General features: G+C 43.8%; 4 protein-coding genes, 1 long non-coding RNA gene and 1 pseudogene across 6 annotated transcripts in view; 4 read left to right on the top strand and 2 right to left on the bottom strand.

Annotated features, from left to right (window-relative positions):
- LOC106565583 (SLIT-ROBO Rho GTPase-activating protein 3) overlaps nt 1–122,912 on the bottom strand; it is a 123,589-nt gene extending 677 nt beyond the window's left edge. Inside the window, exons 1-22 of one of the 2 annotated variants that reach the window (XM_014132865.3) lie at nt 122,378–122,912; nt 90,061–90,256; nt 69,349–69,511; nt 59,614–59,676; nt 50,732–50,917; nt 47,083–47,211; nt 44,242–44,463; nt 43,925–44,026; nt 41,144–41,341; nt 36,959–37,043; nt 33,075–33,102; nt 30,290–30,392; nt 29,154–29,214; nt 28,438–28,515; nt 25,741–25,875; nt 24,939–25,044; nt 23,402–23,629; nt 22,496–22,569; nt 17,709–17,889; nt 6,296–6,445; nt 5,746–6,058; nt 1–3,753 (exon numbers count right to left, since the gene is read on the bottom strand). The exon at nt 1–3,753 is cut by the window's left edge and continues 677 nt beyond it. In XM_014132865.3, the coding sequence (XP_013988340.1) occupies nt 3,304–3,753; nt 5,746–6,058; nt 6,296–6,445; nt 17,709–17,889; nt 22,496–22,569; nt 23,402–23,629; nt 24,939–25,044; nt 25,741–25,875; nt 28,438–28,515; nt 29,154–29,214; nt 30,290–30,392; nt 33,075–33,102; nt 36,959–37,043; nt 41,144–41,341; nt 43,925–44,026; nt 44,242–44,463; nt 47,083–47,211; nt 50,732–50,917; nt 59,614–59,676; nt 69,349–69,511; nt 90,061–90,256; nt 122,378–122,444 (3,318 nt within the window). In that variant the 5' untranslated portion in view covers nt 122,445–122,912 and the 3' untranslated portion in view covers nt 1–3,303. Of the gene's footprint in view, nt 3,754–5,745; nt 6,059–6,295; nt 6,446–17,708; nt 17,890–22,495; nt 22,570–23,401; nt 23,630–24,938; nt 25,045–25,740; nt 25,876–28,437; nt 28,516–29,153; nt 29,215–29,764; nt 29,796–30,289; nt 30,393–33,074; nt 33,103–36,958; nt 37,044–41,143; nt 41,342–43,924; nt 44,027–44,241; nt 44,464–47,082; nt 47,212–50,731; nt 50,918–59,613; nt 59,677–69,348; nt 69,512–90,060; nt 90,257–122,377 lie in introns of both variants that reach the window. The other variant, XM_014132866.3, reaches the window with a different exon arrangement.
- Nucleotides 122,913–132,784: 9,872 nt separating this feature from the next.
- Nucleotides 132,785–132,937, top strand: LOC123725714 (uncharacterized; annotated as a pseudogene).
- Nucleotides 132,938–141,022: 8,085 nt separating this feature from the next.
- Nucleotides 141,023–144,278, bottom strand: LOC106565584 (uncharacterized). Its single transcript, XR_014379788.1, has 2 exons — nt 143,847–144,278; nt 141,023–143,609 (listed from the first exon to the last, which is right to left on the bottom strand). It is a non-coding gene; the product is annotated as an uncharacterized LOC106565584 (long non-coding RNA).
- A 22-nt stretch (nt 144,279–144,300) lies between these two features.
- On the top strand, nt 144,301–152,672 carry thumpd3 (THUMP domain containing 3). The gene is given in 10 exon segments (NM_001141650.1): nt 144,301–144,358; nt 144,608–144,933; nt 147,977–148,054; nt 148,225–148,716; nt 148,959–149,089; nt 149,362–149,431; nt 149,558–149,673; nt 149,825–149,929; nt 150,066–150,189; nt 152,001–152,672. Coding segments are annotated over 9 exon segments (1,560 nt in total). The 5' UTR covers nt 144,301–144,358; nt 144,608–144,687; the 3' UTR covers nt 152,199–152,672.
- An 11,149-nt stretch (nt 152,673–163,821) lies between these two features.
- Nucleotides 163,822–194,028, top strand: LOC106565585 (prostacyclin synthase). Its single transcript, XM_014132869.3, has 10 exons — nt 163,822–164,213; nt 165,121–165,244; nt 166,018–166,193; nt 170,771–170,920; nt 185,217–185,344; nt 186,751–186,932; nt 190,868–191,021; nt 191,600–191,781; nt 192,320–192,471; nt 192,828–194,028. Exons 1-10 carry the CDS (start codon nt 164,089–164,091, stop codon nt 192,976–192,978), a joined length of 1,524 nt encoding a protein of 507 aa, XP_013988344.1. The 5' UTR covers nt 163,822–164,088; the 3' UTR covers nt 192,979–194,028.
- A 4,400-nt stretch (nt 194,029–198,428) lies between these two features.
- On the top strand, nt 198,429–286,898 carry LOC106565586 (potassium voltage-gated channel subfamily B member 1). Its single transcript, XM_014132870.3, has 2 exons — nt 198,429–199,290; nt 282,661–286,898. Exons 1-2 carry the CDS (start codon nt 198,736–198,738, stop codon nt 284,545–284,547), a joined length of 2,442 nt encoding a protein of 813 aa, XP_013988345.1. The 5' UTR covers nt 198,429–198,735; the 3' UTR covers nt 284,548–286,898.
- Nucleotides 286,899–288,358: the final 1,460 nt, after the last annotated feature.

Below are 288,358 nucleotides of genomic sequence, written 5' to 3'. Positions count from 1 at the left end.
AATGATGTGTGTGATGTAACACTGAAGGGGAAAATACCAAACATGACTGACAACATACCATATAGTTTAAAAAAGTAATTGAACAAGTTCATTAAAAAGTAATGATGTGCACAAAAGGCACTTTAAAAATACTCATTTAAGACAAAAAGGTATAAATAAACAAAATACACATTTTTAAAAATCATTTAAATGTGAACACAGTCTAGTAGTACATAAAGATGTTAATCTTACTTTTGCAAATAAACAGTTAAAGTCTGTGGTTTGCTTTATCTTTGAAAATATAGCTTATGTATGTTTGAGAAAAATGGACTTGAATGTACGCTTCAGTTTTACTGATGAGAAATGTGGTTAAGAAAAATGTTATGTAATTCTTGTAGGAAAAAAACATGATTTAGTTGTTGGTGACAGCTCCTCTCGACAGAGAGCACCCTCTTAGTTTAATTTTCTTATTAAACCGTATGACTTTATTTATTTTTAATAAAATACACAGAATGAATTGAAATGCATTTGTTTTCATCATCTAATTATTTGCCCATTATTCCCCTGTTGGAAAGGTCTGTCCATCTGAGTTCACCCATACCAGACCATTATCCACAGGGTACTTGTACTTGAAGCAATACCATATATGACCAGCAGAAGGTGGAAGTGTATAACTTCGGTTGCTTTCCATGTCTCTGTGTGCCCAGCATGTAGGCTAGAATCTAACCAGCAGGGGACAGTGTAATGGACAAAGGAGGGCAGGGTTGACAAACAACAGACAGGGATGACATGTTTTTTTTCAAATGAAACTATGTATCTCATAGTAAACTGTGTATGAAATCAAGATCTGTACACTTTACAACAGTGACTGAATGATGTCGATATGATTGATAATGGAATCACAGCCTGAGATTCATGCTGCTAAATCAGATTTTTTTCATCTACCTTAGCTGACAATTCAATTCCATTGCCCACACAATACTGCTACATGTTAGTGACAACAGGTATTCTCATATTCCAAAAAGGTAATAGGATATAGTAGCCCACCTCTCGAAAGCATAATGACTACGCTATAAGTCAATTGTGTGTTTTACAGAGGAAAGACACCGCAAACAGCCATTGTTGAATTGTCATATTGTATGAGTCGAATGGTACAGCATAAAGCATGCAGAGCAGGGCATGTCGTATACAAGGCAGTCCAACCACACAACTGTATGACTGAGCAGAGTGGCAGGAGCGGGCTTGGGCCAGCACAGGATATAATTCAACATGGCAGCTACAGTATAGGCCAGTACGTGCTTACATTTCCTTGTTGAAGGACTGAAAACAAGAAGTGGAATGAGATACTGGGGCATGACAGTGAGGATGTTATACCCAAGGGGAGAAAAGGTAAGGAAGATAAGACCACTGTGCTGCTGTTATTATTTCACCACATTTCCCGCTAACTGCTCAAGCAACACTGGAGTTGTCTAGGTAAGGTATCACATTTTAGATTAAAAGGAATATTGTAACAGTACTTTCCAGCATATTTTACATGTTAAAAGCATGACATAAATCAGACTCGAACAGGCAAGAGGTTGCTTTAAAGATGGCAAAGTGTACAGTATGAAATCTGATTTGGGCGGCCGGTAGCCTAGCGGTTAAGAGCGTCGGGCCAGTAACCGAAAGGTCACTGGATCAAATTCCAAGCCGACTAGGTGAAAAATATGTTGATGTGCCCTTGAGCAAGGCACTTAACCCTAATTGCTCCTGTAAGATGCTCTGGATAAGAAAGTCTGCTAAAATGTGAATGTAAAAATGTGTGTCTAAAGAGCTTTCATGGGCACAAAGTTGTATGGGTATTTGGGTCAGATGGGCAGAGTTCCTATTTTGTATGGGTATCTCCACCATCCATGCCACACAGGGCTTACAGGGGAAGCCTGTTGGACTGTAGTGGATGGAGGCTGACAGATTTGGACTGAGTCAGTGAGCTCTCATCCAACTTAGAGAAGTGTTAGGCTCAGTACAAATAGTGCTCAGGACCGGCCACTAGAACACCCAACATCAGCTTGGTAACCAAAATCAGTCAGTCTGGTTGTGGACTGACTTCACACAGGTTACCGTGTAGACTTCTAGAGCTGTTGGAACAATGAGGGAATATGGGGTAAGGGGCCATGGTCAACAGTATTCTCACAGTATTACAAAATAAAAGTGGGTTTAAACCTTACTGTGGCAAAAAATTGTATAATGCACTCCTTTTACTGTCTTAAATATGAATAATAGAGAGAACATCAGGATCCATTTGAGTGCAAATGGAATTTTAACTCATAAATACAATGTGTGGTATGATGTTGACATCCCCATGACCACATATTCTTAACACAACCATCAGTGCTGTGTTTAGTATGTGTGTTCAAGCAGAAAATTATGAAAACAACACAAAGGAAGCAGAACCTTTCGATGTGTTGTCTTTGTTTGGGGGTTGACACTTTTGTTTGTTTGTTTTTTGACAATGCCATTCACATCTCCTTGCTTGTTCCGTCTGGGCCTGTACAAAATGTATACCATTTCAAAAAAATTAAAATACATAAACTATATACAAATTCAACTACATGTTTACCACAGGTTAGGTTTCTTACATTGAATTGGTATATTGGTTCAGTTTCTGCATCTCATATACGTATACAATGTTGCTATGGTGTTACTTTGTTGAACATCCCTTATACTACAGTACAAACAAAAAGGCATAACAACTTCAAGTAAGTCTCTATTTACAGCCAAAAGGCCGGTGACCATCTTGGTTACAGTCTCTTAGACACAGGCTGGTAGACAGTGTCCAATCCAGAGAGAAAGGGATGAGACACCTTACTGGTGAGTGTCCAATCCACCAGCAAGGGATGAGACATCATCTGGACAACCAGTGCAGGATGAAAACCAATCCCAAAATCCCACAAGTACTTCTTCACGTTTTGCAGTCAATGAATCACTAAAAAGCCGGACCTGGCCACATACTTCTAATTTTGAGGTAAAAAACGAAAAATAAAAAAATAAGTTTTACTTAGAGGTGATTTTATTCATTATTTTCACGTCTGGTTTTAAATCAAGCTTCAGAGAGAGTTGTGTTGATAGGCAAAGCCCTACAGCTTCTCTGCCTGCCGTCACCATGGCAACTCAGGCTCACTCCAGGAGCTTCCTGAATTCAAGAAATAAAGTCAAACTCAAAATGAGGAAGGAAAAATCCCAAACTGTTCTCAGACAACACATCGACAACGCATCATCCCATTCCTATCGGCTTTCCTCTGTGTCAAACAGTTGCAACATGACAACCCTAATTCTCCCTCAGAGCTACATGGTGCCAGACTTGTCCCCGGCTGCGTTAGCTGCATTGGCTGCAGAGCTAGCCGTGGCAGTGCTGTTGGGGAAGATCTTCTCGGTGGGCGTGACAGCAGGGCTTCCCACCCCAGAGGAACTGGAGCTGGAGGAGCGGTGCCCGGTGGGGGGTGGGCGGACAGGCCTCATGGGCGGGGGGCGCAGCTGGGCTCCGGCCAGACGGGCTGACAGGGTGGGCTTAAAGGTGCTCATCATCTCAGAGGTGGAACTGCTGCTGCGGCGCATGGCGGCGTCTGGGTCGCGGATCATGATGGTGTGGAGGGGGCTGCCCGGCTCTGAGTTCACAGGGTTCTTTATGGTGGTGTCCAGGGTGTCCAGCACCACATCTGGTGCCTGCTTGGCCGTGTTCTGGCGCTCTAGTTCACGCAGCTCATGTAGGGCCGTGGTCATGGTCTTCTCTATGTCCTGACATACACAAAACACACAGAAAACGTGAAAGGAGATCATTCTTGTGATTTTTTTAATAAAGCATAGCCAGTCCAGAAGGGAAACTCGAGTGAGGTGGCATCAGCTGATTGCATTAGCAGATATTGCACTAACTGGATGAATTTCATTTAATTACACGCGGTCTATTTAAGTCGACCAGTTCTACACATGCTTCGTCAATACCAGATGTCACACGCTCGCATGCGTTGGTGTTTCTTGCTGAATTTCTGCTGTAACTAGCTGTTACTCCCTATGCTTGTTGTTTCTGATATCCCTCCACCAACTCAGCATCTACCTGCATGGATTGTGTGTTTCCGCCTTTGGGGTATTTGATATAGAATATCGTGCTCACTGCCTGTAGTTATATTATCATCTTCATATGATGCTTCGCTTTGGCAGCGAGCTACCCTGAAGGAACAGAGCCCTAACGCCAAGACATGCATTGTTATCTTTTCGAATAAATGGTCAAACGTACATGTGGTGTTTTCTTTCTGAATTCTGTTCCATTCCCCTGTGATGTACAGTACCAGTCAAAAGTTTGGAAACACCTACTCGTTCAAGGGTTTTTCTTAATTTTGACTATTTTCTACATTGTAGAATAATAGTGAAGACATGAAAACTATGAAATAACACATATAGACTCATGTAGTAACAAAGAAAGTGTTAAACAAATCAAAATATATTTTTGATTCTTCAAAGTAGCCATGCTTTGCCTTGATGACAGCTTTGCACACTCTTGGCCTTCTCTCAACCAGCTTCACCTGGAATGTTTTTCCAACAGTATTGAAGGAGTTCCCACATATGCTGAGCACTTGTTGGATGCTTTTCCTTCACTCTGTGGTTCAACTAAACCCAAACCATCTCAATTGTGTTGAGGTCGGGTGATTGTGGAGCCCAGGTCATCTGATGCAGCACTCCATCACTCTCCTTCTTGGTCAAATAGCCCTTACACAGCCTGGAGGTGTATTTTGGGTCATTGTATGGTTGAAAATAGCATTTATTTGGGCTGCAGCATAGGTAACTCTGGGTCTTCCTTTCCTGTGGCGGTCCTCATGAGAGCCAGTTTCATCATAACACTTGATGGTTTTTGCGACTGCACTTGAAGAAACTTTCAAAGATCTTGAAATCTGCAGACTGTCTCTGACATTTACACTAAGTCAGGGCTGCTTCACCCAGACACACACACACACACACACACACAGACAGTACAGCAGGACATCACATCTCGCTCTGTTCTTCCAAACACCAGCGGCTCTCTAACTAGCCTCTCTAGTAGCCTCTCTCTGTTCCCTCTCCTCACACAGTACAGCCCAACAGCACCAAATGAAGAAAATAATATCCCCCTTTTAATGGCTGCACACTCATTACCACTGTCACAATCACACACACACACACACACTCTCTCTCAAAATCCCCCACACAATCCATCTGTCTGAATAACAGATGAATTGATCAGTGGAGAATAATTAATGATCAAAGACTGGGTTTAGTCAGGCCCTGACAGTGCAGGGTCATCAACATGGGCTCAGTCTGAAATAGGGCTCTGATAGGAGACCACTATCATTAGCTGCACTGATCATAGCTCTGCCATTTCTAAAGCTGCCTCTGTGGCTCTATTCATTTTCCATGTATCCAGCGCTGGGCTTGTGCTGCCGATATGAAGGATCATTAGTACTCTGTGTAATTTACTTCATTTCACCATCGCCATGAAAAGCATTTCGCTATGGTCTCTAGGGAATTAATATTCTCTGATTGACTCTGCTGTCTGATATTTCGGGAAGGTATGACAAATAGCTATAGTTTTCGTAGGCCACACAAAGTATCACTTGCGCACCACTATTGATTCCATTCCATATTGTCTGAGTTCTATGACTGATAAGGCTACAGGACATGGGGAAAAGAGGTTATGCAGTTATATTGGGCCGAGGTAATACTTTAGAACCTGGGGCTGATAGGAAATAAGGTCCATACCTCTGCCAGTGTCTCAGCCCCCAGTGACTTGTGGTCCCCCAGGCTACTGTGGCGTGTGGCCCCTGCTACGGGCCTCAGGGGGTGGCCCTCAGGGTAGGCTTTCCTGTCAGCGTAGTTGATGCTGCCCGCGCTGCCAAATGTTCCCAGGCGCCTCTTCTCTGGGCTTTCCATGCGGCTCCTGCTAACTGCCACTTTGTGGGGGCTGCTGGGACAGGCTGCGGCCCGCGGGGGTGTGTCAGTGCCCCGAGAAGGGCTGTGGGTCTCTCCACTGTGGCGTCGAGGGGTGGCGGCCCCGTCAGAAGGTAGCCGCACCCTGAGGAGAGAGATGACATCACAGTCACACAGAGTAGGATTAGGTTGGCCCTTGACACTGATCTACAGTCAGTTTGAAACATTGAATATTTACTCCATAAATGGTTAAGATTAGCATTTGGAGAGGTTAAACTGATCTTACATTTGTGCATATAAGCAACCCAGAGTGAGTTAAACATTGAGACTAGAAAGAGAAGGGCTACATTTCAATATGTAGTCCTTGTCAGTCGTTACCCACCTCCCCATGACTCCTCCAAAGTTGGAGTCGGGGGATTGTTCACACGGTGATGGGACGTCGTTTTTGAATGAGGCCTTGTCATCCAGCAGTGGTCCACTGCTCGCCTCGCTGTCCGCCTTCTGACTGAGATTATCCGAGAATGCATCATCCCTGCGAGGAGAGCGAGAGAATGAACATTATTCTTACAGTTGGTAGAGATCTCATTTGGACTGCTGTTTATTCAAACTAATTGGTCCATATTTACACAGGGCTCTGGTTTTCAATCTGCAGTCAGTTTATCTGTTCCAGACAGCTCTGGAGCCCCTCCTTTTGAACATTGATCATTCCAATGTATTCCTCCTAACACAAAAAGTAGCAATATGAGACTCTGGCCTTACTGCCCACTCAACATCCAAATGGATTCATTAAACAGACACCAGCAATGATTAGTCATTTCACATTTACATTTTAGTCATTTAGCAGATGCTCTTATCCAGAGCGACTTACAATTAGTGCATTCATCTTAAGATAGCTAGGTGAAACAACAACACATAAGAATCGTATAAAGGTAATTTTCCATCAGAAAAGTCAGTGCTAGTAGGAAAAGACAATGGCCTTTCTTTTTATTATTGTCAGCATTATTATTATTTGGGAGGGGGGCGTCGGGGACGCCACAAGAGTTATTTAACCAGGACAGAAAAGGGTGATTGAAAGGGTGATTGAAAGATTGAAACTGAGGTCCACACTCCAGTCCAGTTAGTGGTGGTAATGCACCTTAAAGTTGGTTGCCAACTGTCATGTAAAGTCCAAAGAAGAAGAAGCATGAAGGAGGAGAGATTACTAGAAACAAACTCGTTTTACACTTTTATCTGTGGATTAATTGTTGGAGTAGAGGACCTTGTGCATTTCAGGTAAAATAACAACCCAATGTTAATATCCCAGGACAAATTAGCTAGCAACAGCAAGCTAGTTAACTAAAGTGCCATAAATCTTTAATGCTTTTCCACCAGACCCTAAATTAATATAGTTGGTTCAGAGTTCGTTTTGATTTTTCAACCTGCGTGTCCTTATCGCATCTGGTGTAGGTGGACAAAATCAACAAGCACGAGATTGCGCGCTCGCTCTGGTCAGCATGTAAGGTATGCAATGACTAACATGACAAGAGGAACTGATGATGCACTACCCAATTTGGAAATTGCATCTTCTACATTCTGCTATTACAACTTTCAATAGTAAGCTTACAGCCGGACTGAGTTCATAAATATATATTTTTAAAGACCCCCCCCTTGCCGAACACCCCACAGTTTGGGAACCACTGGTCTAGATGGGAGATGACAAGTGCCTAGATTATGAGCCTGCAGCTGCGAGTCACTGCTTTAATGTTTGCAAAGAACGACAGGGTGATGTCCAGGGTCATGCCAAGGTCCTTTGCACTCTGGAAGGGGGACACCATGGAGTTGTCAACTGTGATGGAGAGGTCTTGGAGTGGACAGGCCTTCCCCGGGAGAAAGAGCAGTTCTGTTTTGTCGAGGCTGTACTTGAGGTGGTGTGCCGACATCCAAGCTGAGATGTTTGCCAGGCACGCAGAGATGCGTGTCGCCACCTGGGTGTCAGAAGAGGGGAAGGAGAAGAGTAGTTGAGTGTCATCCACATAGCAATGATAGGAAGGCCATGTGAGGATATGACAGAGCAGAGACTTGGTGTACAGAGAAAAGAGGAGAGGGCCTAGAACCGAGCCCTGGGGGTAGTGCTGAGTGATTAGTGCTTTTTGAGGTCATTTCGGGTTAGATTATTACAAAAGAATCATGGTTTTCGATTTCGGTTTCAATATATTTATTTATTTACTTTATCCAAGATGCCATAGCAGTCAGATGCCATAGCAGTCAGACGTCCTTTGTCCTCGTCTTGTCATGTCCCGTGTGTGTATATATATATATAAAAAAAAAAATTCTTCGCATATCTTTTATATATTTTTTCTAAAAACTCAACTTCTAAACACTCTCCTGCAACCCGCCTCACCAATTTAAAAAAAGTATTATTTACCTAAAATCTGAAATCCACAACAGAAGCTAGCCAGAAGTTAGCCAGGAGTTAGCCAGTTCACTAGCTAACGTTAGAACTCAAATAACCACGGTTGGCGGTCATCAGCTATCCCTTAGCTCGAAAAGCTATCGCCAGTTTTGTACAACGTGACTCAGACCAGAGCATACCAGACCTATTTTCTCTCCATATCCCCGGATTTCTACCACAAGCTTTGGACATTTACACCTGGATCTTGCAGCTAGCTAGCTGCTATCCGAGTGACTATTGGCTAACGCCGGTCTCGGAGCTAACATCAATTATTCCGGAGCTAGCCAGCTGAAGAGTTCCATCAGCCACTCCTGGGCTACAATCACCTATCCGGACCCATTTTACTGCCGATGCGGAGCCCCATCGGGCCTTCAGTACTGGACTACCGACGTTATCTGCCAGAGGGAGTTATCCAACTGGCCCCTCCATCGCGACGTAACCTGAACGCCGATCTGCGGCCAGCTAATCGTTAGCTGTCTTAGCAGCTGCTATCTGAATAGGTCTATCGGCCAATTTTCTTGGGCCACTATAACTATAACTATTTTTAACAATTGGATTGGTCCCCTCCACCACACGGAACCCCACTAATCTACCGACGGAAACGCACGAGGTGACTAAAAACAGACCCTCTTCTGCCAACTTGCTACCCATGGCCCGGCTAGCTGTCTGAATCGCCGTGACCGCAACCGACCTCACTACTCACAGGACCCTTTTGATCACTTGGCTAAGCATGCCTCTCCTTAATGTCAATATGCCTTGTCCATTGCAGTTCTGGTTAGTGTTTATTGGCTTATTTCACTGTAGAGCCTCTAGCCCAGGTCATTATACCTCATCCAACCTCTCAGTTCCACCACCCACACATGCGACGACATCACCTGGTTTCAATGATGTTTCTAGAGACAATATCTCTCTCATTATCACTCAATGCCTAGGTTTACCTCCACTGTATTCACATCCTACCATACCTTTGTCTGTACATTATACCTTGAAGCTATTTTATCGCTCCCAGAAACCTGCTCCTTTTACTCTCTGTTCCGGACGTCCTAGACGACCAATTCTAATAGCTTTTAGCCGTACCCTTATCCTACTCCTCCTCTGTTCATCTGGCGATGTAGAGGTGAATCCAGGCCCTGCAGTGCCTAGCTCCACTCCTATTCCCCAGGCGCTCTCTTTTGATGACTTCTGTAACCGTAATAGCCTTGGTTTCATGTATGTTAACATTAGAAGCCTCCTCCCTAAGTTTGTTTTATTCACTGCTTTAGCACACTCTGCCAACCCGGATGTCCTAGCCTTGTCCGAATCCTGGCTTAGGAAGACCACCAAAAACTCTGAAATCTCCATCCCTAACTACAACATTTTCAGACAAGATAGAATGGCCAAAGGGGGCGGTGTTGCAATCTACTGCAGAGATAGCCTGCAGAGTTCTGTCCTACTATCCAGGTCTGTACCCAAACAATTTGAATTTCTACTTTTAAAAATCCACCTCTCTAAAAACAAGTCTCTCACCGTTGCCGCCTGCTATAGACCACCCTCTGCCCCCAGCTGTGCTCTGGACACCATATGTGAACTGATTGCCCCCCATCTATCTTCAGAGCTCGTGCTGCTAGGTGACCTAAACTGGGACATGCTTAACACCCCAGCCATCCTACAATCTAAGCTTGATGCCCTCAATCTCACACAAATTATCTATGAAACTACCAGGTACCACCCCAAAGCCGTAAACACGGGCACCCTCATAGATATCATCCTAACCAACTTGCCCTCTAAATACACCTCTGCTGTTTTCAACCAAGATCTCAGCGATCACTGCCTCATTGCCTGCATCCGTAATGGGTCAGCGGTCAAACGACCTTCACTCATCACTGTCAAACGCTCCCTGAAACACTTCAGCGAGCAGGCCTTTCTAATCGACCTGGTCCGGGTATCCTGGAAGGATATTGACCTCATCCCTTCAGTAGAGGATGCCTGGTTATTTTTTTTAAATGCCTTCCTCACCATCTTAAATAAGCATGCACCATTCAAGAAATGTAGAACCAGGAACAGATATAGCCCTTGGTTCTCTCCAGACCTGACTGCCCTTAACCAACACAAAAATATCATGTGGCGTTCTGCATTAGCATCAAACAGCCCCCGTGATATGCAACTTTTCAGGGAAGTTAGAAACCAATATACACAGGCAGTTAGAAAAACCAAGGCTAGCTTTTTCAAGCAGAATTTTACTTCCTGCAACACAAACTCAAAAAAGTTCTGGGACACTGTAAAGTCCTTGGAGAATAAGAGCACCTCCTCCCAACTGCCCACTGCACTGAGGATAGGAAACTCTGTCACCACCGATAAATCCACTATAATTGAGAATTTCAATAAGCATTTTTCTACGGCTGGCCATGCTTTCCACCTGGCTACCCCTACTCCAGGCAACAGCACTGCACCCCCCCACAGCAACTCGTGCAAGCCTTCCCCATTTCTCCTTCTCCCAAATCCAGTCAGCTGATGTTCTGAAAGAGCTGCAAAATCTGGACCCCTACAAATCAGCAGGGCTAGACAATCTGGACCCTTTCTTTCTAAAATGATCTGCCGAAATTGTTGCAACCCCTATTACTAGCCTGTTCAACCTCTCTTTCGTGTAGTCTGAGATTCCCAAAGATTGGAAAGCAGCTGCGGTCATCCCACTCTTCAAAGGGGGGGACACTCTTGACCCAAACCGCTACAGACCTATATCTATCCTACCCTGCCTTTCTAAAGTCTTCAAAAGCCAAGTCAACAAACAGATTACCGACCATTTCGAATCCCACTGCACCTTCTCCGCTATGCAATCTGGTTTCAGAGCTGGTCATGGGTGCACCTCAGCCACGCTCAAGGTCCTAAACGATATCTTAACCGCCATCGATAAGAAACAATACTGTGCAGCCGTATTCATTGACCTGGCCAAGGCTTTCGACTCTGTCAGTCACCACATCCTCATCGGCAGACTCAATAGCCTTGGTTTCTCAAATGATTGCCTCGCCTGGTTCACCAACTACTTCTCTGATAGAGTCCTGTGTGTCAAATCGGAGGGCCTGTTGTCCGGGCCTCTGGCAGTCTCTATGGGGGTGCCACAGGGTTCAATTCTTGGGCCGACTCTTTTCTCTGTACACATCAATGATGTCGCTCTTGCTGCTGGTGAGTCTCTGATCCACCTCTACGCAGACGACACCATTCTGTATCCTTCTGGCTCTTCTTTAGCCACTGTGTTAACTACCCTCCAGATGAGCTTCAATGCCATACAACTCTCCTTCTGTGGCCTCCAACTGCTCTTAAATACAAGTAAAACTAAATGCATGCTCTTCAACCGATCGCTTCCTGCACCTGCCCGCCCGTCCAGCATCACTACTCTGGACGGTTCAGACTTAGAATATTTACATTTTAGTCATTTAGCAGACGCTCTTATCCAGAGCGACTTACAGTAGTGAATGCATACATTTCATAATTTTTTGGGGATCGTACTGGCCCCCCGTGGGAATCGAACCCTGGTTAGACTGTAAACTGTAAACTCTCCTTCCAGACTCACTTCAAACATCTCCAATCCAAAGTTAAATCTAGAATTGGCTTCCTATTTCGCAAACAAAGCATCTTTCACTCATGCTGCCAAATATACCCTTGTAAAACTGACCATCCTACCGATCCTCGACTTCGGCGATGTCATTTAAAAAAATAGCCTCCAATACCCTACTCAATAAATTGGATGCAGTATATCACAGTGCCATCCGTTTTGTCACCAATGCCCCATATACTACCCACCACTGCGACCTGTACACTCTCGTTGGCTGGCCCTCGCTTCATACTCGTTGCCAAACCCACTGGCTCCAGGTCCTCTACAAGACCCTGCTAGGTAAAGTTCCCCCTTATCTCAGCACACTGGTCACCATAGCACACCCACCTGTAGTACACGCTCCAGCAGGTATAGCTCTCTGGTTACTCCTAAAGCCAATTCCTCCTTCGGCCGCCTCTCCTTCCAGTTCTCTGCTGCCAATCACTGGAACGAACTACAAAAATCTCTAAAACTGGAAACACATCTCCCTCACTAGCTTTAAGCACCAGCTGTCAGAGCAGCTCACAGATTACTGCACCTGTACATAGCCCATCTAGAATTTAGCCCAAACAACTACCTCTTCCCCTACTGTATTTATTTATTTTGCACCCCATTATTTCTATTTTGCACTATCTTTCACTGCAAATCTACTATTACAGTGTTTTACTTGCTATATTGTATTTGCTAACTTTGTATATAGACTTCTTTTTCTACTATATTATTGACTGTATGTTTGTTTTACTCCATGTGTAACTGTGTTGTTGTATGGTGTCAAACTGCTTTGCTTTATCTTGGCCAGGTCGCAATTGTAAATGACAACTTGTTCTCAACTTCTCTACCTGGTTAAAGAAAAGGTGAAATAAATAAATATATATATATATATTACACACATACAGTACCAGTCAAAACTTAGAACAAACCTACTCATTCCAGGGTTGTTCTTTATTTTTACTGTTTTCTACATTGTAGAATAACAGTGAAGACAGCAAAACTATGAAATAACAACATAAGGAATCACGTAGTAACCAAACAAGTGTTAAACAAATCAAAATTGAGATTCTTCAAACTAACCACCCTTTGCCTTGATGACAGCTTTGCAAACGCTTGACATTCTCTCCAGCAGCTTCATGAGGTAGTTTTAATTAACAGGCGTGCCTTGTTAAAAGTTCATTTGTGGAATTTCTTTCCTTCTTAATGCATTTGAGCCAATCAGTTGAGTTGTTACAAGATACGGGTGGAGTACAGAAGATAGCCCTATTTGGTAAAAGACCAAATCCATATTATGGCAAGAACAGCTCGAATAATCAAAGAGAAACGACAGTCCATCATTTCTTTAAGACATGAAGGTCAGTCAATATGGAACATTTCAGTCGCAAAAAACATCAAGCACTATGATGAAACTGGCTCTCGTGAGGACCGCCACAGAAAAGGAAAACCCAGAGTTACCTCTGCTGTAGAGGATAAGTTCATTAGAATTACCAGCCTCAGAAATTGCAGCCCAAATAAGTTCAAGTAACAGACGCATCTCAACATCAGCTGTTCAGAGTAGACTTCACGAATCAGGCCTTCATGGTCGAATTGCTGCAAAGAAACCTCTACTAAAGGAAACCAATAAGAAGAAGAGACTTGCTTGGGCCAAGAAACATGAGCAATGGACATTAGACTGGTGGAAATCTGTCCATTGGTTTGATGACTCCAAATTTGAGATTTTTGGTTCCAACCGCCGTGTCTTTCTGAGATGCAGAGTAGGTGAACGGGTGATCTCCGCATGTGTGGTTTCCACCACGAAGCATGAACGAGGTGGTGTGATGGTGTGGGGGTGCTTTGCTGGTGACACTGTCTGTGATTTATTTAGAATTCAAGGCACACTTAACCTGTTAGGGCTAGGGGGCAGTATTGACACGGCCGGATAAAAAACGTACCCGATTTAATCTCGTTACTACTCCTGCCCAGTAACTAGAATATGCATATAATTATTGGCTTTGGATAGAACACACCCTAAAGTTTCTAAAACTGATTGAATGGTGTCTGTGAGTATAACAGAACTCAAATGGCAGGCCAAAACCTGAGAAGATTCCATGCAGGAAGTGGCCTGTCTGACAAGTGGTGTTTCATCTTGGCTCTTTTTATTGAAGACTGAGGATCTTTGCTCTAACGTGACACTCCCTACGGCTCCCATAGGCTCTCAGAGCCCGGGAAAAATCTGAACGATATCGAGGCAGGCTCTGGCTGAAACACATTATCGCTTTTGGCAAGTGGCCGATCTGAGTACTATGGGCTTAGGCGCGTGCCCGAGTCGACCGAATGCTTTATTTTCTTTTGTCTGTTTACCTAAACGCAGATTCCCGGTCGGAATATTATTGCTTTTTTATGAGAAAAATGGCATAAAAATTGATTTTAAACAGCGGTTGACATGCTTCGAAGTACGGTAATGGAATATTTCAAAAAGAATTGTCACGAATTGCGCCATGCTCGTCACCCTTATTTACCCTTTCGGATAGTGTCTTGAACGCACAAACAAAACGCCGCTGTTTGGATATAACTATGGATTATTTTGAACCAAACCAACATTTGTTATTGAAGTAGAAGTCCTGGGAGTGCATTCTGACGAAGACAGCAAAGGTAATAACATTTTTCTTATAGTAAATGTGACTTTTCTGAGTGCTAAACTTGCTGGGTGTCTAAATAGCTAGCCCTGTGGTGCCGGGCTATCTACTGAGAATATTGCAAAATGGGCTTTCACCGAAAAGTTATTTTAAAATCGGACATATCGAGTGCATAGAGGAGTTCTGTATCTATAATTCTTAAAATAATTGTTATGCTTTTTGTGAACGTTTATCGTGAGTAATTTAGTAAATTCACCGGCAGTGTTCGGTGGGAATGCTAGTCACATGCTAGTCACATGCTAATGTAAAAAGCTGGTTTTTGATATAAATATGAACTTGATTGAACAAAACATGCATGTATTGTATAACATAATGTCCTAGGGTTGTCATCTGATGAAGATCATCAAAGGTTAGTGCTGCATTTAGCTGTGGTTTGGGTTTATGTGACATTATATGCTAGCTTGAAAAATGGGTGTCTGATTATTTCTGGCTGGGTACTCTGCTGACATAATCTAATGTTTTGCTTTCGTTGTAAAGCCTTTTTGAAATCGGACAGTGTGGTTAGATTAACGAGAGTCTTGTCTTTAAAATGATGTAAAATAGTCATATGTTTGAAAAATTGAAGTTTTTGCATTTTTTAGGTTTTTGAATAACGCGCCACGGGATTACACTGGCTGTTACGTAGGTGGGACGATTTGGTGCCACCTATCCTAGAGAGGTTAACCAGCATGGCTACCACAGAATTCTGCAGCGATATGCCATCCCATCTGGTTTGCGATTAGTGGGACAATCAATTGTTTTTTAACAGGACAATGACCCAAAACACACCTCCAAGCTGTGTAAGGGCTAATTGACCAAGAAGGAGAGTGATGGAGTACTGCATCAGATGACCTGGCCTCCACAATCACCTGACCTCAACCCAATTGAGATGGTTTTGGATGAGTCGGATCACAGAGTGAAGGAAATGCAGCCAGCATATGTGGGAACTCCTTCAAGACTACTGGAAAACCATTCCAGGTGACTACCTCATGACGCTGGTTGAGAGAATGCCAAGAATGTGCAAAGCTGTCATCAATGAAAAGGGTGGCTACTTTGAAGAATCTCAAATATAAAATATATTTTTTTTTGGTTACTACATGATTCCATATGTGTTATTTCATAGTGTTGATGCCTTCACTATTATTCTACAATGTAGCTAATAGTAGCAATAAAGAAAAACCCTTGAATCAGTAAGTATGTCCAAACTTCTGACTGGTATGGCATATTTCTTAAAAGCATAATGTAATGGAAATTCCAATTCCATAAATAGTGAACATTAAATTGCCAAAACATTGAAAATATTCCATTGTCTCTGATCAGGCCCACATTGGGTAGACATCAAAAGAAAAGTAGGAAACTACTATGAAATAATACAATATTTAAGTTGTGTATATTACTTCGTTTATATTTTATGACTATTATTTTTAATTCCTTAATAAAGTCATCCTCTCTCTGCTCAGGCAGTAGCAGCCAGCCAGCCAACTTTATATCATGCTCCCAATACTGTACTGTCTTTAGTCATCCTATTTAGCTAGGCTAACCTGCCTAAGCATGCTGCAGAGCTGTCTGACAAACCATTTGACTAGTTCTTCAAAGTAAATAAGGCATTCTTCACAAACTGTCTGTATCCCTTCATCTTGGTGTTCTGTACACTCCTCTCTCATGCGGTCTGTGGTTATCTAATCTAACGTAACAGGCTTAAAAGTGTATCCATCTCTGTCCGAGACAGAAAAAGGCACAATTGATTATGGTCATTGTAGTTAATTACCACGTTTCTGTGCTGAACTAGGTTGAATATTTGTTTAATGAAAACTCCCTTAGTTCTTGACTTGATTTATCTAGTGAATTATTTGATTTCGAGAAACTAAATGCAATTAAAGTAATTGAACTAACGTTGGTCAACTACATTTCTGTTAATCTCTCAGCACTACCTAGGGGACATCAGTAGTGAGAGCACGTGGTGCAGACACAGATCCTCTCCACGCCACCTGGTAAAAATTACCTGCCAGGTAGGAACGACCTGTCAAGTGAGACGCCCAACCCTGAAAGGGTTTGGATGAGGATCTGATGGTTTACGGTGTCCGCCTTGAAGCCTGACTGATTAGGGTCAAGAAGATCATTCTGAGAGCGATATCGAGAGAGTTGGTCAGAGACAGCAGACTGTGTTTTAGAAAGGAAAGAAGGGATACTGGTCTGTAGTTTGACATCAGAGGAGTCAAGTTTCTTGAGGAGGGGAGCGAACTCTGGCCATCTTGAAGTCAGAGGGGACGCAGCCATTTGTAAGGGATGAGTTGAGGAAGGAAGAGAGGAATGGGAGGTCTCCAGAGATTGTCTGGAAAAGCGAAGAGGGGATGAGGTCAAGTGGGCAGGTTGTTGGGCAGCCGGACATCACTAGTCGCAGGATTTCATCTGGAGAGAGAGGGGAGAAAGAGGTCAAGGCGTAGGGTAGTTCTGTGTGAGTGGGATCAGTGGACTCAGGCTGAGTGAATGAGGAGTGGATAGCAACCTTTTCTTTCAAAGTGGTTGACAAAGTCGTCTGCAGAAAGGAGGGAAGGAGGGGTAGGAGGTGGAGGATTAAAGAGGGAGGAGAAAGTGGAGAACAGTTTCACAAGAAAGCTATAATTGTATACGAAGTGGCTCATCTTTTAAATTATTGTGTAAATTTATACCGGGAATTACTATCTGAGGGTGTTTTCAATGAATTCATTCGAGTTGTAAACTTAAAGCACGCTCTGGCCTTCTCTTTAGCATCTTTACTTCTGCCTCATTGACTGACATCAAATTCACATTTAATTAAAAGTGTTACCACTAAAGGTACAATTGTCAGTGTAATGTCTTTGAGCTAACATATCAGGCATGATTTGAATTACTTATCTGTGCCTTTGTGATATTCAGTCAAGGATCTTCCATGAGTGTTATTGGTGTGTGGCTAATGACATCAAACACAAGAGAAAGCTTTTGATACACCTGCCGCTTGAAATTACTCCCCAGTTTATATCACTTTAGAGAAGGATAATTGTTGAGGAAAACACCTGATTAACTGACTGACTGTTTCCTGCCTGTCTGACAGAATTGACTGTCTTACAGATTTATTGTCAAACTGCTCTTCATCCATCGCTGAAGTTCATGTTTATGAACGGTTGTTACTCACAGGTCCTGCACCACTATGTACTGATGTGGGATCAGTCCGTCCACGCCGTTGTGCCGGCCCTCCCACCAGTCCTCAGAGGCGCGGTGGTACAGCAGCAGCGACGCCCCCTTCTTAAAGGACAGCTCCCGGGGGGTGCGCCCCACATAGTCAAACTTAGCTATGGCCTCAATCTGCTCCACCTCTGTGGAAATAAAGAACAAAGGGAGAGAAACATCAGTCACAACCTGGACCAGCTTCATTTCCAGGTGTTTTAACATATCTCACACCCCATTGAGATGTGTGGACAGAGTAGCCTGACCTGTGTATGAGTGTGACCCAATCCAGCTGCTTCACTGAGTTCATTAATAGAAATAAGGAGCCCCTTGCTCTAATTACTAAGACCTAAACCATGTGGCCAAACAATGAGAGCATGTCCTCATGTTCTCAGACAATGGCCTCAGGCCTCGTGGTCTGTGATCAACTCCAGAGTACAGTAGAGAGTTGTGATTGCCTGGGGGCTCAATTTAATGGCTGAGTTTGTTCTTCAGACCTTCAAAAGACACAGAAGTCTCTGAGAGACAAAGAGCGAGAAGAGGGAATATCTGAGTTGAAGAGAAATAGAATGAGATGCAGCATTACAATATAAACCATTTTCTCTAACAGAGGGGATGGTTATACTGTTTGAGTGATACACTTAGATTCCAAGCATTGTTGTGAGTTGATGATAACCTGTCATTGAGTTCCACAAAGCAAATTGGCCAGTGTTATCTAGGGTTGCTTTTTCAGTGTAACATTTCTGGTGTTGATTCACTCTGGTGTAAAAGAACCCCAGTGTTGAGTGTGATTGTGTCAGTTTTATTCTGCGGAGAGTAAAACATTCCCATCAAAACCATGCCCATCATTATCAGATTTAGCAAGCCAGCATAATGTGACTTGCAGTCCTGATGTGGCCTGTAAACCAGGAGGTTCCTAACACAGCAGGCCTTACGATATTTAATGTAGTGTCCTAAAGAGTTTAATTTGAATGATAACATTTGCCTCCAGTAGGAACTCACTTGGTGAAGTCCACAGTACTGAAAATGAATGAATTCAACAACCATGTCACTAACAAATGTCCTTAATCCAACACAAGCGACCTTGTCAAGAGATACGGACGTCTTTGCGTAATGGTTAAAAATACTACATGAGCCGTTATTGCATAACCCTAAAAGTGTTAATTCCCTAACACTGACAAAGTGTAACAGCATCAGAACTAAGCAGTGTTAATTTAACACTGAAAAGTGTGGACCTGTATAGACACCTGCCCAGTGTTAAATGTAACACTGTTAGTGTTTATTTAAAACTGGAGAATTTGCTGTGCAATCAACACCAGTGCCACCAATGAGGACATCACAACTCTGCTCAAGGGTAACACTGTATTCTGACCAGTGAACACTACTATCCTAACAGCTAATAGACTGGTTGACAATCCAATGACTTGGTCTTTTAATGGCATTATGGGTCCCAACACACCAAACTACTCACACACTGAGCACACACCAATAGCCAGAAGAACCAACCTTCACGCTGTTGCTAGCCTCTTGAGAGAACAGACGCACAAAAGTACAGGCTTTAGTTGTCCGTAAGCAAACATCAGTCACCATTCAACATTGGACCAGAGGAGATTAGCAGACTGGTCTCTGCTACAAGCCCTCTATCCCACAGGGACGGTGCCAGGGGAGGGGGTATGACGGGTGAGGGGGAGGTATTGCCACGCACGCACGGACGCATGCCCACGCACACACCCTGCGTCCAAGCTGATATCAATCACACAAAGAGCCTGATGACTTGGGACACACGCAACCTAGAGAAACACGTTTTTGCTTGGAGACATGTCCCATAGAGATATGCACATGTAGTGAGTGTTCAAAATGCTAAAGGGATCTAAGCTAGTCCCCAGGGTGTCAGATTTCCCTGACCGGGCGGAGGGGGTGTGTGTGTGCGTGGCAGGATGGCCTTGGCCACTGGTACTACAGCCACACCTCATTGTGTCTCTATGGGCCAGACCAGACAGAGCAGGAGTCAGCCGGGGTTAAGCACATGTATAAAATAAATTGTCTCCCAGCAGGAAATCTCCAAACCAACCAGAAAGCCCAATCAGTTCCATTAGGAGCTCCATCCAGGGGTGAAATTACCTACAGAAACAGGGAGAGCGAGGGAGGAAGAGGAGGAGGAAGAGAAGAGAGAAGGAGAGAGGAGGAGAGAGAGCGAGGTAGAAGGACAGAGAATCATTGTCTCTCTTTGTCCCTCTCGTTCCAAGAGTAGATTCAGCCTGAGGCTTTTAGACCATTTAAGTAGAGCTCTCGCTCTCTTCCTCAGAAACACAATAACACATGTACAGGTAACTGCCAAAATAAAGGAAACACTTAAGTATATAAGGGATACAAAGTGGATTGAAAGCAGGTGCTTCCACACAGATGTGGTTCCTGAGTTAATTAAGCAATTAACATCCCATCATGCTTATTTTGGCTACCATGGCTTGAAAAGAGGGGTCTCAAAGGGGTTTTAAATGGTGTGTTTGTGCATCTCAGTCATCAGATCTCAACTCAATTGAACTGCCTGTGACAGCGTTTTCCAACACCATCAACAAAACACCAAATGATGGAATTTCTCGTGGAAGAATGGTGTCACATCTCTCCAATAGAGTTCCAGACACGCATAGAATCTATGCCAAGGCGCACTAACGCTGTTTTGATGGCTCGTGGTGGCCAAACGCCCTATTAAGTCACTACGTTTATTTTGGTAGTTACCTTTGTCTGATCATCACAATATGACTATTTTGTTCTCCAATAAAGATCAAATACTCAGAATCAACATACAAGCTGAAGACCACAACAGTCAAACTAGGCCCACTTTGTGGTTCTCTGATTTATATAGTATTCATGTAGTCCTTTAGTTCTAGCTTCAAGTAGAAAGTGTGGTTGTGTCTTGCTGGGCGACCATGTCTCCAGACTCATTTTGAGGGCCGGGCTGTGGAGGGCAGTATCGCCTCAGGTCTAAGAAGAGCCAAGACAGGACCATGTGACTCTCATTCTCTCCAAGCACACTAATTAAACAGAGGGAGACCACGATCCAGCGCCAAGGGCCCTGCCCTGGCTGGCTGTGCCTCTGTACTCTCCTCCCAGCTCTCCACATGCAGTGTGGGGCAGTCAGCCTTTGTTCTGCTGTTTGGTTCAGAGGGCTGGGGAGGGTGTCAGTACTCATTACTGACACACCCATCACTACAGATGGGGCTCTCCCCGATATTGTTACCCTAGCCTAGCATAGAGCAGTATGATTGGGCCTGACCATTGAGAGCCAGCAGATACAGCAGTATCTCTGGTGTTGTGACTGACTAATGTTAGCCCAATTATTCTGTCAGGGCTATGAGGACTACCAGGAAAATACAAAGGCACAAAGGAGGAAGTCCCATGGGACCTGTTTACTATTGCTGAAGAAAGATGGATGAGAGAGAATTTGAGAGAGAGAGAGGGTGCTACAAGGGGAGAGAGAGAGAGAAAGCTACAAGGGGAGAGAGAGAGAGAGTGAGAAAGAGATGGCGCTACAAAGGGAGAGAGAGAGAGAGAGAGAGAGAGAGAGGGCGCTACAAGGGGGGGGGGGGAGAGAGAGAGAGACTGAGGGCGCTACAAGGGGAGAGAGAGAGAGGGCATTACAAGGAGAGAGAGAGAGAAAGCTACAAGCAAAGGTAGAGAGAGAGAGCGAGAGAGAGAGAGAGAGAGAGAGAGAGAGAGAGAGATGAGAGAGACAGAGAGATGAGAGAGAGGTGGGGGTTGCCAACAATGTACACACAACCTTGTCTCCGCCTTCAAGCATGATGTGCTCCTTTGCAGCCCTAAGCTGTCACAGTCTGAGCTGTGCCTAGTTCTCTCCTTCAGTCTAAAGAACACACAGAATAAGGTCAGTCAGAGCTCAGGGCAACTCCATCTACACAGCCTTCTTACACTCCAGATCACATTCATACTGAGCCCATCCAACCATCACACGAAATACCTCTGGCTTCGAAACAAACACATACAACTTTAAAAAACAAACTTTTACAACCTTATATCAAGGGCTCATCAGCTGAAATGTATGATTCATCTGCTGTTGTAATTGATATTACAGATCAATCTGTCCGTCTCTATGGGACACATCTAGAAGTACATAGATAAATCACTGCCCCTGGTCTGCTTCACCTCTTTAATACTGAACTAGCTACTTTGCATCTACTATTCATTGCATGAATTACATCCTGTATATATTAAGCTGAACGTTAACCCACGGCTACAGTACATTGGCTGTTTTTGTATCGTATCGCAATTATAATGGGAGGTCCAGTCCAGACACAGAACTACAGTGCTGCAGTACACAGCAGGGTACCTGCCTGGGGAGACAGACAGACAGACAGACAGACAGACAGACAGACAGACAGACAGACAGACAGACAGACAGACAGACAGACAGACAGACAGAACCAACCCTCCATCTTTAACATAGGCAGAACAGACTATGCTGTTATGTCATACTTTAGTAGTGTAAAGTATGACCACATGGCTAAACAGCAATTCAATTACAAAACCAAACACAACATAGAGAGTAGCTAGTGAAACGGCAGACAACAGAAGGCGAGGGAAACAACACAAGCTTTTGGAGTTCTGCAACAGCCAACTGTTTGATTAAGGTTAGCTGTGTAGCCAGCTAGCTGCTACACATTTATCTTAGTCAATCACCCAAACATCTCCTCTAGGGTACCAGTGTCTGAAGAAGTAAAGGAACCCCGTGTTACTGACCGTCTTCACTGGTGTGTGGCTCAGTCCCATTGTCAGCATCATCGATGGTGCCTGGCTCACTGTGGGGGCTGTCACTGTGGACAGAGCGAGAGAGATGGACAGTCAATGAATGGTAAACTCAGACACACCCACAACACATGCGTAGGTTAACTCATCTAAACGAATGCCTCCTCCAGGAAAGATGAGTTACAGGTCATACTTGGATCTGTTCCAAAGTAAATTATTATTTGAACTAGGGGGCATTTATATCAGCATATTTCTCCAGGAAGTATCAGCTACATGTTAGTTGGACCAGCTCCAGGTAAGGTATTCATTGAACTATACATGCTGACTTGTAAGCCATCCCTGTGAGTTTTGATATGCAAAACATTCCCAAGCAGTAATATTGGAGTCTGTGCATTAGAAATATAAAGTTCTACATTTACTTTGGAGCATTTGTATCACGAAAAATGGGATAAAAGGCAAGAAAGAGTAAAGACAATTTAAACAGTTACATAATGTATCTTTCCAGACAGATTGGCTCTTTAAGTAAATGTATACCATTCTACATTTCTAGCTACTAAATAACAGTAATTATCTTAGGGCATTATATCTAAGCAGTGTCTGTAAAAGCATGTGCTGAAGAAAATACCACCCGATAGGAGTGTTAATGCACTCCCAGCATCTTCATCTCTACTGCACTCTAAATTCCCCTCTTCTCACCACATTATCAAGCAGGCTCATAATGTAGCTGTTGCATGGCTGAGATCCTACCATATGCTCGATCCACCAGCAGCAGTTTTACTGTACTGCTGCTAAACCCAGGGTTACACCAGTTACAGTATTACTGCTTTAGCCTTAGCCATACTGTATGTCTTCAGTGCTTGTCTTAAAGGTGTTGTCCTTCCAGGTCTATCTACTACCCACCAGTACTCCTCTCCTCCAGTCATGCACTTCTCATAGACCGGCCCGTCCAGCTCGCGGTGGCTGGGGAAGATGACCTCGTTGTGGATGATGATGGTCTTGATGACCTCATTGACGTGCGCCTGGATGGCTACAGGGTCCTGTCCGTCGGGGATGGGCATCAGGGTGGGGCCAAAGCAGATGGCCAGGTTATAGGGATCCATCATGTTCTCATCACTGTACTGGGACAGGCTGGATGGAAGGGAAGAGGTTTGAGTGAGTGGGGTGAACAATTAGGTCGTGTTTACATTAAGAGATGAATATCTGGCGGACGGGTGATTCCATTTTAAACGTACTTATAGTTATTTGTTTGCTAATAGAATATATACGTTTCCAAAATGCTTATAGTTGTCTTCTATAAATAAGGTTGAGTCTGTACTCTAGACTCTACATAGAGTTGAGATCTGCATCTTCTCCTCTACTACCTAAAGACAGCTCCATGTTGGTTTGGCATCAACCACAGCTTAGTAAGTACATCCTTAAACCCCCTTACCTTAACATCCCAGCTTACCTAGCACATTCCTCAGACTCCCTGTTTAGTTGTCACCTAGATTCTCACACCTATCCAGCTTTAACAAGCCTGCCCTTCTAACTTCACAGCTTAACAGGCTTTTTTTGTTATATATACTTTTTTTAATTTAACCTTTATTTAACTAGGCAAGTCAGTTAAGAACAAATTCTTATTTACAATGACAGCCAACGGGGGAACAGTGGGTTAACTGCCTTGTTCAGGGGCAGAACAACAGATTTTTACCTTGTCAGCTCAGGGATTTGTTTCAGCAACCTTTCAGTTACTAGCCCAACGCTCTAACCACTAGGCTACCTGCCACCCCAAATAGTAGCCAATATTAATAAGCCATTCTGGTTTAGGGGGCAGTGAGACCATCCATCCTTCCTTCCAGCAGCATCCTACTTAGGTAGAAGGCCTACAGTATCCTCACACTCATCTGCTTTAAGAGGGGCTCATAATCCGAGCAGAGTGGTGTGGAGCTGGAGTGGAGCAGTAAAGACCTACAGCTGGCCCAGAGCCAAACTCTGTCTGAGGCGGGGGGGTATCAAACACGGAGGTAAAAGTCAGGATGTGGAATCAAACTCTTTGTTCTGCAGGGGAACCAAGCAAAAGGAGTATAAAATAACAGCCCAATAAAACAGGGCAGGTATATTACTGGGCTGAGGGATGACTTTCCAAGCGGGCCCATAAATATGTTCTAAAGCTCTGCCGACAGACGCGGTGGTAAATAGGACGTGAACAGTAGGGCTGTTCAATTCTTTGGAAAGTAATGCCATTTCCTCTGACTGCTGCAGCAGAGATTCATAAGTCTTGCTGATTTAGTGCAATACAGTGATTTTTCTATTCCCCAAGACTCTCAAATGTGTCTAAAAGTTAATTTCAGACTTTTACCCCATCCTGTATGTCCTTAGTGTATAGGTAGTCTGGTACAGGGACTATTAAAAAACAGAGGACGGTAAAACGTGACTTATGTCAATACGGCCGACTTACTGATTGAGGAAAGCGAACAGGTATCTCATGACGATGATAACGGTGCGAGGAAGAGTCACAATAATCTGCTGGACATGATGCGCTCTCTCAGCTCCAGACTCCAGTTCTGAAACAGAGGAGGATCAGAGAGTGTCATAACACTACCTGGCACTGAGATGAATGGGAGGAAAATAAAAACATTCCATATTAATATAGGGAAACATTATGCTCCATTACACCACCATGATCTACTGAATATACAGAATGAGCCGACCTTCTCAGGGGCCTGGCAGTCATACTGCGGGTACAGTAATGACAACACAAACACTCCTATCATTAATAGATATCCCCACCTCGTTTAAACCAGAGAATATGGTGATTTGAGAGACTGGGCTATCTGGACCAAGGGGAAATACGACAAAGCTGTGCTCAGTTAGTAGACTGTTGTGGCCCCCTCGCTCCTCTCTTCCTATTGGGTTTCTATTAAATCACAGGCAGGCAGACAGCCGTGGTGTTGAGATTGTTTCCATGTGCTGCGCTGCGTGCCTCTCGTCACTACCTTACCCCTTCCATAAAGCAGTGTGATTAGGGTGTTGTGGTGGGGATTGATGATGTATCTTTGGAGCCGGAGGTTGGCTTCTCTCTCTTCGATTCTGACTCAATCTCTACTCAGTGACGGACGGGGAATAATCCAAAAGGCATGTACTGTAACCATAGCCCCAATGGTGCTATTTCACCACCCAGATTTGTAGGGTTTCAGTTACCCTGAACACATTTACTACATTGACCAACAGTATAAGGTAGGGCTTTAGAGTGTACTCACTGATAGTAGACATGAGGTCCAGGAAGCGTTCCTTGGGGAACAGAGGGTTTTCCAGGCCCCTGAAGTACAGCTTGAGGACCCCTGCCACTGAGTTGATGTCATGTTCATTCTGGTCGTCAATCAATGGGTCTTCACCTAGCCAAACAATAGAGTAGAGTAGAGTTATTAGTTCTGACCACTGCAACAGAACTGAATCAGTGTAACGCTCGTCGTAAGTGGTAGTTAAAGTGGAGCAAGGCGCAGCGTGGTAAGTGTCCATGATTACTTTATTCATAAACACACTCAAACAAAATAACAAACGCGAAAACGCACAGTTCCGTCAGGTACAGACACTAAACAGAAAACAACCTCCCACAAACCCAGGAAGAAAACAGGCTGCCTAAGTATGATTCCCAATCAGAGACAACGATAGACAGCTGCCTCTGATTGGGAACCACACTCAGCCCAAAAACAAAGAAACAGAAAACATAGATTTTCCCACCCGAGTCACACCCTGACCTAACCAAACATAGAGAATAATAAGAATCTCTACGGTCAGGGCGTGACAGTACCCCCCCCCCCCCCCCCCAAAGGTGCGGACTCCGGCCACAAAACCTGAACCTATAGGGGTGGGTCCGGGTGGGCATCTCCACTTGGTGGAGGCTCCGGTGCGGAACGCAGATCCCCCTCCGCTTGGGGCTCCCCGCACTTTCGTGGAACCGGACCGTGGATCGTCGCCGGAGGCTCCGGACCCTGGATCGTTGCCGGAGGAACCGGACCATAGATCGTCGCCGAAGGCTCTGGACTGGGAACCCCCGCTGGAGGCTCCAGACTGCCGACCGTCGCCAGAGGCTCCGGACTGCCGACCATCGCCGCAGGCTCCGGACTGCGGACCGTCCCCGCAGGCTCCGCGCCGTGGATCTTCGCTACAGGCTCCGTGCCATGGGTCATCTCTGGAGGCTTCCTGCCACGGATCATCACGGGAGGCTCCGGGCCATGGATCATCACGGGAGGCTCCGGGCCATGGGTCATCACGGGAGGCTCCGGGCCATGGATCATCACGGGAGGCTCCGTGCTATGGATCACCACTGGAGGCTCCGGGCCATGGATTATCACTGGAGGCTTCGTGCCATGGATCATCCCTACAGGCTCCGGGCCATAGATCATCACTGGAGGCTCCGGGCCATGGATCATCACTGGAGGCTCCGGGCCATGGATCATCACTGGAGGCTCCGGGCCATGGATTATAACTGGAGGCTTCATGCCATGGATCATCACTGGAGGCTTCGTACATGGAGCTGGAACAGGTCTCACCGGACTGGGGAGACGCACTGGAGGCCGGGTGCATGGAGCAGGCACAGGATATACTGGGCCGTGGAGGTGCACTGGAGGTCTAGAGCGTAGGGCTGGCACAACCCGTCCTGGCTGGATGGTTACTTTAGCCCGGCAAGTGCGGGGCGCTGGCACAGGACGAACTGGGCTGTGAAGGCGCACTGGCGACACAGTGCGTAAAGCTGGCGCAGGATATGCTGGGCCGTGGAGGCACGCTGGAGGTCTGTAGCGTAGGGCTGGCACAACCCGTCCTGGCTGGATGCTCACTTTAGCCCGGCAAGTGCGGGGCGCTGGCACAGGACGAACTGGGCAGTGAAGGCGCACTGGCGACACAGTGCGTAGAGCTGGCGCAGGATATCCTGGACCGAGGAGGCGTACTGGAGACCAGGAGCGCTGAGCCAGCACAATCCGTCCTGGCTGAATGCCCACTCTAGCACGGCAAATGCGGGGCGCAGGCACAGAGCGCACCGGGCTACGAATGCGCACTGGAGATATAGTGCGCATCACAGCATAACACGGTGCCTGACTGGTCACATGCTCCCCACGGTAAGCACGGGGAGTTGGCTCAGGTCTCAACCCTGACTCCGCCAATCTCCCCGTGTGCCCCCAAAAGAAATTGGGGAGCTGCCTCTTGGGCTTCCGTCGTTGCCGTGACTCCCGATCTCGTCGCCGTTCCTCCCTCGCTGCTTCCACCTGTTCCCATGGGAGGCGATCCCATCCGGCCTGGATCTCCTCCCACGTCCAGGATCCCTTGCCGTCCAGGATGTCCTCCCATGTCCAACTCTCCTGGCCACGCTGCTTGGTCCGTTTTTGGTGAGAGGTTCTGTAACGCTCGTCGTAAGTGGTAGTTGAAGTGGACCAAGGCGCAGCGTGGTAAGTGTCCATGTTTACTTTATTCATAAACACACTCAAACAAAATAACAAATGCGAAAACGCACAGTTCCGTCAGGTGCAGACACTAAACAGAAAACAACCTCCCACAAACCCAGGAAGAAAACAGGCTGCCTAAATATGATTCCCAATCAGAGACAACGATAGACAGCTGCCTCTGATTGGGAACCACACTCGGCCCCAAAACAAAGAAACAGAAAACAGACTTCCCCACCCGAGTCACAACCTGACCTAACCAAACATAGAGAATAATAAGGATCTCTATGGTCAGGGCGTGACAATCTGTGAAACAATGAACCAATAAAGACTTCATTACTGTAAATCTGAATAAAAAATTATTGCTTGCTACACGTAGATCTTATATTATAGAAAATAACAGGTATCTACTGTATGTCTGACATTCAATGGGTTTGTCATGTTATTGATCCTGAGCTGTAGGAGACAAACAGAAATCTAATCTATTACCAATTACCCCCAATCTCACTGGTGACCTACCTCTCTCAAATGAGTTTTTAATATCATTGACCTCCACCTGGGATCCAGGCACGCGGAATATGCCCTGCTGCTGGAGCCCTGCAACAACACATAGAAACATAATACTGAGTCTGAGCTCACCATTATCCCCACACCCAAACGGCCGCTATATGAAAGACCAATGGAAAACACACAACAGAGAGCAGGAAATGTAATTTAGTCGTGACGGGACGTGTGTTTTTTCTTCTTCCAGGAGAGGGCCCCTCGGTCGGTCTGCCGCATATGGTTTCTGTTAGAGAACCCCTAATCAGTTTGTGGGGGGTTAGAGGGGGAGGGGCGGGGGCGGGGGTTACAGGCCTGGAGGCTACACCACTTTGGCTGGAGTCAGATGTGGAGGTGGACAGAAGGATGAAGATATGAGGAGGGAGGAAGGGAAGATTGGACTGATTTAGTAAACAAAGACCAAGGGTCCTGTCAGAAGTCCCTATGGGTGATGTGCTGCCACGCTACTGTCACGTTTTTCAAGCTAAGAGCACATGGGGCTGAGGTTTTAAATCATAGCAGGTTTGTCTCAACACCTGGAGATGTTTTAGTGAATGGATTACCTCTACCCAGAGGTTCTGTCATCTGTTATGAGATATGAAGAGTTCACAGTGGAGTTCACAGCGTTCTACTGGCATTTTGAATACAGTCCAATGGTAGAAGCCATCAGTAAGGTGTGATTTTAGTAGACTTACCATACAAATTGATGTGTCGAATACAGCTCTCCACCACAAGAGGAATAGGTTGACCTGAGTCCTGAAAGATAAATCATGGCAATAGTAAGAGCAAAGCATGGATGACTGACACTTATACAGTGACAAGAAAACCACACATTCTATACTGTCCATATTGATAGATTCTGTTGCTCATGTGAAGCAGCACTGCATAATAAAAAAACATTTCAGCATACTGTACATAACAACCAATTAGGCCTTACTTCACATTACACTAAAAGAAGAGGCAGAGCATTGATTATTCTAGGCCTGCCCTGCACCCGCCATAAAGAAACAAATACCTCTTCCTGATGCTTCATAAACAGCAGTGTCCACCAACATTCATATGATCAGGATTAAAATGACAGATAGAAATCATTACTATTCACAGCCCCCTGTTACAGCAAGCAAACAGTCATGAAACAAGTGGAGCAGCAGTGACATGCTATTGGAGCTCATTAGTACGACTGCGTGTGGAGGAAAGCAGAAATAGGCATGTAGAGCTATTTGTGTAATAGTTTTCAGTAGGCCCACTCTACAGCACCGTGCCACGCGCCCTACCTCCCATCCTACCACCCCCAAACTGATAGTACCTGGTTGCGGGTACGGGCATTCCGTCTTCCCCTGGGACAGAAAGCAGCACAGCGAGGAGGTGCAGAGGAAGGGAGGCAGAGAGGCAACAGAGTTAGAGAAGCACAGATGACAGATAGACAGAAAGAGCCCCCTTCGGAGGCCTGGAAGATAAGCACAGGTCAGGGGCCACTGGGAGGGCTTGAGATGCAGTGAGATGATCTCTGTGTAGCCATTATGGGGACTATGATATGCAGTATCCTCACGTCTGAAGATAAGCAGAGGAGAATCTGTGCTACTGCTACATCTGAAAGAATAGGGAGACACTAACCCACTGCCACCCTGTCTGTGTGCATCGTCAGGGCCAAGGGAACAGAGGAAGTGGAGGTGAGGTTAAGGACAGTGGTTACAGGATGAGGGAGAGCAGTGAGCAGGAGGAGCGAGAGAGAGTGAGAGAGAAGGAGAGCGGGCCTCCTCCTTTAGCCCCACAGGGTCGCTCATTCACACAACCCAGTGTGTGTGTGTGTGGGGGGGGGGGGGGGGGGTACCTTGATGAATGCCTCCATATTGCCGTTAAACAGCTTATGGTTATAGACTGAGCGCGGCCTAGGCTTCCGCATTTTCTGTGGTTTAGGGGGGAGAGTGGGGGGCCTGAGGAGATGGCGGGTGAGGAAGGGAACAAAAACACCATATGCTGTGAAACAGTACAACGAACACGCAAGGCTGAAATGCAGGTATGAAAACATCATCTCTCAATAGCCCTGACTTCCACCTTCCCAAATGCCCCCCTGTACTCTGTTTATCAAGAGGAAATGTGTGTAGGCAGGAGGAAGTGAACCACATCTAAATGTTGAAAATTCAACCAAAACGAGACGTTTTATTACTGGTGTGTGTTATTTAAACCTGATGGCTCTGCCCTGTAATTAACCCCTAAGCAGTGCTAGTCTGCGCTAGGCCTTGCTGCTGGGAGGTCCCTGAGTGGCTCTATGGCCGGAGGCTTCGGGCCCCTTATAAAACCCACTATGACTGACGTACTGAAAACTTGACTCCTAATGTATAGCATAATGTAAACATTATTAACCAGAACTAATAAAATCAAGCACACCGGCTGATAGTTCAGGTTATCCCTCACGAATAAGTTACAGTGTGGTTAGCAGACCAGTGGTACTTCGGCAAGTCCCATCACGGCCAGGGCAAACCAAAGTAGCATTCCGACCACTTATTTAAGCCTTATCGAAACTTAGAATAACATGACAAAGCATGTTAAAATACACCTTGGGATTTCCTTCATTAATACAGTGGGGGAAAAAAGTATTTGATCCCCTGCTGATTTTGTACGTTTGACCACTGACAAAGAAAGGATCAGTCTATAATTTTAATGGGAGGTTTATTTGAACACTGAGAGACAGAATAACAACAAAAATATCCAGAAAAACACATGCCAGAAATGTTATAAATTGATTTGCATTTTAATGAGGGAAATAAATATTTGACCCCCTCTCAATCAGAAAGATTTCTGGCTCCCAGGTGTCTTTTATACAAGTAACGAGCTGAGATTAGGAGCACACTCTTAAAGGGAGAGCTCCTAACCACAGCTTGTTACCTGTAAAAAAGACACCTGTCCACAGAAGCAATCAATCAATCAGATTCCAAACTCTCCACCATGGCCAAGACCAAAGAGCTCTCCAAGGATGTCAGGGACAAGATTGTAGACCTACACAAGGCTGGAATGGGCTACAAGACCATCGCCAAGCAGCTTGGTGAGAAGGTGACAACATTTGGTGCGATTATTCGCAAATGGAAGAAACACAAAAGAACTGTCAATATCCCTCGGCCTGGGGCTCCATGCAAGATCTCACCTCGTGGAGTTGCAATGATCATGAGAACGGTGAGGGATCAGCCCAGAACTACACGAGAGGATCTTGTCAATGATCTCAAGGCAGCTGGGACCATAGTCACCAAGAAAACAATTGGTAACACACTACGCCGTGAAGGACTGAAATCCTGCAGCGCCCGCAAGGTCCCCCTGCTCAAGAATACAAATACATGCCCGTCTGAAGTTTGCCAATGAACATCAATGACTCAGAGGACAACTGGTGAAAGTGTTGTGGTCAGATGAGACCAAAATGGAGCTCTTTGACATCAACTCAACTCGCCGTGTTTGGAGGAGGAGGAATGCTGCCTATGACCCCAAGAACACCATCTCCACCGTCAAACATGGAGGTGGAAACATTATGCTTTTGGGGGTGTTTTTCTGCTAAGGGGACAGGACAACTTCACCGCATCAAAGGGACGATGGACGGGGCCATGTACCGTCAAATCTTGAGTGAGAACCTCCTTCCCTCAGCCAGGGCATTGAAAATGGGTCGTGGATGGGTATTCCAGCATGACAATGACCCAAAACACACGGCCAAGGCAACAAAGGAGTGGCTCAAGAAGATGCACATTAAGGTCCTGGAGTGGAGAAGATCTGCAAAGAGGAGTGGGACAAAATCCCTCCTGAGATGTGTGCAAACCTGGTGGCCAACTACAAGAAACGTCTGACCTCTGTGATTGCCAACAAGGGTTTTGCCACCAAGTACTAAGTCATGTTTTGCAGAGGGGTCAAATACTTATTTCCCTCATTAAAATGTAAATCATTTTATAACATTTTTGACATGCGTTTTTCTGGATCTTTTTGTTGTTATTCTGTCTCTCACTGTTCAAATAAACCTACTATTAAAATTATAGACAGATCATTTCTTTGTAAGTGGGCAAACGTACAAAATCAGCAGGGGATCAAATACTTTTTCCCCCCACTGTATCTCTCTCTCACACACACATCCACACTGAGTTATTTGCCCTCAGAGGGAGGTAGAGCTGACAATGTTCAGGTTTCCTATTCAGGGCCTGCCCCCCACCCCCCACCCACACACACACACACAAACAGCTACCCAGCATTCCTGATCCATCTGCACTGCGGCCCTGAAGCCCGTCCCAGAGACGGACAAATCAGTGACACACAGCACTCTCCTCTCTGCCATCCAGCCGGAACTCTAAACACAGCCTCAACCACTCTGCTCATTTTGGCTCATCGTTGCAACACATGATGCTTAGGTTTGTATTAACTCCTGGCAATAAGGTTAATGAAGTATTAAACAATGGATGTCTGTGAACAAGATGCTCTGAGAACTCCATACTGTATGATCTGCAGTAGTTTGTTTCTTTATTTTCTATTAGACACCCACTGAAATCAAATAACCGTATAATATATATTATATTGTATGCACCATGAGAGTAGTTCTGTCAAAGGCAGGGTATTTGAAATGGTTTAGTTATCTTAAGACATCTTACCTCGTAGTCCCACATTCAGCCCTTTCTCCTGCAAACACAGAACAAGAAAGAAATGTCATTAGGAATATGCACAGTGCGCAGGCTAACTCCTGCTCCTCTACCACGGCTCAGTGAAGGGTTTCATGGGACTAGTCAAAGCTATTGAGAGAGAGCTGAATGGTCTAGGGACAACAGCATCCTTGAGACAAATGCATTGAGCTGTCACCATAGAAACCTCATAGGGGACCCTGTAGGGTGCAGGCCAGCTCCCTCAGGGAAGAAAAGAGGCTCTGGGTACGAGGTGGAAGGCAAGGGGACTGGGGGTGCATCTCACACTGGTGACACTGAGCGATGTCTGCACCGGCTCACTGAGCCCTTTGTCCCGAAGCCCTGCGCACGTCTCAAGACACACAGTAGCACATGTGCACGCAAAAACACCAAACCCAACCCAAACACACACACTTTCACAAATAAATGTTCTCCCTCTGTCTTTCTCTCTCACACACACACGCGCACACACACACGCAGGCACACACACACAACCAACAAACCTTGCTAGTCGAGCCTCAGGTAAAGACAAGACATTGAGTATAGGTTAGGCAATGAAGAAGTCAGTCAGTCTTTATTACTGTTATTCGTATGTGTCAGAAAGGTCCTCCCACTAACCATAGCTTTAACAGCCAATAGTTAATAAATAGAGTTTATTAGCTGGCGTTGAGAAAGGCCCTTTGTCTTTTAAATATAATCCATTGAGCATTGACTGAATGTGCCTCATTGTGTACAACAAGCTCTAACAGTACACTATTCCAGCATTCTGTTGTTCCCTTTCTATCAGCTTTAGAATGAGAGACGAGAGTGATGACTGACCCATTTCTCTATGCATAATGTTGGCAGTAGATGAGACTAGCAGTGTGGTCTCTGGAGCGTTCATGTGGAGAAACAACAGTGCATTTCCTGCCAGTCATTCCAGTGAGTGATAGTCTAGCCTAGCTCAGCTCAATGAACCCAGAAATTACACCCCTTTTCTCCAGCATGGGCAAAGCACAGGCTGCCTATACAAATTCCGTTTTAATTTCATATCCAAACATAAGGATTTAAGTGTCTCGTTGTAACTGCAAGAACACAGTAACATTTTACCCTTTGCTAAGCCCCGCCCCCTTTGGTTACTGTTGCAACCTTGGACAACCTTTTCGAAAGCCCAATTCCCCATTAAACCACTGGTGAAATCGTCTCACAATGATCTCAAACTGTGTTTTTAATACACAATTAAATTAAACACAGACTGCCCCTTGTTAATCAGGAAACTCTTGGATATGTTGTGGTATCCACCCTGCACAGCCAGAAGAGGACTGGCCACCCCTCATAGCCTGGTTCCTCTCTAGGTTTCCTCTCTAGGTTTCTTCCTAGGTTTTTGGCCTTTCTAGGGAGTTTTTCCTAGGGAGTTTTTCCTAGCCACCGTGCTTCTTTCACATGCTTTGCTTGCTGTTTGGGGTTTTAGGCTGGGTTTCTGTACAGCACTTTGAGATATCAGCTGATGTACGAAGGGCTATATAAAAATACATTTGATTTGATTTGATTTGGACTATCATTACAATTGCTTCACGGGAACCTGGTAAAATTATGTTTGTGTAATTACCTGTCAGCATACAGTCAAAGCTATAATCACTTTTAGAGCTAACTAGTGCCTTGAAATCGTATCCTGATGTTGACAGCAGATAGCAATGTTATGAACATACATTTGAGAAAACAAGTTATATTAAGTGGCTAGTAAGATGGAGAGCTAACTAACCAGCAGGGCCATCAAACAATGAAGCTAACAAAAGTATAATTCTGGATTCCAAAAATACTTAATTAACAGGTTCTGCATTTCAGGAATTACAGTAGCAAGTACTCCTGGTGCACTATTCAATTATTTTTTTTAAAGAAAACTACAAATGTTTGCCCTAGCCCTCACTGGCTTTCATGGGATTTAAACGTGACCATGTCCAAGGTGTCGTCTTGACAACAGTTGCTATTAATTCGATTGCGATTGGTTGCCCCAAATTATGGGGCGGGGCTTATTAAAGGGGCAATTGGTGACTGAAGTACTTTTGCTAAATGAGCCGAATACTTTATGTAAAAGCTGCTAACTCAAGGTTTCAGTATTCTAAACCAACAAATCAACCTACAGCTACATAACCTGATAATAGGGAATGAATCATCACAATGGTGTATTTTTTTATAACCGTCTGTGAATTCTACCTGCGTTAAATATAGATATTCATGGATGAAGATCTGTGATTTTCAGCTAGAACCCAGGAGGGTATGCTTCCAGGATGGCAGCTGTCCCAGCCATGTTGAGTAGTTTCAATGTTGACATGGTGTTGTAGTAATCTATACAGCTAGGTCTGATGTGTGCACCATGTGGTATTCTCCATGGTCACTAATAACACACACACACACACACACACACACACACACACACACACACACACACACACACACACACACTTATTGAGCAGGCCTGATTGAACACACACATGCTTAATGAGCAGGCCTGATTGAACACACACATGCTTAATGAGCAGGGCTGATTGATCACCTCAATAATGAAACATGTTTGGTACGTGCAGCCGCCGTATGTCACACCCATACACACAGCAGCAGCACTGGACCAACAAGATGGCGCAGACAGACACGGTCGCGCTGTTTCTAGCTCCTAGCCACAATCACACAAACAAACCAGCTGTGGGCTATGTTCACATGAAAACATACTCAAGCTGTCTGAGGTATCAGTTCATAGGGATCTGAAGATGACAGAGGAGCATTAGGGAGGCCCAAACGAAAGACAAGAATCCATGTTGAACAAGTGTGTGTACGTATGTGTGTATGAGTTGAAATAGGGGGAGTGTGTGCATGTGTGTGCAAGTGTAAGTGCAGTGTTTCCCCTATATTCATTTAAATTGTTGCCACCACTGCAAAACATGTGATGTTATTGTTTATGTATTTCTGCCGAAACACGCTTTTAAATGGATTGTCGTTTGCTTTATGACTGGAAGTCTATGGGAACAGCTAGCATGTCATTGCGCTAATAATAGTAGCAATGCACCCACCCTTGCCACCACTGCAGAAAAAAAATCCTAGGGGAAACACTGAGTGTGAGTGAGTGAGTGAGTGAGTGAGTGAGTGAGTGAGTGAGTGAGTGAGTGAGTGAGTGAGTGAGTGAGTGAGTGAGTGAGTGAGTGAGTGAGTGAGTGAGTGAGTGCGGCTGTGCACACACACGGCCCCAGCTGGTTGCTCCTGCTGTCCCTCTCTATTTGGTGAACCCCTGGTGCAGCAGCAGCTGTGGAGATAGGCCTGTGCGGCTGGGAGCTGGGACAGCCTGATTGATTGGGCGTAAACTGCTCACGGCTGAGGTGACAAGGGTCCCCCTGGGAGGGGCCTCTGTGAGAGGGGCGGGGGTCTCTATTACCCAGACTCCTCCAGGACCCTCCTAGAGGCTACAGCACAACATACAGAGAGGAGAGGGGATTGTGATGTTATAATGTTTCGTTATGATACCTTTGATGCACTTACAGTCCTCTCCTTTGAATATGAACTGAACTCCTCTTCCCTGTTTCACCCCTACTGCACATTGAGGGGACACAAGTCCCTATGGTGTCCTCGCTCTTCAGCCTGGTTCAGCTCTCCTCATTAGATAAGCGCACCACAACACTACTGCCCCTGAAGGCGGCCATTTTACAGACCCATCACCTTTCCCAGGGAACCCTGGCTCATAATAAGCTAGGGGTTGACACACTAGGCCTGGCGCCTGTCATTAACGCCACTGTGACCAGAAGAAATAGTAACATTAACAGAAGGGATGTCGAACTAACATTGATGTCCATAGACATGACGTCATTGGTGGAGAGACTTAGGGCCCTTACCTTCTCCCAATGTCTGCTTCAGGAGGTCATGCTTGGCCTGCAGTTTAATGATGAGATTGCTGCCATTCAGGAACTCCTTGAACTTCTGCAAACCCAGACAGACCAGATGAAAGTGTCAGTGAGTGAACAGTGTTAATGGGATGTGACTGGAACAGGCAGAGCCACCCGCCATCCACCACAAAGGCCAGAGAACACATTCAGTCTCACTCTGAATGGCACAAATTCAATCTGTTCCAAGGATAATTTAATTTCCATGTGATTTCCAAAGCACGCGTGTTTTGTGGAATAGTGTGACGGCTGATGGCTTTGATGTGCACTAAACTGACACTAAAGGTCCTTTTAGTCAGGGAAAAAGACTATGGTAGTACAGCTAGTTTTGTCACTTTAGTGTGAAACCGATATAACAGGCAGTTGCCCTGAGACATGGATGCATATCTTAGGGCAAAACAGGCAGGTATGACAGCTATCCATAACAGGCAGGTATGACAGCTATCCATAACAGGCAGGTATGACAGCTATGTATAACAGTCAGGTATGACAGATATGTGTAACAGGCAGGTATGACAGCTATGTATAACAAGCAGGTAAGACGGCTATGTATAGCTGTCGTGGGAATTATTTTATCCCCATGATAATAATTAACAATCAATAAGCCTTGACTAATTCCCAAGGTTTGTAAGACACTGGGTAAAGAATAATTAGGCAAGGACTCAGCTTTCTGCAAAAGGTTTGTACGGTTTATTCAGAGAACGTTCTGCCCAACATTAACAAAGAAGTTCATTTTATCCTCTCTCTCCGCTTACGCACACACCTCCACACAAACAGTAGGTGAATAGTATCCCTCCCCTGACTTCCCACCACTGTTAATCACCATCCAGCGCTGCCTGTTCCTTTCCCCCGAGATTAGGAGAACCTTGAAGGCTACTCCCGGTCTCTTCACACACACACGTCTACGGTTCCCTTAGGACCACTAATCACACACACACATTTCTCTCCCTTCCGGGTCTCTACTAGACCTTATGGAACTAACGTTCAGTACTTTAATTATTCATTACCCATGCTACATAACTACTAATTAATAATGGATTCTTTATTCATTTACCTTTATTATATAATTATCTTATCAATAACAAGCAGGTATGACAGCTATCCATAACAGGCAGGTATGACAGCCATCCATAACAGGCAGGTATGACAGCTATGTGTAACAGTCAGGTATGACAGCTATGTGTAACAGGCAGGTATGACAGCTATCCATAACAGGCAGGTATGACAACTATCCATAACAGGCAGGTATGACAGATATGTATAACAAGCAGGTATGACAGCTATGTATAACAAGCAGGTATGACAGCTATGTATAACAGGCAGGTATGACAGCTATCCATAACAGGCAGGTATGACAGCTATGTATAACAGGCAGGTATGACAGCTATCCATAACAGGCAGGTATGACAGCTATGTATAACAGGCAGGTATGACAGATATGTATAACAAGCAGGTATGACAGCTATCCATAACAGGCAGGTATGACAGCTATCCATAACAGGCAGGTATGACAGCTATCCATAACAGGCAGGTATGCCAGCTATGTATAACAGGCAGGTATGACAGCTATGTATAACAGGCAGGTATGACAGCTATCCATAACAGGCAGGTATGACAGATATGTATAACAAGCAGGTATGACAGCTATGTGTAACAGGCAGGTATGACAGCTATCCATAACAGGCTGGTATGACAGCTATGTATAACAGGCAGGTATGACAGCTATGTATAACAAGCAGGTATGACAGCTATCCATAACAGGCAGGTATGACAGCTATGTATAACAGGCAGGTATGACAGCTATCCATAACAGGCTGGTATGACAGCTATGTGTAACAAGCAGGTATGACAGCTATGTATAGCAGGCAGGTATGACAGCTATGTGTAACAAGCAGGTATGACAGCTATGTATAGCAGGCAGGTATGACAGCTATGTATAACAGGCAGGTATGACAGCTATGTATTAGAAAATAAAGGAAAGCCGCACACTCTAAGAGCTCAGATGCAAAAATGTAATAACCAACGTTTCGACAGCGAAGCTGTCTTCATCAGGGTATCATCACAAACACTGCGAGATGAGTCATTTATATAGTGTCAAGAGACACACAGGTGTTTGTAATCATGGCCAAGTATGGCCTAATATCATTGGTTAACTCAAATATTTAAAAAAATGGCATACAAAGAACATACAAAAACACAAACAAATGGATAGCATACGATCATAGCATTTGTAGTCTAAAATGTATCTAACAAACAATTACAATGGCAAAATCACTTATAAATGTAGATCCTTCAAACACCCCCAAACAGGGAAATCTATCCCAATTAAAGGTGTTATTACGTGTTCCACTAAGTCAGTTATTTATCTTATAACTTGTCCCTGTGGTAAAAATTATGTGGGTAAAACAAAGCGTGAATTAAAAGTACGTATCTCAGAGCACCGTAGCACCATTAGGTGCAAAAACTTGACTTACCCAGTTGCGGCCCACTTTTTGGAAGCAAACCATTCGATTTCGTCTCTGCGTTATATTGGCATCGAACATGTCACCCTCCCGAGGAGAGGGGGTGACCTTGATAATTTATTGTTAAAACGAGAGGCTGCCTGGATCTTTAATTTAAAGACCCTTGCTCCCTTCGGTCTCAACATAGACTTTGATCTGAAGCCATTCTTGTGATTATTGTGATTTTGCCATTGTAATTGTTTGTTAGATACATTTTAGACTACAAATGCTATGATCGTATGCTATCCATTTGTTTGTCTTTTTGTATGTTCTTTGTATGCCATTTTTTTAAATATTTGAGTTAACCAATGATATTAGGCCATACTTGGCCATGATTACAAACACCTGTGTGTCTCTTGACACTATATAAATGACTCATCTCGCAGTGTTTGTGATGATACCCTGATGAAGACAGCTTCGCTGTCGAAACGTTGGTTATTACATTTTTGCATCTGAGCTCTTAGAGTGTGCGGCTTTCCTTTATTTTCTAGTGTTCTACTCCGCTAGCCAGCACCTCGCAGGGACAGGGACACCTCGCCTTAATAGGTGTGCGTTTCTTTCTTTTTTCATGACAGCTATATATAACAGGCTGGTATGACAGCTATGTATAACAGGCTGGTATGACAGCTATGTATAACAGGCAGATATGACAGCTATGTATAACAGGCAGGTATGACAGCTATGTATAACAGGCAGATATGACAGCTATGCATAACAGGCAGGTATGACAGCTATGTATAACAGGCAGGTATGACAGCTATGTATAACAGGCAGATATGACAGCTATGTATAACAGGCAGATATGACAGCTATGTATAACAGGCTGGTATGACAGCTATGTATAACAGGCAGGTATGACAGCTATGTATAACAGGCAGATATGACAGCTATGTATAACAGGCTGGTATGACAGCTATGTATAACAGGCAGATATGACAGCTATGTATAACAGGCAGATATGACAGCTATGTATAACAGGCAGATATGACAGCTATGTATAACAGGCTGGTATGACAGCTATGTATAACAGGCAGATATGACAGCTATGTATAACAGGCAGATATGACAGCTATGTATAACAGGCTGGTATGACAGCTATGTATAACAGGCTGGTATGACAGCTATCCATAACAGGGAGGTATGACAGCTATGTATAACAGGCTGGTATGACAGCTATGTATAACAGGCTGGTATGACAGCTATCCATAACAGGCAGGTATGACAGCTATCCATAACAGGCTGGTATGACAGCTATGTATAACAGGCAGATATGACAGCTATGTGTAACAGGCTGGTATGACAGCTATCCATAACAGGCAGGTATGACAGCTATGTATAACAGGCAGGTATGACAGCTATCCATAACAGGCAGGTATGACAGCTATGTATAACAGGCAGGTATGACAACTATCCATAACAAGCAGGTATGACAGCTATGTATAACAGGCAGGTATGACAGCTATATAGCAGGCAGGTATGACAGCTATGTATAACAGGCAGGTATGACAACTATCCATAACAAGCAGGTATGACAGCTATGTATAACAGGCAGGTATGACAGCTATATAGCAGGCAGGTATGACAGCTATGTATAACAGGCAGGTATGACAGCTATGTATAGCAGGCAGGTACTCACAGTGAAGTAGAAGACCTCTGTCTCCTGCTGGTTGGCCCGTCTCTTGGCCACGTTCAGTTTGCTCATGTAGGTCTCAGAGGCCACCGACTTGATGGACTCAGTGGAGCGGCTATGCTGGAAGGCATCAGACACATCAAAGTCCTCCACAGTCAGCATGTCCTGGAGCATCTGCATGGTGGCGTCCAGAGTCTTCCTCACCTACAGCAAAGGCAAAGATTCAACAACTCAAACCATAACAAAAAGAACCAGGATTTCCTCCTCAGCCATCTGATCCAGGTCTTTTTGAACATAAAAGACAGTAATAGACGCTTTTTTAGCTTCAGGGTTCAAAAGTAAAAGCATCCTATGCCACTTGCAAGGTCAAATGTGAGTGATCACTGGCATATCCCATTTCAAAGACAAATCGACCCCAAATAACAACGAATAACCTTTGATTGTAGCTGTTTGACACCTAACAGCCTTCACCTCCTAAGGCAGGTACACGGTTCATTCCTAGGCAGCGTACCAGACGACCTGCCAGTCAGCCATTCATCACAATAACAGCAGAATATGAAGAGCATCTGGCCCGGCTGTATGTAAAAGGGCTGCAGGCTCTTTCTATACAGCACTGTGATTGATCAGGCTCATTCCCAGAGTGGCACGACTCGTCCATTACCCGGCAGTTATATGAAACGTTATGAGACATGATGAGAACCAGGGCGATATGAGACGTAGCCGAGGCGTAGCCATCAGGGCAGGTTGTAACTAGCCAGCCAGGGTCATTAGCATCTCCATTAGCATCTGCATCCACTTAGAGGGAGAGAGAGCTGTGTGTGTATGCTGCCTGCAGCTCCCACTGAGAAGGACCACTCCTCACCACGCACAATACGCCATTATTAGGGATGTACTGTATTTACCTGGAACATGCATCCATTACGGTTATCATACAAGCTCACAATCACAAGCTAAAGATACATTCTCAGCTCCCAGGAAGTGTGTGTGGGCCATTCCATTGAAATTGCGATGAGAGTTGATTGTATCTATAGACCTGAGTTCTGGCATTTCAGAGACTTGGGAAACAGGGACTACAGGGGCAACAGGGGAAACAGGAGAAACAGGGGAAACAGGGGAAACAGGGACTACAGGGGCGGGCAGGGGACAGGGGAAACAGGAGAAACAGGGGAAACAGGGGAAACAGGAGAAACAGGGGAAACAGGAGAAACAGGGGAAACAGGGACAACAGGGACTACAGGGACAACAGGGGCAACAGGGGCAACAGGGCACAGGGGCACAGGGCGGGGCAACAGGGGCAACAGGGGCACGGGGCCGGGCAACAGGGCCGGGCAACAGGGGACAGGGACACGGGGACAGGGGACAGGGCCGGGGCAACAGGGGCAACAGGGACAACAGGGGAAACAGGGGAAACAGGGACACAGGGCACGGGGAAACAGGGGAAACAGGGGCAACGGGGCAACAGGGGCAACAGGAACAACAGGGGCAACAGGGGACAGGGGACAGGGACAACAGGGGAAACAGGGGCAGGGACACGGGGCAACAGGGGAAACAGGGACAACAGGGGCGGGACAGGGGGCAACAGGGGACGGGACAGGGGCAGGGCACAGGGACAACAGGGCGGGCAACAGGGGCAACAGGGGCAACAGGGGCAACAGGGGCGACAGGGGCAACAGGGACGACAGGGGCAACAGGGAAACAGGGACAACAGGGGAAACAGGGACGACAGGGGAAACAGGGGCAACAGGGGCAACAGGGGAAACAGGGACAACAGGGGAAACAGGGACAACAGGGGCAACAGGAGCAACAGGGGCAACAGGAGCAACAGGGGCAACAGGGACAACAGGGGTAACAGGGGAAACAGGGACAACAGGGGTACAGGGACAACAGGGGAAACAGGGGTAACAGGGACAACAGGGGAAACAGGGGCAACAGGAGCAACAGGGGCAACAGGGGCAACAGGGGCACAGGGACAACAGGGGCAACAGGGGAAACAGGGGCAACAGGGGCAACAGGGTCAACAGGGTCAACAGGGGAAACAGGGGCAACAGGGGAAACAGGGGAAACAGGGACAACAGGGGAAACAGGAGCTACAGGGGCAACAGGGGCAACAGGGGGAACAGGGGGAACAGGGGGAACAGGGGAAAGAGGGACAACATGGGAAACAGGAGAAACAGGGGCAACAGGAGAAACAGGAGAAACAGGAGAAACAGGGGCAACAGGGGCAACAGGAGAAACAGGGGCAACAGGAGAAACAGGAGAAACAGGAGAAACAGGGGCAACAGGAGAAACAGGAGAAACAGGAGAAACAGGAGAAACAGGGGCAACAGGAGAAACAGGAGAAACAGGAGAAACAGGGGCAACAGGAGAAACAGGAGAAACAGGAGAAACAGGGGCAACAGGGGCAACAGGGGAAACAGGAGCAACAGGGGAAACAGGAGAAACAGGGGCAACAGGGGCAACAGGGGCAACAGGAGCAACAGGGGAAACAGGAGAAACAGGAGAAACAGGAGAAACAGGGGCAACAGGGACAACAGGGGAAACAGGAGCAACAGGGGAAACAGGGGAAACAGGAGCAACAGGGGAAACAGGGGAAACAGGAGCAACAGGGGAAACAGGAGAAACAGGAGAAACAGGAGAAACAGGGGCAACAGGGGCAACAGGGGAAACAGGGACAACAGGGACAACAGGGGAAACAGGAGCAACAGGGACAACAGGGACAACAGGGCGATCTCAGTGGAGTGACGCAGTAGACACACTGGGGGGATGGATGCTACCGATAGCCCTCACCTCTTCGTTCTCGATCTTGAGCGTGGCCAGACGGGACTGCAGCTGGTGGTAGCGCATCAGGAGCTCCGTCTGCACAGGCTGCTGGGCACTCACCTGGCACACCTGAGGGGGCACACGTACACAGAGGTATGGGCCGGGCACTTGGATTTTCATTAAGTGTACCTCACAGAATTGGAAAAAGGATGCTCCGAAACGTTGTTTCTGCTGGCGTGAACGTGCTTTCCATGGTTGAACAAATCTACTGGCTGTAATTGTAACTCGGATCAGTTTCAATAATGACAATGTACCAAATGTATCAGTCATTTAACACCTCTCACCTCGTCCCCCATGTGGGGCAGGTACTCGAAGCACATGGGAGGGCAGAACACCTGGTTGTGCATGTCCATGATCTTGTGCTTATCGCTGCGGGAGTCCAGGTTGTCCACGGCGTTCTCCATGATGTCCAGGCCCTCGTGGCGACTTGTCTCCAAGTTGTACTCAGCTGACAGATAGGTCCTGAAGGTACGCGCAAGGCTGGCGTGGTAGCCCAGGTCACAGCACTGAGATACAGGAAAAACACTCATTATAGTACAGTATAATACAATAACTAATATCGGAGTAGAATATAATATAGGCATTTTTCTTGACCACATGACCTGACTGTAAGTCTACACCAAGGGTCCAGAGTTTTGTGGCTCAGGTCATGTGACTAAGAACCTCCTGGACCTAATTATGGACAACCTGACATACCAGTCTGAATCCATTATACACAAGTCAATGGGATAAACTCAGTCTTTAGCATTCACATGATTCAGTCACACGATTCCTCTCATTTCCTACAAGCGCGTTACTAACCTGACCTTCAACATTAACTTAATTCCAAATCAGACACTGCTATGGGTTAACAGGCCTAAATAGAATAATAGAATACACCGAATTAGAAGAGCAAGCACAGTAGGACACCTAGGATAATTAGCTCAACCATGGAGCTGCATAAACTAACCTAATTACTGCAGCCAAGCAGAGCAGAGCAGAGCGGTGAGTGGGTTGCTAAGAGGCTGGAGGGGCCTGAGTCAGACTGCTTTGTGATTCTCTAAACGCTCTTTAATAGACGCACAGGAAGTTGCACTCGGCTCCAACGATAAATCCCCATAGCAGCGGATATTTTGTAACAGGGTCAGTGTACAATCAGGAAGGATACGGCAGCACAGAGCTCTTTATGGTACAGAGTTGTATTTCAACAGCCACATCCCATAACAAACACACTGGCAGGCCGTAATGAGATTCATGCCTTGATTTCACCAGGGCCCTTCTATCATAAGTATACTGTAGCAGGAGTGCTGACATGCAGAATAATGATACTGTAAAACTGATGACATTGTTTTTTTGCATGCAAAAGACATCTGCATTCTATTTCCAAGTATTCTAAAAGACAGGGCTGACTTCTTGCAGTGTGGATGTATGTTTTGATGTCTGGCTGCTAATGACTGTTTCTGTGTGGCATGACAAACAGGCCCTTATCCTCTGCCCAGCTTGTGGCGGCACGACCCAGCACAGCGAGTCATGCTCACAATCCCTTTCCCTGCAGGACGGCAGGATTTGGGATGACATGTTCCCTTTCGCTTGCCAGACACAGGAAGCAGCTCCAACAAAGTGACCCAGCATAGAGACACAGCCACCAATCAGAGGTCTCTGTCTGGCAGAACCCTGTGTAACCTAGAGCTCCAGGCCAGCTCCTTTACACTTCACACAGTTGATGTTTAGAACTGTTTAAAGTCTAGCCAGCCTCAAGCCTCTAAGTTCAATCACATCATATGCATTCTGTAAATATGCAGGATCTCTGTATCCAACTCCCTGACCTGTGGAGAGTTTTAGAGCTGGCCAGGCATGCCTAGGCCAATACCACAGTAATCCCCCCACACACACACACATACACAGTAGACAGGGAGGGAGGGGCTAGGGGGCACATCTGGTGGAGTCACCAGAACCACCAGGTAACCTGAGGCTGAATGATCCCTGCAAGAACTACCAGGTAACCTGGGGCTGAATGATCCCTGCCAACCACACTGGCCACACTGCTGCCTGTATGCACAGAGCCTGCACCCAGACCCTGGCTAGGGTTTCATTCCTGTAGCCATTAGTGGTCTACAAAGCAAACTCGTTCACCAACTGTAATCACGGACTTCCCAGGCAGGCTTGCTGCTGGGGTGTGTTGGCTTTGCATTTTGAATTATGATGGTGGTTCACCTAGGTATGGTCTTTTCTGTTATGTAACTCTCTATTTCTCTAATCCAAAATCCAAAAATACTTTGAAGGGGAAGTGGCATACTGTTTAACTGAACACATTATTTATTAGATACGGACCAACAGAAGAGGGTGGAAACCCTGGGGGTGCTGCAGATTTGAGGAATGAAGTAAGAGAGGAAAGTGTTTGGTTTTAAATAGATTCTGATGAGATTCTCCCTTCATGACCCTGTCAATCCACTTTTCCTGTGGCTGTGGTTCCTCTCCACCTCTGCCCTGTAGAAGTAGGAAGCACATTGGTCCAGAGGAGTTTCTGTACGCGTGTGAGTGTGTGCATGTGTCTGTGTCACCAAGGGTCATGTTTCACCATCAGTGTGTTTTGCCTGGCTCCCTGGGAGAGTGGGGTGTGTGACAGTGACAGGCAGATACACGCTCCACATCTCCCAGCACAGCTCCCTAAAGGAGCCTCAGCCCTCACAGCACTCACAGATAGATGAGGGCATGGCAGAGGCAGGAGAGGAGAACAGGGGGAAGAGAAGACCAGCAGAAAGGCATTCTGACTGTCAACACTGATCCATTCCCATGACAGGATGTCATCATTTATATTCCAGAAGAATCCTAACAATGCCTGTTTGGTGGTAACATACAGTAGGATTGTAATGTATATCTGGCAACGCCATTCAGTTAGACATAACAACAGTACTACCGACTGGCTCAGAACCAAACTGTTTTGTTCGCGATTAACTTAAGAGACACAAAATGGAGGTAAACACTTTCAGTCAAACCAACAGAGCAGCTTGTAGCAATACAGCAAATGGGCTGCGAACACTAAAACAGATGGTGAGAATATCTAGTGTAGCAACCAACATTAGACCAACATTAGACAATCCCAGCTGAGAGATACAATGAAGCCTGTGTGCCTATCGCATACTTACATCAATCATATCAGAGACATCGTGAATGTAGTATTTCGCCACAACGGCATTCGTTGCTGCCAGGTTCAACAAATAGTCGTTGCGGGCTTTAGTGCACTTCAGCTTGTTCTCTGAGTACTTGGCTTGTCTCTGGGGAACGGAGAGAAGAAAGAGAGAGAGATTGAAAGAGAACGAGAGAGAGAGAAAGAGAGAGAGAAAACAGAAACAGAGGGGGGGGGGGGGGGGGTGTTAATGAAATTAAGCAACGTTGAGTTTGCTAAATGGTATTTGCACAATAACATAGGAGAATTTCTGTGCGGCCTGATGGCCTGGCTTAGTGTTGGCAGGAAAAAGGTCAGAGGGATCCACTATAAGAGAGAGAGGCTCTTGACAAGCTTCCTGTACATAATAACAGCATCATAACTGTTCCACCCAGGTTGGCCATTCACAGTCAGAGTCACAATTAAATTCAGCACAACAAAATGTACAGCCCAGATGTGAACAATGAAACAGCCATATAAAATACTGTTTTGGTGCAGTGTGCTTGCTAACAAAAACAGACTCAAACAAACATTCACTCTAGTATTCTCTAATTGTGCATAAAGGCAAAGGGTGGCTACTTTGAAGAATCTCAAATATAAAATATATTTTGATTTGTTTAACACTTTTTTGGTTACTACATGATTCCATATGTGTTATTTCATAGTTTTGATGTCTTCACTATTATTCTACAATGTAGAAAATAGTAAAAATAAAGAATAACCCTGTAATGAGTAGATGTGTCCAAACTTTTGACTGGTACTGTAGCTCTAAATGGTACACAGTCTTTGTTGCTATGGTTAACTAGACATGCTGCATCTGCTCGTGGCATCCAGCTGGAAAATATTACATTTTTCATCAAAAAGAATACGTAGTCATCTGTTGTTCACATAGCATCAATAATGGATGTTAGCAGACAATACATAATGGTATTGACAAAAACAATTGACTCAAATGGAACGCAGTGACACAGAATCATTGAGACTTGGCTCACAAATCAGGATTAAAGAGAGCCAATTAAACAACAACACATTGACGTGTGTCTGCGTGTCTGTGTTTGAAAGCACTCCTTATAACCTCTTCCAGCCTGGAGATTATTGGATAGCATGTCCTTCAAATACATACACTTGCACTTCAAATATACATGGTTCACCAACTCCAATTTCACATGTCCATTATCATGCAAATTACAACAGTACATCAGGGAAATAGGGATTATGGCTTGATTGTCTCCTCTCCCTCTTCAACTCTGTTTGCAGGTAGCTAGGATTCTGAACGAGAATGCCATTGTAGCCTGCAAAATCAGGTCACAGCGCAGAGAGAAAGTATGTTCATAACTACAGCAAGTTATAAATAGTCTGTGGGGATGGTACAGTTCTCCTGCCAGCATCTCTGGAGACGGTAGCCCGAGGAGGGAGGAAAGCTGTCAGACATTTGATTCCCTGAGCTGCACTGATAATGGATGCATTTTAATGAAGAAATTCCCCCTGAAAATCCACAATGAAATATGCATGCTTGAAGTACAGTGTCTTAGTCTGCAGTAGTACGTGTGGTAATAAGCAGAATTAACATGAATTAGAGTCATGGGCATGGATGAGCTAGAGAGACTGTACAGTTGGATCACTGACCTGGAAGTCACCATTTGTCTGTGTGTGTAGACCCATGCTACGGCAATTCTCTCTCTCGCTCTCTCCCTCTCTCGTGGGCTTACACAATGGACCCGCACCCACTCTCACACAGCCTTATTATCCTCTTCATTCACATAGTACTGAGAGGGTCCCTCTGGCCTTAGCCAGCTAAAATGAGCCCATCATGATTCTAGCTGCCGAACTAAATACCACTTACAGAAGTGACTAGGCTGACAATGTACAGTATTAGCAGCAGTCCCAGGCAACAGCACTAGCTGTTGGAGACACTATGGTCATCAAGCCTTTAGGGCTGACCCCATTTAGTCGACTGGTCGATTGTTTAGTCGAGCAGTGGCAAATATATATAACAACAATCATGGCACATGAGACACCTGTCTGCTTCACGCCTGTCTGAGTGGACTAATCCATTGCGGAGGCTGCAGGGATGGCACACCAGTATCACCAGAAGTACATTTACTGTTAATTCCCATCATTTCTAATCTACATTTGTTTGCTTACAGTAATTTCTGTTAATGCATTCAATATACCGTATTATTATTACAGTCTTACTGTTGTCATTGTAGGAGTGGACACGTTATTTGCAGAGCGCATAACCTAGGCTACACTTGTGAGAAAAACGTTTTGGTCAAATGTATTTCCATTTACGTGTAGTCAATTTATTCATTGTCTTTTGTTTAGATCACGCCTGTCAATCTTGAGTTAGAACACACACTTGATTACGCATAGAACTAGGCCTATAATGTAGACCTATAAATGTGCCCATTTGGGGATCTGATACTATTTCTGATTGTCTTAACTCACCATCACAGTGGAGTTTCTCAGAGTCGTTCTTTCTTCGCCTCAAACAGTACGTCTGTTGTTACATCCACTGAGAATGACAATATTTCCTGAACGTAGCCTATTCGAAATATCTTTCCAGCTTTCTCCCTTTCGATAACCACTCAGCATGAAAGGATGGGGAAAAATCTGGTCGGGTGGAAACTTCATAAAATAGGCCTACCTGATCACTTCTTATCCGTTGCGCAAATAGCCTACAGCTGTATCTGTCTGTCCGGAGCTCACTAACTCTGGAAGCTCTGAGGGCCAAGAATATTTTATAGAATGTTGCAAGTTTGCTAGTATGAGCTTTGGGCTGATGAAGTTAATAGTTGATACAACGTTTCAAGTTCCTTGCAGACAGGCCATGCGTAGCCAATGTGATTTATAGGATATTTATTTTTAATCAGGATATTTTCTACCTGCGGGCTGTAATATTATTATTTGTTGGCTTTATATAGGCTATTTTTACATATTGGCAATGGCAACAGAAGTTACTTTTAGATTTGTATAATTTTCATTTAGATAGAGGTTTGATAAACAACAACATTGATTTTGTGTGTATTGTTGTGAATTGTTAGATACTTTGTTAGATACTACTGCACTGTTGGAGCTAGGAACACAAGTATTTCGCTACACCCGCAATAAAATCTGCTAAATATGTGTATGTGACCAATACAATTTGATTTGCGATATGAAGACCTTATTATAAATGAAATTAAACTGTTCCACGAAAATGTGCATATGAAAATCATAACTGGCACGCAGATCAGTAGGAATGTTACGATAACTTGGCACTCCAAATGGAAAAGGTTGCCGACCGCTGGTGTAACCTATTACCGACAACTTCAGGAGCTTAAAAGCAGAATCTGCAAAGGCCAGCAGCAGCGGGCAGCAGGAGGAGGTCGAGAACAGTTTTTTTCCCTTCTGGTTAGGCTACAGTATATTGATCTCTGGCTCCCTTTGTGTGTCTTCATTTTTAATCGCAGTGCTTAAAGCATCAGACAAGCTCAGTAGCCTACATATAGTTGATTTTATACAAACATAGGGTGTGTCTATAAATAGAAAAATAAACATTTTAAAATTTCGACCAATCGATTGGTCGAAAGAACAGACAACTTTTTTTTTGTCGGGGACAGCTTTACAAGCCTTGGTGTCAGCCTCACCTTCTCCTTCATCTTCTCTATCTTCCTGACGGAGCTGCGTCTCTGGGGCCGGTCCTCGTGGCGCAGCAGGTTGACATTGAGGTCTCCAGACTTACTGAACTGCTTCTCCTCCTGCTTCTCAGCATCCTTCAGCTTGCTCTCGGCGCTGATACTCTCCGTGTGGTACATGTGGTAGGTCTTCATCACCTGGAAGAGCAGGAGCAGCACAGAGGAAGGATGAGGAAGTTGCGACAATAACTGGACATAGGATTCATAGAAGACTTCACAACAGCAGACAGAGCAAGCAAATGGGTGATCTGAGGTGACAGCTAGTTTGAAAAGTTTCATTACAATCTGTTCCCTAACCAAAAAAAAACATATTACGTCATTTGAACCCTTTCCCTTTGAAATAATGACTTGCAGTGAGACGGGGTCTGTTTCATAAAATACTGGGTGAGGGGCTTGTGTTTCATCCATGGTGGCAGGTGCTCACCCAGCGACAAGGACGGGTAACAGGATCACATCAGTATTCTTATCAGGACCACAGCTGGCCATGAATATGCATAACAGGGCCAGGCAAAGCACAGGACATCACAGCTCCTTTATCTCACATCCACAGACCAGTCTGCATCCAGAGATCCAACGACTTGATGATAAACTGCATGATATACTCTCTTCAACTTTTACACATACGGAAACTGTTATTTGCTCCTTTGTTGGCCTAAGCTCAGTGAGCATACGCGCGGGCGCGCACACACACACACACACACACACACACACACACACACACACACACACACACACACACACACACACACACACACACACACACACACACACACACACACACACACAGTCAGTTGATGTTTTCAATGGTGGGCTGAGTGTGGTAATATAGCTCATCTCATCTGGGCCAGACTTGACACATCTACACCCCCTCTCCACCCCCCTTCTCCTCCTGGATCTGGGTTTGTAAATCAGGATAAACTGTTCATCACCTAATGGTTGTTCATTTCATGCCATTTGTGTGGCATAATGACACCATTGTGCTCTCTGCCTTTCCCCTCCCTACTGTGATCTCTCTGTAGTCAGACACTCAATATTCCCTCTGTCACAAATCAAAATAAATAACTGTAATGGATGGGATGTACAGTATAGCCCTTTCCACCAAAAACACTGGTAATACAACTTGTCTAATTGAATACTTAGACTAATCTTAAATCTGTTTGTTAAAAGGGCAGTGCACTTAAAAATTTGATTTTACATGTTTTAGAATAATACAGGACGGGATAATACTGTGAAATTGTGAAAATGATGATAATACAATTTTAGTGTAAGAGCTGTTTGAAAAAACTACCTGAAATTTCAGCTAGTTTTGCATAGGTGGAGTTTTGGCTGGCCTAGCGACATCACCAGGCGGTATAAGTTAATTGACCAATAACAAAAAGAGTTTCAAACCTCTGCCAATAAGAGCTAGTTTTCAGGTTACATATCCCTCCCATTAGGCTAAACGAATTAGGTCCCGCTCTCAGACCACTCTCAGACAGTCCTAGCTAAATTATTGTGCTGGCAATGGTGCCTCTTCACAACTGTGTGGGTGTGTGTGGACCATGTTAATTCCTTAATGATGTGGACACCGAGGAACTTGAAGCTCTTGACCCGTTGATGGTGGCGGATGTGTTGTTGCCTACCCTCACTGTCTGGAGGCGGCCCGTCAGGAAGTCCAGGATCCAATTGCAGAGGGAGGCGTTCGGTCCCAGGGTCCTGAGATTGGTGATGAGCTTGGACTATGGTGTTGAATGCTGAGCTGTAGTCAGTAAACAGCATTCTTATATAGGTATTCCTTTTGTCCAGGTGGGTATCATCTGTGGATCTGTTGGGGCGATATGCGAATCGGAGTGGGTCCAGGGTGTCTGGGATGATGGTGTTGATGTGAGCCATGACCAGCCTTTAAAAGCATTTCATGGCTACAGATGTGAGTGCTATGGGGCGATAGTCATTCTTGGGCATGGGGACTATGGTGGTTTGCTTGAAACATGTTGGTATTACAGACCGTTCAGGGATAGGTTGAAAATATCAGTGAAAACACTTGCCAGCTGGTCAGCACATGCTCTGAGTACTTGGTATTCTGCATCCTGGTATTCCGTCTGGCCTCGCGGCCTTGTGAATGTTAACCTGTTTAAAGGTATTTCTCACATTGGCTATGAAGAGCAAAATCACACAGTCGTCTGGAACAGCTGGTGTTCTCATGCATGGTTCAGTGTTGCTTGCTTCGAAGCGAGCACAGAAGGCATTTAGATGGTCTGGTGAGCTTGCGTTGCTGGGCAGCTCGTGGCTGGGTTTACCTTTTTTAATCCATGATAGTTAGCAAGCCCTGCCACATCCGTCAAGTGTCAGAACCAACATAGTAGGATTCGATCTTAGTCCTGTATTGACGCTTTGCCTGTTTGATGGCTAGTTGGAGGTCATAGCGGGATTTATTATAAGCGTCCGGATTACTGTCCCACTCCTTGAAATCAGCAGCTCTAGCCTATAGATCACTGCAGATGTTGCCTGTAGTTTATGGCTTCTGGTTGGGGTATGTACGTATGGTCATTGTGGGGACAACATCATCAATGCAATTATTAATGAAGCCGGTGACTGATGTGGTACACTCCTCAATGTTATCATATGAATCCCGGGACATATTCCAGTCTGTGCTCGCAAAACAGTCCTGTAGCTTAGTATCCGCTTTATCGGACCACTTCCGTATTGAGCGCAGCACTGGTACTTCCTGTTTGAGTTTTTGCTTGTAAGCAGAAAGCAGAAGGATAGAGTTATGGTCTGATTTGTCAAAGGGAGGGAGAGAGGGGGCCTTGAACACGTGATTTAAATTTTGTCGCCTCTAGTTGCACAGGTGATATGCTGGTAAAAATTAGGTACAACATTTTCTTGTTTGTTTATGGCCCTATACAACTAATTGAGTGTGGTCTTGGTGCCTTCATCGGGTTGTGACGGTAAATAGACAGCTACAAAAAATATAGATGAAAACTCTTGGTAAATAGTATGGTATGCAGCTTAACATGAGGTAACTCGAGACTTCCTTAACATTCGAGTTGCGCCCCAGCTTTTGTAAACAAAGAGATACACCCCTCCTCCCTTCATCTTACCCGAGTCTGCCATCCAGTCTTGGTTATACATAGAAAAACCTGCGAGATGTATATTATCCATGCCCTCGTTCAGCCACGACTCTGAGAAACATTGAATATTGCAGTTTTCCAGGTCCCGTTAATAGGATAGTCTCGAACAGAGCTCATCCAGTTTGTTCTCCAGTGACTGCATGTTCGCCAATAGAACTGAGTGCAGTGGTTGTCTATTTGCTCGTCGACATAGTCTCGTCAGGATGCTGACTCGCCTGCTTCTCTTTCTCAACTGCCTCCTCTTCCGAGTCCCGGGGATTAGGGCCTGGTCCGGAGTAAGTAGAACGTCCAGAGCCGCTGACTCGTTGAAGTAGATATTTTCATCCAAATCAAGGTTAGTAATGGCTGTTCTGATGTCCAGAAGCTGTTTCCAGTCAAAGGAAATTATAGCGTAAAAAATCACAACATAGCAGACTTGGTCAGGAGCCCGTAAGACGGCTACTATCCACTGCAGCGTCATCTGTAAGGTGTCAAGCATGTAATGCAGCTCTCTCACTGTTCTGTGCTGTCTGTCTGTCTGAGGATTAGATCCACTCCTGTCTGTCTGTCTGTCTGTCTGTCTGTCTGTCTGTCTGTCTGTCTGTCTGTCTGTCTGTCTGTCTGTCTGTCTGTCTGTCTGTCTGTCTGTCTGTCTGTCTGTCTGTCTGTCTGGGTTAGACCCAGTCTGCTGTCTGTCGCTCTGTCTGTCTGAGGGTTAGGCCCACAGTTATGTGGTCTGGCCTCAGGAGGTCTTAGCAGCTCATTCAGCAGCCTTGTAAAGTACAGCACAGATGTGTGCAGCGTCTTAAAACGCCTCCTATGTGTGTAACTCGGCAGTGAGCGAGATATAGTGCTATAACTAGATGTTAGACAGACAGAGAGCCTAACATCAACGCTAGCTTGTTCTCTTCCTGTAGTTAATGCTCACTTTGTATAGTATCATCTGACCGGATGGTATGACTCCCTTTAATCTGGAAAAAGAAGGTTATAAGAACATCACAGGGTTAATGGGTTGGGTTTATGTCAACTCACACACAGACAGAATCTCTACTATTTCCAGTTGACTGCTACTGTATGATGGTAAGGTTTCTTAGTCAGAAGAACAGCTTATTTTTATCATCCAGACAGTCAATGCTTTCATCAACAGAGCTCCACTGCACAAGGCGCTACAATTCTTAGGAGAGTAAAAAAAAAAAAACTGACAAAGATCTGAAAGGCAAACACTTCAAAGAAAAAACGCAAAGCAAAAACAAACTCTTGTCTATTCTGGTATATGACAGAGTACACAGTAGAAAGAAGTCACTTCAGTGTTTGGGGAAACAGCAGTGTGGGGCTAGCAGTGTGCATCTCCCTAGGCTGGCAACCCATTTCTCCAACAGCGTGAAAAGAAAACAGGGTTTCCAGGCAACTTCGAGCAGCACAACTAAAAGACCAGCAGCTCAAGACAGAATGTAATTTGCAGGAACATTGAGGTGAGGCAGGGTCTACCTTCCGGGAGGTGTGTGTATATGGTTACTGTCTCCACTCAAACAATAGCCTGAGGCTGTTCTGTTTCTGCACTGATGAAAGCTAAAATTAACATATTTCATTGTGGAAATACAGACAGACGTGACTTCCACTTAAAGTGACCCGTGGTTGCAGCATTGCAAGAGGCATCACTGCAGTCCCTGGTTCGAATCCAGGCTGCATCACATCCAGCCATGATTGGGAGTCCCATAAGGCAGCGCACAATTGGCCCAGCGTCGTTCGGGTTTGGCCGGGGTAGGCTGTCATTGTAAATAAGAATTTATTCTTAACTGACTTGCCTAGTTAAATAAAGGTTACATTTAATTATATGCCACTCTGATATTTGATTCTGTGTTCTATAAGCCTGTGTATTAAAACCAAATTGGTTTCCTATAGTTTGTCAATTGGAAAAATATGAACGTGTTATCTCAAGAGACCTGTCAGAGTAAACATGGCCATTATGACTAACACAATTACCATGACAGTCAGAGGAGCAGTCAATGAAACTGGAGAGATGGAAAAACCAGACCTGTTGTAAGTCACCGCACCGGGACGGTCTGTATCAGACTGTACTGCCCATCTCAGACCAAGGGTGGAAACAGAGAGCAGAACATCTCCATCATTTCCATAATGCATTGTAACAAACTTACTACCAGGGCGGCGTAATGCTGCATTCATTAAACAAACAGCCTCTAGTGTGGCAGAGTTTAATAACAAATTAACCAAGAAAACTGCAGCAGGACTTTTTGCTCCTGTACTGTCTGGTTAATTCAAAAAACTTTACAAATATATATATGTTGTTTAAATGGATCAGAGCTGCCAGGTGAATAATTGACTCTGTGATCCAATGAATAAATTGCTGTTTCTTGCTCTCATTTCTCATTTCAGATTCACTACATATAATTCAAGCCATAGGCATCAAGCCTCACGCCCTCAAATCAATAGCTGTCTCAGTAGCACCAGCAGCAGATACTTAAAATAATGTTTGAACAATGGCTTTAGCCAAACACTCTTAAATCTCTAGACTCTGTGTTAGTGAATGTGACATATTCAATCAATCCCTATCCCAGTCTGCTGTCTCCACATGCTTCAAGAAGGCCACCATTGTTCTTTTTCCCAAGAAAGCTAAGTGAACTAAATAACTATTGCCCCATAGCACTCACTTCTTTCATCATGAAGTGCTTTGAGCGGCTAGTCAAGGATCATATCACCTCCACCCTACCTGTCACCCTAGACCCACTCCAATTTGCTTACCGCCCAAATAGGTCCACAGACGATGCAATCGCCATCACACTGCACACTGCCCTATCCCATCTGGACAAGAGGAATACCTATGTAAGAATGCTGTTCATTGACTACAGCTCAGCATTCAACACCATAGTACCCTCCAAACTCATCAATAAGCTTGAGACCCTTGGGCTCGACCCCGCCCTGTGCAACTGGGTCCTGGACTTTCTGACGGGCCGCCCCCAGGTGGTGAAGGTACGCCTCCAACTCAATCATCATTGATTACCAACAACGACGAGACAGCCTACAGGGAGGAGGAGGTGAGGGCCCTCGGAGTGTGGTGTCAGGAAAATAACCTCTCACTCAATGTCAGCAAAACAAAAGAGATGATCGTAGACTTCAGCAAACAGCAAAGGGAGCACCCCCCCATTCCCATTGATGGGAAAGCAGTGGAGAAGGTGGAAAGTTTTAAGTTCCTCGGTGTACATATCACCGACAAACTGAAATGGTCCAGGCACACAGACAGTGTGGTGAAGAAGGCGCAACAGCGCCTCTTCAATGTCAGGAGGCTGAAAAAATGTTGCTTGTTACTGAAAACCCTGACTAACTTTTACAGGTGCACAGTTGAGAGCATCCTGTCGGGCTGTATCACCGCCTTGTACGGCAACTGCACCGCCCACAACCGCAGGGCTCTCCAGAGGGTGGTGCGGTCTGCACAACACATCACTGGGGGCAAACTACCTGCCCTCCAGGACACCTACAACACCCAATGTTACAGGAAGGCAAAAAAGATCATCAAGGACAATAACCACCCGAGCCACTGCCTGTTCACCCTGCTTCCATCCAGAAGGCGAGGTCAGTACAGGTGCATCAAAGCTGGGACAGAGAGATTGAAAAACAGCTTCTATCTCAAGGCCATCAGAATGTTAAACAGACACTACTAGCACAGAGATATCAAGCTACCTACAGACTTGATATCATTGGCCACTTTAATAAATGGAACACTAGTCACTTTAATAATGCCACTTTAAGAATGTTTACATATCTCGCATTACTAATTTCATATGTATAGACACTTCAGTATCCTTCACTATCTATTCTTTACTATCTATTGCATCTTAGCCGCTCTGTCACTGCTCATCCGTATATATTATACTTATATATTCTTATGAGATTTCTTTAAAAGATTGTGAGTATTAGGTTTAGTTGTGGAATTTGTTAGATATTAGGTTTTGTTGTGGAATTGGTAGATATTACCTGTTAGATACTGCTGCAATGTCAGATCTAGAAGCATAAGCATTTTTGCTACACTCGCAATAACACCTGCTAACCATGTGTGTGTGACCAATAACATTTCATTTGATTTGATTTTCAAGGGATTCACAAGGGATTTCTGCAATCCTACCTCTGGCAAAATGCATTGTTCTTTGCAGTCATAAAATCTGTCATCTGATTACCAATGAGCTAAAAGCTTCAACTGTTCCCATGTTTTTTAACTAACATTTTATACAATGAATAAATATAACGACATCAAAAACCACAATCATCATTATCATCAGTCTTTCGAGAAAATGTCACTGCTGTGGGTTTCAGATTCTGATTAGTTAGATGTTTGAGATGGGGCAAAAATTAAATGGGGCACCACAGGAGTCAAATGGGGCTTGAAGAAGAGGGACAATCATAAAACATGATCATGGCCATTCAATCTGATAGCAGCCTACATGTTTAACCAAGCCATGGCTGGCCCTAGCTGTTGAAGAGCAGGGAGAGCAGCAGAATAATTATCTGTTTTCTTGTCTGCACCCTGATGCATTTGGACTCCTCTGGCTGTGACCTTGAAATGCACACTGCTGCTGGAGCGAGCCCCCTGGGCTGTACCCTGCACAGGGTAGGGTTTAGGGCACCAGCCGCTTAAGAGGAAAAACAATCTCTGTCTCATTCATAAACCTGGTTGGGAAAGCCTGGCAGACTCGAGGGAAGATAGAGGTGCTGCTGATGGAGCCGTGAGCTCTCATATCCTTGCCTTTAATGTGTACGGGGGGGGGGGGTTAGGAAATGTGCAGGGTGAGAGTGGGTCAGTTAGTGTAGACTAGAGGCAGTGATTGGATGTGGAGATTTGATTCAGTCAATAAAATATAGTCTGCAGTGGAGAGAATGCATGAGTATGTTAAATGTAACATACCACATTTAGACAGATACTAAGTGACTTGGTATAAAACATTTAAAAAAACATCATATATCATTATTATGCAGTCCTATATTTTGGTTAAGGCTTCACTTGGTAAATGGTATAAAGAGGTCTGTCTTTGTTCCTTTGGCCCTGATCGTGGTTAATGATCTTTCTCTTCCTCTTTAAAAGGAGTTATAACCTCTATTCTAACTCTCTATAAGCCCTTTTTACTGTGTCATGGTGGACAGATGGCCCAATCAGAGAGAGAGATGGAATCTGTGCCAGCCCTGTCCTTTGATAGCCTGTCACTCATGACATCAGATGAATAAGTCATCGAAGTCTGCTCTCCTTGGGGGAGCAAGAGGACAGCTGAAGTTGCCTGGAGCTTCTCCAGTCATAGGCACAGTGTCTCCTTTAGTAGGAGCTTCACAACACGACAGGGGGGCATAAGCAGAGTGTCACAGTGTGCCCTTGATTTCTCCCTGGTCACAAAGGAAAGTTGACAGAGGAGTTAATAAGGCATAGAGAGCAGCCCTGACAGACACATAGATACAGTAGACCCGATGGTTGAGCGAGGGGTGTTTTGCATTCCTGTTACTGTGGGCACAGCCACTGGCACCAGAACAATATTGCAATGTGGAAGTGATTTGAGCTGCATCCTGCAACTGGCCCACTTGGAGAGAAATGCAACGTTTCATTCCATCACCATAACAATCACCCACCTCCTCCTCCTTCTCAGTAGAGGCCTTGATACTGGTTGTGTCTGGATGAAGGGATGCAACAAGAGGAGAGAAGGAATCGATTCTGACAGGGGAAAAGAAGATGGGTTTTGTTGTACTCACAGTGTAGAGTTCGTTTGTCACTTTTACCAGCTCCTCGTGCATCTGAATCCCAATGTCCTTGCTCTGAAAAACAATGGGTTGGAAAGCAGTTAGGGCCAATGCACATCAATCAATCCAGGTGGATACAGTGCATCAACAAATAGGCAAAATAGTGATGAATATCATGGAACAACAAACTGACAGGCAATGTTTTTCAGTGTGTTGGTGGTGATGAGACACTGTCTGGATTGGTTTAAATCATAACAGCAGTTTAAGAAAGTGCACATACAGTAAGTACAGTGGCCAACAGCATAAACATACAGAGCCTTCTGAAAATGTTCAGACCCCTTGACTTTTTCCACATTTTGTTACATGACAGCCTTATTCTAAAATGGATTAAATAAATGTTTTTTAAAAACTCAGCAATCTACACACAATACCCCATAATGACAAAGCGAAAACAGGTTTTAGAAATTTTAGCAAATGTATATATATATCAAAAAAGAAATACCTTATTTACATAAGTATTCAGACCCTTCGCTATGAGACTCAAAATGGACCTCAGGTGCATCCTGTTTCCATTGATTATCCTTGAGATGTTTCTACAACTTGATTGGAGCCCACCGGTGGTAAATTCAATTGATTGGACATGATTTGGAAAGGCACAGACCTGTTTACATAAGGTCCTACAGTTGACATGGCATGCCAAAGCAAAATCCAAGCCATGAGGTCGAAGGAATTGTCCGTAAAGCTCTGAGACAGGCACAGATGTGGGGAAGGTTACCCAAAATATTTCTGCAGCATTGAAGGTCCCCAAGAACACAGTGGTCTCCGTCATTCTTAAATTGATTAGTTTGGAACCACAAAGTCTCTTCCTAGAGCTGGCCAGCCCGGCTAAACTGAGCAATTGGGGGAGAAGGGCCTTGGTCAAGGAGGTGAGCAAGAACCCGATGGTCACTCTGATAGAGCTCTAGAGTTCCTCTGTGGAGATGGGAGAACCTTCCAGAAGGATAACCATCTCTGCAGCACTCCACCAATCAGGGCCTTTAAGGTAGAGTGGCCAGACGAAAACCACTCCTCAGTAAAAAGCACATGACAGCCCACTTGGTGTTTGCCAGAAGGCACCTAAAGACTCTCAGACAATGATAAACAAGATTCTCTGGTCTGATGAAACCAAGATTGAACTCTTTGACCTGAATGTCAAGCGTCACGGAGGAAACCTGGCATCATCCCTATGGTGAAGCATGGTGGTGGCAGAATGCTCTGGGGATGTTTTTCAGCGGCAGGGACTGGGAGACTAGTCAGGATCGAGGCAAAGATGAAGGGAGCAAAGTACAGAGAGATCCTTGATTTAAAAAACTGCTCCAGAGCACTCAGGACCTCCGACTAGGGCGAAGGTTCACCTACCAACAGGACAACAACCCTAAGCACACAGCCAAGACAATGCAGGAGTGACTTCGGGACAAGTCTCTCAATGTCCTTGAGTGGCCCAGCAAGAGCCTGGACTTGAACCCGATCAAATATCTCTGGAGAGACCTGAAAATAGCTGTGCAGCAATGCTCCCCATCCAACCTGACAAAGCATGAAAGGAACTGCAGAGAAGAATGGGAGAAACTCCCCAAATGCAGGTATGCCAAGCTTGTAGCATCATACCCAAAAAGACTCGAGGCTGTAATCGCTGCCAAAGGTGCTTCAACATAGTACTGAGTAAAGTATCTGAATGCTTATGTTAAATGTAATATTTCAGTTTTTAATAAATTAGCAAAAATTTATAAAAACATGTTTTTGATTTGTCATTATGGGGTATTGTGTGTAGAAAAAAATATTTAATACATTTTAGAATAAAGCTGTAACGTAACAAAATGTGGAAAAAGTCAAGGGGTCTGAATACTTTCCGAAGGCACTGTACATGTGATGGATGGACAGAAACATACATTACTCTAAAAGAGAGACTGCCTGCCAGACCAGCCAGTGGAACACAATCAACCCATAGACTAGTGAATGGACTTCCCATCTGGCCTCTCTCCCTCTATGTCTGAAGAGGGCTGGAGTATGTGTGGTTTTATATTCCACCCCGCACTGCCGTTTCCTGTGATTATTACACGTGGGCTATGTTTAGCTACAGATGATGCACTGCTGACTGTTAAAGCTGCTGTTTAGTTGTGGTGCTTGGTGGGTAAATGTCACATCCCTCTCCTTCTAACCTGCCACCTCTGATCCGCACCGAATGGATTGAGACAACACCCTCTCAAAACGGCTGAACAATCAACATCAGCATTTATAGTGTTACCACATTACTAGCCTATATGATGTGGTGAAACACAATCATGTAGTTAATAGATGTCTTTGTAAAATGGTGCCAGAGAGGAAGGCTGACCTTCTACGTGTTCCCAACCGATTGTGTTTTTTTGTTTGTTTATTTGTGTTGTTTGTAACAATTGTTTTTACTTATTCTGTACATAATGTTTCCATTACCGTCTCCTACTCACCACGGACTGGCAGAATCCTTTTTTTCCCCCTTTAACGAGTCTGACGAGCCCGACACGAATGATATCCTGCTTTCTCGGGAACAGGGCCAGATCCCCATGAATTGCGTGAAGAGGGAGAGAAAAAGGGGCCAGAGGGCGGGCTGCCTTCTGAGAATTCATAGGCGTTCAAATAAACCCCCACTTCCTTCCATTCTGCTAGCAAACGTGCAATCTTTGGAGAATAAAATCGATGACCTACGCGGAAGATTAAACTACCAACGGGACATTCAAAACTATAATATCTTATGCTTCACGGAGTCGTGGCTGAACGACGACACTATCAACATTCAGCTGGTTGGTTATACGCTGTACTGGCAGGATAGAACAGAGGCGTCTGGTAAGACAAGGGGCGGCGGACTATGTATTTTTGCAAATAACAGCTGGTACACGATATCTAAGGAAGTCTCAAGCTATTGTTCGCCTGAGGTAGGCTAGAGAGTTTTCATCTGTATTGTTCGTAGCTGTTTACATACCACCACAGACTGAGGCTGGCACTAAGACAGCATTGAATGAGCTGTATTCCGACATAAGAAAACGCTCACCGAGAGGCGGCGCTCCTAGAAGCCGGGGATGTTAATGCAGGGAATCTTAAATCCGTTTCACCAAATTTCTATCAGCATGTTAAATGTGCAATCAGAGGGAAAAGAACTCTGGACCACCTATACTCCACACACAGAGACGCATACAAAGCTCTCTCTCGCCCTCCATTTGGCAAATCTGACCATAATTCTATCCTCCTGAATCCTGCTTACAAGCAAAAATTAAAGCAGGAAGCACCAGTGACGAGATCAATAAAAAAACTGGTCAGATGAAGCAGATGCTAAGCTACAGGACTGTTTTGCTGGCACAGACTGGAACATTTTCCGGGATTCCGCCGATGGCATTGAGGACTACACCACATCACTCATTGGCTTCATCAATAAGTGCATCGATGACGTCGTCCCTACAGTGACCGTACGTACATACCCCAACCAGAAGCCATGGATTACAGGCAACATCCGCACTGAGCTAAAGGCTAGAGCTGCCGCTTTCAAGGAGCGGGACTCTAACCCGGAAGCTTATAAAAAATGCCGCTATGCTATCTGACGAACCATTAAACAGGCAAAGCATCAATACTGGACTAAGATCGAATCGTACTACACCGGCTCTGATGCTCGTCGGATGTGGCAGGGCTTGCAAACCATTACAGACTACAAAGGGAAGCACAGCCGAGAGCTGCCCAGTGACACGAGCATACCAGATGAACTAAACTACTTCTATGCTCGCTTCGAGGCAAATAACACTGAAACATGCATGAGAGCACCAGCTGTTCCGCAGTCGATGTGAGTAAGACCTTTAAACAGGTCAACACTCACAAGGCCGCAGGGCCAGACGGATTACCAGCATGTGTACTCCGAGCATGCGCAGACCAACGGGCAAGTGTCTTCACTGACATGTTCAACCTCTCCCTGTCTGAGAATACCAACATGTTTCAAGCAGACCACCATAGTCCCTGTGCCCAAGAACACTAAGGTAACCTGCCTAAATGACTACTGATCCGTAGCACTCACGTCTGTAGCCATGAAGTGCTTTGAAAGGCTGGTGATGGCTCACATTAACACCATTATCCCAGAAACCCTAGACCCACTCTCAATTTGCATACCGCCCCAACAGATCCACAGAAGATGCAATCTCTATTGCACCCCACACTCCCCTTTCCCACCTGGACAAAAGGAACACCTATGTGAGGATGCCATTCATTGACTACAGCACAGCGTTCAACACCACAGTGCCCTCAAAGCTCATCAATAAGCTAAGGACCCTTGGACTAAACACCTCCCTCTGCAACTGGATCCTGGACTTCCTGACGGGCCGCCCCAAGGTGGTACGGGTAGGTAACAACACATCCGCTACACTGATCCTCAACACAGGGGCCCCTCGGGTGCATGCTCAGTCCCCTCCTGTACTCCCTGTTCACTCATGACTGCACGGCCAGGCACGACTCCAACACCATCATTAAGTTTGCCCGATGACACAACAGTGGTAGGCCTGATCACCGACAATGACGAGAGCCTATAGGGAGGAGGTCAGAAACTTGGCCGTGTGGTGCCAGGACAACAACCTCTCCCTCAATGTGACCAGGACAAAGGAGATGATTGTGGACTACAGGAAAAAGAGGACCGAGCACGTCCCCATTCTCATCGACGGGGCTGCAGTGGAGCAGGTTGAGAGCTTCCACATCACCAACAAACTAACATGGTCCAAGCAAACCTATTCCCCCTCAGGAGACTGAAAAGATTTGGCATGGGTCCTCAGATTCTCAAAAGGTTCTACAGCTGCACCATTGAGAGCATCCTGACTGGTTGCATCACTGCCTGGTATGGCAACTGCTCGGCCTCCAACCGCAAGTCACTACAGAGGTAGTGCGAATGGCTCAGGACATCACTGGGGCCAAGCTTCCTGCCATCTAGGACCTCTATACCCGGTGGTGTCAGAGGAAGGCCCTAGAAATTGGCAAAGACTCCAGCCACTCTAGTCATAGACTGTTCTCTGCTACCGCACGGCAAGCAGGACCGGAGCGCCAATTCTAGGTCAAAGAGGTTTCTAAACAGCTTCTACCCCCAAGCCTTAAGACTCCTGAACATCTAATTAAATGGCTACCCAGACTATTTGCATTGCCCCCCCCCCCCTCCCCCTCTTTTAAACCGCTGCTACTCTTTGTTGTTATCATCTATGCATAGTCACTTTAATAACTCTACCTACATGTACATATTACCTCAACTAACCGGTGCCCCCGCACATTGACTCTGTACTGGTACCCCCCTGTATATAGTCTCGCTATTGTTATTTAACTGCAGCGCTTTAATTACTTGTTACTTTTATTTCTTATTCTTATCCATATTTGTTTCAACTGCATTGTTGGTTAGGGTCTCGTAAATAAGCATTTCACTGTAAGGTATTGCTGGCGCCTTCCTCTCTGGCGCCATCATTTCACACCTGTTGTATTCGGCGCATGTGACTAATACAATTTGGTTTGATTTATTAAGTAGATAACATCAGTAATGACTCAAGCTGAGAAAAGGCACAATCAGCCGTTTCATCTTTTTCCTGTTGTCAACTAATATCCAGATTGTCATTTTGTCATGTCATGTAGTGTTGTTTTTCAAAAGGAGCCTTGAAAAATAAGCTGTAAATGATGGAAGCTTGACTTGTCAGTGACATTCAGTTTCCTATCAGCCTTCAAGATGGAGGAGGACTATAAGTAATGTATTTTATAGAGGACAAATATACTGCAGCACTTACACCCATCCCACACAACCTATCTAGTGATGACGAGTGTGGGGAACACACCTGGTATTGTGGGAGCTCAGTGAGAGAAAGTAATTGCTAGCATGGCGGTACATGCCACAGAAAACAAACTGTTCTTAGACTGAGGCTACAGGGGCATGTGAATCCACCCACATCACACATTACTGTTTTTACAGAAAATCAAGTAGGCACAAAGGATATAACACCTTTAATTACTTCACAGAAGTACGACTCTGACTAACCTTTTCAGGAAAAAAAAATTCTAGAGCACATACCTTGAGTATTTAATCTCAAACTCTAACTCATTGTTAACAGTATCTTTAATACTACCCACACACACATAAAGGACATTTCACACTTCCACAGTGTACCCATAGCCTCCGCTGTCTAAGACTCCATACTGTTCCAGGCCCTAGCTCTAGGTATACTAAATCTAATATATGGTCCCTATGTCTCCATGTCTGCTAGGAGTTATGGTTCTGCCTGCTATGGTTTCCCTCCCTGGACATAAATCATATGGAGGGTAAAACTGTGGGATCGATAGAGCCAGCAGCACTGCTACACTCTGACTCTACAGCACAGAGCCAAGCACCAGGGCTAATCTCTAAACATGTGAGCACACACACACGCACACACGCACGCACACACACATGCACACACAAACACAGAGAGAGAGAGAGATACAGGTAGATGCAAGTAAGCTTGCCTGAAGGCAGACACACACCCTTTTCATAATTGACTGCACATCATCTATTTTTGTATGGGTTATGCCAACCAGGTTGAAGTTATAACCATCAAAACCAAGCCCTAACATACGCAGACTGATGAGTCAAAATTGGAATGTGCAATCAATCATGTAGGGAGGGGCTCATAGCAACAGGAGGAGGCGCCAGCTGAGATGGAATTTTCTGAGCTTTCTTTGATTGGACAATGTTTGTGCGTCCCTCTGTGGTCCGCCCTTTAAACTATACTGAGCAAAGATAGCGAGCCAGAGAGAGTGAGAGAGAGAGAGAGAGAGAGAGAGTGAGAGAGAGAGCGAGAGAGTGAGAGAGAGCGAGAGAGTGAGAGTGAGAGCGAGAGAGCGAGAGTGAGAGAGCGCAAGAGAGCAAGAGAGAGAGAGAGAGAGAGAGAGAGAGCTAGGCAAATTGTTATTTTATTTTACCTTCATCATCAAAACTCCCAAGGAGGACAGGAAATATGTTATGTTAAATCAGATATGAAAGTTCCTTGGCCTGAACATGATAAGTGGGAAGCTTATTTTGTGAGAAATATGTGAAAGCCTCCTGGCAGCTGGTGAATGGCATTTGTATGCATGGGTGGCTCTGATGTCAGACATAGTGCAGAGAGAGAATGTACTGCAGAGGCACTGAGGGAGCAGAGCAGAGAGTGGACAAGTAAGAATATGGATGTGTCAAGTCAGATAGCGCTGGCCTAAAACTGCTCTGGCTGTCGAGACAAAAATAATACATTCATGAAATTCTCTCTTATCTCTCTAAAAATAGAGAAAAAAATGAACACAGCCTGATTGAATTGTTTGTTCTATTTTTCTTGACCAAATTTTGAACTGTGCACCCCCCGGGGATCTTGCAGTTCTCGACTGAGCCATGGCTTGACATAGGTACTTTAAACACCAATAACTACCTTACAATTTTACCTAATTACCTGTAAAATCGTCAATTACTTCTTTGTTAAACAGATTGTGAGACCTTGATAATGTTCCCACGGATGTGAGAAACCAGACATTACCATACCAGACAGGCAACCTAGACCAGTGGTTCCCAACTATTTTCTGTTACTGTACCACCAACTGAATTTTGCTCTGCCAGAGTACCCCTGAAGCACCCCCATTTTACCAGTAGGTCTAGGGTCTCATAAGTCTTCTCAAGAACCCCTTGTGGATAGGCCAAGTATCCCCAAGGGTCCAAGTACCCCTGGTTGGGAAGCACCGACCTAGACAATCACAGTGTAGCATATTTTTCAGCAGTGGTGACAAGTGCAGCGGGGGGACATGCTAGATGTTCCCATAGACTTTCAATCATTGAATCAACGACTATAAAAGTATGTCAGCAGAAATATATATATTTTTTCAATTACATCATATTTTTTGCAGCGGCGGCAACAATTTAGCAGCGGTTTGCCACTGTTTTGGGATATCCGTATAGTCGAAATAACGTGGTTTTTTTTGCAGACTGTTCTGCTGCTTCTACAGCAGCGTGCGGAGGAGGGGCCGGTGTATATATGTTTGTGAGAAGGAGAGCGAGACTAAAAAGTAGCCACGATGGCTTGCGCTAGCTAGTCAGACAAATTTGTAACGTTAGATGCTGGTTCTCTTATCATCCCATGACAGTGCCTGTCTTGACTGCATCAAATCGATGTAGAGAAGATAGCTAAGTTAGCCAGCTGAGTTAGCCAGCTGAGTTAGCCAGCTAGCTAGCCAAGTTAGCCAGCTAGCTAACTAGCTAATTGAGGCTACAATATGCTTCACTCCCCATCCTTGTGAACATATAACACCATGATTCAGAACAACAGCCTTCGTGTTGGTTGTTCGTTGTAGCCCACACCTTCTCATTTAGCGAACTTTTAATTACGTCATTTTTATTCCATTTTGCATTGATTAGAAATGTCTCACTTCACTTTCTAGATATGGAACCTCTGACTGTAGAGCAGATTTGATTGGCTGACAAAATCAACCAGACTCAGAGGCTACTAAACCTCCAACAGAGAACACCTAACTGAAGAGAGAAATACTACAACAAAGACCTGTGTATTTTTCCCAGAACAGATCCGGTCTAGAAAAGGCCCAGAGTTTTTCCGTGGTCAGGTCAAAGGTTAGATGACATAAAGATGACACATGGTCAGGAAAAACTCATGGGCCTATTTATGGAGTATTCATTTATGACTATCTGGATATCAGAAATCTTGGGCAACACCGGGTCTTTCTTTCATCATCGGGGCTGCTTGATCGACTTGTAGCCTATTCAGCTCTCTCCTCCATTCATTTACTTGACAGCTACAAAGCTAGGCAGCATATTTCTTTGACATGTTATCCATTGTCACCGCGAGGCCTGCCAGCAAGGACGTGTAGCTCCATTCATATTACCAGCCAGAGGAAAAGCTACTTGAGGGAACTTTACTGACTAACAGGAGGCTGTGTTGTTCTGTTTTCAGCCCTGACTGGTGCTCCCTAAAGCATGTGTTGCTTGTTTCCCCCATTCACATTCCTGCTGACACACACACACACACACACACACACACACACACCACACACACACACACTAGTGTGTGAATGGAGGCTGGCAACGCGGGTTGGGTCTCACCTCTAGGAAAGCCTGCCAGGTGTAAACAGGGGTCTGGTGTTTGGGTTAGACCTCAGTCATCTCTGCTATGTGCTGACACAGGGCCAGACGCTGCTCACACCAGCAGGGGCCCATGGGTGGTTAGGGGGCCAGGGGGTACCCTACCCTGCTCCATCTTAACCCTACTACTGCACTACTACTCCACAGGCCACATGGAACTTATTTATGCCCGACAGATGTATACAAATCCAATGTGCTGGAATACGGGTCAGCTGATAATGTAGCTTCTCAAAAAACATCACTGCTCACATAGTCTCAACCATCAATCTGTATACTAAAGATGGAATATGGAAAGAATAGAGGAACATTGGTTTCTTTCAGACTCATTTCAAAGGCTCAGGTGAAAACTGGTTTGAATGTGGTCGTAACCTTAAGCAAAAGAGCAATGAGGTCTGGTGTTATTTGTATATGATTAGGATCTAGAGAAAGGAGAATCCACATCATGCCCATTACTGGTCAGCAAACAAACGAGAAAAGATAGTGCTCATTTGTATCTTCAACTCTGAACACATGAGCACAGGTGATAAGGAGAGGAGTAAACAGAAAGCGAGACAGGCAGACGGACAGAAGGATGACAGACAGACCTTCTTGAAGAGGCGGATGACGTCCTCGCTGATCTGGGCGAGGCGGACGATGACATTGTTGGTGTAGATGTCGTTGAGGGTGGCGTGGTCCCTGCTTTCCCTCCTGGTCTGGTTCAGTACCAAGTACCAGCAGTTCACACTGGACAGCAGGTGCTGGTCTTTCCTGAACACAACACAGAGAGGAGGTGACATTAGAGTGATCAGCAAAGGGTTACAGTAACATACTGTACATACCTGTGGTTTGTCTCTGCTTTCATCATTTCAATATTTCTAAGGTCTACTACCTGATTAGGGTGTCTATTCAACAGGCTCAACACATAGGCGTATAAACAGACAAAGTTGATGGTCAGAACAAATATCTGTCCCACAGCAGAAGTCTTCGACTTCACCCTAATAATTTATTTTGTGCACCAGACGGACTGAAAGGTTGATGACTTGCCATTAAGTTAAGCATAGCCCATCCCCGGTGAATATGAGTGAGCAGCTTATATTGCCCAGGGTTGCGCTGGGTAGACAACACACAGAAAACACAACACACACACAGGCATTGTTGGAGTAAAGAAATAGGGCTTCTGAGACTGATTCCTGTTCCCAGTAAACAATACAGCTGCTGCATGATCCCATTGTTGGCTGACTGCAGAGACTTAACCACACTAACATCACACTACGCTCTCGCTTTCTCTGCCTCTCTCTCTCTCTCTCTCTCTCACTTATTCCCCCTTTCTCTTTCTCTGCCTCTCTCCATCTCTCTCTCTCTTTTATTTAATTCCCTCCTTATATATCTCTGTTCCCTTTCCGCCATCTCTCCCTCCCTCTATGGAACATGTCAATCTCATTCCACGGAGGGCCGAGTGTCTGCGGGTTTTTGCTCCTCCCTTGTACTTGACTGATGAATTAAGGTCACTAATTAGTAAAGAACTCCCCTCACCTGGTTGTCTAGGTCTTAATTGAAAGGAAAAAACTAAAATCTGCAGACACTAGGCCTTCCATGGAATGAGTTTGACACCCCTGCTCTACCGTGATGGCGCTAACCTAGAACAGACGGTATTAGTTTCTCCTCACAGCGCTCCAGTTTGACACAGCCTTGATTGTTTAAGTCCTTAAGGCTGGTTACCATAATGACCCTGAGAGGCATGGGCTCTGACTGAAGCGTAATCAGCTTTCACTACATTCCCCTCCAGTGTATGTTCACACACAACCCCCCCCCCCCCCCCCCCCACACACACACACACACACACACACAGATAGCAGCAGAGGGTTGCACTGAGCCGTGGTGAAAACTGCACATGTACTTACTGCAAAGAAAAATGATGAGCACTAACATCAAAGGCTCCCCTCTACAGAGAGCTTCCGCAATGCTAATCACCTCTAAGAAGCTGATATATGTCTGCTCTAGAGTGCTGCTAACATTATTCCCCACAGCAAGACACCACAATGGACACAGCTAATATACTGTACAGCCATATGGTTCTACCACAACCATACATACAGTGAGGGGAAAAAGTATTTGATCCCCTGCTGATTTTGTACGTTTGCCCACTGACAAAGAAATGATCAGTCTATAATTTTAATGGTAGGATTATTTGAACAGTGAGAGACAGAATAACAACAAAAGAATCCAGAAAAACGCATGTCAAAAAATGGTATATATTGATTTGCATTTTAATGAGGGAAATAAGTATTTGACCCCCTCTCAATCAGAAAGATTTCTGGCTCCCAGGTGTCTTTTATACAGGTAACGAGCTGAGATTAGGAGCACACTCTTAAAGGGAGTGCTCCTAATCTCAGTTTGTTACCTGTATAAAAGACACATGTCCACAGAAGCAATCAATCAATCAGATTCCAAACTCTCCACCATGGCCAAGACCAAAGAGCTCTCCAAGGATGTCAGGGACAAGATTGTAGACCTACACAAGGCTGAAATGGGCTACAAGACCATCGCCAAGCAGCTTGGTGAGAAGGTGACAACAGTTGGTGCCATTATTCGCAAATGGAAGAAACACAAAAGAACTGTCAATCTCCCTCGGCCTGGGGCTCCATGCAAGATCTCACCTCGTGGAGTTGCAATGATCATGAGAACGGTAAGGAATCAGCCCAGAACAACACGGGAGGATCTTGTAAATGATCTCAAGGCAGCTGGGACCATAGTCACCAAGAAAACAATTGGTAACACACTACGCCGTGAAGGACTGAAATCCTGCAGCGCCCGCAAGGTCCCCCTGAACATCTGAATGATTCAGAGGACAACTGGGTGAAAGTGTTGTGGTCAGATGAGACCAAAATGGAGCTCTTTGGCATCAACTCAACTCGCTGTGTTTGGAGGAGGAGGAATGCTGCCTATGACCCCAAGAACACCATCCCCACCGTCAAACATGGAGGTGGAAACATTATGCTTTGGGGGTGTTTTTCTGGTAAGGGGACAGGACAACTTCACCACATCAAAGGGATGATGGTCGGTGCCATGTACCATCAAATCTTGGGTGAGAACCTCCTTCCCTCAGCCAGGGCATTGAAAATGGGTTGTGGATGGGTATTCCAGCATGCCAATGACCCAAAACACACGGCCAAGGCAACAAAGGAGTGGCTCAAGAAGAAGCACATTAAGGTCCTGGAGTGGCCTAGCCAGTCTCCAGACCTTAATCCCATAAAAAATCTGTGGAGGGAGCTGAAGGTTCGAGTTGCCAAACATCAGCCTCGAAACCTTAATGACTTGGAGAAGATCTACAAAGAGGAGTGGGACAAAATCCCTCCTGAGATGTGTGCAAACCTGGTGGCCAACTACAAGAAACATCTGACCTCTGTGATTGCCAACAAGGGTTTTGCCACCAAGAACTAAGTCATGTTTTGCAGAGGGGTCAAATACTTATTTCCCTCATTAAAATGCAAATCATTTTATAACATCTTTTACATGTATTTTTCTGGATTTTTTTGTTGTTATTCTGTCTCTCACTGTTCAAATAAACCTACCATTAAAATTATAGACTGATCATTTCTTTGTCAGTGGGCAAACATACAAAATCAGCAGGGGATCAAATACTTTTTCCCCTCACTGTACATACTCTAAGACTCCGGCAAGATGCTATAGCAGGTCAACTCACCGTTTGAGAAAGGATGCTCGGTGCGAAGAAGAAGTTAGGCAGAAAATGGATGTGTCTAATATTATACTATGAAAGCAGGCTTTCAGACTTCTGCATTTGCTGAGACAGGTCTGATTGAGCATTCTCCAGCTGATCACAGGTTTGGAATCAAAAGGAATGGGAAAGTAATTTGAATGAGATGAGAAAATCTCCCAATTAAACCAAATTGGGGCCAGTTCAATAATCAAGACGTCACTAGTGATAATAGAATTATTAAACTGAACTTTCTGTTGCTATGGCAAAGTCATTAATTGCCTCATAGAGATAGAGGAAACAATAGACCTGTGAGTGACTCTCTAACTACAATAGAAACTCAATGTGATTAATCATGTTTTCCTTGCCTTCTGGGATGGTCTATTTCCTGTCTCAGCACAGCCCTCATTCCGGAACAGTTCCGGTTGAGTGACCTATCTGGCTGTTAGAGTCGTAGCTCCTCGCTGTGTAATTGGTGTTTGTGGATGAGAGGCCTAGGGACCAGGCACCTCAATCCATCCTCTCCTAATCCCTTAGAGTGGCCAGAGATGCTTAATCCCCTCCTTAAGCACAACCAGGCTCTCTCTCTCTCTCACACACACACACACACACACACACACACACCTCCATTCACAAGGCTCTCTGTCCATAGTACTGTACTCCTCCTCCCGAATGGTTAGGCAAAACCGCTGAGCAGGCATCTCCAAACCCCTGTAATCCCTGATAAAATATTAATCTGCTCGTAAAATCACTAATTTTCCCTGAATATTAAAATAAAGTCAGTTGTTTACCGTGACAGGAGCTCAGACAGACAGACAGACAGACAGACAGACAGACAGACAGACAGACAGACAGACAGACAGACAGACAGACAGACAGACAGACAGACAGACAGACAGACGCGAGCGTGGGGAGGGAGGGAGCTCCAATGCTCTGTGACAAAGCATCCTATTCATTGTGACGTTCAATGCAGCACTGAAACTGCCAACGCTGCAAAAACCCACCCACCCACACCACGAGACCATAACTATAAGCAGAGTCTCTGAAAAGAGACATCTGAGAATCTGGCCAGGCCCATCACTGTTTCTCTGGGCTGTGGGTTAAACCCTTTTCCTGAGGGAAGAGACAAAAGGACACAGGCTCTCTTCTCCCCAGCTGCCTTCCTCATTTCACAGGAACTTGGAGCAAAAAGGCAAGCAATTAGGACTGTGTGGCTGCAGCAGGACACATCTCTGCTCTGGGAGAGAGAGAGGAAGGGATTATTTTCACCCAGTGATAAATGCAGCCCTGGTTTTATAGTAATGGAGCAGTGGGTTGTAGACCCACAGGTCACAACTCTAGCATTACTATAACAGTGCCTCCTTATCAGACAGACAGTATGATCCTAAATCAGACCTCAGTAGGCGCAGGCGGTATACCATATATTCAGTATACCAGGGTATTTGGTTTTTCAATACCATCAATATTGTTGAAACTATTTCTTTGATGTTTTACTATACATTTTAATATTTGTAACTACTTTTTAAGTAAATACCTGCAGTTAACTTGTGCAATATGTTAGAAGATTGCGTTCTTCATTCCACCTATAACATTATTTTACATTATGAAGCTTACCGTAGTTCAGTCACGTGTTTGTTTGTAAATAGCACAACTGGAGAAAGCGGGAGCAGGTGAGTCCAGCTGTGTATTGACAGGGGTCAACAGTGGGGGTATTATTCAATTGAGTGATCAGGGACGTGCAACTATAGTTTTCCTTAACAGAAAATACATTCGTGTAACACATTCGGCAGAAAATAGCTTCATTTTCATCAGTTAACAACAGATGTGCAACGCTATTTTGCTGTCAGCCACACAAGTAGGCTAAATGAGCAATCAATTAAAAAACTATGCATGGACATCATATTTCTGTTTATTGTAGAAAGAATGTAGCCAGATACATTTCCTAATGTTTTTCTTAAAGTTACTCTTGCATTTTACCGTAGAAAAGTAGGATGTGTTGTCTGCTGATAAAATGTCCGTGCGTGAATTCTCATTTGAGTGGAAATTAGTCTGATGCCGAGCAGAAATTACAATAAAAAGCATTGTAGATATACGTAAACAAAAGATGTCTTATGCGTTATCTTTTTTTCCTAGGCGCTTTTTCATGGAACAGTTCCATTTCAATAATAACGTTTCAGTTTCGGAAAAGCATTGTCACGTGGTTAATCATAAAATTCAGAATTAAAATGATAAAATTCTAAAAGTTAAAAGTCACCTCAAGATCAACAGCCTTTGCCATATGAAGAAATGAGAGCATGGAACTAAAGGAACTAAAGAAATGAGCGCATGGAACTAAAGGAACTAAAGAAATGAGCGCATGGAACTCATAGTCTATAGGCCAATGAAGCAACAGGCCTATAACTTCCATTGCTCTTTCACACTGAGGATTGGTGATTATCAAGGGGGAGATTGTTGGAAGGATTTTTCCAATAACTTTTTCCGATAGTGAGGAATTATAGTTCTAATATATTATCATTAGCAGTCGATGTAAAAAAAAATATATATATAATTCCCACATTTCCATGCAGCAGGCCAAGTACGTCTATGTGTGCTCAGGTGCACGCTCTCCCTCAACATTATTAGGACAGTGGTTGCAGTCCAAACACTTAAAAGACACACCCTATCCCCTCAGCCCTCAAATTAAGTGGACACTTCTGATGACGTATCATGAGGTCTGACGAGTATACACTTGCAGGGCAAGAGGCGAGGGTGGAAGGAATGATTTTTAAATGGACCACCCTTGGCCAGAAATTCGTCACTCGTTCATCCGGAGATGATTGTGTTTTCAGCCACCGGTAGCTTGTTTTACATGTGCTACAGTCAATTATGAGTGCATGTCTACTTATATTAAATATATAATTATTAATAAACACCTACTGTATGATAGCTAGCAAATTAATTAGCTAACTAATGTTAGGCTGCCTAGCTGGAACTTCTGAAGAAGGAAAATGTTTTATTTCTACAATTTCCAAAAGACAACCAAACAAAAACATAAACTTTTTAGAGACTTGCTTGTGCCGTCATATGCATTAGTAGCTGACTTTTCTTAGCGGATGTACAATTGCCGCGAATTGAATTATGGGGAGTTTCAGGCCCCGGAGTGAACACAACTGTACACTCCCAAAGCCACCTAAAAACGAGGGCTGAATGGCTTATTTTGCAAACTTCCCTTGCTTGGCTAATCATTTGGACCACCCGCCAAGATGGCAACGGGGATTCCCCCAAGGGCATAAGGCGAGGGTAAGTGGATGAGGGTGTGTATTTTATGTGTTTGGACCGCTGCCAGAGAAACCAGACACATGCTCATGTGGAGAACTCCAAAGAAAAGACAATGAATTTCTTTTTACAAATCTCATAAATAGTTATGAAATAAACCAAAACTTGTTTCTCACAAGTGTAGCAGGTTGTGAACTCTGCAAACAATGTTTCCACTCTGAGAATGAGAATGGTAAATGACTGTAATAAATTAATGTAACCAAATGACAGGGATTAACGGTACATTTACTTCAGGTGACATATATATAACAAGCTCCCTCACGACGCCAGGACAGCGGAGTCAATCACCACCTTCCGGAGACACCTGAAACCCCACCTCTTTAAGGAATACCTAGGATAGGATAAAGTAATCCTTCTAACCCCCCCCCCCCCCCCCTTAAAAGATTTAGATGCACTATTGTAAAGTGGTTGTTCCACTGGATATCATAAGGTGTATGCACCAATTTGTAAGTCGCTCTGGATAAGAGCGTCTGCTAAATGACTTAAATGTAAATGTAATGTAATGTAAATATGTAATGGGGAATTGATTAACCTCTCTAGGGGATATGGGACGCTCGCCAACATCCAGTGAAATTGCAGAGCGCCCAATTCAAAAATAGAAATACTCATTATAAAAATTCCTAAAATTCCTAAACTGTTATATATCGGTTTAAAGATAAACTTCTTGTTAATCCAACCACAGTGTCAGATTTCAAAAAGACTTTACGGCGAAAGCAAACTATGCGATTATCTGAGAACAGCGCCCAGCAGACAAATCATTACAAACAGTAACCAGCCAAGTAGACGAATAACAAAAGTCAGAAATAGCGATAAAATTAATGACTTACCTTTGATGATCTTCATATGGTTACACTCACAAAACTCCCAGTTACCCAATAAATGTTTGTTTTGTTCGATCAAGTCCCTCTTTATATCCAAAAACCTCCATTTTGTTACACAATTAGTTTGTTACACAATAAATGTTAGTTTTGTTCGATAATGTCCTTCTTTATGTCCAAAAACCTCCGTTTTGTTGGTGCGTTTTGTTCAGTATTCCATTGGAACAAAGCACGGTCACAAAAGACAGACAAAAAATCTAAATATACCATAAAGGTTCGTAGAAACATGCCAAACAATGTTTATAATCAACCCTCAAGTTGTTTTTGTCATAAATAATCGATCATATTTCAACCGGACAATATCTTCATCAATAGAAAAGGAGAAACAAGAAAGGCGCGCTCCCGGTCACGCGCCTTTTTGAAATCTGACACTGCGGTTGGATTAACAAGACGTTTATCTTTAAGCTGGTGTATAACACTTGTATCTTTTATGTATGTTTATTATGAGAATTTCTGTTTTGTTGAGTTTCACGCTCTGAAATTTCACCGGATGTTGTTTGAGACAGTGTTTTACTGAACAAAACGCGCAAACAGATTTGAGGTTTTTGGATATAAAGAGGGACTTGATCGAACAAAACAAACATTTATTGGGTAACTGGGAGTTTTGTGAGTGTAACCATATGAAGATCATCAAAGGTAAGTGATTAATTTTATCGCTATTTCTGACTTTTGTTACTCGTCTACTTGGCTGTTAAAAAGTAGCACACTATATAGGAAAAATGTCATTTGGGATGCACTCCTAAACTCAGAACTCTGTGAAGGGTTTTTAAATCCACTCCGCACCGCCTGCCTGTTTCCTGCTTATCTCTGAAAGAGCGAGGAAAGGACAGACACAATCAAACGCGATATCAACAGCCGGGGAAAGCGTGGACATACGGCGCTAGCTTCGCAGTCCAAATGCATTTCCTTTGCTTTCAAGCAGGGTTTCAATACGCGGCGATGCTGATTTGCAGATCTTTCAGCAGAATCTATTTTTGGAGGAAAGGAGTCAGTGCCAACATTTGATAGTAGGCAGCTGCAGCCTAGGCCAGAGCAGTGTGGTGGTGTCTAGTCAGGAACCAACAGAATCCTGACTGAACAGCTTCTGCCTCCGAGCCATAAGACTGCTAAATAGTTACCCGACTATCTGCAGTGACCCTCTTTTGACTCATCACATACGCTGCTACTACTGCTTATTATATATCCTGTTGCCTAGTAACTTTACCCTTACCTATACAGTGCCTTGCAAAACTATTCATCCCCCTTGGCGTTTTCCCAATTTTGTTACATTACAACCTGTCATTTAAATGGATTTTTATTTGGATTTCATGTAATGGACATACACACAATAGTCCAAATTGGTGAAGTGAAATAAAAAAAATAACTTCTTTAAAAAAGTTCTTACAAATACAAATTGGAAAAGTGGTGTGTGCATATGTATTCACCCCCTTTGTTATGAAGCCCCTATATTAGATCTGGTGCAACCAAATACCTTCAGAAGTCACATAATTAATTAAATAAAGTCCACCTGTGTGCAATCTAAGTGTCACATGATCTGTCACATGATCTCAGTATATACAGTTGAAGTTGGAAGTTTACATACACCTGTCATAGTCGTGTTTGTAGGTGGCAGGGAAGTCAGGCGCAGGAGAAACCAACTTGGTTAAACTGGAGTATTTTAATTAACAAAAAAACAAACTCCAAAATCAAAGTACACAAATAACATGGGTAAAAAATAACCCATTGCACACCGATACAAACTACACGCATACATAACTATCAAACAACCTCCCACAAACCCAGGTGGGAAAAACAACTACTTAAGTATGATCTCCAATTAGAGACAACGATGACCAGCTGCCTCTATTTGGAGATCATCCCAAAAAAGCCCAACATAGAAATACAATGACTAGAACATAACAACATAGAAAATCTAAACTAGAAGAAAAAAACTGTCACGCCCTGACCTACTCTACCATAGATAATAACAGCTTTCTATGGTCAGGACGTGACAACACCTTAGCCAAATACATTCAAACTCAGTTTTTCACAATTCCTGACATTTAATCCTAGTAACAACTCCCTGTCTTAGGTCAGTTAGGATCACCACTTTATTGTAAGAATGTGAAATGTCAGAATAATAGTAGAGAGAATGATTTATTTCAGCTTTTACTTCTTTCATCACATTCCCAGTGGGTCAGAAGTTTACATACACTCAATTAGTATTTGGTAGCATTGCCTTTAAATTGTTTAACTTGGGTCAAACGTTTCGGGTAGCCTTCCACAAGCCTCCCACCAGAAGTAGCCTTCCACAAGCTTCCCACCAGCTCCTGACAGAGCTGGTGTAAGTGAGTCAGGTTTGTAGGCCTCTTTGCTCGCATGCACTTTTTCAGATCTGCCCACAAATTTTCTATAGGATTGAGGTCAGGGCTTTGTGATGGCCACTCCAATACCTTGACTTTGTTGTCCTTAAGCCATTTCGCCACAACTTTGGAAGTATGCTTGGGGTCACTGTCCATTTGGAAGACCCATTTGCGACCAAGATTTAACTTCCTGACTGATGTCTTGATGTTGCTTCAATATATCCACATCATTTTCCTCCTTCATGATGCCATCTATTTTGTGAAGTGCACCAGTCCCTCCTGCATCAACGCACCCCCACAACATGATGCTGCCACCCCTGTGCTTCACGGTTGGGATAGTGTTCTTTGGCTTGCAAGCCTCCCCCTTTTCCTCCAAACAAAACAATGGTCATTATGGCCAAACAGTTCTATTTTTGTTTCATCAGACCAGAGGACATTTCTCAAAAAAGTATGATCTTTGTCCCCATGTGCAGTTGCAAACCGAAGTCTGTTTTTTTTATGGCGGATTTGGAGCAGTGGCTTCTTCCTTGCTGAGCGGCCTTTCAGGTTATGTCGATATAGGACTCGTTTTACTGTGGATATAGATACTTTTGTACCTGTTTCTTCCAGCATCTTCACAAGGTCCTTTTGCTGTTGTTCTGGGATTGATTTGCACTTTTCGCACCAAAGTACGTTCATCTCTAGGAGACAGAACTGTGTCTCCTTCATGAGCGGTATGTCGGCTGTGTGGTCCCATGGTGTTTATACTTGCGTCTATTGTTTGTACAGATGAACGTGGTACCTTCAGGCATTTAGATATTGCTCCCAAGGATGAATCAGACTTAAACTTAAATTCCGACTTCAACTGTATATACACACCTGTTCTGAAAGGCCCCAGAGTCTGCAACATCACTAAGCAAGGGGCACCACCAAGCACGCGGCACCTTGAAGACCAAGGAGCTCTCCAGACAGTTGTGGAGAATTACAGATCAGGGTTGGGTTATAAAAAAGTATCCGAAACTTTGAACATCCCACAGAGCACCATTAAAAAATGGAAAGAATATGGCACCACAACAAACCTGCCAAGAGAGGGCCGCCCACCAAAACTCACGGACCAGGCAAGGAGGGCATTAACCAGAGAGGCAACAAAGAGACCAAAGATAACCCTGAAGGAGCTGCAAAGCTCCACAGCGGAGTTTGGAGTATCTGTCCATAGGACCACTAAGCTGTACACTCCACAGAGCTGGGCTTTATGGAAGAGTGGCCAAAATAAAGCCATTGCTTAAAGAAGAAAAAAGCAAACACGTTTTGTGTTCGCCAAAAGGCATGTGGGAGATTCCCCAAACATATGGAAGAAGGGCTCTGTCAGATGAGACTAAAATGTAGCTTTTTGGCCATCATGGAAAACGCTATGTCTGGCACAAACCCAACACCTATCATACCCCCAAGAATAACATCCCCACAGTGAAGCATGGTGGTGGCAGCATCATGGTGTGGGGATGTTTTTCATCGGCAGGTCCTGGAAAACTGGTCAGAATTGAAGGAATGATGGATGGCGCTAAATACAGGGAAATTCTTGAGGGAAACCTGTTTCAGTCTTCCAGAGATTTGAGACTGGGCCGGAGGTTCACCTTCCGGCAGGACAATGACCCTAAGCATACTGCTAAAGCAACACTTGAGTGGTTTAAGGCGAAACATTTAAATGGCATGGAATGGCCTAGTCAAAGCCCAGACCTCAATCCAATTGAGAATCTGTGGTATGACTTTAAGCTTGCTGTACACCAGCGGAACCCATCCAACTTGAAGGAGCTGGAGCATTTTTGCCTTGATAAATGGGCAAAACATCCAGTGGCTAGATGTGCCAAGCTTATAGAGACATACCCCATGAGACTTGCAGCTGTAATTCCTGCAAAAGGTGGCTCTACAAAGTATTGGCTTTGGGGGGTGAATAGTTATGCATGCTCAAGGTTATTTTTTTTGGTCTTATTTCATGTTTGTTTCACAATAAAAAAATATTTTTCATCTTCCAAGTGGTAGGCATGTTGTGTAAATCAAAATGATACAAATTCCCCAAAAATATATTTTAATTCCAGGTTGTAAGGCAACAAAGAAGAAAAATGTGAAGGGGGGAGAATACTTTCGCAAGCCACAGTACATGTCAACCTTAATTACCTCGTACCACTGTACATCGACTCGGTACTGGTACCCCATGTATATAGCCAAGTTATTACTCATTGTGTATTTATTCCCCGTGTCACTATCTTTCTATAATTGTTCTATTTTTCTCTCTGCATTGTTTGGAAGGACCTGTAAGTAAGCATGTCACTGTTAGTCTACACCTGTTGTTTACAAAGGTGTTTGTAAACAACAGGTGAAGACTAACAGTGACATGCTTACTTACAGGCACACACACAAACACACACATACACACACACACACACACACACACACACACACACACACACACACACACACACACACACACACACACACACACACACACACACACACACACACACACACGCAAAAGAACCCTGCCTGGTTCTGCAGATATTGATGTCATTCAGCTGAGGTTGTAAACCAAAGGGATATTGGGACTACAAGCCTCTCACTCTTTCCCTTGGAGAGGAGTTTGATGTTTGCAGTTAACACACCCAGTCTCTCTTTCTGACAGGGATATAGTTTAACCTTTAACACTATAGTTTAACTTTAACGCTAGACCACCGGGGAAAGACTCAGTGATGTGGGCTGTACAGATGATGAGGGGCTGTACAGTCAGTGAGCTGGTTAGGACTGGTGGGCACACAGAACAGAGGCTGCTTGGTTCTCACTAATGTCCGTAAATTAGAAATGGAATGGTGCAAAGCAATCTGTAGATACAGAATATTATGTACAGTATGTACTGTAGTCTAGCCTAATAAATATTAATTCTAAGTATTTGGTGGAATGCAGATTGGCAGCCCTTGGTCTGCCTCTGCCCCACAGGCAAGTACACCAACCAAGCAACCCCATGCATAATGCTTAGCAGTCTGCTGGGAGTCACTGGGAAGTTGATGCTCTCTCTTATTCATAATATTATGAATAATTAGTGAAGGAATCACTGGCACATGGCCATGAATACTGTGCATCAATTATGAACCTTTCAGATGATGTAGGCTCAAGTTTAATAAGGCTTTCCTGCTGATTGAGTTATCTGAAATCCATTTATCAAATGTATATTTTAGTCATTTAGCAGACACTCTTATCCAGAGCGACTTACAGTGCATTCATCTTAAGACAGCTAGGTGGTACAACCACATATCACAGTCATAGTAGTACATTTTCCTCAATAAAGTAGCTATCAGTGTCACGTCCTGACCCTAGTAAGATGTCATTTTCTATAGTAGAGTAGGTCAGGGCGTGACAGGGGGTGTTTTGGGTTGTTCTATGTTTTCTATTTCTATGTTTAAGTTCTAGTGTTTCTATTTCTATGTTGGGATTGTTTGGGTTGATCTCTAATTGGAGGGAGCTGATCCTCGTTGCCTCTGATTAGCGATCATATTTAAGTAGGGGTTTTTCTTCCTGGGTTTTGTGGGTAGTTGTTTTCTGTTTAGTGTATGTTACCTGATGGAACTGTTGTTTTGTTTAAGTATATTCATTAAAAGTAAATATGAGCACTCTACATGCTGCGCCTTGGTCCCCTTTAGATGACCCATGTTACAATCAGGAAGGTCAGAGCTAGTAAGGGGGGAAAAAAGTCAAGTGCGAGTGTTAGTTCACGAAGGGGTTGGTATTTGGACCGATTAAGAAAATGAGATATTAGATGAAATATCAAAGGCAATCAATAAAACTCAGAGTTATGGGCTGTAGCTACATATTGCATTGCAGTATGGTCTGGTCAGGTTTTTAATACAAAACAGTACTGTTTTTATTCATAATGAAAAACCATGAAACTTGTACATGTGTTGTGTTTTGAAGCCAGACAGGGAGCTGGACAGAGATTTCAGGCAGCAACATCAAATGGAACTAGGGTTAAGAAAAATAAGGAGGCCACCAGTGTTTGTAGTCAAGCAGAACGAGCGTGGAGGAGACAATCTGGCTCAGCGCGATACCAGGACAATCATTAATGACCCCCTCCTACCCACACATGCACACATGAATAAAGGCAGGCATACACACGGACACACACAACACAACACTTGCACACAGGCAGGCACACACACAAACACAGGAACACACAGGATTGGACATTAATGCAAGCTTTATCTTTCTCAGGCAGGTTATGTTTTCTTTCAATATAACATGAGCTGCTTTCTAATGGCTTGCTTGCTGTTGATAATGTGCAATCCCTGTTTTGACTGATAGACCATATTCAGACATTTTAGTTTAATAGGTAGTGATTAAAATCCTAATTTAATGATAACCCCCAAAATGGTTCCTCAACCAATTTATTTTGTCTGTCTCATAGACATTGAAGATCATTTTAGGAGCAATAGGAAGTTCCCAAAGCCCCACAGATGAAATGGTTTAAAGTGATAGGTCACTCAAAAATCAAAGTTTGTTTGATCTTCAAGTGGTCTAATGTCAAGATAAGTCCACGTCACGTCTGTTGTGTAGATCCAGCTATATGTAAAAAATGAAAAAGCTAGGGACCATTTAAAGGGCAGTGCAAGCCTTCCCTCACTCTCTGACAATGAGGCCACCATTTGATGTAATAGAAAATAGACTTCTGGTGATTGGTGTTTTGGTGGGGTTTGGGTGAGTTGACTGGGACCAGACTGACAGATCCCAAGCAGAGATCCAGGCAGGCTGGAACAGTAGGGGCTGAGCTGAGCTGCAGGTATCTCTTGCACACTGATGCCCTCAGCTTTTCCCTTCATGTGACCAATCAGAGGCAGGTGTTGGTATACTTCACCCTCATCTTAATTAGTTGAGAGACACTAGAGCTGCCTGATATGTTAATGTAGATGAGCCAAGAGGAGACCGAGCAGACAGACAGCCCCATGGCAGTGCTGCTGTAAACTACAGTGGCATTGGGCATCACATCAGTGACTGCTGTCATAAACTCAGCTCATAAATCCGTATTTGTATGGTATGGGTTCAGCCAATAAGACCGGGGCAGTGACCTAGCAGCTCAATGTGGACCTCTGCCTGGCTGAACAGAGTCTAACTGTGCTATTTTCATTTCCCATAGTGCTGTGCAGTGTAAAGCAGAGGCAAGGGACTGCCATGCATGAGTTGCTAGGCACCGGAGAAGTCATGCTGCTCATGACCTATCCTTCCACAGAGAGCTGGGCTGCTGTGGCAACTCAGAAATATCCACAGAGACAAAAGACCAGAGGAAAAACTGAGAGTTGGGGCTTGTTTGTATCTAAACTAAAGAGACAGTGAGAGCACGGTGAAAGACAGGACACGTGAGTGCATGCATATTTGAGAGGTAGCCAGAGAGTATCCATATTACATATGTGTTGTGTGTGACATACAGTGCAGTCAAATGTTTGGACACACCTACTCATTCAATGGTTTTTCTTTATTTGTACTATTTTCTACATAGTAGTAACCAAAAAAGTGTTAAACAAATCAAAATATATTTTATGTTTTAGATTCTTCAAAGTAGCCACCCTTTGCCTTGATGACAATTTTGCACACTCTTGGCATTCTCTCAACTTGTAATGCTTTTCCAACAGTCTTGAAGGAGTTCCCATATGGGACCTAGGCTTTTTTCACAAGTCACAACTTCACAGGAGAGCCATTTGATCGTAAAAAATATTTGGGGGGGCAGAAATGCCTTCTCGAACATGTAAACGTTCATGTGCCTTAATAACAAACTTGTATGCCATCTGTAAATACAAATAAAATTGTTAAGCTACAAGCCTTGTTGGTTAAGCCACAGAAAAAGTGAGCAACCTTCCCACTAGCCATGATTGGCTGAGATAATGAGTGGGCTGGACATGCCGAGAGAGGAGTTCGGATTGGTCTGCCATATTGAAGGCTTCTGTCTATTTGAGCTCGTCAGTCTGTGTTGGTAATCCTGTTGAACGTAGCTTTTTTTTCAAATGTATTGTTTAGTGGAGCTGCATAAGTGTTGCTCTCCACTTTCTGGAGGATCAAGTTTTGAAATCAGTGGAATTAGAGTATGATAGTTAGAGATGGAGAAAACACCTGTCTCTGGATTACATCTTCAAACTCAGGGCAACCGTGGTATGGCATTCCTGACAGGGAGACACGTCCATCATGCATGATGATGTATACAGGTAAGATAGTCTAGTGTTAGCTAGCTACATTTTCAGATATTACACGTTTCTAATTTTGACAGAAAGTGGTTTCATTTCAAGCTAAAGTGTACTGTTCGCTAGCTAGCTAACGTTAGCTGGCTGGCTCCCTAGCTGACGTTATTATTAGTTTCCCAGAGCTGTTTGTTTTTCTAGTTAGAGCCTAATGTTAGCTAGCTAACAATGCACCTGGTTGGTTACCTCCCAGCACTGTGGCATTGTTGGCACTTTGTTCAATGATGTTTAACTAGCTAACGTTAGCTGGCTGATCTTAAACGTTGTTTACCAAGCTAGGTTCATTGTTTCCCTAGCTTGCTATATGTCTTAAGCTAAAGTGTACTGTTCGCTAGCTAGCTAACATTAGCTGGCTGGCTCCCTACTTTACAAGTTGATCAACTATCAAAGCAGAAATACTTTCCCATTGTTCCTCAAATGCAGTGTATAATGCACCATTTTGTAGCTCTGAGTCTCTACTTTACCCAATGTAAGAAGCACCATTTCACATTTTGCTACATAAAACCTAATCCAGGTTGTGAGTCACATATGCTGAGCACTTGTTGGCTGAGGTCGGGTGATTGTGGAGGCCAGGTCATCTGATGCAGCATTCCATCACTCTCCTTCTTGGTCAAATAGCCCTCACACAGTCTAGAGGTGTGTTGGGTCATTGTCCTGTTGAAAAACAAATGATAGTCCCACTAAAGCCCAAACCACATGGGATGGCATATCGCTGCGGAATGCTGTGTTGGCCATGCTGGTTAACTTTTTTAGGGTATAGGGGGCAGTATTTTCGATTTCGGATGAAAAGCGTGCCCAGAGTAAACTGCCTAATACTCGGGCCCAGAGTCAAATATCTGCATATTATTAGTAGATTTGGATAGAAAACACTCTGAAGTTTCTAAAACAGTTTGAATGATGTCTGTGAGTATAACAGAACTCATATGGCAGGCAGAAACCTGAGACAAATCCAACCAGGAAGTGTGGAAATCTGAGAATTGTAGTTCTTCTTTTGAATCCCTATTGAAACTACAGTGACTTCCTAAGGCTTCCATTGGCTGTCAACAGCCTTCAGAAAGTTTTTCCATCCTTCTCCTGTTACTGGGCAGAGAATAGTAGCTCAGTCAATGCGTGGACTGCCTATGGACAAAGGACTTGGTGATGCGCAATCCCGCAAGCGCACTGTTCCTTCTTTTTCTTCTGTAATGAATACGCTATTGTCCGGTTGGAATATTATCTACGTTTTATGTTAAAAGTACCCTAAGGAATGATTGTAAACAAAGTTTGACATGCTTCTACGACCGGTAATGGAACATTTTGATGTTATGCCTTTGGATAGTGATCTGAACGCACGAACAAAACGGAGGTATTTGGACATAAATATGGAGTATTTCGAACAAAACAAACATTTCTTGTGGAAGTAGGAGTCCTCGGAGTGCATTTTGACGAAGATCAGCAAAGGTAAGAGAATATTTATAATACTAATTCAGAGTTTTGTTGATGCCAGAACTTGGCGGGTAGCTGTATAGCTTGCTTCGATGGCTGAGCTATGTACTCAGAATATTGAACAATGTGCTTTCTCCGTAAAGTTATTTGGAAATCTGACAAAGCGGTTGCGTCAAGGTGTAGTGTATCTATAATTCTTTCAATAACTGTTGGAAATTTTATCAACGTTTATGATGAGTATTTTTGTAAATTGATGTGCACATTCACCGGACGTTTTGGTGGGAATACATTTTCTGAACATCACGCGCCAATGTAAAATGCTGTTTTTGGATATAAATATGAACTTTATCGAGCAAAACATACATGTATTGTATAACATGTAGGCCTATGACTGCCATCTGATGAAGATCATCAAAGGTTAGTGAATATTTTAGCTGTACTTTTGGTTTTTGTGATGCATGTCCTTGCTTGGAAAATGGCTGTGTGGTTTTTCTTGTGAAGTTTATGTCCTAACATAATCAAATTTTATGCTTTCGCCGTAAAGCCTTTTTGAAATCGGACAATGTGGTTAGATTAACGAGAGTCTTATCTTTAAAATTGTGTAAAATAGTTGATTGTTTGAGAAAATGAAATTATGAGATTTTTGCTGTTTTGTATTTCGCGCCATGCTATTTCACTGTTGAATAGTGTGTTCCGCAGGTGGGACGGTCACATCCCAACTAGCCCATAGAGGTTAAGTGTGCCTTGAATTCTAAATAAATCACTGACAGTGTCACCAGCAAAGCACCATCACACCTCCTCCACGATGCTTCACAGTGGGAACCACACATGCAGAGCTTATTCGTTCACCTACTCTGCATCTCACAAAGACACAGCGGTTGGAACCAAAAATCTCAAATTTGGACTCATCAGATTAAAGGACAGATTTCCACCGTTCTAATGTACATTGCTCGTGTTAATTGGCCCAAGCAAGTCACTTCTTATTATTGGTGTTCTTTAGAAGTGGTTTCTTTGCAGCAATTCGGCCTGATATACACAGTCTCCTCTGAACAGTTGATGTTTAGATGTGTCTCTGTGAAGCATTTATTTGGGCTGCAATTTCTGAGGCTGTTAACTCTAATGAACTTATTCTCTGCACAAGAGATAACTCTGCGTCTTCCTTTCCTGTGGTGGTCCTCATGAGAGCCTGTTTCATCATAGCGCTTGATGGTTTTTGCGACTGCAATTTTCTGGATTGACTGACCTTCATGTCTTAAAGTAATGATGGACTGTCGTTTCTCTTTGCTTATTTAAGTTGTTCTTGCCATAATATGGACTTGGTCTTTCACCAAATAGAGCTATCTTCTGTATAACACCCCTACCTTGTCACAACACAACTGATTGGCTCAATTGCATTAAGAAGGAAAGAAATTTCACAAATTAACTTTTAACAAGGCACACCTGGTAATTGAAATGCATTCCAGGTGACTACCTTATGAAGCTGGTTGAGAGAATGCCAAGCGTGTGAAAAGCAGTCATCAATGCAAAGGGTGGCTACTTTAAAGAATCTAAAATCTAAAATATACTTTTTTGGTTACTACATGATTCCATATGTGTTATTTCATAGTTTTAATGTTTTCACTATTTTTCTACAACATAGAACAAATTAAAAATAAAGAAAAACCATGGAATGAGTAGGTGTGTCCAAACATTTGACTGGTACTGTATATACAGTAGTTGTTGTGCCCATGGTTTATTTACAAAGCGAGGGTCTTTAACAAGGACACTGTCAAAGCTAATTGGTTGAACATTTTTATGGTTGTGTTTGTTCGGGTTAATGGAGTCCAAAGGAAGCCAACGTGGCCCTCATAAAGAAGTGTGTGTAATCAAAATGTCACACTTCGTTGTTGCCAACACACAGATCGTCTCTGTCTGTCTGTCTGTCTGTCTGTCTGTCTGTCTGTCTGTCTGTCTGTCTGTCTGTCTGTCTGTCTGTCTGTCTGTCTGTCTGTCTGTCTGTCTGTCTGTCTGTCTGTCTGTCTGTCGCCAGACAACTACACACAGCCAAAGACTCTGCGGCTACAGACTTCTAGATGGCTGCTTTACACTGCAGCCCTACGAGTGTGAGTACAGAGGTTCAGGCAGTCTTGGCGAAGGCATTGAGGTGGCAGAGGAAGATGAGATGCTGAGTCTGGTAAGAACTATGTGGCTGGTGCCTGCTCTTCAAGAACTGTTTGAACTGGTCTACTAGAAGCTCTACTATACAGTAAGTGTCTTGGTTAAGCCATAGCGTCTGCAGCAGCACAGGCCTGTCTACTGTCAGCATGGCCTTGGGGACCCTGGTACAAGCTGCCTGCTCTAAAACAGCTGGCCTCAATTACTGAGTCAAATCCCCATCAAATTCACCAGGGCCTGAACTAACTGGATGACACAAAGCCCTCTGAAACACATCCTCTACTCTACTGCCTGCACTGACATTTGAAAGTTTCATAACTACTGTTATGATCACTGTTATCATATTCAAATAGTTAACCTTTAGAATGTGTTAAATATGTAGCTTACAAATATATTCAACAGCTGGGAGTACAGTACATACTGTACAGGCAGAGGACGAGGAGTACACTTTGCAGCATAAGACTGCACTGTACTCAAACGCTCCAGTGTAAAGGCTGGGGCTAGATAGCAAGCTGTAAATCTATCACTGCCCTAAATGGCAGAGAATAATCCATTTATTCATTGATGTGATGGAAAACAAGGCACAGTCTCGTAGCATGCATGGCCTCAGCCGTGCCTCGACCCTATAGGATAATACCGGTAAGGCCTGGCTGGCTTTGAGTCCCTCCTCAGCCCAGAGCTACAGGAACAAGAGCTTTATATGGGGAGATTCTGCACTGGAGTGCTGAACATCAGCTTTGCCAATTAAAGTTGAGGTTTCATCCAGAATGAGATTACTTTTCTATCGCCTTTGGATGGTTTGAGATTTCGATGGAGTAAAGAGGAAAAATCATTATCGCTTGCATATTATAAGAAGGACATTTATATCCAAAGGCTATGCAGTGAACCCAAAATGCAGCAGGAGTCGTTTTTGGAAAGATTAAGTGAGAAAAATAGGGTGGAGTAGTTTGAGATCTTGGGAGAAAAACTTGGCAAGAACGGATGTAACTCCATGTGTACTCAACAAGTTCACACACTCTTAGACAATATAAAAAAATAAATCTGCACACCCAAGCAAACACACAAACAGAGTAGACATGCTCTGGCAAGGCAAGTAGACACACAAGCACACACTTGCATGAACACACACACGCATACACAATCCCTCGCTGCCTCACATACAGTTTAAATGTTTGGCTCAGTTTGAAGCTAGGTGGTCTTTAACGGTGTGGTGGTCTCATCTCCGCATGGGAGGGAAACTCACTTGAACTGGTGGTGCTCTCTGGAGCTGCGGATCTTGTTGGAGAAGCGCTCGGCCAGTTTCTCCAGGCTGCGGGAGTACTCCAGCTGGATCTCAGCCTTGCGGCGGAAGAAGTCCTGCAGGTCCTGTAGCAGCTGGATACGAGACTCGGACTGCTGCTCCAGGCATTTGAACTGCTCCACCAGCTGGTTACGGATCTCTATGCATCAAAACACAAAACAGGACGAGTCAATAAGTTATAACAGAGTCATCATCTCCAGAAAATCAGGGCATGGGGCTGGATTCAGTCAACCCTGCCATGTTTGCCATCTTTGTTAAAATGTTCTCCCCCAAAAAGTGTCTTAGTCTTAAAACATTTATCTGAGAAGAGTTTATGTATAATGAACAAAAATATAAACGCAACATGCAACAATTTCAACGATTCTACTGAGTTACAGTTCATGTAAGGAAATCAGTCAATTGACATTAGGCCCTAATCTGTGGATTTCACATGACTGGGAAGGGGGACCCAGTTGAGAGCCAGGCCCACCCACTGGGGAGCCAGGCCCAGCCAATCTGAATGAGTTTTTCCCCACAAAAGGGCTTTATTACAGACAGAAATACTCAGTTCCATCAGCTGTCTGCGTGGCGGGACTCAGATCATATGATCCCGCATGTGAAAAAGCCGGATGTGGAGGTCCTGGGCTGTCGCGGTTACACATGGTCTGCAGTTGTGAGGCCGGTTGGAAGTACGTCAAATTCTCTAAAACTACGTTGGTGGTGGCTTATGATAGAGAAATTAACATTAAATTCTCTGGCAACAGCTCTGGTGGACATTCCTGCAGTCAGCATGCCAATTGCACGCTCCCTAAAAATGTTGACATCTGTGGCATTGTGTATGTGATAAAACTGCACATTTAAAAGTGGCCTTTTATTGTCCCCAGCACAAGGTGCACCTATGTAAGGGTCATACAGTAATCAGCTTCTTGATATGCCACACCTGTCAGGTGGATGGATTATCTTAGCAAAGGAAAAATGCTCACCAACAGGGATGTAAACAAATTTGTGCACAAAATTTAAGAGAATTAAGCTTCGTTTTTTACATGTTGCTTTTATATTTTTGGTCAGTAGATTTGTTTTACAGCACCCTAAACCATTTTGTGGATTTATTCAAGATACATTTGTTTTAAAGTGCAAAAGAGACATTTAGTACTTTATCTTATTATGGGTTTATCATAATTCTGTTATGATAGTTGCGCCAAGGATTATTTTCCAACCGTGAAATAGGTTACGAGGGCACTGAAATCTCATCAACATTCACACAGTTTCTACTTTTATAAACTGGGCTTGTTCTTTGCCTCGAATCACTGCAAGTTGGCTGGAAATAACGGTTTTCACCTTGCACACCTAACAACCATGAAATGTCCCGTCACATATTTCCAAGCAGCTCACTGTGTTAACAAAGTGTTTCTCTCGCTAACATCCCTCAGGCAAAGCTGTCAATCAGCACCACACATCATGTCTGAAAGAGTTGGAAGCTTAATGTTGGTCCCTGAGTTTGTATTGTAGCAGTCTTTTCTGTATTCAAACAGACTGTTTCCCCTGGTTCCACCCTGGGCTATTGAACATCTCTTTAGGAAGATGAGAAACGACTGCCTGCTAAATGTAATGTAGCGTAATGGCTCCAGAGCTGAGCTGAGCTAAGATGAGCTGTGTGAGAATGGGCTTCAGGAATTCTAAATGCTGTCAATGGTGCTTAAAACCCTACGAGGGGAACCTGACACTGGCAGTCTCACTGAAGATTCTCAACGCTGGTGGGTACCCAGGAGAGAAACATGAGTCTCCATCGGCTTTGTACTGTTGTCACTGAGCTCAAACTCTGCCTCGACTGAAGAACAAAGAATGGCCTATTTAACTGAACAAACCAGCAAATCTGAGATGCTTCTTTCTGATCTTCATAAAACAGCTACTGTAAACAAATGGAATAAAGGGGAAATATTTTTTGAAAGCAAAGTAATACTGACTAGCTATCGGATTGAAAGGTGGTATTACTAGCCAACAGAAAGGGAAGACCTCATGAGCATCCTGTATTCAGCATGCAGAATCAAAGCTTTTTCATGTGCCATACCATATGTATCGGCATCAAACAATACTGTGTGCTTTTGGTTTTCTCCACAGTGGTTCCTGGTCCAAGGTTGACTAAGCTTAAATAAAATAAATATGGGATGGCGGGGGCAGAGCAGTTTGATGTAAAATAGGACTGGCAGTGTCCCTTTGCCTGGTGCCCAGAAAGGTTCAGATGCCTTCATCCTTTATTTGTGTTCTGTAATTCAAGGTGAAGCTCGTTCGCTGCTGCAGGCTTCAAACTACTGATTGGAGACAGAATGTGAGCGGACAATTTCTTTGCTGAGGCTTAGAGAATAGTTTGAGTCTTGGATTTGTCTGAGGTCAACAGCATAGCCTAGCATTGTGGCTTCAAGTACTCCAGGCAAGGTCAAAGCTATAAGAGGTCCCTGTGAAGTAGCTTTGTCATAGGACATTAGACATAACACAGGCCATGGGGGTGGCATTCTGCACGGCAGATGTACTGTTAACTGCACAGCACCACCACAGCAATGACAAAGACCATGTTTCCATGCTGCAGAGGGTGTAATTTGGTCAGCCAAGCCCTTCCCGTGGATATATACAGTCTTGTGACTTAGCGGAGGGAAGTTAGCCATTTGTGTTTAGCAACTGGAGCAGTGATCTTGTGCAGGGGATGGTTTCTGTCCCTGTGATGTTGCGCCGCCTGGCCCCAGCCCCAAGCGGCATCCTACAATCTGTGGTTAACCACTGTCACAGCCCTTCCCTTTACCCATGGGCCTCCCTCGCTCTCCATCAGCCTACATGGGCCTAGGTCTCATATAGACAGCACCAGCCCTGGAGATGCCTGGCTACTACTTCTACAACAAACACATTCCAACCCCTACTTCCAGGGACTCTGAGCTCTTCCCAGACTGAATGAAGGATTGTTTTCTTCCTTTCTTCCCATAACTTTCTCTCGCTTTCTCTCTCTGCACGTAGGCTATCCAGTGGTAAAACAAGAGGAGCCAGGAGAAACTCCCCAGAAAAATCTGACACTGATCCGCATGAATGCCAGGGAGGACTTTTTAAAATACTCTTGTAAAAAATGGCCGACTGTGAACCAGCAGCTGCAATGGTGGTTTTCACAGACGAGTTTGGAAAAATAGGTCACTCGCGCCAGAAGTGTGTCGTCATCTCTTAGAAACCATGAGCAATCGCAGAATTATTCCCCAGTATTCTCGATTCTTTGCATAGCGCCTTCGTTGTGGTTTATTTGAAGTGTCTGAAGCCTTAGTGGTTCTTTTCAATCTGTGAAGAGGAGGAATGCTGTGAATTTAGGCCTGCAGTTAAAGACGATGCTTTGCCCTTTTGAACAGAACCAAAACAAGTCTTGTAGCCAGCACGACATCAGTTCAAATAAACATTTTCAAAATGGACCTTTTAGAAAAAAAATGTGAACGTTCTGGATTACGTATAAACATCAATGTTTCATGGAATGAAAAGAAATCCATGACATTAAACGTTTACTGTTTGATTATTGGCTACGGCCCAATTCTTTGAGAGCAATCAAGTTATTAAAAAAAGGAGCTCATTCGAGGTTATGAGTCCCGTATTTGAAATAAAAATGTGCATTTCAAACAGTGTTTGTGGTTCACTTGTTCATGCGTTTGTATGGATAACAAGCACCGACTACACCCAGTGTTGGGGGAGCGTGAGGGGGAGGGAAGATGAAGGTAATTCAAATCCTCGGGAGCTCTACTAATTAGATCTAGGCCATAAGCACAACCTTTAATTGAAGCGTACAATTTACTTGGCTTTAACGCCATTGTTTGATTAGGCAATGCAGCAATTACATATGGCAGGCGCACAGCATGCCTTCTCTACACATGTTTCCATTTGTGGATGGATGTTTCTGCTCATTGGGGTGGCAACCTCAGAGAAAAAGAGTGCAGGATTGAGCGGGTGGGGGGGAGGCAAAGGAATGACGGGAAGAGGCAGTGGTAGTTAACCACAGGGTCCATCCTTCATCACTACTTCCACGCCCATAAGGAACAACACCAAAGGGATACAAAACCCCTCTTTTGAGGGCTATACAAAGTCTTTAAATTAGGGGAAGAGGATGGGGAGATAGAGCTGAGACAGAAATAGCCTGATTAGGCAATTCGGGCCGCAATTACATATGGGGGAGAGAAGCTAGTAACTGAATAACATTGTTCCTACAACAGAGCTGTCCTTTTGTCTATTTGTGCTACTTCATCTGAAAGTTAACTACCATTGACTGTCTCAGTTTGATACAAGAGCAAATATTCCAAATCAGCACAAATACCTAACAGTAAGATCATCAATGATGGATGCACCCCACATTCTGCATTACATTCACATACAGCAATCAGTACTCTAATAAATGTATTTTGCAAACAAACATTGTGTCAAGAATGCGCCATCATTGCACATTTTCTGCAATCTATATTGAGCTAATGTTCAATTGTCATGATTCTCTGCAGTGTATATTGATATCAAATGATTGCATGAATCCAGTTACTACTACACATAGAATGCAACTTTTCTGGCAAGCCAAAGTGATGATGCAGTATTACTGGCTCTCCCTGAAAGCTATTGGAGTCACAGGCTTCATTCATTATGCAGTTGAACATGAAGACAGACAGGCCTATGTGTAGAGGCATCAATCCACAACCACTTGTTTATCCCTGAACAGTCTTCTCTGTATTAATGAAACTGTATGTAACTTGAATGTGTAATGTGAATAAGTCTGCGAAAGAGAATGCACTCTGTCAGTACAGTATGACTGCTTCTCTGAATGTACAGGTAACTGCCAAAATAAAAGGAAACACTTGAGTAAATGAGGGATACAAAGTATCTTGAATGCAGGTGCTTCCACACAGGTGTGGTTCCTGAGTTAATAAAGCAATTAACATCCCATCATGCTTAGGGTCATGTATAAAATGCCCAGTTACCCATTATTTTGGCTAACATGGCTAGAAGAAGAGTTCTCAATGACTTTGAAAGAGGGGTCTCAAAGGAGCATGGGAATTTAACGTTTGTGTGTGTACTTGTTTCCTTATCTTATCAGGACCCCAATGTCCTAACAATTCACCCAAATGTCCTGACAAGGTAGGAAAACAAACTTTTTTGTAAAAGTCAGGACTTTTTTAACGTCCTGAATCTGTTAAAATTCTATTTTAAGCTTAATGGTTAGGTTTTGGGGTTACGGTTAGTTTAAGGGTTCGGGAAAATAAGAGTTTTAATGGTCAAACATTTTTACTCCACAAAAATAAATTTCTAGAAAATAAAGCATTGTGTGTGTGTGTGTGTTAGTCTCAGTCACCAGATGTCAACCCCATTTGAACACTTATGGGAGAACCATCAACAAAACACCAAATTATGGACTTCCTTGTGGCAGAATGGTGTCGCATCCCTCCAATAGAGTTCCAGACACTTGTAGAATCTATGGCCCAACGCCTTATTAAGACACTATGTTGGTGTTTCCTATATTTTGTAAGTTAAGTATGAAAGCCTGTACTTGTGTGCAATGTGCATGCTGGTAAACTCATTCTAATGTAAAACATGTTCTTCAGCTTATAGATTACCTCCCACCATCGCACTAGGAAGCAGATAAGCGCTCATGGACCTCAGCTTGGCTTGTCTTGGCTCTCTTTATGCCCATATCTTACACCAAGTAAGCTCTCCAAGAATCATATCTTTAGTTTGGCAGGCATGTCTAAATCACAGTCAAATGCCCTGCTTAATTAATGCATCTACGTAAATCTTTGTGATGAAGTTGCCCGAGTCTGTTACTTCGCATCGTTTTTGTTCCACTCACACATGATATTAACTGCAGTAGTGTGTGTATGGCAAATGTTATCATGCAGGTCTGATCTGCAGTCAGAGTGGTCCTAGCTCATTAACCAGCCCTGTGAGAGCAGATGGGACAGCAGAGATAAGAAGGGACCACTTCAACACTGACCTTGAGACAATACATTATCATTATCACTGCCTAGCCTAAACCCCCACTGCCACCATCATCCCCACCACAAGGCACCTGCTCAATAAGATCACTACACGTCTGGGACAACGTCCCAGGACAGGACAAGAATTATAAAGCCAGTGACCTCTTAGAAAAACACTAGGATGTAGGAGATCCCTGAACTTTGACCTCTCCGCAGAAAAAAAAAACAATCACACCTGCAGGGCGTCATTTGCTGAGCGGACGTTTTATGGGATCCTGAACAATTCTGCAATTTTGTGTTTTTTTTGGTCACGCCCTGACCTACTATAGTCACGCCCTGACCTACTATACCATAGAGAACCAAGGGCTCTCTATGGTCAGGGCGTGACAACTGGTGTGTCGTGTGTGTGTCCTGGAGTGTGTGTTTCCTGCAGAGCATCCTCAGGGTGGCTTGGCTGGGGAGAGAGGCATAGCAAGCCCGCCTGTGCAACCAGTGTGCAGTGGAGCAGACTGCTTTAGCCTGATAGCCCCGGTAATTTCATCTCACAAAGGCCACTTACAGCCAGACAGTGACAGCAGCAGCCATTCCCCATCATCCCCATGCCACACACAAGATGCAGAATTAAACATGGTTGGTTTCACCTCAGGGTACTACAGCCCCCCATTATCACCTCAAACACTGATGCCTGTTATGGTGAGTGGAGTGCATCAACACATCCAATATGAATGAGTCAGAGCGTTGTGGGGTAAAGGGAAACACAGGAGGTTCATGGGTTTGTGTAACATCTGGGTTGTAACATCTGGGTTTGTGTAACATCTGGGTGTGCCGCATGAAAAATAAACAGCCTCAGTAGGAATTAGCCTCCTTGGCAACAATATCACTGTTGGATTACACATTACACACACACACACACACACACACAGCGAGAGCATGCACAGACAACATATACGCACACGTACATGTACGCAGCAGACAAAAGCGTCTGCCTCCAAGCCAAATTCACTCACCTAATCCCCTACACAGCCTTTCTGGCCTCTCTACTGCAGAGCTTACCGTCCCCTTACAGCTCTCTACATTAGTGCCAAATGCTCATGAAAATCAGGTTGGAGTAGACTCTCACACTGCACATGCCCAATGACAGTAGCCTAACTTCATCATCGCACTCAAATGGAAGACTGCCTTATCCTCTTCTTGGACTTTTTCCATTGCTGACAGTTTTTTCAGACCTGGCTTTGGGTGGGTGTGGTAGGCATGGCATCCTTCTCTGTGCAACCCTCTCTCCCTTCTCATCCAGGCTCAGTTTTCCACTCTTCCTCTGTCACTAATCCCTGCTGTAGGGCTCTGTATCAGTCCATCTCTCCCTGGTCTGTCAGTTTGTCTGCCTACCTGACTGCCTGCACTGTTTGCCTGCCTGCTCTGTCAGCCTGTTTATCATTTATCCCTGATCATTACCATCTGGTTTAGAGAGGTGAGCCAGCACCCAGTTCGAATACAGGGTGTGACAGGACAAATCTGGTGGGAAGTGAGCTGGCAACCGGAGGGTTTCTGGTATCAAATCCTAGTCGCCATTGCCTACCTACCGTTGTGACCTTGTGCCCTTGAGCAAGGCACTTAACCCCCACAACAACATCACCCCGGGCGCCCAGTGTGGCAGCCCCCTGCACCTCTCCAAAACCTGTATACAGTATGTACTGTCTATCGATGTGTATATACGTCTGTCTTTCAGGGGAGAATGGGTTAAAAGTCCAATTTCAGTTGGACCTTGATCAATCATAATACTATGTGAAGATTACTTTAGGGGGTATTATTTGATTGGCAAAATATCTGATTCCCTTTCAATTGCCAACTGTTTTTCAAATCTCAATTTCTTCAAACAGTCACCTGTCAAGTGGAGTGCTGTGGTGTATACTAAAAGGAAGGAAATGTGACAGCTTCTCATCACAGGTCCAGAGGTTCAGACAGACAGAAAGACAGACCACTTCACAGTGAGAGATGAATAAGTCACCCCTTCTCTCTCTCTTTCTCTTGCTCTCATCCTTCCTCACCATTGATTTTCTCTCCTTCCTGAGTATCATCATCACAGTGTCACCATGCTACACAGGACTGAAGCTTCAAGGAAGCCAATGCCCCAGCGCACCAGACATGCCCTTTCACAACACCAGCCGTCAATCACAGCCGTATCCAGGCACCAGCTGCCATGGAGAACCAAGAAAAATAGACTGCATGGTGTCTCCATGGCAACATGGGCATGCACACATCCCTTGGGAGCAGCTGATTGGAGGAGAGCAGGGTGGGGGGATGCAGATAGGTGTGGAAGTGGGGTTAGAACACATGTGTAGGTTCACTCCTTGTGACATGACATTAATGTTATTTTCTCTTTCTGTCTCTGGATGTGTAGCAAGCGGAGGCTTTGGATGGATCAAATAATGTAAACATAAAACATAATCTTCTTTAACCTGTCTGGGCTAGGGGGCAGTATTTTCACGGCCGGATGAAAAACGTACCCAATTTAAACAGGTTACTACTCTGGCCCAGAAACTAGAATATGCATATTATTAGTAGATTTGGATAGAAAACACTCTGAAGTTTCTAAAACTGTTTGAATGGTGTCTGCGAGTATAACAGAACTCATATGGCAGGCAAAAACCTGAGACAATTTCAAGCAGGAAGTGGAAAGTCTGAGAATTGTAGTTCTTCTTTGATTCTCTATCGAAGCTACAGTGTCTGTGGGGTGACGTCGCACTTCCTAAGGCTTCCATTGGCTGGCTAAAGCCTTCAGAAAGTGGTTTGAGCATTCTCCTGTCACTGGCCAGAGTATAGGAGCTCATTCACTGAGTGGTCTGCCTGGCAACAAAGGGATTGGATATGCGCAGTCACGCGAGCACGCCGTTCCTTCTTTTTCTTCTTGAATGAATATGCTATTGTCCGGTTGGAATATTATCGCAATTTTACGTAAAAAATACCATAAAGATTGATTTTAAACAGCGTTTGACATGCTTCTAAGTACGGTAATGGAACATTTTGACTTTTCGTCTCTCGTTCTGCGCTCGCGCGTTATGCCTTTGGATAAGTGATCTGTACGCTCGAACAAAACGGAGGTATTTCTACATAAATATGGATTATTTGGAACAAAAATAACATTTCTTGTGGAAGTAGCAGTCCTGGGAGTGCATTCTGACGAAAATCAGCAAAGGTAAGACAATATTTCTAATACTAATTCTGAGTTTAGGTTGCCCCGAACTTCGCCGTGATGGCTGAGCTATGTACTCAGAATATTGAAAAATGTTCTTTCTCCATAAAGCTATTTTAAAATCTGACACAGCGGTTGCATCCAGGAGTAGTCCATCTATAATTCTTTAAATAATTGTTATATATTTTGTCAACGTTTATGGTGAGTATTTTTGTAAATTGATGTGCACTTTCAACGGACGTTTTGGTGGGAATACATTTTCTGAACATCACGCGCCAATGTAAAATGCTGTTTTTGGATATAAATATGAACTTTGTCGAACAAAACATACATGTATTGTGTAACATAATGTCCTAGGAGTGTCATCTGATGAAGATCGTCAAAGGTTAGTGCTTCATTTAGCTGTGTTTTGGGTTTTATTGACACATGTCCTTGCTTGGAAAATGGCTGTGTGATTATTTTGTCTATGTACTCTCCTAACATAATCTGTTTTGCTTTCGCTGTAAAGCCTTTTTGAAATCAGACAATGTGGTTACATCAAGGAGAAGTGTATCTTTAAAATGGTGTAAAATAGTTGTATGTTTGAGAAAGTTGAATTATGACATTTGTTGTTTTTGAATTTGCCGCCCTGATATTTCACTGGCTGTGTCCCGCAGGTGGGACGCTAGCCCATTGAAGTTAATTACTTTGTATTATTGCTGCTCTGAAACACATCCCTTAATAGAGTCAGTAAATAAAAGGGCTTTATCTCCCAGCAGTAACCCAGGCTGAACATCCTTGGGAACGATACAGCGATACTCTATGCACAATATATCTCATACTCTGCAATCACATAATTTATCAAATACACTATACACGCCATCTGCATTGACAATATTGTAGAGCATGATGTCTGATTTGAGTATTTTAACAGGTCTAGCCATTATGATATTACTGCTGTATGGTAAAACATGCATTTGTAGCCAAAGTGTTCACCCTGCCAGACTATTGCTCACCCATTAGCGCGAGACAGTTTCCACAGAGGCCAAGGTCACCTGGTGCCTCAGAACAGTAAACAGAAACCACAGGGAGAGCTTATGTATTCTGGGAGTAGACTGTACCACCACAGCTACATACAGCAGCTACAGTAGAAAGAGGAACTTCCTATAGAACAGGAGAGAGAGAGAGAGAGAGAGAGAGAGAGAGAGAGAGAGAGAGAGAGAGAGAGAGAGAGAGAGAGAGAGAGAGAGAGAGAGAGAGAGAGAGAGAGAGAGAGAGAGAGAGAGAGAGAGAGAGAGAGAGAGAGAGAGAGAGAGAGAGAGAGAGAGAGAGAGAGAGACAGACAGACAGACAGACAGACAGACAGACAGACAGACAGACAGACAGACAGACAGACAGACAGACAGACAGACAGACAGACAGACAGACAGACAGACAGACAGACAGACAGACAGACAGACAGACAGACAGACAGACAGACAGACAGACAGACGCAAGTAAGGAGATAGCCTTGTGCCTCCTGTCCGCTGCTCTCTGGCCAACTCCAGCCAAAAGTCTCTGGAGAGCCCAAACCAACTGACCAAGCAAACATGCTCTCAAAAATAACTGCATTTATGGGATCGTACCTTGAAATGGCTGCCAGTGTACCATTGCCTCCAAACCAAGAGTATCAAGTAAAAAAGAGTAAGTAGCCTTGCTCAAGCTTAGGCTTGTGCGAGCCGGAAAAGCTCATTGGTGCAGGAGCCTATCTCCTGTTTCTGTAGCCTGAGGCATGCTATCACAGGGCCTTAACCCCAATCTATCTCCTGTTTCTGTAGCCTGAGGCATGCTATCACAGGGCCTTAACCCCAATCTATCTCCTGTTTCTGTAGCCTGAGGCATGCTATCACAGGGCCTTAACCCCAATCTATCTCCTGTTTCTGTAGCCTGAGGCATGCTATCACAGGGCCTTAACCCCAATCTATCTCCTGTTTCTGTAGCCTGAGGCATGCAATCCCCTTGGCCTTAACCCCAATCTATCTCCTGTTTCTGTAGCCTGAGGCATGCTATTACAGGGCCTTAACCCCAATCTATCTCCTGTTTCTGTAGCCTGAGCCATGCTATCACAGGGCCTTAACCCCAATCTATCTCCTGTTTCTGTAGCCTGAGGCATGCTATCACAGGGCCTTAACCCCAATCTCCTTAATGCAAGAAGAAGAAGAGAAGAAGAAGAGACTCATCAAGTCACATTTTTACAGTCCTTGGTATGACTCAGACGGGATCGAAATCACAACCTTCAAATCGTAGGGTGGACACTAACAACAAGGCCACTGAGCGTCTAGTAGTCTACTTTAAACACCAGTTATTTACTTTCTATTTAAGGATGTAGATCTGAAAGCTCAACAGATGAGTTTCTCTTCTGTGTGTCTCTCATTCCCCTTTTGTTAAGGAAAATAATTGCCTCCTCCAGAGATAGTCAACAATTATTAACTGCAATCCTTCTCTGTGTTTGCTAGGAGTGACTTGGGGGTCCTGATCAGAGACAGTACAGTGGTGATGACAGACAAGACCAAGGCATAGAGCTGCTGTGCTGGGAGTCCCAGGCCAGTGTGAAAAGCTGACAGTGATGAATGTCAATATTTGGGATTGCACTATACTGAGGCCACTGAGACCAGTCAGTTGAAAAAGTGTGAGAGAGCAGAGCATGACCCTGGAGACCCCATCCATAGAAAGACTGCATCATGACTTCATGTCAGTGCTGGGATTTGTTCTGCAGTGGGGCTCACCTGTGGAGAAATTCACCAAACACAGCCTAGGTCTACCTCCCTGGGCTCCACAGTCATGAGCCTGCCCCACACATTCCAAGGGGCCCAGACAATCCTCTCTGCACATGGATTCATCATTGAGCCACGGTACAGTATAATGTGTGTGTGATGTCAAGTGGAATGTATAAGCGGATGATTTAGCTCCAGAGTTCCCTCGATCTTCTACATCCATCTTGACTGCTAGAAGTTTTGCCACCTGTGTTTATTCACTTGACAGTTGTGCTTTTCTAGGTCTTCAGTAATGTATAATGGGAGCCTGTGCTGCGATGCTACAGTACATCTCTATCTTCAGTGGAGGTTGCTGAAGGACTGCTGTGCTGCTAATAGCTGCCTCAGCTCAATGGTATTTTCATTCATAATCAGTATAATATATTGCTATATCATATTGTTAATCAGCCAGGTCAAAGTGTAATTAGGAGTTTATTAATGACTAAAACTTTTTATCCCCCCTTTCTATTTGGTATGGTAGGAAAGAGCCCATGCAGCGAAGTGTTGGCAGTGTGCTGTTGCTAATGTTACTGGTTGTCAGAGGCCACTGTTGTTTTAGCGCTTCTCACCGCTGACCATCTCAGTAACAGAGATTAAATCATCTGAAAAGTAGAATAGCCCGCTGTGTCGTCCATGGAAACTCCTTGGCTGGGAACTAATGTGGCCTAAATACCATGCCATCATTTCCCCTGCCTGGCTGTGCTGGCTGTGCTCCAACTAGGATTGCTGCTCACTGCTGCATACACAATATCGTGGACATTTTTTCTTCCCTTTCTGTATTGGTTTTTGGTGCTTTTTGTCTCATTTAGAATTATTTTGAGAATAAAAAACTGACTGCATGCTTAGTTACGTGAGATCATGTATTGAAATGGCAGTAACTATTCAGGAGGCCCATGTGTAATTCACCAATGCCGAAGCAAACACAATGATTGAACCTGGGGACTAATCTGTTATTGTAACAGACAAATTAATACTCCGCAGATCACTCATTAAATAGAAGCTTTTGCTTTTCTACTAAGGCCTTAAAAAATATTATGGACAACAAAGGGAAACCCAGCCGCATAGCTGCCCAGTGACGCGAGCCTACCAGACGAGCTAAATGCCTTTTATAATCGAGGCAAGCAACACCGAAGCATGTATGAGATCACCAGCTGTTCCGGACGACTGTGTAATCACGCTCTCCGTAGCCGATGTGAGCAAGACCTTTAAACAGGTCAACATTCACAAAGCCGGGTGGTCATGCCTCACATCAACAAAATCATGCCGGAAACCCTAGACCTACTCCAATTCGGATACCGCCCCAACAGATCCACAGATGACGCAATCTCAATCGCACTCCACACTGCCCTTTCCCACCTGGACAAAAGGAACACCTATGTGAGAATGCTGTTCATTGACTACAGCTCAGCGTTCAACACCATAGTGCCCATAAAGCTCATCACTAAGCTAAGGACCCTAGGACTAAACACCTCCCTCTGCAACTGAATCTTGGACTTCTTGACGGGCTACCCCCAGGTGCCTCAAAGTGATTATCTCGGGATATGTTGTCGGAATCGGTTCAGCCACCGGGCTTCTCCATGCATTGCGCTGACAGAGATAAACACCTCTCTGGGAAGAGGAAGGGCAGAGGTGTATGCTTCATGATTAACAACTCATAGTGTAATCATAACAACATACAGGAAGTCAAGTCCTTCTGCTCACCCAACGTAGAATTCCTTACTATCAAAGGCCGGCCATATTACCTCCCAAGAGAATTCTCATCAGTTATCGTCACAACTGTGTACATTCCCCCTCAAGAAGACACCAAGACGGCCCTCAAGGAACTTCACTGGACTCTATGTAAACTGGAAACCATACATCCTGAGACTGCATTTATTGTAGCTGGGGATTTTAACAAAGCAAATTTGAGAACAAGGCTACCTAAATTCTATCAGCATATTGATTGCACTACACGCGGGGGTAATACACTCGATCACTGCTATTCTCACTTCCGCAATGCATACAAAGCCCTCCCCCGCCCTCCCTTCGGCAAATCCGACCACGATGCCATCTTGCTCCTACCGTCTTATGGGCAGAAACTCAAGATGTACCAGTGACTAGAACCATTCAACGCTGGTCTGACCAATCGGAATCCACGCTTCAAGATTGTTTTGATAACGCAGACTGGGATATGTTCCGGTCAGCCTCAGAGAACAACATCGATCTATATGCTGACTTGGTGAGTGAGTTTATAAAGAAGTGCATTGGAGATGTTGTAACCACTGTGACTATTAAAACCTACCCTAACCAGAAACTATGGATGGATGGCGGCATTCGCGCAAAACTGAAAACAGACCTCTTTCCACATTTAAACATGGAAAGAGGTCTGGAAATATGTCTGAATATAAACAGCGTAGTTAATCCCTCCGCAAGGCAATCAAACAAGCGAAAAGCCGGTACAGGGACAAAGTAAAGTCGCAATTCAACGGCTCAGACACGAGATGTATGTGGCAGGGTCGACAGGAAATCACGGACTACAAAAATAGTCGTCCTCAGAGCATGAGCAAACCAGCTGGCTGGTGTGTTTACGGACATATTCAATCTCTCTCTATCCCAGTCTGCTGTCCCCAAATGCTTCAAGATGGCCACCAATGTTCCTGTACCCAAGAAGGCAAAGATAACTGAACTAAATGACTAAATGACTACTTCGGAATATGTCCGAGTGTATTACCCCCGCGTGTAGTGCAATCAATATGCTGATAGAATTTAGGAATTTAGGACCTTGTGAAGATGCTGGAAGAAACAGGTACAAAAGTATCTATATTCTCAGTAAAACAAGTCCTATATCGACATAACCTGAAAGGCCGCTCAGCAAGGAAGATGCCACTGCTCCAAAACTGCCATAAAAAAGCCAGACTACGGTTTGCAACTGCACATGGGGACAAAGATCGTACTTTTTGGAGAAATGTCCTCTGGTCTGATGAAACAAAAATAGAACTGTTTGGCCATAATGACCATCGTTTTGTTTGGAAGTTAAAGCTTGGTCTCAAATGGGTCTTCCAAATGGACAATGACCCCAAGCATACTTCCAAAGTTGTGGCAAAATGGCTTAAGGACAACAAAGTCAAGGTATTGGAGTGGCAATCACAAAGCCCTGACATCAATCCTATAGAACATTTGTGGGCAGAACTGAAAAGGCGTGTGCGAGCAAGGAGACCTACAAACCTGCATCAGTTACTCCAGCTCTGTCAGGAGGAATGGGCCAGAAATCATCCAACTTTTTGTGGGAAGCTTGTGGAAGGTTACTTAAAATGTTTGACCCAAGTTAAACAATTTCAAGGCAATGCTACCAAATAATAATTGTGTGTATGTACACTTCTGACCCACTGGGAATGTGATGAATGAAATAAAAGCTGAAATAAATAATTCTCTCTACTTTTCTTCTGACATTTCACATTCTTAAAATAAAGTGGTGATCCTAACTGACCTAAGACAGGGAATTTTTACTAGGATTAAATGTCAGGAATTATGAAAAACTGAGTTTAAATGTATTTGGCTAAGGTGTATGTAAACTTCCAACTTCAACTGTATCTTACATTACTTATATCATATGTATATACTGTATTGTATACCATCTATTGCACCTTGCCTATGCCGCATGGCCATCGCTCCAACTATTCATATGTACATATTCTCATTCATCCCTTTACATTTGTGTGTATTAGGTAGTTGTTGGGAAATTGTTAGATTACTTGTTAGATATTACTGCACTGTCGGAACTAGAAGCACAAGTATTTCGCTACACTCGCATCTGCATGTGACCAATAAAAGCTGATTTGATTTGGTAAGGGTAGGCAACAACACATCTGCCACGCTGATCCTCAACACTGGAGCCCCTCAGGGGTGATTGCTTAGTCCCCTCCTGTACTCCCTGTTCACCGATAACTGCGTGGCCAAGCACGACTCCAACACCATCATTAAGTTTGCTGACGACACAACAGTAGTAGGCCTGATCACCGACAACGATGAGACAGCCTATAGGGAGGAGGTCAGAGACCTGGCCGTGTGGTGCCAGGACAACAACCTCTCCCTCAATGTGAGCAAGACAAAGGAGCTGATTGTGGACTATAGGAAAAGGAGGGCTGAACAGGCCCCCATTAACATTGACGGGGCTGAAGTGGAGCGGGTTGAGAGTTTCAAGTTCCTTGGTGTCCACATCACCAACAAACTATCATGGTTAAAAAACATCAAGACAGTTGTGAAGAGGGCACGACAACACCTTTTCCTCCTGAGGAGACTGAAAAGATTTGTCATGGGTCCCAAGATCCTTAAAAAAGTTATACAGCTGCACCAAGTCTAGGACCAAAAGTCTCCTTAACTTTTTAGGGTATAGGGGGCAGTATTTTCGATTTTGGATGAAAAGTGTGCCCAGAGTAAACTGCCTAATACTCGGGCCCAGAGTCAAATATCTGCATATTATTAGTAGATTTGGATAGAAAACACTCTGAAGTTTCTAAAACTGTTTGAATGATGTCTGTGAGTATAACAGAACTCATATGGCAGGCAGAAACCTGAGACAAATCCAACCAGGAAGTGTGGAAATCTGAGAATTGTAGTTCTTCTTTTGAATCCCTATCGAAACTACAGTGTCTGTGGGGTCATGTTGCACTTCCTAAGGCTTCCATTGGCTGTCAACAGCCTTCAGAAAGTTTTTCCATCCTTCTCCTGTTACTGGTCAGAGAATAGTAGCTCAGTCAATGAGTGGACTGCCTATGGACAAAGGACTTGGTGATGCCCGATCCCGCGAATGCGCCGTTCCTTCTTTTTCTTCTGTAATGAATACGCTATTGTCTGGTTGGAATATTATCAACGTTTTATGTTAAAAGTACCCTAAGGAATGATTGTAAACAAAGTTTGACATGTTTCTACGACCGGTAATGGAACATTTTGACTTTTCGTCTCTGGTACTGCGCTCGCGCGTTATGCCTTTGGATAGTGATCTGAACGCACGAACAAAACGGAGGTATTTGGACATAAATATGGAGTATTTCAAACAAAACAAACATTTCTTGTGGAAGTAGGAGTCCTCGGAGTGCATTCTGACAAAGATCAGCAAAGGTAAGAGAATATTTATAATACTAATTCAGAGTTGTGTTGATGCCAGAACTTGGCGGGTAGCTGTATAGCTTGCTTCGATGGCTGAGCTATGTACTCAGAATATTGAACCATGTGCTTTCTCCGTAAAGTTATTTTGAAATCTGACAAAGCGGTTGCATCAAGGAGTAGTGTATCTATAATTCTTTCAATAACTGTTGTAAATTTTATCAACGTTTATGATGAGTATTTCTGTAAATTGATGTGCACATTCACCGGAGGTTTGGTGGGAATACATTTTCTGAACATCACGCGCCAATGTAAAATGCTGTTTTTGGATATAAATATGAACTTTATCGAGCAAAACATACATGTATTGTATAACATGAAGTCCTATGAGTGCCATCTGATGAAGATCATTAAAGGTTAGTGAATATTTTAGCTGTACTTTTGGTTTTTGTGATGCATGTCCTTGCTTGGAAAATGGCTGTGTGGATTTTCTTGTGAAGTTTATGTCCTAACATAATCAAATTTTATGCTTTCGCCGTAAAGCCTTTTTGAAATCGGAGAATGTGGTTAGATTAACGAGAGTCTTATCTTTAAAATTGTGTAAAATAGTTGATTGTTTGAGAAAATGAAATTATGAGATTTTTGCTGTTTTGTATTTCACGCCATGCTATTTCACTGGCTGTTGAATAGTGTGGGACGGTCACGTCCCACCTAGTCCAGAGAAGTTAACAGCTTCTACCCCCAAGCCATAAGACTACTGAACAATTAATCAAATGTCCACCTTGATTATTTACGTTGACCCCCCCCCCCCCTCCGCCTTTGTTTTTACACTGCTGTTACTTGCTGTTAATTATCTATGCATAGTCACTTTACAAATGACCTCAACTAAGCTGCACCCCTGCACATTGACTCGGCCCTGTTACCCCCTGTATATAGCCTCGTTATGGTTATGTCATTTTCTTGTTACTTTTGTATTGTATTTATTTTTTTATTTTGTAAATATTTTCTTACCTCTATTTCTTGAACTTCATTGTTGGTTAAGGGCTTGTAAGTAAGCATTTCAGAGTAAGGTCTACACCTATAGTATTTGGCACATGGGACAAATTACATTTGATTTGATTATTTCTGAAATCCACAGAACAATTTATACAAACTAGCAATTTATTGTGAGCAGCTGCAGTCACTTCAGACTTGGCCAATTGGGACCAGGACAACTACAGTAGAGGAAACACTGATTGCATTGACTGAGTTGGCCAACATATTGGTCTTTATGGAGACACATGGCCTGGTCATAGTTTACAGTGATCTAAACTAGACTGTTGTTTCAAAAATGGTGGTTTGGAACATGGTGACCATAGACACCATATAGACTACATAATTGTTTGGGACCCACTGGTTGGTTCTCACGGCTCAATTACTTCACACTAGGCTCAGCACACTGTGACCAGAAACCTTGTTTTGATGATCTGATGAATATTGCCGAAGACCAATATGAAATATGAGTTAATCAGTGCAAATCTATTGCAATCGTTTGAGGCTTTTTACCACTTGGATGTTGCCTTAATACCTAACACTGCATGGATGGTTTGCTGCATTGATCTCCCCTGTCTGATTACAGAAAAGCTGCCTTGTAACCTGGAGTTAAAACAGACACACTCCCAACCTCGCATAATTCAAATGGGATGTCATCATTGTTAAACCAAAGATCATAGTCAATAAAATCAGCCCGATTTAAACTAATATTGAGGCGGCTTGATATCAAATAATAAACACATGGGTGTTTTAAACTCTGTTAAATATCTACTCTGATTAAGATTCAAAGATGTCTGCAGAAAGAATGGGGTGTGAGCTGTGATATTAAAAAACAATCTATTTTGGCTATTGAACTATAGTAAATGAACTGGATTAACACCCGTAACAGAATGATGGTAACAGAATGACATCATGGGTCCCTGATCTGTACTATACAGAAATGCATAATTATGAATGTCATTCTCTTTATGGTGACATATCCTGAGTAGGTACACAAAGGTAGAACAATTGAATATCCTCCCTTGAAGATTATAGTTGTGGTCGCAGCTAAGCACAGCAGAGCAAAGTTCAGTAAAATACAGTACAGCACAGTAAAGTAGAGTTCAGTGCAGTATAGTTCAGTACAGAAAATTATAAAGTACAGTACTGTATTGTACTGACCTATACTCTACTTTTCTTTAGTGTACTGTACTGTCCAAACTACTTTCAACGTCCATGGACGTCCGGTGTTGGTCGTTGCTTAGTGGGTGAGAGGGCTGGTTACAGTAAGTGGAATGTGGGCTCATGGGTAGGTGTCAGTAAGAGCCGGGAGAGGTGACATTAAATGGAGAGAGAGAAAAGAGAGACAAGGGGAGGGGTTGCCCAAACTGTTTTCACACTCTTTCTTTGACCTCCATGGAACAGAATTTTTTAATAAAACAGCTATAAGCTGAACATAACAGTATGCCAGTGGAAGGGAGGACAGTAGCAGGTGCCCCAACTGTGGTTATTTTATTTATTTTATTTATATTTTATTTTACTTATTTTTTGCTGTTTATCCAACTCTGGATTGAGTTTCCTACTAATTCCCATTGTAGCCAATTCAGCTGCAGTCATTCTGTTACTGATTTGTTGGTCATTCTGTTACCAATTTTGTAACAGAATGACACGTTTTAATAACTTAAATCATAAACCAAATTGTTATCAGTAAACCAAATTGTTATCAGTAAAGACACGATAACTAATTGGTAGGTCTACCTTAACTTGTTACTTCTGTGAACTTTCAGTATCCTCATGCATCATGATGGAGAGAAATTAGAAAATACAGTATTCAGACCCCTTGACTTTTCCACATTTTGTTACGTTACAGCCCTAGTCTAAATTGTATTAAATATTTTTTCCCTCATCAATCTACACATAATAGCCCATAATGACAAAGCAAAAACAGGTTGAGAAGTTTTTGCAAATGTATAAAAAAATTTTTAAACAAAAATACCTTATTTCCATAAGTATTCAGACCCTTTGCCATGAGACTCGAAATTGTTTCCATTAATCATCCTTGAGATCTTTCTACAACTTGATTGGAGTCCACCTGTGGTAAATTCAATTGATTGGACATGATTTGGAAAGGCACAAACCTATCTTACAAAAGGTCTCACAGTTGACAGTGTATGTCAGAGCAAAAACCAAGGCATGAGGTCGAAGGAATTGTCCGTAGAGCTCTGAGACAGGATTGTGTCGAGGCACAGATCTGGGTAAGGGTACCAAAACATTTCTACAGCATTGAAGGTCCCCAAAAACACAGTGGCCTCCATCATTCTTAAACTCTTCCTAGAGCTTGCTGCCCGGCCAAACTGAGAAATCGGGGGAGAAGGGCCTTGGTCAGGGAGGTGACCAAGACCCCAATGTTCACTCTGACAGAGCTCCTCTGTGGAGATGGGAGAACGTTCTAGAAGGACAGCCATCTCTGCAGCACTCCACCAATCAGGCCTTTATGGCAGAGTGGCCAGACGGAAGCCACTCCTCAGTAAAAGGCACATGACAGCTCGCTTGGAGTTTGCCGAAAGGCACCTAAAGGACTCTCAGACCATGAGAAAAAAGATTCCCTGGTCTGATTAAACCATGAATGAACTCTTTGGCCTGAATGCCAGGCATCACCTCTGGATGAAACTTGGCACCATTCCTACAGTGCAGCATGGTGGTGGCAGCATCATGCTGTGAGGATGTCTTTCAATGGCAGGGACTGGGAGACTAGTCAGGATCAAGGGAAAGATGAATGGAGCAAAGTACAGAGAGATCCTTGATGAAAACCTGCTCCAGAGCCCTCAGGACCTCATACTGGGGCGAAGGTTCACCTTCCAACAGGACAACGACCCGAACCACACAGCTAAGACAACGCAGGAGTGGCTTCGGGACAATTCTCTGAATGTCCTTGAGTGGCCCAGCCAGAGCCCAGACTTGAACCCGATTTGAACATTTCTGGAGAGACCTGAAAATAGCTGGGCAGCGACGCCCCCCAACCAACCTGACAGAGCTTGAGAGGACTGCAGAGAGGAATGAGAGAAATTCCCCAAATACAGGTGTGCCAAGCTTGTAGCATCATACCCAACAAGACTCGAGGCTGTAATCGCTGCCAAAGGTGCTTCAACAAAGTACTGAGTAAAGGGTCTGAAGACTTATGTAAATGTCATATCAGTTTTTTATTTAAAAATAGATTTGCAAAATTTCTAAAAACCTGTTTTTGCTTTGTCAAGGCTGTAACGTAACAAAATGTGAAGAAAGTCAAGGGGTCTGAATACTTTCCGAATGCACTGTACGTTGGTTTTTGGTAACAGAATGTCAAGACACTAGGCAATATTTCTTAATAAACTTACAGAAAGCAAATCATTTCAGCAAAACAAAATATAAATGTTGATATTATTTGGCAGGTGTCTTTGCTTCAATATTACTGTGTTTTGATGCATTTTTAATACCTATTAAATACTGTTTCGTGCTCTCACCACTGGTGTCCCCCAGGGCTCTGTTCTAGGCCCTCTCCTATTCTCGCTATACACCAAGTCACTTGGCTCTGTCATATCCTCACATGGTCTCTCCTATCATTGCTATGCAGACGACACACAATTAATCTTCTCCTTTCCCCCTTCTGACAACCAGGTGGCGAATCGCATCTCTGCATGTCTGGCAGACATATCAGTGTGGATGACGGATCACCACCTCAAGCTGAACCTCGGCAAGACGGAGCTGCTCTTCCTCCCGGGGAAGGACTGCCCGTTCCATGATCTCGCCATCACGGTTGACAACTCCCTTGTGTCCTCCTCCCAGAGTGCTAAGAACCTTGGAGTGACCCTGGACAACACCCTGTCGTTCTCTACTAACATCAAGGCGGTGACCCGATCCTGTAGGCTCATGCTCTACAACATTCGCAGAGTACGACCCTGCCTCACACAGGAAGCGGCGCAGGTCCTAATCCAGGCACTTGTCATCTCCCGTCTGGATTACTGCAACTCGCTGTTGGCTGGGCTCCCTGCCTGTGCCATTAAACCCCTACAACTCATCCAGAACGCCGCAGCCCGTCTGGTGTTCAACCTTCCCAAGTTCTCTCACGTCACCCCGCTCCTCCGCTCTCTCCACTGGCTTCCAGTTGAAGCTCGCATCCGCTACAAGACCATGGTGCTTGCCTACGGAGCTGTGAGGGGAACGGCACCTCCGTACCTTCAGGCTCTGATCAGGCCCTACACCCAAACAAGGGCACTGCGTTCATCCACCTCTGGCCTGCTCGCCTCCCTACCTCTGAGGAAGCACAGTTCCCACTCAGCCCAGTCAAAACTCTTCGCTGCTCTGGCACCCCAATGGTGGAACAAGCTCCCTCACGACGCCAGGACAGCGGAGTCAATCACCACCTTCCAGAGACACCTGAAACCCCACCTCTTTAAGGAATACCTGGGATAGGATAAAGTAATCCTTCTAACCCCCCCCCCCCCCCCCCCCCTTTAAAAGATGTAGATGCACTATTGTAAAGTGGTTGTTCCACTGGATATTATAAGGTGAATGCACCAATTTGTAAGTCGCTCTGGATAAGAGCGTCTGCTAAATGACTTAAATGTTAAAGTTGTCTAAGACCCCTTTTCCATCTGTTTGACCAGAAATCAAAGCCTTTGCTTATTCCATATTTTTAGGATGGGAAATGGTTGAAACATTTATATATGCCTTAATTTCTCTTAGCTTAAGACTCATAGCTTTCATTTGACACCAAATGTGATGTGCTCCTATGAACTTCACATGTTAGTGCTCATGGGGCTTTTTACATGGAAATGCCCACATTCCTTCTTAACACTTTTCATGTGCCAGCAGTTCAGCCATCACAAATTCCAGATGAAGACAAAATATATTCTGGAACCAATTATTCTATGTCAAAGACTTCAAATTATTATATGATTTATTGCAATACAACAAACCTTTAGCTATAATATGCTAAAGCAAAACAGAAGAACTGTCACGCCCTGACCTGAGAGAGAGGGTTTGTTTCTCTGTGGTGAGGTCAGGGTGTGGGGTGGGCATTCTATGGTGTCTATTTCTTTGTTTTGAGCCGAGTATGGTTCCTAATCAGAGGCAGCTGTCTATCGTTGTCTCTGATTAGGAATCATACATAGGCAGCCTTTCCCCACCTGTAGTTGTGGGATCTTAATTTTGTATTGCTTGTTATAGCCTGCAAGACGGGACGGTCGTATTCATTGTTTATTCTTTTGTTTGTAGTGTTCGGAGGTAGAATAAATTACAACGATGAACACTTACCACGCTGCGCTTTGGTGCCACTCCTTTTGACGATCGTGACAAGAACACAGGAGGTACAATCAGGAAAATATATAGGCATAGTATTTTTCTGATCCAAGCTAAGCTTACCAAAAGTTCTTAATAGGAAATGATTGTCAGATGTGCAAAATAGTATTTATTCTCAAATTATCCACATTTCACTGAAAGACTACCGTAAATTCCGGACTATAAGCCGCAACTTTTTTCCCAGGCTTTGAACCTCGCGGCTAATATATGGATTTTTCCCGCTTTCAATTTATTTTTTTACAAAAAAACACATTCTGTGACGTGCTCAGTTTTTTGGCGGAATGAAGCTTTCATTAGACTAATGAAATTGCCGGATGGGTTAAGGTCAAACAACTTTTTTGTTTACTGTTTAGATTAAATCGAGCGCTCTCAAATTTCCCATCATTCTGATTACGGTAGTCATTTTGTCACCCTCATCATGGCAAAGACAAGGAGAAATGCATATGATGCAGCTTTCAAGTTGAATGCAATTGATCTGGCTGTTGGAAAAGGAAATAGAGCTGCTGCACGGGAGCTTGGTCTTAATGAGTCGATGATAAGACGTTGGAAACAGCAGCGTGAGGAATTGACTCAGTGCAAAAAGACAACTAAAGCTTACTGCTCATTTTTTATTTTTTGTTACAAGCCGTGTTTCGTTAAAGCCTATTTATTTTTGTTACAAGCCGTGTTTCGTTAAAGCCTGTGTAAAGTTCATTTGTTTCAATATACTGGTAGGCACCTGCGGCTTATAGACATGTGCGGCTTATTTATGTTCAAAATAATACTTTTTTTTTTAAATTCAGTGGGTGCGGCTTATATTCAGGTGTGCTTAACAGTCCGGAAATTACGGTAGTTGCATCTGTGCAGTACAGTGCACATCTCTGATCTCAGTAATTGTATTAGTGTGATCACTGGGAGTAACAACACCTATAGTCTACACTATTGTCTATCCACCCAATGTGTGAACACTATCCCCTTGGCTCTCACTTGGCAAGAAGTCGGTTTCTTTGGAATGCTTTTCATATTGGCTGCTTTCTCTAGCCCTTCTAATAAAACATAACACTTTCTCCCCTTTTAGTGTGCTGGGATGATAACTGAAACTCATCAAAGCCCTCTGCTCTGCATGAAACAAACAGGGGTAGACTGGGGAGAATCCTGAGGCATGAGAATTAATATTATGGGAGGCCATCAGTACATGATATACACTATATGGTTCTCTCTAACCTTAGTAAGGCATAGTTGGACTGTGGTTATGGTTCTAGCAGAGGACATTTGCATTCTTTTGCATTCTGTATTGTAGAAATCAGAGGATAGATTTGTTCTTATGCTAAAACATTACTTTGTTACTCTAACTATCCCAGGGGTATTTAGCAGACCTCTGGGTAACATTGACATTACACAGACATAATGATTTTGGACATACAGTACCAGTCAAAAGTTTGGACACACCTACTCATTCAAGGGTTTTTCTTTATTTTTACTATTTTCTACATTGTAGAATAATAGTGAATACATCAAAACTATAAAATAACACATATGGAATCATGTAGTAAGCAAAAAAGTGTGAAACAAATCTAAATATATTTTATATTTGAGATTCTTCAAATAGCCACCCTTTCCTTGATGACAGCTTTGCACACACTTGGCCTTCTCTCAACCAGCTTCATGATGTAGTCACCTGGAATGCATTTCAATTAACAGGTGTGCCAGTCAATCATTACTTTAAGACATGAAGGTCAATCAATCCGGAAAATGTCAAGAACTTTGAAGGTTTCTTCATGTGCAGTCGCAAAAACCATCAAGCTCAATGATGAAACTGACTCATGAGGACCGCCACAAAAAAAGGGAAGACCCAGAGTTCATTGAGGTACAGTTAACTGTACCTCAGAAATTGCAACCCAAAAAACTTCAGAGTTCAAGTTACAGACATATCTCAACATTAACTGTTCAGAGGAGACTGCGTGAATCAGGCCTTCATGGTTGAATTGCTGCAGAGAAACCACTACTAAAGGACACCAATAAGAAGAAGAGACTTGCTTGGGCCAAGAAACACGAGCAATGGACATTAGACCGGTGGAAATCTGTCCTTTGGTCTGATGAGTTCTAATTTGAGATCTTTGGTCTTTGTGAGATGCAGAATAGGTGAACGGATGATCTCTGCATGTGTTGTTCCCACCGAGAAGCATGGAGGTGTGATGGTGTGGGGGTGCTTTGCTGGTGACACTGTCTGTGATTTATTTAGAATTCAAGGCACACTTAACCAGCATGGCTACCATTCTACAGCGACATGCCATCCCATCTGGTTTGTGCTTAGTGGGACTATCATTTGTTTTTCAACAGGACAATGACCCAACACACCTCCAGGCTGTGTAAGGGGTATTTGACCAGATGACCTGGCCTCCACAATCACCCGACCTCAACCCAATTGAGATGGTTTGGGATGAGTTGGACCACAGAGTGAAAGAAAAGCAGCCAACAAGTGCTCAGCAAATGTGGGCACACCTTCAAAACTGTTGGAAAAGGATTCCAGGTGAAGCTGGTTGAGAGAATGCCAAGAGTGTGCAAAGCTGTCATCAATGCAAAGGGTGGCTACTTTGAAGAATCTAAAATATTTGTATTTGTTTAACACTTTTTTGGTTACTACATGATTCCATACGTGTTATTTCAAAGTTTACAATGTTGAAAATAGTCAAAATAAAGCAAAACACTTGAATGAGTAGGTGTGTCCAAACGTTTAACTGGTACTGTACCTGCTATGTGAGATGTGAATCAAATCCCACTTACTTTATTGCCTCTGCAGAGCAGGTTGAGTTTGTTTGCTTTTGGTCTGGTTGAGGACAACCTGCAGAGAAGGGCTTATCACCAGCCCAGTAGCAGAAACCTGAGCCCAAAGGTGTGAAAACTGAAAACTCCCTTGACCAGACCACAGAGTGCTGCCTGCCTGCCTGCAGCAACATGACCCTGTTTCCTCTGTCTGTCTGCGTGTGTGTGCGCTATTAGTGAGGAAATTGCCGGCATGCTTGTACATGAGTATCACCAGGGTTAGACAGACAGAGGGTGTACCGGTCATTAGCGAGCTGTGACCTGAGAAAGAGGCCATAAGGGAATGCTATGCTGCAAGGTAAACTCTGTCTTTTCTATGGAAGGCAAATAATGAATATGTGCGTGTATTCACTGAGTCATGATATGAATGTTAGAGCCTGTAGTGTACATGGTGACATTACCCATCAAGTACTAACAAATGCAAGAGTTTAGTCGGGAACTACAGATCTGTAACTGCATCACCTTCAATGATGTTCTCATAAGCACCATAAACAACACATTATAAAGACAGCATCACAGCTACAGAAAAACGCTAATGTGGAGAAAAGATGATGAGCTAATATACAGAACATTTTGGAGCAGATTTGGGTGGGCATGTTATTCAAAGCTCCGGCATCCTGTTCATTAAGGGTTCACTGTTCTAAAAAAACAACAAAAGGAGTCTGAGGAGATTGCTCTGTAGCACTTCTCCTGCAATGGGATCAGGTTCAGCATCAGAGCCAAAGCCAGGGAAGGCTGCCAAAAGGACAGGCAACATGCTGTCCCCCAGCCAGGGCCGAGTGTGTGGGGGGGATAGGGAGAGAGAACAGTACAGACAAATAACAGACAAATCTAATAAAAAACTAACCACTCACAAGACAACCACGCCATAGGAGTTTCACCACATGGCCCAGCTACACAACTGAGTGGTTTAGAAGGGATTATGAAAGGGGTGAAAACAAGCAGTGGAAATGCTTCAGTATTAGCTTATCAAGCCAATCTAGCATAAGAAGGAAGTAGAGAAGCTTCCCTGTAAAATGTAATGGATGAACAAGAAACGGAGATTACAGAGACATACACACATGCCAAAAGAGAAGTTGACTTATGAAATTCACATATCTTTTGAGCAAAATGTTTGTGGCAATGTGAAGTTGTTTTCTTGCTTGGTGAATCATTTAAAATGCAGACATTTAAGAAGAAACAGAGACTAATCACAGTGATAACATTGCCCTTTCCTATTGGCTCATAGGTCTTCATCCTCAAGCTCAAATGACTATTAAAATGATTCACTGATGCCTTACTGAAATCAATCTATCAACAAATACAAGCCAAGCAACCTTGCAGCAGCTAGCTATGCTGTGCCACGGCCTATCAGAAAGGCAACACTGATCATCAACACCCTCTCTCTCGTATACATCATCCATACATAAAAACGCAATAACTCACCACGTCAGGGGCCATCTCTAAACTGAAGCTCATTATGGTAGCACAGTGGTTGGGCCTTACAGACAGAAAGGGCCCCAAAACGCTGCCATTGTTGTTAACCAACTGATGAACAAAACCAACAGGCCGTGGATGTCGGAGCTCCCTTGTGTTGGTTGCTGGAGATCCTCTGTGTGGTTGAGCAGCTGAGAATGAGTGAAGAGGCGGATTTCTCCATAAATTAGCATCAGTCTCTTCCTTGCTCTCTTTCAAGGCCTTGTCTTACACACAGCCAGGCTTTATAGAACAAGAGAATGGCTCCCATGGCAGCTTCAGATGTATGCTGAATAATAGATGGTTGAATGAACAAAACGGCCTTCCAGTCGGCACAGTGCCATGGTAGAGAGAGAGAGGAGCCATAATGGAGAAGTCTGGCCAATGGCAAGCTGAAGACAAGATGTTATTAACTAGGCATAATTTAAAGTCACACCACCATATAAGGCAACATTAGGTTTCACTACCATTATTACCAGCAGTAATAGACATACAACCCTTCCCCAGTAGAAGTAAGAGTGGTGCGGTAGAGCAACCCATAATCCTCCAGTAGCAGTTCACACTCTCCTCTCCTCCTAGCCTAGCATCTGAGGGTTGACTCAGGGGATCATTAACCATAAGCCCCTGCAGCACAGTAACTGAGACTGGGTGAGTGGGAGGAATTCTCCCTCTCTCGCTTACTGACACTGCCACTCAACCCACTTAGCAGCACTGATGCTTAAGACGGTTCTCCTCATTCCCTTGGTGCCTGTTCAGTCACTTTTTCACCCTTATTGTTATACGCCACCCCCTCTGTCTTTATGGTTCATTTGGATGGCTTACATTATATACAGCATTTCTGAGGAGTTCAGGCTTCTCTAGCCTGCTAAAATATTCCCTGTATTCCCATTCTTACAGTAGTAGAAGACAATTCACAGTATTATTCTCAATGATCCAGCTCAATCTCTTATTTGACTCCTTTGTATTTCACACCCCACGGCCACTACCCTGAGATGCATAGGAACACAGTGACAGCAGCACGGGCTGGATTATCTAGGATGGCACTGGGTGAAATTGCATCATTGATATCATTTTTAAAACATGTCTCGCCAAGCCCAGTGATAAACATGGTGAATAACAAATTAACACGCTTGACAATAATAAACTACAAATCCCCAGCTGCAACCCTGACAGAATTCCCTAAAAGCCTTTACCTCAGGCCTAAATCACAAATTGAATCTCTCAGTCTGTGATCCATTATTAGATCCATAATCTCAGACTTTGAAATCAATGAAACAGAGCTATGTACATACAGTGCCTTCGGAAAGCGAAAACATGTTTTTAGAAATGTTTGCAAATGTATTACAAATAAAAAACAGAAATACCTTATTTACATAAGTATTCAGACCCTTCGCTATCAGATTCGAAATTGAGCTCAGGTGCACCCTGTTTCCATTGATCATACTTGAGATGTTTCTACAACTTGATTGGAGTCCACCTGTGGTAAATTCAATTGATTGGACATGATTTGGAAAGGCACACACCTGTCTATATAAGGTCCCACAGTTGACAGTGCATGTTAGAGCAAATACCAAGCCATGAGGTTGAAGGAACTGTCCGTAGAGGTCGAGACAGGATTGTGTCGAGGTACAGATCTGGGGAAGGGTAATAAAATGTCTGCAGCATTGAAGGTTGCCAAGAACACAGTGGCCTCCATCATTCTTAAATGGAAGAAGTTTGGAACCACCAAGACTCGTCCTAGAGCTGGCCACCCGTCCAAACTAAGCAATCGGGGGAAAAGGGCCTTGGTCAGGGAGGTGACCAAGAACCAAATGGTCACTCTGACAGAGCTGTAGAGTTCTTCTGTGGGGTCCGAATACTTATGTAAATGTCATATCAGTTTTATAAACTAGCAAACATTTCTAAAAACCAGTTTTTTCTTTGTCATTATCGGGTATTGTGTGTAGATTTGAGGGGGGGGAAAAAAATGAATCAATTTTAGAATAAAACTAACGTAACAACATTTTTAAAAAGTAAATGGGTCTGAATACTTTCCAAAGGCACCATAAAAAAGTGCAGTGAGGCAGGTCCAGGCAACAGAAGGCTAACAGGCCAGCGGAAGTGTGATCATCCACACTATTAAAGGGTGTAAACTGTGAGAGTATACACATTCTTTCTAATTTATCACAGACAATAACTGTGAGTGTGAAGGCTAAAATGACCAGCTATTGTCACCAGGCCTTGATACTGTCTGGCCCAGGGTAAGACAATCAGTCAAATAAAGTAAATCTACATTTGCTTCATTAGATCTAGATGCTCCAAGAGGAAGGACAGAAAACAGGGTGTAAAGATAAATAGAAAAAATATGACATTTCACCATAGGTAGCATGCAAAACAACATCTGTATCTTTCATAACACCTTCAGAGCCTCATTCGCATGAGAAGACCCATCAGCCAGATGTTAGTGTCACCTGTCTGGACTCTGGGGAGATAGTGTTAGATGTCATATGAGGGTAAAACCTCTGTTCAGAGCAGAAGCCACGTAAGCCTGGATACAGACCCCACAGGACCTGCCATGTTGTTCAGTCGCAGCACAGACAGCACAGACCACCCTCCCCTCCGCCTCACTCTCTCTCATGCGCGCGCGCACACACACACACACACACACACACACACACACACACACACACACACACACACACACACACACACACACACACACACACACACACACACACACACACACACACACACACTACCTTGACGTTCTGAGGGTGCACTGTCAATTCGTAAACATCAGCCAGGCAGAAAACACACATACTGTAGGGGAGGGATCCCCAACTGGCAGCCTGCGGGTAAGTTTTCTGTTAAAAAATACACATTGGGGGTGGACATAAGACTGCAAAAACACCAGCAAATCAGCTCCAGGTGATTTTAATTTTGGAAATATGTTCCAAAGTATTCCCATTCATAGAGATATTTACATTGTGTGTATTAAACATTACAAACACCTTCCTAATATTGAGTTGCACCACCTTTTTCCCTCAGAACAGCCTCAATTCATTGATGCATGAACTCTACAAGCTGTCGACAGCGTTCCACAGGGATGCTGGTCCATGTTGACTCCAAAGCTTTCCACAGTTATGTCAAGTTGGCTGGATGTCCTTTGGGTGGTGGGCCATTCTGATACATAGGGGAAATTGTTGAGTGTGAAAAATCCAGCAGCGTTGCAGTTCTTGACACGCTCAAACCAGTGCCCCTGGCACCTACTACCATACCCTGTTCAAAAGGCACTTACATCTTTTGTCTTGCCCATTCACCCTCTGAATGGCACACATACACAATACTCAATTGTCTGAAGGTGTAAAAATCCTTCTTTAACCTGTCTTCCCCCCTTCATCTACATTGATTGAAATGGATTTAACAGCTGACATCAATAAGGGATCATAGCTTTCACCTGGATTCACCTGGTCAGTCTGTCATGGAAAAAGCAGGTGTTCCTAATGTTTTGTACACTCAGTGTATGTGATAATATGCAAATGTAAGCAAGTTTTGAAAAGATTATGTTTTAGTCAAATATTATATCTGTTTGGGCTTCTTGAGGTCAATTTGCAGTCTACAAATTATTTGTAATTATGTTCTGCCATCCGTTCAAAAAAACTATTTGCCAGCGGCTGAATCTAGTTTTTGATCCCACCAGAGCCCCACTGCTGTAGTGGTGTCATGCTATGTTTATTTTTTTATTTTTAGTTAACATTTATTTAACTAGGCAAATTCTTATTTACAATGACAGCCTACCCCGGCCAAACCCAGACAACGCTGGGCCAATTGTGCACCGCCCTATGAGACTCCCAATCACGGCCAGATGTGATACAGCCTGGATTCGAACCAGAGACTGCAGTGATGCCTCTTGCACTTAGACAATGTATTCAAATATAATTGATATGCGATATAAATTGATGCTATTTGCTTCTCCAGTGACATTAATATAGAGGCAATATGGTGTGGCTGAACTCAAAGGCTCAATAAATGTAAACAAAGGAGCGCAATTAACCGAGCTCCGCACCAGATTGCCCCCCCCCCCCCCCCCCCCCCACCCCCCCCCCCGCAGGGACCATGACAGTACACAGATCGTTCTACCCAGCAACAAAGCGTGCACCATTTCAAACACACTGACCCTAAATCGAACCAGACTGAAAAGCCCATGTCCGACTCCGAGTTTCTAAACCTTGTCTATTACCCTGGCGTCTTCTAGGGTGCATATAAGAATTGACCTCAGTTATATGATTCCTACTTTCGAACGTTCGTGGTCTCTCCCACATGTTCAGCGGCCTCGTCAATGGGCCTACAGAAGTTAATGGACAGATCACCTGTCACCTGAAGGCTGGGTACAATATAATTATATGCAAAATAGCTACATAGATAGGGATGCTGATGATAAAGGTGACCAAACCACAGTGATGGACGCTATGTCTACTACTTGACGAGCCCTCGGCACTGGTAAGGAGACCAAGCAGGCACAAAAGCTAAACGTCGATTTACTTATGATTCGTTGAAATATAATAATGAAACTGTAGCCTATGCTTTCCCAATTTTGTCTCGTGTCATTTAGCTTGCAGGGCTATTGATGCAGTTCCACAAGGTCAAAACATTTCTGAATATGCATATCCTTTATTACCCACCTTTGACTTGCGTTTCATATTCTCCTATGATCTCCTTGTCCTTCTTGACTCTGGTTTGAGATGACATTTTTCGTGGGGGCTTGCGCAAGAGTCGACTCCAGCAGCGTTGTTCTCCGTCCTCTGCTCTTTGTGTCCGATTAGCTCAATGCAAAAAATGTAAACTCAAGTTTCAAGTAACGCTTATCACTTAATGAAGAAATGAAACGCGAAATTCTAGAGTGAGCTCCCTAATGCTCACCTGCAGAGGGCTATGTCTATTTTATCTTGAAGAGAAGTACTACGCTTTTCTTGATAAAGCATGCCATCCAATGCAAAAGCTGCAGCGGAGAAAAACAAAACCCTTCTACTCAAAGCAAGAAAATAATGGAAATAGAATGATCGTGGGTGTAGGCTAGGCGCTCACCCATTTCGATGATTTCTTTATTTCTAGAGTGCCCAAAAATGAATATTTGTGCGTTCGCAGTGGACCAGTCTTTGATTAGCTGTGCGCTCTGAGAATTTGCGCTGCAGGGATGTATGAATTGAGTCGAACGTCACACGAGTCTCCTCCCGTTGTAGAACTCTCTCTCTTAATCTCACTCTCTCACACACATTTTGTTGCATGAAATGTGGTATCTGTTAGCCAGTGTTTTTCTTTAATTTGATATGATTTCTTGCATTTTCTTCAATGTCGGCTAAAAAGTGTCTGATTCTGCCAGTTAGTGTCTTATTCCGTCATAAATCAAATCAAATTTTATTTGTCACATGGCCGAATACAACAGGTGTAGACCTTACAGTGAAATGCTTACTTACAAGCCCTTAACCAACAATAGAGTTTTAAGAAACATACCTAAAAAAAAAGAAATAAAAGTAAGAAATAATTCAATAGCAGCAGTATTGTGCAGGGGCACCGGTTAGTCAAGGTAATTGAGGTAATATGTAGGTAGGATTATTAGATAATAAGCAGAGAGTACTCAGCAGCGCAAAGGGGAGGTGGGGGGGGGGGGGGGGGGGGGGGCAGTCGTACCCTCTTCACGACTGTCTTGGTGTGCTTGGACCATGTTAGTTTGTTGGTGATGTGGACACCAAGGAACTTGGACCTCTCAACCTGCTCCACTGCAGCCCCGTCGATGAGAATGGAGGTGTGCTCGGTCTTCCTTTTCCTGTAATACACAATCATCTCCTTTGTCTTGATCACGTTGAGGGAGAGGTCGTTGTTCTGGCACAACATGCCTAGGTCTCTGACCTCCTCCCTATAGGCTGTCTCGTTGTTGTCTGTGATCAGGCCTACCATGTTGTGTCATTGACAAACTTAATGATGGTGTTGGAGTCGTGCCTGGCCATGCAGTCATGAGTGAACAGGGAGTACAGGAGGGGACTGAGCACGAACCCCTGAGGGGCCCCTGTGTTGAGGATCAGCGTGGAAGATGTGTTGTTACCTACCCTTACCACCTGGGGGCGGCCCGTCAGGAAGTCCAGGATCCAGTTGCAGAGGGAGGTGTTTAGTCCAAGGTTCCTTAGCTTAGTGATGAGCTTTGAGGGTACTATGGTGTTGAACGCTGAGCTGTAGTCAATTAATAGCATTCTCACATAGGTGTTCCTTTTGTCCAGGTGTGAAAGGGCAGTGTGGAGTGCAATAGAGATTACATCATCTGTGGATCTGTTGGGGCGGTATGCAAATTGGAGTGGGTCTAGGGTTTCTGGTGTTGATGTGAGCTATGACCAGCCTTTCAATGCACTTCATGGCTACAGACATGAGTGCTACGGGTCGGTAGTTATTTAGGCAGGTTACCTAGTGTTCTTTGGCATAGGGACTATGGTGGTCTGCTTGAAACATGTTGGTATTACCAACTCAGACAGGGAGAGGTTGAAAATGTCAGTGAAGACACTTGCCCGTTGGTCAACGCATGCTCGGAGTACATGTCCTGGTACTCCGTCTTGCCCTGCGGCCTTGTGAATGTTGACCTGTTTAAAGGTCTTACTCACATCGGCTACGGAGAGAGTGATCACACAGTCTTCCGGAACAGCTGATGCTCTCATGCATGTTCAGTGTTACTTGCCTCAAAGCGAGCATAGAAGTAATTTAGCTCGTCTGGTAGGGTCGTGTCACTGGGAAGCTCGTGGCTGTGCTTCCCTTTGTAGTCTGTGATAGTTTGCAAGCCCTGCCACATCTGATGAGTGTCGGAGCCGGTGTAGTACGATTCGATCTTAGTCCTGTATTGATGCTTTGCCTGTTTGATGGTTTGTCGGAGGGCATAGCGGCATTTCTTATTTGCTTCCAGGTTAGAGTCCCGCTCCTTGAAAGTGTCAGCTCTACCCTTTAGCTCAGAGCGGATGTTGCCTGTAATCCATGGCTTCTGGTTGGGGTATGTATGTACTGTCATTGTGGGGACGACATCATCAATACACTTATTGATGAAGCCAGTGACTGATGTGGTGTACTCCTCAATGCCATCGGAAGAATCCCGGATCATATTCGAGTCTGTGCTAGCAAAACAGTCCCGTAGCTTAGCATCTGCTTCATCTGACCACTTTTTTATAGACCAAGTCACTGGTGCTTCCTGCTTTAGTTTTTCCTTGCAAGCAGGAATCAGGAGGATAGAATTATAATCAGATTTGCCAAATGGAGGGCGAGGGAGAGCTTTGTACATGTCTCTGTGTGTGGCGTAAAGGTGGTCTAGAGTTAGTTTTTTTCCCCTCTGGTTGCACATTTAACCTGCTGGTAGAAATTTGGTAAACAAGATTTACGTTTCCCTGCATTAAAGTCCCCGTTCACTAGGAGCGCCGCCTCTGGATGATCTTTTTACTGTTTTCTTATGGTCGTATACAGCTCATTGAGTGCGCTCTTTGTGCCAGCATCGATTTGTGGTGATAAATAGACAGCTACAAAGAATCTAGGTCTACATCTCATCATGAGATACTCTATGTCACACTTGTCGTAAGGAGAGGACCAAAACGCAGCAGGGACATGTATACTCATCTTCTTTATTGACGGGAAAAGAAGGAAAAAACCAAACAAACACGTATACAAAAATAACAAAACGATGAACGACAAAATAACAGTCTTGAAGGCAACACAGCAATCCAAGAACAATCTCCCACAAACACTTAACAAAACACATACCCATATATAGGACTCTCAATCAGAGGCAACTAGAAAACACCTGCCTCCAATTGAGAGTCCAACCCCAATCAACTAGACATAGAAATACAAACATAGAACATAACCCCAAAAACCCGGAAATAAATAAACAACCACCCTACTAAATAAATCACCACCCCGAACCACATAAACAAAATACCCTCTGCCACGTCCTGACCAAACTACAATAACAAATAACCCTTATACTGGTCAGGACGTGACACTCTACCTCAGATGAGACTTCCTAAGATATCGTGCACCAGCTGTTATTTACAAATATACATAGACCACCACCCCTTGTCTTACCAGAGGCTGCTGTTCTATCCTGCCGATACAGAGTGTAACCCGCCAACTGTAACCAACCAATTGTATGTTGTTCTGGAAAATTCTCCATAACATGTGTGGCCATTAAACATTTCAGGATGGTCCGCAAGACTAGTGCACTCTGCATTAGACATGCACCTGTCTGGGGAGTGGACATGACTGTAACAAGTGGTATGGCCTAATATGTACTTTTGCTATAGTTACACCTCTTGCGACTTTTCCGGGTGTTCCTTTCAGATGAGCTAGCAGGATGACATGTCTGGTTATTTCTGTAAAATGTATCTATAGACTGTTGCTATGGTCCTACATGCATGCACCTGTCTTAGTCGAGAACATGTCTGTATTTTTTAACTATTGCTGTGGCTCTACAGTTTCCATGCCCTAATATGAAACCGAACTAAAATTAGTGCAAGGCAATAAGATAACGGTGGCTAAATGCCAGAGGGGATGAGTCATTAAGAGGAGTTACTGTGTGTGACGTGAGGAGAAAACATTTATAAGAAGTGTGTGCCAAGACTGGAAAGTTAGTTGTTTTCATGAACCAGCTCGGCTTTTATTATGTCGTAATAAAAGTCCATTTGAACTCCGGCTCCGGTATTTGTGAAATATTATTGACTGAATATTTCCACGACATTATTCATGTCGTCGTTCAGCCACGACTCTGTGAAACATAAGATATTACAGTTTTTAATGTCCCGTTGGTAGGATATACGTGCTTGTAGTTCGTCCACTTTATTATCCAGCGATTGTACATTGGCCAATTGTACCGATGGCAAAGGCAGATTAGCCACTCATCGCAAGATCCTTACAAGGCACCCCAATCGCCTTCCGCAATATGGTGGTCTTTTTCTGCTGCGAATGATGGGGATGAGGACCTAATCGGTTGTCTGGAGTAAATCCCTCTCGTCCAACTTATTAAAGAAAGATTATTCGTCCAGTTCAAGGTAAGTAATCGCTGTTCTGATATTCAGTAGCTCTTTTCGGTCATAAGAGACGGTAGCAGCAACATTATGTACAAAGTAAGTTACAAACAATGCGAAAAAACTAACAAAATAGCATGGTTGGTTAAGAGCCCATAAAACGACAGCCATCCCCTCAGGCGCCATTAAATGGTTCTGTTTAATTGTTATGCAATCAATGACATGATTACACAGGTGACAGGATCTGCTATTAGAAGCTCTGTCAGTTCATTTTTCAATGTATACATTTTTTATTCTCCTGTTTTGCTTTGTAGTGTGTTAACCAATAAATTAAATTCACATTCATGTTTTTATTTAAGCTGCATTGGCCAAAACATATTGATAATCATCTATTCAGAGAGAAACATAGCAAACCCAATGTAGCGCTCATTGCTATGGCAACCCCCCTCCAAATGTGCTAACTCACATCACTTCCATGGCTGTGGCCCTTATAGAGGCATATGTAATACCAACAGCACTAAGTTCCTCCATTGTGGTGAGGGAGAACCTCTGCTGTCATCGGACTCTCATGTTAATGTGTGCAGACATCACACACTGTTATATCACACACACTTGATATTTTATTTTAATTTTTAAATTTCACCTTTATTTAACCAGGTAGGCCAGTTGAGAACAAGTTCTCATTTACAACTGCGACCTGGCCAAGATAAAGCAAAGCAGTGCGACAAAAACAACAACACGGAGTTACACATTGTCACGTCCTGACCAATATTTAGGTATTATTTGTATTATATTTGGTCAGGACGTGGCAGAGGTATATTTGTTCTGTATTGTGGGGTTCTGTGTGTGGTGTAGTGGGGTGTGTTAGTTTTGGTATAGGTTCTAGGTTTGTTTTTCTATGTGTAGTTTTGGGTGCTGGACTCTCAATTGGAGGCAGGTGTTTCTAGTTGCCTCTGATTGGGAGTCCTATAAGTAGGTGTGTGTTTGTTTGGTAGGTTGTGGGTAGTTGTATTTTGCACTGCGTTTATTCTGCCTGTAAAACTGTCACTAGTCTTTATTCGTTTTCTTGTTTTTTTCTCCGTGTTCACATTCATTTAATAAATTAAGATGATGAGCACTAACTCCTCTGCGTATTGGTCCACGTTCTCCGACGATGATTTCGCTATATCGTCTGACGACGAAGAGTTCTGTGACACACATAAACAAAAGTACAGTCAATAACACAATAGAAAAATCTATGTACAGTGTGTGCAAATGTAGAAGGTTAGGGAGGTAAGGCAATAAATAGGCCATAGAGGCGAAGTAATTACAATTTAGCATTAACACTGGCGTGATAGATGTGCAGATGATGATGTGCAAGTAGAGATACTGGGGTGCAAAAGAGCAGGAAGATAAATAACAATATGGGGATGAGGTAGTTGGGTGTGCTATTTACAGATTGGCTGTGTACAGGTGCAGTGATCGGTAAGCTGCTCTGACAGCTGATGCTTAAATTTAGAGAGGGAGATATGTCTCCAGCTTCAGTGATTTTTGAAAATCGTTCCAGTCATTGGCAGCAGAGAACTGGAAGGAAAGGCGGCCAAAGTAAGTGTTGGCTTTGGGGAGGACAAGTGAAATATACCTGCTGGAACGCGTGCTACAGATGGGTGTTGCTATGGTGACCAGTGAGCTGAGATAAGGCGGGGCTTTACCTAGCAAAGACTTATAGATGAACTTGTCAAGGGCAGTCAAGTCTGGGGTGAACCAAGCACTATATCTGTTGTTAGTTCTACATTTTTTGAATTGGGTATGCTTATTTAAGATGGTGAGGAAAGCACTTTTAAAGAGCAACCAAGCATCCTCCACTGACGTATGAGGTCTATATCCTTCCAGGATACCCGGGCCATGTCAATTTAGAAAGGCCTGCTCGCTGAATTGCTTTAGGGAGTGTTTGACAGTGATGAGAGGTGGTAGCTTGACCGCGGACCCATTACGGACGCAGGCAATGAGGCAGTGATCGCTGACATCCTGATTGAAGATGGCAGAGGTGTATTTAGAGGGGAAGTTGGTCAGGATGATATCTAAGAGGGTGCCCATGGTTACGGATTTAGGGTTTTACCTGGTAGGTTCCTTGATAATTTGTGTGAGATTGAGGGCATCTAACTTAGATTGTAGGATGGCCGGTGTGTTAAGCATATCCCAGTTTAGGTCACCTAACAGTATGAACTCTGAAGATCAATGGGTGGCAATCAATTCACATATGGTGTCCAGGGCACAGCTGGGGGCAGAGTGTGGTCTATAACAAGCAGCAACGGTGAGAAGACTTGTTTCTGGAAAGGTGGATTTTTAGAAGTAGAAGCTCAAACTGTTTGTGCACAGACCTGGATAGTATGACAGAACTCTGCAAGCTATCTCTGCAGTAGATTGCAACTCCGCCCCCTTTGGCAGTTCTATCTTGTCGGAAAATGTAGTAGTTGGGGATGGAAATTTCTGGATTTATGGTGGCCTTCCTAAGCCAGGATTCAGACACGGCTAGGACATCTGGGTTGGCGGAGTGTGCTAAAGCAGTGAATAAAACAAACTTAGGGAGGAGGCTTCTGATGTTAACATGCATGAAACCAAGGCTTTTACGGTTACAGAAGTCAACAAATGAGAGTGCCTGGGGAATGGGAGTGGTGCTGGGGACTGCAGGGCCTAGGTTAACCTCTACATCACCAGAGGAACATAGGAAGAGTAGGATAAGGGTACGGCTAAAGGCTATAAAAACTGGTTGTCTTGTGCATTCAGAACAGAGAGTAAAAGGAGCAGATTTCTGGGCGTGGAAGAATAGATTCAAGGCATAATGTACAGACAAGGGTATGGTAGGATGTGAGTACAGTGTAGGTAAACCTAGGCATTGAGTGACGATGAGAGAGGTTTTGTCTCTAGGGTCAGCAGTTAAGCCAGGTGAGGTCACCGCATGTGTGGGGGGTGGGACAAAAGGGCTGTCTAAGGCATATTGGGCAGGGCTGGGGGCTCTACAGTGAAGTAAGACAATAATCACTAACCAAAACAGCAATAGACAAGGCATATTGACATTAGGGAGAGGCATGTGTAGCCGAGTGATCATAGGGTCCAATGAGTAGCAATATGTGAGTCAGGGAGCTGATTTAGTAGTCGCTACTGCGCTAGGCGAGCTGGAGACACGGCGATTCAGACAGCTAGCGGGCTGGAGCTAGCAGATGGGCCTTCGGCGATGTTGCAACGGAAAAGCCTGTTGATACCACCTCGGACAATTACGTCGGCTGACCAGTTGTGATGGATCGGCGGGGCTCCGTGTCGGCAGTAAAGGGTCCAGGCCAATTGGCAAAAGAGGTATTGTATCCAAGAATTAGCTGGTGGACCTCTTTGGCAAGCCGGGAGATGGGCCTAGCTCGAGGCTAGCTCAAAGCTAACTGGTGCTTGCTTCGGGACAGAGACGTTAGTCAGGAGTAGCTACTCGGATTGCAGCTAGTTAGCTGCGATGATCCGGTGTAAAGGTTCAGAGCTTGCGGTAGAGAAAAAGCAGTCCGATAAGCTCTAGGACGATATCCCGCTATGCAGACTGGCAGGTATTGACCGAGCTGAGGCTGGCTGGTGTCCGAGTTAACGGTGAAGACCGCTAGCAGTGGCTAACTGACTAGTAGCTAATTAGCTGGCTAGCTTCTGATGGGGGTTCCGGTTCTAAAGTATAAAAATAGCAGATCCGTACCACATTGGGTGAGGTGGGTTGCAGGAGAGTATATTCAGTCCGTAGATGGAAAGTGAGATTATAATATATACGAAAAAAATAAGGAAAACGATATATAAAACGATATTTACACGGGACGGGACAAGACAAAACACACGTCCGACTACTACACCATCTTGGATGCTAATAGGTTCTGTAGTGGGGTGGCAGGGCAGCAGTCATGTATCGGTAGGGGGATGTGAGAGGAAAAGGTATGTAAATCCGTGTGGGAAATGTACATGACTGCATGTTGCTTTGAAATGCAAGTAGAAAACCAATGTGTGTGCGTAAGGGGGACATAGGTGTGCAAAGCCAGTGTAGTGTTGATAGTTAAAGATAGGCTTGTGCTGTTTGTTCCAGGGTTAAGTGCCTTGCTCAAGGGCACATCTACAGATTATTCACCTAGTCGGCTTGGGGATTCACACCAGCGACCATTTGGTTACTGGGGCAACACTCCTAACCGCTAGGCTACCTGCCACCCTACATGAATCCTAGCCCAGTCATTGTGACTGGGATTATACATCAACACCTTCGGCACCTCTTTAATATCATTGAAACTCAATTCCAAGTCTCTGTTAGAAATCATTCTTTGTCTTCATGGTACTTCCTGCTTTAAATAAAGATTAATAATTGACTTATTTAGACCCATCGCCCCATGAACAACATACAGTAGGCCGTCAACGGCGCTTCTCCAGCAAACTTGACTTTGGGCAGTCTTCTCCATCTCATTCCAGGAGTTGCCAATCTTTCTGTGCTCTGGTTAGATGTAATACTAAATAAATAATTAAAATAAAGGTTAGTTGAATAACAATCCTCACATGAAGGATTGCACACAAACACTCACTCAACATGCAGAAGATGATGATTATAGGCATGGAGGCAAAGATGTGAATGTTTTGCTGGCTGTGCCAATGTTATTGAAACTGAGTCCTAAACATTGTGTTGGCTCTGGATCTGAGTGTGAAAGATGGTCTAGCACACATTAGAAGCAAAGGAATATACTGTAGGATTGATGAAACTCAAAACTCTGATTGGAGATGGCTATAAAGATAAAGTATTATTACGTTATTATAAACAACACAATGAAAAATAGCAGTGCTCCATTCTAAATCATTCACACACATCTGATTCTCACTTTTGGTTCAAGTGTTCAGTCAATTAAACCTATACCACATATGCGCTTGATGTTTTACAGTAGTGTCAAAATGTGTCATGTTTGTTTGTTAGGCTGGCTCTTCCTTCCTGTACACCTGTCTGCTATGTTAAATGCGGGATGGCAGTCATGTATGCGCAAAACTTGACTCGCTTGACTTATTTTCAGCTCCTAGTGGAGCAAAGGGCCTCAGCGGTGCATCTCCAGCGAATTCTGTTCTGGGCGGTTTTCTTGACTTCATTCCAGGTGGTTCCTGCATGCCTTTTTCATCTAAATCTCCACAGTCCTGAGTTTATTATATATTTTTCTTCTTTTTGTGGATCCATTTGTAAATATCCAAGTATTCTGCTGAACACTGCACATTGCTGTGTAAGAAACGCCTGACTTCACCTGAAAGACTTCCTGCCTTCCTCCATCTCCCTTGGCCGTGAGACATCTTACTGTCTTACATCTTTATATACATTAGATTTTATGCACAAATTGTTCCAGATATGGACTCTGCAGAGAGTAGAGTAAAACAAACATTTTTTTATTATTTAAGACCCTCCTCTCTTGACACTTTTAATTGGAAAATAATGTCCATCAATCGCATTACCACCCTACAAGATGAGTCAGAGGTTGTCTTAATAGATGCACAAACTGTTTATGTATCACCCTCCATTAATTCTTGGAAGATAGGTAGATAATGGCTTTTAAATTACCGTGATGGCACTCAAGTGTAAAGCTCATAATTGTGCCTGAGCCTTGTCAGTGGGAGTGGGTTGCGACATGAGCTTGGCACAGTGCTTCCTCCTATGAAGACATGCTAGTACATAAATTAGATGTGGAGATGAAACAGTCTGTCTGGAGAGTCTAATTGATCTGAGAGAGTGGCTCTCTAAGCCCCCAGAATGTAAATTCCCACTTATCTGGGCAAACTCTGAACATGCCCCTCATGCCTCAGGAATAAAGATGCCAAAAATAGGATGTGGTTTCTCCCTCTGCCCTGCTTACCGGCCCAGTGCTGTCTGAAGATATTTTCTGGCTAATGAACACCTGCCTAAGGAGAATACACAGCCCGGTAAGTAATAGTAGCTGTATGAGCTGATGCATGAACATCATTGTGACCTTTGACCTTTTACCATAGTGTCTGAATGAAAAATACATGAATGAAAATACAGATATACTTACCTGGCAGGGCAGACACCTTGATCATGAAGGAGGTTCACCCAGGGAGAGGCTCAGCTGCTGCACTCGGGCTGTGCTGACTGTTGCAAATTCTCCAAATGTGGCAATCTCCACTGCATCATTTGTGGTAGTCAGAGCATAAAACTGGTTAAGAGATTTCAGGAGTGCGCTTAGCTACTCAAGTTACTGCTAATGTTGATAAGTTAGTATGAAGTGAGGTTGTTCTCTAAAAACAGCTTCTAAACTGAACTAGTCGCTGGTCGGTGAGGAAAACAGGAAAAAGAGGAGGGGGATACCCATTATTCACCTGTGATGCTGACCAGCTGTGTTGAAGTGCTAAGAGACTTGGAGAAGAAGACCCCTAGAAGACCAGAGTGACACCACGATGGATTCTGCTCCTTTGTTTACCACAAAAAAGTCTGAGCCTCTCCTCCCTCCCCTCTCCCCCTAATTGCTAGGCATCTGGGGGGGGGGGGGGGAGCCTGGGAAACTATGACTTCACTGTTTTTCTGGCACAAAGAACCATTGTGAAACACGTTTAGTGTTTCATTCTAAGGAGCCAGAGTGGGAGCCACTGCTAGTCTCCACACCAAACTGAGGCACAAGGGAAACAATGTCCACACCCAGGGATTCTGTCTGGGCCTTGTCAGAGAAACAGAATTAGAATCATACTGTAAGAGAGAGAGAATTAATGAATATAATATAACACTTTGGTATTTGAAACCCTACATTGAGGTTAATTTCTGTGGTGCTGTGGTGTTTCTCTGTAGATACTTTCTATAATATGCTACATAATTTGCTTTTCCTTCGAAAAACAACTAACTTTATACCAACTGGATATGAAAAAGTGGTGCCTCTTTACAAATGCAGCAAATTATCTCTGCTTGGGAATATTCCCCAGAAAAACTATAAGTGAAATATCCAAATAGTGTAAAATACAGCAATATTACACCTTGGGATCAGTAGCTAAATGAATAATACATTTCTGACATATTATACCACTGGGAGAAAGGAGAGTGTAATCATCTGTTGAAATAAAGAGGTAGGAGTGAGAGAGTGTGAATACCCGACTTGACCTTTGACTGCTGGAGGTCAGAAGTCAGGGCTCATCAGAGGTATGAGATTGCAAAGAGGGGGATAAGCTGCCAGGAGAGATCCATAATTTTCCTCTCATCTCTTCTCCTCTCGCTCACTCACTTAATCCATCCAGGGATGGCTTTGCATGGACATTATAGCCTTTCATATCACCAATAATCCTTGAGAAATGGCTAAGGCGCTGTATACTCCCAGGCTCAGAGGAATCCCTAATGGGAGCTATATACAGTACTTTCTCCAGTGTAGGATTGGTTTCCTCACAGTCCGTACTGGGTATGTAAACATTGTTACTCACAATAGACATGTCATACCTGAATGGAAAATAAAATGAGTCATGTTACTTTCTGTCTATTGATTCGATGCGGTGGGTGCCAGTGTTGGGTTGCATTCGCTTCATATTGATTAAGTTTAGATTCTCTCTCAGTTCACCAAAATGGCATTTTCTCGAAGGTCTGCCCTTTACAGTGACAAGAAATATGCATGAGATGACTGCTGACATAGCTGACCAAATAATTACTATAAAATAACCATACTCACTGGAACAGAATAAAAAAAAATTAGACCTGAAAGAGAGGGACCCTGCTCGCCGTATTTGCTGGTTTGTGACCCGCTAGCATCGCAGGAATAAGGCAACCTCAAAGTTACACAAGGCAGGGGAATTCCAAAACAATACTTATTTGTTGGCATTGTTAGTGACCCATTCTATTCCATCTATTCCACATTATGAAAATACGTAAAAGAAACATCTTGTTATGGTCCCATTAGTTGTCATTACCCAAGACATACGTGCCCCTGTACACTCATTAGAAATCTTCAATATTTCCTGCATCATAAACTGGCCTCAAAGTTTTTATTTTATGGTCCACATCTGGATCTCAGCTGCACTGGGCTCTGTATTGTTCTTTGTCACTGTTAAGTGAATTCAGTTTATGAGTCACTGATTTAATTTGTTCAACTAAGTGAGAAAGGCTTGGGACTGTGGCTAGTGTACTCTAAGGCCTTGACTGAAATCCAAGGGGGAGGAGTGGCGATCTAATACTATAGTAATCATTTTCAGGAGTTCTCTGACAATGTCCCTGATGCCAGGTTTCTGCAAATGCTTAGTACAATATAACACAATTAGGGCTGTCAAAGTTAATCAGTTAATTTTTTGTAATTTTAGTGCACCATTTTTTTTCATTATTCTTGTAATGCTATAGAAATATATATAGAAATATAGAAATATAGAATATAGAAAAAAATATTTTAAAAAATATTGAATTTGGCCTTTACTACTATAGCCCATAGGGAGCGATGTCTGCATAGGGGTGCAGATTGTAAGCATGCACAGAAGCTCTGGCGAGGACCTTGGGGCCAATACGTAAAGCTTAATAAAGAGCAGTGATACTAGCAAGATCAGTGTGCGGGTTTCTTCTTTTTTCTCTACTATAGCCCATAGAAACGCATTGAATAACACATTCATGAATGGAAAAAAAGTCAGTTAAAAAGACAGTCAAAACATAAGTAATAAGGTTTTTAAGTGCCTGTCTAGGAGATCTAAAGAAAGCTCGGGAAATATTGTAGGTTTTTTTTTGACACATTTAACCCCTTATTTTTTTGGGCACAAAACTACCTCCATACTTCCATTAATTTATATGGGTTATCTTCAGATGAGTCTTGTGACACTTGTGGGGGTCGTAGATCAAAATGAAGAACACCATCGTGTTCTGTTTCCACAGAGTGGTCATATTCATTTGCAGATCAAACCGTTCAGATGCTACAGACGTGAGAAGACCAATAATTATTATTATTTTTTTTTTTTACAAGATGTCTCACAGTCTGACAAACACCACTGTAGTTCGGTCACCTTCCACCGCAGATGCGGAAGGCCGACATAGGCAGATTCGGTGGATTGAGACGCAGAGATCTGTAGCTTAAATTGACAGATTTTGATGGGGATTATTTTATGTTACTTGGATTATAGACTCTTAATCATGGTTAATCACAGCAAATCCTGCGATTAACTCGGTAAAAAAAATTACATCGTTTCACAGCCCTGAACAGAGTACATCTTTATTTTCCATGGTACAGTGAATAAAATAAATGTCTTCTGCTCTCATTACTTAATTTCCCCAGATGACACACAACACACACAAAGTTGTGAGGAGCCCTGTGTATAAAAATGAAGAGCTAGTGCGTTTGTACATGAAGTACAAGTAAATACAGTAATATGACAAAACATCCAGTGGGACCCTTTGACTTACAAGATTCATATGAAACTAGAATCCTCAGTATTCCTCCTCTGTATGTATAACAACGATGTATACCTATTTAAACCATGCAGTGTTTGGTCAATGCTACAAACCAGAAATGAAGTGCATATGTGATCATACTGACTTCAAAGAACCGGTAGGTATAGAATCTTATTAGTACAGCTCGTCTAGCAGTCACTTATCCCCTTATGAGTAATACCACATTGAGAGAGACCCTGTGGAACACTCTCACCAAAGACCCTCTAAATCCCTAAGGATTTTTCCTTTATCATATGTGATTGCTTAAAGCTCCATTTCATGCTAGTGAATAAAGTCATGCTGGAGAGCCAGAGCCTGCATTCTCAGCTTCACTCAGTGGGAGATTATAGGCCCAACACTGAGAATAGAGGAGAAGTGTCAGAGGGTACCTCCCAAATGTTACCCTATTCCCTTTATAGTGCACTGCTTTTGACCAGGGCCCATAGGGAATAGGGTGCCATTTGGAACGTACCTTGAGTGTGACTATAGTTATCCAGACAGACACTCCGTGGCCATCTGACACTCAGCAGAAGTGGCAGGAGTGGAAGCTCTAATTGTGCTGATTGGACGAACCTTGGACCAGAGGGGAGGGGCAGACAAAAGGAGAGTGTCACTGTGGCCCCTTATGAGTGACCCCAGGGCTGTGGGATGCTGACAGAGGACTATAATAGGGATGGACAGGACTGTTTGGTACAAACACATAGAGGTACCTCATACTTAACCCTGAGATGGGTTACCAGATCTCACCCTGTGTTCTATTGGGTTTTTATATGCCTCTATCTATCCTCCTCTCATATCATTTATTTGGCTAATAACATTATTTCATATAATACTGATGGATTTTATCTAGAACTTACCTATATGTTTAAAGTTCCTGCAGTTTGAGATTGTTTTTGTATAGAATTCCTGAGAGAAGATTTCTCTGACCCTCTGTCTGCAGCACCACGTAGCCACCTGCTGTGTGGGAGTGTTCTTTCCTTGGCGTCAACAAACACCCACGGTCCTCTCAGTCTCCACACAGACTAATCTATGTGTAACTTTTAACATGGAGGAGTACAAAACTGTATTAGCTTAATTAGCAAACTCAAATTATGTTTGATTGTTATGGCTTCACATGTACAGTATTAAGAATAGCGCAGGATGGTGTGCTTCTTGTAAACTTAGTTATTACAATTAGAGCCCTGAGTTTTTCCTCACCATGACCAGGAAAATTATACCTGGCTAGTTGTAACATGTTGTTGCAATACCACTATCTGTTCACCACTTTTCACAAAGAAAAAAAGGCACGTTCTGTGAGATGTTCCCCAATATACAGTATAGCTGGTGTTTGATGATAGATGAGAGTTATCTCAAGCACTGAACTAGACTTCCAGCCGATGACAAGCGCTGCTGCTCGTCTCGTCACACTTTCACAAGGGACAATTAATCAAAGATGGAGATGTGACACACAGGAACAGTTATTCTACTCCCCATTTACTGGATAAGCATGGATAAGTGCTAAGGATGGGTGGTGAAAGGAAAGTGATGATTGATTTTCAAAACCTCAGATGTGTAGGACTGACCAGACTACAACTATGGTCTGAACAAAGAAATAAAGGGGTGTATGCAATATGTCCTAAGCATGAAAAAGACGAATGCATGATTCTTCAAGAGAGCAGAGGTGACACTGTTTAAACATTATAGGCTTTCATCCCTCCCTCTTAGATATGGCATGTCTTATACAGCATAATAATAAGCCATTTCATCGAACATAAATATTGCTAATGTCAGTTAGACCTACTTTTTCATTCCTTTTCTGGAAAACAGTAGATAGACTGAGAGGAAATACAGTTCTCATGGCCACCCTTCCATTGAGAGCTCATTTTCCTGGGCAAGCTGTCAGGTTCCCCTAATTATAAACAGAACGTACGCTATGAAACATACATTGGCCTGGGAGAGATGTCAAATAAATAGAGCAGTTTGGATAAGCTACCCACTTAAAAAAAATATATTTTTTATTATTTTTCTTTTGTTCTTGTTATTTCTCTTTCTTTCTATATTTTACCCCCTTTCTTTTCTTGTTTGGGGTTGGGGGTGAGAGTGAGGGCATGTGTGTGTGTGTGTGTGTGTCTTTCAGGTGGGCAGGCATCTACAGCCCCTCCACTGTAGGAAAGCCCCTCCAGCCCCCTTGCAGCAAGGAGCAACAAACAATCCCATCTGGACCACAGAAACCCAGTACTGTGATACAGGCTGCCATGGTGTTGTTTCAATTCTTTCTCTCTCTTCTCTCTTTTTAGAATTTCAACTCATGCATTCATTTTCACCCTCTCAGTGTTAAGTTAGGGTGATCAAATCAAATTTTATTTGTCACATGCGCCGAATACAACAGGTGTAGACTTTTTAGGATCACCACTTTATTTTAAGAATGTGAAATGTCAGAATAATAGTAGAGAGATTGATTTATTTCAGCTTTTATTTCTTGCATCACATTCCCAGTGGGTCAGAAGTTTACATACACTCAATTAGTATTTGGTAGCATTGCCTTTAAATTGTTTAACTTGGGTCAAACGTTTCGGGTAGTGTTCCGCAAGCTTCCCACCAGAAGTTGGGTGAATTTTGGCCCATTCCTCCTGACAGAGTTGGTGTAACTGGGTCAGGTTTGTAGGCCTCCTTGCTTGCACACACTTTTTCAGATCTGCCCACAAATCTTCTACAGGATTGAGGTCAGGGCTTTGTGATGGCCACTCCAATATCTTTACTTTGTTGTCCTTAAGCCATTTTGCCACAACTTTGGAAGTATGCTTGGGGTCATTATTCATTTGGAAGACCCATTTTCAACCAAGCTTTAACTTCCTGACTGATGTCTTGAGATGTTGCTTCAATATATCCACATAATTTTCCTGCCTCATGATGCCATCTATTTTGTGAAGCGCTCCAGTCCCTCCTGCAGCAAGCACCCCCACAACATGAGGCTGCCACCCCGTGCTTCACGGTTGGGATGGTGTTCTTCGGCTCGCAAGCCTCCCCCTTTTTCCTCCAAACATAACGATGGTCATTATGGCCAAACAGTTCTATTTTTGTTTCATCAGACCAGAGGACATTTCTCCAAAAAGTACGATCTTTGTCCCCATGTGCAGTCGCAAACCATAGATGGCTTTTTCTATGGCAGTTTTGGAGCAGTGGCTTCTTCCTTGCTGGGCGGCCTTTAAGGGTGTCGATATAGGACTCATTTTACTGTGGATATAGATACTTTTGTACCTGTTTCCTCCAGCATCTTCACAAGGTCCTTTGCTGTTGTTCTGGGATTGATTTGCACTTTTCGCACCAAAGTACGCGTCTCCTTCCTGAGCGGCATGACTGCTGCGTGGTCCCATGGTGTTTATACTTGCGTACTATTGTTTGAACAGATGGACGTCGTTCCTTCAGGCGTTTGGAAATTGCGTTTGGAAATTGCTCCCAATGAACCAGATTTGTGGTCTACAATTGTTTTCTAAGGTCTTGGCTGATTTTCTTTTGATTTTCCCATGATGTCAAGCAAAGAGGCACTGAGTTTGAAGGTAGGCCTTGAAATACATCCACAGGTACACCTCCAATTGACTCATATGATGTCAATTAGCCTAACAGAAGCTTCTAAAGACATGACATAATGTTTTTACATTTTCTGAGCTGTTTAAAGGCACAGTCAACTTCGTGTATGTAAACTTCAAACCCACTGGAATTGTGATTAAGTGAAATAATCTGTCTGTAAACAATTGTTGGAAAAATTACTTGTGTCATGCACAAAGTAGATGTCCTAACCGACTTGCCAAAACTATAGTTTGTTAACAAGACATTTGTGGAGTGGTTGTAAAACAAGTTTTAATGACTCCAACCTAAGTGTATGTAAACTTCCGACTTCAACTGTAGGTCCTGGATTTCAGGAAGCTTGGCCCCAGTGATGTACTGGGCTTACGCACTACCCTCTGTAGTGCCTTACAGTCAGATGCCGAGCAGTTGCCATACCAGGCGGTGACGCAACCGGTCAGGATGCTCTCGATGGTGCGGCTGTATAACCTTTTGAGGATCTGGGGACCCAGTCTCCTGAGGGGTAAAGAGAGTTGTCGTGCCCTCTCCACAGCTGTTTTGGTGTATTTGGACCATGATAGTCTGTTGGTGATGTGGACACCAAGGAACATGAAACTCTCGACCCGCTCCACTTCAGTCCCGTCGATGTTAATGGGGGCCTGTTCAGCCCTCCTTTTCTAGGAAGGCTAGAAAATGTTTATAGGACAAAACTGCTTTTAATGAATGCATAGCAAAACAATTCCCTTAGATTGGGTTTAGCCAATAATCTCTCTGGTGGGCTTGGCAAGGGCCAGGTGTGGTATTCTTCATGTAACTTCAAGTTACATAAGTTATTGCTCACATCCAGATAGATTGCAAATAACTTTAGGCCTATAGCATGTAAAGCTATTTGTGGTATAATCCCATTTTTGTCATTGTAACATGTGAAGTCCTTTGTTGGAGTTTTCTTCAAGTCAGACAACCAACAATTCTATATTTTAATTTCCAGTCGACTGTTTATCTGCTTGCCAGTTCTGCAGGCCTATATCTAGGCTATTCACCTGTGGTTCACTACCACCCTCTTCTGGTGATTTATTGTAAACTCATCGCATGCCTCCTATAATCTTTGCCCAGGGTTGTGAAATCCTGGGAAATCTCCAAATGGGAAAAATACCATGGGACTTTTTGTGGGGATTTTTGCACACTGACTTACTCTTTTGTTCTCTTTGTCATCAAATAAGACTTACTCATCCATACAAATAACAGGATTTATTTCAGTTTTGAACTTCAATTCAGTAGTGCTAGGTTCTGAACAAACAGAGTAAAAACTCAAACGAACAACTAGGAAAAGCTCAAACCAAGTTTATTCCCCCACTGGGTCATTTAGCTGCAAAGACAACTTACAAGTCACACAAGCACATCTTTATACCTTCCAACTAGGCAGAGTCATCTCCTTGCATGTCTAAGATAGAAAAGTAGTGTCTGTTAGGCAGAAACATAGTAGGTTCCTCTTACTGGTATTGTCATGGCCCTGCCTAAGTCTAGGACCCTCATGGGCATGGAAATATGTGTGCATGAGATAGGACTGTGTTCAGATGGCCTTCATGGTGGGCCTCTGTGGCCCCCCTCCCAGCAGTGTCTTTTCTCTTCAACTGTTGACCATATCTCGAGTTGAGTTCCACATCCCTCATGGTCCTGGTTCCGCAGGAACTGGCCTGCCTTATCAGGTACTAAAACTAGACTACAGTTGCCCTTTGCCTCCCTCCTTAGGAACATTCATATTAAATAATAACATATTTGAACAGAATATCAACTTTCTGCACTTCCCCTTTTCTCACACAGTAACTTTCCATATCACTCTGTAACTTTCCACACACAAAGTTCCTCTGTACCCTTCATTGACCCTAACATATACATTCCTTATACATGTAAAGTAATCAATAAGTTCTGGTATGGTAACATGAATAAGTACATTTCAAGCTAGAATCCAACAGTAGCCTAACATTGTACTTGTAGCCTACTTTGTAACATTGCTCAAATTATCCATCCAAAAAACATTAACAAAACTATCAATTTGAAATGATTTCCCATGTGCACCTGAACCCCCCCCCCCCCCCCCCAAAAAAGGCATCTCATTTTTTAATTTTTTATTACCTGTCCACGTATTAAACTCATTGTTCCTATTTTGTCCCTTTTCATCCTTAGTTGTTCACTCAGACTCTGATTTAATGTCCATTTCCTCCTTTGTGTCACTCTGAAGCTGTGTGCTGGACCCTAGTTCTGTTCCTGGCTCAAAAAGGTTAAGGTTCGCCCTAATAGCCACCAATTTCTCCACTCTGTTGTTTGTTAGACTGTTGCCCACCTTTGTTTTGGTTTTCCCAAAGAATGCTCTGAGGCGCAAAGAAGCTGCTGCTGTTGGTGGGATCTGAAGGATCACAGAGGCGATGGGTGACAGGGCCTCAGATGCACAGAGACCCTTCCACCAGGTGTAGGGAGAAATGTGCTGGCATGATTGCCATATCCCATCCCCATTCCAAAGGCCTTGCTTTGTAGAAAACTTTGCCAGACTTGCCAGAACTTTGCCCTCATCAAGATTGAGGTGGTGTGAGAGGGTAGAAATCACATAGTATGCGCTGTTGATCTGTTCTCCAGAAAGTATTTGTTTCCCAATATGCTTTGGATCCAGCATGTATGCTGCTGCATGAATTGGCTTGATACAAAACTCTCCACACAGCTCCACAAATCGAACAACTGCCGTCTCCTCTGTGTTGAGTAGCAAGGCTGAAGGGAGGGCTGTGCTGATTTTGTCTTTTAAATCAGCAAAAAGCCTAAGAACATCTGACAAGACAGCATCCTCTCCTTCAATCTGATCAATGGCAAATGTGATCGGTGAGAGTAGCGTAAGATTGCGAACCACTCTCTCCCAAAACACATCATCAAGCAGTATTTTCCTGATGGAGATTTCAATTTCCACAGACTGTGATCTTGCCATTTCTTGCAGAGACTCCTTGTCTTTCAGAAGGCTGCTGTACATAGTGACAACCCCAGCCCATCTAATGTTGCAAGTCAGCTTCAGTGTGGAGTTATTTTTCTTTGTATTTTTATTGCTGTAGGTTACTGACACTTCCTCTTTGCTCCTGACATCCTGTACAACTTGCTTGGCTGTCTTGTATAGCGTTTCCATTGTTTGCAAACTCATGATGTCCTTGATGAGTAGGTTAAGCCCATGAACCATGCACCCAATAGGTGTAATGTGAGGGTAGGCCTCTTCCACTTGTGCCCAGGCAAACTTCATGTTTGCGGCACTATCAGTAACAACAGCAAACACCTTCTGTGGTCCAACGTCATTGATTACAGCCTTCAGCTCATCAGCAATGTGCGTGCTCGTGTGTGTGTTGTCCTTTTTGTCTGTTGTCTTGAAAACCAATGGTAGAGGAGTAGAGACTATGTAGTTTATGATGCCATCACCTTGTACATTTGACCACCCTTCGGAGACAACAGCAACACTGTCTGCCTTCTCTATTGTTTCCTTCACCTTTCCTTGCACTCTGTTGAACTCAGCTTCAAGTAAATGAGTAGACAGAGCATCTCTGTTCGGAGGAGAGTATCCAGGGCAAATAACATTGAAACATCTCTTCCAGTACACATTCTCACTGAGCATGAGGGGTGAGCCTGTGGCATATATAGCTCGAGCCAGGCACTCATCGGCATTCTTCTGACTATGGTCTTCCATTGTATGGCAGAACAATGGTTCTTGTGCGCTTTGATATAATGTTGCATTTTTGCATTTGGTTAAATGCACCTGCAACTTTGTGGCATTCTTTACATACTGCTTTGTACAGTAGTTGCACATGTACATAGTCTTCCCATCGTCATTAATGGCTGGGGTGAAATGCTTCCACACATCTGATACTAAACGTGGCATTCTTCCCCCTATAGAAATAAAGTGGGAATGTTTAAATTAGCCAACACATAACAGCATGAAACAACATGAAATGTTAAAGGTAGCCTACAGTACACACTGGGAAATAAATAAAACAATAAGTTGGAAGTATGATTAGCCTATTGGGCTTGAAATGTTTTTATATACATATGTTTTAGCTTGTGTGGAAATAGGTAAGTGTGTAGCTATTTAAAGAACAAGATGATCAATCAAAACCATAATCTTACCTTACTCACTAGGGAGGATATCGTTAACAATGGTATCCTGTCCTGATGTAGCAAATATAATATATGTAATGCTGAAGTATAAAGAATGGCTCCTTTCAAAAAGAGGACCGTGTTTCTCCACATTAAAAATACAGAAGTGCTTTTAAAATTCCCAACATTACAAACAGTCCGTTGAAAATTTTCATGGAAATTTACCGGAAATGTACCTTTTTGCCACCAGCTGCTATACAAGCTAGTAGATAAAGCTATATAATGTTCGCTAAGCAACTTTATCCATGATAATATAATAATAACACGTCAACGAAAATACGTTTATCTACTGACCTATTTGTATGAATCCACAACTAAGTGTTAAATCAGAAAGGAATATGATACGCGGAACTTTTTATTTTCGTTGCTGTAACCCGGAAGTACTTCTGTTGCCCACATGGGTTTCCGTTTGCAGTTGTTTGAGGAAGCATGAGAGTGCAGTGAACAAGCAATGAACTGAGCTTTTAAACAGCAAAACACCGGTAGGTTTCATCAAACAACCATTTGATTAAAAGGAATGCTGATAGATGTTGCCAGATGTTTTGACACAAGAGTAGCTTCGGCAAAGTAGCTAGCTAGCCATAATAGCAGATATTTGAAATGTGCTTGCTGAGAAAATATTTCAATCAAGCTGTGAGAAGAGTTCGTTTTTTTTATTGATTTGGCCTACAGTAACCCCGTGGTGATTTGCACTATATGTGTACAATGGTGTTTCTATATATCTTTTCCAGGTACATTCCTGCTTCTTGTAGTCACTGGGAACATCAAAGTGCATTATTTATTCAGTGATTGGCAGCTTACAGTAAGTACCATGTCCTCACAAGACAGTGAGGGGCAGCAGTGCCCCCTGGCGGTGGGTGTGGAAACAAGCAGCCAGTCTGCCAGTGATGGGGAGACAGACTGTGAGGTCATTACGGTCACCATTGGAGCAACAGTCCCCACAGGGTTTGAAAACACTGCTGCAGAGGAAGTCCAGGAGAAGATTGGGGCTGATGCAACAATAAGCAAGGACCGCGGTCGAATATACTTCCAAATAACCACAGATAAGCTCTCACAGGTATGATGCCATTGGCTTTGCCGACAGATAGATAATAGGTGTAGACGTAACATAAGAAAATAAAGGAAAGCCGCACACTCTAAGAGCTCAGATGCTAAAATTTAATAACCAACGTTTCGACAGCGAAGCTGTCTTCATCAGGGTATCATCACAAACACTGCGAGATGAGTCATTTTTCTAGATTGTAGACGTAACATAACCATTTCCTACTTGGGTTCCCAAGAAAAGGGGTTTGCCACCCAAACCTCAAGTTAAAGAAATGTGTGATTTTAATTAGTCATGGAAGGTATAGAGTACCACAATATGAGTCATAATACCCATAAAACCCAGCGGTCATACAAGAAAATGGTTCCCATCATTTTTCCCCATAGGGGATTTTAGAACACTTAAAAATAAGGGCTGTGCTTTGTGTAGGCTTACCCTGTGGAGACGTGTTGTCACACCAGGGTATGCCTGCTGTCAAAACAACAAAGTCATTTCTGAAGATTATTTATTTCGCGTGATTAGTAAATACGTTTTAAGGTCAACCCTGTTATGTGAACTGAACTCTCGTTTTAATATGGTGAAACTATTCCTTTTTTTTTAAGAAACATGCAAATGAGCTGGTTCTGCTCTTTTTGGCCATTTTGTGGAGGGAAACTGAGTGGGTTGAGCATAACACGTCAACCCCGTTACCCATAGATAGATAGGCTAGAAATGTAAAATATATATATATATATATATATATATATATATATACAAAACGTGAAGCTTGCATTCAATTGCCCCTCCCTGTTGCACACAGCAAGCTTCCATTTCCCCTGTCACAAGGGGAGTTATGATCATTTCAATCATATTACGTCAAATCTGTTACTTTAATTGGCACTAATTGTAATTTTTCTTAATTTAACCTCTTGAGATGGGAAAACATGTTTTTTATAAAGTTGAACATGTGTACTTTATGACAGAATGTTAAAATTAGGTGAAATAATTAGTTTTCTTTTACCAAATTACAATTCCCGAAAAGCACTCTATCAGTGGAACGACCCAGCCTACATTTCCTATTACTGTAACTGCAGAATTAGCCAATATCCTTTCATCTTGATTTACGAGTATTGCAAAACCACCTTTTTTTGGCTACTTTAATATGACTATTACAAGAGTGTTGTGAATATGATGAAACAGATGCTATTTAAGCCTAGTTTAAATGCTTGATAAAAAGCCTATTATTCTTTGTGTGCGCATCAAATCAAACTTTATTTTCCACATGCGCCGAATACAACAAGTGTAGCCTTTACCGTGAAATGCTTACTTACAAGCCCTTAACCAACAGTGCAGTTCAAGAAGAAAACATTTCCTGTAGTCCACAATCAGCTCCTTTGTCTTGCTCACATTGAGGGAGAGGTTGTTGTCCTGGCACCACACTGCCAGTTCTCTGACCTCCTCCATATAGGCCATCTCATCGTTGTCGGAAATCAGGCCTACCACTGTTGTCATCAGCAAACTTATTGATGGTGTTGGAGTCGTATTTGGCCACGCAGTCGTGGGTGAACAGGGAATGCAGGAGGGGACTAAGTACACACCCCTGAGAGGCCCCAGTGTTAAGGATCAGCGTGGCAGACGTATTGTTGCCTACTCTTACCACCTGGGGGAGGCCTGTCAGGAAGTCCAGGATCCAGTTGCAGAGGGATGTGTTTAGTCCCAAAGTCCTTAGCTTAGTGATAAGCTTCGTGGGAACTATGGTGTTGAACGCTGAGCTGTAGTTGATAAACAGAATTCTCACATAGGTGTTCATTTTGTCCAGGTGAGAAAGAGCGGTGTGGAGTGCGATTTGAGACTGCGTCATCTGTGGATCTGTTGGGGCGGTATGCGAATTGGAGTGGGTCTAGGGTGTCCGGGAGGATGCTGTTGATGTGAGCCATGACCAGCCTTTCACAGCACTTCATGGCTACCGACGTGAGTGCCACGGGGCGGTAATCATTTAGGCAGGTTACATTCGCTTCCTTGGGCACAGGCACTATGGTGGTCTGCTTGAAACATGTAGGTATTACAGACTCGGTCAGGGAGAGGTTAAAAATATAATTGAAGACACTTGCTTTGTGTACATGCCCTGGTAATCCATCTGACTCAGTGGCTTTGTGAATGTTGACCTGTTTTAAAGGTTTTGTTCACATCGGCTACCGAGAGCGTTAGCACACAGTCACCCAGAACAGCTGGTGCTCTCGTGCATGCTTCAGTGTTGCTTGCCTCGAAGCGAGCATAAAGGGCATTTAGCTCATCTGGTAGGCTCGTGTCACTGGGCAGTTCATGTCTGGGTCTCCCTTTGTAGTCCGTAATAGTTTTCAAGACCTGCCACATCTGACGAGCGTCAGAGCCGGTGTAGTAGGATTCAATCATAATCCTGTATTGTCGCTTTGCTTGTTTGATGGTTTGTCTGAGGGCATAGTTGGATTTCTTATAAGCGTCCGGATTAGTCTCCCGCTCCTTGAAAGCGGCAGCTCTAGCCTTTAGCTCGATGCGGATGTTGCCTGTAATCCATGGTTTCTGGTTGGGATATGTACGTACAGTCACTGTGGGGACGACGTCATCGATGCACTTATTGATGAAGCCGATGACTTATGTGGTGTATTTAAAAAATATATATATATATTATTTAACTAGGCAAGTCAGATAAGAACAAATTCTTATTTACAATGACGGCCTAGGAACAGTGGGTTAACTGCCTTGTTCAGGGGCAGAAGGACATATTTTTATTCCTCAATGCCATTGAATGAATCCCGGAACATATTCCAGTCTGTGCTAGCAAAACAGTCCTGTAGTGTAGCATCCACGTCATCTGACCGCTTCCATATTGAGCGAGTCACTGGTGCTTCCTGCTTAAGTTTTTGCTTGTAAGCAGGAATCAGGAGGATAGAATTGTGGTCAGATTTGCCAAAATACAATGCATCAAACCTTTGATTAATTTTGCACACATTCATAATGGTTTGTTCACCTGGCTGTTACAGTACCATTGAGTAAATTCAAAATAGAACCTAGCTTTTTTACCTGTGCCGCCTCTTTCTAGGTCCATCATCTGAGGTCTGTGGACAACCTGTTTGTTGTGGTTGAAGAGTATGACAACTATCAGTTTAAAGACTCAAAGGTATGTCTCTTTTCATTACAGCACAGCCAACCTGAATTCATACAGCCCCTACACATTCATTTCAATTATAAACATTCATGTTGGTAATAAAAGACAAGTCCCCTACACTTTATACCATGCTTCTCCCTCTTAGGGTATTTGATAGAAACACTACCCATTCTGTCCAACAGGAGGAGACATTGGAGGACTTGCAGAAGCTGGCCTCCAAGCTGCCATGGACCAACGCACTAAAGGTCTGGAAACTGAACACCTCTCTGAAGAAGAAGAGGGGACCCCATAGACGGCCCCAAGGTCCCAAGGGGAAGGGACGGAGAGGCAGAAATTTCAGAGATAGAGGCAAAGCCAACAAAGACGATGTGGAGACGGACACCATGGAGACTGTCACCGCAGAGATAGAGAAGCTGCAGCTGGAGCCTCAGGCACCTACTACAGGCCAAGGGGTGGGGGAGGCCGGGTCACCTGACCTGGAGAACAGCCCCCTGGGTGAGCAGCAGGAGGTGGAAGGACAGGAGCCCGTGCCAAAGGTCCTGAAGTTTCGTGTGACGTGCAGCCGAGCAGGAGACAAGCACAGCTTCTCCTCCAACGAGGCCGCCAGGGACTTTGGTGGTGCCGTGCAAGACTTCTTCCTGTGGAAAGCAGACATGACCAAGTTTGATATCGAGGTAAAAATAACATAACATTGCATCCTGTTCCAACGGGACTGGCACCCACTGAATTCCTCTGCTCTAGCCAGGCTGCGAGAGACAACTTAATTGATTACGTTACAAAGAAAACAAACAGGGTAGGAATAACAGTTCTGAGAGTAAATATTATCCCTTTAAATAAATAGGTGGGGTCACATAATGTGAAATGAAATGAGTGTGTTTCCATTATGATTTCACTGTGTGCGTGTGTGTGTTGGCAGGTCCTTCTGAACATACATAACGTTGAGGTGGTGATTGGCATTGCCCTGACAGAGGAGAGTCTCCACAGAAGAAACATCACCCACTTTGGACCCACCACGCTGCGCTCCACCCTGTGCTATGGCATGCTCAGGTCTCCTACTCTCCCTCCATTCACACTCAGTACAGTCAAGCTAAACGGAAAGCTCTCTCTACCTCATGCCTGCACTTTGATAATACATGGGTGAAATACGGATTGTGATAAAAGAACCCCGTTCTGTGATTTCTTGATGCAACCTATTTTGATATACACAACACATACAGCAATTGTAGTGCTTCATGTAAAGTATGTTTCTTCTTCTAATTGATTCAAATTTGTGAAAATCAAATGACAACTGTGATATTTGTGTCTCTTTCATTGGACAGACTCTCTAAGCCTCAGGCATCTGATGTTATACTTGATCCCATGTGTGGAACTGGAGCAATACCTTTAGAGGTAAGAAGGAGAATCACAATATACTGTTATTAAAAAGAGAAAATATGACTATGGTAACTGACTTTGCCTTCCATGAAGTAGTAATCAGATAGTATAGCCTACTGAGTAATTGATTGTTTCGATCAGGGAGCCATTGAATGGCAGCAGGCATTCTACCTGGCCGGAGACAACAATGACATGGCAGTGAGCCGCACAGTCAACAACATCTGTCACATCCAGAAGAAGAGACTAGACAAGAGCAGGTGAGACACAACAAATCAAACCATACACAAGTTACTTTATGTGAATTAGTCACCCCTCAAAGTCAGATTTTGAAGAAGAAATGCAAGACAAAGTGATGAGACCCATTTGCTCGTTAGTTGTGTTTACTCCATTTACTCCCCAACCCTGCAGTACGCCAGGGTTGCCCATAGACACAGTGCAGTGGGACCTGTGCCATCTACCCATGAGAACCAGCTCAGTGGACATCATCATCACTGACATGCCCTTTGGGAAGAGGTAGGAACCACAGTACTGTTTCAATTAGGACCTACACTCAACATTGACTAAACCTCCTAGATATTGCTAATTTCTGTATGGAATGTATTGGTATTGTTTACGTGGCTGAGGTGTACATTGTGTGGTTTTGTTATAGAATGGGCTCCAGGAAGAATAACTGGGACCTGTACCCACCCTGTCTGAGAGAGATGGCCCGGGTGTCCAGACCAGGCTCAGGGAAAGCTGTCATCCTGACCCAGGATAAGAAATGCTTTCAAAAGGTAATGTACCACACATACATTAAGACTATGTAATCTGTGGTAGATGGAGTGTCCTAACCTGTCTGGACCTTAAGGCTCGGTCATCAACAGGAAATTCCAGGATAACCAGAGAATGAGTAGTTGAGGAGGTTGTGGTGTCTTATTGAATTAAATTCGTCCACACCAATATCTGTGTGAACAAACAAACATCTATTGTTAGTGTATGGTATGGACTCTGTTTCCATCGATAAAAGACAGTACAGTGCAGCTGTCTTCATCGACCTGGCCAAGGCTTTCGACTTTGTCAATCGCTATTCTTATCGGCAGACTCAACAGCCTTGGTTTCTCTAATGACTGCCTCGCCTGGTTCACTAACTACTTCTCAGAGTTCAGTGTGTCAAATCGGAGGGCCTATTGTCCGGACCTCTGGCAGTCTCTATGGGGGTGCCACAGGGTTCAATTCTCGGGCCGTCTCTCTTCTTTGTATATATCAATGATGTTGCTCTTGCTGATGGTGATTCTCTAATCCACCTTTACGCAGACGACACCATTCTATATACATCTGGCCCTTCTTTGGACACGGTGTTAACAAACCTCCAAACGAGCTTCAATGCCGTACAACACTCCTTTCGTGGCCTCCAACTGCTCTTAAATGCTAGTAAAACTAAATGCATGCTCTTCAACCGATCACTGCCTGCACCTGCCTGCCTGACTAGCTTCACTACTATGGACGGTTCTGACTAAGAATATGTGGACAACTATAAACACCTAGGTGACTGGCTAGAGTGTAAACTCTCCTTTCAGACTCATATTAAGCATCTCCAATCCAAAATGAAATCTAGAATCGGCTTCCTATTTCGCAACAAAGCCTCCTTCACTCATGCTGCCAAACATACCCTCATAAAACTGACTATCCTGCTGATCCTTGACTTCGGCAATGTCATTTACAAAATAGCCTCCAACACTCTACTCAGCAAATTGGATGTAGTCTATCACAGTGCTATCCGTTTTGTCACCAAAGCCCCATATACTACCCACCACTGCGACCTGTATGCTCCCATTGGCTGGTCCTCACTACATATTTGTCGCCAAACCCACTGGCTCCAGGTCATAAGTCTTTGCTAGGTAAAGCTCCGCTTTATCTCAGCTCTCTGGTCACCATAGCAACACCCACCCATAGCACGTGCTCCAGCAGGTATATTTCCACTGGTCGTCCCCAAAGCCAACACCTCCTTTGGCCGCCTTTCCTTACAGTTCTCTGCTGCCAATGACTGGAACTAATTGAAAAAAATCGCTGAAGTTGAAGACATATCTCCCTCACTAACTTTAAACATCAGCTGTCAGAGCAGCTTACCGATCGCTGCAGCTGTACACACCCCATCTGTAAATATCCCATCCAACTATTTTTTTTCTGCTCTTTTGCACACCAGTATTTATACTTGCACATCCTCATCTGCACATCTCACTCCAGTGTCAATTGCTAAATTGTAATGACTTTGCCACTATGGCCTATTTATTGCCTTACCTCCTTACTTCATTTGCACACACTGTATACAGATTTTTCTATTGTGTTATTGACTGTACGTTTGTTTATCCCATGTGTAACTCTGTGTTGTTTTTGTCGCACTGCTTTGCTTTATCTTGGCCAGGTCGCAGTTGTAAATGAGAACTTGTTCTCAACTGGCCTACCTGGTTAAATAAAGGTGAAATTAAAAAAATAAATAGGTGGTCCCTTGGCCAGATGGCATTTCTTCAAGCAATACTGTGGTGTGTCAACTTGAATGATTTTGTACCATGAGTGTCTTGTGACCGGGTGCATCTGTCTCCCTCAGGCCATATCGAGGATGGGAGGACTCTGGCGGAAGCACCACACTGTCTGGGTCAACGTAGGGGGCCTACACGCAGGGGTGTTCCTTCTCAAGCGCACAGCAGGGATCTTTGGCCAAACCCCAGAAGATGTCAGGGAACCCCTAGAAGAGCAACCAGGGAAGGAAAAACCAGCAGAGGAAAGGGAAAATGAGGTTAAGTGACCGAGTTAAGCCCCACCTATACAGAATATACTTTAGAAATGGCATAGAAATTACCTTTTGCCATTATTTATTTGATGAATCTATTTTGCTGTTTATTTGTTGAAGGTCCAAAAGTGAGTGTCTCATAGGGAAACCTTTCCTAAGTTTTACTGTGTTGTTATAGACAGACAAGGTTTCGGTAAAGTGAAAGAAAGTTGACTGCCTGCTTATTACAACCAGTTTCCTTTTCATGTTAAACCCCAGCTTTATAAAAAGTTGTCTTGCTACACCTGAGTGCCAGTTATATAAATGCAAGTCATTAATCATCCATGGTTCTTTTAGCTACTGTAGGTAAGCAAGACTATTGATTTATACACCTATTGTGTTGTTGAGGGAATCAGTTCAAATGACCACACCTCTCCACTCCATTGATGACTTGTTGGCAGGTTCTGTACCATGAGACTTTATGGTAAATAAAACTTGTTTCCAAACATGCATTAAAGGGTGACTGCACTTCCTAATTTGGCCACATTTTATATTTGTTTCATTAAGAAATGTTAACGGCCATGACTGAAGTCAAATGTCAGTTGTTTTCGGGTTGTGGTTTGCAAGTGGGAAGAGTTAGCCCAAAGAGATTCTTCAAGAATCAAGGGGGACATTTATTTTATTCAGAAGTCCTCCTAAAATGGATGAAGCTACTGCAGATTGCCCCTTTAATGTTGATGTAATGGACTTTTTTCATGACACAAGTCTGCACACACTCATGCATCACCCAGCTGCATAAACAATGACAACAGTGTCTCATCCTTACATCAGAGGGGTTAGTTAGCCAATTTGCCTAAATATTCTGAAATAACTTTAGATTTTTTTGAAAGATAAGCTTGAAATTGGCATGGTCTAATTGACTCAACAATCAACAACATAGCTTTCGTGTTGAATCAGGAAATCAACAGTTATTTCTGGTTGTTTATTGAAGTTAGCTGGCTAACTTATTCATCCTGCTTTGTACAGTCGTGGCCAAAAGTTTTGAGAATGACACAAATATTAATTTTCAGTCTGCTGCCTCAGTTTGTATGATGACAATTTGCATATACTACAGAATATTATGAAGAGTATCTGATGAATTGCAATTACTTGCAAAGTCCCTCTTTGCCATGCAAATAAACTGAATCCTAAATAAAATGCATTTCAGCCCTGCCACAAAAGGACCAGCTGACATGTCAGTGATTCTCTCGTTAACACAGGTGTGAGTATTGATGAGGACAAGGCTGGAGATCACTCTGGTATGCTGATTGAGTTCGAATAACAGACTGGAAGTTTCAAAAGGAGGGTGGTGTTTGGAATCATTGTTCTTTCTCTGTCAATCATGGTTACCTGCAAGGAAACACGTGCCGTCATCATTGCTTTGCCCAAAAAGGGCTTCACAGGCAAGGATATTGCTGCCAGTAAGATTGCACCTAAATCAACCATTTATCGGATCATCAAGAACTTCAAGGAGAGCGGTTCAATTGTTGTGAAGAAGGCTTCAGGGTGCCCAAGAAAGTCCAGCAAGCGCCAGGACCGTCTCCTAAAGTTGATTCAGCTGCGGGATCGGGGCACCACCAGTACAGAGCTTGCTCGGGAATGGCAGCAGGCAGGTGTGAGTACATCTGCACACACAGTGAGGTGAAGACTTTTGGAGGATGGCCTGGTGTCAAGAAGGGCAGCAAAGAAGCCACTTCTCTCCAGGAGAAACATCAAGGACAGACTGGTATTCTGCAAAAGGTACAGGTATTGGACTGCTGAGGACTGGGGTAAAGTCATTTTCTCTGATGAATCCCCTTTCCGATTGTTTGGGGCATCTGGAAAAAAGCTTGTCCGGAGAAGACAAGGTGAGCGCTACCATCAGCCCTGTGTTATGCCAACAGTAAAGCATCCTGAGACCATTCATGTGTGGGGTTGCTTCTCAGCCAAGGGAGTGGGCTCACTCACAATTTTGCCTTAGAACACAGCCCTGAATAAAGAATGGTACCAACACATCCTCCGAGAGCAACTTCTCCCAACCATCCAGGAACAGTTTGGTGACGAACAATGCCTTTTCCAGCATAATGGAGCACCTTGCCATAAGGCAAAGTGATAACTAAGTGGCTCAGGGAACAAAACATTGATATTTTGGGTCCATGGCCAGGAAACTCCCCAGACCTTAATCCCATTGAGAACTTGTGGTCAATCCTTGAGAGGTGGGTGGACAAACAAAAACCCACAAATTCTGACAAACTCCAAGCATTGGTTATGCAAGAATGGGCTTCCATCAGTCAGGATGTGGCCCAGAAGTTAATTGACAGCATGCCAGGGCAGATTGCAGAGGTCTTGAAAAAGAAGGGTCAACACTGCAAATATTGACTCTTTGCATCAACTTCATGTAATTGTCAATAAAAGCCTTTGACACGTATGAAATGCTTGTAATTATACTTCAGTATTCCATAGTAACATCTGACAAAAATATCTAAAGACACTGAAGCAGCAAAATTTGTGAAAATGTATATTTGTGTCATTCTCAAAACATTTGGCCATGACTGCAGTATAACCCTCTGGTATGTGTGCTGCCATTTCAAAACAGATGCAACATTGATAGTGACGTCAGTCTACCTCATTTTAAGTTTGGGTGTTTCACACATTACCATGATCGTATCACATCATGAACTGAAATAAAAGTGACTATTCTCATGCAAGTTTGTATAAATATGACGGACTAGGAACATTTCATCCTTTTTAAAATGTAATTTCGCCAATTAGCTTCAGCCGGCTGGTGTGAGACAGTGGCAAAGTTGGTTTGACTTTAGATAGCCTATATCTGAGGATAGTTAGGGACCGTCAATAAATTGCACAATGTAAATTGGAGAAAATATTAATATCTCATTCAACGCTTTCAATATTTGTATATACATTTCTAAAATGTAAGATGGCTCAGTTCCCTGTGGCTCAGTTGGTGGAGCATGGTGTTTGCTACGCCAGCATGGTGTGTGCAACGCCAGGGTTGTGGGTTTGATTCCCACGGGGGGCCAGTACAAAAAAAAAAAAAAGAAATGTATGTATGTATGTATTCACTACTGTAAGTCGCTCTGGATAAGAGCATCTGCTAAATGACTAAAATGTAAAATGTATAGTTGGAGGTTTTTAAGTCTTTGAAATCTGGAACTATTGACCTTTTAAAATATTGTCCCATGGCCATTGTGTAATTGCTGCCAATGACGAACGAATTGCAAAAATCGCTAAAGTTGCTGACCTATATCTCCCTCACTAACTTTAAGCATCAGCTATCTGAGCAGCTTACCGATCGCTGCAGCTGTACACAGCCCATCTGTAAATAGCCCATCCAACTACCTACCTCATCCCCATATTGTTTTTATTAACTTTTTTTGTTGCTCTTTTGCACACCAGTATTTGTACTTGCACATCATCATCTGCACATCTGTCACTCAAGTGTTAATTTTCTAAAAAGTAATTACTTTGCTACTATGGCCTATTTATTGCCTTACCTCCTTACTCCATTTGCACACATTATATATAGATTTTTCTATTGTATTATTGACTGTACTTTTGTTTATCCCACGTGTAACTCTGTGTTGTTGTTTGTCGCACTGCTTTGCTTTATCTTGGCCAGGTCGCAGTTGTAAATGAGAACTTGTTCTCAACTGGCTTACCTGATTAAATAAAGGTGAAATAAAAAATAAAAATAAATAATTTACTGATGGTCAATAACTAGCCCGATAGGGATATCAAATCAAAGTATTTATATAGCCCTTCTTACATCAGCTGATATCTCAAAGTGTTGTACAGAAACCCAGCCTAAAACCCCAAACAGCAAGCAATGCAGGTGTAGAAGCACGGTGGCTAGGAAAAACTCCCTAGAAAGGCCAAAACCTAGGAAGAAACCTAGAGAGGAACCAGGCTATGAGGGGTGGCCAGTCCTCTTCTGGCTGTGCCGGGTGGAGATTATAACAGAACATGGCCAAGATGTTCAAATGTTCATAAATGACCAGCATGGTCAAATAATAATAATCACAGTAGTCATCGAGGGTGCAACAAGTCAGCATCTCAAGAGTAAATGTCAGTTGGCTTTTCATAGCCGATCATTGAGAGTATCTCTACCGCTCCTGCTGTCTCTAGAGAGTTGAAAACAGCAGGTCTGGGACAGGTGAACAGGTCAGGGTTCCATAGCCGCAGGCAGAACAGTTGAAACTGGAGCAGCAGCACGGCCAGGTGGACTGGGGACAGCAAGGAGTCATCATGCCAGGTAGTCCTGAGGCATGGTCCTAGGGCTCAGGTCCTGAGAGAGAGAGAGAGAGAGAGAGAGAGAGAGAGAGAGAGAGAGAGAGAGAATTATAGAGAGAGAGAATTATAGAGAGCATAATTAAATTCACACAGGACACCGGATAAGACAGGAGAAATACTCCAGATATAATAGACTGACCCTAGCCCCCCGACACATAAACTACTGCAGCATAAATACTGGAGGCTGAGACAGGAGGGGTCAGGAGACACTGGCCCCATCCGATGATACCCCCGGACAGGGCCAAACAGGCAGGATATTACCCCACCCACTTTGCCAAAGCACAGCCCCCACACCACTAGAGGGATATCTTCAACCACCAACTTACTATCCTGAGACAAGGCCGAGTATAGCCCACAAAGATCTCCACCACGGCACAACCCAAGGGGGGGGCGCCAACCCAGACAGGAAGACCACGTCAGTGACTCAACCCACTCAAGTGGCGCACCCCTCCTAGGGATGGCATGGAAGAACACCAATAAGCCAGTGACTCAGCCCCTGTAATAGGGTTAGAGGCTAGAGAATCCCAGTGGAGAGAGGGGAACCGGCCAGGCAGAGACAGCAAGGGCGGTTCGTTGCTCCAGTGCCATTCCGTTCACCTTCACACTCCTGGGCCAGACTACACTCAATCATAGGACCTACTGAAGAGATGAGTCTTCAGTAAAGACTTAAAGGTTGAGACCGAGTCTGCGTCTCTTACATGGGTAGGCAGACCATTCCGTAAAAATGGAGCTCTATAGGAGAAAGCCCTGCCTCCAGCTGTTTGTTTACAAATTCTAGGGACAATTAGGAGGCCTGCATCTTGTGACCGTAGCGTACGTGTAGGTATGTACGGCAGGACCAAATCAGAAAGATAGGTAGGAGAAAGCCCATGTAATGCTTTGTAGGTTAGCAGTAAAACCTTGAAATCAGCCATTGCCTTAACAGGAAGCCAGTGTAGGGAGGCTAGCACTGGAGTAATATGATCACATTTTTTGGTTCTAGTCAGGATTCTAGCAGTCGTATTTAGCACTAACTAAAGTTTATTTAGTGCTTTATCCGGGTAGACGGAAAGTAGAGCATTGCAGTAGTCCAACCTAGAAGTAACAAAAGCATGGATTAATTTTTCTGCATCATTTTTGGACAGAAAGATTTTTGCAATGTTACGTAGATGGAAAAAAGCTGTCATTGAAACAGTCTTGATATGTTCTTCAAAAGAGAGATCAGGGTCCAGAGTAACGCCGAGGTCCTTCACAGTTTTATTTGAGACGACTGTACAACCATCAAGATGAATTGTCAGATTCAACAGAAGATCTCTTTGTTTCTTGGGACCTAGAACAAGCATCTCTGTTTTGTCCGAGTTTAAAAGTAGAAAGTTTGCAGCCATCCACTTCCTTATGTCTGAAACACAGGCTTCTAGCGAGGGCAATTTTGGGGCCTCACCATGTTTCATTGAAATTTACAGCTGTGTGTCATCCGTATAGCAGTGAAATTTAACATTATGTTTCGAATGACATCCCCAAGAGGTAAAATATATAATGAAAACAATAGTGGTCCTAAAACAGAACCTTGAGGAACACCGAAATTTACAGTTGATTTGTCAGAGGACAAACCATTCACAGAGACAAACTGATATCTTTCCGACAGATGAGATCTAAACCAGGCCAGAACTTGTCCGTGTAGACCAATTTGGGTTTCCAATCTCTCCAAAAGAATGTGGTGATCGATGGTATCAAAAGCAGCACTAAGATCTAGGAGCACGAGGACGGCGGCCTCGGTCGACGCCATTAAAAGGTCATTTACCGCCTTCACAAGTGCAGTCTCAGTGCTATGATGGGGTCTAAAACCAGACTGAAGCGTTTCGTATACATTGTTTGTCTTCAGGAAGGCAGTGAGTTGCTGCGCAACAGCTTTTTCTAAAGTTTTGGAGAGGAATGGAAGATTCGATATAGACCGATAGTTTTTTATATTTTCTGGGTCAAGAGTTGGCTTTTTCAAGAGAGGCTTTATTACTGCCACTTTTAGTGAGTTTGGTACACATCCGGTGGATAGAGAGCCGTTTATTGTGTTCAACATAGGAGGGCCAAGCACAGGAAGCAGCTCTTTCAGTAGTTTAGTTGGAATAGGGTCCAGTATGCAGCTTAAAGTTTTAGAGGCCATGATTATTTTCATCATTGTGTCAAGAGATATAGTACTAAAACACTTTAGTGTCTCCCTTGATCCTAGGTCCTGGCAGAGTTGTGCAGACTCAGGACAACGGAGCTTTGGAGGAATATGCAGATTTAAAGAGGAGTCCGTAATTTGCTTTCTAATGATCATGATCTTTTCCTCAAAGAAGTTCATGAATTTATTACTGTTGAAGTGAAAGCCATCCTCTCTAGGGGAATGCTGCTTTTTAGTTAGCTTTGCGACAGTATCAAAAAGAAACTTCGGATTGTTCTTATTTTCCTCAATTAAGTTGGAAAAATAGGATGATCGAGCAGCAGTGAGGGCTCTTCGATACTGCACGGTACTGTCGGAAGTCGGAAGACATCCAGTTTGGTGTGGCGCCATTTCCGTTCCAATTTTCTGGAAGCTTACTTCAGAGCTCGTGTATTTTCTGTATACCAGGGAGCTAGTTTCTTATGACAAATGTTTTTAGGGGTGCAACTGCATTTAGGGAATTGCGCAAGGTTAAATTGAGTTCCTCAGTTAGGTGGTTAACTGATTTTTGTCCTCTGATGTCCTTGGGTAGGCAGAGGGAGTCTGGAAGGGCATAAAGGAATCTTTGGATTGTCTGAGAATTTATAGCACGACTTTTGATGCTCCTTGATTGGGGTCTGAGCAGATTATTTGTTGCGACTGCAAACGTAATAAAATGGTGGTCCGATAGTCCAGGATTATGAGGAAAAATATTAAGATCTACAACATTTATTCCACGGGACAAAACTAGGTCCAGAGTATGACTGTGGCAGTGAGTAGGTCCAGAGACATGTTGGACAAAACCCACTGAGTCGATGATGGCTCCGAAGGCCTTTTGGAGTGGGTCTGTGGACTTTTCCATGTGAATATTAAAGTCACCATGAATGTGAATATTATCTGCTAGGGAACTCAGTGAGGAACGCTGCATATGGCCCAGGAGGCCTGTAAACAGTAGCTATAAAAAGTGATTGAGTAGGCTGCATAGATTTCATGACTAGAAGCTCAAAAGACGAAAACGTCATTGTTTTTTTTTTTGTAAATTGAAATTTGCTATCGTAAATGTTAGCAACACCTCCGCCTTTGCGGGATGCACGGGGGATATGGTCACTAGTGTAACCAGGAGGTGAGGCCTCATTTAACACAGTAAATTCATCAGGCTTAAGCCATGTTTCAGTCAGGCCAATCACATCAAGAGTATGATCAGTGATTAGTTCATTGACTATAACTGCCTTTGAAGTGAGGGATCTAACATAAAGTAGCCCTATTTTAAGATGTGAGGTATCACGATCTCTTTCAATAATGGCAGGAATGGAGGAGGTCTTTATTCTAGTGGGATTGCTAAAGCGAACACCGCCATGTTTGGTTTTGCCCAACCTAGGTCGAGGCACAGACACGGTCTCTGACTGTGCCAGTGGCAGACTCCACTAAGGTGGCAGGCTGGCTAACAGCCTGCTGCCTGGCCTGCACCCTATTTCATTGTGGAGCTAGGGGAGTTAGAGCCCGGTCTATGTTCGTAGATAAGATGAGAGCACCCCTCCAGCTAGGATGGAGTCCGTCACTCCTCAACAGGCCAGGCTTGGTTCTGTTTGTGGTTGAGTCCCATAAAGAGGGCCAATTATCTACAAATTCTATCTTTTGGGAGGGGCAGAGAACAGTTTTCAACCAGCGATTGAGTTGTGAGACTCTGCTGTAGAGCTCATCACAACCCCCCTCTCTGGAAGGGGACCAGAGACAATTACTCGATGCCGACACATCTTTCTAGCTGATTTACAGGCTGAAGCTATGTTGCGCTTGGTGACCTCTGACTGTTTCATCCTAACATCGTTGGTGCCGACATGGATAACAATATCTCTATACTCTCTACACTCGCCAGTTTTAGCTTTAGCCAGCACCATCTTCAGATTAGCCTTAACGTCGGTAGCCCTGCCCCCTGGTAAACAGTGTATGATCGCTGGATGATTCGTTTTAAGTCTAATACTGCGGGTAATGGAGTCGCCAATGACTAGGGTTTTCAATTTGTCAGAGCTAATGGTGGGAAGCTTCGGCGTCTCAGATCCCGTAACGGGAGGAGTAGAGACCAGAGAAGGCTCGGCCTCTGACTCCGACTCGCTGCTTAATGGGGAGAACCGGTTGAAAGTTTCTGTTGGCTGAATGAGCGACACCGGTTGAACATTCCTACAGCATTTCCCTCCAGAAGCCATGAGAAAGTATTCCGGCTGCGGGGACCCTGCGAGGGGATTTATACTAACGTTACTATCTGTACTTACTGGTGGCACAGACGCTGTTTCATCCTTTCCTACACTGACATTACACTTGCCTAACGATTGCGTCTGAAGCTGGGCTTGCAGCACAGCTATCCTCGCCGTAAGGTGATCGTTCTCCTGTATATTATGAGTACAACGACTGCAATTAGAATGTTACTACTAGCTTCGGCTGTTGGAAGTCCTGACGAACCATGTCCAGATAAAATGTCCGGAGTGAAAAAGTTGAATGAAAAAAGTTGAGTGAGGGAAATACTAAAAATATAAACGGTAATTAAAAAGTAAAAACTGTAAAGTTGGCAGGTAGCAAAGTAAGGTTGGCAACAAAACGCACAGCAGCACGTAAACAAGTCTGCAAATGTCAAACCAAATTGACGGAGGGCTTTACGAATGGGTTCTGTGCAGCTGTTCTCTGAATTTATGATTACTTGGGTGCTGGGGACATGAGGGCAGGATTAAAATAAATCCAACACATGGAAAACTGTTATGGTACCCTTCATTCCATGATATACAATTGTTTCCTATCATCTCGCAAATCTCAGTTTCAGACGAGACTGAATGACTCAAATGATCCAATTTACACTTTGTAGTCAATTTTGACACTATAATCAATGTTTCGGACACATGTCAATGCCACATATGCCATTTTCAAAAGCAGAAGTTGCTTTTTAGGGGCAGTTTCTCTTTAAAGCGACAATCATTATTTGAAACGATAATAAAGCATCCTCTCCATCCCTGTTTTGGGTAAAAGCTGAGGGGTAGTGCTGGAGAAATGTAACCACTTCAATTCCTACACAGAGCTATAGATGCAAGGACTGACCATCCATGAAATACACATTATAGTTTTAACCATGTTTTTAGGCTATTGTGTTTGTTTACATTTACTTTGTTTACAAACATTGGAGTGAAACAAGCTTATATTTTGGCTTCTGATGGGGTACGACAGTTGAACTAAGCTCTTGAGTCATAAGTTATATTCTTCAAGAATCAATGGGTACATTTATTTAAATCCGAAGTCCAAAAATGGATGAAGCGACTGCAGATTGCCCCTTTTATTGTTGATGTAATGGACTTTTTTCATGACACCGACTGCACACACTTATGTATCACCCAGCTGCATAAACAATGACAAAGGTGTCTCATCTTTACATCAGAGGGGTATACAAAGCAGGATCAAAGAGTTAGTCAGCCAACTTGCCTAAATATTCTGAAATAACTTTATATTTTGTTGAAAGATAAGCTTGAAATTGGCATGGTCTAATTGACTCAACAATCAAAAACTCATAGAACTTTAGCTGTCTTGTTGAATCAGAAAATCAACAGTTATTTCTGGTTGTTTACGAAGTTAGCTGGCTAACTCATTGATCCTGCTTGGTAGTAAACCCCTCTGTTATGTCTGCTGCTGTTGCAAAACAGATGCATCATTGATAGTGTGACATAAGTCCACCTTATTTTAAGTTTGGGAGTTTCACACGTCACCACAGTATGACTGTGGCAGTGAGTAGGTCCAGAGACATGTTGGACAAAACCCACTGAGTCGATAATGGCTCCGAAGGCCTTTTGGAGTGGGTCTGTGGACTTTTCCATGTGAATATTAAAGTCACCATAAATTTGAATATTATCTGCTATGACTACAATGTCCGATAGGAATTCAGGGAACTCAGTGAGGAACGCTGCATATGGCCCAGGAGGCCTGTAAACAGTAGCTATAAAAAGTGATTGAGTAGGCTGCATAGATTTCATGACTAGAAGCTCAAAAGACGAAAACGTCATTGTTTTTTTTTTGTAAATTGAAATTTGCTATCGTAAACGTTAGCAACACCTCCGCCTTTGCGGGATGCACGGGGGATCGTAACACATCCGGAATTGAAATAAAAGTGACTATGTTCTCATGCAAGCTTTATCTAAATATGACAGCCTAGGAACATTAAATCTTACTTGATTGAAATATCAGTTAGTAATGTTGACTTGAATAACATGTTAGTAAACAGTGTAATTTATTGAGGCTATCCATGATGACACTTCATCAGTGGAATGTAATTATTCTGTATTGATTTTATTAAACCTAATCTTATTACAATCAAACGTGGGTTTGTTGGTTGGTTTTGTTTAGGCATAGATGTATCTGAAAATAGATCTAGTCATAGTCCTACTAGTGATGGGAAGATCCGCTCTTTTTACTGACTCTGATCTTTTCGACTAATTTCATTCATTTGAGTCAGTAATGCCCAGAGCACGCAGGACCCCCCTACTGGCGAACGATGAACTGAAAACTCAAAAGAGTAATGATTCTACGAGCCTCTCACTCACATGTCGTTCACCATAGGACAGGGTTCCCCAACTGGTGGCCCACAGGCAAACGAGGGTGGTTATATTTGGCACCCCAAGTTTTCTGAGCAAAAAAACAATGGGTCAAGCATACATTGGCTTTAAGTCAGGGCATTTATATTTATTGTGCTTCGCTGAGCAGAGCTGTTGTGAAGGAAGTTGTCAAGGAAGTGAGTTTGTGTCCACCAATTATGTCAATGCGGAGCTATACAGAGTCCTCCCCATTGTACAGAGCTCAATTTGGCCTATGCATGCCTCCGGAGGCTCCGCAATTGCTTCACACCATCCATATGGAGCCTGGCTTTAAAATGAAGGAGTCGTGACTCTCAGTCAGTAAAAAGAGTAATTCAAAAATAACCAATTTTTTGTGAACTGCACGCTAAAAGGCTCTACATGGTCAAGTGTCATCTTCAGTGGCCATACAGCATTTACTGCATGCGGCCTCCGCAGAAGTCAGAGCAAGCATACTTTTTGCGCTTTGCAGAGCTGTTGTCAAGGAAGTGAGTTTGTGTTTATACAGGACCTCCCGCCAACACCTACTGTCAACCAATAATCTCAATGTGGAGCTATACTGAGCCCTCCACATTGTTACATTTGAGAGGCGCGCAGCAATGTGGTACAGAGCTTGATTTGGTCTCTGCATGCCTCCAGAAACTCTGCAATTGCGTCACACCCTCCGTCCACATTATCAGATCAAGCATAAATTGGCTTTTACTACGTGAACTCTTGCGGATAGGAAGATGGATTAGGAAATATGCAGGGTGAGGTCGGGGAACACCCTGGAACGCCGTCATCGGATGACATAAAACAGCACTATATCAGGTGGACCCTGTCGTCTTAAATTAGTCATATGTTTTCACTGCTGCGCACCAACGTGCAAGTAAATCTGCCAAAACTACGAGCTATGATTTGGACGATACTTTTGATTGTCCAGGGCATCCTTATCTTATTCATACTTGTTTCGAAACGCTCTAGGTGAGTACCCTTTTCTAAAATCACTATTTTATTCGAGATAATTTCTACTTTTGCAATGTCTACATTGAACATAGCATGCATGCTTTCTGTATAATACTGTATTGTAGCCTTTTCAAACTTGTTTTCACCTGTGCGCATATTTGCGTAGCCTACTTATTAATATATGTATTGCCTACCCAGCATAAACTAACCCAGCATAAAGCAGTATTTACCATAAACCTAAAATAATCTAAATAGATCTTGATAATATCACAGTTGTATTGAGCGATATATATAAATGAGCTGTCGCCTGTCAATCATTTTTGAGAGGCACAATTTAGATAATTCTGAGTTTAACCAAAAACCAAGGGATTTACTATAAGAAGTAAACAACATCACTTAATCTGTTAGTTTAGTGGCCTGCTATATAACCATTTATCCCCCCACTCAACGCTGTGTTTGGAGTTTGGTTAAACAGCCAGACTTCGAAACTTCTGTCGATTTTAAGGCCTTCATAAACCTTTGATACAAAATCTTTGAGACACGCAAGTTTACATTTAACTGGCCAGCAGAAATGCTGAAATGCTCTCAAAGATTTTGTATCAAAGGTTTATGAAGGCGCATCTGTTTTCATCCTTGTTGCTGTATCCTTGGTTGTGAGGAACTGATGGGCTCGTTCTATTCTAAATGTTAATGGGGGAGTTCCGGCTTTAAAACTTCCTGGAAAAGCTGTATATATTTTACACACAGCAGTGTCACACAATGTACTGATAAGAGCCAGACATGCAAATATTGATTCAATTGATGTATGGGTACAGTCACTATATTAAAATACAAAGTCTGTATAATCAGTAATGTTGATATGAACAAATATAGGTGTGAATATTAGCTGTTCAAAATTAATTGCATTCTGTTCTTTTCTATACAGGTCAGAGAAAGAGCCACCTTTAGACAAAGGAGTTATTCCATGGTTAGGCCATGCCCTTGAGTTTGGAAGAGATGCTGCCAAGTTCCTAACCCGTATGAAGGTGAAGCATGGCGATATCTTCACGGTAAGAGTGGCAATATCCTCCTGACACCCAGCAATTAATATTAGTCCTCTAGTGGACATCAATTATTGGTCCATATCGCTAAGGCCATACAAGCCACAGTATTAAGTCCTGTTGTCCCATTGAGATGACATTCTGGGCTTTTCAATGATATCAAGTGTGACTTTGACAACTTTATCTTCCTGGTTCCAAAAAAATGGCTGCTGTCAAAATTAGCAGATTTTATAGGAATTTGAAAAGAAGTGTGTAATTATTATTTTTGCGACTTTGATATTCAAATTGTTTTCTAGTAAGTGAATATCTCAGGAATAGTTAAGTGAGTTGTCAGGACTGTGTAATATTTTTTTTCACATTAAATAAGAGCTAAATAAGAGCTTATAAAGAAATGTCCTCTGTAGTGGACAACCGGATGCCGCAACTATGTTTTTCACCTACTGTACCCATTGACTGTAATGTTAAATGTTTTCATATTTACGTCCTAATGACCGTTACAGAGGACAATTTTGCACTTACAATAAAAGATAAATAACAATATTTTACAAAATCTCAATCTTAGTAACGTTTTCTTTTCACCCCAAACACTTTTTTGGGGTCTCAGGAGGATATAAAACACTATCCTCAATATCATCTACGTAAATGTACCTTAACCTGATCATCTGTTCTTAATTCTTGAATACATCTACAGTAGATTAAATTCTTCACTATTCATGGTGAGTGTTTGTTTGTGTCAACCTTATTAATTGTGTGTCTGTGTCACTGTGTGTCTGTGTGTGTAGGTGCGTGTGGCTGGACGTTATGTGACAGTGCTGCTGGACCCCAGCTCTTATGATGCTGTGATAGAGGACTCTGTGTCCCTGGACTTCACACGCTATGCACAGGTTCTCATGGACAGGATCTTTAGCCTGCGGCTCCCCCATCACAACCCTGCTGTAGAGAAGGCCATGATGAAACAGTACGTCCCTAACCTTATCCCTAGCACAGTGTCACTCGCTCTTTTATGTGGGCCAGCCCAAAAACAGCTCTACATGCCCATTGATATGGTCAGAGTTCAAAATTACATGTTTTAAATAAGACAATTGAGGACAGCATTATCCAGCCAATAACTGGATCCTTACACAGGTATAATACACAACTCTGTGTGTGTAAAGTTGTTGCCTGGCTCCACCGTAGTCTAAATCAAAATGTTTCCCTTCCTGAGACAGAGAGGTGTCTGGGACCAGGGAATACTACATCAACTATCACAGATATCCGTGGGTTCGATTCCCACGGGGGACCAGTATGGAGAAAAAATGTATGAAATGTATGCATTCACTACTGTAAGTCGCTCTGGATAAGAGCGTCTGCTAAATGACTAAAATGTAAATATAAATATCACTACCATCAGCGTAAGATGGTAAGCAAGATCGCGACGACAGACATGGACGCTCTGTTCCTAGCTCCTAGCCAACTTTTCTTGTTGGTTATTACTGCACTGTTGGAGCTAGGAACATAAGCATTTCGTTACACCCGCGATAACATCTGCAACATATGTTTACACCAGATGGAGGCTCCTCAGAGGAAGAAGGGAAGGACCATTCTCCTCAGTCAATTTCATAAAAATAAAATTGTGAAATATTTAAAAAGTTATCATTTTTTGATAAAACTGTACTAAATATATTCACATCACCAAATAATTGATTAAAACACACTGTTGCAATGAAGGTCTACAGTAGCCTCAGCAGCGCCCTGTAGGGTAGCACAATGGTGTAGCCTGAGGACAGCTAGTTTCTGTCATTCTCTGGGTCCATTGACTTCAATACAAAACCTAGGAGGCATATGGTTCTCACCCCCTTCCATAGACTTGCACAGTAATTATGACAACTTCCGGAGAACGTCCTCCAACCTAGAGTATCAGAGCTCTTGCAGCATGAACCGACATGTTATCCACCCAATCAGAAGATCAGAGAATGAATCTAGTACTGAAAGCATAAGCTACAGCTAACTAGCACTGCAGTGCATAAAATGTGGTGAGTAGTTGACTCAAAGAGAGAGAGAAAGACAATAGTTGAACAAATTTGAACAAATTACTTTATTCCGAGAGAGATTTGGCTAGCTATATTTGGCTGTATTTTTTTTAAACTTTCACTTATCTAGAGAATGCAACTAGCTAGTTTAGCCTACTCAAACACCCAGCTCAAACAGAAAGGGATGCTATGTTAGCTAGCTGGCTTTTAGTTGTATTAATTTATTGCCACCGGGACCCACCGGTGTAACTGCTTTCTGACTTTACACTGTAGTGCATGATTGTAGCAGGTTTACTAACGCGTTAGTTCTAGTAGCTATGTTTTCTATGATGTGACAACGATGTAGACTGTGTGTAACAGTTAACGGTCATGATATGAAGGTTTGGCTTGGAAAGGTTTTTTTGCCTGGTCAGACAGCTGATGTGTTGTGCACTGAAGTCCACAAGCGAAGGGAAAAGTTGAGAGGAGGGGAGCGCGAAGATAGTTGTGAGAAGCAAATATATTCTAAATAATATATAAAGTGATCATGCTGTTTTAATGTGGCTGCTATGAATGTGAACTCTGTTTGCGCGTAATCAGGGGTGTATTCAATCCGCCAATTCTGTTATAAAATGTTTCTTAAACGGAAGCAAACGGAACGAAACGGGGATAAACATACCTAAATTTGTCCAATAGAAAAATGACATTTGCAACTGTTGGATTAATGATTACATCCTAGATCAGCTAGATGCAGGCAAGAGTGTGCAAGGCAGTATTGAATGTGTCACTGTCTGTCACCTTGATTACAAAAAAAATATTTTGACCTGTGCACCTACATTGTAAACTCGTTCATAAGCTAGGTTGTAGCAACCTCATGATGGGTACAGGGAAAATTTGAGTACCTACAGTGGCTTGCAAAGGTATTCACCCCCTTAGCATTTTTCCTATTTTGTTGCCTTACAACCTGGAATTAAAATTGATTTTTGGGGGGGTTTGTATCATTTGATTTACACAACATGCCTACCACTTTGAAGATGCAAAATATTTTTTCTTGTGAAACAAACAAGAAATAAGAAAAAAACTGAAAACTTGAGTGGGCATAACTATTCACCCCCCCCCCCCCCCCCCCATGTCAATACTTTGAAGAGCCTCCTTTTGCAGCAAATTCAGTTGCAAGTCTCTTGGGGTATGTCTCTATAAGCTTTGCACATCTAGCCACTGGGATTTTTGCCCATTCTTCAATGTAAAACTGCTCCAGCTCCTTTAAGTTGGATGGATTCCGCTAGTGTACAACAACCTTTAAGTCATACCACAGATTCTCAATTGGATTGAGGTCTGGGCTTTGACTAGGCCATTCCAAACATTTAAATGTTTCCCCTTAAACCACTCAATTGTTGCTTTAGCAGTATGCTTAGGGTCATTGTCCTGCCGGAAGGTGAACCTCCGGCCCAGTCTCAAATCTCTGGAAGACTGAAACAGGTTTCCCTCAAGAATTTCCCTGTATTTAGCGCCATCCATCATTCCTTCAATTCTGACCAGTTTTCCAGGCCCTGCTGATGAAAAACATCCCCACAGCATGATGCTGCCACCACCATGCTTCACTTTAGGGATGGTCTTCTTGGGGTGATGAGAGGTGTTGGGTTTGTGCCAGACATAGCGTTTTCCATGATGGCCAAAAAGCTACATTTTAGTCTCATCTGACCAGAGTACCTTCTTCCATATGTTTGGGGAGTCTCCCACATGCCTTTTGGCGAACACTAAATGTGTTCGCTTATTTTTTTTCTTTAAGCAATGGCTTTTTTCTGTCCACTCTTCTGTAAAGCCCAGCTCTGTGGAGTGTACGGCTTAAAGTGGTCCTATTGACAGATACTCCAATCTCCGCTGTGGAGCTTTGCAGCTCCTTCAGGATGATCTTTGGTCACTTTGTTGCCTCTCTGATTAATGCCCTCCTTACCTGGTCCGTGAGTTTTGGTGGGCGGCCCTCTCTTGGCAGGTTTGTTGTGGTGCCATATTCTTTCCATTTAAAAAAAATGGATTTAATAATGCTCTGTGGGATGTTGAAAGTTTCTGATATTTTTTTTATAACCCAACCCTGATCTGTACTCCTCCACAACTGTCCCTGACCTGTTTGGAGAGCTCCTTGGTCTTCATGGTACCGCTTGCTTTGTGGTGTTGCAGACTCAGAACAGGTGTGTGTGTGTGTGTGTGTGTGTATATATATATATATATATATATATATATATATATATATATATATATATATATATATATATATATATATATATATATATATATATATATATTATACTGAGATCATGTGACACTTGGATTACACACAGGTGGGCTTTGTTTAACAAATTATGTGACTTCTGAAGGTAATTGGTTGCGCAAGATCTTATTTAGGGGTGAATACATATGCACGCACCACTTTCCCATTTACATTTTTTTTAAATTTCACTTCACCAATTTGGACTATTTTGTATATGTCCATTACATGAAATCCATATAAAAGTCCATTTAAATTACAGGTTGTAATGCAACAAAATGGGAAAAACAGCAAGGGGGATGAAAACTTTTGCAAGGCACTGTAAACGTATTGATGTTACATTGAGCTGGGTGAATGGAATATGAATGACAGTCATCCAATATGCGGTAATAGAAATAAGGCCATGCTCATAAAAACGTTTGAGGAGGAGGCTTGAAGCTTGTGTGTGCAGAGTGGTACCAAAATTAAAAACACGTCTTACCTTTTTGTAGTTAATACATCCGTGAAACATGATAATTCGGCCTATAGTATTCTTAACTAGCATTGAAAAAGTTAACCCTTTCTTCTCTAGCTACTTAAAAATATCTCTCCCCATCTTCTGAATCGAAGAGGGGAGGGGCAGGTCACCTAAACACGCACAGGCTAAGATTTTCATCTTGTAGGCAGACACTGAAAAAAGTTTGAGTGACAGAGTGAGGACTTTGCATAGGCATTTTGTTGTGGGACTAGAAAAAAAATGCCTGGAATGTAAATAACGTTATTAACCAGTTCCCATGCTTTTAAAATAACGGTTCTGTTCTGGAATAGTATGGATCACTTTCATTCCAGGTTCAGTTTCTGTTCCTTGAAAAATGTCATTATTTTCCACTTTTCTGTTCTGTTCCCTGAACCAGTTCCAACCCCTGGTGCATCCAACAAATGTGCTCACCTCCCACCATGCTGTTGCTGGGCACTGTTGTGGAACTACCTCAGTCTATCTCAGCCATATCGTCATTGTGTTGGTTGCAGTGCTATAGTGCTTTCTTTCAGGCTATACAGTGAATAGACCACTGGCTCTGTGTAGTGGATTTTGAATCCACAGTATCAGTGTTTTGTACCCTGCCACACAGGTTTACTACACAGACATAGGATAGTGTTTCTTAATGCTAGGACCACAGGTGTTTTATGGTGTTTTTCCACATTCACATTATTTAAGTAAGAGTGAATTACAGGTTTGGTCTTGATGATGAACGTTCCTCTCTCTTGACCTTAGTTTCTTGACTTAAACCTTTGTGTCCTCAGGCACTTTGAGGGGGAGAGCCTGTCATGCCTGAGCAGCACTATGCACTGCCATCTCCAGTCCCTGCTGCTGCAAGCCCAGAGGCCCTGTCACAACCAGACTGACTGGAACACGGACGGGCTCTTCAGCTTCTGTTACAGTCTTCTCTTCAGGTATGTTTGGAGGAGTTCAAATAAATTAACAGGTCTTTAGTATCAAGAGAGGTTACAACCAACTTAATAATCTATGTACAAGTTTGTCAGAAGCTCTGAAGGGATGCTCTCCCTTTAGCACTCTTTATACTCATGCACAAACTAGGCATCTCTGTTCTCAGGGTGCAATAATCTGATAATGACCTTGCACACACAGTTTCTAGGCGTTGGGCCAAAGTAACAATGTGTTCCCTTCTTTCTGTTCTTCTATCAGTCCCTTCCCTGAGAGCAGTCACAGAACATTCTAACACAATAATCAGGACTCAATACGCTACATGCATTTGCAGAGACACAGAGGACACTTAAAAATGTCCACTACACTTCCTCTTTTTATCACCATATGTGATAACAAAAATGTATTTTACTTCTTAACATACATTCAGTCTATCATCAGGAGTGCATTTAGTAAATACTGATTCTTACATACAATAGACAAAAATCCATCTTCATATTTAATACTTTTCCCATTACCCTTTACATTATAAGGTTGCTGTTGTTTAACATCCTAACTTAAAACCTTCAGGTCTTTTATCAAACATGGATACTAACTCATTCTTGTATATTATCATCAATTATAGGGGGAAAGGGGAGTTCCTGGAGAGACAGCGGTTCTGTATCAGTATCAGTATTGCCTTCTTTAGTAGCATTGAACATGATAGTTGCTGAGACTCTAGTTGCCAGGGAAGTACAAAAGGCCTTACATCAAGAAAGAAAAATGATCAAACACTTCAAACAAAAGATTCCAGCTATCACCCACTGAGCTATCTGGGAGCCCCAAGCTCCAAAGAGGCATTTCAGCCAACCAGTAAACACCCACTGATTTCCCAGAATGAGACTTTGTAACTGTGGCAATGTAGTTAGCAAGATCAGTCACATTTGATGACACATGTGGGACAAAAGTGCAGTATTCGTCGCCAATGAGTGCACAAGTACCCCCTTGACCAGCCAATAAGTAGTCAAGTGCCTCCCTGTTTTGCAGGGCCACCTTATGGGGTGCTTTTACTTCCTCATTGAGAACAACAAAGGTGTATCAAGTAGCATTTTCTATTTTCTCAACTTTAATAGCCAAATCTCGAATTTGATCTGAGGCACATGCAACTCCATATTGGAGTGAATCAGGAGAAGAAGGTCTGCACCTGAGTGACATCTGCAAGGGATTACTTATTAAAATGAGTGGTCGGCTGATGATAGTCTCTGAACAGAACCCTCAATTCTGTTTCAGTGTTTCCAAGGACTCTCATGGCCGGCACCACAAACCCAACTGTACATGTCCCTCACCAATTAGGTGGTAAACTATAATCAGCAAATCTGCCACATTACCATTTGGGGCTCCTTTCAGTGTGATAGACTTATTTCAAACAACAATTGTATAACTCACATTTCCTGGTGCTCCTGTAACAGAATCATGTTCTACAAGAGAGCAGTTATTGCTACCATTCACCAACATAGTACAGTTACAAACATTTTCACCCAAATGGTTACTCCCAATTCCTCTAATACATCAGGGCGCTACCAGGGATCCTACTATAGGGATGGGTGGGTCACTGTAATTGTTTGGTCTAGGATATACAAGGCTGACAGTAACATTGTATATCGCAAAATAAGTCATGGGGTTGGGATTCATTGGGGGGGAATTGGCCAATGACAATTTTCAGGACAGTTGAATAGTTAAGTTTACCCCTGCAAGGAAACCCCTACATATCGGAGACCCTTACCTACTCCCACAGGACCCAACCCACATACCCAACTATAAGTTTTATATGAGGTGACATTTGCCACCATTCCAGCTCGAGAAAGGAACAGATTCCCTCCCTCCCTCATCTTGACCTTTTACTTCAGTTTTCCTTTGGCTGACTTTCCTTCTGGACCACTACTCTGGGTCTACACAGCCTAAGGGATGGGACTCCTGCCATCCTCCTCAGGGGCAGGAACTTGTCTGCAGTGCGAGACATGAATCCAGTTGTCCCTCTCAGCTACCTTTTTTACCGGGTGGTCAGCAAAACCTGATATGGTCCTCCAACAAGGATCCTTCCAGCTCTTTCTTCTGTAGTCTTTTAACACCATGAAGTCTTCAGGGCACTGATAATGCTCAGTTCCTCCTGATAGGTTGGGCAGAGAATCCTTCACCTGTGGGAAGAGTCTTAAGAACATTGTTAAGTGAGACTCAGTATGCTCCCAAGTCTTCTTCCATTCCCTGCAACAGCAACCTCTTTTGATGAAATGGCGTGTTAGTCATTCTCATGGGTCGCCCTGTCAGCACCTCATGGGGAGAGAGACCGGTCACTGTGTGGGATCTGCCTCTCATGCTCATCGGTGCCAATGGAAGCACCTTCACCCATGTCAGGCTTGTTTCATCAATCGTTTAACCTCTCTAGGGTATGTGGGACGAAATCGTCCCACCTAGTCAACAGCCAGTGGAATCGAGTTGCGCGATATTCAAATACCTTAGAAATGCTATTACTTCAATTTCTCAAACATATGACTATTTTACACCATTTTAAAGACAAGACTCTCGTTAATCTAACCACATTGTCCGATTTCATAAAGGCTTTACAACTAAAGCAAAACATTAGATTATGTCAGGAGAGTACCCAGCCAGAAATCATCACACACCCATTTTTCAAGCTAGCATATAATGTCACAAAAACCAAAACCACAGCTAAATGCAGCACTAACCTTTGATGATCTTCATCAGATGACACTCCTAGGACATTATGTTATACAATACATGCATGTTTTGTTCAATCAAGTTCATATTTATATCAAAAAACAGCTTTTTACATTAGCATGTGACGTTCAGAACTAGCAAACATACCGAAAACTTCCGGTGAATTTACTAAATTACTCACGATAAACGTTCACAAAAAACATAACAATTATTTTAAGAATTATAGATACAGAACTCGTTTATGCAATCGCGGTTTCAGATTTTAAAATAGCTTTTCGGCGAAAGCACATTTTGCAATATTCCGAGTAGATAGCTCGCCATCACGGGCTAGCTAATTTGACACCCACCAAGTTTGGCACTCACCAAACTCAGATTTACTATAAGAAAAATTGGATTACCTTTGCTGTTCTTCGTCAGAATGCACTCCCAGGAATTCTACTTCATCCACAAATGTTGTTTTGGTTCAAAATAATCCATAGTTATGTTCAAATATCCTCTGTTTTGTTCTTGCGTTCAAGACACTATCTGAACGGTGACGCGCGGATGCGTATCGTGACAAAAAAAATTCAAAATATTCCATTACCGTACTTCGAAGCATGTCAAACGCTGTTTAAAATCAATTTTTATGCGATTTTTCTCGTAAAATAGCGATAATATTCCGACCGGGAGACGTCTTTTTCGTTCAAAGACTGAAAATGTAAAATGGCCTCTTCACGTGCACGCGCGCACCCGTCTCATTGTTCTCAGATCGACCACTATCCAAATGCACTACTGTTTTTCAGGCAGGGGCTGCAAAGTCATCATTCAACGTTCTGGCGCCTTCTGAGAGCCTATGGGAGCCTTAGAAAGTGTCACGTTACAGCAGAGATCCTCTGTTTTTGATAAAGAGAGTATAGAAGGCCAAGAAATGGTCAGAGAGGGCACTTCCTGTACAGAATCTTCTCAGGTTTTGGCCTGCCATATGAGATCTGTTATACTCACAGACACCATTCAAGCAGTTTTAGAAACTTTAGGGTGTTTTCTATCCAAATCAAACAATTATATGCATATTCTAGTTTCTGGGCAGTAGTAATAACCAGATTAAATCGGGTACGTTTTTTTATCCGGATGTGAAAATACTGCCCCCTACCCTAGAGAGGTTAAACAATACATTTTTTAGGGTTTGGTTTTCCCGTTCTACCGCATCCCCAGATTGAGAATGATGGGCACAATGGTTTCTCAAATCAATCTGTAAATCCTCTGACAGGGACTGAACAAGCTCATCCACAAAATGTCAACCATTGTCAGAGGAGACTTTTGACGGCAGACCCCACCTTGGTATGTATGATCACCAAACAATACTTGTTCCCCTCACAAGGGGTCAACTCAATGAAGTCCATCATCAAGTGCTCAAAGGGGCCCTCTGGCCAGGGATTGGACGCGTAGGATACTGAAATGCTGCATCCAACATTATTAGTCATACAGAGCACACATTTCTTACAAAAGAAATCTGCAAATACAGTAAATCCTACTGTACTCCAATAATTTATTTACAAGATCCACCATCCCTCCTTTTGACACATGGTCTTGACCATGTGACAATTTAACAAGGTATTGGAAAGTTCAATGGAGGTCTATTAGAATCATCAAGCCATACACCTGAGGTGTCCTTGTGGCAGTGTTTAGCCCACCGCCTTATCTCAGTCGCATCAGCTGCTGCCTGCAAAACAACAACATTATTAGGAGAGAAGGGGTTAATGGGAACAGGAACTGCTGCCATCTGCAGAAAGGGGAAACAGAAGAGGAAGCAGCCAGCTTGGCGGCACAATCAGCTTTAACGTACATGCTCTGGTTAAACCAAATAATTCTGCTCCATGAGCAGACAAGTGAGGGGGGAAGTCTAGCACTTTCCACAGTTTGAACAGCGGTGACAACCGCATAGCCTACTAAAGGTTCACCCTTGTCGTTCCTGAATTCAAAAGAGGAACGTCTTTTTAAGGTCAAGTCTATGGCTACAGTCCATCTCAATGGTCAATGGGTTAAGCACAGTACATATTTTCATGCTTAGAGTAGTATCCCACATGCATATAGCCAACTCCGTGGTACTGTGTCAACACAGCAGACATAAACCCATGATTCTCAGAGACAAAAAGATGGAATGGTTTGGTGTGGTCAGACAAACCCAAAACAGGGGGTCAACAGTAGAGCCTGCTTTAACTTAACCTCTATGGGCTAGGTGGGACGCTAGCGTGCCACCCGTGGTGCACTCCATCAACAGCAGGTGCATTTCAAGAGCGGCAAATTTGAATCCAAATAAATGTCAAAATTCAAATTTTTCAAACATACAACTATTTTACACCCTTTGAAAGATAAACATCTCCTTAATCTAACCACGTTTTACGATTTCAAAAAGGTTTTACGGCGAAAGCATAAATTTAGAGTATGTTAGGACAGTACATTTACAAGAGTTGTGTGTAATGTTTTGTCAAGTCAAAGACAGGGTCACCAAAACCATAAAACCAGCTAAAATGATGCACTAACCTTTTACAATCTCCATCAGATGACACTCCTAGGACATTATGTTAGACAATGCATGCATTTTTAGTTCTATCTAGTTCATATTTATATCCAAAAACAGCGTTTTACTATGGCATTGATGTTGAGGAAATCGTTTCCCTCCAATAACCGGCAGTCAAGTCAGCGTCACAAATTAAATAATTAAAATTAGAAAACATTGGTAAAATATTATATTGTCATTTAAAGAATTATAGATTTACATCTCTTGAACGCAATCAACTTGCCAGATTTAAAAATAACCTTACTGGGAAATCACACTTTGCAATAATCTGAGCACTGCGCCCAGAAAAATACGCGTTGCGATACAGACTAGACGTCATGTTGGGGAGATCTAAAATCGAAAATACTATGTAAATAATCCATTACCTTTGATTCTCTTCATCAGATGTCACTTCCAGGTATCACAGGTCCATAACGAATGTAGTTTTGTTCAAAAAAGCTCATCATTTATGTCCAAAAATCTCCGTCTTGTTAGCACATGATCTAAGCCAGCCGGACTTCTCGTCATGAACGAGGGGAAAAAATATATTTACGTTCGTTCAAACATGTCAAACGTTGTATAGCATAAATCATTAGGGCCTTTTTTAACCAGAACATGAATAATATTCAAGGTGGACGAATGCATACTCTTTTATAACGTATTGGAACGAGGGTACCCAACATGAACTCGCGCGCCAGGTGTCTAATGGGACATCATCGTTCCATGGCTCTTGTTCGGTCAGATCTCCCTCCAGAAGACTCAAAACACTTTGTAAAGGCTGGTGACATCTAGTGGAAGCAATAGGAAGTGCCAAAATATTCCTCAGCCCCTGTGTTTTTCAATGGGATAGGTTTAAAGGTAATACAACACATCAGGTATCCACTTCCTGTCAGAAAATGTCTCAGGGTTTTGCCTGCCAAATGAGTTCTGTTATACTCACAGACACCATTCAAACAGTTTTAGAAACTTTAGAGTGTTTTCTATCCATATATAATAAGTATATGCATATTCTAGTTACTGGGTAGGATTAGTAACCAGATTAAATCGGGTACATTTTTTTAATCCAGACGTGCAAATGCTGCCCCCTAGCCCTAACAGGTTAATCAAGGCTAATTCAGTCTCAGGGGTCCATTCCACCACTTCAGACATTTACATCTTTCTGCCATGAATGTCTTGGCATGTGACAAAGTTTGATTCGAAATACAGACCTGAAGAGGCTGTACTGTCTCCGCATAGTCTTTCAACCATGGGCGGCAGTATCCAGCCACTCCCAACAGCGACATCATGTGCTGCTTAGTAACAGGTTTAGGCAGGGACTTCAGGCTTGAGGCAATATCTTTAAAGAGGGCATGACCATCAAAAATAATGTCATGACCCAAATATTTAACAGAACTTCTACATAACTGCATCTTGGAGGGGAAAATGTTGACCATTTTCAGCTAAGAAAATCAACGCTGCCTTAGTATCTTCGTGACAGATTTCCTGTCATGAACAGACCAACAGGTCATCAACGTATTCAACCACAGTACTACATACAGAGGGAATACAACCTTCCAGGTTCCTCGCCATTTCCTGGGCAGAAACGGCTACAATGTAGCCTTGTGGCATCACTGTCCAAGTAATTGTTTCCCCAAGAAACGTAAAAGAGAACCAATACTGTGACCTAAGGTCAACAGGGATGCTGACAAATGCATTAGCCAAAACTATAACCGAAAAACAATAGCTCCCTGGGGGAAATAATAGTAACTGTGTTCAGCACCAATGTAACGGCCGTCGAAGGGAGTAGACCAAGGTGCAGCGTGTTGAGTGCTTATCAAATAATTTTAATAGAACACTTTAAACAAAACAAGAAAACGAACGACAGCCAAACAGTTCTGTCAGGAACATCAACTAAACAGAAAGTAACCACCCACAAAACCCAAAGGAAAACAGGCTGCCTAAGTATGGCTCCCAATCAGAGACAACGATATATAGCTGTCCCTGATTGAGAACCATACCCAGCCAAAACAAAAAAATACAAAACATAGAAGAAAGGACATAGAATGCTAGTCCACACCCTGGCCTAACCCAAAATAGAGAATAAAACCCTCTCTATGGCCAGGGCGTGACAGTACCCCCCCCCCCCCCCCCCAAAGGTGCGGACTCCGGTCGCAAAACCTGACTCTAAAGGGGAGGGTCCGGGTGGGCCTTCCTTACGGCGACGGCTCTGGTGGCTCTGGACTGGCGGGTGACTCTGGCGGCTAAGGACTGGCGGGCGACTCTGGCGGCTCCGGACTGGCGGGCGACTCTGGCGGCTCCGGACAGGCGGGCGACTCTGGCGGCTCCGGACTGGCGGGCGACTCTGGCGGCTCCGGACTGGCGGGCAACTCTGGCGGCTCCGGACTGGCGGGCGACTCTGGCGGCTCCAGACAGGCGGGCGACTCTGGCGGCTCCGGACAGGCAGGCGACTCTGGCGGCTCCGGACAGGGAATGCACACTGGAGGCATGATGCGTGGGACTGGCTTTGGAGGTGCCAGACTGGTAACACGCACCTCAGGGCTAGTGCGAGGAGCAGGAACAGGACGTACTGGACTGGGCAGGCGCACTGGAGGCCTGATGCGTAGGACTGGCTTTGGAGGCGCCAGACTAGTAACACGCACCACAGGGCTAGTGCGAGGAGCAGGAACAGGACGTACTGGGCTGGACAGGCGTACTGGAGGCCTGATGCGTGGGACTGGCTTTGGAGGTGCCAGACTGGTAATACGCACCTCAGGGCTAGTGCGAGGAGCAGGAACAGGACGTACTGGGCTATGGAGGCGTACCGGAGATCTGGAGCTCAGGGCTGGCACACACCGTCCTGGCTGGACCTACTATAGCCCGGCACGGGCGGAGCGCTGGCACAGGGCGAACTGGGCTGTGCTGGGGAATGATGGCTGCCGTGCGTAGAGCAGGCGCAGGGTAGGCTGGACCTAGGAGACGCACTGGTGGCCAGATGTGCTGCGCCGGCGCACTTCTCCCTGGCTGAGTGCCAACTCCAGCACGGCAATGCTGAGGAGCCCGTATCGACTGCACCGGCCTATAGCTGCGCACTGGTGACACAGTGCGTAACTCAGCATAACAGGGTGCCTGCTTGATCCGTCGCTCCCCATAATAAGCACAGGGAGTTGGCTCAGGTCTCCAACCTGGCTTACCCCAACTTCCCGTGTGCCCCCCCAAATGTTTTTTGGGGGGCTGCCTCTCAGGCTCCTGTAGCTGACTTGCCTGTTCCTCCCAGTATCGCCGTTCCGCCTTCTCTGCCTCGATCTCCCACTGCGGGCGGCGATACTCCCCAGGCGTTGTCCAGGGTCCCTTTCCATCCAAAATCATCTCCCAAGTCCAGGAGTCCATAACCCTCTGTTCCTCCATACCACGCTGCTTGGTCTTCTTGTGGTGGGTGGTTCTGTAAGGTGCGTCGTAAAACCTAGACCAAGGTGCAGCTTGTTGAGTGCTCATCATATAATTTTAATAGAACACTTTAAACAAAACAAGAAAATGAACGACAGCCAAACAGTTCTGTCAGGAACATCAACTAAACAGAAAGTAACCATCCACAAAACCCAAAGGAAAACAGGCTGCCTAAGTATGGCTCCCAATCAGAGACAACGATATACAGCTGTCCCTGATTGAGAACCATACCCGGCCAAAACAAAGAAATACAAAACATAGAAGAAAGGACATAGAATGCCCACCCTAGTCACACCCTGGCCTAACCAAAATAGAGAATAAAACCCTCTCTATGGCCAGGGCGTGACAACCAAGGGTGCTCTTGCGTGAACAGCATCATTAACTGTTCTAAGATCTTGCACAAAATGATATTCACCCAATGGCTTCCTAACAGGTCAAATAGGGGTGTTACACAGATAATGTGGGCATGGGATCAAAGACCCATTTTCAACCAGGGTCTCATGGATGGGAATAATACCCATTGCTGCTTCTTTGCTGAGAGGGTACAGATTTTTATATGGTCTGTGATTATTCTTCGGAACAACTTTCACTGGGGTGGCACCTCTCATCTTCCCAATATCAGTCTTGGAGACAGCCCAGAGCTGTTCTGGCACTTCATCCAGCCATAGTATGTGGGAGTTATCTTGAGACACAACCATCATATTCTCAGTAGGAATAGGTTATTTCTTTGGTATCGTTCGTGTGGTAGCCCAGAAAGGAGAAAAAGGTTGCTATTGATGGTGACCACTTCCCATCACCTTCCCAGGCCACCCAATCAATGGCTGTCATCACACTCTTCATCCAAGGGTCAACATCTCTACATTTTCAATTATTCATAAAAAAAATACTACAGTGTGGGACAGCACCTGTTACTTCATACAGTGCTCTCTGTACATCAGACAGCAAAACTCCGGCAGCTGTAAATTCCTCACCGTAGTATATTCCATCAATTGTCACTTCCATTCTGCTTTTCTGCTTTGTCCATCTTTGTTGATATTCAGAGTCTTCTTCACATGAGGGGACCGCTGCTGTGCAGTGAAAATGTTCTGGGACCTCCCATGCACAGTGGTGTGGAGAGGTAAGTGATCTCTCGTAGTTCACCTTCCACCTCAGGATCGTTCAAATGCCAGGCATAATAACACTGGGACGTGCACGGGTATATCTCATTTGTAGGGGAACGGAGGGACAAGCCTTCAGCAGTGCATGCAGCAGTCAGATTTATCTTGCACATCACATCTCTTCCCAGGAGGTTGACAGGGCAGTCGGAGGAGTACAGATTTTTCATTTAGAGGGGCAGATGGCAGCCCCGGTGTCTACTAGGAATTGAATTTTCTGGCCAAGTATTTCAATTTCTATCAGGGGATTTTCAGCAAGGTGGTAAGTTTCAACATCTAGCATGTGGTTCTTCATCATCAGAGTCTTCTTCTGTTTCCACCTCATCCTTTGTTCTTTTCCCACCAAAGGGATTTCCAACCCTTACATCTTCTGGTAGTCCTGGCCATTCCCATTCACCCTGGTCATCTCCATCATCAGGACAGTCCCATTGAGATAATGGTGCCAGAGGGGATGGCTGCCGTTTTACGGGCTCATAACCAAATGTGCTATTATTTTTTTGTAACTTATTTTGTACATAATGTTGCTGCTACAGTCTCTTATGACCGAAAAGAGCTTCTGGACATCAGAACAGCAATTACTCACCTCAAACTGGACAAATATTTTTTTCTTTAATGAGTCTGATGCGAAGGATATACTGCTTCCCTGAGACCAGGCCCAAATCCCTGTCATTTACATGAAGAAAAGACTGAGATACAGGGGGCGGAGATCGGGGTGCCTTGTGAGAATTTGTCTGGGAGTGGGTTAACCTGTCTGGGCTAGGGGGCAGTATTTTCACAGCCGGATAAAAAACGTACCCGATTTAAACTGGTTACTACTCTTGCCCAGAAACGAGAATATGCATATAATTAATAGATTTGGATAGAAAACACTATAAAGTTTCTAAAACTGTTTGAATGGTGTCTGTGAGTATAACAGAACTTAAAACGGCAGGCAAAAACCTGAGAAGATTCCATGCAAAAAATGTCAATATATTCCATTACCGTACTTAGAAGCATGTCAAACGCTGTTTAAAATCAATTTTTATGCTATTTTATGCTATAAGTCTTTTGAACGCGCATCTCAGTCTCACTGTCCCCAGGCTGACCACTTACAAACTCTGCTGCTGTACTTTGCCCAGAGACAGCAGACACCCCATTCCACTTTCTGGCGGCTTTAGAGAGCCAATGGAAGCCTTAGAAAGTGTCACGTTACAGCACAGATGCTGTAATTTCGATAGAGATGCAACAGAAGGACAACAAATTGTCAGACAGGGCACTTCCTGTATGGAATCTTCTCAGGTGTTGGCCTGCCATATGAGTTCTGTTATACTCACAGACACCATTCAAACAGTTTTAGAAACTTTAGAGTGTTTTCTATCCAAATCTACTAATGTAGATGCATATTCTCGTTTCTGGGCAAGAGTAGTAACCAGTTTAAATCGGGTACGTTTTTTATCCGGCCGTGAAAATACTGCCCCCTAGCCCCAACAGGTTAAGAGGGCACGACAACACATTTTCCCCCTCAGGAGAGGCATTGGTCCTCAGATCCTCAAAAAGTCCTACAACTGTATCATTGAGAACATCCAGACCGGTTGCATTACCGCATGGTATCGCAATTGCTCGGCATCTGAACGTAAGGCGCTACAGAGGGTAGTGCGTACGGCCCAGTACATCGCCAGTGCCAAACTTCCTGCCATGCAGGACCTTTATCCTAGGTGGTGTCAGAGGAAGGCCCAAACAATTGTCAGACTCCAGTCACCCAAGTCAGACTGTTCTCTCTGCTACTGCAAGGTAAGCGGTACCACCGGAGACTCCTCAACAGCTTCTACCCATAATAAATATAAATACCCCCAAGCCATAACACTGCTGAACAAATAATGAAATGGCCTCCCGGACTATTTACATTGACCCCCCCCTGCACCCTTTGTTATTACACTGCTGCTATTCGCTGTTTATTATCTACGCATAGTCACTTTACCCCTACCTGTATGTACAAATTACCTTGACTAACCTGTACCCCTGCACATTGACTCAGTACCGGTACCCCCTGTATATAGCCTTGTTATTGTTATTTTGTGTTCCTTTTATTTAGTTAATATTTTCTTAACTCTATTTCTTGAACTGCATTGTTGGTTTAGGGCTTGTAAATAAGCATTTCACGGTTGTATAAAATTGTATTTTATTTGCTAAATGTCCTGGCTTGCCACAGTTGTAGCAGCTCCAGTCTCTTCCTCCAGAGGCGCCTTGCACTCCTCGCCCTCTTCCCATTCCTGTCACGGTTGTTGTACAATGAAGGAGCGGACCAAAGCGCATGCGTGTGTATCGTTCCACATTTTCTTTATTAAACTGTGAAACTATGCAATACATACAAATAAACTGAATGGACAAAACAACAAACCGTGACGAAGCGTTACAACATACACTTACTCAAAATCAAAAACACCTACTTAAGTATGATCTCCAATTAGAGACAACAATGACCAGCTGCCTCTAATTGGACATCATCCCAAACAAAGCCCAACATAGAAATACAAAACTAGAACATAACAACATAGAAAATCTAACCTAGAAAAACCCCCCTGTCACACCCTGACCTACTCTACCATAGAAAATAACAGCTTTCTATGGTCAGGACGTGACAATTCCTCTCTCAGCATCGTCCTTGACCTCCACCTCCACTGTATCCTCTTCCTCCAGTGAAAAACATAAACTGTGCAGCGTGTAGTTTAGCTCCAGTCTTGGAGTTCTTTCACTTAATCTGTCTTTCTGCATGGGTGATTTAAGGTTTGACATCAGCTAGGGTCTTTGTCTCCCACCAAATGCATGTAGGGGTCACATCTGTCTTCAGGTCTTGTTGCAGGCTAGTAACCACGGCATGGCACAGCAGGCTGCCTTATCATTTTTGGTCAGGGGTCAGATCAGAGTGCTGGAGGAAGATATTCTCCATTCGTTCCTGATATTCCTCAAAGCTCTCATCGGCCTTCATCATGGTGGAATGTATTTCTGCCAGTCTGTGTGCTTTTGGTAATGTTGTCTTTACATTATCAAACACAGCAATGTGTTGGTCAGCACGGTTGGCTCTGGATGCATCACTGTTCCATCCTACATTACACTGGTTCCACTTGAACTTCAAACACCGACAGGGCATTTCCTCAATTTCACAGGTGGGGGGGTTATACACGGCAATGATTGTTCTCACCTCTTCTTCAAACTTCACAGAATCTTTCACAGGGTCAGTCCATGCTGTCCAATCTTCTGTCTGACACAGTAGCCCCTTACCAAATTTCTTTGCCATCACTTTACTGGGTCCCTTTGGTGCCCAATCTGGGTCTTTTATATACACGTTTACTGTTCCATTTCCCCATTATTACTTTTAATTATACCTTATCAGTTTACTTTACTCTAACAATTTACTCATACCTCAATCATTCTGCGAACTAATTTCCCTTTTTCAGTAAATTAGTCAATCATACAAAAATCATTCCACTCAATCACTTACTATTCTCTAAATCCTAAAATGGAGTTCCAAGAACTTCCATGTAGATCCCAGAACTAAGTAAGTACTAAATAAGCTGATAATGACCTTGCGTACACAGTTTCTGGGCATTGGGCCAAAGTAACAATGTGTTCCCTTCTTTCTGTTCTTCTATCAGTCCCTTCCCTGAGAGCAGTCACAGAACATTCTAACACAATATCAGACCTCCAGACGCATTTGCAGAGACACCGAGGACACAAAAAATGTCCAACACTATTCTTCTCTCTCTCTCTCTCTCTCTCCACTCTCTCTCTCACTCATTCATTCACCCACGCGTCCCCCTGGGCCTACGTCAAACACCTGGGATAAACAGTTTACGCACAAGCCCGTTCCACGAGCCACTTTGTTTGTAAATACACCAAGAAGAATGTTGAGTGGCACGTAAGAGGCATCTAATGAAAGAGCAGTGCCACCAATGCTTATTTGAGCCTCCCTCTCACACAAACACTATGCTTCTAGGCTGCCCTTCCTGTAGCACTCCACGCCTACACACTGTAGAAGGCTTTTTATTTATAGCGATACCAGAGATGTTTGAGTTGGTCATTTAAACACTCAGCGTCCTAATGCGAAGCAGATAATGTAGCCATTACTACTTTTCGCGTGAGAAGTTTATACTAGTAATGGCCCACACTGTAAACACTAATCAAGTGGGTGAGCAGTGGAACACAGGAAGTGTACCTGTTGACCATAAGTGGGAGGACATCGATAGGAAATGAATCTTAACCATCACTTAAGGCAACGTCAATCAATGTAATGACTACTCTTTGACATGGTTTCCTATGCGTAATTGCTACCTAAACTAGCAAGCTCTGTTTGTTTGGCATACCACCTAGTCTTGTATATCTGAGACCTCAGGTAACATGCCGGAACATTGTTACATTGTGGGAGGCAACCTGTCTGACTAGGGAGACTACATACTACCCTACACCCACAAACTCACCTACCCACTCTCTCTCCCTCAGGGCAGGGTACCTCACACATTTCGAAGGGGAGCAGAAAAGTAACAGAACAGACTCCATTGACGTTTACGCGGAGTACCGGAAGTTTGACAACCTCCTGACCAAAATGGCCAGGACCACGCTAAAACCAGGTGACTAAATGAAACATGGTCTCTGAAAGAAACATTATGAACCACAAGGTTTTAAATCTGTGTAAAAGTACAATGGCAGCTGGATGTGGGAGTTGATAAAAATAAAGAGTAATTGTGTCCGATCTTAGGGCTCAATTAATTTTGAATGTGGTATTATAGATTGAATGTTTTACCCTAATTTTGAATGTATTATAAAGATTGAATAGAGGGAGAATTCAATCTGTATTATTATCACTTTATATGACTCAGCTTTTTGTGATATGTCATTTGTCCATGGACTCACTGTGGTGACCTCATCAGTGAAAGGACTTTAGGTTTGTTTCTCGGTTGCCATGGTGCGATCACTGCAGTGAATTATCTTATCTGAGCGGGTCATATGTTTGAATCCTATTTCCGATTCACACTGGCATTTTACTCATGGTCGCTAAGTCGTCTCCTCTCACTCTCACACCTGTTTCTTACAGGCTCTATCTGATGTCACCTGACACACCTATGTCTTCTCTCACCATCTCACTGTCACCTGTCCCTTTCATCCCCTTATCTCTGATTTTACTCTTCTCTTACAATACATACTGTATATGTTTTTACCTCCAGACTTACTACCACATATCTCCTGTTTCTGATAGTATCTGCCCCACACGTGTCACTATTGTCACCTCTTTCCATTCATATGGCATGTGGATATCATTGATGTTTCATGTCATGACCTCTGAGGAAGCACAGTTCCCGCTCAGCCCAGTCAAAACTGTTCGCTGCTCTGGCACCCCAATGGTGGAACAAGCTCCCTCACGACGCCAGGACAGCGGAGTCAATCACCACCTTCCGGAGACACCTGAAACCCCACCTCTTTAAGGAATACCTAGGATAGGATAAAGTAATCCTTCTAACCCCCCCCCCCCCTTAAGAGATTTAGATGCACTATTGTAAAGTGGTTGTTCCACTGGATATCATAAGGTGAATGCACCATTTTGTAAGTCGCTCTGGATAAGAGCGTCTGCTAAATGACTTAAATGTAAATGTAAAATGTCACATCGATGACTCACTCATTGCTTCATCTTTATGTCATGCTCATTTACATTAGTAAAATACAGTGCATTCGGAAAGTATTCAGACCCCTTGACTTTTTCCCCCAAAAATGTTTACGTTAGCCTTATTCTAAAATTGATTAAATAGTTTTTTTCCCCCTCATCAATTTACACACACTACCCCATAATGACAAAGAAAAACTGTTTTATTTTTATTTTAGCAAATGTATTAAAGATAAATACTGAAATATCACATTTTTTCACCGCACTAATCACATTAACTCTGTTTAACCTGTGTGTGTGTTGTTTATTTGTGTTTACTCTTGACTCACCTGTCTGTGCCTGTGTTTGTTTTTGTGTGGGTGTCTGTCTGTCTGTCAGAGGAGAAGAGGACTGCCCAGAGTGTGCGGGTGCGTCTGTGGGAACTGTTGGCCCCGGCAGGGCTGGGTGAGGGCTCGGGGTCCAGCACCTGGCTGAAATGCTACAGGCACCTCCTACAGGAGGAGGGAGCTGACGAGGAGACACAGAGGAGAGCCCTGCTGCTGCAGCTCTGGGCCACACAGGTGAGTCACTGTCACGAATTAAGTCGTGGTGTTGCAGGGAAGACCAAAATGCAGCGGGTATATGGATACTCATTCTTTTAATTCACAAAAAGAGTAAGGCATCCACAGAAAAAACAAAACAATAAATGATACTCACAACTAACAACAGTGTGGCAGGCTCAACAAGCAGTGCTCACAAACAATCTCCCACCAAAAGACAAACACAAACACACCCTACTATATGGGACTCTCAATCAAAGGCAAATAGACAACACCTGCCTTCAATTGAGAGTCCCAACCCCAATTAACCAAACATAGACATACAACCAGCTAGATCAACATAGAAATACATAAACAAGGAACAGTGCCCAAAAACCCCGGAATACATAAATCAAATCCCCTACAACAAACACACCACCCCGAACCACATAAACCAAATACCCTCTGCCACGTCCTGACCAAACTACAATGACAATTAACCCTTATACTGGCCAGGACGTGACAGTACCCCCCCCCCCTAAAGGTGCTAACCCCGGAAGCACCTCAAGAAAAACAAAAACCCCAAACAACAAAAAATCACCCTAAACTAAAGGGAGGGAAGGGAGGGTGGCTGCCGTCAATGACGGCACTGTGCTACACCCCCCCCTCCCCAACCCATCTATATCTGGAGGTGGCTCTGGTTCTGGCAGTTCCGGGTAGACAGACGGGCCACTCGGGCAGACCCGGAGGACAGTCGGGCCACTCTGGCAGACCCGGAGGACAGTCGGGCCACTCTGGCAGACCCGGAGGACAGTCGGGCCACTCTGGCAGTTCCGGGCAGTCGGGCCACTCTGGCATCTCCTGATTAGCGGGTGGCTCTGGCGACTCCTGACTGGTGGGCGGCTCTGGCGACTTACGACTGGCGGGCGGCTCTGGCGACTTACGACTGGCGGGCGGCTCTGGCGACTTACGACTGGCGGGCGGCTCTGGCGACTTACGACTGGCGGGCGGCTCTGGCGACTTACGACTGGCGGGCGGCTCTGGCGACTTACGACTGGCGGGCGGCTCTGGCGACTTACGACTGGCGGGCGGCTCTGGCGACTCCTGACTGGCGGGCGGCTCTGGCGACTCCTGACTGGCGGGCGGCTCTGGCGACTCCTGACTGGCGGGCGGCTCTGGCGACTCCTGACTGGCGGGCGGCTCTGGCGACTTACGACTGGCGGGCAGCTCTGGCGACTCTTGACTGGCGGGCAGCTCTGGTGACTCTTGACTGGCGGGCAGCTCTGGTGACTGTTGACTGGCGAGGCTGGGCTGACGCACTAGACTCCTGATGCGTGGGGCTGGTACTGGACGTGCCAGCCTGGAGACACGCACCTTCGGGCTAGTGCGGGGAGCTGGCCTGGGGCTCCATTCTTACCCCGCAAAACTGCCCTTGTGCCCCCCCCAAAAAAAATCTTGGGGCTGCCTCTCGAGTTTCCTAAACTCCTCCATAGCCCTGGAAACGCTCAACCTTATTTCTGTCCATGTCCATCCTTCCTCCTCGTCCATATACTGAGCGTGCCGCTCCTCTCTCCGCTGCTTGGTCTTGGTTTGGTGGGAGATTCTGTCACGAAATTAAGTCGTGGTGTTGCAGGGAAGACCAAAATGCAGCGGGTATATGGATACTCATTCTTTTAATTCACAAAAAAGAGTAAGGCATCCACAGAAAAAACGAAACAATAAATGATACTAACAACAGTGTGGCAGGCTCAACAAGCAGTGCTCACAAACAATCTCCCACCAAAAGACAAACACAAACACACCCTACTATATGGGACTCTCAATCAAAGCCAAATAGACAACACCTGCCTTCAATTGAGAGTCCCAACCCCAATTAACCAAACATAGACATACAACCAGCTAGATCAGAATAGAAATACATAAACAAGGAACAGTGCCCAAAAACCCCGGAATACATAAATCAAATCCCCTACAACAAACACACCACCCCGAACCACATAAACCAAATACCCTCTGCCACGTCCTGACCAAACTACAATGACAATTAACCCTTATACTGGCCAGGACGTGACAGTCACATTCAATCCCCGAACTCACCTCCCTGTGAGTTCTGTCATTGTTACAAAGCAAGGGCTGCCCAGCTATTTATAGCTGTTCTGAACAGGTGTCATGAACGATTGGTGAAAATCCCTGTTGTTCCATTACACACATAGATAGAAAAATTCCTTTCCATTCAATAGCTTTTTGGAGGCAGGCCAACAATGATACCTATTTATTCAGAAGCACACCCTTATGGCTAGCAGCCGTCTTAAACATGACAATGTTCCAATACAAAGATAGCTGCCCAGCTATTTATAGCTATTATGAACAGGTGTCATGAACGATTGGTGAAAATCCCTGTTGTTCCATTACACCCATAGATAGAAAAATACCTTTCTATTCAATAGCTTTTTGGAGGTGGGCCAACAATGACACCTAGTTATTTAGCAGCACACCCTTCTGGCTAGCAGCCATCTTAAACATGACAATGTTCCAATACAAAGACGCTCACATGCCAATGTCAGATGCTAGTCTCGATTGGTTAGGGTTACCCTTTGTAAAACATAGTGTGCCTCTCAAATTCTGATTCTACTGTGCCTGTTTGTCAGCCACACCTTTTACGCCTTGTCCAACCATTATAGAATAATTTTATAATAAGTGAATATTCTTGAAAGACTAGAAATAATTACGAGCACGTGCAGTGCTTTAAGATGAGTACTAATGCTGTATTCTCAACCACTGGAGTGTATGGAAAATCCCCAGAACAGTTAGACCTTATTTTAGTGTTGTTATCTAAGAGAGGGCAGATAGACTTTCTATGTTAGACCTTCAACTACGCATGGCCTCAGTGGGATTGTCTCAAGCTGTATTTCTCTTCCGTGCTAGAATTGTTGTCACAGAGTGACACTGCAGTCTGCTCCTCCTGCTCTAATAAGTACTTCACAACAGAAAGATGGACATGAGTTTAATACTCATCTTTACCACAAGAGTGCACTAGTAGCCTCTTTATGTAGAGAAAAGTGTATGATGTCAGCTAAATGAACCCTTGGAATCCCGAGATGGAAAAAGTAGGCTGTAAACACAAAGATGTCTTCAAGTGCATCTGAACACATTCTGAGACTAAGTACATTCTGAGTACACTCTGCTTAGCAAGGTTGGGGTCAATTCCATTTCAATTCAGGAGGTACACTGCAATTCCAATTGTCTTCAATGCTATTCAATGAGGAACATTTGGAATTTGAATTTTTGTTTACTTTCTGAATTGAAATGGAATTGACCCCAACCCTGCTGCTTAGACATTACTTCACCCATTGAGAACTGATAACTGCCTCTAACATTTCCCACAGACACATGATCTACCATCATGCAACTCTTGATTGCCGTCTTTCAGTTCCCTTTTTTTCAGTAACCCTAATAATTTAGTAAAGAACCAACAATATCCTCACCAAACCCAGTCTCCTCCTTGTGGTATTATATTGTATACAACTCCTAGATTGTATATTGTGCAGTTTAATACATAGCAAACATTGTTTGGTCTGGAGGCAATGTAAATTCAGTGGTCTTTCCAGTCATATACAAACACAGAGAGATGGCCATGGACAGGCCAGTGTGCTCTCAAACACTCCATATCGAGTCTCTGTTTGGTGTCTAATGTATTTCCTTTTGAAGTAAGCCATTACAGCACTTACTTCCTGACAGTAGCCAGAATGTGGTTTTCTATCATAGAGACACAGGAAAGGATTTAACTGTACAGACAAGTGTTGTTTGCCCTTTGTGTGAACTACACGACTATGAGAGAAAATAATTAGAGCTGTCATGTAGTGTGTAATGTTCTCTTCTCCGATTACATAATTGCTACCTGTACAATCTCTCTGTGAGAACTATCCGAGAGGGAACTCACTGTCATTGCCTTCATGTCAATTTTCATTTGTGGCCAGGGTAACGTTGGTCCTGCTGCATTCTGGCTCTTGGGTTTCCTGTTGACCAATCCTGAGGCCATGAGGGCGGTGAAGAAGGAGTTCAGAAAGATCTCAGAGCAGGACTCAGCACAGTGTCCCCTACTGGACAGGCTACAGCACACACCTGTGTTTGGTGAGGGTTTCTTGTTTCCTGGGTCATCTGTACAAAGACAAGGAACTTCATCCCTATGGGCACATGTACCCTAATGAACAGGGTATTTCTGTTTAGAATCATGATAGAGAGAGGGGGGGGGGGGGAGAGATGGAGAGGTGCTGAGACACATACACACTGTTCCCAGGTGAGTGGCCACCCAGTCTTTGCCTGAGACCCTAATGAGCTCAATGACTAAAAGACCAGGGCAGATCCACCTGCTCAGACTATGAAAGATGCTCTCAATTAGCTAATGGCTCCCATGTCACCATCAACAGGTGGTCTAACCTCTAGTGCAAATAATGACACTAACCTGAATATAGTAACCTGACTAGCCCTTTTTAATGTGTAACTCCTCTGCAGGGAGTCATCAAATAAGAATGACCTTGGGGAATCTATTATGAGGACATAACCCCTACATAACCCCAAGCATTTCGCTACACCAGCAATAACATCTGCTAAATATGTGTATGTGACCAATAAAAGTTGATTTGATATGCCTAATGAGTCTGTGTACATTAGTGTTCATCCTCTTCTTTTCTTTGCCCTCCCCATCCCAGACAGTGCCTTAGAGGAGACGCTGAGGCTCAGTGCTGCCCCCTTCATTACCAGAGAGGTAGTGCAAGCAAAGACCCTGCACATGGCCGATGGGCAGGAGTACAAACTCAGGAGTGGGGACAGAGTGTGTCTGTTCCCGTTCATTAGCCCTCAGATGGACCCTGAGATCCACCAGGAACCACAGGTATGGATGTCACTTGTCCCTCCCACATTATCAAAGAATAGGTCCCTAATTAATGGACAATAAAGATTAGTTTCAAGTCCATCTGCGCATGTTGTCTATCCAACAACACTAGTTGTATTAATTGTATAGCACAGGTAGAAGATAAGGTACAGTAATAATCATTGACATTTGTTTACATAAGGAGGAAGCCCACCTACACAGTTTATAAAGTGCCCCTGGATTACTGAGGGAGAGGGAGAGAAGGTTAAACCCGTAACACTGGACCACTACAGGATTAGCCTGTATGGCACAGGAACACGGCTAATAGGCGTGGGAAGGGATTTAGTTACACGGCTGTGTCATTCTGTTGTCCTTCTCCACCCTACAGTACCAGCCAATTAGTGGAATATGCAGGGAAATTGAAATAATATGCTAATATTGCCATCTGATATGATATGGTTGCGTGTTGCAGGAAGCGTGGGGGAACAGTCATGTTTGATCACCATTTGTCAGTATGAGCTGGATTCACTGCTTTACCTCCCTGTGTTTCCTGTCATAGAGATTCAAGTATGACCGCTTCCTCAACCAGGAAGGCTCTGTGAAGAAGGACTTCTTTAAAGGAGGGAGACGGCTCAAGTACTACACCATGCCATGGGGCGCGGGCACCAATGGCTGTGTGGGCAAACGCTTTGCTATCAGCTCAATCAGACAGTGAGTGTCTGAGTGTTCCCTGTGGGTGTTAGGGGAGGGCAGAGGAAGTCGGAGGGTGTCAGAGGTCCCCACCTCACCAGAGTCAGGGACAAACTCAATTCTGGGACAGACAATTGATTTGGGGAGATGGAAGGCTTAGCAGCTGTTTGTGACTACGCAGACTCCTCCAGGTGTCTATGCAAGATTGGGTTCCAGTGAGAGGAATTTCACTGCTATGCAAATAGCCCATTCCAAAGGAAAATACAAATGGGGTATGCAAAAACTGGTATATGCAAATAGAAAATGTTACAGTTTGGACACGTTTGTAATGTATTATGTCAACAACTTACCTATTGTGTCTCTCTCTGTGTGTTCAGATTTGTGTACCTGGTGCTGTCTCATCTAGAACTGGAGCTGTGTGATCCAGAGGCTCAGATGCCAGAGGTGAACACCAGTCGCTATGGGTTTGGAATGTTGCAGCCTGAAGGAGACCTGGCCATCAGATATAAACCTAGACGGTCACGTTGAAGACAGAGAGGGGTGCGGAGATCTCTCAAACCAGACATCAATTCATGCTCATTTCAAAGTGTTTGACATATGTCAATATAAAGTATTGTATGTATTTTTGTACCAACACAAATGTACAGTGTAATGTTATTGTGCTATTTATCTTGAATTATAATTTATATATTTCACTTTAAAGTGTTTTTGTTCTTCACTATTTTGTTTATACAATATGCTGTATCAATGATTAGCTTGGCTCAATAAAACCAGCCCCAAGTGTTTAAAGTGCTTTCCATATAAACTCTTGCCCCACCTAATTACAATTATATATTTTTTAAATGTTCACAACAATTTGGAGCTTATCTCAGTGATTAAATGGTGTCATAAATCCCCTCCAGTCTCATGACAGTTGTGTCCATTGCATCAGAGAACTATTTGGTAGATGCTTTGAGAGTAATGGGGTGGCTGGCCGCTCTTTAAACAGAGCTAAGCACACATTCGTCACACTGACATTGCCCTGCTGGTCGGGGGCAGAGTGAATGGAAAGTTTAGATTTATATGTCATTTGAAAATAAATTAATAGCCCAGTTGACCAATAAGAGCTGGCCTACTTTTTAGTCACTCTTTACATTACTGAGTCCATATCCCCCTAACAGGTTTTTGGGGATCCTAGCAGCATAACATTGAGTGGTAAGCTTATGCATGTACAAAGAGGTTGCAATTGTAAAGCATGTTGTACCCAATGATGTATATAAACCCTGGCTTGCTGATGCAATGTATTGCCCATTGAGAGGCTTTGGAAACCACCGGTCGGCCATATTGGCACTCCCTACTAGGAGCAGTCCTCCATAGGAATTAATCGAATTCTACAGTATTTTAATTAAAAGGACAAAATGACATGTATTTAAGTATTTGTTTGTTGTAGTGGAGACAGTAACATTGGTACTCTAAAGAAAATACATTTAAGGAAAATGTTTTTACATTTTTTTCTTTTTTTAAATGTTTAGTTCACATAATATAATTTCAAAGTATGCATTAAGGCATCTGTAATATAATAAAGGTGTCAAAAACGAATGTAGACATTAATAAATGCATTCCTATTGCTTCCAAAATCTTTTTAACAATTGAGGAGTACCAAGATAACTGTGTGGCTTCTTCAATAAAGTGCCCCCTGTCAGTCATTCAGGGTTTGTACTGTACACATCGTTGGTTGTACCAAGTGCAATGAGGGTTCCTCAAATGACAAACTTTGGAGACCCGCAAATGACCCTCATATCCAGATTGTATAACTTTGATATAATAGCCTAATAGGGTATACAATACAATACAATAGAAGGCATATCATAGTAAGGATGTAACATAGACACCTGCTCTCTCTTGCGCACAATAGTGCTGTTGAACCCCGTGATTGCTGCTTGATTTGTTCTCTTATGTTTTTGCGTCATCATGTACGTTGGCCATTGATCATGCCTACTGCAGGGGACACCAAAGCAGCAACCTTGCCAAGACTGTAAATCTTGTAAAATACCTTTAGCTTAGATCTTTTCCCACAAAATACTGGTTAATGATGATACTAATATTTAGTCTGTTTTGTGCAAATTATAGCCTAGTAAGCTGCTGTACATAAAAGTTGCTTATTGCGCTAAATGGATACATTTCAAAACTTTGTTCTGATTTAAATGGTGTGATTTTTTTTTAATATATATTGCCTAAATAATGTCTTACTTGTTTATGATAGCCTTCATTGTTTGCTTAAATAGAGCACGTAGTGGTCAATATCATTATTTGCGGTTTCCAGAGTAGACCTGTAGTCATCATGTACTACATGTTGGCCGTTGATTATGCCTACTGCAGGGGACACCAAAGCAACTACCTTGCCAAGATTGTAAATCTTGTAAGATATATATATATATATATATACACTAGTGTGCAAAGCTGTCATCAAGGCAAAGGGTGGCTATTTGAAGAATATAAAATATAAAATATATTTAACACTTTTGGTTACTACATGATTCCATATGTTATTTCATAGTTTTGATGTCTTCACTATTATTCTACAATGTAGAAAATAGAAAAAATAATTTGCTACATGCACCGGGGCTCCGTGGACCCGGGGCCAGACCGGCGCTCCTGCGGTGTATGAGTGGTTCAGGTGCGCAGAAGTGTGGCGCGACGCTCATGTGAAACTCCAGCACGCCATCCACTGTCAGAAGCAGGCACACCGCCACCGCAGTGAGACTCCAGTGTTCCATCCTGGTGATCGTGTACGGCTCTCTACCAAGAACCTCCCACTCCGCCTGCTCTGCAAGAAGCTGAGCCGCCAGTTTGTGGGGCTGTTCAAGGTTCTCTGGAGGGTCAGTGATGTGTCGTATAGATTACAGCTCCCCAGTGACTACCGCATCTCACCTTCGTTTCATGTCTCCCTTCTCAAGCCGGTGGTTCCTGGTCCTCTGGCTGAGGCTGTCCCCAACGATACCCCTCCACCCCCCATGGATGTCGAGGGAGGTCCCACTTATACCGCTAGATCCCTACTGGACTCCCGACGTCGTGGGGGTCGGCTGCAGTACCTGGTGGACTGGGAGGGGTACAGTACAGAGGAGCGGTGTTGGGTTCTGGTGGAGGACATTCTGGATCCCAACATCATCCGTGATTTCCATCTTTGCCACCCAGACCGGCCCGCTCCTCGTCCTCGGAGCCGTCACTCTGGCCAGCGTCGTCCCGTGGCTGGAGCTGCGCATCATGGGAGAGTTGCAAAGAAAAACCCATATCTCAGACTGGCCAATAAAAATAAAAGATTAAGATGGACAAAAGAACACAGACATTGGACAGAGGAACTCTGCCTCGAAGGCCAGCATCCCGGAGTCGCCTCTTCACTGTTGACGTTGAGACTGGTGTTTTGTGGGTACTATTTAATGACGCTGCTGGTTGAGGACTTGTGAGGCATCTGTTTCTCAAACTGGACACTCTAATGTACTTGTCCTCTTGCTCAGTTGTGCACCGGGGCCTCCCACTCTTTCTATTCTGGTTAGAGCCAGTTTGCGCTGTCCTGTGAAGGGAGTAATACACAGCATTGTACGACATCTTCAGTTTCTTGACAATTTCTCACATGAAATAGCCTTCATTTCTCCAAACAAGAATAGACTGACGAGTTTCAGCAGAAAAGTCTTTGTTCCTGGCCATTTTGAGCCTGTAATCGAACCCACAAATGCTGATGCTCCAGATACTGAACTAGTCTAAAGAAGCCCAGTTTTATTGCTTCTTTAATCAGAACAACAGTTTTCAGCTGTGCTAACATAATTGCAAAAAGGTTTTCTTGTAAGAAACGACGCTGCAGAAGAGAAGCAGGTACGGGGAGTTGACATTTAATTAGGAACTGACATGCAACAGGACAGGAACAGCGTCAGAACTGGGAAACACAAAGACAGACGACAATCAATGCAGCAGTCTGGCGCCCTCAAGCACCAGAGGGGAAGAGCGGGAGCAGGTGTGACATTTCTAATGATCAACTAGCCTTTTAAAATGATAAACTTGGATTAGCTAACACAACGTGCCATTGGAACACAGGAGTGATGGTTGCTGATAATGGGCCTCTGTACACCTATGTAGATACTCCATAAAAAATATGCCGTTTCCAGCTACAATAGTTATTTACAACATCAACAATGTCTACACTGTATTTCTGATCAATTTGATGTTATTTTAATGGACAAAAAACAAGGACATTTCTAAGTGACCCCAAACTTTTGAACGGTAGTGTATATATATATATATATATATATACACAGAGTACGTTCCAAAAGTTTGGACACCTACTCATTCAAGGGTTTTTCTTTATTTTTACTATTTTCTACATTGTAGAATAAACTATGAAATAACACATATGGAATAATTTAGAAAACAGAAAAGAGTTAAACAAATCAAAATATATTTTAGATTCTTCAAAATATCCACCATTTGCCTTGGTGACAGCTTTGCACACTCTTGGCATTCTCTCAAACGGCTTCACCTGGAATGCTTTTCCAACAGTCTTGAAGGTGTTCCCACATATGCTGAGCACTTGTTGGCTGCTTGTCCTTCACTCTGTGGTCCAACATCCCAAGTCATCTCAATTGGGCTGAGGCCGGGTGATTGTGGAGGCCAGATCATCTGATGCAGCACTCCACTCTCCTTCTTGGTCAAATAGCCCTTACACAGCCTGGAGGTGTGTTGGGTCATTGTCCTGAAAAAACATTGTCCTGAAAAACAAATGATAGTCCCACTAAGCGCAAACCAGATGGGATGGTGTATCGCTGCAGAATGCTGTGGTAGCCATGCTGGCGAAGTGTGCCTTGAATTCTAAATAAATCACAGACAGTGGACAAAGCACCATCACACCTCCTCCATGCTTCATGGTGGGAACCACACATGCGGAGATCATTCATTCACCTACTCTGCATCTCACAAAGACACGGTGGTTGGAACAGAAAATCTCAAATTTGGACTCATCAGACCAAATGACAGATTTCCACCAGTCTAGTGTCCATTGCTTGTGTTTCTTGGCCCAAGCAAGCCTCTTCTTCGCATTGGTATTCTTTAGTAGTGGTTTCTTTGCAGCAATTCAACCACGAAGGCCTGATTCACGCAGTGTCCTTCGAACAGTTGATGTTGAGATGTCTGTTACTTGAACTCTGTGAAGCATTTATTTGGGCTGCAATCTAAGGTGCAGTTTACTCTAATGAATGTATCCTCTGCAGCAGAGGTAACTCGGGGTCTTCCTTTCCTGTGGCAGTCCTCATGAAAGCCAGTTTCATCATAGCGCTTGATGGTTTTTGCGACTGCACTTGAAGAAACTTTCAAAGTTCTTGAAATGTTTCATACTGAGTGACCTTCATGTCTTAAAGTAATGATGGACTGTCGTTTCTCTTTACTTATTTGAGTTGTTCCTGCCATAATATGGACTTGGTCTTTTACCAAATAGGGTTATCTTCTGTATACCAGCCCTATCTTGTCACAACACAACTGATTGGCTTAAATGCATTAAGAAGGAAAGAAATTCTTCAAATTAACTCTTAACAAGGCACACCTGTTATTTGAAATACATTCTAGGTGACTACCTCATGAAGCTGGTTGAGAGAATGCCAAGAGTGGGGCACAAAGAGAAAGCTACTGCTTAATTTCTCGTCACACTTTTATGAACCATTGAGCTTTTTTTACAACTACATGCACTTTTGGGAAGACTATTTCCCCGAGTCTGGACCCTCTTACTTATCGGTGTTAGGCTAAAATCTCTTTAGGGTGATCAGTTCAAGAACACCTTCAAATATCAGGCCGTGGCTGCCTCGCTCTTGTGAAACACCGCTCTTCTATGTGGTGCTAAAGTGAAATGATTTCAGAGCTGAAGTTAGGGGACAGCGCACAGCGGGGAAATGTGATGGTTTTCTATACTGACATATAGGCGTTTTCAGCACTGGACAGCGCTCGCGAGTGTTGTCGAGTTTATCATTGCGCATCCCCCACCATGCTCACTCATCAGCGAGGAAAGCGGCTGTGCGGATTAAATTATCTATTTGGTTCTCTGATGAGTGGATAAACCACCTGACATTGCGTTCTCTATCAGGCCCGTAGGTCATCGGGCTCGATGGCAATTTTATATAGTTACCCCTGATGTTTCTCTTTTCCCCTTTTGTAGCCATTGGAATAGGGGAGAACAGACCCTAATGTAGGACCGTGTCTTCTGGACCTGTCTGGCCATATAGTTTCGGACATTATTCATTCTCAAGTGACTGAACGTCTTGAGTGAGGATGAATAAAGGGGGCTCTCGGTCGACCACCTCGCTTCCACCGGAGCCGGTGGAAATAATCCGGAGCAAGGCGCACTACCGTCGGGTTAGACTCAATGTTGGGGGTCTCCTCCACGAAGTTCTATGGAGAACGCTGGACAGGTTGCCCCGAACAAGGCTGGGCAAACTACGAGACTGTAACACCCACGAGTCTCTCATGGAGATATGCGACGACTACAGTTTGGATGATAATGAGTACTTTTTCGACAGACACCCCGGGGCTTTCACGTCCATTCTGAATTTCTACCGCACGGGAAAACTGCACATGATGGAGGAGATGTGTGCCCTGTCGTTTAGTCAGGAGCTGGACTTCTGGGGTATAGATGAGATCTACCTGGAGTCCTGCTGTCAGGCCAGGTACCACCAGAAGAAGGAACAAATGAACGAGGAGCTCAAAAGAGAGGCCGAAACTATGAGGGGCAGGGAAGGCGAGGATTTTGATACCACATGTTGTTCCGAGAAACAAAAGAAACTGTGGGATCTCCTGGAGAAGCCGAGTTCATCGTTAGCTGCTAAGGTAAGCAAAGTCAGGTATACCTGTTCAAGTTTGTCTGAACTTTTCCCTGCATGGTCTTACTGCTCTGTCATGGGATTGCATGTCATCTTGCTTTAAGTGGATCGGCAGTTAATAAGCGAATGTAACTTCACCTAGGTCCTCCTAGATAAACATTATTGGTGGCTTACCGCCATATTGAAGAGTTCAATTTAGTCATTTGCATTATACTCAACAAATAATAAAAAGGTGCTACATTTTGTTTATGACATTTTGTTTATGACACATCATTTGCTTAAATTGTTCATATTTAAACAATTACATGGCCTGTCCTTGAGGGTGGGAGTTGTTCTAAAGAGGTAAGTCATAGCTAAGGATTAGCATAACTTTAGGTTTCTAGACTTATAAGTACTATGACTCACAGTTTGAGTGTGTTTGTGAGGAAGCATGTCATTGTAGGTTGACTTCACTAAAGTTGACATAAACCATCGTGTGGCCTCTGATGCCTGGCTGGCTCCCTTCATCTCGGATCCAGTGCTTTTAATCTGTCATGTTCAATGGCTCTGGAGAGCTCCTGGAAAAGCACTATTCCACTTCTCCTGTACCAATGAATGAATGTAGCCTATCACTGAGAGGTCGCCTGTCAATACCAATAGAGAGGTGAAGGTGTCAACAGAGCATTAGCTCCATCATGACAGACTGATCTGATACTATGCATGCAGCTGATTTTACCCTCATATTGAATACTTAGAAAACGGAGTTTTGTCTGGAGACAAGTGGGCAGTACTGGGAAGTGGGAAGGCACAGGTACAAAGACCAGTTCGTGATCAGTGTGTGATTGAACGCATGCATTTTGTAATTATCTTGTCCCTCTCTGTCATTTTCAAACTCCAACAGTCTCTTTGATTTTAAACCCAGTGTGATTCCTATAAAGGTCTCTTGAACACGCCTGTCGTTCATATTTGTATAGGTAAATCGAGAGAGGAAGGAGAGAGCAAGATCTCTTACTGGAGGTATGCATCTCAGGGCACTGGAGAAAATAGATGCATGAATCAAAACCACTACATACATGTAACTCTTCAACTATTTATAGTGACTTTATCAAGTATCAAACTGATTCTGGTCCCATCCTCTTGTCTTTGGATTTCATAATGAGTGTCTGTAGTTGGGAAATTATTCCTGATGACATTTTCAGTGTTTAATTAGCATGATTAATAACAGCCCAATACCATGTTCTGAATACTACATCTGTAAATAGATTGAGTAATATTTGGGAGAGTGGGGGTCAATATTACACAGGTGTCATTATATAGCTGGCTTGGCAAATGTGGGTGTTGTGTTGTTTTCTTGTTGTTGACCTTTTTCTGCTTACTTGTAACCAAGACAGCATTACGTTTTTATGAAGACGTTGTAGAGTTCATGGATCATACCCACTCCGATTTCTACCTTGAGTATTTTTCACCTGCTCTGTCTACTATTATATATTACAGTGAGGTCCAACAGTATTTTGGCAGTGGTACATGTTGTGTTGTTTTGGCTCTGTACTCCATTACTTAATATTTGAAATGATACACTGACTATGATACACACAATGATACACAATTATACACTGTCCCCCCATTTCAGGTAACCAAAACTATTTGGACAAATTCAGTTATATGTGTGTTAAAGTAGTCAAACCTTTAGTATTTCCCATACTCCTAGCACACAATGACTTCATCAAGCTTGTGACTCTACAAACTTGTTGGATGCATTTGCAGTTTGTTTTGGTTGTGTTTCAGATTATTTTGTGTCCAATAGAAATGAATAGTAAATAATCTATTGTGTCATTTTGGAGTAACTTTTATTGAAAAGAAGAATATAATATGTTTCTGAACATTGAATATTGTGGATGCTACCATGATTATGAATAATCCTGAATGAATCGTGAATAATGATGAGCGAGAAAGTTACAGAGGCACCAAAGATCATACGCCCAAGACATGCTAACCTCTCACCATTACCAATAACAGGGGAGGTTAGCATTTTAGGGTGGTGTGGTATTTATATGTATGAAGATAGTAGTACAGAGTTACTATGTTCTTCTTGTCTAGTCAACATGATTCAGATTCATCTCAGTGCATTTGGCTCATGCTGCACAGTACGATTAGTGCTGTCTGAGGACATGGATATCTCTAAGGGGCTCAGAAACTTCTGAATGGAGGGGTGGGAGCAGGAGGGGGATGCGGAGATGAGGCAGCGGGAGTAATTCGTTCACTTGACAAATAGGGCCCTTGTCCCATGTTTTCCCTCCGTAACGAGGGAGGGGGGATAAAAGTGTCACGCTAAGGTCTAATGGCAGGTGACGGATGCAGCCTTGTTTTCCCATGCTTAATTGAAGGGTGGCATCGTTAAATTAAGCTGTTCCTAAACACAGATTCCATGCAATTTATTTTTCAGTGCAGATACATTTTAAATTGCACATTAATTACGCTTGACTTTGTGTCAGGTGATGGGTTAAGGGAAAGTGCGATTCACAGTATCTATAACTCAAGACGTCACCCTGGCTGTGCCTGGCCCTTTGGCGTTAAAACCTCCACAAAATACACATTCCTCATAGTCAGACCTGCTGTACAATGAAGGACACTGTGTATGCACGAGCCTCCCTACTGGTCACAGACGTCAATTCAACATCTATTCCATGTTGGTTCAATGTAATTTCATTGAAATGACGTGGGAAAAACATTGATTCAACTACTGTATTTTTGATACGCTCTCATGTGGTTGTAAACTCTCAGAGGTCTCCATGTCGACATATTTTGGGTTTTTCCTTCTGAATAATTCACCCAAAGAATATAGAATCTCTGGGAAACAAAATGTTTGAGATCATTAATTCATCCATTATAGATGAGTCTCCTTTCATACGTACAGTATGTCTGCAAAGCGTGTACTGTGTGTATTCACTGAGAGGAAAGGGTAAGCAGCTTGTGAATGGAAGACCTGGCTGGTGCTGCACTAAAGCATGTCTCAGCATGTTTCTGCCTCATAGACCACAGTTCACTCTCAGTGCCCTCAGCACCATGGCCATACAATATGACAAGCTCACAGTGCATCAGAGGGTTGTAGCCTGTGCACTTCCATCTCACCTTACATTAGAAAACTGTTTAAAGAGAAGATCACACACAGACAGGATCAGATGACAAAGCTACTATCAATGATAGTACTAGTTTGATTCAATATTTCATTGATTGTCCTATGGCAACATTATTTTCCCTATACAACGTCAGGACATGTCTGCTGGGTGATAAAACATACCAGGGGCAAGCAGGTTGTTGAGTCACCAGGTCGTGGCTATCGGTTGTGAGTTGATGGTGATATTTCCATATTTCCACTCTGCCCTGTTCCACTGACATCCCCGATTCTCCGTCTCCACATACAATCACAGCACCCTCCCCAGTCCAACCTCCAACCTCCCCATCCCCTGAAAGTCAAGCAATGGAACCTAAAACGACTGCAGTTTGGACCCAGAATTGGACTTTAGCTATGCAAAAAGGATGCTAGTATGGTTTTAACTAAATGGCTTGGAAAATCAGAGTACAGAGTTACAGCCATGATTCAGTGGTGCTTGACCGTGATCCAAATGCACCATACAGCTGTAGTTAAAAAGCCATTTAGTTAATACTATTTCATAACTATACTGAACAAAAATATAAACCCACATGCAACAATTTCAGAGATTTTGCTGAGTTACAGTTCATATAAGGAAATCAGGTAATTTAAATAAATTCATTAGGCCCTAATCTATAGATTTCACAAGGGTGGGCCCACTTGGGAGCCAGGCCGACCCACTGGGGGGCCAGGCCCAGCCAATCAGAATTAGTTTTTTATCCCACAAAAGAGCTTCATTATGGACAGAAATACTCCTCAGCACCCCCGTCCGCCCTCCCCCATCTGATGATCACGTAGGTGAAGAAGCTGGATATGGAGGTCCTGGGCTGGCGTGGTTACATGTGGTCTGCGGTTGTGTGGCTAGTTGGACGTACTGCCAAATTCTCTAAAACGACATTGGTACAGACTTATGGTACAGAAATGAACGTTCACTTCGCTGGCAACACTCTGTTGGACATTCCTGCAGTCAGCATGCCAATTGCACACTCCCTCAAAACTTCAGACATCTGTGGCATTATGTTGTGTAACAAAACTGCACATTTTAGAGTGGCCTTTAATTGTCCCCAGCACAAGGTGCACCTGTGTAATGATCCTGCTGTTTAATCAGCTTCTTGATATGCCAAACCTGTCAGGTGGATGGATTATCTTGGCAAAGGATAAAATGCTGATTAACAGGGATGTAAAAAAAATGTGTGCACAAAATGTTTTTTGTGCACAAAAAGCTTTTTGTGCGTATGGAACATTTCTGGGATCTTTTATTTCAGCTCATGAAACATGGGCCAGCGCTTTACATGCTGTGTTTATATTTTTGTTCAGTATAAATGCTAATGTATGGATTTACTACCACAGTATATTTGTGTTGGACTTTCCTCATACAGGACTGTGATGCCTCTTGTGCATCCCTGAACCCTGACCCTCACAGTAAACACTTGGCTATACTCCTGAATGGGTTTGTGCTAGTTACAGTCACCCACTGCTATTTACGGTCACCTGCTTTAGGTTCTATCTCGTATTTTCCAGAAACATGTTTTTTACTCAACCCCCGTCTCTGTCTCTGGTTGAGTGATGATGATTAGGCCAACATTATGGCCAGGTTGACAGGTCCTCTGTAAATAATGAATGAGGGACTCCAGCAGCCTACAGTTCAGCGTCCCTGTTCACATATCCTCATGTTTGACCTCTCACTTCTTAAATGTCACCATTGGAACTTATCTGCAGTAGTTGATTTTTCTACCCACACAAGTTTTTTCAAGTTTTATTAGTCGTATGTCACAACTTCCTCCGAAGTCGGTCCCTCTCCTTGTTCGGGCAACGTTTGGCGGTCGACATCACCGGTCTTCTAGCCATTGCCGATCCACCTTTCATTTTCCATTTGTTTCGTCTTGTCTTCCCACACACCTGGTTCCAATTCCATTCATTACATGTTGTGTATTTAACCCTCTGTTCCCCCCATATCCTTGTCTGGAATTGTTTATTGTAAGTGCTTGTGCACATTATGTCTGGTGTGCGTTGGGTGTTGTACCCATTTATTGATTGTTCTATTTTCCGGTGGGTCTTTATTAATAAACTGCGCCGTTGGAAACACAGTTTTTGCTCTCCAGCGTCTGACTTCTCTGCCGCCCGTACGCACCCCTTACAGAATTCCGGACCAAACTTATGGAGTCAGCAGGAGCAGGTACCCTGGGTATAGGGGTAGAGGAGCACGTCCGGGAGCGCGCAGCAATGCTCCACCTTCTTGGCACCGCCATGGACCACGTTGTCCAGACAATGGACTGCTGGGAGAGACAGGGAGTTCTCCCAGCGCCTCCACCAGCACAGCCGGGGTCTCCACTACGTGCCCCTCCTTCTCCTGGTCCCAGTGGGATTCGTCTCTCCCTTCCCCAGGAATATGATGGGACGGCTGCGAACTGCCAGGGGGTCCTCTTGCAGCTGGACTTATACCTGGCAACCGTCCATCCGGCTCCTTCAGGCCGTGAGAAGGTGTCCACCCTCATCTCGGGCCTCACCGGGAAAGCCCTGGAGTGGGCCAACGCCATGTGGAGAGAGGGAGATGCGGCATTTGACCAGTTTGAGGAGTTCACCCGCCGTTTCCGGGCAGTCTTCGACCACCCGCCCGAGGGTAGAGCGGCGGGTGAACGCCTCTTCCATCTGAGGCAGGGGACGAGGAGCGCCCAGGAGTTCGCCCTGGAGTTTCGGACCTTGGCTGCCGGCATGGGATGGAACGACAGGGCCCTGATCGACCATTATCACTGCAGTCTGCGTGAGGACGTCCGTCAGGAGTTGGCCTGCAGAGACACCACCCTCACGTTCGACCAGCTGGTGGACCTGTCCATCCGGCTGGATAACCTGCTGGCTACCCGCGGGCGTTCAGATCGGGGTCTGTTGGTTCCATCCCCTCGCACCCCCTCTCCGATACCCATGGAGCTGGGAGGGGCGGTGCGCAGGGAGACTGGAGGGGGTTCCAGCTCGTGCACCATCTGTGGCCGCAGAGGTCACACTGCCGGTCGGTGCCGGGTTGTTTCCTCTGGGTATCGAGGCAGCAGGCAGGGCACTCTGGCGTCACCCCATTCTCACCCAGAGCCCTTTGTTGCACATATGTTTGTGTATGTCACTTTTCCTGAGTTTTCCCAGCATAAGGCGCTCGTCGATTCAGGCGCGGCTGGGAATTTTATAGATAGATCGTTCACCCATAGTTTAGGGATCGCCATTGTTCCCGTGGCTGTGCCCTTTGTTGCACATATGTTTGTGTATGTCACTTTTCCTGAGTTTTCCCAGCATAAGGCGCTCGTCGATTCAGGCGCGGCTGGGAATTTTATAGATAGATCGTTCACCCATAGTTTAGGGATCCCCATTGTTCCCGTGGCTCTGCCCTTCCCCGTTCATGCCTTAGGTAGTTGACCATTAGGGTCAGGGTTGATTAGGGAGGCCATCGCTCCTCTTGGCATGGCGACGCAGGGGGGTCACAAGGAGAGAATTATTCTCTTCCTTACTGACTCTCCTGCGTTTCCCGTGGACTTCTCTGCCGCCAGTACGCACCCCTTACATCGTATGTACAGGATACACACAGTATACACCTTCCAAATAAATGCTTACTTGCAGGTTCCTTCTCGACAAAGCAACAACAATAAGAAATAATAAAAGCTAAGAATATGAACATACAGTAAACGGTTCAGTAGAATATAATTTTAGGATAAGTATATTACAGGAATCTCAATTTCTAGTCCAATATTTACACGTCTTTTGGGGAACGGGGGATTGGGGGGCAAGTGTTTAAATGATGCAGTATTTAGTAATCATAATAAGAGTCTGTTTGCAGAAGATGTGTGTGTAGTAGAAATATGTGTGTGTGTGTGTGTGTGTGTGTGTGTGTGTGTGTGTGTGTGTGTGTGTGTGTGTGTGTGTGTGTGTGTGTGTGTGTGTGTATGTGTGTGTGTGTGTATTGATGTGTTCATGTCTGTGTGGGTATGTGCGTAAGTGAGTGCATGTGTGCTATTGGTGCGGAGAATCAGAGCAGGCTGTCAGTCCGGTTTAAGTGTTCAGCAGTCTGATGGCTTGTAGATTGTGGCTTGCAGACCTAATGCTCTGATACCATCTGCCCGATGGTAAGAGAGTGAACAGCTCGTGGTTAGGGTGTGTGGTCCTTGATGATGGCTCAGGCCTTCCTCAGGCACTGTTTCGAGTAGATGTCCTGGATGGGTGGGAGGACGGTCCCAGTGATGTACTGGGCTGTCTCCACCACCTGTTGGAGGGCCTTGCGGTCGTGGACAGAGCAATTCCCGTACCAGGCTGTGAGGCAACTGGTCATGATGCTCTCGATGGTACAGCATTAGTATTTGGAGAGGACCCAGGGTGGCATGCCAAATTTATTCAGCCGCCTTAGGAAGTAGAGACGCTGTTGCACCCTCTTGACAAGAGTGGTGGTGTTGTTGGTCCATGACAAGTCCTCGGTGATGTGGACGCCGAGGAACTTTAAACTGCTGACTCTCTCTACTGCAATCCCTTTGATGTGGATCGGAGCATGTTCCCTCCTCTGCTTCCTGAAGTCAACAATCAGCTCCTTTGTTTTGCTGATGTTGAGGGAGAGGTTGTTGTCCTGGCATCACAATGCCAGTTCACTTACCTCCTCCCTATAGGCTGACTCGTCGTTGTTGGTTATCAGTCCTACATCCGTTGTGTCGTCAGCACACTTGATGATGGAGTTGGGGTCGTGCGAAGTCACACAGTCGTAGGTAAACAGGGAGTACAGCAGAGGGCTGAGGACACGCTCCTGGGGTACACTGGCTCTGTGTGAGTAACGGCTTGAAGCTGCTACATACTGGAAGGTATTCAGGCTGTCTTAGAACACACTCTCTGCATTATAAGAGGGTTGGTCAGTGTGTGTGTGTGTGTGTTGTGTGTAGTAGCAGAGACATCTGCTAGTAGTGGTAGTAGTGTTACTCTGATACGGTAGGCTTAGTGGCTCCCTCCATTAGGCAATAAGCTTATGTAGATCACCTCTCTGGGTGGATACCCTCCAGTGCCAGTAGTACAGTGTTGCCTAGTTCCGCTCCAAACCAAGTGGGTCAAACTGCTCTTGGCAGACTACTGTGAAAGCACAGAAAGCAGATGTCTCTGCCACTTACCCTATGGTCAAATGAGATTACCTTGTTAATTGGATGTTATTATTTATACCTGTCCAGACCTTACAATATTTAGCAAGCAGAGACTTATTAAGCTATTTTAAACACATTACTTAATTTACCACATTCAGATGCCTATGGTGTATTACTGTAGCGGTACAGAAATATCCGTCCCATTGAGGATGGATCTGTTCCATTTATAGAGGATCAATCCAGCCATGATGACAGGTATCTACAGTCAGTCAGTTGTTGTAGGCTAATTCGGATGTCCTCATTAAAATGTGAAAGAAACCCCACATTTGTAAGGGAAGCCTTCCCAGTCAAAAGGTATTACAGAACATCAGCCTGTGTCTAGCCTATATCCTGCTGATACAAGGTGTGTGTAACAGTCAATTAGTCCTTTCCTCTTCTGATCTCAGTTCCATATTAGGAATGACTTTTGGCTCATTATCAGAAAGTGCATTTAGGAAAGTAATAAACTATATACTTAATGAACTTATTATATGCTATGATAGTGAGTAGTTATGTTAGCTTTTCCATTGAGATAAGATACATGTTATCATGTTATCCTTTGCATGTTATTTGTATTGTTTTCTATGTAAATGTTTGTCTGTTTCCACCAGAACCGCATTATCCTTAGAACCGATTTGGCCACCAATGTTTTCTGAGCAAAAAAAAACATGTTTTTTTTTGTTGCAATTTGTTATTGTTCAACATAAAAGACTGTAAAAACACCAGAAAATCAGCTCCAAGTATTCCCATGCATAATAGAGAAATATTTGTAATCGTATACGAATGTAAGCAAGGTTTGAAATTATTATGTTACAGTCAAATATTATATATATTTGGGCTTCTTGTGGTCAATTTACAGTCTACAAATGATTTGTATTTCTGTTCCGGCCCCCTGAAAAAAAAATGGCTTGTGGCTAAATCTAGTTGATGATCCCTGCTCTAAAGCATAGCTTAACCTTTGAGAAAACAAAGGCATAGCTCAAAGGAATAAACAGACAATTAGACAACTTTTTGATTTTGCCTGTTAGTGACATATCTTTAAGCCTTGTCTATTTTTAGTTTAGATTTGAAATCCATGAGCACAGGGAGACATCAAGCACACAGCCTTCAGAGATGCTCCTCTTCACAGCTTGCTCACAAACATTTACATTTACATTATCGATTTTTCACGTCTTTGATAGCATTTGATCAGTGTGTGGCAGCACATGGCTGGAGAAGGAGAGGAGCCTGGAATCGATGGAGAAAATCTCCTCCATCAGTGTGCTGCTGAAAAGAGGATTAAATTGTTTGTGTTGTTGCCAGTGTTTCCCGTATGTGCCATATTTTCTAAGCCTGGTAGATTTTTTAAAGCCTTCAAAGACTGTGTCTCTTTGCAATCACAGTAAACTACTGAGGCAGCAAGAAACATATATTCTGCTGTCAAGCACACATTCAGATGCATGTAGTATGAGATACTCCCTTATTAACTTGCCTCTGAAAGCAACCTTGTGGCTATTTGGCAGAATGGGGTCCTGGAGAAATGTGTTGTTAATGTGTTGAAATTGAGGTCATACCTTTGGGCTACGGTTTCCTCTCCATAGAGAGTATGAGTGGTGAAGAAGGTGGTTCCCTGGGACACTATTCAGGGTCAGTGACCTATAAATAGCTTCCTCCATTGATGGAGGTCATCTATTACCTGTATGGACAGCAGCTCCTGCCTGGCTCACTATGCTCCTCCGGGGCAGCCTTTGAATCGGCCTGTGCGTGTGACTAACCATACAAAGCTGTTTTATTTGTTTTGGGATGTATTCTTTGATTACTTGATGTTATTTCATTGATACTACGGCCCATACACTGTAAAACCAAGTGTTTTCTGTAACACTTTTAAATGCTTCAAGGCATTTAGAATTTAAATGAAAACGCGTCACAGTGTGTAGATTGTAAACACCAGAACATGTTCATTCGCTGTAACACTTTAAACACATAAACACGTTTATTCAGCACAAGGCGTTTAAGTTTTAAACACTACTGCATGTATTTGCATATTTCCCAGCATGCCTTTAAAGTGAATATGAGAGATACCCACCCATGACTGTGTTGTTAGTGACAGAGAAATGGTTGTTGTATTCAGAACACAAAATTACAGTTTAAAACAGCTGAAGCCTTCAACAAGTGACTGTGTAAGTGAATTTGTATCAATTTAAAGTACATTTCTGACCACATATAATGCCTTTCATAAGACCTTTGTTATGGGCTAGTTATCCTTGACATTATGGTCTGAAATTTGTGACTCATGAGCCGCATTAGACCTGTAAATTACAATACTGTGGTTTGTGAAGTGATTAGTTATTCCTATCAAAATCCAGTCAGAAGGAGGATATCTAACAATTGGAATATTTGACCACGCCACAACCTGCACTCATAATGATTGCAATGATGAAAGACTTAATAAACAAGACTACCTAAAACATCTCAACTGGAACAACCATCTCAGTAACAGGTCCAATAAATCCAACCCCTTACAGATTGGATTAGTTTAGAAACATGTAAGTCATTTATCTTTGTTTAGTATAAGATCAAGTAATCAATCAGTGTATGAGGGCGGCAGGTAGTCTTGCAGTTAAGAGCGTTGGGCCAGTAACTGAAAGGTCGTTGGTTTGAATCCCCAAGCCGATTGAGGGGAAAATCTGTCGGTGTGTTCTTGAGTAAGGCAGAAGCATTTGCTAAATGACTAAAATTTAAATGTAGGAAACATGGATATATAAAAAAATCTACCTGCAAGAAAGCATGCTGGGAAATATGATAATGAGCCCCCCCCATGTCTTGTTCACTCTGAGAGACAATGGGTTATAAATGTGTCAAGTTTCATGGTTTTAGAGTGCAAATCAATAATCAATGCACTTGATACACATACATTGCAATGGTCTCAGGGGCAACCACCACAAAGAAAGGTTAAATGCTAGGGTTGGTCAATATAAATGATGCGTCTCTCAGACCATATCTATACAGTATACCCAGGGGCAACAGGCTTGGCTGTGCGTGGGGTGCTACAGGTGAATTAAACATCTGTACCCCATGTCTGTTCTGTTAGAGCACTGAGAGTGAGCAATAAGAAATTACATGAATAATTAAATGAAACAACAACATCGAACAGTGTGCAAATTATACCATGACATTCAAGAGGGCCTCTATTGGGTGCACAAGATTTTGAAAAAAAAATATGGGCCTAATTGTAAAGACGTCATTTAACGGTAAAAATGTATTACTTATTAATGTGGCATGAACCTGTCGTGATTGTGTTCATGCCTGCCCAGCAGCAAATGCAAACCTGTAGTGTATTCAATGTTTAAAAAGGCTTCTAAAGTTTATAATTTTCACTTAAAATGTTCATTAATTATAATCCACATAATAATTCACATTTCCTGTTGCTGCAGGATTATTTTCCTGCTGTGAGAAACTATTCAAATTAAGATAGCATATCTATACCTGCGTACGTTCGTCCACTCCAAAATAATTCTAGCATCCAGCAGCATCCGCCATTTGATGAATGGAACACCAAAAAGTGTAGTGACATTCAGCTATTGTCATTAGGCCTACTCTCTTGTAGCCTGAATTAATTTATGACAAATTAACCTTTTTTCTTAAAAGAAAAGTCAGGACAACTGAAAAGGGGTTGAAATACGGGATTGTCCCCGGATGACAAGTGCACCCACATGGAATATATATTAAAAAAAAACATGACAGAGAGGTAGGGTGTTTGTTAAATTTGGAATATTTTTTTTCTTCATATTTACCACTGTAGCAGTTCAAAATTGCATTTGAAACAAATAGGAGAATGGTTAAATTAGCAATAAAGTATTTTGAGCCCCACCATAAATCACACTAACATCGGAAAAAAACTAACAAACTGACTGATGAAGAAGACTTTCGTTATAGATCCAGTGTTATGGTGATTTTGCATGATTATGCATGTTTGTATATTTACCTCATATCTATGAAATGGTTTGTATAAATTACTGCATTGTATTTCTTGTATTATTTCATCTCAGTTGTAGTTGAAATGTTATATCATTATCTCTGGTAATAAGTGCTAAAATGCTGATTAAGTTATTTTGACCTAAGTAATCAGAGCGGAGAGAGGGAGAGAATGAGAAACAGGGAAGGAGAGAGAAAGACGAGAATGAATGATGTGGAGTAAGGAGAGAGAGCTGAGATGGAGAGATGAGAGAGAGGTGATATGGAGAGACGAGAGGGAGAGCTGAGATGGAGAGACGAGAGAGCGTAAGAGAGGGGAAGATAGCATTTGCGTCAGTGCTCTCTGTCTGTCACTGTGCCTAGCGGTGTCAGGCCAGCGGGAGATATATGGCAATTGAATCAGCAAGGCAACGGAGAGGCTGTGTGCCATGGATTTATAGGCATTCAGAAAGCACCACAGCCAGACACTGTCACCCAGCATCGACCCCTCAAAAACATCTCCTTCAACGCAGATCATAGGACAGTCTGTCACACATCTTGTCAGCATACTCCACTTCTCACACATGTTCACACGATCATTGGCACGCATACACACACACACACATCCATTCCTAGTCTAATCTTATGTCCTAGTAGTCATAAAGCATCTGCGGCGTCAATCATTTATATAACACAAACCCCAGCATGCTACTGTACTGTAATTCTAGAGTGGCCATCCATCGTCAAGTCATGCTGAACCAGTGGTCCAGCGGTCCACGCACGTTACTTTGCCTTTCAGACTTTCTCTATCTCTCTGTCTGTCCAGGGTGTGTCCTGACTGTCCTCACCCGACCCGACTTGCCTTTCATCTTAATGCAATTGTCATCGATTTTCTCCGCAGCTTAAAACAATTTGCTTGTCAACCCATACTGGGTGAAAATATATGGGACCTGGCGGGAGCTGTAGAACACTGTTGATGGCTTCACCTTGACAGAGCACATAAAACTGTCAACCTCAGCCCAGGCGGATACCCAGTTAATCCTTAAGAGTCTAAGCCAGAGGGGAGGAATTGTTTGGAATTGTTTTAAGATGGTCATATCAAGGATCATTTAGCAATATGATTTGGAATGGAAACACTTTACTTGACTGCCGGTCATGACACGGTCATAACCATGTCATAATAAGTCATAATAGCTGACATAACTTGTCATAACCTTTTATAATTATGGTCATAACACTGTCATGACACATATACTGTATTTAGACCTGTTGTGACATATACTGCGTTATTTTATGGCTGGTTATGACACCTACATAACGTTTCAAAACCCCAAAAACCTACCACACAAGGCAAAACATTCCATTACACCATAGCCTACGTGTTAACAGTATGTTTACGTCATATATACAGTACCAGTCGAAAGTTTGGACAGAACTACTCATACAAGCGTTTTTATTTATTTTGACTATTTTCTACATTGTAGAATAATAGTGAAGATATCGAAACTATGAAATAACACATATAGAAACCAAAAAACTGTTAAACAAATCAAAATATATTTTATATTTGAGATTCTTCAAAGTAGCCACCCTTTGCCTTGATGACAGCTTTGCACACTCTTGGCATTCTCTCAACCAGCTTCACCTTGAATGCTTTTCCAAAGGTCTTAAAGGAGTTCTCACATATGCTGAGCACTTGTTGGCTGCTTTTCCTTCACTCTGTGGTCCAACTCATCCCAAACCATCTCAATTGGGTTGAGGTAGGGTGATTGTGGAGGCCAGGTCATCTGATGCAGTACTCCATCACTCTCCTTCTTGGTCAAATAGCCCTTACACAGCCTGGAGGTGTTTTGGGTCATTGTCCTGTTGAAAAACAAATGACAGTCCCACTGAGCGCAAACAAGATGGGATGGCGAATCACTGCAGAATACTGTGGTAGCCATGCTGGTTAAGTGTGCCTTGAATACTAAATAAATCACAGACAGTGTCACCTGCAAAGCACCCCCAACCATCACACCCCCTCCTCCATGCTTCACGGTGGGAACCACACATGCGGAGATCATCCATTCACCTATTCTGCATCTCACAAAGATACGGTGGTTGGAACCAAAAATCTATAATTTGGACTCATCAGACCAAAGGACAGATTTCCACCAGTCTAATGTCCATTGCTCATGTTTCTTGGCCCAAGCAAGTCTCTTCTTATTATTGGTGTCCTTTAGTAGTGGTTTCTTTGCAGGAATTTGACCATGAAGGCCTGATTCAAGCAGTCTCCTCTGAACAGATGATGTTGAGATGTGTCTGTTACTTGAACTCTGTGAAGCATTTATTTGGGCTGCAATTTCTGAGGCTGGTAACTCTAATGAACTTATCCTCTGCAGCAGAGGTAACTTTGGGTCTTCCTTTCCTATGGCAGTTCTCATGAGAACCAGTTTTATAGCGCTTGATGGTTTTTGTGACTGCACATGAAGAAACTTTCTTCAAATGTTCCATATTGACTGACCTTCATGCCTTAATGTAATGATGGACTTATTTGAGCTGTTCTTGCCATAATATGGACTTGGTCTTTTACCAAATAGGCTATCTTCTGTATACCACCCGTACCTTGGCACAGCACAGCTGATTGGCTCAAAAGCATTAAGAAGGAAAAAAAATACACAAATTAACTTTTAACAAGGCACACTTGTTAATTGAAATGCATTCCAGGTGACTACCTCATGAAGCTGGTTGAGAGAATGCCAAGACTGTGCAAAGCTGTCATCAAGGCAAAGGGTGGCTACTTTTGTCAATGGTGTGCGTACTGGGAGCGGAGTCAGGTGCAGGAGAGCAGAGAGTTGTGAACAGGCGCACACTTTATTTAGGCAGGAGAAACCTCCAGCCAATTGGCAAAAGTGCAAAACGCGCAAACAGTCACAATAATTATGTACAAACAAATAAACATACCTCGTGAAATAAAACACGGAATAAACGCATACCAGTATAGCGTGTCAAAATAGACACGTAAGACAAAACAATCTCACAATAACACGAGGGGAACAGAGGATTAAATACATGAAGTGTAAATGTGGAATGAAAACCAGGTGTGCAGGGAACAAGACAAAACAAATGGATGAATGAAAACTGGAGCGGCGATGGCTAGAAAGCCAGTGACGTCGACCGCCGAACGCCGTCCGAACAAGGAGAGAAGCCGACTTCGGCGGAAGTCGTGACAACTTTGAAGAATCTCAAATATAAAATATATTTTGATTTGTTTAATAAAACTTTTTTGGTTACTAGTTGTGATGTCTTCACTATTATTCTACAATGTAGAAAATAGTAAAAACAAAGAAAAACCCTGGAATGACTAGGTGTGTCCAAACGTTTGACTGGTACTGTGTATTTTTTAAATTGACCATATTAAATTATCCTTGTAATTGAGCACCCTTTGATGTCAGACATGCACATACCCCAATGCTCTGTTGTTGATGACTGGGATGAATGCAGGAGCAGATTTCAGGAGCAGGAGAAGACACGTGATAGGCCTATCTGGCTTACAGTTTATGATTATGATGATCATAATGCTTCTTGACAGTATCATAAAGTATATTTTCTTAGTCCAAGCAAAGTGACACAGGAGGGTCATAATGCAGTATGCCATTGGAAGGGAAGACAGTAGCAGGTGACCGAAATCTGGTTTGTGACTACTATAATTTCCCATTTTAGCCAATTCAATTGCAGTATTTGTATTTGTATTTATTATGGATACCCACTATCTGCTGCCAAGGCAGTCGCTACTCTTCCTGGGGTCCAGCAAAATTAAGGCAGTTTATAGCATTTTTAAACATTACAATACATTCACAGATTTCACAACACACTGTGTTCCATAAGGCCTCTACTCCACCACTATCACATATCTACAGTACTAAATCCATGTGTATGTGTGTGTATAGTGTCATTCTGTCATTCTGTTACAGATTTTTGGTTAATTCTGTTACAGATTTTGTAAGAGTGTATTTAAAATATGATTAAAAAAACATGACTGTGAAGATTTCTTTACAACAACAACAAAAGATTTGAGAAACAAACTTTCAAACGAAAGGAAATTCAGATGACCGTCCTACCCATGCTAGATTACGGAGACGTAATTTATAGTTTGGCAGGTAAGGGTGCTCTCGAGCGGCTAGATGTTCTTTACCATTCGGCCATCAGATTTGCCACCAATGCTCCTTATAGGACACACCACTGCACTCTATACTCCTCTGTAAACTGGTCATCTCTGCATACCCGTCGCAAGACCCACTGGTTGATGCTTATTTATAAAACCCTCTTAGACCTCACTTCCCCCTATCTAAGATACCTACAGCAGCCCTCATCCTCCACATACAACACTCGTTCTGCCAGTCACATTCTGTTAAAGGTGCCCAAAGCACACACATTCCTGGGTCAAGCCTCTTTTCAGACTGGAACGAGCTGCAAAAAAACACTAAAACTGAACAATTTTATCTCTATCTCTTCATTCAAAGACTCAATCATGGACACTCTTACTGACACTTATGGCTGCTTCACGTGGTGTATTGTTGTCTCTACCTTCTTGCCCTTAGTGCTGTTGTCTGTGCCAATAACGTTTGTACCATGTTTTGTGCTGCTACCATGCTGTGCTGCTACCTTGTTGTGTTTCTACTGTGTTGATGTCATTTGTTTCTACCATGCTGTGTTGTCATTTGTTGCTACCATGCTGTGTTGTCATGTGTTGCTGCCATGCTTTGTTGTTGTCTTAGGTCTCTCTTTATGTAGTGTTGTGGTGTATCTCTTGTCGTGATATGTTTTGTCAAATATTTGTATTTTTTATCCCAGCCCCTGTCCCCGCAGGAGGCCTTTTGCCTTTTGGTAGAATCAAGTAAATAAGAATTTGTTCTTAACTGACTTGCCTTGTTAAATAAAGGTGAAATAAAAATATATAAAAATATGACCGTGTAATGTAACTGTGTGTCAAGTAAAGTGTTACCAAAACCAGATAGTCAAAAATAAATCAAATGGAAGTTTGTTTTAAAGTATCTGTCCTATATCTGTGCCAATTGAACTGATATGTTGCAGTAGTGCTCTAACAATTTAACGTGTTTAGTGGACAGATTAGAGTGGTTGAAGTCTTAAACCTTTACTGCAGCGTTTCCCAAACCAGTCCTGAGCACACCAAGGGGTGGACATTATGTTTTGTGTTTTTTTTATCAACCTTGCACTGACTGTAAATCACCCTGGACTAGAGTGTCTGCTAAATAACCAACATGTAAATGTAAAAATGAACACTCGCAATGCATACTGCTGGGTATTAATCTAATGAGCTCAGCTATATTTATATTTTGATCAAATATGGTCTTGTTTGGGGGTGAAGTCATTAGAATAATACCCAGCAGTGTACTTTGCAATTGTTCATTTTCAACATTTACATTTTGTTCATTTAGCAGACACTCTTATCCAGAGCAACTTATAGTCAGTGCATTAAACTAAGGTAGAAAAACAAAAACATCACAGTCATAGCAAGTAAAAAGATGTCGTTACCATTACTTTGAATGTTGTAGTTAAGCAGGCTACATTCAAGTTTATTTTTGTATCAGAAAATACAAAATACATGTATTTTAATTAAACTGTTTCAAAATACATGAATTGTACTTCAGGCCAGTGAAACACAAATTAGGCATTGAAACTACTGAAATACCCATATTATGCTGAATAAAAATATTAATGCAACATGCAACAATTTCAAAAATTTTACTGAGTTACAGTTCATATAAGGAAATCAGTCAATTTAAATAAATTGATTAGGTCCTAATCTATGGATTTCACATGACTGGGAATACAGATATGCATCTGTTGGTCACAGATAGCTTAAAAAAGGTAGGGGCGTGGATTAAAAAAACAGTCAGTGACCACCATGTGGCACATGCAGCGTGACACATCTCCTTCGTATAGAGTTGATCAGGTTGTTGATTGTGGCCTGTGGAATGTTGTCCGACTCCTCCTCTTCAATGGCTGTGTGAAGCTGCTGGATATTGGCGGGAACTGGAACAAGCTGTTGTACACGTCGATCTAGAGGCATTGGAAGAACTGGGACATTTTCAGCTTCCAGGAATTGTGTACAGATCATTGCGACATGAAGCCGTGCATTCTCATGCTGAAACATGAGGTGATGGCGGCAGATGAATGGCATGACAATGGGCCTCAGGATCTCATCATGGTATCTCTGTGCATTCAAATTGCCATTGATAAAATGCAATTGTGTTCTTTGTCTGTAGCTTTTGCCTGCCCATACCATAACCCCACCGCCACCATGGGGCACTCTGTTCACAACACTGACATCAGCAAACCAAGCGCCCACACAATGCCATACACATGGTCTGCAGTTGTGAGGCCTGTTGAACGTATGCCAAATTTTCTAAAACAACATTGGAGGTGGCTTATGGTTGAGAAATTAACATTACATGATCTGGCAAAAGCTCTGGTGGACATTCCTGCAGTCAGCATGCCAATTGCACGCTCCCTCAAAACTTGAGACATCTGTGGCATTATGTTGTGTGACAAAACTGCAAATTGTGGCCTTTTATTGTCCCCAGCACAAGGTGCCCCTGTGTAATGATCATGCTGTTTAATCAGCTTCTTGATATGCCACACCTTTCAGGTGGATGGATTATCTTAGCAAAAGAGAAATGCTCACTTACAGGAATGTATACAAATTTGTGTACAACATTTGAGAGAAATATGCTTTTTGTGCGTATGAAACATGGGACCAACACTGTACATGTTGCGTTTATATTTTTGTTCAGTGTAAATACATGTAACAGAATTACTGCCCATCGTTGGCACTAGCTGCCAGCACTGTAAATCTGCAACAATTTACTAACCACTGTGCTTCCACTAACGAACGGTACATTCTAGAAAAACAGCATGTTGCTATAGTCAGGTTTTACAGTAATATGCTGTAAATTTAAGTTTCAGTAAAGGTCTTGTAAATCTGCAGTGATTTACTGGCTTCTGTGCTGCCAGTATTTTACTGTAAATTGACAGTAACCTACTTGTTACGCTCGTCGATGGAAGGATCGGACCAAGGTGCAGCGTGGTAGGCGTACATTTTACATTTATTAAATGAACACTGAAAAAAAACAAATACAAACGAAAAGGTAACGTTCAGTAGGGCATACAGCACAGTACCAAAAACAAGATCCCACAAACTAAGGTGGGAAAAAGGCTGCCTAAGTATGATCCCCAATCAGAGACAACGATAGACAGCTGCCTCTGATTGGGAACCATACCCGGCAAACAAAGAAATAGAAAAACTAGAATGCCCACCCAAATCACACCCTGACCTAACCAAATAGAGAAATAAAAAGGCTCTCTAAGGTCAGGGCATGACAGTACCCCCCCAAAGGTGCGGACTCTGACCGCAAAACCTGACTCTATAGGGGAGGGTCTGGGTGGGCATCTAGCCTCGGTGACCCCGCTCCACTCGCGGATCCGCCATCTTCGGTGGTGGACCGTGGGTCATCGCCGGAGACTCCGGACCGTAGATCGCCGCAGAAGGTTCCGGACTGGGAACCCCCCCTGGAGGCTCCGGACCGCAGACCGTCGCTAGAGACTCTGGACCGCAGACCGTCGCTGGAGACTCTGGACCGCAGACCGTCGCTGGAGGCTCTGGACCGCAGACCGTCGCTGGAGGCTCTGGACCGCAGACCGTCGCTGGAGGCTCTGGACCGCCGACCGTCGCTGGAGGCTCTGGAACGCCGACCGTCGCTGGAGGCTCTGGAACGCCGACCGTCGCTGGAGGCTCTGGACCGCCGACCGTCTTTGGAGGCTCTGGACCGCAGAACGTCGCTGGAGGCTTCGTGCCATGGATCGTCACTGGAGGCTTCGTGCCATGGATCCTCACTGGAGGCTTCATGCCATGGATCCTCAATGGAGGATTCGGCCATGGATCATCACTGGAGGTTTCGGGCCATGGATCATCACTGGAGGCTTCGGGCCATGGATCATCACTGGAGGCTTCGGACTGTGAACCCTGACAGTGGGCTCCGGACTGCGGAGGCGGACTGGAGGCTTGGTGCGTGGAGCCGGCACAGGGTGTACCAGGCTGGGGAGACGCACTGGAGACCGGGTGCGCAGAGCTGGCACAGGATATACTGGGCCGTGGAGGCGCACTGGAGGTCTGGAGCGTAGAGCTGGCACAACCCGTCCTGGCTGGATGCTCACTTTAGCCCAGCAAGTGCGGGGCGCTGGCACAGGACGCACTGGGCTGTGAAGGCACACTGGCGACACAGTGCGTAGAGCCGACGCAGGATATCCCGGACCGAGGAGGTGTACTGGAGGTCTGGAGCGTAGAGCTGGCACAACGCGTCCTGGACAGATGACCACCTTCGCACGGTAAGTGCGGGACGCTGGCACAGGACGCACTGGGCTGTGGAGGCGCACTGGAGACACGGTGCGTAGAACCGGCACACATTGTACTGGAAAGGTGACACACACCTCAGGGCGAGTGCGTGGAGGAGACACAGGACGTACCGGACTGTGGAGGCGCATTGGAGACCAGATGCGTGGAACTGGTGCATATGACACCGGACTGGTGTCACGCTCCTCAGCACGCCCGCTCTGCAGCGCTCTCAACACCAACACCTCTCTCCGGAATCTTTCGTCGAGTTCCTCACTCGACTCCCTGACTGGCTCTGGTTCACCCCTCGGCTCCGCCGACCACTCCGTGCGCCCCCCCCCCAAAAAAAATACTGGCTACTGTGCTGCCAGTAATTTACTGTAAAAAATCAGGACGTTTTTTTGACAGTGTACAGTAAGCAAATGGAATACATGTAATTTAACCTAATTGTTATCAGCCTGTGATAGTAGAACAAAGGGATGGCTGAATCATTTTTATTTGCTCACAACAACTACAGTACACACCACACCAGACCTGGGAAAACCATAGTTTTAAATATGTTTTGTGGAAAGTAACATTTTTTTTGTCAGAACAAGTAGTTATGTTGGCGGTGACAACAACTATTTGAATACAGATCTGAAAAATGACTACTTTTCAAAAATATTTAAATACAGATCTCAGAAAGTGACAACTTTTTTACAATCTTTGAATATAGAGCTAATAAACCAAATACTTAAAAAAAACATCTGAATACCAATCTCAGGAAGTGATTACTTTTCAGAAACTATTGGATTTCCTGCCTTCAACTGAAAGGCTCTGCATGACCAATCCACCGTCTACAGTGGCTGTACAGCATTTACAGCGATGCGGCCACCGCAGTAGCCAGAGCATTCATAGTTCTTGCGCTTCGCAGAGAACAGCTGTTGTGAAGGAAGTGAGTTGGTGTTTATACAGGACCTCCCCCCCACCTACCGTCAACCAATCATGTCAATGTGGAGCTTTACGGAGCTATACAGAGCCCTCTGTATTCTTACAAAATTTAGGTGGCGAATGGCGATGCTGTACGGAGCTCGTTTTGGCCTCTGCTGTCACGACTTCTGCCGAAGTCAGTGCCCCTCCTTGCTCGGGTGGTGCTTGGCGATCGACGTCACCGGTCTTCTAGCCATCATCGATCAGTTTTTAATTTTGTCTTGTCTTCCTACACACCTGTTTCCAATCCAATTAATCATGTTGTGTATTTAACCCTCTGTTTCCCCTCATGTCCTTGTCGGTGATTGTTTTTGATGTTATGTTACGTGGGTTTGTGTATCGGGGTGCGATGGGTAATTTTACCCATTTATTTTGTAAATTGGTTTTGGAGTTGGTTTTGTTATTAAATACTCCATGTTAACCTGTCTGGGAATGTGGGACGCTTGCGTCCCACCCTAGTCAACAGCCAGTGGAATCGTGTCGTGCGAAATACAAATACCTCATAAATGCTATAACTTCAATTTTTCAAACATATGACTATTTTACACCATTTTATAGATACACCTCTCCTGAATCGAACCACGTTGTCCAATTTCAAAAAGGCTTTACAGCAAAAGCAAAACATTAGATTATGTTAGGAGAGTACCCTGCCAAAAAAATCACACTGCCATTTTCAAAAGCAAAGCATTTTCAAAGCAAAGATTGTCAAAGCACTAACCTTTGACAATCTTCATCAGATGACACTCCTAGGACATCATGTTACACAATACATGAATTTTTTGTTCGATAAAGTTCATATTTATATATAAAAACAGCATTTTACATCGGCGCGTGACGTTCAGAAAGTATTTTCCCTCAAATGCTTCCGGTGATTTAGCGCTACAATTTACAAAATTACTATTCGAAAACATTGTTAAAATGGAATATTGTCATTCAAAGAATTATAGATTAACATCTCGTGAATGCAACCGGCCAGCCAGATTTAAAAATAACTTTACTGGGAAATCACACTTTCCAATAAACGACGTGGTATGCTCGAAAAAATAGGCTAGGCGATACATGTTAGCGCCATCTTGGAACCATCTAAAATCAAATATACTATTGTAAATATTCCCTTACCTTTGATTATCTTCATCAGAAGGCACTTCCAGGATCCCAGGTCCACAACAAATGTAGTTTTGTTCGAAAAAGTTAATAATTTATGTCCCAATAGTTCCTTCTTGTTAGGGCGTTCCGAAAGCTACTCATAATGTACGAGGCGTGCTGGACTTGTCGTCACGAATGTGCAAAAAATATATATTTACGTTCGTTCAAACATGTCAAACGTTGTATAACATAAATCTTTAGGGCCTTTTTCAACGAGAGCTTCAATAATATTCAAGGCGGACGATTGCATTGTCTTACTAAACGTTTCGGAAACAAAAGGGTTCCCATGGGCGCCCGCATCATAGTAGTAATGGCCCTCCCCCTGTGACCAACTTCCCAAGCCTCTCTTTGGGTCAGTTTCTACCATAGAAGACTCAAACCACTTTGTAAAGACTGTTGACATCGAGTGGAAGCGTTAGGAAGTGCTAAATGATTAATAAGTCCCTGTGTGTTTCAATGGCAAAGGCTTGAAAGTGATTCCACACATCAGATTTCCACTTCCTGTTCCTGATTTGTCTCAGGGTTTTGACTGCCATATGAGTTCTGTTATACTCACAGACACCATTCAAACAGTTTTAGAAACTTCAGAGTGTTTTCTATCCAAATCTACTAATTATATGCATATTCTAGTTACTGGGCAGGAGTAGTAACCAGATTAAATCGGGTACGTTTTCTATCCGGCCGTGCAAATACTGCCCCCTATCCCCAACAGGTTTTAACCAACTTGGTTTCTCCTGTGCCTGACTTCCCTGTCACCTACATACAAGAACATGACAGAATCACCGACCAGCTTATTGAAGTCAGCAGGAGAAGATACCCCGGACAGAGAAGTGGAGGAGCGCATCTAGGCGAATGCGGAGAAGCTACACCATCTATGCGCCGCCATGGATCGCGTTGTTCAGAATCTGGACCGCTGGGAGAGACAGGGAATTCATCCAGCGCCTCCACCAGCCCAACCGGTGTCTATCCGAAGCGCTCTGTGCTTTCCGGAACCCGGTGGCATCAGTCTAACATTGCCTCAGGATTACGATGGGAGTGCGGCCAACTGCCGGGGTTTCCTGCTCCAATTAGAACTTTATCTGGTCACGGTCCATCCAGTTCCAACTGACTGTGAGAAGAGTTTCGCCCTCATCTCGTGCCTCACCGGGAAAACCCTGGAATGGGCCAGCGCTGTGTGAGGAGAGGGACATGCGGCGTTGGACCATTATGAGGAGTTCACCCGCCGTTTTCTGGCAGTTTTCGACCACCCACCCAAGGGCAGAGCGGCGGGTGAGCACCTCTACCATCTGAGGCAGGAGACGAGGAGCGTCCAGGATTTCGCCCTGGAGTTCAGGACCCTGGCAGCCGGTACGGGATGGAATCACAGGGCCCTGATTGACCATTACCGCTGCAGTCTGCATGAGGACGTCCGTCGGGAGCTGGCCTGCAGAGACACCACCCTCACCTTCGACCAGCTGGTGGATCTGTCCATCCAGCTGGACAACCTGCTGGCTGCTCGCGGACGTCTAGATCGAGGTCTGGTGGTTCCATCCTCCTGCACCCCCTCTCCTCTTCCCATGGAATTAGGAGGGAGGGGGCATAGGGAGACTGGAGGGGGTTCCCGCTCGTGCACCATGGGTGGCCGCAGAGGACACACTGCTGGTCGGTGCCGGGTGGGTTCCTCTGGGAATCGAGGTAACAGGCAGAGCGCTCTGGCGCCATCCCAGGTGAGTGGGCACCATTCTCATCCAGAGCCCTCTGTGGCACATATATTTGTGTCTGTTACTTTTCCTGATTTTTCCTCGCGTTCCCAGCATAAGGTGCTAGTAGATTCAGGCGCAGCTGGGAATTTCATTGATCAAGCTCTTGCTTGTAGTTTAGGGATCCCCATTGTACCCGTAGATGTGCCTTCCCCCGTTCACTCCTTAGATAGTCGACCATTAGGGTCAGGGTTGATTAAGGAGGCCACAGCTCCTTTGAGTATGGTGACACAGGGGGGTCACAAGGAAAAGATGAGACTTTTCCTTATTGATACTCCTGCGTATCCTGTGGTGCTGGGTCTACCTTGGTTAACTAGTCATAACCCCACTTTTTCTTGGCCACAGAGGGCTCTCACGGGGTGGTCGCAAGAGTGCTCAGGTAGGTGTGTAGGGGTTTCCATTGGTGCTACTACGGTTGAAAGTCCAGACCAGGTCTCCACCGTGCGCATTCCCCCCGAATATGCCGATTTGGCTCTCGCCTTCTGTAAAAGGAAGGCGACTCAATTACCACCCCATCGACAGGGGGATTGTGCGATAAATCTCATGGTAGACGCTGCACTTCCCAAGAGTCACATGTATCCCCTGTCGCAAGCGGAGACGGTGGCTATGGAGACATATATCTCCAAATCCCTGCGTCAGGGGTACATTAGGTCCTCCATTTCACCCGTCTCCTCGAGTTTCTTTTTTGTGAAGAAGAAGGATGGAGGTCTGCGCCCGTGCATTGATTATCGAGGTTTAAATAAAATCATGGTGGGATACAGTTACCCACTAACTCAGATCGCCACGGTGATTGAGTTAATGCACGTGGCGCACTTCTTCACTAAACTGGATCTCAGGAGTGCGTACAATCTGGTGCGTATCTGAGAGGGGGACGAGTGGAAAACAGCATTTAGTACCACCTCAGGGCATTATGAGTACCTCGTCATGCCATATGGGTTGAAAAATGCTTCATCAGTCTTCCAATCTTTTGTAGACGAGATTTTCAGGGACCTGCATGGGCAGGGTGTAGTGGTATATATCGATGACATTCTGATATACTCCGCTACACGCGCTGAGCATGTGTCCCTGGTGCGCAGAGTACTTGGTCGCCTCTTGGAGCATGACCTGTATGTCAAGGCTGAGAAATGCCTGTTTTTCAACAGTCCGTCTCCTTCTTAGGGTATCGCATATCTACGTCAGGAGTGGAGATGGAGAGTGACTGCATTGCAGCCGTGCGTAATTGGCCGACTCCAACCACGGTGAAGGAGGTGCAGCGATTTTTAGGGTTTGCAAATTACTACCGGAGGTTTATCCGGGGTTTTGGTCAGGTAGCTGCTCCCATTACCTCACTATTGAAAGGGGGTCCGGTGCGTTTGCAGTGGTCGGCTGGGGCGGACAGGGCTTTTAGGAAACTGAAGGCTCTGTTTACCTCGGTTCCTGTGTTGGGTCATCCGGATCCGTCTTTGCAATTCATAGTGGAGGTGGACGCATCTGAGGCTGGGATAGGAGCTGTGCTCTCTCAGCGCTCGGGTATGTCCTCTAAGCTCCGCCCCTGTGCCTTCTTTTCCAAGAAGCTCAGCCCGGCGGAGCGAAACTATGATGTGGGGGACCGGGAGCTGTTGGCTGTCGTCAAGGCTTTGAAGGTGTGGAGACATTGGCTTGAGGGGGCTAAACACCCTTTTCTCATCTGGACTGACCACCGCAATCTGGAGTACATCCGGGAAGCGAGGAGACTGAATCCTCGCCAGGCAAGGTGGGCCATGTTTTTCACCCGTTTTGTGTTTACCCTCTCCTACAGACCAGGTTCCCAGGACGTTAAGGCAGATGCATTGTCCAGGCTGTATGACACAGAGGAGCGGTCCATGGATCCCACTCCCATAATTCCGGCTTCTTGCTTGGTGGCGCCGGTAGTGTGGGAACTGGACGTGGACATTGAACAGGCGTCACATGCAGAGCCCGTTCCCCCTGAGTGTCCAGCTGGACGTCGGTACGTTCCGTCTGCTGTCCGCGATCGATTGATCTACTGGGCCCACATGTCACCCTCCTCTGGTCATCCTGGGATTGATCGGACGATGCGCTGTCTTAGTGGGAGGTACTGGTGGCCCACTTTAGCTAAAGACGTGAGGGTTTATGTTTCCTCCTGCTCAGTGTGCGCTCAGTGTAAGGCTCCTAGACATCTACCCAGGGGTAAGTTACAACCCTTACCCGTTCCACAACGGCCGTGGTCGCACTTGTCGGTGGATTTTATAACTGATCTTCCACCTTCACAAGGTAACACCACGATCCTGGTCGTTGTGGATCGGTTTTCTAAGTCCTGTCGTCTCCTCCCTTTGCCCGGTCTCCCTACGGCCCTACTGACGGCGGAGGCTCTGTTAACCATGTCTTTCGGCACTTCGGGGTGCCTGACAATATAGTGTCTGATCGGGGTCCCCAGTTCACTTCTAGGGTCTGGAGGGCGTTCATGGAACGTCTGGTGGTCTCCGTCAGTCTTACCTCGGGTTTTCACCCTGAGAGTAACGGGCAGGTGGAGAGAGTTAACCAGAATGTGAGTAGGTTTCTGAGGTCTTATTGCCAGGACCGGCCTGGGAGGCGGGCGGAGTTTGTGCCCTGGGCAGAGATGGCTCAGAACTCGCTCCGCCACTCCTCCACTAACCTCTCTCCCTTTCAGTGTGTGTTGGGGTATCAGCCGGTTCTGTCCCCTTGGCATCAGAGTCAGACCGAGGCTCCTGCGGTGGACGACTGGTTCCGGCACGCGGAGGAAACCTGGGACGCTGCTCATGTCCGCCTTCAGCGCACCGTGCGGTGCAAGAAAGTGGGCGCAGACCATCACCGCAGTGAGGCCCCGGTGTTCGCACCGGGGGACAGGGTCTGGCTCTCAACCAGATACCTGCCCCTCCGCCTGCCCTACCAGAAGCTGGGTCCGCGGTTTGTGGGGCCGTTTAAAGTCCTGAGGAGAGTGAACGAGGTATGTTATAGGTTAAAGCTCCCTTCCTATTACCGCATTAACCCCTCGTTCCATGTCTCTCTCCTCAGGCCGGTGGTGGCTGGTCCGCTCCAAGAGGCTGAGGTGTGGGAGGTTCCTCCGCCCCCTCTGGATATTGAGGGGACCCCGGCGTACTCCGTTTGATCCATCCTGGATTCGAGACGTCGTGCGAGGGGTCTTCAGTACCTTGTGGACTGGGATGGGTACAGTCCGGAGGAGAGATGCTGGGTTCCGGTGGAGGATGTGTTAGATCCTTCCCTGCTTAGAGAGTTCCATCGGCTCCATCCGGATTGCCCTGCACCTCGTCCTCCGGGTCGTCCCCGAGGCCGGTGTCGACTCGCTGCTAGAGGCGCGCGTCGGGGGGGTACTGTCACGACTTCTGCCGAAGTCAGTGCCCCTCCTTGCTCGGTTGGTGCTCGGCGATCGACGTCACCGGTCTTCTAGCCATCATCGATCAGTTTTTCATTTTCCATTGGTTTTGTCTTGTCTTCCTACACACCTGTTTCCAATCCAATTAATCATGTTGTGTATTTAACCCTCTGTTTCCCCTCATGTCCTTGTCGGTGATTGTTTTTGATGTTATGTTATGTGGGTTTGTGTATCGGGGTGCGACGGGTAATTTTACCCATTTATTTTGTCATTTGGTTTTGGAGTTGGTTTTGTTATTAAATACTCCATGTTAACCAACTTGGTTTCTCCTGTGCCTGACTTCCTGCCACCTACATACAAGAACATGACAGAATCACCAACCAGCTTATTGAAGTCAGCACTAAGCTTTACACTAAGCAGTGTGTTCATTTAACCAATGTCTATATGGGTCCACAGACTGCACACTTTCATTGTTGGTTCAACAGTCTCAGTGTTAATTCTTATTAATAATAATAATTTTATGCTCGCTTCGAGGCAAGCAACCATAAAAGACCTTTAAAAAGGTCAACATTCACAAAGCCGTGGGGCCAGATGGATTACCAGGACGGGTACTCAAAGTATTTGCAGACCAACTGGCAAGTGTCTTCACTGACATTTTCAACCTCTCCCTGTCCAAGTCTGTAATACCTGCATGTTTCAAACAGACCACCATAGTCCCTGTGCCCAAGAAAGCGAAGGTAACCTGCCTAAATGATTACCGCCGCGTAGCACTCACGTCAGTAGCCATGAAGTGCATTAAAAGGCTGGTCATGGCTCACATCAACACCATCATGCCAGAAACCCTAGACCCACTTCAATTCGCATACAGATCCACAGATTACACAATCTCAATCACACTCCACACTGCCCTTTCCCACCTGGACAAAAGGAACACCTATGTGAGAATGCTGTTCATTGACTACAGCTCAGAGTTCAACACCATAGCGCCCACAAAGCTCATCACTAAGCTAAAGACCCTGGGACATCAACAGCTCCCTCTGCAACTGGATCCTGGACTTCCTGACTGGCCACCCCCAGGTGGTAAGGCCAGGCAACAACACATCTGCCACGCTGATCCTCAACACTGGGGCCTCTCAGGGGTGCGTGCTCAGTCCCCTCCTGTACTCCCTGTTCACCCACGACTGCATGGCCAAGCACGACTCCAACACCATCATTAAGTTTGCTGATGACACCACAGTGGTTGGCCTGATCACTGACAACAATGAGACAGCCTATAGGGAGGAGGTCAGAGACCTGGCAGTGTGGTGCCAGAACAACCTCTCTCTCTCAATGTGAGCAAGACAAAGATGCTGATCGTGGACTATAGGAAAAGGAGGACCGAACAAGCTCCCATTAACATTGACGGGACTAAAGTGGAGCGGGTCCAGAGTTTCAAGTTCCTTGGTGTCAGCATCACCAACGAACTATCATGGTCCAAACCCACCAAGACAGTCATGAAGAGGTTACGACAACACCTTTTCCCCCTCAGTATACTGAAAAGATTTGGCATAGGTACCCAGATCGAGCTGCCCAGAGGGTAGTGCGTACGGCTCAGTACATCACTGGGACCAAGCTTCCTGACATCCAGGACCTATATACTAGGCGATATGAGAGGAAGCCCCAAAAATTGTCAAAGACTCCAGTCACCCAAGTCATAGACTGTTCTCTCTGCTACCGCATGGCAAATGGTACCAGAGCACTAAGTCTAGGACCAAAAGGCTCCTTAACAGCTTCTACCCCCAAGCCATAAGACTGCTGAACAATTAATCAAATGGCCACCTGGGCTATCTACATTGACCCCCCTCTTTGCTTTTCACTGCTGCTACTCGCTGTTTATTATCTAAGCATAGTCACTTTACAAATTACCTCGACTAGCCTGTACCCCGCACATTGACTCGGTAACGGTTCCCCCTGTATATAGCCTCGTTATTGCTGTGTCATTTTCTTGTGTTACTTTTAATATAATTTTTTTTACTTTACTTTATTTATTTAATATTTTCTTAACTCTATTTCTTGAACTGCATTGTTGGTTAAGGGCTTGCATGTAAGCATTTCAAGGTAAGGTCTACACCTCACCTTGTATTCAGTGCATGTGACAATACCATTTTATTTTATTTTATTTGTAAGCAGGAATCAGGAGGATAGAATTATGGTCAGATTTGCCAAATGGAGGACAAGGGAGAGATTTGTGTGCGTCTCTGTGGAGTAAAGGTGTTCTAGAGGTGTTTTTTTATCTGGTTGCACATGTGACATGCTGGTAGAAATGAGGTAAAACAGATTTAAGTTTGCCTGTGTTAAAGTCCCCAGCCACTAGGAGCGCCGCTTCTGGATGAGCATTTTCTTGTTTGCTTAGGGCCTTATATAGCTCATTGAGTGCGGTCTTAGTGCCAGCATCGGTTTGTGGTGGTAAATAGATGGCTACGTATAATATAGATGAAAACTCTCTTGGTAGATAGTGTGGTCTACAGCTTATCATGAGGAACTCTACCTCAGGCGAGTAATACCTCAGACTTCTTTAATATTAGACATTGCGCACCAGCTGTTCTTGACAAATAGTCAAACACCCTCACCCCTCGCCTTAACAGACGTAGATGTTATGTCCTGCCGATGCATGGAAAACCCAGCCATCTCTATATTATCCGTGTCGTCGTTCAGCCATAACTCGGTGAAACATTTGATTTTACAGTTTTAAGTCTCCCGTTCGTAGGATAATCTCCAACGGAGATCATCCAGTTTATATTCCAGTGGTTGCATGTTGGCCAATAGAACAGATGGTAGAGGTGGGTTACCCACTCGCTGCCGAATTCTCAGAAGTCATCCCGATCTCCGCCCCCTGTATTTCTGTCTTTTCCTACGCGTGAATGATGGGGATTTGGGCCAAGTCTTGGGAAAGCAGTATATCCTTCGTGTCGGACTCATTTAAGAAAAAATCTTCGTCCAGTTCGAGGTGAGTAATCGCTGTTCTGATATCTAGAAGCTCTTTCCAGTCATAAGAGACGGGAGCAGCAAAATGAAGTACAAAATAAGTTACAAACAATGCGAAAAAACTAACAAAATAGCACAGTTTGTTAGGAGCCCGTAAAACGGCAGCCATCCCCTCAGCCATTATTGTCAAGGACAGATACTCTGCTCCAGTGGATGACCACTGAGCAGAATGTTATTTTAGAATAACAGCACTCTGCCTCTTTCTGTTCGGTTCTGTTCTGTGCTGCGGATGGGGAAGATCACATGGTGTGTTGTGGCAGACAAGGCTGAATGGATGCATATTGAAATCACACAATATTTCTCCTCTTGCTTTTCCCTTTTTACCTCTCTTTTTTCCTGCTGTCCCTCCCTGCTATCACCCAGAGAGGTGTGGCAGCCATGTTGGGGATAGTGTTGCAGTGGTTGCCAGCCTGGCAGCTGTAATTACATGAAACTGATACACAACCCAACACCGGAAATCTCCATGGAGGAGTAATAAGCAAAAATGTTAAATTACCACAAGATCATGGTTGTTACCACATCCACAATGTCAAAATTGGATATATCATTCAAATTCATGAAAACAAAAATGTGCTTTTTGGTCTTAATTTAAGATTGGGGTTAGGCATATGGTTGTCAGCGTGGTTAAGGTTAGGGTCAATGTTAGGGTTAGGTTTAAAATCATATTTTAAGTTGATAAATTGTAGAAATAGGCAGGGGTTAGCCATTTGTGGCTGTGGTAACTTGCGACGACCCAAGATAGTAGACTTAGCGTAAAGCTGCAGGGAGTCATGTTTCTGGTGCAGACACTTTAGATTAAATAAAGCTTTATTGTGGACTGATTTTATTATCATCCATTGTGCTGTTAGACTCCAGTTGCTTTTAGACTACAGCAACTGACTATAGCAATTCTCTCATACTTTCAGTAATTTCTCATACTCTCCTAGCTATGTATAGGCACAATATAAATATAAATTCTCCAGTTTTCACTTACATTCTGTCAAATTCAGTTGGCAGCAATATACAGTAGATTTTTGTTGATGATGTTTTTTCCCTTTCACTAAGCAGTGTTCCTAAAGTGCAAATGGAAAGCCAACCAGAGTTAGGTAGAGCAGAACAGCATTTACAGCCACACCTGACTGGAAAATAGCAGAGTCAGTGAGTGAGTGAGAGAGCAGAGCAGGCGTAAAGACAGATGGGTGAGAGGGAAACCTGCTGCTATCCAGATGGGTCTCTCTCTATGGCCTCTGCTCTTAGACAAACACACACATACAGAAGACTGAACAGTCAGTTATGTGGGTTCAGGTATATCACTCATTCCCAAATGAATGGAAAAGATAAGCACAGAATGAAACCATGGAATTATATCAAACTTATCTTTTCATTTAGCATTGAGGCAAGTGTACAAAACATTAGGAACACCTGCTCTTTCCATGACATAGACAGACCAGATGAATCCAGGTGAAAGCTATGATCCCTTGTTAATGTCAACAAGTCTAAATATTTAAGTGCCTTTGAACTGGGTATGGTAGTAGGTGCCAGGCTCAACGGTTTGAGTGTGTCAAGAACTACAACGCTGCTGGGTTTTTATTGCTCAACAGTTTCCGTGTGTATCAAGATTGGTCCACCACCAAGACATCCATCGAACTTGACAAAACTGTGGGAAGCATTGAAGTCAACATGGGCCAGCATACCCATAGAACGGTTTCGACACCTTGTAGAGTCCATGCCCCGACGAATTGAATCTGTTCTGAGGGCAAAAGGGAGTGCAACTCAATATTAGGAAGGTGTTCCTAATGTTTTGTACACTAAGTGTATATGGAACTACAAGCAAATGGCCTGGGACATGGACTTATGATAACACACATTTTTGTGTTAAAAAAATTACAAATAATAATAATTAACACTGAGAGTGTTAAATCAACACTCAAAGTGTGGAGTCTGGACCCAAATAGGCACTGGAAAAGTTTTAAATGAACACACTGCTTCGTGTAAAGCCTCATTCAAATATTTCCCAGAGTGCTTTCTAGGAAACTGTAAAATTACCACCCATGACTGTATTTAAGATACTTTTCAAAATGCATTTGGTGAACTAACCCATTCACTTGACTTGTATTGATTATTATTTTTATTATAAAAAATATAAATAATTTTTACTAGCTCTGACTTTAATGATAACTACTTTATTGTGTAAAGAAGTACTTACTATGACTGTGATATGTGGTTGTCCCACCTAGCTATCTTAAGATGAATGCACTAACTGTAAGTTGCTCTGGATAAGACCATCTGCTAAATTTAAAACATGTAAAATGTCATACATTTTTACATTTCACCAATTCAATTTGTATTTATTAGTATTTATTACGGTTCCCCATTAGCTGCCGCCAAGGCAGCAGCTACTCTTCCTGGGGTTCAGCAAAATTAAGTCAGTTATACAATTTAAAAAAACATTACAATACATTCACAGATTTCATAACACACTGTGTGCACTCAGGCCACCACTACCACATATCTACAATACAAAATCCATGTGTACGTGTGTGTATAGTGCATATGTTATCATGTATGTGCCTGCATGTGTCTGTGCCTATGTTTGTGTTGCTTCACAGTCCCTGCTGTTCCATAATGTGTATTTTTATCTGTATTTTTAATCTAATCTTACTGCTTGCATCAGTTACTTGATGTGGAATGGAGTTCTATGTAGTCAGGGCTCTATGTAGTACTGTGCGCCTCCCATAGTCTGTTCTGGACTTGGGGACTGTGAAGAGACCTCTTGTAGCATGTCTTGTGGGTTATGCATGGGTGTCCGAGCTGTGCGCCAGTAGTTCAAACAGACAGGTCGGTGCATTCAACATGTCAATACCTCTCACAAATACAAGTAGTGATGAAGTCAGTCTCTCTTCCACTTTGAGCCAGGAGATATTGGCAGGCATATTATTAATGTTAGCTCTCTATGCACATAGAAGGTCCTTTTTTATGGCACCTGACCTCACGACTGAACAGTAGTCCAGGTGCGACAAAACTAGGGCCTGTAAGACCTGCCTTGTTGATATTGCTGTTAAGAAGGTAGAGCAGCGCTTTATGATGGACAGACTTCTCCCCATCTTAGCTACTGTTGTATCAATATGTTTTGACGATGACAGTTTACAATCCAGGGTTACTCCAAGCAGTTTAGTCACCTCAACTTGCTCAATTTCCACATGATTTATTACAAGATTTAGTTGAGGTTTAGGGTTTAGTGAATGATTTGCCCCAAATACAATGCTTTTGGATTTAGAAATGTTTAGGACTAACTTATTCCTTGCCACCCACTCTGTAACTAACTGCAGCTCTTTGAGGGCTAGGCCCCTTTTTTTCTCAATTTCCGCCTGACTGACGTGCCCAAAGTAAACTGCCTGTTGCTCAGGCACTGAAGCCAGGATATGCATATAATTGTTACCATTGGAAAGAAACTACTTTGAAGTTTGTAGAAATGTTAAAATAATGTATGAGAATATAACACAATAGATATGGTAGGAGAAAATCCAAAGAAAAACCAACCATATTTTTGTTGTTGTTGAGAGACCATGCTCTTACAAAGGCAAGTATAAGGGCGTTCTCAATTCCTGCTCCCAGGATGCAATTCCTATGGCTTCCATAGGGTGTCAGCAGTCTATGTTCAAGGTTTCAGGCTTGTAACGTCCAAAACGAATAAGAAAGATCAGTTTTAGTACAGGGACACAGTCTTGAAAATTCATGTTTGCGCACACCATGAAGAATGGTTTAAAAGGTGCTAAAATCGGTTTCCTATTGAACATACTTCTTTCCGTAAGAAATATTATAGTTTGATTACATTTTAGGGTATCTGAGGAGTAAATAGAAATGTATTTTGACTTGTTGAAACAAAGTTTAGTGGTATATTTTTGGATTCCTTTCTCTGCATGTTGAACGAGTGGATTACTCAAATCGATGGCGCCAACTAAACAGACTTTTTGGGATATAAAGAAAGGATTTTATCTAATAAAACTGCACTACATGTTATAGCTGGGACCCTTTGGGTGACAAATCAGAGGAAGATTTTCAAAAAGTAAGTGAATATTTAATCGCTATTTGTGAATTTCTGAAACCTGTGCCGGTGGAAAAATATTTTTACGTGAGGCGCCGTCCTCAAACAATCGCATGGCTTGCTTTTGCTGTAATAGCTACTGTAAATCGGACAGTGCAGTTAGATTAACAATAATTTAAGCTTTCAACCGATATAAGACACTTGTATGTACCTACATGTTTAATATCCTTAATGTTTATGATTATTTATTTAAATTATTTAAATCCTCCAGTTTCACCGGAATTTGTCCCGCTAGCGGGACACCTAGGCTTAAGAAGTTTGTTAAGGGTTGCAGTCATTTCAGTTGCTGTAGTAGCTGAAGTGTATAGTGTTGAGTCAGCCACATACATAGACACACTGGCTTTACTCAATGCCAGTAGCATGTAGTTGCTACTGTTACGAACCGGCTCAGAGTTCGCAACAAAAGGGAGACAATGTGGAGACAAGCAATATCAAAATATATATTTATTAACTAAAGTAAACTAAGAACAATAAACAATGGTGTGTGTAGTCAGTAATTAGTAGTGTAAGGGAGTGTTTTGCATGCATAAATGTAATAATGCAGGGTGTTGAAGGGTGCCAAAGCAAACAACCAAAAAGCCACAAAACTACCACAACAGAAATCAAATAAAGGTGTATGCATGGAGAGAGTCTCCCCAATCAATGTGGAAGAGGTCCATTTATCCTGGGACACACCCGGGCCCAGGTGTTTCCCATGTAGCTGACGACCCTCCCAATTCCGCCCACCGGCATCCTAATAAGGAAACAAGAGCAAAGAGAGAGAATACGGCAGACAGAGTGGGAGGGTCGTCACACTACAGATTGAAAAAAGTAAGGAGCCTAGACAGCTGCCCTGGGGAATTCCTGATTCTACCTGGATTATGTTGGAGAGGCTTCCATTAAAGAACACCCTCTGTGTTCTGTTAGACAGGTAACTCTTTATCCACAATATAGAAGGGGGTGTAAAGCCATAACGCATACGTTTTTCCAGCAGCAGACTATGATCGATTAGGTCAAAAGCCATACTGAAGTCTAACAAAACAGCCCCCACAATATTTGTATCATTAATTTCTCTCAGCCAATCATCCGTCAGTTGTGTAAGTGGTGTGCTTGTTGAATGTTTTTCCCTACAAGCGTGCTGGAAGTCGGTTGTCAATTTGTTTACTATAAAAAAAGCATTGTATCTGGTCAAACAATTTTTTTTCCAAAATGTTCTAATAGTTGGTAACAGGCTGATTGGTTGGCTATTTGAGCCAGTAAAGGGGGCTTTACTATTCTTAGGTAGTGGAATTACTTTTGCTTCTCCCCAGGCCGGGGGACCCAAACTTTCTAGTAGGCTTAACCTTTTCACATGTGAGTTCCAAATATCTCTAATGGTCGCCCCAGCGTGAGTTGTTTTATGCACGTGATGTCAGAATGCACTCACTGTTCCAAAATGTGATTATTACGCAACAGGACAGTTAACACGCGCTGCCTGCTAATTATCTATAGGCTATGTTTCAACTTGTCAATTTCAAATTATTTTCTAACAAGTTGTATTTTCTAACAACAGTTTGAATTAAGGTGTGTTCCGCCTCCTCATGAATTCACATAGAAGTAGTCCATTTCAGTGTTGCGGACAATTTATGTTTGAGGCTTTACTGAGCTGGATAAACTTCTCTCTTCCAGGAGAACCCACTGCACTTCACTCATGTTTGTGCAGATCAAGTATGCATATATTTGCGCAGTATTACAAGAACTGGAGAATTGTCTTGCTGGTGCTCACTTTGCCTTCCTTGTTGTTTTCCTTACACATAATAACTTTGGACATGTGTGCTTTCCTATCAAAGTAAGTTCTTTATTTTCTGTGTAGTCATTTCTACTGTAGGCGCATACAGTTTGTATGGAGCATAATGTCTTTACAGTTTTATTCACATGTTTTCAATTACTGGTGACAAATAATGCATTCTGATTATTGCATATATTGTAATGGGCACCGATGATGTGTGTAAAATACGTTTTTGAAGGTTGTACTGATTATAATGAGCTAAGCTATTTGCCATCTATGTGTGGCGCCATGTTTGTTGACATTACACAGTGCATTCTGGGTGTCACGTAATCTGCCAGACCAAAGATGTTATAATGAGGTGCAGGAATGGTTCACTCATTTTTCGGGTAAACTTTCCGAAATAAATGAAGGGAAGTGGATGATCATATATGACACACCCCCTTCAACATGCATAGTATAAACAGACCAAACTCATCTTGTCTCCTCTTATTATCTTTGGTTGATGCGAGAAAAAAAACAAGCATGGCGGCGTGCACAAACTACCGATCGTCGGATTACTTTCAATTTCTAGAAAGTGTTTTACTCAATTATTTCGATCAATGGTGAGCTCACCAAGTGATGTGATTAATTATAAACAGTAATTGCCATTAGCTAATTCATATTGTAGTATTGTAGCAATTTCATAATGTTAAGTCAAGTGCAGCATCTGTTTGCTCCTCATTACACACCACGGACCAACAAATATTCCTTACATCAACAACAAATGAATCACTACAAAACTTATTGTATGACCTCTTATACACTATATTAGGCCCAGCCTTTGGTTACTATATTGTGATCACTACATCCAATGGATCTGGATACTGATTTCAAGCAAATTTCTGCAGCATTAGTAAACATGTGATCAATACATGTTGATGATTTCATTCCTGTGCAATTTTTTACTACCCTGGTAGGTTGACTGGTAACCTGAACCAGGTTGCAGGCACTGGTTACAGTTTGAAGCTTTTTCTTGAGTGGGCAGCTTGATCAAAGCCAGTCAATATTTAAATCACCCAGAAAATATACCTCTGTTGATATCACATACATTATCAAGCATTTCACTCGTGTTATCCAGATACTGACTGTTAGCACTTGGTGGTCTATAGCAGCTTCCTACAAGAATGGGCTTTAGGTGAGGCAGATGAACCTATTACTTCAACAGTATTTAACATGAGATCCTCTCTAAGCTTTACAGGAATGTGGTTCTGAATATAAACAGCAACACCGCCACCATTGGCATTTCTGTCTTTTCTGTAAATGTTATAACCTTGCATTGCTACCACTGTACAGTACAATCAAAGGTATTATCTAAGTGAGTTTCAGAGATAGTCAGAATATGAATGTCATCTGTTACTAGCAAATTATTGATTTCATGAACCTTGTTTCTTAAGCTACATATGTTAACGTGGGCTATTTTGAGTACTTTTCTGGGATGCTTACTTGTTTTCCTTGCTTTACTGCAAAGCTTAGCAGAAGTAGATATGCTCATTTTATTTATGTTAGTGCAGAGTAAGCTGCACACAGTGGACTTCCTACTAGGGCACACCGCCTCAGTGCTAACAGTATAAATCTGGTTCATAGGCACATGATTGCCGCATACAATAGCTGTAGGATCAGCAGAGGCATTCAGGGCAGTTAGAGGGACTTAAATTAGGTTACTTACATTGTGTCTACCAACACCCTTCGTATAATGTACATTTGCTAAGAGATTATGACAACTCAGCGTCACAATGGTAGGGATTAACTGAGCTGGGCTTGGGTCATTGATAAGTCATTGTGTCAACGAAGCCTTGTAATGCTGTGGAAGGATCCAGGAACCCAAATGAATATGTTATCAAAAAAGTATCATTTTTATAACAATACTAATATTTCATAAGGCCTTATTTTGAGAGCCTAGTTTTACCCTCTGTGGTAGAGGGGCCTGAAACTTATACACATCACTTGAACCAAAATCACACCTATCATTATTATATTTCCTAGCAGGCTCTATTGGCTCTATTGGAGGTAGATGTTTTTTAATTGTTTGTTTATCTCTGTTTGTGCATGTACATTTATTGATTGATTAATCTTATGCTACGCAAATATAAATAACATACATTTTTCTAAACTAATACAATCAGTTAGTTAGATTTTCTTTGCATCCGTTACTGAAATGTTTGTTCCAGTTTACATGGCTCAGGTAGTCTCCTCACAATGTTATACATCCTGACACTTGTTCCGAATGCAGGTTAATAAAATTCCAACTGTTGGATAATCTAACTCTGGCTGGATTCCAATAGGAATTACACATCACTTTGCAAACCAGCATAATGTGACTTGCAGATAGGGTTACAAAACTGCAAAAAAGCTGAAAATCCAAGGTTAAAATCTCTGGATTATTAGCTAAATGTAGTAATGAATAAATTGGCTACATTTCTTAAAATTGAGAATTATGTGAACTGTCTTATGCAAGTTTTAAATACCTGTTAGCAAAGGTGTCAGATAGAGATTTCGTAGTTTTGCATCATGTCTACTTTGATGCTAATTAGCATTTTCGAATCTGAGAGTATACTGAACAAAAATGTAAATGCAACATGCAACAATTTTAATGATTTTACTGAGTTACAGTTCATATAAGGAAATCAGTCAATTGAAATAAATTCATTAGGCCCTAATATATGGATTTCACATGACTGGGGCAGCGGCGCGGACATTGGTGGGCCTGGTTCCCAAATGGGTGGACCTATGCCCTCCCAGGCCCAACCAATGTCTGCACCACTGCATAATTCGTTTTTGCCCACAAAAAGGCGTTATTAAAGAAAGAAATACTCCTCAGTTTCATCAGCTGTCTGGGTGGCTGGTCTCAGACAATCCCGAAGGTGAAGAAGCTGGAAGTGGATGTCCTGGGCTGGCGTTGTTACACGCGGTCTGCAGTTGTGAGGCTGTAAATTCTCTAAAATAACGTTGGAGGCAGCTTATGGTAGAGAAATTAACATTCAATTCTCTGCCAAGAGCTCTAGTGGACATTCCTGCAGTCAGCATGCCAATTGCACGCTCCCTCAAAACTTGAGACATCTGTGGCATTGTGTTGTTTGACCAAACAGTACACTTTAGAGTGGCCTTTTATTGTCCCCAGCACAAGATGAACTTGTGTAATGATCATGCTGTTTAACCAGCTTGGATGGATGGATTATCTTGGCAAAGGAGAAATGCTCACTAACAGGGATGTTAACAAATTTGTACACAACATTTGAGAGAAATAAGCTTTTTGTGCAGATGGACATTTCTGGGATATTTTATTTCAGCTCATGAAACATAGGACAAACACCTTTAGCGTTTATATTTTTGTTCAGTATAGATAGAAACATATATATTTATAAGTCATGTATTGATAAGTCACCATGTCCGAGAGAGATTTACATGGTTATCAAAACTTCACGCCAGGGTAAGCCTACACAAAACCCAGCCCTTATTTTAAGTGTTTCTAAAATCTCCAGTGGGAAAAATAAATTATGGAAAAACAATTGGAACCATTTCCCTGTCTGACCGCTAGGTTTTATGGGTATTATGATACCTCCACTGTGGGGCTCCATGTGGGATAAACGAGGCCCTCAAAATAAGGCCTTATGAAATATGTATGGTGTTTTGTTAAATAAATAATAAGGCTTTACACTATTCCAGTGTCTATATGGGTCCACAGAATCAAAATTGTCAGTGTTGCTGCAACACTGTCAGTGATAATTTCTTTGTTTTATAGTGTCACAACTTATTTATACTTATCTGTACACAATATCATTGGTTGATTGGTTTGACTTGATTATATGCACCTGTTCAGGAGAATGGACATTTACAGAAATGTATTGTGTAGATCAAATATGATCTATTGTCAGATAGATTTAAATATTATAGGACATTGTGTGTGCTCTATGCATCATATTTCTATCTGCAACATGCAGTTCTAGATGCAGCCCTGCCATTAATTGAAGGCAGCATATCCAATAGCTTCTGAAAAGTAGACACTTCCTGAGATCTGTATTCAAATATATATTTTAAGTAGTTGCTTTCTCAGATCTGTATTAAAATAGTTTTAAAAAGTAGTCACTTTCTCAGATCTGTATTGAAATAGTTTGAAAAAGTAGTTACTGGGATCTGTATTGAAATAGTTGTAGTCACCTCTAATGTAAATATTTGTTCCGCCCAAAAAACAGTTACTTTCCACAAAGCATCTAACTATAGTTATCCCAGGTCTGTCACACAGTCAAATCTGACATAATTAATGTAGATTTGGAGAGAAATATTTTCATTGCTTCCAGAAATACATTTCATGGTACTTGGACATATAATGATTCCTTTATCCCCTGCAAAGTGAAAACAGTTAATTAATTACAAGATAAATGGAGCTGTTGATAACTTGTTGCTAGATGCAGGCTTTAGTGGGATAATGGTGATCTTCATGTTGGTTGTGTGTGAAGGGGAGTGAGGTCAGGGAACCTCCCAGAACTATAGATCAGTTGTGATCTTGATAAGGCCAGTATGGGTGATAAGGGGATCCAGGGGTGCCTGTGTGTAGGCCTCCATTGATCTACTGACTTTTCATTCTCCTACACGGATGGGGGAAGAACAGTGGTTGCCATAGAGATTGGCCTATGTATCCAAGGCGATGCTCGGCCGGCTGGTGAGAGGGAAACAGTAAGAGGGAGTTCAACTGGATTTCTCAATCAATGCCTCCTCCTTTAACCCCTCTTAAATTCTTCAGGGGAATGACCTATTCAAACAATGATGGTCAATAACGATGGATAGAAAACAAAATGAAAAATCAGAAAGAGAGAGAGAACAGGAACAAAATCTGCCTGTGTTTGAATGTCTGATGGCTTCTGTATTGACAGATCACATTCCAGATAGTGCACTCAGGAAACTCTGACCTGGAGGACATGGGAAGTATCAGTGTGGTGAGCCTAGTTCCTATTCCCTGGGGTATCTGGCCCAGTACATAATGTGATGTGTGTTTAGGGAGATTTAGAAGGACCATGCCGGAGAGGAGAGCTCTGGTACTGTAAATATTCTACCGTGTGCTTCTCTTTCTAGTTAGACTGGGATTCTGTAAGGAGTATGTGTGTGTCTGTGTAGAGGGCTGCCTCTATCGGGGTGTGTGTGTGTGTGTGTGTGTGTGTGTGTGTGTGTGTGTGTGTGTGTGTGTGTGTGTGTGTGTGTGTGTGTGTGTGTGTGTGTGTGTGTGTGTGTGTGTGTGTGTGTGTGTGTGTGTGTGTGTGTGTCTCTCGGGGCTTTTATAAATATATAGTCGTAGACAGGAACACACACGTGGAGATCTAGCTAATGTATTCCCCCACATATACACACGTACACAGAAGTTAAGCATACACACAAACAGACATGCAAATCAAAATAAATCAAATGTTATATTCGTTACATGATTCGTAAAATAACAGATGAAGAGTAACAGTGAAATGCTTACTTATAGGCCCTTCCTAACAATGCAAAGAGAAAGAAAATAGAGAAATAAAATCAAAATAATAATACGTAATAATGAAAGTAATAATAAATACCCAATGAGTAACATTAAATTGGCTATTTACACAGGGTACCAGTACCGAGTTGATGTGCAGGGGTACGAGGTAATTGAGGTTAGATATGTACGTATATACAGTGCATTCGGAAAGTATTCAAACCCCTTGACTTTTTCCATATTTTGTCACGTTATGGCCTTTTTTCCTCATCAATCTACACACAATACCACATAATGACAAAGCAAAAACAGGGATTTTGAAATATTTGCCAATTTGTTAACAATAAGAAACAGAAATACCTTATTTACATAAGTATTCAGATCCTTTGCTATGAGACTTGAAATTGATCTCAGGTGCATCCTGTATCCATTGACCATCCATGAGACGTTGCTACAACTTGATTGGAGTCCATCTGTGGTAAATTCAATTGATTGGACATGATTTGGAAAAGCACACACCTGTCTATACAAAGCCCCACGGTTGAGAGTGCATGCCAGAGCAAAAACCAAGCCATGAGGTTGAAATGGGGACTGAAGGTCCCCAAGAACACAGTGGCCTCCATCATTCTTAAATGGAAGAAGTTTGGAACCACCAAGACTCTTCCTAGAGGCTAAACTGAGCAATCGGGGGAGAAGGCCCATGGTCAGGGAGGTGACCAAGAACCCAATGTTCACTCTGACAGAGCTCCAGAGTTCCTCTGTGGAGATGGGAGAACCTTCCAGAAGGACAACCATCTCTGCAGCACTCCACCAATCAGGCCTTTATGGTATTGTGGCCAGACGGAAGCCACTCCTCAGTAAAAGGCACATGACAGCCACTTGGAATTTGCCAAAAGACACCTAAATGACTCTGAGAATCAAGATTATCTGGTCTGATGAAACTAAAATTGAACTCTTTAGCCTGAATGCCAAGCGTCACATGTGGAGGAAACCTGGCACCATCCCTATGGTGAAGCATGGTGGTGGCAGCATCATGCTGTGGGGATGTTTTTCAGCAGCAGGGACTGGGAGACTAGTCAGGATCGAGGGAAAGATGAATGGAGCAAAGTATAGAGAGAGATCCTTGATGAAAACCTGCTCCAGAGTGCTCAGGGCCTCAGACTGGGGCGAAGGTTCACCTTCCAGCAGGACAACAACCCTAAGCACACAGCCAAGACAATGTAGGAGTGGCTTCGGGACAAGTCTCTGAATGTCCTTGAGTGGCCCAGCCAGAGCCCGGACTTGAACCCAATAGAACATCCCTGGAGAGACCTGACCTGAAAACAGCTGTGCAGCAACACTCCCCATCCAACCAGACAGAGCTCAATAAAATATGCAGAGACAAATGGGATAAACTCCCCAAATACAGGTGTGCCAAGCCTGTAACGTCATACCCAAGAAGACTCTGAATACTTATGTAAATGTAATATTTGTTATTTTTTTATATTGATCAATTTGCAAAAATTTGCGAACAACCCATCACTACAGAGTAGGGATATCCAACATCACACTGCACTGGCTGGCACACTTTGGCCAAAATTCTAAGTGAAACACTGACAATTAACAGAAAAACTCCACAGCAGGCATTAGGGTAAAACTAGGCCACAAAATAAGGCCTTATGAAATACGTATTTTATAATTTTAAAGAATGTAATTGTATTGATAACATATTCGCTTAGGATCTCACAATGCATGGATCAGAGGATGAAGGATGGAGGGTGTGTGTGTGTTTGTGTCTGTGTGTGGTGTGTGTACCTATGTGTGAGAGAGAAGGAGGAGAGAGAGAATGAGATAGAGACTTTTCTAGGTCAGCACAGGGAAGCGTTGTATCTGGTTCCATTTCTATTTAAAACTGAGCATACTGTATGAGGACACACATTTATTTTGTTTTGAATTGGTTCTGTGGCAGGATGAGTTTGCAATGCAAAAGCCCTCACATTGGTATATTGTAATTCAGAGTAAAACTTTGGGCATGAGAAAATAAGAAGAGAGGTAATTCAGCCAACAGTAAGCTAACATTCCCAAGGAGCAATGTTCATTTAACAGATATAGTATGTGTGTTGTAGAGTTGTGTGTGGTCTGTCAATTTTCTTCACTGTGCTAGAACTGCTTTGGAGCAGATAGAGAAATATCTGGAGAAATACATTACGAAAGTGCCAGGGCCATATGTGAACATGATTTGTGAGGAGTGAGGAGCATAGGTTGTGTCCCTGGGGTCATTCTATGCTAATATCTGTGGTACTTCTGACATCCGTGACATTTTGTTTAACAAGGATCCTCTGCCTCTTACAGTAGCGGCTACATGTGAGCTAAAGCTAATGGTACAAATGGTAGTGACCTGAAATAGTGTCATATCACTTAAGTAGTGTAAGTGGACTGTGTGAAGCTCATTCATCCCCACTCAATTAAAGCTGTTTGTGTCTATTACATTCTCATGACATTACTAGGGCAATCTCCAGGGAGGAATATCCTGTAGTTACAATGCAGTAGGCTACTACCAACCTGAAGCCCTATGACAACTCTGCACAGGGAATGATTGACATCTGAGGGTGTTTCTCATTAAAGGATGTTCTCTAATTATCTAACTGATTGAGTACTGCTCTTCTAACCAAGCAAAGTGGCTGCCTATTCGAAACAGTGGGAAAGGTGTTGTTGCTGTAGTGTACTGTATGTGAGAGTCAGTGCTGTGTGTCGGTGTGACTCTATTACAGTGTAGTGTGGGTGGACTGACTGTGTGAGACTCAATCACAATCCCATTTCTCTGCAGGCAGGCAGGAGTCCCAGTGGTCCCCTTTCTTCCCTTCCCAGGCAGACGGCTGGGTAGCCTCCATCCCACTCAGGCTCTGCTCTACCCCCCCCATCCCCAGCCTCCGCCACCCCCTCTCCCCAAGTCACTATGGAACAGCCGGGACACAGGAATATTTCTGCTTGTTTCCTTGACTGTGTCTAGGAGGAGAGCTAAGTGGGCCATGCCAGCTCCCGCCACTGTGCTATATACAGCCTGAAAAGGATCAGGAGCTGAGTCGAGATAGACTGCCTCTCCAGAGAAAGAAAGAAAGGATAGACAGTGAAGGGGAAACGGGGAAGGACAATGAAAGACAAAGGGAGGGAGAAAGGAAAGATGAAAGACTAAAAGTGTAGGAAGTCAAAGAAAAAAGAGGAGAGAAGGAGAAGAAAATGTGGTATAAGAGTGGGTGAGAAGAGAGAGAAGGGGCAAGCAGGTGAAGGTTGGGGATGAGGGAAGGAGATTGGGCGCAGAGCGAGAGAGAGAGGGGGTGGTTAAAGGAGAAGAGAGGGGGAGATGCAACGCAGCAGGTCAGAGACACTTGACCAACCACAGATCCTGAACTGTGGGCACACTCCTTACACTATCCTGCTCTCCTTCTTTTTTCCTTCACCTCTCTATTTTCTCTCCCTCCTTCCCCTGGTTTCTCCTCTCATCCTCATGTGCTCTGTACACTCCTCCTTAATCTCTTTGTTCTCCCAACCATTTCTCGCTATCTTTGTCCTGTCTCTTATGCTGCTTTTTTATGTCTTTCCCCTGTGTCTCCCCTTCCTCTTTCTACCCCCCAGCCTCCCTAATCCTTTTTACATCGCTCTTTCCGCTGCTTTTCCCTCCCAGCCCATCCTAAACCTTTACAGTTATGTAATGAAGATACCACAGCCACATTGCTGACTCAGAACATGCACTGAATATCGTTGCTCTGCAGCTCTCTCACATGGCATGTGTTTACAGATACTGATTTGGTGTTGTTAATATTTTCCCTCATAAATGACCAGAAGTTATCATCTGGCAGTCTGATGTGGGTGGAGCTTGTGTGTTTTTGTGCTGATCGTAACTTTTTTTGTACATAATATTTCCACCATCGTTTCCTGTGACCGAAAAGAGCTTCTGGACATCGGAACAGCGATCACTAACCTCGTTTTGAATGAATATTTCTACTTCAACGAGTCGGCGGTGCTACAGCTCAAACCGGACCAGGCCCTAATCCCTGAGACTTAGAAAAGGAAGAGACGAAATAGAGAGAGGCTGATGTGCTGGAACCCTGATGAAACTACGTTGGCGAGTAAATAAACTGTCTCTACCCTTCTTTCTATTGGCGAACGTACAATCATTGGAGAACAAACTGGATGAGCTCCGTTCAAGGTGCATCCTGTTTCCATTGATCATTGTTGAGATGTTTCCACAACTTGATTGCAGTCCACTTGTAGTAAATTCAATTGATTCAATTGATCCCTGAAGCATTGAGTATTTCCAGCCAATTGTGTCGGAAATAGGTTCATTACTCAAGGCTTTGATCAACACAGTGTACACTAGTGGAACCTGCTGGTCAAAAGAATTTAGAACAGCCAAACTATTATGGATGACATCGCATACACTGTAGAGCATGCACAGGGTAGCCTTTTGTCTTCTACTGAAACCAGTACCAAACCAATCAGGTGGTTGTTCGACAAAACAGACGTAATTGATCACGTACTTCTGATAAAGTGACACAAGCATCAGCACACTGTTTTGAAGCAAACTGCTTACCGATTTTGATGCATGCCTCAGAGCTCCGGTGACAAACGTAACATCCCTATGGGACACTAATCTGGACACTTATAATAAGTCCCAGTACGACCTCTGATCCATCAAGCAGGCAACACGCAAATATAGGACTAAGATCAAATGCTACTATGCTCTGACGCTCGACGAATGTGGCAGGGATTGCAAACTATCACGGATTACAAAAGAAAACCCAGTCGCGAGCTGCCCATTGACATGAGCCTACCAGTGGAGCTAAATGCCTTCTATGCTCGCTTCAAGGCAAGTAACACTGAACCATGCATGAGAGCACCAGCTGTTCTGGACAATTGTGTGATCACACGCTCCGTATCCAATGTGAGTAAGACCTTTAGCTAGTTTAACATTCACAAGGCCACATGTTTCTAGCAGGCCACCTTTTATTTTATTATTTAACTAGGCAAGTCAGTTAAGAACAAACACTAATTTACCCCGGCCAAACCAGGACGATGCTGGGCCAAATGTGCACCGCCCTATGGGACGCCCAATCACGGCCAGTTGTGATTCAGCCTGGAATTGAACCAGGATCTGTAGTGACGCCCCTGGCACTGAGATGCAGTGCCTTAGACCGCTGCGCCACTCGGAAGCACAAAAACCTTAGTCCCTCTGCCCAAGAATGCCAAGTTAACCTGCCTAAATGACTATCACCCAGTAGCACTCACGCCTGTAGCAATTAAATGCTTTGAAAGGCTGGTCATGACTCACATCAACACCATCATCCCAGACACCCTGGACCAACTCCAATTCGCATAGAGCCCCAACAGATCCACAGATGATGCATGCTCTATTGCACTCCACACTGCTGTCTCCCACCTGGACAAGAGGAACACCTATGTGAGAATGATGTTCATTGACTACAGCTCAGCGTTCAGCACCATAGTGCCTTCCAAACTAATCACTAAGCTAAAGACCCTGGGACTGAACACCTCCCTCTGCAACTGGATCCTGGACTTCCTGACGGGGCACCCCCAGGTGGTAAGGGTAGGCAATAACACATACACTATGCTGACCCTCAACACGGGGGCCCCTCCAGGGTGTGTGCTTAGTCCCCTCCTGTACTCCCTTTCACCGATGACTGTGTGCCCGCGCATGACTCCAACACCATCATTAAGTTTGCTGATAACACATTGGTGGTAGGCCTATAGGGAGGAGGTCAGAGACCTGGCAGTGTGGTGCCAGGATAACAACCTCTCCTACAACGTCAACAAGACAAAGGAGCTGACCATGGACTACAGGAAATGGAGGGGCCAAGCACGCCCCCATGTAGTGGAGCGGGTCTAGAGCTTAAAATTCCTCGGTATCCACATCATTAAGTATCTATCATGGTCCACACCACGTGTCAAACTCATTCCACAAAGGGCCGTGTGTCTGCGGGTTTTCACTCCTCCCTTGTATTTGATTGATAAATTAAGATCACTATTTAGTAAGCAACTCCCCACACCTGGTTGCCTAGGGCTTAAAAACCTGTTAGGGCTAGGGGGCAGTATTGACACAGCCGGATAAAAAACGTACCCGATTTAATCTGGTTACTACTCCTGCCCAGTAACTAGAATATGCATATAATTATTGGCTTTGGATAGAAAACACCCTAAAGTTTCTAAAACTGTTTGAATGGTGTCTGTGAGTATAACAGAACTCATATGGCAGGCCAAAACCTGAGAAGATTCCATGCAGGAAGTGGCCTGTCTGACAAGTTGTTGTTCATCTTGACTCTTTTTATTGAAGACTGAGGATCTTTGCTATAACGTGACACTTCCTACGGCTCCCATAGGCTCTCAGAGCCCGGGAAAAAGCTGAACGATATCGAGGCAGCCTCTGGCTGAAACACATTATCGCGTTTGGCAAGTGGCCGATCAGAGTACTATGGGCTTAGGCGCGTGCCCGAGTCGACCCCATGCTTTATTTTCTTTCGTCTGTTTACCTAAACGCAGTTTCCCGGTCGGAATATTATCGCTTTTTTGAATGAGAAAAATGGCATTAAAATTGATTTTAAACAGCGGTTGACATGCTTCGAAGTACGGTAATGGAATATTTAGAATTTTTTTGTCATGAATTGCACCATGCTCGTCACCCTTATTTACCCTTTCGGATAGTGTCTTGAACGCACGAACAAAACGCTGCTATTTGGATATAACAATGGATTATTTGGGACCAAACCAACATTTGTTATTGAAGTAGAAGTCCTGGGAGTGCATTCTGATGAAGACAGCAAAGGTAATACACATTTTTCTTATAGTAAATCTGACTTTGGTGAGTGCTAAACTTGCTGGGTGTCTAAATAGCTAGCCCTGTGATGCCGGGCTATCTACTGAGAATATTGCAAAATGTGCTTTCACCGAAAAGCTATTTTAAAATCGGACATATCGAGTGCATAGAGGAGTTCTGTATCTATAATTCTTAAAATAATTGTTATGCTTTTTGTGAACGTTTATCGTGAGTAATTTAGTAAATTCACCGGCAGTGTTCGGTGGGAATGCTAGTCACATGCTAGTCACATGCTAATGTAAAAAGCATTTTTTTGATATAAATATGAACTTGATTGAACAAAACATGCATGTATTGTATAACATAATGTCCTAGGGTTGTCATCTGATGAAGATCATCAAAGGTTAGTGCTGCATTTAGCTGTGGTTTGGGTTTATGTGACATTATATGCTAGCTTGAAAAATGGGTGTCTGATTATTTCTGGCTGGGTACTCTGCTGACATAATCTAATGTTTTGCTTTCGTTGTAAAGCCTTTTTGAAATCGGACAGTGTGGTTAGATTAACGAGAGTCTTGTCTTTAAAATGGTGTAAAATAGTCATATGTTTGAAAAATTGAAGTTTTTGCATTTTTGAGGTATTTGAATAATGCGCCACGGGATTACACTGGCTGTTGAGTAGGTGGGACGCAAGCGTCCCACCTAGCCCATAGAGGTTAATTGAAAGGAACAAACTAAAATATGCAGACACTAGGCCCTCTATGGAATGAGTTTGACACCCCTGGTCCACACACACCAACACAGTCGTAAAGAGGGCAGGACAACGCCTCTTCCCCCTCAGGAGGCTGAAAAGATTTTGCATGGGCCCTCAGATCCTCAAAAAGTTATACAGCTGCACCATTGAGAGTATCTTGAGTAGCTGCATCACCGATTGATATGGCTTGGCATCTGACCGTAAGGCGCTACAAATTGTAGTGCATATGGCCAAGTATATCACTGAGGCCGAGCTCACTGCCATCCAGGACCTCTATACCAGGCGGTGTCAGGAAGGCCCTAAAATTTGTCAAAGACTCCAGCCACTCAAGTCATAGACTGTTCTCTCTGCTACCGCACGGCAAGCAATACTGATGCACCAAGTCTGGAACCAACAGGACCCTCAACAGCTTCTACCCCCAAGCCATAAGACTGCTAAATAGTTTGTTAAATACCCAGACTATCTGCACTGACCCTTTTTGCACTAACATTTTTTGACTCATCACATACGCTGCTGCTACCGTTTATCTATCCTGTTGCCTATTCCTAGTTATATGTACTATCACTTTATTCCTAGTTATATGTACTACTATATGCGTTATATGTATCTATCTCAAATACCTCATACCCCTCCACATCGACTTGGTACTGCTACCCCGTGTATATAGCCAAGTGATTGTTACTTATTATTACTTTTCTATTATTTCTCCATTTTCTTTCTCTCTGCATTGTTGGAATGGCCCGTAAGTAAGCATTTCACTGTTAGTCTGCACCTGTTGTTTACAAAGCATGTGTCGAATAAAATTGTATTTTATTTTATTTGTATTGTAGCCCAGGAGAATGAGGGCTCAGTGGCGGATGGGTCTTAGCTAAACTGAGCAGTGTGATTTCAATTGAACGGTTTAGTGATCAACCATTACATAAGCGTACTTGTGGTTCCTGAGGCAGCCCAGAGAGCAAGCAATCTGGTTAGATGGAGAGCTGAATTGACAAATTAAATTTCTCAGTATTTGATGATTTATCTGATGATGATTTATCTGTCATTAAATAGTCACATACATACATAAAGATCCCAGAACACAGGTATCTTTTGGTTATCACTACTGCAACAGCCTCCAGGAACAACACAATATTTGTGAATGCCTGCTCACTGTTTGCTGCTACTTAATGTCTCTGCATATTGGCCTATACTATCTGTAGCTTTATCAGGACACCACATAGTCATCCATAGACAGAGCCCATAGTAACCACATGGAGACTGGAGAGGTGCCTCTTAATAAAGGCCATGATTGTGAGAGGACATTCCACTGTCACCTTGTCACCCCGAAAAGGACAAAAAGACCTCCATCAAACTTTCATGTCAATCTCCCTCTTCTTCTCTCTTTTACTCTTCCTCAAGACTGAATAGTCACCTCAAAGTGAAGGTTTACTTGAGACTGAGGACTTTAACTGAGGACATTGCTTGATAATGTTATTGTGTAATGCTGTGCACTCTGCCCACTGGCACAGAGTTTCCAGTAGGACAGGACAGGGGTCTGAGGAAATGAGGAGGCCCAGATCACACTCAGTATTAACAGGGAAATCCCCCGGGTCAATTCCATGGAAACCTTGGGTGCGTGGCCACAGAGTTACAAAATCTCCCAGGATTTGCTTTCTAATCTTAGTCTGATCCTGGGTTCTCTGAGTCTAATGGTAAAAAGTGATTAGATAAATGCATGCAATGGCTCCTGTTTCCCCCTTAATAATCCCACCTCCTGAATCCAAGTGTTTGACATTGGGGAGGTGACCAGTACCTTTATGATCAAACTTTAGCAATGTAGAAGCAACAGTCATTTTTCCTACCTTGGTCATCATAACTTCATCTGGTTTCATCCAAATATCATCTAATTTCATGAAATACATGATTTCAACCATTGAAGGTTTGAGACTTGCTGCCACTCTAATCTGTCCCATATATATTATTTTTCATGGAACCACTACCACATATCACTTAAATTGGTACGGTACTCTCTCTAACAGGTGTTACAAACATAGCCTCATACGAGACACACCTCCAAAATTGTTAATGAATGCAAAACAATAATACTATGCAGTTTCAGTGCACAATTTATAGAATTCCTAAACAGTATATTACCACATTCTGTGTACAGCATTCTCACTCACGGGTGCAACAAATATAGCTTCTTACACGGAACGCCTTAAAATATGTTAAAATATGTTTCCATGCCGACAACATTTTCCCACAATGCACCATAGTTAACTTCTTATGGATGGTGGCAGTATTGAGTAGCTTGGATGACTGACGTGCCCAGAGTAAACGGCCTGCTACTCACGCCCAGAAACTAAGATATGCATATTATTAGTAGATTTAGATAGAAAACACTCTGAAGTTTCTAAAACTGTTTGAATGATGTCTGTGAGTATAACAGAACTCATATGGCAGGCAAAAACCTGAGAAAAAATTTAAACAGGAAGTGGTTTGTAGTTTTTCAAGTGATTGCCTATCCAAACTACAGTGTCTGTGGGGTCATTTTGCACTTCCTAAGGCTTCCACTAGATGTCAACAGTCTTTAGAACCTTGTTTGAGGCTTCTACTGTGAAGTGGGGTTGAATAAGAGCTCATTGAGTGAGAGGACTGCCAGCAGGGCATGAGCCTCAGCCATGTGCGCTCACGTGCGAGGTAGCTCAGTTCCATTGCATTTCTGAAGACAAAGGATTTCTCCAGTTGAAACTTTATTGCAGAGTTATGATAAAAACATCCTAAAGATTGATTCTATACATCGTTTGACATGTTTCTACGAACTGTAATGGGATTTTTTGAGTTTTCGTCTGACCTGCGCGTCGTGAATTTGGATTTGTGAACTGAAGGCGCGAACAAAAAGGAGGTATTTGGACATAAAGGATGGACTTTATCAAACAAAACAAACATTTATTGTTGAACTGGGATTCCTGGGAGTGCATTCTGATGAAGATCAACAAAGGTAAGTGAATATTTATAATGCTATTTCTGACTATTGTTGACTCCAACATGGCGGATATATTGTATGGCATGTTTTTGCGTCTGAGCGCTGTACTCAGATTATCGCATGGTGGGCTTTCACCGTAAAGCTTTTTTGAAATCTGACACAGCGGTTGCATTAAGGAGAAGTGTATCTATAATCCTATGCATAACACTTGTATTTTCATCAACATTTATAATGAGTATTTCTGTAAATTGATGTGGCTCTCTGCAAAATCACCGGATGTTTTGGAAGCAAAACATTACTGAATGTAACGTGCCAATGTAAACTGAGATTTTTGGATATAAATATGAACTTTATCGAACAAAACATACATGTATTGTGTAACATGAAGTCATATGAGTGTCATCTGATGAAGATCATCAAAGGTTAGTGATTCATTTTATCTCTATTTCTGCTTTTTGTGACTACTCTCTTTGGCTGGAAAATGGCTGTGTTTTTTGTGTATAGGCGCTGACCTAACATAATCATATGGTTTGCTTTCGCCGTAAAGCCTTTTTGAAATCAGACACTGTGGCTGGATTAACAAGAAGTAAAGCTTTAAAATGGTGTATAATACTTGTATGTTAGAAGGAATTTTAATTATGAGATTGTTGTTGTTTTGAATTTGGCGCCCTGCACTTTCACTGGCTGTTGTCATATCGATCCCGCTAACGGGATTCAAGCCATAAGAAGTTTTAACACCGTAAAACACATTGCCGGTATTTTACTGTGCAATTTACTGTTTCACTGTTGAAATTACAGAAAGGTCTTAGAGTGTGCTGTAAAGCAATTGTATGGTATTTTACTGTGGATTCTATGGTAATCTACTGTATTCAGTTTATAAAGTATCATACTGTTGTTTAATACTAAAATTACAAAATTACAAAAAAACTGCTAACAGTGTACAGAAAGAGACCAACACCAACTGACTGACAGATCCAATACCAAACAGACACAGTTACAGACATATTATCAGACATACTATCAGACATACAGACAGGGTAGGAGTGTGTTGGGAAGGGGTGGGGGAGGAGAGGCGGATAACAGCCGCAAATTAAAAGTCTCAGCATGGCTCCATGATTGATTCACTTCATAAAGTGAAGGGTCGTGGTCTCGGCTGCTTGGGTCTGTGATTGCTTCCTCATTAGAGAGAGGCAGTAAAGTACTTTGTCTGAAGGGAGGGGGGTGAGAAGGAGAAGGAAGAGGGGAAGGCTGGTGAGGGAGTGTTACGGCTCCATGTATGGCAGGGGCTGTCTGGGCCAGCGTGCCAGAGTGACGGGCTGTTTACTTGCTGCTGGATGGATGTAAGCAGTGTGCTGTGTGTCACCCCCAGTCTGACGTCTGTTTAGCCTTCCCTCTGCCGGAGTGTGTCGAACCCACTTCACTAACCATGCCTGGGAGACTTGAGAGCTACAGTTAGGGCTGGAGAACTGGGAAGATATTTTCTCTATGTTTGGCTTCCTCTCTGTCCTTGCCTTTATATACCCCTCTGTCTTGTATCCCTATTTTATAGATGCCCATAGTTGTTCAGGGACATGTATCTCTCTCTTTTAAACAGAGACTCCCCCCTCTCTCTTTTTCTCTCTCTCTCACTTTTTCTCCTCCTTCCCATCCTCTATTTCAGCAGCTCCAGGATCCTTGGGATGACAACTGCATTACACACATCCTGTTGTGATTTAAGGTTTCATTCCCCTTGCAAATCACCCTGCCTGTCACTCTCTCTTTATACAAGCGGGATGCGCTGGCCGTTCAGACTGGAGACGGGCAGCCAGCCACAGTCTCGACTGGCCCCCTGCCAGCACGGGGCCGCTACGGCCACTTATCACTCTCACAACAATATGACACAGCCAGAATGGGATTGGAAACGCAGAGTAGAAAACTTTGACGTTTATACCTCCATTTGTGTGTGTGTGTGTGTGTGTGTGTGTGTGTGTGTGTGTGTGTGTGTGTGTGTGTGTGTGTGTGTGTGTGTGTGTGTGTGTGTGTGTGTGTGTGTGTGTGTGTGTGTGTGTGTGTGTGTGTCTGTGTGTGTGTGTGTGTGTGTATTTCCCTTTCCCTCACAGCAGAAGCTTCAGGTTTTTCCTTATCAATTATTCAACTGAGGGCACTACTTGAGTGGAGAAATCCAATCCCTCCCTCATTTTCTTTTTTTTTTGGTCTCTGCAGCCTGAGAGATTGAAAGGAGGTTTGGGAGAGGTGATCAAGAAGTCACTCTGACACACAGAGTCTCTTCAGGGTGTTCTGGGCCACTTAGGTCCAACTGATCTTACCGATAGTGATAGACTTACTCACTAGCTCCCATTCATCAGAGAGCTATACTAGCTCCCTGGAGCCAGAGTTCCCAGTAATCACTCCTCCACTAAAAAGAGAGAGTTTCTTTCCACTCCTTTCAGCCCATATTGCTTTTCTGTAGAGATTGAAAGATGTACTCCCACTGCTATATCCCACCTCCCCCTCTCTCTCTCTCTCCCTGTCTCTCTCCCTGTCTCTCTCTGTCTCACAGCCAAGTTGGGATGTCATTCCTCCAGGCCATCCTCCTCTCTCTGTGTTTTGTTTTGTCCTGTTTTTGTGAATGCCTTGTGTCTCTGCTATGCAAAAAGCCTCACGTCACCATGGAAACTATCACTTTAGTTATAGCCAAGATACTGCAGTCTCTCTCCAAATTGGAGCATGTGGTAAGTGCATGTGCTTGTGTTTAGTTTTCCCATCATTCAAAAAATAGCCATCCATTGTCATGCATTACCTTAGATCCTACCATTTTATCAATGATCTTCAGAAGGCAAACACCCCACTGGGCACTGACTGTCAATTCAACGTCTATTCCATATTGGTTCAACATAATTCAGTTGAAATGACATCGAAACAACGTTGATTCAACCACTGTTTGCCAAGTGGAACCATTTGCTTCCACAGTATAGACAACAAACCCATGCCATGATGTCCCCATGCCCATCCCATGCTCGTCCTATCAGGTGGCTGGGCATTGTTTTTGAGATGCCATAAGGACTGTGACAGCCAGCTGGCCATGCTCCCCAGTCCTATTACCGCCCTGTCCAGACTGATCACAGTGTGACCAAGGCCCACTGGACTGACTGTCCTGCTCTGCTACAGCTGGAGAGTTCCCCTCCACAGTAAAACACACAGACAGCCAGAGAGTCAGCAGGGACTTCCATTACAGAATGCACACGTCCATTACAGAATGCACACGTCCATTACAGAATGCACACTCCCCATCATGGACTTAAAAGCATAGGATTGGTGTAAACCTTAGCTGGAGAGAGTCTTAATACGTGAAAAAAGGGTGTGAACTTTAACAGAAAGGGGGATAATCGGGATGCACCCCTAGAACCTATGGGAGAGGTCCTGTGCAGGTCATAGGAGGGGAAAACATTGACATCCATTCATCATGTCCTTACTTTATATGTTGAAAACACGTCACCTTGACATTAAACTGGAGCAACACAGTGTAAATATGGTGTATAAGAGCTGAATGTGTACGTTCTGTGTCCCATATTGTAGTGGTCTGGGTGTAGCTGGTGCAGAGGAGTCAGGCGCAGGACAGCAGAGATGAGTAACACAAGTAACTTTACTCAAATATTCCAATAACATGTCGTAATACCGAGCCCACAATAACGGACCGAACATACATAAAACAATCACGCACAAAAACCATGGGGAAAACAGAGGGTTAAATAATGAACATGTCATTGGGGAATTGAAACCAGGTGTGTAAAACAAAGACAAAACAAATGGAAAATGAAAAGTGGATCGGCGATGGCTAGAAGGCTGGTGACGTCGACCGCCGAATGCCGCCCGAACAAGGAGAGGGACCGACTTCGGCGGAAGTCGTGACACATATGCTTTACTGGCTTAACAGTCACTGCCTGTGTGGAATAAGTACATCTTAAAGTGTTATTTGTAATGAATGGCTACATTTATGTGTCTCAGGAGCGCTCTAAGTGTCACGTCCTGACCAGCAGATGGAGCTGTTGTAGTAGTTTTGGGGTCAGGACGTGGCAGTCTTGTGTGTGTGTGATTGTTCTGTGTTGGTCTTGTGACTCCTGATCAGGAACAGCTGGGGATCGTTGTTCCTGATTGGGAGTCATATATGTAGGAGTATGTTTGTCACTTGGTTTTGTGGGTAGTTGTTTTTGCACTGCGTTGGTGAGCCTGCAAAACTGTTTAGTGGTGTGGTTATCATTTATTGTTTTGTCAAGTGGATGCTTTACTCTTTTTTTGTTAATTAAAATATGAGTATCCACAACTCCGCTGCATTTTGGTCTTCCCTGCAACACAACGAAGGATTTTGTGACAGAACTACCCACCACCAAAGGACCAAGCAGCGGAGAAGAGGACAGAGGCAAGTGAGGGAGGAATGTTGGAAGCAGCGCGCTCGGGAGGTGATGGATTCCTGGTCGCTGGAGGTGTTGACGGAGAGGATTGACTGGACATGGGAGCAGTTGCGGGTCCACTGTGACAACCTGCCTGGGAGGCAGGTAGAACCCGAGAGGCAGCCCCAATAATTTTTTAGGGGGGGGGCACAAGGGCTATTTGGCGGGGCGAGATTACAGCCCCAGGCCAGCTCCCAGTACCCTTGTAGGGCAGACTGGACAGGTCCCGTGCTTTGGGATTGGGGCTGTGGTGAGGCCTGGGATTTTCAGGCCGGTAGGCAAGGTACCAGCGCCCCGCATGTGCCAGGGCGAAGTAGGCATCGAGCCGGAAGGGGTGATGCCAACCCTGCGCTCAAGACCGCCAGTGCGCCCTTTCGGTCCGGTGTTTCCCGCTAGACGCACTAGCATGGAGGTGCGTGTCTCCAGGCTGGCACGTCCAGTACCAGCCCCACGCATCAGGAGTCTAGTGCGTCAGCCCAGCCTCGCCAGTCAACAGTCGCCAGAGCTGACCGCCAGTCAACAGTCGTCGGAGCTGCCCGCCAGTCAACAGTCGTCGGAGCTGCCCGCCAGTCAACAGTCGTCGGAGCTGCCGGAGTGGCCAGACTGCGCTGAACTGCCGGAGTGGCCAGACTGCGCTGAACTGCCGGAGTGGCCCTCCTGCCCTCCTGCCCAGCCCGAGGGGCCCTCCTGCCCTCCGGCCCAGCCCGAGGGGCCCTCCTGCCCTCCGGCCCAGCCCGAGGGGCCCTCCTGCCCTCCGGCCCAGCCCGAGGGGCCCTCCTGCCCTCCGGCCCAGCCCGAGGGGCCCTCCTGCCCTCCGGCCCAGCCCGAGGGGCCCTCCTGCCCTCCGGCCCAGCCCGAGGGGCCCTCCTGTCCCCCGGCCCAGCCCGAGGGGCCCTCCTGTCCCCCGGCCCAGCCCGAGGGGCCCTCCTGTCCCCCGGCCCAGCCCGAGGGGCCCTCCTGTCCTCCGGCCCAGCCCGAGGGGTCCGTCTGCCTGGCGCAGCTATCGGCGCCACCGAAGTGGGCGACGCCGAGGGTGGAGCAAGGTCCACGTCCTGCACCTGAGCCACCTCCAGGATAGGTGGGTTGGGGAGGGAGGGTGTAGCACAGTGCCGTCGTTGACGGCAGCCACCCTCCCTTCCCTCCCTTATTGTTTAGGGGTTATTGTTTCTGGGTTTTGTTGGGGATTTTGTTTGTTGTTTTTTTTTGTTGTTAGGTGCATTCTGGGGTCTGCACCTTGAGGGGGGGGTACTGTCACGTCCTGACCAGCAGATGGAGCTGTTGTAGTAGTTTTGGGGTCAGGACGTGGCAGTCTTGTGTGTGTGTGTGATTGTTCTGTGTTGGTCTTGTGACTCCTGATCAGGAACAGCTGGGGATCGTTGTTCCTGATTGGGAGTCATATATGTAGGAGTATGTTTGTCACTTGGTTTTGTGGGTAGTTGTTTTTGCACTGCGTTGGTGAGCCTGCAAAACTTTTTAGTGGTGTGGTTATTATTTTGTCAAGTGGATGCTTTACTCTTTTTTTGTTAATTAAAATATGAGTATCCACAACTCCGCTGCATTTTGGTCTTCCCTGCAACACAACGAAGGATTTTGTGACACTAAGCCAAGAATGACTGTTCATGTTTAAAGGTTATATCTGTCATGACTTGACTTTAACATTAATCTGATGACTGTTATTTATCTAATCAACTAACTATGTTTGTTACCCGATTTAAATTAATCATGTAACAATTAACTCATTAGGGTCTGGGACACCACGAGAACAGTTTTTTAAAGAGTTACCATCTCCCGAATGAAACTCTAAAATGTCTTTACCTATCACATCTATAAACAGTCAACTTATTAATAACCTCGTATCATATCATCATTCTGAACAGTCGTAACCTCCTTGCATATGCAAAAACCTGAGCCTTACTTATGATTAAGTACTACACAAATTTGTTTATTTATTTACTAGCTAATTAAATGGTAACACAGGATAAACATACACACTTAATACGTTAAAAACAGGTCCCTAGCGGAATGACAACAATATAGCTGCTTGCTACAAATGAGATGGAGAGGGCGAGAGAGAGTTTAGAGGGACATGAGAAATCATGAATGTATTTACGTGAAATGCCTGGGGTCGCAGGGTACCTCTCTTGGAACCGGGCCGCCTTGGAAAGGGGGCTGGGCCTTTTCGCGGCACACTTGTAAGGCTCTGATTGTCCAAAAGGGTTCCGACAACTCTACTGTTGTTTTCCTCTGTAGTTGTCTTTTATTTATTTTATTTTTATTTTACCTTTATTTAACCAGGTAGGCCAGTTGAGAACAAGTTCTCATTTACAATTGCGACCTGGCCAAGATAAAACAAAGCAGTGCGACAAAAACAACAACACCGAGTTACACATAAACAAACGTACAGTCAATAACACAATAGAAACATCTATGTACAGTGTGTGCAAATGTAGAAGAGCAGGGAGGTAAGGCAATGTCTAGTAGCCGGTGACTTGTCGTGTTGTCCTGAACAGAACTACAGAGTTCATTTTCCTTCCAATCACTCTCGAAGATGCTTCTTTGATAGGCTAGCCAGCTGTGTCGATGGTTCCCAGTGGGGTGAAGAGAGTAGCGTAAAACGATGGTTTGAACAGAGTAGTAGGATGTTCCTACTTAAATTCGCTTTCAAAGATACTTTCCTTAGGACAGCTAATCAGCTGTACCAGTGATTGTCCGGGAGGTGAGTTTATCGTCTCTACCAGTTCAAACCATTTTAAACGTAAAGCTGCAGCTCTACAGCTCTCTGGTCTGGTATGTTAATTATTAACCCATCATTTTATACAGTTTGTTCAAAGGGAGTTATTTTTCGCCTCCTGCCTGAGGAGAGCTTCCACAGAGGACTACTGGGCTTATGGCTAGCATTATCACAGATGTGCAATCGGAAAGTATTCAGACCCCTTGACTTTTTCCACGTTTTGTTACGTTTGTCACGTCCTGACCAGCAGATGGAGCTGGTGTAGTAGTTTGGGGGTCAGGACGTGGCAGTCTGGTGTGTGTCTTGTGACTCCTGATCAGGAACAGCTGGGAATCGTTGTTCCTGATTGGGAGTCACATATGTAGGAGTTGTTTGTCACTGGGGTTTGTGGGTAATTGTTTCTTGTTTAGTGTGTTTGCACCTGACAGGACTGTTGGCTGTCAGTTTCCTTGTTTTGTTTGTTATAGTGTTCTTTCTAATTAAATTGAAAGATGAATACTAACTCCGCTGCATTTTGGTCCATTCCTGAAGACAGCCCTTACAGAATTACCCACCAACAAAGGACCAAGCAGCGGAAGAAGGCTGGCGAGGTAAGGGAGACCGGGAGGCACCCCCAATAAATTTTTAGGGGGGGGCACAAGGGGAGTTTTGCGGGGCAAGAATGGAGCCCCAGGCCAGCTCCCCGCACTAGCATGGAGGTGCGTGTTCGCAATCTGGTACGCCCAGTACCAGCACCACGCACCAGGAGTCTAGTGTGTCAACCCAGCCTCGCCAGTCAACAGTCGTCATCAGAGCTGCCCGCCAGTCAACAGTCGTCGTCAGAGCTGCCCGCCAGTCAACAGTCGTCAGAGCTGCCCGCCAGTCAACAGTCGTCAGAGCTGCCCGCCAGTCAACAGTCGTCAGAGCTGCCCGCCAGTCAACAGTCGCCAGAGAGGTCAGACTGCGCTGAACTGCCGGAGTGGCCAGACTGCGCTGAACTGCCGGAGTGGCCAGACTGCGCTGAACTGCCGGAGTGGCCAGACTGCGCTGAACTGCCGGAGTGGCCAGACTGCCCTGAACTGCCGGAGTGGCCAGACTGCCCTGAACTGCCGGAGTGGCCAGACTGCCCTGAACTGCCGGAGTGGCCAGACTGCCCTGAACTGCCGGAGTGGCCAGACTGCCCTGAACTGCCGGAGTGGCCAGACTGCCCTGAACTGCAGGAGTGGCCAGACTGCCCTGAACTGCCGGAGTGGCCAGACTGCCCTGAACTGCCGGAGTGGCCAGACTGCCCTGAACTGCCGGAGTGGCCAGACTGCCCTGAACTGCCGGAGTGGCCAGACTGCCCTGAACTGCCGGAGTGGCCAGACTGCCCCGAACTGCCGGAGTGGCCAGACTGCCCCGAGCTGCCAGACTGCCCAGACTGTCCCGAGCTGCCAGACTGCCCAGACTGTCCCGAGCTGCCAGACTGCCCAGACTGTCCCGAGCTGCCAGACTGCCCAGACTGTCCCGAGCTGCCAGACTGCCGAGACTGTCCCACGCTGCCAGACTGCCCAGACTGTCCCGCGCTGCCAGACTGCCCAGACTACCCAGACTACCCAGACTGCCCCGAGCTGCCAGACTGCCCAGACTGCCTGGAACGGCCAGAGCCTGAGCCGCCTCCAGGATAGGTGGGTTGGGGAGGGAGGGTGTAGCACAGTGCCGTCATTGACGGCAGCCACCCTCCCTTCCCTCCCTTATTGTTTAGGGTTACTGTTTTAGGGTTTTGTTGGGGATTTTGTTTGTTGGTGGTTTTTTGTTGTTGTGGTTAGGTGCATTCTGGGGTCTGCACCTTGAGGGGGGGGTACTGTCACGTCCTGACCAGCAGATGGAGCTGGTGTAGTAGTTTGGGGGTCAGGACGTGGCAGTCTGGTGTGTGTCTTGTGACTCCTGATCAGGAACAGCTGGGAATCGTTGTTCCTGATTGGGAGTCACATATGTAGGAGTTGTTTGTCACTGGGGTTTGTGGGTAATTGTTTCTTGTTTAGTGTGTTTGCACCTGACAGGACTGTTGGCTGTCAGTTTCCTTGTTTTGTTTGTTATAGTGTTCTTTCTAATTACATTAAAAGATGAATACTAACTCCGCTGCATTTTGGTCCATTCCTGAAGACAGCCCTTACAACGTTACAGCCTTATTCTAAAATGAATGAAATAGATTTTTCCCCTCATAATGACAAAGCAATAACAGGTTTTTAGAAATATTTGAGAAAAAAATACCTTCTTTACATAAATATTCAGACCCTTTGCTATAAGACTTGAATTTGAGCTCAGGTGCATCCTGCTTCCATTGATCATCCTTGAGATGTTTCTACAACTTGATTGGAGTCCACCTGTGGTAAATTCAATTGATTGGATATGATTTGGAAAGGCACACACCTGCTTCTTTAAGGTCCCACATTTGTGTGCCATGAGGTTGAAGTAATTGTCTGTAAATCAAATCAAAATGTTATTTGTCACATACACATGTTTAGCAGATGTTATTGAAAGTGTAGCGAAATGCTTGTGTTTCTAGCTCCAACAGTGCAGTAATATCTAACAATGCACACAACCTAAAAGTAAAAGAATGGAATTAAGGAATATATAAATATTAGGATGAGCAATGTCGGAGTGGCATAGACTAAATACAGTAGAATGGAATACAGTATATACAAATGAGATGAGTAGAGCAAAAATATATAAACATTATTGAAGTGACTAGTGTTCCATTATTAAAGTGACCAGTGATTTCAAGTCTTTGTATAGTCTATGTACATAGTCTATGTTCAAGTCTAAGTACAGCAGCCTCTAAGTTGCAGGGTTACGTAACTGGGTGGAAGCCGCCTGGTGATGGCTATTTAACAGTCCGATGGCCTTGAGATAGAAGCTGTTTTTCAATCTCTCGGTCCCAGCTTTGATGCACCTGTACTGACCTTGCCTTCTGGATGATAGAGGAGTTAACAGGCAGTGGCTCGGGTGGTTGTTGTCCTTGATGATCTTTTTGGTATTCCTGTGACATCGGGTGCTGTAGGTGTCCTAGAGGGCAGGTAGTTTGGCCCCGATGATGTGTTGGGCACCACCCTCTGGAGAGCCCTGCGGGTGCAAGATGGCGCCAACAGATAGGGCAGTTCTGCTTCTAGCTCCTGTAGAGCTCCGAGACAGGATTGTGTTGAGGCACAGATCTGGGGAAGGTTACCAAAACATTTCTGCATCATTGAAGGTCCCCAAAAACACAGTGGCCTCCATCATTCTTAAATGGAAGAAGTTTGGAACCACCAAGACTCTTTCTAGAGCTGACCAAACTGAGCAATCGGTGGAGAAGGGCCTTGGTCAGGGAGGTGACCAAGAACCCGATGTTCACTCTGACAGAGCTCCAGAGTTCCTCTGTGGAGATGGGAGAACCTTCCAGAAGGACAACCATCTTTGCAGCACTCTACCAATCAGGCCTTTATGGTAGAGTGGCCAGACGGAAGCCACTCCTCAGTAAAAGGCACACGACAGCCCGCTTGGAGTTTGCCAAAAGGCACCTAAAGGACTCTGGTCCTTTATCTGGTCTAAGGAATCCAAGATTGAACTCTTTGGCCTGAATGCCAAGAGTCATGTCTGGATGAAACCTGGCACCATCCCTACTGTGAAGCATGGTGGTGGCAGCATCATGCTGTGGGGATGTTTTTCAGTGGCAGGGACTGGGAGACTAGTAAGGATTGAGAGAAAGATGAACGGAGCAAAGTACAGAGAGATCATTGATGAAAACCTGCTCTAGAACGCTCCTGACCCCAGACTGGGCAAAGGTTCACCTTCCAACAGGACGCACACAGCCAAGATAACGCAGGAGTGGCTTGGGGACAAGTCTTTGAATGTCCTTGAGTGACCCAGCCAGAGCCTGAACTTGAACCCGATCGAACATTGCTGGAGAGACCTGAAAATAGCTCTGCAGAGACGCTCCCCATCCAACCTGACAGAGCTTAAGAGGATCTTCAGAGAAGAATGGGAGAAACTCCCCAAATACAGGTGTGCCAAGCTTGTAAAATTGAATCAGATCAAATTTTATTTGTCACATACACATGGTTAGCAGGTGTTAAAATGCGAGTGTAGTGAAATACTTGTGCTTCTAGTTCTGACAGTGCAGTAATATCTAACAAGTAATCTAACAATTCCCCAACAACTACCTAATACACACAAATCTAAAGGGGTGAATGAGAATATGTACGTGTAAGTATATGGGTGAGCAATGGCCGAGCGTCACAGGCAAGGTGCAGTAGATGGTATAAAATACAGTATATGCATGTGATATGAGTAATGTAAGATATGTAAACATTATTAAAGTGGCATTATTTAGAGTGCATTGTATAAAGTGACTAGTGATCCATTTATTAAAGTGGCCAGTGACTGGGTCTCAATGTGGGCAGCAGCCTCTCTGAGTTAGTGATTGCTGTTTAGCAGTCTGATGGCCTTGAGATAGAAGTTGTTTTTCAGTCTCTCGGTCCCGGCTTTGATGCACCTGTACTGACCTTGCCTTCTGGATGGTAGCGGTGTGAACAGGCAGTGGTTTGGGTGGTTGATGTCCTTGATGATCTTTTTGGCCTTCCTGTGACATCGTGTGCTGTAGGTGTCATGGAGGGCAGGTAGTTTGCCCCCGGTGATGCGATGTACAGACTGCACCACCTTCTGGAGAGCCTTGTGGTTGAGGGCGGTGCAGTTGCGGTACCAGCCCGACAGGATGCTCTTGATTGTGCATCTGTAAAAGTTCGTCAGGGTTTTGGGTGATTTCAGCTGTTTCCTGAAGTCCACGATCATCTCCTTTGTTTTGTTGATGTTGAGTGAGAGGTTGTTTTCCTATTGTCTGCATCTAGCTGATCGATCTAGGGTGTAATCATTAGTCCAACAGTTAAACAAGAGTTTCTATTGGACAAATTCAGGTATGTTTATCCCTGTTTCGTTATGTTTGCTTCCGTTTAAGAAAGGTTTTTCTACAGAATCGGCGCAATGAATACATCCCTGATCACACGCAAACACAGTTCACTTTCATACCAGACACATGCAAACAGCTCGTTGTATATGTGTATATATATATATATATATATATATATATATATATATATATATATATATATATATATATATATATATATATAAAATTTATTCTAGCATCTATCTTTGCGCTTTCTTCCTCTCACCTTTCCCCTTCGCTTGTGGACTTCAGTGCACAACACATCAGCTGTCTGTGACCAGGCAAAAAAAACTTTCCCAGCCAAACCTTCATATCATGACCGTTAACTGCTACACACAGCCTACATCGTTGTCACATCATAGTCAACATAGCTACTAGAATTAATGCATTAGTAAACCCACTATAATCATGCAATGCAGTGTAGTCAGCATCAATCAGTTTAGCAGTTACGCCAGCTGGCCCCAGTGGCAATACATTTATAAAACCAAAAGCTTACCTTGACTTCTCTGTTTGAGCTGGGTGCTTGAGTAGGCTAAACTAGCTAGCTGCATTTGACACTAGCTAAGTGAAAGTGAAAGTGCAAAAAGATAGCTTTCTCTCTCGCTCTCTTGCTTCTCCTTCATTTTTGAATAAATGTATTTGTGAAAAACTCTGGCTACACCATGGTGCTACCCTACAGGGTGCTGTTGAGGCTACTGTCGACCTTCATTGCAAAACACTGTGTTTTAATCAATTATTTGGTGACGTGGATATATTTAGTATAGTTTTATCTAAAATGATAACTTTTTAAATGTTTCACTATTTTATTTTTATGAAATTCACTGAGGAGAATGGTCCTCCCCTTCCTCCTCTGAGGAGCCTCCACTGATGTACACATGCACACAGAGACACACACAAATGGCAATGTCCTCACTGCAGTCCTTGTCGTTCTTACTAACGTAAAGTTGATAAAGAGTCTGTAGCCACCAAGTGTGCACTTCTAACTGCAGGACTCTAACTAGATATTAACTAGAGAGCAGCTGAGCTCTTCTCTAGCTAGTAGAACTGAATATGAATGAGACAGTGGTCTCAGACTGACCCATGAGAGAGAGAGAGAGACATCCCCTTTCTATTTATGACCATTTGCTAGGACAGGAGGGTTCAAATATAGACCCAGTTATCCTCTCCTCAGTCCTTACCCACTGAATTATTCAACCACAGACTGACTGCTGCATGGAAGAAGTGTGTCCCCTCTCGACAATGTAGTATTCAAGTTTTGTGTGTGTGTGTGTGTGTGTGTGTGTGTGTGTGTGTGTGTGTGTGTGTGTGTGTGTGTGTGTGTGTGTGTGTGTGCGCACCACCGGTCAAAACTTTTAGAAAACCTACTCATTTAAGAGTTTTTCTTTATTTTTACTATTTTCTACATTGAAGAATAATAGTGAAGACATCAAAACTATGAAATAACACATATGGAATCATGTAGTAACCAAAACACTGTGAAACAAATGGAAATATATTTTAGTATTTCAGTTCTTCAGAGTAGCCACCCTTTGCCTTGATGACAGCTTTGCATACTCTTGGCATTATCTCAACTAGCTTCACCTGGAATGCTTTCCAACAGCCTTGAAGGAGTTCCCACATATGCTGAGCACTTGTTGTCACTCTGCGGTCAGACTCATCCCAAACCATCTCAATTTGGTTGAGGTCGGGAGATTGTGGAGGCCAGGAGGCCAGGTCATCCCACTAAGCCCAAACCAGCTGCAGAATGCTGTGGTAGCCATGCTGGTTAAGTGTGCCTTGAATTCTAAATAAATCACAGACACTGTCACCAGCAAAGCACCCCACACACCATAACACCTCCTCCTCCATGCTTTACGGTGGGAAATACACAAGCGGCGATCATCCGTTCACCCACACCGCATCTCACAAAGACACAGCGGTTGGAACCAAAAATCTCCAATTTGGACTCCAAACCAAAGGACAAATTTCCACCGGTTTAATATCCATTGCTCGTGTTTCTTGGCCCAAGCAAGTCTTTAGTAGTAGTGGTTTATTTGCAGCAATTTGACCATGAAGGCCTGATTCACAGTCTCCTCTGAACAGTTGATGTTGAGATGAGATGTGTCTGTTACTTGAACTCTGTGAAGCATTTATTTGGGCTGCAATTTCGGAGGCTTTTGCCACTGCACTTGAAGAAACTTTAAAAGTTCTTGAAATTTTACACATTGCCTAACCTTCATGTCTTAAAGTAATGATGGACTGTCGTTTCTCTTTGCTTATTTAAACTGTTCTTGCCATAATATGGACTTGGTCTTTTACCAAATAGGGCTATCTTCTATATACCCCCCCCCCCCCCCCCCCCCCCCACACACACACACACACACACACCTTGTCACAACACAACTGATTGACTCAAACCCATTAAGAAGGAAAGAAATTCCACAAATTAACTTTTAGCAAGGCACACCTGTTAATTGAAATGCATTCCTGGTGACTACCTCATGAAGCTGGTTGAGAGAATGCCAAGAGTGTGCAAAGCTGTCATCAAGGCAAAGGGTGGAAACTTTGAAGAATCTCAAATATAAAATATGTTTTGATTAGTTTAACACTTTTTTGGTTACGACATTATTCTATATGTGTTATTTCATAGTTTTGATGTCTTAAATGTTATTCTACAAGGTTGAAAATAGTAAAAATAAAGAAAAACGCTTTATCCTAAGGTGTCCTAAAACTTTGACATGTAGTGTGTGTGTGTGTGTGTGTGTGTGCGTGTGTGTGTGTGTGTGCGTGTGCGTGTGCATGCTCGTGTGTGTGGAGAGGGGGTGATTTAAAGAAGGTTGTACCTCAAATGTCATGACTCGTGGTACATGAATACCATGGATATACTGGCAGTTGTGGACAGATCATTTTATATTAATATTCAGTGTGAATAAAAGGTAAAGTGTTAGTATGGCAAAAAGACGTGTGAGACTGGGTGAGAGACAAATGGAATCATTTATCTACATGTAACAGGAGATTTTAGTCGTATGATAAAATGTGTCTTTAGTTCAGAATAAGTATTACCGGAGGTAGTGAAGTTTTCTGCTGTCGGATGAATAGGTAATACTCCAAGGGAGAAGTTTGTCAGTGCTGTTAGATGTCAGAAACAGACTGCAGGAAATGTGTATGTCTGCTCATTTTTCTTCCACATCACAAATGTTATAAATGGCTGCCAAAGTGACAGTTAGAGGTAAATGCCATCATGGCTTCAATATCAACCATAACAGGTCATGGTTTTGAAAAGGAACGTTTATCTGAGACAGAACAGACAAAAACATGCGATATGAAAATATCCGGATAGGAAGGCGAGAAAAGTGGTGAGAAAAAGAGAGATAGAAAGAGCAGAGTGATTTGTCAAACAAGTAATGGTCCAGTAACTCTCTATAATCACCACCTGGTGAGCTCTGAGTAGGTTGTCATGACCACAATGAGCGATGGGCCAGGTGGCATCAACAGTTTGATTCTTTTCTGGTGATGTGCCCACAAGTTACAGACCACTGTGGGAGCTCTACACCTGTGCTTCCCAAAGAGTGGGTCACAGCTGGACCCTAAGGCGACTTATAGAGACACTGTCTCTGGTGAGTTGACGGGACAAGAAAACTCTAAAGGCTTTATGTGGGTAAACTTCTACTGTTCTAAATATGCCCTCCACAGGCTACAGCTTGCTGGACAGGAGAGCACTTCTCCACCTCTCATCAGGGCCGTTGTTTGTCAGAGGTCTAGAGGAAAATATAGTTGACCTGCCGACAGCAGGACCTGCTGATCTGAGTGCACGAAGCCTTCTCCTGTTTCAGGAAAAAAAACCTGTGGGTCCATCCAACCTACGTTTTGCTGTGACAACCTACTGTTGCGTCAAGTGCCACCTCTCTTTGTGGTAAACACAACAGGACTGAACAGGTCGCTAGGGTCACTGGAGCGGGATATATTAGTGACTGTTAATTAGCGGTCAACTGATCAGCATAGGCATCTTATCGCTTCCTGTTGTACCCAGCTTTCAGCAGTGGCTGATATTGAGCTTCAGGTTGTGGTCGATAATATTGGTGATGACCAATCAAACAACAGGGTTTAGCCACAGGAAATCTTGAGATTTACATCGATGCAGTACAGCAAAGATCTAGCTGTCACTAAGCTTCTGTATTGTATCTCTTGTGATGTTGAGCACACCAACGTTTCCGGCTCGTCTCAGTCTAACTAATGCGAACATGGTTCATGACCCTTGCCCTTAGCCCTGTGTAGTTTAATCTCTGATTTGTACAGTATGTTCTCTCTGATCCTAATCATTGTTTGCAATCAACCTCTTATTGTCCTGTTGTCACGTTCGTCGTAAAGATGGGACCAAGGAGCAGCGGGAATGTGTATGCTCATCTTCTTTATTTAATGAGAAGAAAACGAAACAAAACACTTAATACAAAAAACAATGACGACGACGACGACGACGACGACGACGACGACGACGAGAAACAGTCCTGTAAGGCACACAACTACACAAGGAACAACTACCCACAAAACCCCATGAAAAAACACCCCTACTAAATAGGACCTTCAATTAGAGGCAACGAGGAACAGCTGCCTCCAATTGTAGGCCAACCCAATAAACTAAACATAGAAATAGAAAGACTAGAACGAACATAGAAATATACTAACATAGAACATTAACCAAAAACCCCGAAACACATAAAACAAACACCCCCTGCCACGTCCTGACCAAACTACAATAACAAATAACCCCTTTACTGGTCAGGACGTGACACCTGTGGCCATCTCTAGCTCAATGGTTGTTTTATAGCCCTCCTGTCACTCCAGAAGTTTCAACATGCCTCAGTTACTTTAATCGTGATCAAATCCTCATATTGTCCATCAGCTAATCCCCATGTTACACACTCGGCCCGCCAACTAAGGACAGATGGCCCACACTGGGTGTTGTTTAAGTATGTTTACTGGGTGGCAATCTCAAATCTCATAGATATCCTAGTCCCCACTTAGTTCACTAGAGAAATCCTGGCAATAGACACTACTGCCAGCCCTGGAATACCGTACGTGTGTCTAAACCATAACAAGACAAGAAAGTTGTACTTTATGCATGTAATAAGAAAAAATAACAGTCTTTAAGTACTTGTCATGTCAGCGGTGTGAGATATCTTTATCAGTAGGAAGAGTGTGAGTGCTGTGAGCCTCCTGGTGTTGTGTGTTCCTGGCCCACTCAGACACATGCCCACCACACGTAGATCAGGATCACAGCCACATTGCTTCTTCCATTAGAGGGAGCCTCACAATCTGTCTGTTTTTCCACTGCCCTGAGGAAAGCCTCACTGACAGTCTACTGAGGGTTCCCACTGCAAATGCAGCCAAACAGGAACTCAGAGAAAACGAGAGGTGCCTCCTCCATACCAAGATACAACACAAAGAGAGGGAGAAGGAGAGAGAGAGAGGGGGGAGATAGAAGGGGGTGAGAAATAATGAGAGGGGAGAGGGAGAAAGAAAGAAAGAGAAAGAAAGAAAGCAAGAGAAAGACACTATTTAACCACTCACCAGTCAAAACTTATAGAAAACATCCTCAAAGCTTGTAGAAAACCAGAGCATGTGGGCTGAAATAGCTTCTTAATAAACCATGAGTCATATGTAACATGTCTCCTGCCATGACTATCTGGATTTATCATGATGATGTCATTTGTTGTCTTAGGAGCACATGAATTCCTCTCTGTCTTATCCCTGTGTCAGAGTCTTTCATTTGTGACCCCAGACTCTCAGTATAAGTGGGCACCATGGTCAGCTAAGTGCTCGGGGCCATCAATCTACACACCTGCTGACCCCACTCCACAACCTTGACCTGTTCCATTGTAAGAGTACTGCAGTTCTTCATTGGTAGAAGGTGATATAAGGGCATAATATCACACCACATAACATACACATAAAGAAGCCTCTGGAATCGTGACCCACACACGTGAGCTGAACATGTACAATGCCTTCAGAAAGTATTAACACCCCATGATTTGTTCCACATTTTTCTGTGTTACAAAGTGGGATTAAAATGGATTTCATTGTAATTTTTTTGTCAACGATCTACTCAAAATACTCTGTTATGTCAAAGTGGGGAACAATTATAGACAATTGTAGAAAACATATGAAAAATAATACACTAATATACTGTTTCTTGATTACATAAGTATTCAACCCCCTGAGTCAATAAATGTTAGAATCATCTTTGGCAGTGATTACAGCTGTGAGTCTTACTGGGTAAGTCTCTTAAGAGCTTTCCACACCTGGATTGTGCAAAATTTGCCAATTTTTCTTTTCAAAACCATTTTCAGGTTTGCCATAGATTTTCAAGCAGGTTTAAGTCAAAACTTGGACACTCAGGAATATTTACTGTCTTCTTTGGCCTTGTGTTCTAGGTTATTGTCCTCCTGAAAGGTGAATTCATCTCCCAGTGTCTGGTGGAAAGCAGAATGAACCAGGTTTTCCTCTAGGATTTTGTCTGTGCTTAGCTTTATTCCTTTTTTTTCTCCTGAAAACTCCACAATCCTTAACGGTTACAAGCATACCCATAACATGATGCAGACACCACTATGCCTGAAAATATGGAGAGTGGTACTCAGTAATGTGTTGTATTACTTTAGTGCCTTGTTGCATAAAGAATTCATGTTTTATTCTGTACAGGCTTCCTTCTTTTCACTCTGTCGATTAGGTTAGTATTGTGGAGTAACTACAATTCTGTTAATCCATCCATTTCTCCTATCACAGCCATTAAACTCTGTAACTGATTTTAAGTCACCATTTGGCCTCATGGTGAAATTCCTGAGCGGTTTTCTTCCTCTCGAGCAACTGAGTTAGAAAGACAGCTGTATCTTTGTACTGAATGGCTGTATTTATACACCATCCAAAGTATAATTAATAACTTCACCATGCTCAAAGGGATACTTTTATTTTTACCCATCTACCAACCGGTGCCCTTCTTTGCGAGTCATTGGAAAACCTCCCTGGACTTTGGTTGAATTGTGTTTGAAATTCACTGCTCGACTGAGGGACCTTGCATGTGTGGGGTACAGAGATGAGGTAGTGATTCAGAAATTTTGTTAAACACTATTATTGCACACAGAGTGAGTCCATGCAATTTATTATGTGACTTGTTAAGCAGTTTTACTCCTGAACTTCTTTAGGCTTGCCATAACAAAGGGGTTGAATACTTATTGACTCAAGACCTTTCAGCTTTTCATGTTTTCATGTTTAATTCATTTGTACAAATTTTGAAAAACCAAATTCCACTTTGACATTATGGGGTATTGTGTGTAGGCCATATACAAAACATATACATTTCAACCATTTTAAATTCAGGCTGTAACACAACAAGTTGTGGATACTTTCTGGAGGCACTGTAATTCTTTCTCTGGCTGTAAAGCATTATAAAATTCCTTCCCCACATAGCAACCCATGTGTAAGTAAAAGTTGTGACACCCATTAGAGAATGTCCACCCTGCTCCAGTAGATGCTCCAGATGCTTGCAGAAGAGAGAGTATTTCCTGCCAGATGTCCTGGGAGGAAGGCCGGTGTTAAACAGCTGTTCTAGTGGAGACCAGTGACACGCAGGGAGCCATTTCCCCTCCTGCACCCGCCACCCACAAGGGACCATGCTTATGCATTCACACACAGTCAGACACACTCTCTCTCTCTTACCTGTCTAAACCAGCTAATGTGCTTTAGCACAGCTGAGAGGCAGAGGCATAAGCTCGGAGTTACACCCACCCACCTACACCTACGCACACACACACTCACACCTGTTTCCTGGTGACAGCACCACCTTCATAGCTTCAGAGGACACTGCCTGGGAGCCCAGCCATCCATCTCTCTGTCTCACACTCTGCACCACATTTATCAGGACAGGCACAGAGGTGGGAGGGGAAGGTTGGGGAGGGGGGGTAACATTTGCTGTCATCTCCCCATGATTGCATAATCACAGTCAGCTCTTCAATGTGACAAAGGAGAGAGGAGGTTTGAGGAGAGGAGAGAGGAGAGGAGAGGAGAGGAGGTTTGAAGAGAGGAGAGAGGAGGTTTGAGGAGAGGAAACTGTCTCGCTGTACTGTTTGTTTGGCATCCAAGCCTCTCTCTCTTACTACTCCATCTCTCCTCTCTATGTGTCCTTCCTCTCTCTGTGCCTCTCTTTGTCTCTTTACCGCTCCATCTCACGGTCTCCCCACCTGCCTCATATAAGGCTGTTTGTTAGTGGTTCTTTGACGGTGATGAGGGAGTAGGTGAGGAGGGGAGACGATTTTTTGGGAGTTTAAGGGTAGACTTGCAAACACCTGGGTCACTCCCAACATGGAACTTTCTGACCAGTCTGTTCCCCATTGGTGTAGGTGTTTTTGTCTACACTGTTGTCTACCCCATGCTATTCTCACGTCGGCCTGAGGAAGACCCAGTGTTTACTGGCAGTGACTGGGTAATTCCATCCATCCTTTCCATTACATTGTCATTAATAGAGACAAAAACAAGTGACACTGAATCCTGCAGCCATGGCCTGTACGACCTAGTAATAAGCGGGGAGTGAAGGAGGTCAAGCATACAGTACATAGATCATAGCACCGCTACACATAACAGGATCAGAAATACCCTATGTGTGCAAATTTCACCCAGACTAAATAGTGTGAGATGATGTGTGTGTTTGTGTGAGAGAGAGAGAGAGAGAGAGAGAGAGAGAGAGAGAGAGAGAGAGAGAGAGAGAGAGAGAGAGAGAGAGAGAGAGAGAGAGAGAGAATGTTCCCTCTACAGACAAGATCAGGCGGTGAACTGGGCGAGCAGAGCCATGATTAAGTGCAGTGGAACTTCATCCATACTCTGTGGCCCAGGAGAGAGGGATAGAAAACTTCCCATCCTATAGCAGGCTTTATAGAGCAATACAATCCTATTACATTTATCCTTCTCTGTCCTCTCTGCTCCAGGTGGCAGACATGTTTCTTGTATCCTCTTTTCCATCCCTCCCCCTCTCTCACATCTCCCCCTGGCCCTGGGCTGGCCTCAGCTCCCATCAGACTGGTGGTAAAACTAGATGTGACGCCCAGGGTGGTGCAGACAGTGCATGATAGCACAGCAGAGCTCCCTAACAGTACCTACACTACCTGCTCTAGTGGGGAGTGGAGGGGAGCTGCCCTCAGCAAGTTCTCTCTCCCTCTTCCTCCCTCTTTTCATCCTTCAACCCCCATGAAGCTTGATGAAGCTGATTGAACTGCTACCTCTTTACGTACCCCACTAACCACCCACTCACACATACCTTGTTCAGGACAGGAGGATCGCTCTGCTCGCACTTCAGGACATATTAAATATTCACAATGCCTCCAAGGAGACGGGGGAGGGGCCGCTAGCGCTTTGGTCTAATTATTGAAACATGAGTACAGTATTTGTGGGCAGGGTGGGGAGGATTGCATGTGTGTGTCTGTGTGCTACTGAATTTATAGACATGTACTGTGTGTGTGGTATGCACACAAGTGTACAGGAGTGAATGTGTCTACATCTCACTTGAATTAATGTTTGTCCTGTCTTGTATGTGAATATCTGCCAGATGAAGCAGTAGTGAACGGCAGTGGAACCGCGGGCTCCTTTACCTCATCATTTACTCCTAATGACGGGCAGTGACGTCATGGGGACATCTCGTCCCGTTTCCTGTTTGCGTAAGACTCAGACACCAGAGACACATCCAGCCCTGCTGGTCCTTCACCCCTGCCCTGCCGCCTTACAGACACATCAAACCCTGCTGGTCCTTCACCACTTCCCTGCCTGGCCACCTTACAGACACATCCAACCCTGCTGGTCCTTCACCACTTCCCTGCCTGGCCACCTTACAGACACATCCAACCCTGCTGTTCCTTCACCACTGCCCTGCCTGGCCACCTTACAGAAACATCCAACCCTGCTGGTCCTTCACCACTTCCCTGCCTGGCCACCTTAAAGACACATCCAACCCTGCTGGTCCTTTACCACTTCCCTGCTTGGCCTCCTTACAGACACCTCCAACCCTGCTGTTCCTTCACCCCTGCCCTGCCTGGCCTCCTTGGACACATCGAACCCTGCTGTTCCTTCACCACTGCACTGCCTGGCCTCCTTACAGACACATCCTACCCTGCTCTTCCTTCACCACTGCACTGCCTGGCCTCCTTACAGACACATCCAACCCTGCTGTTCCTTCACCACTTCCCTGCCTGGCCACCTTACAGACACATCCAACCCTGCTGTTCCTTCACCACTTCCCTGCCTGGCCACCTTACAGACACATCCAACCCTGCTGTTCCTTCACCACTTCCCTGCCTGGCCACCTTACAGACACCTCCAACCCTGCTGTTCCTTCACCACTGCACTGCCTGGCCCCCTTGGACACATCCAACCCTGCTATTCCTTCTCCACTTCCCTGCCTGTCCCCCTTGGACACATCCAACCCTGCTGTTCCTTCACCACTTCCCTGCTTGGCCTCCTTACAGACACCTCCAACCCTGCTGTTCCTTCACCACTGCACTGCCTGGCCCCCTTGGGCACATCCAACCCTGCTGTTCCTTCACCACTTCCCTGCTTGGCCTCCTTACAGACACCTCCAACCCTGCTGTTCCTTCACCACTGCACTGCCTGGCCCCCTTGGGCACATCCAACCCTGCTGTTCCTTCACCGCTGCCCTGCCTGGCCACCTTACAGACACACACACTATGATTCAGTCCCCTCAAGAATACCTCCTACTCCCACTTACCACAAATCAACCCTACTCCTCTCACATCACTCCTCCGGACTCTGCCCGGCTCCCACACCCACACGAATCACCATACTCTGGGACCCTGATGCCATCTCCACACACACACACCTCACACTTCCTCCTCCAGGAAACTCACACATTTCTGCCACACTGCCTGATTCCCTGCTTCAGTCAGTCACTCTAGTCTAACCCATCCACCTCTGTATAGTGTTGTCTTTGCTATGAGTGGCCTGGGTATACTTCTCTCTGAGTGAATCCATGTCACTGTGATCTCTTCTCTGCCTGGCCTCCTGGGACTTGCACTGCGCCCAGACTGGAGTGGGAAGGTGTATTTTGGGAGAGAGATTGGGGGGGGGGCTGTCATGCTTCGGCTGCTCTTCTATAGTTAGCACACACACACACCTGGAGTCAGTTTCAAGGTTGTCGTTTGTATTTAGTACGAGTCATTAGGCATGCTGCAGCCCTGTCTGCTCGTCAGGCCACATTAGCCATGATCTGATCAGTGTGAGTTCCCCTCAAAGGCCCGTTTTAGAACCAGGGCTCAGGAGCCAAGAGCTCCGTGTTCTCTGGTACGCAACTTTACTCACCCACTCTAGCCAGAGAGATGTGCATCCAGTTCCCATTCACACCACACTGTGCTGCTTGGATTGTAGTTGATATACACTGAACTAAAATATAAATGCAAAATGTAACGTGTTGGTCCCTTGTTTCATGAGCTGAAATAAAAGATGCCAGAAAGTTTCCATAAGCACAAAATTATTTATCAAAATGTTTGTTTACATCCATGTTAGCGACCCATTCTCCTTTGCTAAGATAATACATCTACCTGACAAGTGTGGCATATCAAGAAGCTGATTAAACAGCATGTCCCCAGCACAGGTGGACCTTGTGCTGGGGACAATAAAAGGCCACTCTAAAATGTTCAGTTATTTCACACAACACAATGCCACATACGTCTCAAGTTTTGAGGGAGTGTGCAATTGGCATGCGGACTGCAGCAATGTCCACCAGAGCTGTTGAGAGAGAATTTAATGTTAATTTCTCTACCATAAGCCGCATCCAATGTCATTTTAGAGAATTTGGCAGTATGTCCAACCGGCCTCACAACCGCAGACCACGTGTAACCACGCCAGCCCAGGACCTCCACATCCGGCTTGTTCACCTGAAGGATCGTCTGAGACCAGCCACCCAGATAGCTGATGAAACTGTGGGTTTGCACAACTGAAGAATTTCTGAACAAACTGTCAGAAACCGTCTCAGGGAAGCTCATCTGCTCGTCATCCTCACTAGGGTCTTGACTTGACTGCAGTTCGGGGTCGTAACCGACTTGAGTGGGGAAATACTCACCTTCTATGGCCACTAGCACACTGGAGAAGTATGCTCTTCATGGATGAATCCCGGTTTCAACTGTACCGGGCAGATGGCAGACCGCCTGTATGGAGTTGTGTGAGAAAACAATATGCTGATGTCAACGTTGTGAACAAAGTGCCCCATGGTGGCGGTGGGGTTATGGTATGGGCAGACATAAGCTTCGAACAACAAACATAATTGCATACTATCAATGGCAATTTTAAGATGCCGTGATGCCGTGACGAATTCCTGAGGCCCATTGTCGTGCCATTTATCCATCGCCATCCCCCCATGTTTCAGCATGATAATGTGTGGCCCCATGTTGCAAGGATCTGTACACAATTCCTGGAAGCTGAAAATGTTCCAGTTCTTCCATGGCCTGCATACTCACCAGACACTGTCACCAGTGGTGGAAAAAGTATCCAATAGTCATACTTTAGTAAAAGTAAATGACTCAAGTAAAAGTCACCCAGTAAAATCTAAAAGTCTAAAAGTATTTGGTTTTAAATATACTTAAGTATCAAAAGTACATGTAATTGCTAAAATATACTTAAGTAATCAAAAGTAAAGGTAAAAGTATAAATCATTTCAAATTCCAAATATTAAGCAAACCACACGGCACCATTTTATTTTCTTATTTACGGATATCCAGGGGCACGCTCTAACACTCAGACATCATTTACAAACAAAACATGTGTTTAGTGAGTCTGCCAGATCAGCCGCTGTAGGGATGACCAGGGATGTTCTCTTGATAAGTGTGTGAATTTTCCTGTCCTGCTAAGCATTCAAAATGCAAAGAGTACTTTGGGGTGTCAGGGATGTATGGAGTAAAAAGTACATACTTTTTTAAAGAATGTAGTGAAGTAAAAGTAAAAGTTGTCAAAAATATCAATAGTGTGCCTTCGGAAAGTATTCGGACCTCTTGACTTTTTTCACACATTACAGCCTTATTCTAAAATTGATTGAATTGTTTTTTTTCTCATCAATCTACACACAATACCCCATAATGACAAAGCAAAAACAGGTATTTTGAAATGTTTGCTAATTTATTTTAAACAAAAACTGAAATATCACATTTACATAAGTATTCAGACCATTTACTCAGTACTTTGTTGAAGCAGCTTTGGCAACAATTACAACATCAAGTTTTCTTGGGTATGATTCTACAGGCTTCGCACACCTGTATTTGGGGAGTTTCTCCCATTCTTCTCTGCAGATCCTTTAAGCTCTGTCAGGTTGGATGGGGAGCGTCGCTGCACAGTTATTTTTAAGTCAAGGTGTCTTAATACTTTCCGAAGGCACTGTAGTGAGTGTACAGATACCCCCAAAAAATGACTTAAGTAGTACTTTCAAGTATTTTTACTTAAGTACTTTACATCAGTGCATGTCACCCATTGAGCATGTTTGGGATGCTCTGGATCGACGTGTACGATCAAAGTGTTCCAGTTCCCGCCAATATCCAGAAACTTCGCACAGCCATTGAAGAGGACAACATTCCACAGGCTACAATCAACAGCCTGGTCAACTCTATGCGAAGTAGATGTATGGGGTCAATCTCACACCATATGTATTGAATGCAAAATAAAATAAATCGTGAACATGAATTACCTGTTGCACAACGTTCAGCGCAGGTGTTGGTAATTGGTTCGCCATACACCTGCGCCAAACGTTGCGCAACAGGTAATTCATATGTTTACCTAAGTAGTTAGATGGTTTGTCATTAATTGTATTAGATAGACATGCTTCTAATATCCATACATTATTGACACGTGACTGACAATTTTGAAGTACGTTTGCTAAAACCCTAAAACAAGATGACGTCAGAACGTCTACTTAAGTAGGCAATAGAAAAAAAGCCTGTCTATCATGTTCATTGATGGGTTAAGACGAACCGTCACTCCAAAACTAGCGGACCAATAGAGGCTCATTGTCTACGCCTCCCTCTAAACCCCACCCTTCATGGAAAAATAATGCCAAAACTCGCAATCGAAAAGACTGGCAGTGAAAGCAAAGAAAAAGACATTGAAAGCAAAGATACGAGTACTGTAACCAAAAGGTAGTACATGCAGGCAAGAGCATAGGCAAAATCTATTCAATAGGATTGGTTGCTGGGAAAGTTTGACAGAAAACGTTTTTTGCATTCGTTTTCAAATATTTTCTTTAATCATTTGTCATAGAGTTTTGCTCTCGCTTTAAAATGATTTGCTTACAAGTTTTTGGGTTTTGCTTTTGATGTATTATTTTTGTTTACACTTCTCTACATTTTGCTTTCAATTGTTTGGTTTTTGATTTCGACATCCGTTATTTCACCCATACTCGAAAATATGTTTACATTCTGAACTTTATTTTTCATGTTCTCGATTTATTTTATTTTGAATTCAATACATATGGCGTGAAATTGACCCCATAGAGTTGTGTTGTGCTGCATGAGGCAAATGGTGGTCATACCAGATACTGAATGGTTTTCTGATCCATGCCCCTACCTTTTTTTTAAGGTATCTGTGACCAACAGATACATATCAGTATTCCCAGTCATGTGAAATCCATAGATTAGGGCCTAATACATTTATTTCAATTGACTGATTTCCTTATATGAACTGTAACTCAGTAAAATCTTTCCAATTGTTGCAAGTTGCATTTATATTTTTGTACAGTGTAATTGACCTGGATTCTCAGTGCGTGGAGCTGGCTCTATGGTTTTACATGGTCCATGTTCTAACATTTAAGCTCTCCCCATCCCGGCGTTGTAACCCAACTGTAACGGTCGTCGTACGTCATGGACCAAGGCGCAGCGGGTTGGGTGCTCATCTTAACTTTATTAGAACACGTATCAAACAAAACGATCAGTGTTGCAGGCTAACACACAGCAGTACAACAACAACTTCCCACAAAGGGACTGGTGAAAACAGGGCTACTTAAGTATGACTCTCAATCAGTAACAACGATGTACAGCTGTTGTTGATTGAGAGCCATACCAGGACAACACAAAGAAATACACAACATAGAAAACCATAGAAATACAAAACAAGAACATTACCCAAAAACCCCGGAACACATAAATCAAACACCCCTCTTACATAAATACATAGCCCATAAACCCCGAACCACATAAAACAAATACCCCTGCCACGTCCTGACCAAACTACAATAACCAATAACCCCTTATACTGGTCAGGACGTGACACCAACACTGAGTGTGAGAGTGTGAGAGATAAACATCTACATGTAGACTAGACACAGAGAGCAGGTTAGATGAATCTTTCAGTAGGGCAAGCGGATATCTCTGCTTTATTTAATGCTATAACATAATACCTTTAAAGGTGTGTAAATGTTCACGTGATATAGTGTGTTATGTCTTGAAGTGTGTGGAATGTTGTGGAACGTCATTTGTGCTTGGTCCACAGGCAGAGTTACAGTATTGCATGTCTGGATGTCAGGCGTAATGTGCACTTAGTCATGCATGAGGTACAGTATACCTAACGACCACATCAGCCAATGTGTGTCAGTTTAAGTGTGTCAGTGAAATACTCAAGAACCACAAACACTACACAGTATCCTTATAAACACATTGGAAATATAAGGAGACATACAATGACAATATTCAATGGTCAGATATGCTTCGTCCTTGCCAATAGGTAAAGTGCAGTTTACACTTGAAATGGTGTGAACTTGAGTCATTAACGGTGATTGGTTGAGAGAATTGTTAATGGGAGCAAATCCTCTTTGGATCTAATGTGTTTGTAGATTTTTATACATCACTTTTTATTTTTAATTTTTTTTATTTCACCTTTATTTAACCAGGTAGGCTAGTTGAGAACAAGTTCTCATTTGCAACTGCGACCTGGCCAAGATAAAGCGTAGCAATTCGACACATACAACAACACAGAGTTACACATGGAATAAACAAAACATACAGTCAATAATACAGTAGAACAAAAGAAAACAAAAAGTCTATATACAGTGAGTGCAAATGAGGTAAGTTAAGGCAATAAATAGGCCATGGTGGCGAAGTAATTACAATATAGCAATTAAACACTGGAATGGTAGATGTGCAGAAGATGAATGTGCAAGTAGAGATACTGGGGTGCAACGGAGCAAGATAAATAAATAAATACATTATGGGGATGAGGTAGGTAGATAGATGGTCTGTTTACAGATGGGCTATGTACAGGTGCAGTGATCTGTGAGCTGCTCTGACAGCTGGTGCTTAAAGCTAGTGAGGGAGATATGAGATATGAGTCTCCAGCATCAGAGGTTTTTGGAGTTCGTTCCAGTCATTGGCAGCAGAGAACTGGAAGGAAAGGCGGCCAAAGGAGGAATTGGCTTTGGGGGTGACCAGTGAGATATACCTGCTGGAGCGCATGCTACGAGTGGGTGCTGCTATGGTGACCAGTGAGCTGAGATAAAGCGGGGCTTTACCTAGCAGAGACTTGTAGATAACCTGTAGCCAGTGGGTTTGGCGACGAGTATGAAGCGAGGGCCAACCAACGAGAGCGTACAGGTCGCAATGGTGGGTAGTGTATGGGGCTTTGGTGACAAAACGGATGGCACTGTGATAGACTGCATCCAGTTTGTTGAGTAGAGTGTTGGAGGCTATTTTATAGATGACTTTGGTCCCTCAGGATCCTGACAAGACGAAGGACATGTTAGGTGTGGCTCTGATTGAGTTTGAACTGTCTGGCCTTTAATTCACTCTCTTTTAGCTGGGGCATTGAGCTGATGCTGGAACACTAAAGCCCAGACTGCCTCTACCTCTTTGTCTCTTTCTTTCTCTCTTTCTCTCTCGCTCAGCCTCTCCCTAAAGGCCAGGGTGGGTTTGCAGGCACCTCACCTGCCAGGATTAATTAAAGCTACTGAATGCTGAGCGGTGCCAGGGAGTAATCCTGCATTCCACTGACCTGGGACAGGGATAGGAACACAACCTCCACTGTGACCTTGTGTCAGAATGACACACACTGGCCCTAGCTGGGAGAGGACTAATAGGTGTGCCTCACCCAGCGTACATGGCCCTGATCTGAATGCGCTCTGTTAATCCACAAGACCTCGTCCAGATCCTGATGTACTCAGCATGTAGTACTCATCATCCTGTCCCCTGTGACTTCCACACAGGTTGAAATGCTCTTATCATGCAGGGGAGTCACAGGCTGGGCTGTGAATCTAGGTCTCTAGTAGTCTGCTAGTAGTACACTCACTTTGCAAGGTGCTTTGTAGAAGAACTAGGACAATACGTCTGAGGGAGTCAGTCTGAAGGAGAGAGGCAGATGGGAGGGGCTGAGTGGATAGGCAGAAAGAAGGAGAGGAACAAAGTCACACATTTGACAGGGATATGACACCACAATTTACAGCTGCACAGCAAATTTGATATAAAAAACATAACACCCACAGTGTTAAATGTAATAATTTCTTAGTGTGTACTGTATATGTGACCATCAGAAATAGTGTTAAACTAACACTTTTCAAAGTGTTGATGAACTAACACCCCAAGAATGTTTGGTCCCTAAAACCATGGGCAACTTCTGACTTAAATTAACACTTTATTAGAGCTGATGCTGTTACACTTTCTCAGTGTCAGGGAATTAACATTTGTGGTGTTACAGTAACTTGTTGTAGGGTGTTGTTTTAACATTGTAGGGCAGGGATGGGAAACCTTGATGGGGTGGAGGCCACAACAAAAAGAAAATATGGTTTGCGTACCCACATTCAAAGCCTCCACATTGCAAGCAAAACATCATAGTGGCCCCACTCTTGACAGAGAGAAAAGAAATTTGCATGACTCAATAGGCACGCTGCAGTCCTGTTTAGAGTTAATTTTGTGCAATTCTACACATTTTGCAATGGTGTGTAGAGCAAATGTTACAATTTTAAAGCAAGTTTGCTGCATTCTATACATCTTGACATGGGCCAGAGAGTAGATTTTGCAATTTTATAACACATTTCATGCAATTCTACTCATTTTGCCATGGGGTGTAGAGCAAATGTTACAGATTTAAAGCAAGTTTCATGATTTCTACACATTTTGCCATGGGGCAGAGAGCAAATGTTACAGTTTTAAAGCACATTTCATGATTTCTACACATTTTGCCATGGGGCGGAGAGTAGATTTTGCCATTTTTAATATGAGTGAGACTGACTGAGCATGAGGATGACGTGCTCAAGGGAGGGCATTCATGCATGAACAAATGGAGTGCTCGAGGGAGGAGGGGGGGTCAGACTTGAATGATCAACCAGGCAATCTAAATCATATTTATCTTTGACCTTTTTTTCTCTTAAAAAGCTGGTAGTCCTGATATGACAGTAGCCTTTTCATAATGTTCAGGGGGAATCAGTCAGAGAGCTTAATGGTTCGTGAATTAATCATATTCTTCAGGTGTCAGCCTCACAAAATGACTGTTATTATTTGCTGCATGTTTAAAGCATCTTTGAAAGTAATTTTGTCCCACAGTTGGATTCAGACAAAAAAAGCATTGAAATGCTTTGGCATGAATGTTCTACATGTCAATGCACTGACGTTTGACTGATACACGTTGTCTTGGTTGTGTCTCAACAGGTCCTGGCCATCATCTCCATCCTCTTTATCGTGCTGTCAACCATTGCCTTGTCTCTGAACACCCTCCCGGAGCTGCAGGACATAGACGAGTTTGGCCAGGTGACAGACAACCCTCAGCTAGCTCACGTGGAAGCGGTGTGCATCGCCTGGTTCACCATGGAGTACCTGCTCCGCTTCATCTCCTCGCCCAGCAAGTGGAAGTTCTTCAAGGGTCCACTAAACATAATAGACCTGCTAGCCATCCTACCCTACTACGTCACCATCTTCCTGACTGAATCCAATAAGAGCGTTCTACAGTTCCAGAACGTCCGGAGGGTGGTGCAGATCTTCAGGATCATGCGTATCCTCCGTATTCTGAAGCTGGCCAGGCATTCTACAGGGCTTCAGTCTCTGGGCTTCACCCTGAGGAGGAGCTACAATGAGCTGGGCCTGCTCATCCTATTCCTGGCCATGGGCATTATGATCTTCTCCAGCCTTGTCTTCTTCGCCGAGAAGGACGAGGAGGACACCAAGTTCAAAAGCATCCCGGCCTCCTTCTGGTGGGCTACCATTACTATGACTACGGTGGGGTATGGGGACATCTACCCAAAGACTTTACTGGGTAAGATTATTGGGGGTCTATGCTGCATAGCTGGAGTGTTGGTGATAGCCTTGCCCATCCCCATCATCGTCAACAACTTCTCAGAGTTCTACAAGGAGCAGAAGAGGCAGGAGAAGGCCATCAAACGGCGGGAGGCCCTGGAGAGGGCCAAGAGGAACGGCAGCATCATCTCCATGAACATGAAGGAGGCGTTTGCACGCAGTGTCGAGCTCATAGATGTAGTGGTAGAAAATAATGGAGAGAACATGGGGAAGGTGCAGGACAACCACCTGTCTCCTAGCCACAGGAAAGAGACTCCCAAAAGGACCACCTCAGAGATGGACTCCGCTCAGTCATTAGAGCCCAGCTCACCAGACAAAGCCCATCCCGCCAGCCCTCAGCAACTCAACGCTCAGAAACTGGAGGAGATGTACAACAAGATGGCCAAGACCCAGTCTCAGCCTAACCTTAACAGTAAGGACAAGGGGCATTTGTCTAAAGCGCCCAAGAAGAGAGACGAGATAGAGATGGGTATCATCCCCACAGAGCCTGCCCCAACCACAGACATGAGGAGCATGTCCAGTATTGACAGCTTCATGAGTTGTGCTGCTGACTTCACCGAAAGTGCCCGCTTCTCCCACAGCCCCAGCACCATTGTTCCAGGGAGGGTTAGCACCAACCCCGTGCTCGAGACCACCCTGGAGCACGAGGCCATGGTGTCCCCCCACAGCGCCACCAAGGTCCCTGGAGGACGAGGCTCCAAGCACGGCCTGTTCTCTGACAGCCCCCGGGGCCTACGCTTCAGCAACCCGCTAAAGAACCGCTCCCTCAAGGTCAACTTCAAAGGCGGGGACGCAGACCCTTCCTCCTCCTCCTTAGCACAGGGGCCAGGGGGCGGGGCCCTCTCAGATAGCTCTGCCCTCTCTGCCCACTCTCTCATGAGTCCTGAGGTGTCTGTCTACACCACTGCCAGCAGCAAGACTCCACCCCCTGAGACCCTGATCCCGACAGTCTTCACATACCATGACGCATCCATCAGTAAGTTCATTGATGCTGACACGGACGAGGAGGAACACCTTCATGATAGCTCAGGTACAAACACCTCCCAGAGGCTTCTGGGAAAAGCCAGCCCCAAGCTCAGCTCCTACAGCAGCCACCACCGCGTGGCCAACCACCTGGAGGGCTCCCAGAGAATGCTGGGTAACAGTGTGTTCCCCTTGGAGACCCGGTCAGGTGGGGGACAGGGGAATCATGTGCTCTCCCGGGGAGAGAGGAGTCGTTCAAACACCCATAATGAGAGCAAGTGAGGTAGGGGGAGGGAATAGATAGTACAGAGAGGACCCAAACAGGAGGACATTGTGCAAATACCAGAGAGAAATAAAATAAAACATGAGCTCTAACCCATACCAGGAACTGCATTCCTACTTACATGAATAAAAGGAACTAAAACACCTGCAGCGACTGGGTTTTTTTGTTGTTGTAACAAATGCCCAATAAGTAGAACGTATGGGACACAGGAAGGAGCTCACTTGTCCTTCCATTTCCTGCTACTTGAGGGCAAAGACTGTCAGCAAAATGACCCAGGGCACTGGGAGATGCTACAGTACTGCTGGATTGAGAAAGAGAGAGAATGTAAAAGGGTGCATTGCTGTATCCAAAGGGGATATGCATAACTCTGCAGATCTGGTCACACATTGTAGATTTAGGCATTACTGAATCAGCATTGTGCTAAAATTAATTTTGTTGATTTCCTTGTGTTTTCTTCCTCAAAACTGGCCTTAGTTATATGTGACTATGTGTATGCATAGCGTGTACGTGTGTTTGTATGTCTGTAGGTGTATGTGTATGCATGATGATAGGCAGATAAACATACACACACAGTTATGCAGTATTTTATGTATATTTTTTTCCTTTTTTTATAATATAAATAGTATATTTTCTTTGGTCTGTTATTTTGTGACGCTATCTGAGAGGTGAACTTTCATCCTTGTTTATCAACAGTTTGTTTCAGCCATTAGAGAGGAAATGGCCACTTTGATATCCTGTCTGTTTCCTCATTCCCATCAGCCTCTGCCTCCCACCTCCCGCCTCCCGGGTAGAACTAACCGCATTAAGCGAATATTTTCAATTCTGTACAGGGTATTCTTTGTTGTTTTGTTTGTTTACTCATTTTTTTGTTTTTGATTGTGTGTGTTTTATCCAGACAGGTTAGGGTTAGGGTTAACCCAATCTCCTTTATATTTTAATACTCTCTCAGATGTGTGGTTGTGGTTGATTGTCATACTTCATATCCAATCACCATTGATACTGGGGAGGGGATAATAGCATCCATTTAACCTGGATTGAAAGTACTGAAAACACTCAGATTTTCCATTTTAAAGTTCCACATTTGTACAATGGATAATACTGTAAGAGCATATAACTCAACAAGAACATGAAAAAAGAACACACTCATTGTGCAAAAAGTAATATTTTTTAAATATTTTTTTAGAATGGTATATTAGAAGAATGAATTATGCTAAACTCATAGTTTTGCATTTCAATACATTGTTTTATTTTAGAGAGAATATTACAAGATAATGAATTTGTATTTTTTGCTAGTAGTTAGGGTAAATGTTTGTCCTTCTATCCTTTGTACAATGTGTATAACTTTGTATAACAGCATCTTTAATCATATCATGGACCCACACAATGTTATTCATTAATTATAACAACAATTGTTTCATAACAGGAGAATGTCCGAAATATTTCATGAAGCCAAGACAAACTCAAACACAGCAGAGATGAAGGGAGAAGGGAGGAGTGGAATGACGGAAGGGGAGATGGTAAGATGGCACACAGGAAGAAAGGACAGGAAGAAAGATTAGGGAACAGCACTTTATTTTACAGAGGGAATCATAATCTCATTGGATGACTTCCACACAATGGATGGTAGAGCTGGGGACCAGCTGCCAGAATTCACAACAACCATCATATGGCTACATACACAGACACTGACAAACACAGAGCCACTCACATGCTCATACACATGCAGTCAACACATGCTCACAGGCACGTTTTATGTGGGTTCAATCTAAACTTAACCTATCCCAGTACATCTCATAGGTAGTATCTGATACAGACCACATTTCCATCTCAATATATCCACTACCCTCATACACTTTACAATGTTAAAGATACGATTTTAATTTAGCCTTTAAACACCCGGCTAAACACTCAATATAGAGTGAGAAAAAAGTGTATTGTTGACTTCCATTGTCCTGTTTTTCTATTGTCAGACTTCATGCAAAGAGATAGGTATTTCTGTGCCTCTGCCAGTAACAAACTTGCTTCCCTCCCCCATCTCCACTCTGGATAGTCTGTCACTGTAGCCTCAGTTTAATAGAGCTCACATGACAATTCAATAAAGTGTAAAGCAAATAAACACAGAGAACTGGTTCGCAATGCTGTCAGGGTGTGATATTAAAGCACACAAACACACAGACACGCAATACACACAACACACACACACACTGGTAGCACACAGAGACACACACAGCAATAGTGTGCTGCCCCATAGACTTAAATAAATACACTCATTATTTTTGAATAACCAAAGCCAAACACAATCACACATGAGGGCATGGCCTACTAAAGAAATATACTATCAACAATTCAAAGAGAGCCCTGGGGGGGGGGGGGGGGGGGGGGGTTGTGCGGCTGGTGTGACCAACCATGTAGTTAGTTACAGTCAGATGATGAGTGAACAGTGGGGCAGAGAGCTGTCTGTCTACTGTCTGTCTACTGTAGCTATTCCTGTGGACCTCAGGCCCTAGTCCAGCCCCACTCTATATCCATAGCCAGTCCACTATTAGATGACTTTATCCCTAACAATGGAGTATTGGGCCATTTAGTCTGTATTGGAATTAATTGAATGAGCATTACAGAGCATTGTAGGACACTTGACCTCTGAACCCACACCCGGTAGAGAGACCATTACCCCCTGACTTACCAGAGAATCATTACTTCCTTTAAGACACATATTACATATAGATCCCTTTATCATCTATGTTCTCCTTTTCAAAGGGAAGATGGCTATTAAATCAATAGGACTACTGTACTGAGTCAAGGAATAATGCCTGTCTGTTTGGTGACTCAAACACTGAGGGATATTCTGAGTGTGTTCCATTCTCCTGTTTAACACAAAACACAAGAGTGTTTGTGATCATTTTTGTGTATTTCCTACTGAAAGGGTTGCACTCTTGAGCATGTTTGTGTATAATGACAATGTGCAAATGATGGTTGGTTTGAGGCAGGTTTTTGGATTTGAATCCATTTCTCTGGTTCTATAAATACCAGTCCTGGCAGGGCAGTGGAAAGATCAGGCCACCAACAAAGTGGCTTAGGTACACCTGTGCCTTTGGCAGTTCAAGTCATAGAGTTCTTTGAAAGTAAACGTTTTAAAGAGTAAAGTGTCAGGGAAAGGTGGGTGTTGGAATTGGCATTTACAAGAAAACAACAGGCCGGGTAAAGTTGTGAGAGGGTTCCGTTGTGGGAACTGCAGATCCATGGATAAGTTGCATTTTAGAGACAAGAGGGTAGGCCTACATTGTTCTCTTATTGCAAGGTGTATTATTATTCTCATAAAATTATATTATTATATACCTGCTTCATCTGTCTCAGAATACTTTGTCAACTGTCCTGTTCTCTATAGCTGAAAGTCCTCAAATTACTCGGTGGAATCTAACCTTGAAGTCGGGTTCAGTTCTCAAGCCCCCACAATTCACGTTCAAAACATTCTGTAATTGCTTCAGTGAGTGGGCCCCTAAGTAACTACTGATTATGTGCATGACATCAAGGCCCAACACCCCCTGTGTTAAGTCCAATAGCAACTGAATTCAGAGAGATGATTCATTAAAAATGTATTTGGATTTTTTTCTGTCTTAGTAGTCTTCTAGGTCTAGGATATTGATGTATAACAATCAATACATTGTAACAAAGATGGAGATGGGGAAATGGGAGGATATATGCATTGATCACACGAAAGTCAGGGTCTCCTTCCACATAAAATGCTACAGCAGAGCTCATTCACACATGGTAAAGTCAAATTGAACAATCAATCAATCAAATGTATTTATA

Source organism: Salmo salar, chromosome 12, assembly GCF_965601325.2.
Source record: "Salmo salar chromosome 12, fSalSal1, whole genome shotgun sequence".
In the NCBI taxonomy this organism is placed as follows: Eukaryota; Metazoa; Chordata; class Actinopteri; order Salmoniformes; family Salmonidae; genus Salmo; species Salmo salar.
Note: the sequence above shows the minus strand (reverse complement) of the source record. Positions and strands in the feature narration are given on the sequence as shown.

Coding starts and splice junctions, on each gene's coding strand:
- LOC106565585 (XM_014132869.3), top strand. CDS start 164,089: ATGTTTTCACTGCTGCGCACCAACGTGCAAGTAAATCTGCCAAAACTA. Junction 170,921..185,216: donor TGTTACAGTCTTCTCTTCAG/GTATGTTTGGAG, acceptor TCTCTCCCTCAG/GGCAGGGTACCTCACACATT. Junction 191,022..191,599: donor ACAGCACACACCTGTGTTTG/GTGAGGGTTTCT, acceptor TCCCCATCCCAG/ACAGTGCCTTAGAGGAGACG.
- LOC106565586 (XM_014132870.3), top strand. CDS start 198,736: ATGAATAAAGGGGGCTCTCGGTCGACCACCTCGCTTCCACCGGAGCCG. Junction 199,291..282,660: donor GTTCATCGTTAGCTGCTAAG/GTAAGCAAAGTC, acceptor GTGTCTCAACAG/GTCCTGGCCATCATCTCCAT.